The sequence below is a fragment of the Apis mellifera genome, linkage group LG13, assembly GCF_003254395.2.
Source record: "Apis mellifera strain DH4 linkage group LG13, Amel_HAv3.1, whole genome shotgun sequence".
Lineage (NCBI taxonomy): Eukaryota > Metazoa > Arthropoda > Insecta > Hymenoptera > Apidae > Apis > Apis mellifera.
The window spans coordinates 10,463,232-10,710,873 of record NC_037650.1 but is presented as its reverse complement, the minus strand read 5'-3'; the positions used below and the strand labels follow the sequence as shown (position 1 = coordinate 10,710,873).

The following is a 247,642-nucleotide window of genomic DNA, read 5'->3' as shown; positions in this document are numbered from 1 at the left end:
TAAGAAAAATTTTTTTTTATGTTAATTATCATAGTAGAATTTATTCTAATAATATTATCATTTTAAATTATATTCCTATTTTTATTTTCAAATGTGTATTCTCTGTCTGAGTAAAAATTCTTGTCTTCTTCTCTATGTATAAAATGTTTCTTTTCTGATTGAATAAATAATTGAATCATTTGAATGAATAAATTATATATCGATTAGCATGACACAAATGAATTTATTTATTCAACATTTATCGTTTAGTATAGTACAAATGAAAATTCATATATATATATATATATATATATATATATATCTTATATGCTAATTTTGATAATTAAATTTACATTAGTTTTTCCTATCATATGGAATTATTATGCTCTAGCAAATGAATCAAAAATTATTATCATTATATATGATGAAATATTATCGGATATTACTAAAAATCATTAAACTTAATCAGAATATTACATTTGTACTGTATTACAATGTACTGTAATGTAATTACAGAATACAATAATTATATTTAAGCATAGATAATTCTACTAATTTGAACTTATTTCCTTGATATTGAAATTATTCAAATTTGTAAGAATAAACCAATAAAAAAATTTTCGTCGATAATTAGATTCAAAATAAATTTTTATTATTATTTATTTTATTATTATTATTATTTACTTCTTCTGTCCGAAAATATGATTTAAAATTAAATATAAAAATATAAAAATATAAAAAAAATATTAAATTCGTTTTATTATTACAATGTAAGTAAATATAAATAATTGTAGTCCAAATTTAAAGCGAAATTTAACCTTGAATTCAACGCTTCTTCCGGATATGTATACTTTTCAACTAATTGACACTCACGACGAAATTTCACTTTATTTATATGAAGAATTTTATAGGAATTTCCTTTTCTTGTCAACATAATTGATTCCATTCACGTTTATAATGTTATCTAATTATTACAATGAATCTAATTATTAACGTTTCTTAAAAACGTTCATCAAGAGTATTTCTCTCTAATTTATTAAACGCATTTTGAACACATTCAATCAATTCATCAATTATCTTTGGCGAAACTTCGTAGTATAATGATTGAATTGAGTTAAAAAATCGAGAATATTTAAATCAGGACTGTTTTGATTGTGATTTAAATTGAATATGATACCAGATACCACGATGTTGTCATTAATCAATTGCTTCGATTTTATCTTGTAAATTTATGTTAATTGGGTTTTATGTTATTAATTTATTTATGTTATTAATTTCAAAATTTTCTATTTTGAAATTACAGCGACGACTATTATATTTTTCTTAGAAATCTTAATCTAATTAATCTTTGGTAAACTCCAAATTCCAATTTAACTCAAATACAACGTCTATCAAATATATGTCAAGTATCAATATTATCAATGTAAACAATACCAATATAGTGAATTGCTTTCGAAACTCTAAATCTAATCTAAGATTTTCTTTCGAATATCATATTTTCGGACAGAGAAAATAATATTATTTATTATATTAATTTGACAAATAAATAAATCTTTATATAGAAAATATTAATGTTCGTAAGAAGTAAATTCTACAAGCAAAGAAAAACAAAATATATGTATAGATATATAATTAAAATGATTTATTTTATATATATATATATGATACACTATAATATATATATATATATATATATATATATATATATATATATATATATATATATATTATACATTTTAATTATTATTCTTCATTACATATTATAATTTAATAATAATAAATTTTATTTTATTACAAATTTCTTGAAAATAATACACGTGAAAAATATATTATTTAATAAATTTATCACGATATTGATTTATAATTTTTTTAAATAAAATATTCCATATTATTTTTTTATGTAATATATTATGTAATATATTTATAATAAATTACACATTTATATTCTTATTACAAATATAACAAATTATTTTTTAGATAACATCAGTCACGTACAGTCTACAAGAATTAATCTGAAATTAATAAAGAAAAATGGCGAGCAGTTTCGAAATTTTATGCGGCATCGCCGTATTATTTCTTGCCCTCTATTACTATCTCACGTCAACGTTTGATTTTTGGAAGAGTCGTGGAGTGGTTGGACCGAAACCTGTACCATTTTTTGGCACAACGAAGGATTTGATATTGGTTAAAAAATCAACGGCTCATTTCGTCAAGGATATTTACGAGAAATACAAGAACGAGCCAATGGTTGGTTTATACGCGACGAGATCTCCCTTTCTTCTTTTAAATGATCCAGAACTTATCAAAGATATATTAATCAGAGATTTCTCCAAATTTGCGAATCGAGGATTGGGAGTTTTTGAAAGGGTGAGCGAAACTCGTAAATCTCAATTATCGAGTTAAATTTTATTTAAGTTAATTTTAATCAACATGACGTAACGATAAACAATTTATCATATTCATGTAAATTATATGCATAGATTAGAAAGGCGATATATAAATAGACAGATGAGGAAGAGAAAGATATTAATAGAATTGAAATCAAAAAAATCAAAATTGTACGATCACTATTATAGAAAAACTTATCTTTTAATTTTTTAGATTCAGTTATTAAAATTTTGAATTTTAAAATTTTAGTTTTATTTTTGAGTTTTTTGAATTTAAAAATTTGAGATTTTTGGATTTTTTTATTTTTTTATTTTTATTTGAATTTTTTTATTTTGAGTTTTATTTAGAATTTCTTATTTTGAGTTTTATTTTGGATTTTTGTTTTATTTTAAGTTTTATTTTGTTATTTTTTTATTTTTTATTTTATTCTGAGTTTTATTTGGAATTTTTGTTTTGAGTTTTATTTTGGGTTTTGTTTTATTCTGAGTTTTATTTGGAATTTCTTGTTTTGAGTTTTATTTTGGGTTTTTGTTTTATTCTAAGTTTTATTTGGATTTTTGTTTTATTTCAAGTTTTTGTTTTGGGTTTTATTTAAATTTTAAAGAAAATATATTAAAAAATTAATTATTATGCATATTATTCATGTTTGTTTATATATAGTTTTTATAAAACTTTAATAAAAATCTTTCACAATAATTTAATTCTTTTTTTTTTTTTTCGATTAAATATCGACAGACGGAACCATTATCACCGCATCTCTTAAATTTGGAAGTAGAAAGATGGCGACCATTGAGATCCAGGCTCTCCCCAATATTCACGTCAGGAAAATTGAAAGAGATGTTCTATCTCATAATCGAATGCTCGTTAAATTTGGAAATGTATTTGGACAAGTTAATCGAGAAAAATGAGCCCATCGAGTGCCGTGAATTAACAGCAAGATTCACAACCGACGTGATCGGTTCTTGCGCGTTCGGCATCGATATGAGCTCGATGACGAACGAAAATAGCGAATTCCGTAGAATGGGCAGAGAAGTGTTCGCTGTCAATTTTATGAACGTTATGCGAATGAAGTTGAAACAATTCATGCCAAGGCTGTACGATTTACTCGGTTATGTGATGCCTGACCGGACATTCGCACCATTCTTTACACGAGTTGTGACGGATACAATTAAGTACAGAAACGATAATAACATTGTTAGACCAGATTTCATCAACATGTTGATGGAGCTTCAGAAAAATCCACAGAAATTGGAAAATATCAGTAAGTTTTACGAAAACTTTGTAATTTCTTTGAAAAAAATTTATCGTTTATGAAAAATATACAGCATATTTTTGAAATTGTTGTTACAATTATTTCATGGCATTATGATTATATATTCAGAACATGTAGGTGTTAGAATGTTAATGAGATATCTTTGGATCGATTTTAAATATTAATTATAAAAATTAGCATAGAAAAATATCTTATTGTTGATTCTTATTTGTAACATTATATGCAAATTTTGTTCTAATTTTAATTTTGTTTGTCCTATATCAACGAATACATTAACATCTTTCAACTACTTATCGTCATAAACTTTAAACAAATACTTTGTCCTATAATGGTTTATCTTTAAGAGTAATTGTTCGTTTCTTTTCTTTCAGAATTGACGGATTCACTTATCGCAGCCCAAGCATTTGTATTCTTTCTTGCGGGCTTTGAAACTTCATCGACGACTATGAGTAATGCTCTCTATGAGTTAGCTTTAAATCAAGATGTACAGAAGAAGTTACGTGAGGAAATCAATACGTTTTGTCCTCAAAATAATAAAGAATTGAAATATGACGACAAAGAAATGGAATATTTAGATAAAGTATTTAAAGGTATGAGTAAGAGCAAATATTATGTAAAATATTTTCGTGTCTCCTTACACAAAATAAATTAAAATATGAAGAGTGAAAAAAAATCTTTAAATCAAAATAACTTATCGCAATTATTCTCGATTGTTAATTTTAATGTTAAATATGAAAACAAAATTAAAAACAATAATTAAGAATTCCTGTTGTAGGACAAATGTATATGTACGTATTCGAATAATTTATGATTTTTTTACAGAAACGTTAAGAATGTATCCACCAGCATCGATTTTAATGAGAAAAGCAATTTCGGATTATACGTTCAATGACACGAAAATTACGATACCTAAGGAAATGAAAATTTGGATTCCAGCGTTCGCGATACACCGAGATTCGGTTATTAATCCGAATCCTAATTCATTTGATCCTGAAAGATTCGATAAAGATGCAATGGCCAGTCGACATCCTATGCATTACTTACCTTTTGGTGATGGATGAAGAAATTGCATTGGTATAAATTAATTAATTATTGAATTAATATATATATATATATATATATATATATATATATATATATATATAATTTCTTATTGTTTATATTTTATTTATATTCTATAATTTGCGAGTGTTAATTATTATTAATCGTTAATATTATTTTTAGGTGCGCGTTTTGCGGTTTATCAAACTAAAGTTGGATTAATTACTATTCTTCGTAATCATAAAGTAGAAGTTTGCGAAAAGACAGTAATTCCTTACGAATTTGATCCAGGTGCATTTTTGTTGAATCCAAAAAATGGAATATATTTGAAAATAACAAAAATATGAAGTGAATGGAAACATTGCATTCAAAAATTTTCAGGAATTTATTAAATTAAATAAAATATATATTTACGAGGACGTAGATAATTAATTTTAATCAAAGGAAAACAAAATAATAGGATAATAATAATTAATATATCTTTATTAGTATAATTAATTAGTATAATTAGTTTTATTATTAAGAATTAGAAAGGAAAAACTAACTTTAAATAGTAGATTTTTATTAAATGATATTAAGTGAATTTAATTATTATTAATAATTTTTTATATAAATTTTTTAAGTTTTCTTATATTCAAATATAAGATCAATTAGAAATTTATGTAAAATGTTCCTCTTATGTAAAAACTTTTATAAATAAGATTCATTTTCCATTGCAAAATTCAAAATATTTTTATTTATTATCTACTATCATTCATTTTCATAACTATGTTAAATATATTATAATGTAATAAGCATACATAATTAATATATGTTAATCATATTACAAATATTTGTAAAATAATTTGTATCATTAATATAAATGATTAAAAGATTTAAAATTGAAATAAATGTTTTTCAATATAAATTTATTAGTATAAAATTTTTTTATACTATTTATATTATTACGATTTTAACAATATTTTATTTTATGCTATTATACACAATATTATACATATATTTTAAATATAAATTTTATGAAATTATGAAAATATTAAATATAATAAAAAATTGATATATGAATATATAGATGAAATTATTCAACAATTATTTATGAGTATAAATTATTCAAAAAATATCTTAGGATTAAAAAAATATTTAATTATATTAAATAATCTCAAATATAAATATATTTATATTGAAAATATTTATTATAAGATAATTAACAATTATATCTATTATTATGTTAATATTTAATTTCCGACGAAAATATTAAATCTTTAATCCTTGATTTATATTTTTATTTGATAATATCGTCAACAAACATATATTTATTGCAAAATATTTTAAATAAAATATATTAAAATATAAAAAATTATATAATTGGATTTTGATTTTATTTTTCTTGTGAAAATTATGGTGAGAAAAATAATTTTAGTAAAAAATTTCAACATTAATTATAATAAAACTATATTCAAAATAATATTCAAGATTATGTTCATTCATCAAAATGAATATTTGTTATTATTATATAATTAAATATATATAATTAAAAATATTCTTACGAGGAAAAGATAAAGAAAAAGAATGAGATAAAATGGAAGAGAGAGGGAGAGCAAATGAGTGAATGAAAGAGAGAAAAATAATGAAAGAAAGAAAATGAAAATTAATCTTATTATATAAAAATTTTATTTATATTTTTATGAAACAAAAATAATTGAACTGATTAAATGCTAATCAGAATTTTATAAAATATTAAAAATTTATAATAAAATAGTACTACTTAAGCGTAAATTAAAAATAATTTTACAAAATAAAATATATATATATATATAATATATAATGTATAATTAGGAATTATTAATTTTAGAGATTAGATTAATACTACTTAACATATTAAAAAAAAATAAAATATTTTTAGAATTATATAAAATATTAATATGTTCACAAAATAATCTTTGAAGGATCAAATCTAGAAATAAATATAAATATTAATAAAGTAAATATTCTATAAAATAAGTATTTTCGAAACCATTCACATAATATTTCAAATAGAATTTAATTGATCGATAAGAAAATTTAGAAATTAATTGTAAAAATAAGATGTAGATTAATATATACAAAATGTGAAATGTCTAAAAATATAAATAAATAAATATTTATCACATCGATAAATTTCATTTATCAAATGATTGATAAATGAAATGTTTATAAATAATATTTGTATATTGATAAAAAAAATAATCGTAAAAGAATCGTGATTTCTAAATTAATTTATAAATAAGATTAAAATTATTATAGTATTTATTTAAATGCAAAATTAATAAATTTAAAACGTTTTTTTAAAGAAAAATAACTCAAATTTAATTTCCTTAAAAGATGTATATGTTTTTATAAATTTTTATAAATTTTAAAAATAATTTTATACATTTTGACAAATAATTCTAACGAAGAGAATCGAAGAAATAACGATTACTCTAACGATAACGAAAAAATCAAAATATATATATTAAATTATAAAAACATAAGTAAATTAAAGTATTATCATTTTTTTTTTTTTTTAATAAGTTTTCAAGAAACCTATTTCAATAATTATTATTTCAATTTCATCATATTTCCACAACGATCGATCCACAAAAAATCGAATATAAAGATAAACATATAAATATTTAATATAATGTGTAATATATTTAATATATACACACAAGTAAATATTAAATTACTAAACATAAATAAATATTTATATATGATAACAAATATATGATAACATTGAGGATAATGAGATAACTTTTCAAAATCTAAATTGTATACTATTCTACAATGTCAGTCGATCGAAGGATAGTTTCTAAGTCAGATGTGTATAACTAATAATAGTGAATTGACATGTTCGATTATTTTCAAATATTAATTGCATTCGTCGCGAGTTTTCTAGCTTTATATTATTATCTTACATCAAATTTTGATTTCTGGAAAAATCGCAATGTAGTTGCACCTAAACCGATACCATTTTTTGGAAATACCAAGGATGTCGTATTAAAAAAAATTGAAATAAGCAATTTTATAGCGGAATTATATAAGAAATACGAAAATGAAGCAATGTTCGGGATATTCTTCGGTGGATCGCCTAATCTCATTTTGCGTGATTTAGATCTCATCAAAGATGTTTTAATTAAAGATTTCTCTACGTTTGACGAACGAGGATTCAAAATTTCTGAACGGGTATGTATTTATTTTTCTTTTATATATATATATATATAAATTTTTTTTTAACATTTCAAAATATAGAAAGTTCAAAATTTTATTAATTTTTTTAGAAAATCCTCTTAAAATAATCTTCTTAAAATAAAGTGTTTCGATTTAATTTTTTAACTATAGGCTGACCCATTGAATGCAAATCTCTTTAATATGGATGTTACACGATGGCGACCATTAAGAATAAAATTATCACCGGTATTTACTTCTGGTAAATTGAAAGAAATGTTCCCCTTGATATTGAAATGCGCCGAACGTTTGGAGCAATGTTTAGAGGATGCTGTGAAAAGAGGAGGACCTGTGGATTGTTTTGAAATATCAGCGAGATACACCACAGATGTTATTGGAAGTTGCGCATTTGGAATCAACATGAACGCGTTATCAGATGAACGTAGTGAATTCCGCAGAATAGGAAAAAGAATTTTTGATTTAGATAAAAACATTCTAAGATCTTTTCTTCGACAATTTTTTCCACGGTTCTATAATTTACTTGGTTTTGTAATACCATATTCAGAAACAAGCAAATTTGTGACAAAATTTATTTCAGAAATGATTAAATATAGGGAAGAAAATAATGTGGTAAAAGCAGATTTTGTAAATTTATTAATGGAATTGAAAAAACATCCGGAAAAATTGCAGAATATTAGTAAGTAAAATAATTTGTAATTTTAATTCTTTCAAAAAGCATAATAAAAGCATAAATAAAGTTGTAGTTTATGATTATTTCATAAATAGAATTTAAAGATGTATAATGATGAAATAAAATTTGAAATAGAATTTTAAATTTATAAATTTTTTGTCTAATGTTTTATAAATAATTAATAAAATATTATATTAATGTATTATTAAAATACTATTTTTTAATAAAATTTTACAGAAATAACAGATAATTTACTTGCTGCACAAGCTTTTGTTTTCTTTGCTGCTGGATTTGAAACATCATCAACAACAATGGCACATGCTCTTTATGAAATGGCTCTAAATCCTAACATACAAGATAAATTACGAAAAGAAATAAAAGAATTCTATGCTAATAATAATTTCACATACGAAGAAGTTAAGAAAATGAAATATTTGGACAAAGTATTTAAAGGTATATTTTTTAAACTTATTTTAACAAAATGTATAAAAAATGTAAAATTTTTTATACATTATTATTAATATTCTATTATATATATATTTTTATATATATTTTTGCAAATAATTAGAAAACCAATAATTTATTATTATGTATAAATTATCATATTGAAATATGTGTAAAGATTATAATTTAAAATTATATTATTTTAAATAAGATAATTATTACTTTAAAATAAAATTATATTTATCTGTCTTTTTAAATAGAAACACTTAGAAAATATCCACCAGGGGTGTTTTTAAAGCGAAAATGCAACTCTAATTATACCTTCAAAGGTACAAAAGTATCTATACCTGCTGGTACTTCTGTAATTATTCCTGTGTATTCAATTCAAACAGATCCAAAATTTTATGAAAATCCAGACGTATTTGATCCTGAAAGATTTAACGAGGATGCAGTAGCTGCAAGGCATCCAATGACCTATTTACCATTTGGTGATGGACCAAGGAAATGCATTGGTAATTCAAAGAAAAAATACTAAAATGTTTTTTAGATGATAATGATAATTTGTATCTTACGATTATTAAAATTTTTAACATTTACTTGTTTTATATTTTTATATATTAATGATAATCAATGATTAAATTATTGTTTCAGGAATACGATTTGGTGTTTATCAAACAAAAGTTGGACTGATAAAAATGCTAAAAAATTTCAAAGTAAATGTATGCGAAAAGACAATGATTCCTTATATAAAGAAGATAAATTCATTTACATTGGCCCCTAAAGATGGAATTTTCTTGAAAATAGAAAAAAATAACTGATTATGAAAAAGTACAAAATAATTAACAAAAAAAAATAAATATAACTTGAAAACTTAAATATTTTTTAGATTTTTATATATATATATATTCAATTTTTTATATGTTCATTTTATACATGTATTTTTTAATATGAAATATATTTTTATAAAATATTCTATATTATTATTACTATTATTTCTATAATTTTAATTATAAATATAAAATAATATTTATTAATCTAAAATATTGATAATTTTCAATAAATAAACTTCTACAAAAATTATTTTTCATTATTTCAAAAAAATAATTATCTTTTATTATAGTTATACATTTTTTTTAATTAATTTTTTTATTTTTAATTTTATAAATTATAAAATATATAATGTAAAAATTTATATTAAAAAAATATCATTTTAATATATCATTTTATAATAAAATTTTATTAAATCATGTTTAGCATTTGAGAATTTTTAAATACATGTATAAGTATATATAAGTTATACGTAAGTATATATTTATATATCATGATGAATGTGATATAACATGATATGAATTATACATTTTGTTTTATATAAAATAATATTAAAGTCATAAAAAGAAATTATTACATGAAATTTTATTTGTTATAAATAAAAATACTTTTTAAAAAAATTTTTAAATAATATTTTTAATATTCTTATTTATACTAATATTATTATTTATAATATTATTATTATGTCAATAAAGAAATGTATTATATTTAAAATACAATCTTTAAAAATGAGTAAAATTAATATTAACTATAACCTTATATAGTTGGCTTCGTACTATGTAAATATAGATTTATTTTTATTTTCTTGTATTATTATGATATATTTCTTTATAAGAGCGACATCTATGAAGTTGCACATTGAATCAAATCTATCATTATATCATAGTTAAATTACTTATGTATTTTAATGGTAAGATTTTTTTTATTAATCAATTGTACAAAAAAAATAAAACTGTACAATTTTTTTATTTAATTGATTTATATAATTAATAATTATATAATTAATAATCAAATAATTTTTAATTGCTCTTATTATAAAAATTACATATTTACTTAAATCAAATAAATTCTTAATTTATTATTTAATCGTTTTATTATATAATTAACATTCTAATAACATGTATTATGATATTATGATATTTTATATATATATATTATACATTTTGCTGTTTTATCTTGCAGATATCATTTTTCTGCATTTTCACTGCAGTACATTGAAAACTGCGTCATACATTGAGTTTTTATTTCGTGTCAAAACTGTAAGCTTTTGTTTGTGTCATATATTTTATATAAAAAAATATTTCATATTATGTGTACAGTGATTCATTATCATCATTCATCATAAATAGTTATCATTAAGTATCTTTATATATAATTTTAAAATAACAATGCAAAAATGATACACGTTAACCTATTAAATACATTTAATATCAAATGCATATAACATAATAATTTGTTCTCATTTATTATTTTATTTTATTTGATTAAATAAATTAATTGATAAAATTTAAATATTTTATATCTATATTAAAAATGATAATTTAAGTTTCATTAATATATTTTCGAAATAAAAGAAAAAAAATATTATTTTTAAAAAAAGAATATCTATTGTAAATAAAAATGTATTATAATTATAATTTCCGTATATTAAGTCATAATTAATCATTAAATAAATTAACAATTAAAATTGCTGAATTATTAATTTAATTATTAGAACTTAATTAATAATAAAACATAATGCATACATATGTATAATATATTGTTTTATAAATAATAAATATAATTATATATCATTCAAAGACAGATTAAAAGTATATAAATACAATAAAAATAAATAAAATGAAAATAAAAGAAATATTATATGCATTCTGTTATTAAAGATATTATCCTTCTGAATTGTATTATCAGTCAAAAATTAATTTAATTTATTATGTAATAAATCGTAATTAAAAATAATAAATAATATGATAATTGATTTAAAGATCCAAATGATTTATCATTATTTTAAATATCATATTGAATAAATTATCAATTGAATAAATTATTATTATTTATATATAAAAAATTCCTTCAATTAAATAAACAATAATTGGGCATTATAAAATACCTGAACAATATGAAAAATACTTATCCATTGTTTTTAAAATAAAGAAATCTATCCACTTTATTTTTTATAATTAAATTCTTAATAAATATTTTGTTTCTCACTCATCAATTTTATTCATCATTTATTTCATTTAGTTTAATAAATAAACTTCTATTAATAAGAGACAATATATTTTTTTATGCCTAAAAAATTCGATTTTTGTTCAAAAATTTTATAATAATAAATTTCTACATATAAAAAATCTTTCGTTTCAAATTAAATAATATTTTAATTAACACTATTTCATTTATCTTTTTTATTTTCATTTCTGGTTAAAAATTATTTTTAACGCAAAAACATTGTAAAAAAAATACATTATTAATATATTCTAATTTTCATGATAATATTATTATTATATATTTAAAATACTTTAATTATTACGGAAATTGAAATAATAATAATAATATTTTGCAGAAAATTTAATTATATCCATTATTTCTTCATTAAATTAACTATAAAACAAGAATGCCAAGTTTAGAAATTATTTTTGGAATTATCTTATTATTTCTGGCAATTTATTATTATTTTACTTCAACGTTCGATTTTTGGAAAGTTCGTGGAGTACCTGGACCAAAGCCGATACCAATATTCGGTAATATAAAAAATGTAATGCTTTTGAAGACGTCTATGTGCCACTATTTAAAAAAACTCTGTGAGGAATACAAACATGAACCTATGATTGGAATATTCACTAGAAAAACACCTATACTCATTATTCAAGATCCAGATCTTATAAAAGATGTTTTAATAAGGGATTTTTCTAAGTTTGCCAACCGCGGAATTCCTATTCATGAAAAGGTAAATTATTATTAAATTATTATTATTAAATCAGTATTAAATTATTTCAGATATACGTATAAAATGTAAGTAGATGCATATATTAAATTATAAATAAATTATAATATTTTAAAAAAATTAAATTTTAAGTTTAAATCATGCTCAAATATATTGAATTGTAACAATAAAATTATATTTCTATTTATTGATTTTTAAAATAATTATAGGCAGAACCATTATCTCCACATCTCTTCAATTTGGAGGTAGAAAGATGGCGTCCATTAAGAACAAGACTTTCGCCAGTATTCACATCTGGCAAATTGAAAGAAATGTTTCCCTTAATATTAGACTGTGCAAAACATTTGGAACAATATCTGGATAAACTGGTATTAAGAGAAGAGTTTATAGAATGTCGTGAATTAACAGCTAAATATACAACAGATGTAATAGGTAGCTGTGCCTTTGGTATCGAAATGAATGCACTGTCTGATGAAGAAAGCGAATTTCGTCGAATAGGTAGAAAAGTATTTTCCAATTCATTTGGGCAAATCTTAAGATTTCGATTTAGACAAATTTTCCCACGAATTTATAATTTACTTGGTTTCGTATTACCACCAATGGAAGTTACAAAATTCCTCACGAATATTATCGTAAGTACAATGAAATACAGACAGGAAAACAACATTGTGAGGCCTGATTTTGTCAATATGCTTATAGAACTTAAAAAACATCCAGACAAATTAGAAAATATTAGTAAGTATCAATTAAAAATATATAATGATATAAAGATTAAATAATTAAACAATATATAAATAATAACAATAAAAATAAAATATATAATAATAATAATAAAATTTTAAAGATTTATTAAAAATATCTCTTTACACAATAATTTATCAATTAATAATTAAAATTATATAGCGAATCAATTTTTGTAAAAATAAAATCATTTCTCACATTTCTTTATTTTTTTTTTTTAATTGTAATTTATAGAATTAACGGATACTTTATTAACGGCACAAGCATTCGTTTTCTTTATTGCTGGATTTGAAACTTCTTCGTCAGCTATAAGCAACGCACTTTATGAGTTAGCTTTAAATCCTGAAGTTCAAAATAAGTTACGGCAAGAGATTAAAGAATATTTCAATAAACATAATGAATTGAAATACGAGTATATAAAAAATATGATATATCTGGATTTAGTATTTCGTGGTGCGTATAATAGCTATTATATATATATAGTATTTATATTACGTACGTATATTTTATATATATATATATATAGTATTACGAATTATTGAATTCGTTTGTTGTTTGTTGTATGCTGGAATGATTTATTTACTATATTTTGTATTTATATCATCTATATTTTATATTATCTATAATTTTATATAATTTTACGTTACAATATCAGTCAATATCAAAAATATCAAAAAAATATAAAATCGATCGCATATATTCTTTGAATTTTTAAACTCAACTAACATTTCTTATTATATCAGCAATCTTACAAATGAAATCTTCTTTCTCAATTGTATTTTATAAAGATTTTTCATATTTTTCATTTCTCAAAAAAAAGAATAAATCACATAGTTTGTTTAAAAATTTTGAATATTATATTATATTATATTATATTATTGCTAATTGATTGTAATAGTAATTGTTAACTACTATTGATCATTGTTATTATTTAAGTCAAAAATTTCTTTTTTATAGAAACATTAAGAAAATATCCACCTGGACCACTTATATTAAGAAAGTCAATAACTAATTATACTTTTAACAATACAAAAGTTTCTATACCAGAAGAGAGTTTTGTATGGATACCATTATATGCAATTCATCATGATCCTAAGATTTATCCAAATCCTGATGCTTTTATTCCTGAAAGATTTAATGATGATGCCATTGCAACACGACATCCAATGCACTATTTACCTTTTGGTGATGGACCCAGAAATTGTATTGGTATATTTATCTATAATTTTTTTTTATATTTTAAAAGTTTAAGAAAGATTGTGATAAAAATTTCAATTTTATCATATTCAATAATATTTTTAATATGTATTTCAGGAGCACGATTTGCAGTTTACCAATCCAAAATTGGTTTGATAACAATACTTTGGAATTATAAAGTTGAAGTTTGCGATAAAACTATGATTCCATATGAAATTAATCCAGCTGCTTTCTTATTAACACCAAAAGGAGGCATATATTTAAAATTTACAAAAATAAAAAATAATGAAGAGATTTTAAACTGATGAGATTTTGAAAAATTTAAATTGATTCCAATAATTCAATGAAAAATATTTCAAAAAAATTTATATTTTTTATTGAATTATCAGAATCAACTATATTGATAAGAGTTATATTTTGTATATGTGTTTCATGATATAATATATTTTATTATAATATTAATTTTTAATTGAAGAAATCTAGATAGCATAATATGAAATGGTTAATTATAAATATACAAATGGACTTTCTTGTTTTATTATTTTTACTATTATTATATTATATATATAATATATATATAATATTATATATATAAATATATATTATATATTTAATTATATATATATATATATCTTGTTATAAATAACAATAAAAAATCTATAAATAACAAATGCCAAATAATATATATATATATATGTATATATCAAAAATACAAGAAAAAAAAGATAATTATTTATTAATGTTTCTTTAAATAAAAATGATTTTTATAAAAATCATATTTTAAAAATTGAATTGAATAAATTATATGACTCGTATATATTAACTTTGTTACAAGTAAAATTTGTTTTAACAGTTATTTATTTTTGAAATTAGCTAATTTTTTTTTATTAAACTTTTAAACTTCATTTTTTATATTTGAACACAAAATTTATTATGAATTAAATGATCTGTAGATTATAAGAGTAATAAATAAAATATATAATATATGTGACAAAGAATATTGTGAATGATATTGATTAAATTTCATTGATAACTATTTTTCTCATCTTTTCATTTATATTTTTTATCTTTAATTTAATAATTATTGCTCTATTTAATTTAATAATTATTCTATAATAAAACAAAGTCATTATACTTTTATTCAATATAATGTAAGATACGTATTATAAAATATATTATAAATACATAAAATATATAAAAAATTAAAAACTTTTATTACATCGATATAATAAGAATTATTCCAATTTAAAAATTTAATTTTAATTTCTAATTATTAAATTATAATAATAATTCTATTGTTAGAAAAATTATCTATTTTATTTTCTATTCTATTTTTCTAGTTTATCATTTAAAATTATCATTTAAAAATTTTCAATAAAATTATAATAAAATTTCACTATTTAAAGTTATTAAATGTTTTATACTTTATTTTATTTTATTTTTATTTTTAATGAAAAAAATCATCTTACAATTTTATTCATAAAACTATGTTATAATAAATAAATAAATATATATGTTGTAATTTCAATATAAATTTTACGTGAAGTAAATAATTTGCAAATTATTTCATTAAATAAATAAATATAACGATATATGTAAATATAAGAATGTTACCAAATCATATTACCAATACCATATTGTAATAAACTCGTGCAACTCGTTAACTTCCTTATTGTAAGAAAGAGGGATAGGATAGTAATCAAGTGACCATGAGGTTAAGTTTTATAAATCTGTATCGTTCATTTCTGTGTCGGAAGAAGGTGCAAGGTGATTAATATATCACCGTGGGAACGTTAATTTGAAAAAATCTATAAAGGATGGAGAACATCGACTGACGCGTCATTTGATTGTAGGTGATATACACCTACATTTTCTATTTCTTCATTATATAAATTCATTAAAAAAAAAATCACTACGTAACCAACACTAAAAATTAAATAATATGGAATACGAAATGAAAGACACTGACAATGTTTTACATAGATCAAAACGAAACAATATTATTTTAAACAAAGAACTAGAATACTGGATGACTCAACTGCCGGAAACTTTGAAAAATCTTCCCATAATACATTTGGCAATACCCGGTAAGTTTCAAAATATTTTCTTATTTTATGAAAATCATATCTTAAACTAAAATCTATATTCATTTAAATTAAAAAAATTTTTTTAGTTTTATTAAATCAGAAGAATTAATTAAAATTGATTATATACTAATAAATAATACTAATAAATAATTTATATAAAATAAAATAAGTTTTAAAATTATATTCTATGATTAAATTGACCTCAAAGTAATAAATTTAGTTAACATGATTGATAATTCTTAATAGGTTCTCATAATACGATGACTTATACCATAAAGCGACATAATGATGTGGGACCCGATGAACCAAAATATATCAGAGCTCTTGGTCGTTATTGTTCATTTGTCTCAAAACCCATTATTTTTAATTGGTCTATTACACAACATGAAAATATCAAGGATCAACTCAATAGTGGAATACGATATCTAGATTTACGTGTGGCAACGAAGCCAACAGATGCAAATATTTATTTTGTTCATGGTTTATACGGATCGAAAATATATCAACCATTACAAGAAATAGCAGAATGGCTATCTTTCCATAATAATGAAATTGTAATCTTAGATTTTCAGCATTTCTATTCGTTCTCAGAAATGGATCATTCTCATCTTGTTGAAACAATTTTCCGAATATTTCAGACGAAATTGTGTCCCGTAGCTTCTATATTTGATCATATAACATTAAATTGGCTTAATCTAGAAAAATATCAAGTTATCGTTATTTATAGAAATGTATTTGCACAAAATTATTCAAATTTATGGCCAAGTTGTTTGTGGCGCACTCCATGGCCTAATACTGTTCGTGTTAACGAACTTATAGATTTTTTAGATATAAAATTGAAAGCGCGGCCATTGCAAATCGGTTTTATATCACAATGTCTTTTAACTCCTGATATTTCATATATATTGAAACATTTATGCGGAACATTACAGAGAGATTTAGTACCATTATGTCAAAAAGCAATTCTTCTTTGGATAAATCATAAGCGACCTGGTCGTGGTGGTTTAAATATCATTATAGCTGATTTTATATCTGATAACAATTTTTTATTTTGTAAGACAGTTATTGATAGTAATAAGAAAATTTTTGATTTACAATAATTTATGCGAAATATTTTGTACTTGAATACTTATATACAAGATAAATATTTGAAATTTACAATTTCAATGCAAACTGGTTGTGATAAATTATTTTAAAGATTATCTTTTATTATGTATTTTTAATGAGAAATTTATTTTATCTTTAAAGAAATATTTATTTGTATATATAATAAATACTATAATAAATTTATGCTCATATTATTTCCTTAAAAATCTAAATTTTTTATTTTTCTATAATTTTATATTTTTAAAATTCAATAACAATATTCTTTCTTATAATATGAATTGCTGCAATGTTGTACATTATTTTTTTTAAATTTTGAATTGTATAAATATAATATTAAAAAATTAGTTGAAGAAATATTTTCAAAATAATATTTATATATATTTAAGCAATTTAAAATTAATTTAAAATTTAAAATGAGTTTATATTTTTCTATATTCATTAAAAACACAATTTATTTAAATAGTAATTATTAATATATAACTTATTTAAATATTCCATTCAATTGATATTATATATGATATATGAATTAATATATAAATAAGTATAAATTTTACATGAATTTATTTTATTCTTCTATTCTTAATATTTTTGTTTCATTAACTTATATTCCTGTATTCTCATTTCTTCCATTTCATTTTAATTTTGCATGTTTCATACAATTAGAGTTTAAAAGATCTTTAAAATTATTAGAAGACTAAAATGAGATTTTTTTTTATTTCTAATAGTTTTAAAGATAGTTTAAAGAAATATATAATTTCATCTTGTACATATATTGCCCTGCATATTATAATAATGGAACTTAATTAATAAAAAGTATATATTTTAAATATATGATTATATATCCTGATATACGATTTATAATTAAAATAATATATATACAACAGAATTGTTTTATATGTTATGGGTTATTGTGTACATATTTAGTTAAAAAATCATGACATAAAAAGATGAATTTAAAAAAAAATTATGTAATAAATAATATTAAAATTATAAATTAATATATTTTAATATATTAATAATATATTGTTCTATTTTTATCAAATCAAAAGAAATCTTTCTAAGATTTTATGTCCAGTTTATAACTTATTTAAGTTACAATAATTATGACATAAAATAAATACATAACAGTAATGATATACTTTCAATATGAAAACAAAATGAAGATATATATTACATTACATATCACAAATTAAGAACAAAAAAATATATAAGTAATTATCAATTTTAAGTGCAATATCTACCTATAATTTTTATAATTAAAAATCATTTATTGAAAATTTTATAATTCAAAAATATGTAAAGATGAATGAAATAATTTCACTATACGAGTTAAACTAAATAGGCAGTTCAATTGAGCAACTTATAGCTCTTCAGAAATTTCAACAAATTCTCTATAATTAATTTTATTTGGTCATAATGCTTTAACCTTAAGTTGTTTCATTCTGGGTGCTCGTTTTTTAGCGAGTCTTCGTTGTTCTTTTTCTTCCCATTTTCTTTGTTTATCAGGATCTTCTTCTTGTAATATACGCTCTTTTTCAGCTCTACGACGTTCTTCTCTACGCTGTGCTGCTGCTTCAGCTCTAGCTGCATGAGTTATTTTTAAGAATGCTTCTTCTACTCTTAATCTATTTTTATCCGCTTTACTTTTACCCTAAATAAAATGAAAGTTCAATATAAAATAACATCATATATTAAGATAATATAATTTAAAAAGAAATAAAATATGAGCAAACCTCTTTAGATAATTTAAAACGACGTAATTTATCTAATAAGTAAAATGTTAATTGTAAAAGAAGTTTTAGTTTTTCTTGACCTTCCGCATTAGTAGTCCGTCCTTTAATAGTTATGTTTAGTCCAACAAGTAAAACTCTTTTTACTTCAGGCATTGTTAATTGAGTTGTATCTCTTAAATAAAAATGAAAATAAAGTATATTAAATCATAAAAATAAAAAAAGATATTTAAATAAAATGTATTTGTTATCACTTACTCTTGTTGTTTAGGACCACTAAATTGATCACTAATATGTATATAATCTATATATGGTGCAAATTTTGAAAATGCTTGTAAAACTCTTGTATCTAAAATAGCTGATGCTGCTTCAGCAATTTCAGACATTACATAGAAACCTGATGGAAGACCAAATTTTTCTCCTGGTCTCTTTTCTGGACAATAAACACTAATATCAGCCATATCACGTACTAAATGCATAGCAGTTTTTTTTGTAGCAATTGCTAATACAAAATTATCTGTTTCCTCTTTTGCTAATTCTACACGTATATGGGCTTGATCGTTTTGAGGCCGTACAAGCTGTGCTAATACTGCAACTAAATCTTGTCTTTTAATTAATTTCAATTCAATTAACATAGAATCACATCCAATTCTTCCTGAACAATATAAACTATAATGAGATTGACTTTCTTTTACTAAACCATTTTCAGATGTATCTTCATTTGATTTTCCTGTATCACCAACAAGAGAAAAATTGTCTAGTAAAAGCTGTTTATGCTCTATGAGCCATAATTCTGCTATATGGGCATTTTTGGAACGTCCTGCTATATAATTAATGAAATATACTAATAGTCCAATGATTGTTAATATTTCTAAATAAAAACTATCCCATCTTGCACGTAAATGAAGTGGTATTTTTGTAATTGTTAAAGTAGATGGTTCATCATTTTTTGGTCCTGCATTTCCTCCAGCTGCATCTAATCCTTCAAATTCTTCTTCATCTTGAAAATGATCAAATTCACTATCACCATCAACAATTAAAACATCATCTTCTTCAAAATCTTGGTTATTATTTGATTCTTGAAGATGTTCTATATTACGATCATTGATTGTTTGACTTGTTTTTTCTTCTTCAAAATCTTCAAACTCAGCAAATTCATTATCTTCAGGAAGTTCCTCATGAAAATGTGCTGTGACCCATATATTGGTTGCAACTAAAACGATATGAAGTACAACTAACCACAATTTCATTTTGTCTGAAACAAAAACAATAATAAATTATTGCTACTTTAAAATGATAAATTTTATAAAATATATACACATATAAATATAAATATATATATATATATATATATATATATATATATATATATAATATTATTTATATATATAAGTATAAATATATAGGATAAATAAATATATATATATATTATATATATATATAACTTAATGAAACGTAATCCTATTTATTTTGTTCGAAAAATAGTAATAAAATAGTAATATAATATATAATAAATTAGTAAATAATATACATAAATAATATAGTATTTATATAGTATTATAGTATTAATATAGTATTTTATATTAACTGTAAATAATTTAAATAATTTATTGTGTGAATTAATTTTAAATGAATTGTATGAAATTGTATAATTTTACGGTAAAATATATATTTGACAAAACTTTTATTATAATAATTTTATATACAAAATCTTTATTTATCGATTTAATGTATTAAACTAACTTCACTATCAATTTATATAAAATAGTTCCAGTTTTTCAACATTGATTTCACTTATTAATTAAATATAGCAATGTTTGTATGAAATAACACTATCACAACACTCTTTCGAAGATGTGACTTGCATTGCATGCCACGAAACTCTATTCAAGAAATATATATAATATACGTCATTTCCTTAATCAAATATTCGTTATAATTGGAAAAAAAATGATTTTTTATTATTGTATATATATATATATATGTATGTATAACAATTTATTTTTATAGAATATACTAAAAATTTTAAAAAAGATTAAAATTTTTATTTTAAAAAAATAAATTAATATTTGCTTTAAAAAAAATATATAGAAAGATATATATAATTTTATTTACATGTTATAATTAAACAAAAAATTAGATAATACAAATTAATATCATATACATACGAATTAAATCAATTAATTTTTTTAATGTAAATTAAATCTTTTTTAATTTTTTTTAAATGAAATAAAAATTAAAAGTATAATTTATCGATAAAGTAAATTTCTTACTATAAATTGTCAAGTTCAACATAACTATCTCAAGAAATGTATTCAATGGTCAGGCGAGAGATCGATTCAGTAAGTCCGTGGAAACGAATGAGGGAACTTCATTGCGCACGCTTGACTATAATGGCTTTTTGCTGTCAAAATGTGATGCAGTTGTTTCTGAATTTTATTGCAATGTGTTGTACATGGTTTTAATGATTACTTGAGCATCGAACTGTAACTGAAGTGAAGATTCATAGCGATTCGCAATTTGGAACGTTCAAACAAGTGGAAATAAAAACAACGCGCGTTATTAGTATAAATCCTAGAAAGCAAACAATGGATCAATACTTTGCAGACGAGGGTAACATGCGGATACAACGAAAAATCATTGTTCTTTTATAGTAACGTTTCTTATTTTGCGTATATTCATCGTATTTAAAAATTTGAAAAGGTAAGTATATTATAAAAAAAAATATTCCATGATATTTAGAATGTGTCATATAATGTTTGGTTAAGGTGTACGTGTTGAACTTTCGTTTTTTTCTTCCATTAAAATTGACAGAACATAATCGAAATATTTAATATTTAATACAAAAATATTTAAAATGAAAAATCAAGAAAGCTTTTTGTTAAATATTTAAAAGATCATTTCGCATTTTTTAGAAAAAGAATTATTCTTTTTGATTATTTATTTTTTTATTTATCTAATAATTAACAATGAACAAATTAATCAATATTTGTCATTATTAGTTACCAGTGTTTCTGAAATAATTATTAAAATTATTGACAAATGTATAGATTAATCAATGACCATGTAATAAAACTTACACAGTTTCTTATGCATTAAAAGTTGTTTAAATATAAAAAGTTATGTCAACCGGCGTTTCATTCGTCACTTCTCCATTAATGGATAACAATTATTGAAAAGAATTAAATTTAGAATCAATTTATTTCTATAATATCATGTGATTTAAAAATCACATATCTTACATTCATTATGTTTTAAATTTTATTTTTCTTCATCGCTATATTATTTTATTATTTTATTAACAGCAGATTAAAATAAAAAAAATTAATTTATCATAACTTTTTTCTTCTTTATAATTAAATAAAATTTTGATTATAGAGTTTAAAAAAAGAGTTTATAAATAAATCAGATACCATATTTTGTTTCATAAATCCTTTATTTATTCATATATATACGAGATTGATTATTTTCTTTACAAAATCAATGATTACTTTCTTTTGCGATATAATTTTCCAGTTTTATAAGATAATTAGAGGAATTATTAATTTTGTAAATCGGTACGTCGGAAAATCCTAAGTATCGGCTCATCATTACATTTCTCTCATTACGTAGGTAAAAGTTGCATTGGCCGTCGACATGGATAAGTCGGATAATCAGTTAAAAACCTGGAAAAAGAAGAGTATGAAGTCGAGTGGTTCAGCGGATGTTGTGACCCAATGCGTTCAGGTGGTCGTGCGTTGCAGACCGATGGACGAGAAGGAACTGGCCCGTGGCTATATGCGTGTGGTTGATGTATTCCCATCGAGAGGAGTGGTCGAGATACGTCATCCGCGAGATGATCCATCGAGCGATAATGTGAAAGTTTTTACATTTGATGCGGTCTACGACTGGAATTCCAGTCAACAAGATCTCTACGAAGAAACGGTCAGACCGTTGGTATCCTCGGTTCTCGATGGTTTCAACGGAACTATTTTTGCATATGGGCAAACCGGCACCGGGAAAACGTATACAATGGAAGGTCTGAAGACTGATCACGAGAGGCGTGGTGTAATTCCACGATCGTTTGAGCATATTTTTAACCACATAGGCAGATCCGAGAATATGCAGTATTTGGTACGTGCCAGTTACCTTGAAATATATCAGGAAGAGATTCGCGACCTCTTGCAACCTGATCAGAGTCTCAGATTTGAGTTGAAAGAGAAACCGGACATTGGTGTGTTCGTTAAAGATCTGTCCACCTCCGTATGCAAAAGCGCTGCCGAGATTCAACAATTGATGAATACTGGAAATCAGAATAGGACTATAGGTGCAACAAATATGAATGAGCACAGCTCGAGATCGCACGCTATATTTTTAATCACTATTGAAATGGGATCGATCGGGGATACAGGTGGAATCAGAGTTGGTCGTCTAAATTTGGTAGATTTGGCAGGTAGCGAAAGGCAGAGTAAAACTGGATCCTCCGGAGAGAGACTGAAAGAAGCGAGTAAGATCAACTTAAGCTTATCAGCGTTAGGAAATGTGATATCAGCTCTAGTTGACGGTAAAACGACGCACGTGCCGTATAGAGATTCCAAATTGACGCGGTTGCTGCAAGATTCTTTGGGCGGGAATTCGAAGACTATCATGGTTGCCAACATTGGACCAGCTAGTTATAATTATGAGGAAACGTTGACAACGTTGCGATACGCGAACCGAGCCAAAAATATTAAGAATAAGCCAAGAATAAACGAAGATCCAAAAGATGCGTTGTTGAGACAATATCAGGAAGAAATTGGCCGATTGAAAGAGAAATTGGCGCAAAAAGGTATGGTGCAAAAACGGAAAAAGAAATCGAAGAGGAAGAAGGAGGATGAAACCATAGAATCCGAATCTGAAACGGAAGACAGTCGAGGTGAAGATAATAAAATAGAAACGGATAAAAAATTAATCGCAGAACAGTTGAAGGCTGAGAAACAAGAGACGGAAACACTTATAATGAGAATAAAAGATTTGGAAAGTAAAATGCTTTGCGGTGGAAAAAATATTATTGACCATACTAATGAACAGCAGAGAGCATTAGAACAGAAAGCGGCCGAAATAGCCGAAAGGAAGAAAAGAGAAGTGGAAATGCAGCAAAAACTTGAAGATGAAGAGCTCACAATGTTAGGTGTGAAAGAAACTTATTCAAATTTGCAACAGGAAGTAGATGTGAAATCAAGAAAGCTTAGAAAATGTTTCAATAAATTGCAAGTTTTAAAGCAAGAATTGGAAGACGTTACTAATGATTTCAATAGAGATAGGAGAGACTTGGAACAAACTCAGCATGAATTAATGAAAGAATTAAAATTGAAATATCTTATAATAGAAAATTTCATTCCCGAAGAAGAAAAGAATAAGATTCTATCTAGAATCCATCTCGATGAAGAGGAAGATTGCTGGATAGTGAAAGAACCAGAACCATCCAGTATAGACTTGATTAAGAGACCTACATCAATTCCTGGTGCCCGTAGACCCGTTTCAGAATATGCACGAATTGCGCTAGCCATGGGAAGAGGTTGTCGTTATGCGGGTGAAAATATATTGAATTTAGATTTAGATATGCCTGCTAGAACAACATTGGATTATCAAGGGCCCGTAATCGCGCCTACAATTCAAGCTGTACTTGAGGAAGCGTTGCGAGACGAAGGTGACATCGATGTGGATGCTTCTAGTGCAAAACTTAGATCAAAGCCACGCTTACAATCCGCGAAAATACGACCTAAAAGCGTTGGAAAAATACCGCAAATTCCAGCACCGGTTTATCCAAAAACGAGAGGTCTTGTACCGAAGTAGGAAATTTTTCAATACGTTCCAGTAAAAATCTGTAAAGAAAATGTGTAAATATTGTACGAATTGCATTTTGAGCTTTGTTTGATTAATTTATATATATATATTATATATATATAAATATATATAAGTATATATATATAATATATATATAAATATATATTATGTATAATTATATAATTTGTTGTGATACGTCACATGGTATTCTATGTGTATCGATAAGCGCGAAATATCCGGAATCTCTATAATCCTCTAGTCAATGTGCATTGTGCAGTCACATGGTATTAGTATATTGATTATTTCATTATTTGCATTAATAAAATATAAAATAATTGTCAAGTTAAATTCCTATTTGTTCACGAAGACTGGAATGTGTATGTTTCACATAATTGTTTCTGTTTCAATTTGTATTCATTTAGTATGGAAATTAACGAGATATTAGAAAAAATATAATTTTTTTTTTATACAGTTAAATTTGTAAATATATTAATATTATTATTGAATATTAAAAGGAAATGTTTCTTTATCGTTCAACGGAAACATGAAAAACTACACGCTTAAAAATATTTACAAATTAAGGTTATTGTTTACTTATTTGTTCTAATGATCTTTTACAACTTTTTTTTATTGAAAAATTACACATAATTATTCTTGCTATTATTATATATATATATTTATTATTATTATTATTATAAATATATATATATATTTCTTTAAACATTAAAAGTGCTTGTAAAAATAACATTGTTACTTTCGACTCCTTTGATTTTATCACATGTATCTGAAACTGCTAAATTATAAAGGTGATGACAATTATAAACATAATACTAATTAATAAAATTAAATCAAAATCAGAATTATAAAACTGTAATTCAGATTAAAATTGTCTTTTTTCGTTTCAAGTTTCTTTTCTTTTTACTTACTTTTGTCCCGTTGATATCATTTTTTTAAACACACCATCATTAAAAATCCACATTCACTTTCTTCTACTTCACTTTCTTCAAAGAAAATTTCAACATTCCTTTAATATATTTTAATGTCTCGTTAACATAGAGAACGAGACGCGTAATTATAAACGTATAAAAATGATAGGGAAACAAATTTTTTATGCGTGTTGGAGAACTACAATTGTATGAAATTCAATATAAAATTCATTGGGAAATCCTGTGACAATGAAATAAGCGTATTTTCAACTTTTTTTTTTTCTTCTTTCCTCATAGAAATGATCAGGATACTTCCGTTTAACATAATAATGAAATGATACATAACGAATATTAAAACGTATTTACAATTTGATTAAATTAGAAACGCAATAGAATCCTGGTCATTTCTAGACCTTAATTAAGATTTTTGAACTAGTAACATTTAAACATTCCCACTAGACACTGAGATAGTGTCTAAGGTAAAAACTAGTCCAATAACAATTACAAATCAATTTACAATTATGTAAAAGTTCCATATATACTAAGTGATCCTAAGTTGAATGTCATTTTAATAAAAACGCTGTTGTTGCACATAATTTCCGTACTGTTGTTGTGGTTGTTGCTGTGGATAATTAGAATGACCTGTAGTTGGGCCAGCATAGGCTGATCCATCATAATTTTGTTGAGTCGGATATTGATTCGATGTCATGGACGGTCCACTGTATTGACCCTGATTTCCTAGACCACCGTAACCTTGGTAATTATAACTATTGTCCATGTAACCCTGATTACCACTATATACTTGAGAAGGATAATTCTGGAATTGTTGATTGGACATATTCGGGTAACTTAAAGGAGGTCCTTGTGGACGGGAGCAAGATTGTTGATTATTTTGAACATATTCTTGATTATAAAAGTTTGAAACTGGAGCAGTTGACGTATTAGATATTGGCTCTACAGGTTTCGCCATATTTTGTTCGGTATTTTCATTTGTTAATGGCAGGTGCGATTTTGGCACATATTTATTTGGAAGATCACCCATTATGTTAGCTATTAATCGCTTGGTTTCGTTTAAAATTGCATTTGGATCATTGGTTTTTGTTAATTCTTTCGATCTTACCGGAGAACGTGATCTCGAACGTGAATGAGAACGCGTCCATGATCTTGGCGAATTTGACAATGATTTCGAAAATCCTCGTGATTTTTTCTTCGCTTTCTCATTCTCGCTAACATTTTTGTCCGCTGCCTTATATATATCCTCAAATGTATAATCGTCATCGTCGTCTGATAGATCTAACTTCGTTTTCTGTTTATCTTCATTCTCATTTTTAGTTTGCTGTTCTTCCTCGTCATCATTTGCAAACATATCTATTTTAGGCTTCCATTTATCTTCCTCCTCCATAAGATTTTGAGTTCCTTTACGTATTGAGAAAGGTGAAATAGTTCTATTTGATTTAGCAGTAATTTCCACTTTTTCTGGCGTTGGAGATTTTAATTTTGGCGCTGTAGATGTTATTGGTGTTGTACCTAAATTAACGAATGCTCTTAATTTTTCTACTCGAACTGGATCAGTTATTTCTAATTTTTTTAAGAAATTGATAAGCCCGTGTTGTTCTTGAGTACTTAAATCTTTGAAGTTTTGTAAAAGCGATTTTAAATCTGTATCCGATAGGCTCTCCATTCTGGAAGTTTGACGTTCCACTGTATCTATCGTTGTCGAAGTTGTGGATACAGCCGATGTAGCCTGAGGAAGAGAATTATTACCACTTGATAATCCTTTAACGAAATCTGCAGTAGTTACTAGTTTGTCAGAATTTTTAGATGCTTCGGCCATTCCAACAACAGCATTAATAAGAGTTTCTAACTCTTCTTGTGATACATTGGATCTACCTTGTGCTACTAAAGCAGCTGCTATTTGTTGAGCTATGGCTACTTTGTCTACAGTTCCGACACCAGGCACGCTAACAGGTTCGGATTTAATTGCAGGTGTAATTATCTCGACTGGTCTTGGATAAACCGTTCTAGATAAATAATTAGTCGATCTAGCAGCTTCTAATTCCCGTTTTTTCTTCTCTTCTTCCATTTTCTTTTTATTTTCCGTCGCTTTATGCAACAATTGAGCAATATTTTGTATCGCAGTTTTCGTTGGCGTTATCGCCATTTTTTCTATCATTCCTGCGAACAGCTGACCCTTTAATTTCTCTTTCACCGTTTCAAATAGTACACTCACTTCTTCATCGTATAATAACTCTTCGGCAGAATTAGGTTTCGCTTTTTCTGCAGCTAACGCTTTCGAAAGAAGAGATACTATTTTCGGCCCAAGAGAGCCTAATTGGCCCTCGAGTGCTGTAAGTAATCGTAATAAACCAACCACTTCTAAATCCTCGGTCAATACTTCATCCGGCATTGGACTTGGAGATTTATCTTTTACTGGATACGGTGTTGCGTAATGTATCGGTCTTGTGCGGGGTGGAATACCACGAGGATAATAACTGCTCCTATACATACTACCCCTTCCACGCATGTACGAAGAATACGCGTAATCACGTTCTCTCATCTCATGACGATCATAGTAATCCGTTTTGATCGTTTTCGTACCAACATACTCTACTTCGTCATCGCTTTCCACACGATGACGGCTTCTTTTTGGCGATCTCTCGCGTCTGTTCGATGGGATCCATTTTTCCGGTGGTTTATCTTCCGGTAATTCCAATCGCTTCCTGATCTCTTCCTTTCTCTGTTGTAACTGTTCGTTGTGAATTTCACGCATTCTTTTGTTCCAAAATTCAATCCATTCCGGCTTAAAGTCATGTTTACTTGGATCTTTGCCTTCAGCTTGCAATTCTTTGTACCGTCTATTCCAGAATTTTTTCCATTCATCGGGATAAGACGGATGCTTCTCTGGATTTTTCTCATGAAACTTCAATGCACGATCGAGCGTTTCTTCAGCACGCCTGATTTGCTCTCGATATTTATCCCATTTATCTCGTTCTCTGAGTGGTTCTGGAGAACGTGAACGCGAACGAGTTCTTGAACGCGTACGATCTCGCGAATATCGCGACTTACTACGATACTTCCCACTTTTATCTACCGAACTGGCCTTACGACTACGAATAGGAGATCGTGATCTCGAACGCGATGGCGACGGACTACTTGATATACTCGAAAGTGACGAGAGAGATTTCGTCTCGTCAGAGGGTCGTTTGGGGGATTTTTTCATGTTTTCTTCATCTTTATCTAAAGGTTTGCGGATATTTAATTTATCCCTCGTGAGAATACGGATCTTGAAACCCCTAGAAAAAAAAGGATAAAAAATCGATTCAACATTTAACCTTGAATGAACAATTAATGGAGGGAGGAATAAGATTATATTCATATTCATATATTTTTCCATACATATATTATTTATCAAATATATTTAAATGAACAAAATTAGATAATAGTAAAAATATTAAATCTTGCTATGCAATCAAATTTCTTAATATATGAGAAATTATATGTTCGAAGATAAATTATTCACTTACGATTTAGTAGTATCTGATTTTGAATCTGTTTTCTTCGGAGATGATTTTTCAGTTTTCTTATCTTCACTTTTATGTTTATCGTCTTGCTTCTCATCGGTAGGTTGAGAATCTTGATACAAGATTATTCGATAATTGAATACTTACAGAAGCACAAATACATATATATTAGAAATATAAATTATCGTATACTCACCTTTTTTTGAATTACTATTACCAGTCATTTCTGCCATCTTCTCTTCAAAGTTTGTTACCCATCGCACATCGTAAACATCCATAAATGTTAACTCTGGCGTTTCCCTGCACGTAGGAAACAGCCATTGATTTTAAGGAAAAGTAAATTAAATTATGAAGATCATTAGCGCGCACTTTGTTGAATCACGTTCACAAACTTTCGTAAAATCGCGAACTGAAGTGCTCACATCATATATCGCTCAACTGTGTTAAGCGAAAAATGTGAAAAAAAAAAAAAAAAAAAAAAAAAAGAAAGAAAGAAAAATCATGACTTACCTAAAATGATAATCCTGATAGACCCTCTTGATATACTGCATTTTATTCTTTTCAAATTGATTCTTGTCTACTAATTGAGGTTGTAATCTTCCAAATCGTTCTTCAATCTTCTTAGCCACTAACACAGATATTTCATTAGCTCCACGTTTATAATTAGGTGTACGCGGTAATTCCGTAATTGCTCGCGATATTGTTGGAAAATGTCTATTTAGATAAGTTATTCTGTGATTATAACTGGCAATGTGAGCCATAACAGTGCGAGGATCACCTCGTTTATCACACAAAACACATGTATAACTTGGTTCACAAGAATCATTATCGACCAGTTCAAGTAAATATTCTAGACCAACAAGTGGAGAACTTCTATGTCGATCCAGACTCATCTGGATCGTAGTTGTTCTAGTTATTTGATCTTCCATACCAGGTGGTACTGGTTCTCCAGGTGCCAGACCATCACCAATGGCAGTTGATTGTACAGGTGGAGCTGTTTTCACAATGTCTGATCGTTTGGACCATAATAAAACTGGATATGGCCATTCGTTTAATTTCATTTTGTGACGATTACATGTATTATGATTTAGTAATTTATGAGCTCCAAATAAAGCAATATTACATATATGACACCATATATCACCATCTTCTGTTTCAGAATACACAGGTCTAAGTGTGCCATCTTCAGCAGTGACACTACTTCTCATTAAACGTTTTCGATCATATTCTTCCTGTGAAATATAAATATCTCATAAAATGAACAGATAACTGTCATTTCAAGAGTATATCACAGAATATAAAAATGTAATTTGACATAAAATTAATAAAAATTATTTTAATAGAAAAACATGAATTTTCATTGAAAAATTTTAAGTTTAAATATTATTAAAATTGGTATAATAATTTAAAAATAAAATACATATTTTTACATTTAATTTTGACGAATGTGTATTGCAATATATTTTAATTTTAATTTTGTAAATTTGTTAGAAAGTTTTTTAAGCATTAATAAATTTTTAAGTATTATAAATAACAATATTTTTACAAAACATTTTTCTAATATTACCTTTTCTTTATCTGCTTCTGATAAATGAGAGGGATTGCGTCCCTCTATGTCTAGATCGTCAAAGTTTTGCATGGTTGACCCAAGTCTATGAAAAATTCTCACGGTACTTTCTGAAAATATAAAAGTGCTATGATGTTTAAGAATGATAACAATGCAGCATTAGGGCCGGCAAAAATTATAAAATTTAATAAAAAGTGATACAATATATATAAATAATTATATGATATATAACATTGATAACATGAAAAAATAAATTTTTAACTAATTATAAATAATAAATCTATAATTGATCTAAAAGTATATAAGAATTAATATACAAGTGATATTACTATTATATAGCTAATATTTACTAATTATCTATTACAGAAATTATATAGAATGATGATGTTATTTTATACGCCAACCCTGCAGCAGCAATTTAATTTATAACTATTTATTATTTATATTTTTTTAAAATTTATTATAATAAAGCTACAAATTTTAAAGAACTATACTTACCCATTTAATGTTGTACATACTATTGTATTTAAACAATTTATATACACATATAACATTATTTAAATGTAAAGTTTCCATTAATATAATTTTATTTTATTTTAAATTAAAAACTAAGCATAACTTTGCATTTGAAAGCAAATAGCTTAATATTTAATATTTATATTATACATAGCAAAACACTGAATCGAGTGTTTCAACACACAAAACCCAACACAAGTTTATAAGTATGTTTTATATGTAAATTTTTATAACACACTTTATAAAATAAATCAAATTTGATATATGTACTTACATTTAGGCTAATAACTCTAAAGAGTAATTGGGCTCCTAAAGGAATTGATTTTATTAAAAGAGATTTGTTCTTTTATGTAAGAACTAATTTATATCATTATTATCATCATTAATATTATTCTTATTGTTAATATTACTATCTATAATTTTGCTGGAGTATAAGAATCAATCCCCAGCTACTTACCGATAAAAGGAAATTTCATATTTCCAATAATATTTCCAAAATGCACAAATACCACAAAACATTAAACAAAATGCACCATATAAAGACACTAATATTACGCAAAGTTAAGACTTAAAATAACTTTGCGAATAATAATAAAAAGAGAAAAACATAACCATTCAGGTTAAAATAAAATCATGTTATGTATAGAATCAACACAGCTAATACAAATAATGCTGTGAGTTTCATTGTAATAGGAGAATAAACAGGACTTATATAAATAATGTGTCTTTTTATTAAGCGGTGCTTACTTAAATAAATTATATATTCAGCTAATAACATAATAAGAGTAACGAAATCATGATGAAAATTTCGGAGCAACCTGTAATACGCGTAACCAAAAGGTTATTCTACTGATTATGCATAAAAATGCAGTACATTGATTATACTAGCATGAATAATTTTTATCAACTAAACGATCATAGTCAAATGGCGATCTCTTGATTTTTAATTAATTCTTCCTTTTATACCGATATAATTTTATTTTTTTGGCAACTTTACGCTTAAATCGTAACCTCTTATAATAAAGAAATAAAAAGAAAACTCGACTTACCAAATTACCAATGAACGATGATCACATTCAGTAATTCTGTTCTTGTAGATTTTTGATTCTCTAATTTTGTTTTCGATAAAACCTTTTGGAGGCCATATCGAAAAAGAAATATTCAACAAGAACAGATTTGCGCATGACTGGCCCGTATCCAGTCGTGTTTAATTGTATTTAAGTCGTATTAGTAGAAAACATTATTATCAACGAAATATTTTTCCTGTTTTTACAACGCTCGATAAATATGAATTAGCTTATTCATATTCATCATTAGAGACTTACCATCTTTTTTAAAATTTATTATTTTTAAATTTTATCATATTGGATAAAATATTTGAATAAAAATCATCAAGCTATCTTATAGACATTGAATATAGATATATTTTAAATAAATGATGCAAAAAAAAAAATTTATTTTTTTCCCTTTTTATTCTTTTTACTATTATTTATTTTATTTTATTTTTTTATTATATAATAATTAAATATTCAATAAAATATTTACAAAAAGTCCTTAAATTAATTAAAGTTTTTAATGAAACAATTTTTTAAAAAATTTATTTAATTCAACATTATTTAACATTACTTATTTTACTAATTTTATAAAAATTAAAAAAATTAATTACTCATTTTAATTATAATTATATTTTTAATATTTTAATTAATTGTTTGTTTCGTAAAAAATTTTTATATTATTCTATAATAAATAATACGAGTAATATAATTAATAAAACGATTCAAATTAAGAGATCATTATAAAAAATATAATATGAATTTTACTTAATATAAAGATTTAAAGAATTTTTACTAAAATTAAATTATATAATAATAATATAATATATTATAAAAATGTTGCATTGTTATATTAGATGTATGCACTATATTCTCAATTTTTTTTTATAAAAATTCTAGCAGAGATGTAAAAATCGTATTCTAAAACTCTATTATTTACCGAACTACGATACCTGTGATAAAGTTTTCCAATATTTTAACCGAGATATATCGGTGGATCAAAAATATCGGAAAGTTATTTGAAATGTTTGCCTTTGTAAACGAATGTTGAGAAACTATGTCACAACTTTGTGAAATTTAAATCTTTTATATTCTTTTAGAGTTTCAATTTCAAAACTGAAGTTCTTAATCTTCTAAAATACAAACAAATTTTCTTTATTTATTTTCCAATAATTTTAAAATTCGTAGAAGTATATATAATAAATTTTCCAATATTATATTTATCCTACTATATACTGTTTTTAAAAAAATTATATTCCTATCCATGAAATATTTTTTTACACATCTAATTTTTACAAAAATACGAACAAGAAATAATTTTCGTAAGCAAAAAAATAATTAAAATAAATATAAAATTAAATTAAAGAAAGAATTTATAATTACTAGAAGAAATACATTAAGTCTCGATTAACTCGAAGAATCAATTTGAGATCAATTTTTGATTGAAAATAAGAAAAATTTGTAAAAATGATGTTTCACGTACATCAAACGTACTCGACTTATTTTTATCCCAGCCTATTCTGTCAAAATCGTATAATATACTGGTGCCAAGCTTGTTAATGCAGGATCACGGTTACTGAAGGTGATGAGAGTCTGCGAGTAAGAGGATGTTCGCGATCAAAGCGATCGGTAGCGGTAACCGTAATCAGGTAACCGTAGCAGAAGGGGCTTAACACGTGTTGTCCCGAGACTGCTGTTACACGGCCAGTCAGTCGGTCATCGTCTTCCATTGGTGTGTTCACTTTTGAAATATCCTCTTCTCGCGAGTGGCGCGCACGAACGCGTGGTTGCCAATGTTGAGCACGATGATCGGGTGTCTCATGCTAATTATCTCGCTCGCGACCGTTTTACCGACCATGCACGCACAGTGGAGCGTTCCGTCGTGGTTGACGTTCGGTATTTATACTTTGATCGCGTTCCCACGGAGCACGCATCAATGGTCGTTTCTTGGGTTGAACTTTTGGCCGAATCAGACCGTGGAGAAACCTTCGAACGAATTCGATTTGATCGGAAATCCAATCTCGAAGGGTAAGTTCTGGTGGAGTGCCGTTTCGTGTTTCTTTTGTGTCCACCGTTTCCCCGAGAAACGTTCTAACATCGTATTCGTGTGTTTGCCCCAGGCTTTTCATTCCTTTTCGAATCTCGTATGTAGGATTCACGCAAGTGTTTGGGATGGCGTTGAAACGTTACGCCTTCGTTTTTTTCGAAAACGACGAATTTGATTCTTCCTTTGAATCTGGTTAACGATCGGAACAACGTTAGATTTGAATCGGTTGATCTTGGAAGGATTGAACGATATCGATCAATGATGAATTATCGTTAATGAATAAATAATATATTAGAACACGAAATATTTCATCAAATATGCATAAAATACTTACCTAAACTCGTAGCCGGACACAAGCCGGACAAAGTGTTAATTGGCAATCAGTAAGTAAGAGTAATTCAATCATCTTCCATCGAGGAGAGATCAGAAACCGACGAATTGATTACCTCAGTAATTGCGTGTTCATTATCGCGTGTCTATTGCACCAAACAAAATAGAATTCTAGTCGAATATCGAGCGACATGTTTAACGGGATATATTCGTGTAATTTTAATTACGATATTCATGAAATTTATTTAAATGGACGACGGGGAAAAATATTTCTCGTCCCATTTTAAATTTCCGCCATAGCGTAATATCTGAAATTGAATTTACGGTAATAATAATAAAATAAAATTATTAGATTAAATTTAAGATAAGAATTTGGGAAATGAATTAAAAGCAAAGATTAAAATTGCTTGAAAGATTAAAGTTTTTTTTAAGATAACGTTCAAAAAAAAGTACCTTCGGTATAATCACTGCACATACCATCTTATTATTTTATTCGATTTCTCGTTTGCAACCCTTTATATGTATGTAGTTCTCGACTTCTTCCCCACCCCGGTGCAAGAGGAGTGCCTATCACAAGACAAACGGCGGCAGGGCGTATGCATGAACACGTATGAGTGTCGCATTCAACGGGGGAAGTCCCTTGGACGATGTGCACTTGGTTTCGGCGTGTGCTGCATATGTAAGTAACCGTAACCATGGTCCGTATATCCTGTTTTATCCACCGTCGATTCATTCGGTATACGAACGCGTATTACATATCCTGCGGTGGAAATTTCGCAGCTGGGAAATAAAGGATCGGCGCATAAACGCGTTTAAATTTACGAGGATTTGCACTCACTCCTCGCCATTGCTAATTTGTTTATACTGCCGCGTTGCTCTGTGCAATTAATTTCTTTTCGTTTTTCGTGCTTGCTGCTTTATATTCTTCTTTCTTTCTTTTCTTTTCTTTTCTTTTTTTTACTTTTATAAACAACATGATTTTTACGCTACGTAGATTTTTCTAAAAGGAATTTATTTTTGTGAGAATTAGAAAACGAACACTTAAGAATTCTTGAGTTTCGATTTTTTTTTTTTGAAATAATTGTTTTTTTTATGACAAGAATACATTATAAAATTTCTTTCTCAAATCTACAATTGGAGATTTTAAGAAAAATTGAAAATATTCATTAGCAATCAACGGTCAACGATTGCAATGTTATTCGTGCAGTATAATAATGACAACTATTATTATGATAATTGAATGCTTCTTTGTGAAAATTTATTTAACTATGAATGCTATCAATTTGAGATTTTATATTTTAGTTGAAACATTTTGTTTTCAAATAAATTCTACATCATATTTCTACATAAATGTAACGCAATCATAGAACTTATTTTTATGCAAAAATTAAATAAAAATTCTACTTATCTGCTTTGGTCGTTTCCACCCACATCGTGTTCTGTCAATCGTAAATTGTTCAGTCTATGAAAGCACTTACACGTACCACACTCATTTCACGTGAACATTTCGCGGATATCGTGTCTGAAACTTTACCACGCGATGCACAGTACTATTAATATTGGTAGATTGAACTTGCGCAAAGATTTTACCACTTTCTGGTTTCAAACTTTCTTCACGATAATATAAACACGAAATGTACCGTAATTTTGTGATAAAAAGATGGTTGAAGGTGATCTCTATGGAGAATTGAAAAATGAAAAATTGAAAGCAACATTTTATTCTTCTTTCTTCTTTGGAATAAAAATTGACTTTTATTGTTATCGAAGACTCTTTTGAATTTCAATTTAATTTTTTTCATTCTATTACTCTCAAAAACAAATTATTACCTGTTATTAATGTAATGCTGTTATTAAATTATTAAGAAACAAATATTAAACCATCTCTAAAATCGATAATTTATTTTATCAAAAATTCTCTTCCAGATTATTATCTTTTAATATTCGAAATTTTTCTTCGAAAAAGATTAAAGTTGAAGTTTTGTGAAATTTGTAGATTTTTATCATTTTCCCTCTGAGTTTCATACGAAACTTCCCAAATATCCAATCATACTTTTTCCATTAAAAAAATCCAACTTCCTAAACGTGTTATTCTTCAAATTCGTCAAATAGATAGATCCTAAAACTTTCCACCGATAATGTAACTCTTAAATCACACGTCATAACGAGGAGGATTAAATATCCCCTCCCCTCGTCCATTACAAATTACACGATTAACGCGACTTTGGATCCAATTAATTACACTGGCGTCAACAGATTTGCCGTCAGTGATCCCCAGATTCCCTCGTTCGAAGGGAACAAATGACCTCTTGAAACGTGCCATTCTTCAGTTTAGTCGGGTTTTTTACACGTACACTTATGCGCAAAAGTATTCGATACTGATATGTTAAAAAAATATACGTTAAAATTAAATTTCACATTGTTGTAATTATTATTACTTATAAGATAAATAATAGAGATAAATAAAATAATACACCCATATGTACAAAATATATCTTTTCAATATATTCTTGGGAATAGCGTTAAACTAATCCTGGTGACTTATTTATTAAGTTATAAATAATTTAAATTTGAGTTGAAATGAAACAAGATGGAGATCGATACGATACGAGGTCTCCGAGTAAATATATAACAGATTGAAAATGATAAGTATAAGATAAATTATAAATCGTGTACAATAATATATTTAAATTACTCTTTACAAAGGAATGCAAACAAATTTATTACTAAACTCGATAGTTAACGGTATCAACGGATGGCGCAAGGAACGAATCTCGAAGAACATGCGCGCCTCTGTTGGCCGTGGAGAGAAAAAAGAAACGAAAAGTGAGAGAGGGAGAGAGAGAGAAAGAGCGTGAGAAACAGAAGGAACAGGAGAAGGAATAACACGATACAAGCTCGCGTGCCAGGGTAAAACGTACGGCACAAGTTATACAGTTATTTAATTGGCTCCCGTCTCGTTCGTATGTCCCAGATCTCCGTGTTTCGTCGACCTTTCCGCCAATTTCTTCTTTCGGGATCGCGTCTGAAGGCTGCCGTGATTGCCCGTTAAGATCCTGCTACGAGAACAGCATCGCATTCCTGCCTTCTTTCTCCTTTTTCTCTTACCTCTCTCACTAGAGATTGCCAGCTATCAACAAGTGATTCACGTTCGAGGAATGCTCTCTCGGAAAGTGATCTAGCGAGTTTTAACTTCTTTCGTGAAAAAAGATCAGATTTTTATAGATTAATAATTTAAATTATATCGATATTTTCGAAACAGTGATTGATAAATAAATTAGGAAGGACATGGACGTGATTGGAATTCGGATAATGTTCTTTATTTTTCTTGTTAATAACAATTAATCTTTCTACCCTACGATAAATTATTTGTTAGTTTGAAAAAAATTATAGAGTCATTTGATATGGTGTCATTTCGATCAAATTTAGATTGATTTCTCATCGTATCAAATTGTGTATAGCATTCTTCTCGTTTTCCAAACGAAATATGATACGTGAGCAAATTCGTAGAACAAGCGTCCTTTTATTGTGTGTACGTGCTTATTTTTAGGTTAACTTGATAACCGTTGTAGACTTTTCTCCTCGGGATCATGTACATCGGTGAGGATACTGTGTCGGACGCGAAAAACTCTTTAGATATCTCACACCACATCCTGTACATATATTCTTTGTACGTTGATACATTAAAGTATTTCTGAACGCCTTGTTCCTTGGAAATTTTTCTGAAATTGAAGGAAAATTGGAAAGTAAAGTATTTTACGTTCGATTATATGGAATTGACTATCTTCGTCTCTGGTAAGAAACGTATAATAACTTTGCAAAATAAATCATCTACATTAATATACCTTTCACGAATATCAATTGTTTATGAGTGATATTAGTGTAAATCTTAGTGTAATTTAAGGTATATCGATTTTAAATCGAGTTCTGCTAGGAAATTTTGGTGAAAATTCGAATATTTTCGAAGATTTTCGATATCGTTCAGATATTCAATAATGTCTGGTTTATTTTCGAACAATCTTTCTTTGATTTCTTTCATTATAAAATTATTAAGTGTTATTAAATTCTTGATTAATATCCGAAATAGGTTAATCCTTTCGTATCATTTTTAACTCTCTCGCTGCATCAATAATATTGCTATAATAATAGTTTATAGACGTTCTTTAACGTAATATTCTAATAGGTATTACTCGAAGGAAGGTATTATGGAAACAGGGAGTATTATGGAAATACCGAAATCAAGTCGGAACAGTTCTCTAAAATAACATTCCGATCCCCGAACTTTCTTAACCTCGTATAAATATTCATAAGTTTTTAATATATTCCAAATATTCATCGAATTTTGTATATTTTATACGTCTCTGTAATGGAGGAATAAATATTAATATATTTGTAATTATATTTATCACAAATTTAATCATACGTTGCACTTACAAAACGACACGTATAATTACATCGTCAAGAAAAATTTCCATAAATAGATCGAATATCTTTCAATCGAGATAAAATTTAATTATCCTCTTCTCTGCAACGCAATTAAATATCGTGATCGATTACGAAATTACTAGATAGATTAAAATTTTACGTAAACAAACTTTACGTGGAAAACTTTCTTTTTAGAGGTTATACTCGTACAGGTTATAACCGCAAGAAAAATTGGAACAATTCAAATATATCTCGAATCACGAAATCGTGGTTGAATATCGTTCATTAACGACTCGACGAAAAAAAAGAAAGATAATCACTCGTTCTATCGCTTTTCATCGCGTTTCCTAATCTTTCGTGGATCGATCGGAGAGAAATTATTCAACATCAGTGGTCGGAGGAAACAGCTTGTGGCGTGGATTGCGTCGCTTTTCAACCAGTTCGGTCACCAACACCATAACAACCAACATCGGACTAACTGTTCCATATACTGTTATGCATATGGAATATACATTGCGCGGGAACTGTACTTTCGAACAGTTTCCAAATGCCGCGGCATTGATTCCCGGCCACATTGTTTCCGATTTGCACGCATCATGCGCGAAAGATCGCAGAGAATAACAATAACGGCTTATATAATCGCCTTAAGAAAACCTTTCTTTCAACACGGATTATTTATAATTTTTCTCATGGACGGATTCGTCTTTCCAATTTTATTGCTCGTAATAATTTTATTATCCTCCTCTCGACAAAAAGGCGAGTTGAATAAGAAAGGTAAGAGAGGAGAGGAGGAAGGAGGAGAGAGAGAGAGAAAAAAAACAGGAGGAAAAAATGAGATAAAAAGATGCACGTAGTGAAAAGGTCAGGTCTTAAGGGCGTAACGAGACATCGTTCCCCGCAGAGACACCGCTCTGTAAATTTTTTAAAGTTGTCTACCCGCTTGTTTTCCAAGCGAAGGGAAGCGAAAAATATCTGCGCACAACTGTTAACCGTTTCCTCGGGGTTGAAGCCAGTTGAATAGAACCACCGTCACTCTAAAACGACCGCTGAATGGGTGAATAAGAACTCGTTATCAGGGCTTGGGGCTGCTTACGAGACCGTCACATTGCGATTAATAAATCCTCCGTAAAAATATTTTCGCAGAAAGTTTTCGAGAACTTTCCACGAATGATATTTAACCATGTATATAATAAGCCGATGTGAAAGCAAAGTTTCGTCCCTCTACTGATGAATTTCCCTTTGATTATGCGGGTTAAATGGTAATTACGAAGATATCTATTATTCTTGATAATTTTATGATAATTATGCTCGCTTTTTTTTTCTTTTTTTTTTTAGAAATATTTATTCCCGAACGATTTGCCTTCATTTTTTTGTTAACGTCGTTTGTAAAGTTTCTTTCATTTAAAACTTGAATGTAATTGAATTTTAAATTTGAGAACTTGTGAGAATGAAAATTGACACCGATTTATACAAATTATATGCGGAGAAATCGGTATTAATTGAGTTTTATTTTGCTTGTGATGTATATCGTTGAATTTTTTTTTATTTAAAGAATCGTTTTTCCTTCTTTGTAGTATTTTTATTATTTTTAATCTACATGAAAAAAATATAATATTTTTTACACCGAAAAATTAAAAAAAAGATTTAATTTAGGGAGGAAAATTTATATTAAATTTATATTAAATTTAAATCATTCGTTTTTACTATCTGATGTAATAAATTTGAATAGCAGTCAAATTTTCTAAAGGTTGATTTATTTTAATAAAATTTTGACCACGAAACGTTTTCTTAGCTATTTATTGCTTTTGTAATAATTTTCTATTATATCAATTTATTTCGAATAACACGTTTGAAGATGCAGATGATGTTATATGAACGCATTTGTTAATTTTAAAATCGTCTATTTCATAAAAATTCTTGCAATAAACGCGATTAACGCTTTCGTACATAAACGGTAAATTTAATTTGCAAACTCGATACGGAGAATAATGATAAATTATTTATACATAAATATATATGAATTTTATTAAATTCATCGTTTCGAATACGCGTTTAATTAAATGTTTAAATTTCTATGTCACGAAATATAAAATATATGGTTATGTTATTAGCGCATTAATAAATTTAAATACTTAATTATACTTATAATATTTCTCACTTCCTCATCGTGTAATTAAATATCATCAACGTGTGTGAGGGCAAATTGAATTTGAAAAAAAAAAAGAAAAAAAATTCGTATCTAAATACTATCTAAATTTTCCAAAATTAGAGAAATTTATTTCGTCTCGAGCAACGTTCCTTGCCTATTAATCTATGCCTCGTTTCTCGAGTAAACAGGTATTATCGCATTATAATTCATCGTGTACCGTTGTCACAGTTTCCCTCGCTCGTAGGTGTACGACTTCTTTCTCAACTTCTTTTTCCCGTTATCGCGGACGGAACAGCGTAAAAATATATCAGCAATAACCCGATAAAAAGAGATTTAAAAGAAGGGAAGAAAGTTGAAATACGTTTCTTCTTTGACGTTTTTCTTTTTTCTCTCTTCTTCTTACCAATTCCAACGTATAATATATACACGCACGTATGAATAAATATATATGAATAACCCGCGTGTAAGTTGATGGAATTTTTACATCCTCGCAATACAAGGAAGAATTTTATTCAAGATAGGGAAAGATAGTATAAAATTTAATATAAAAAAATCAAAAAAAGAAGAATCAAGAGTGTTTAAAAATAATTAATACAAAGGAAGAAAAGTACTAGGAGAGTAAATAGAAAATTCGACTTAATTTATTTATCTTTGTGTTTGAGACAGTTTAAGGTGAATAAATCGTTGATAAGGCGAAGTAATATGTACACAAAATTTTCAAACGAGATAGCAATTTCATATATAAAGGGTGTCCCAAAATTAACGCAAGATTTTATTTTTTATTAAATATAATAATTTTTAATTAAATATAAAAGAGAGTTTTTAAAATATTATTTTTAAAATATTATTCAATAATGAAGACACGTTGTTGTAACATATATAACGTTCCATTTTTACTAACCTTAAACTCTCAGCTATCAAACTGTTCTTTTTTCATGGTTGCCAACTTAATGCAAAAATGGCGGCAAATTCAAATCTTGCATTAATTTTAGGGCACCCTTTATATGCAAATATTAATCTTATCTCTCGAAAAGAAATTTTCCATAGATACGATACGATTACCATTTTTCCACCATCATTATCTCTTAAATTGCCGCCAATTAAACGGTCGAGGAATTCGATTTCGACGCGACCAATCCGAAAATGGCGGGAGAAGGAGAGGGATAGAAGGATAGAACGAAAGAATCGTTATCGGTAGATCGTATTGGAAAACAAAAGCGAATGTACTTGAATTCGTCGTTCCCTAGCGTTTGAGCAGCAGCGTTCAGGGAATCAGATCAATATTTTCGAGTCGATATTCGCCTCGTAGAACAAATACATACAACGTTCACTTCTACTTTTTCTACATTCTCCGCATACGAATGGCCATCGTTGCACATCCATCGTTTCTACCGATTCCACCCTTGGAATCGCTCTCTTTCCCCAACTCCACGTTCATTTATCTTCCAGTAATTGTCCTTTCTTCTCCCTCCCCCTCTATTAGCTCATTATTGAATGCTCCCGTGATTTCTCACGGTTCTTTTTCAAGGAAAAGAAAGAACATCTTCATCTCGAGTAATTGTTTCACAATTTTCCAATGTACATATCATATCCTTGGACTAAACAGTTAAACGCTATTGAAACTAACATTGATTTTGTTTCGTATGAAACTCTGCGAGTATATAAGAAGACAGAATGGGTTGACATGACAGGTGCAATTTTTTATCTAATCCTAGAAGCTTTAATATGATATTTTTTAAATGCAAGTTTGTACAATGATATAAATAGGAGAAAAAAAAAGAGAAAAGAATTATATTTAAAAGAATACGAATTTGCTTAAAAAAGATATTATAACCTTTTAATTTTGAAAGAATTTTTAAGAAGACAGAATGGTTGACATAACAAGTGCAATTTTTTTATCTAATCCTAGAAGCTTTAATATGATATTTTTTTAAATGCAAGTTTGTACAATGATATAAATAGGAGAAAAAAAAAGAGAAAAGAATTATATTTAAAAGAATACGAATTTGCTTAAAAAACCAGATATTATAACCTTTTAATTTTGAAAGAATTTTTAAGAAGACAGAATGGTTGACATGAGAGGTGCAATTTTTTATCTAATCCTAGAAGCTTTAATATGATATTTTTTAAATGCAAGTTTGTACAATGATATAAATAGGAGAAAAAAAAAGAGAAAAGAATTATATTTAAAAGAATACGAATTTGCTTAAAAAACCAGATATTATAACCTTTTAATTTTGAAAGAATTTTTAAGAAGACAGAATGAGTTGACATGACAAGTGCAATTTTTTATCTAATCCTAGAAGCTTTAATATGATATTTTTTAAATGCAAGTTTGTACAATGATATAAATAGGAGAAAAAAAAAGAGAAAAGAATTATATTTAAAAGAATACGAATTTGCTTAAAAAAACCAGATATTATAACCTGTTTTAATTTTGAAAGAATTTGCAAAAGAATAATTTAAAGGATAATTAAATATTCGAACAAAGAAACTATTAGAGGACGACCTGTAATAATTTTTCTTTCTTTCTTTCCATCACAAGTCACGGCAAGTTGCGAGCAAGAGGTGCAGAATAATCTGACCTACGTGATCAGCCCTGGTTTCCCCAACCTCATTGACTGGCCCATGAACTGTTCAGTGGTCGTGCGGAAGATCGATAGGCAGGTCAGCCAGCTAAGGATCGATTTCGTCCACTTCAACATAGTAAGCCACGCAACTCTGTCATTCTTTGCTCCACTAACGGCATATTAACCACCCCCTCCCCTCCTCCCCTCCTCTCCCTCCTCGCGATACTACGCATTCGTGATTTCACACACACACACATATACATACACACATACACACGTTTTCCCTACCATTTTATACCATACACGTTTTACCTCGCCTCTTTAGACCTCTGTGACGTCCTTGGTCACCGTTGTCGGTTCACGTGAGAAGCGAAATTATCGGTTGTACAGGACACTCGGCACGGTTTCCACACACGGTACACACGTACTCGCGCGTGGAACTGTTGACCCCTAATTGAGAACGCAAGCAAGGGTTCAGCAACCCGAATATATACGTTTCGTTGTTTCGGCGTCCTCCCCCGGTTGACATTTATACGACCGCCTCCAGGGAATTTCGACCATCCTCGTAAAATTCAGCCACGTTGACGAGCAAGATTACCACGTTTTAAATTAACTGGACAACCTTGGAAAAGAGAGAGAGAGAGAGAGAGGGAGAGAGGGGATGAATTTTTCAGGGTCTTGGGTTATTTAAGGGCGAGTCGTATATATCGTTTTTTATGGTTTGTTTGTTGGAATCGTGGAATCGTTATGACGATAACAGTTGTGTTTGCCTGATTCATGAAATGAACGTATTCTTGTTTCGATCGAATTTTTGGAAGAATTGATCCTCTTTCTTTCTTTCTTCTCTTTTTTCCTTGGAGAAATACGTCAAGTTTTATGCAGAAAAATTTATATATAACGTGAAGGAAAAACAAAAATGGTGGTAAAAATGCGAAGAATCGAGAAGGATTGATATTGTTTTATAATTTAGCTTTACAATTTAGATAATGGGCACGTTATTTCAGTGGAAGCTTTCACGGGAAATGCGGGTGATTAAAAATTAAGATTGCAAAGAATATAATTGTACGCGATGGGGTATACGTAGAAGTTTCACTGCGCATCCGAGGGTTAATGACATCCCTTCACTGTGCACCAGGCATAGCACAGGAATCGCGAATTACTATACTTTATTTTCAACCAGTGTCAGAGGATTGCATTTTCTGTACGTACAGGTCTGTCGTATAATAACCGTTGGAAGCAATGAAATTTTAATGAAATCTTTATTTTTTTGAAATTTATATTTTTAATTATGGGTTGGATAATTTGTCGATTTTTATTTTCAATCTGTTATTGATTCTTTACATATTCTTTTGGGAATGACAATTTTTTTGTACATTTAAAATTACTTAAAATTCCCAATATTACTTGTAAGGAAAGTAAGCTTAATGAATATTTCATATTTACAAATTCTTTAATAATATTTGCAAAATATATATATGAAATTAAATCATTGTTTAATACTTGTATATATAATAATACGTGAATAATTGTTTTAGAAATAACAATATAACAATTTTTGTGACAAAACGTTTTTGAGTATTAATATAAATAAACCAAACCAGTTTCGTATTGGATTTTACTTTGTTCGTTCAACTGAGTGACCCATTAAACAAGATCACATGCGAGATACAAAAGAATCGTTATTTTTCAAGTTTAATTTTATTCGTGGGAGGAGAAAGAAGTATAATTTTTAAAACATTTTGAAATACTTACGTGTATCGATAAAAATTTTGCATTTCATTACACGCGTGTATATTTAAAAATCATTGGTTCCCGGAAAATAGTAATTTATGTAATCAAAAAGTATATATGGAATAATGGTATTAAAAATTTAAAATGAAATTGCAACCGAATTTCGCTTTCCTCCAGAATTTTCTGATTTAAAAACGTTGTCAGAATGTATATACGTGTTGCGAAAGCGTGTTGCGGAATTCGATTAAAAACTCATACGGTCGAACAGTGAAAAAGGAATGAAATGCGAGGTACGAAGGATCTAATGGAAAATGGATCGTCAGGCATGTTTTGTCGTTAACAAGACAGCAACTAGATCTCCCTTCTAACTTTTTACGCATTTATTATTCACACAACGCTTCTCCAAGTAAAATTTATCGAAAAGAACAACAACAACAACTTTTAAGATCGAGTTAATATTATTGACAGGATTATCAAGAATTTTGACATTACGAGTTTTATTAATTTTTTTTTTCCAAGTTTGTTGAAATTTAGGAAAAGAAAATCATGGAAAATTATATAAAGAAAAAAAAGAAGATATTGGAATAATTTTATTGATATAATTGACGAGAATTTTGGAAACTTTTCTATAATCATTTTAACGAGTTTATCATGGCGAAGGCTTCAAATAAAAGTTGGTCGAAAAAAAAAAAAAATAATAGTAGTGGAGTTTTAAAAGTTATGTTCAAGTTTTGCAGCCATTTTAACAAGTTTATCGAAGTTTATGTATGAAAGTTTATCGAGAAGAAAAAAAAATCTTCTAACGTTTTGGAATAATTTTAACAAGTTTATTGAAAAGAAGAATTTCTAGATTATTTTAAAATTTCAATATTGCAAGTTTAAAAAAATTTACGAAAAGAAAAAGAAGCATATTAAAAGAAAAAAAATGTTTCGTTTTTTTGTAGCAATTTTAAAAATTTACTTTGTTAAAAAAAATAAAAAATATTAATTTCAAGATTACAAATATATTCTTTTAAGAATCATCGCCTTATCCTTCACATATTTAATCATCGCATTTGTGCAAATTGAATTTAATAACTTTTGATAATTGATAATAAAACACATAAATAAATTAATAATATTTTGTGTTAGAAATAAAATACAACTATTTCTAAATTAATTAAATAATCTATGTTTACTGCCCAAACAGCTTAAAATACTAATTTGTTATCGATAATTATTTATTTAAACCAGTGCTACAAAATACATCAAAGCTTTCAATTTAAAATTTCAAAATCGATCTTAATTTCTGTGAAACATTTCAGAGACAGAAAAATAATATTATTTGATAAAATTACGACTCAATTTTATATAATAAATTAAATAAATTACAGCGTGTCAATTAAAGTAATTAAAAATACTTCAATTGTCTTCCTTTGTCTTTAGAAGAGATAAACGAATAAATAAAGAGAATGAAATTATTTGATAATTATTTACTTACTCGAAATAAAATAATATAGGTTAGGATATTGCGTTCAACCGATAAAAATCAATTGCACTTATCGACTGTTCATTCAAGAAACTTATCGATCGTCTTAGGGTCAACCCAATTCAAGGACTGGCGTATGTGACGAAGATATTATGGAAATTAGAAATGGCAGAAGCATATTTCACATGTGTGGATGGAACAGTGGCCAGCATCGTAAGTAAGAATTCTTTCATACCACGATTTTTCAATATTTTCACTTAATTTATCAATATTTTATTGTAAACTATTATACAAAAAATTCGATTCGATATAAGTATCACTATATAATATATTTTAATACTTTAATATAGTTGATAGTAATTAACAATAAGACGAAATTATTGACCTATTAAATTTCAAAAAAATTATCTAAAATATTAGATCTTAGAATAATTATTTTTCGTGTCATTTATATCAGAACGATCGAATCTTTAAAATCAATAATTTCTGCTCTTAATTGTATCTCTTGGGAGGATCTTGATTTTTCTCTTTTAGTATCCTGGAAAAAATACAGATACTTTTTTTTTTACAAAAGAAAGAAAAAAAAAGGGAATGAAAATCGAAGAACAAAATTTAATTCGATCTTAAATTATTTTACAGAGCACTGTACATTTTCCATGATCCTTATTTATCAAACGATTCCCCTCGAAACTAATAAATCAAACTCGCATTGATAAATGTTCGCGAGGAATTCTCATTAATCCATCGCTTACGATTAAAATCTCACTAATATCGCGTTTCCAACGAACGACAGGGAACAATCAATCTCTCGCTTTATCCTCTCCCCCTCACCAAAAAGAACGAATACGCGTGTTAGAAAACGATACTTCCCAAGACTCCATTGTTCGAGAGTACCATCTCAGGCTTAGTCAAGGGAACGATCGATCTTCTTCGATACAAGTTCCCTCTTCCGCGTCGAGTCAACTGTTTAGACCCTCTTTGTTTTTCTCTCTTTTTTTTTCTTTCTCTCCCTTCCTAGTATACATCGACATGGACGAGGATGATCAACCGTTGACGCTGCAGTTCCGATTGCCCGCCGGCCTCCAATCCAGAATGTGGGAAATGAGAATCGTCCAATTGGACTTCGAGCAGCGCGCCCCTACCGGCTGCCTCCAGTACTTCGAAGGCAACAACGGCACCTTAAAATCCCTAAACTTTCTCTCGAACGGAAGATTTCTGGCCAATCAGGATTACTTACTCTGTATTCGTCAAGAAAGAGGAATGTGCGGAATCTCTTATTCGCCCTGCTCACCGGATTCGTTCAGAATAGGCCCATCGAGGATGCAATCGACGAATCGCACGAATGCGAACGCGTCTCTCGCCGAGTCGAGTCACGGAACGAATTTCACCGAGAAGAACAGCACCGACACAGGGTCTATGAACGTCACCGATAACGAGGGATCTGGATCGAACTCCATGGACGATTTTCTCACCTCCATGAACACGAGCAATCCAATGGAGCAAGAAGCTGATTCGTCGGGGGGGAGCACGGTTTATGGGCAAGAACGATGCCGTGACAGGGTGCTCATACCCTGTGACTTCGAGGAATTTATCACGGTAATGTTTTCACTTTGTTTGGGAACAGGGATGCCGGGAGAAAGAGAGGGGTCGGGTTGATAGGAGAAGTTGGCTCTAGCCAGGTTCGAGAGCGCTCACGAGGAGTGGCTCTTGTGATGGATAAAAGCTATCAATTATAATGTTACCAACTTTATTATGGCTCTTTGTTGTTTTCTTTAGATTGCATGATGAATCGTATATGATATTAATTAGAATCGAGTTTTGGATTTCATTGATTACGTAATCAAATAATTTAATTACCATCGTAATGTTGGTTTGAAATGGAATTTGATAAGTGGCTTGTTTTATCGTGTAAATTGTTTGCTTTTCGATATGATTCATGTAAATTGTTTAATTTTCAATATGGTTTGATTGTTGTTTGAATTGAATTTAGAACACGGGTATAATTGTTCAATATTTGTAAGATAATGTTTATTTTTGTAATATTTGTAGAAAAAAATTATGGATAAATATTGGGAAAAGATGCACTTATATTAAAATTATCAAAGGAAAGTATCAAATTTTAAAATTCGTCTTTTAAAACAAAATTATTTTGTTTATATTTAAAAAAAAGTAATGTTCTGTCGTTTATAATAATTTTCTTTATTTTGTAAGAATTTATAATTTTTAGAAGAAATAACTTCTTTCCTAGATTATTAGATAGTAAAACTCTATTATAAACTCAAATCATATGCAATTGCCTTGTGAAACGAACTAAACGAGGTAGTGCATTTTTGTAATCTCCTGCTCAGTTCTTCTTGCAGCGGTAAATAGTTTTCATGTAACGGTGAACACTATGAAATACTCCAGAGAAAAATTTATTTTAGCCGCAAGCTATGGATCAGTTATCTTAATCGAATCTTTCGATAAAAAATGTTTGAAGTTGAAAAATTTAACACATTCCTTACAGTTTTTCTTTTCTTACGAATCCTTCGGTTTTTCATATTTTATTTTCTTAGTAAATAAATAAAAAAAAAAGATAGATTTTTTGTGTTTGGAAATTCTGAAGAATTTTTTATTTTTTAAATACATTATTACTTTTCATTATTTTTTTTAAAAAAGGAACTTATTTAAAACATTTTATTTATATTAAAATTATTTTTCAGTTTTTCTTTGAATAATTCTAATTTTATTTTCCTTTGTTATTCTGTGTTTCATTTTTAAAAACAATTGCACGCACTTATTTAAATTTAATTTATTTATAAATTAATGTACGCAAACATATAATTTATTATTGTTTGTATTTGTTTAAAATTTGTTCTTTCAACAATTTTTTACAAGTATAAAAATGTTTTTTTGTTACAAGTTTTATCTTCTGTTTTTCGATTCGAACAGATGAAATATGATATTTGCTTCAAGGATCTCTATGTATCTCCATATCAGTTAATATTCTTCCATGTATTTGTGTAAAATATGTTACTTGTTTTATTTATATTCTTTGATCTTCTTCTAGATTTTATTTCATTTGATTTTTCTATTTGAAACGTAATAATTTGACATGATAACTATTTACAGAAATATATACCTCAAAATCATATTTTCTCTCCTCTCTGTATCAATAATTACATAAATAAATTTAAAAGATAAAAATTTTCTAAATCAAAAATTATTTAAACAATTTATTGTAATTTATTTTCTATCATTTGTCATTTGCATTAAAAATTTGATTAAATTAAATTTTCACCACATGGAACAAAAAAAAAAGTAGAGAAAACCATTTTCTTAATTACTTTCATTTTTCAAAGTACACACGATACTAGATTGTGAAAAATTGAAAGGTTTTCAAAAAATATACGTGTAAAAAAATAGTTATAAAAAATGATTCGCTATGAAATGATTGAAAATTATTGATCAACTTTCAAAATTTATCACTCTATATATTTATATATTTCGTACTTTATATAATACGTAATTTTAAACGTAATATTTACTAGAAAATTTTACAATATAAAAAAATAAAGGAAAAGGAAAAGAAAGTATTAATCGAATACGATAAAATTTAATATCAAAATCATAGGATCAACTAACCTTGTCTCCTTCAACGAAGCAAATGTTCGTTACGTGTAACACGATGACGTTGGTGTTCCCAAACGAAATTTCCAAACTTGTGTTTGCAGCCTGGCAACAACGAGGCGGGTATTTGCAACCTTGAACACTGCGGCAATTCACTGTGCGATCGAAACCAGGTGGACGAAGAAGGCAACTGCCGCGTGGAGACTTGGGCAACGCCCTTTCGCATCAGGGTGGCCTTTGGCCCTGGAGAGGATACCGGGACCACGCTCGAGGACAATATTGGAATGTGCCTCGTGTACGAGCAATTATCTTGCATGGCTTGAAGGTATGCCCTTCCAAGTGTGATAAATAAATGCGTGGATAAAACGTTTCGCGTTTCACCAATTATCCAAAGATCAATCGCGAGGAGGACGATACATTTTATGCGTTTGTTACGCTCGGAAATGATATAAATTATTATAGTAATTTTGAAATATATAAAGATTTATAGACTGTTTATTGTTTATTGAGATGAATTTAGATGTAGAAATAAATATATGAAATGATTAATTATTTTTGATTCATTATGTACACTTCGATGAATAATTAATGATGAAATTAAACGAAACGTAAGATCAATATATTATTTGTTAAGAGAAAATATAATATATAACAGTGAAATATTTATTTGTTTTTGTTCGCGTTTAGAAGTCGATTTTTTTTTTAAATACAATCAAAATTTTCACATCTCTTTAAAAATATCAAAATTCTGAAAAAACAAAATATTAAAAAATACAGTCTTTTTCAGTCGTAAAGACAAAAATGTAATTAACAAAATTCTAACTACGTATATTTTTTCTCAATTCATTGTAAATATTAATTGTATGTATTAAAGAAAAAAAAGATTAAAAACAGCAAAAATTAAAATTGTTTTTGAACGAATATCGAGAACATTAAAAAATTCTTCATTGAACATTCACCATCAGCCATCAACTTATTTTGATCTTACAAAAAAAATCTTACTTCATTAGATAAATGAAAAACGAAACTTGCGTATCTCCAATAAGAAAGAAAATCTAGTGATCCCTAGAATTCTAGCTTCTAGGAATAACGTGTTAAAGGGAAAAACACACAAAATTGAATTCATCCCGAGACACCGATGTCAAAGAGTTAAATAGTCTTTATTTACAAACGAACTAGCTTAAATCGCAAACGCAGCGCACAACTCTCGATACAATAATAGATATATATAATTTCGCTTTTTTTTTCTTTTTTCTTTTTTCGATTTCCATTTTCGCCTTCGTTTTCTCTCGATCACGCGTCACGATCGTCGGCCACGACACGCCGCAGTTCAAGAGCCAAAAATACACGTTCAAATTTCGAATCACTCTTTGTATTTCCATTTCTCGCATGCAAATGTATTATTGGTTTTTTTTTCTTCCCCTATTGATCGATCTTTCCGGATCGTCCAACGATCCCTCTTCGAACTGACGCGGAAGGAGCCGACGATGATCACGGGGAATCGCAGCGATAACGATAATGATGTTACAAGAATAAATTATAATGCTTATTAAATACAATAATAATGAAAGTGACGTCACGCCGGAATTTCCGAAAGGAACGCCAATGCCCCTGACCATAATAATGGCGTGACGTTACGAGCTCCTTATCATCATCATCATCATTTCTCTCGGTGATTATTACTTAAATCTCGTCCAAAACTTATTCTTCATCATCTTCGTCTTCGTTCTTTTGGTTTTTTCTTTTTTTTTTTTATTATTTTTTTTTTATTTCTTTTTCTTTTCCTTTCGTCCATTAAGTATATGTAACCGTAATGATAAGTAATAATTTAGGGATGGAACACTCGAAATCTCGAAATTTTTCGATGCCCAAAAAGCTTCTCGCGAACGTCGAAACTTTTTGTTAATTTTTTCGAAACTGTCGAAACCTGGATGAAGGATAATTTTTTGTGAGAAAAAAATTCTTTTTTTCTATTCGATTCAATAATAGCACGAAGTTGGTAATTTTTTTTTATAAAAAAATCGTCATCATTGATCGAGCCAGATCGAAAATTTCAAAGGAAAACAAAATTTTCCAACCAAATTCGCGATAACAAAATGTATATCCGAAAATATGTATTCTCACGCCAAGGAAATGGAAAAAAAAGAGAAAAGGAAAGAGCAATTCGTTCTAGGTTTCGAGAGTTTTCAAATTTCAGAATCTTTTTTTCAGAATTTCGAATCTAAAAATCAGTTTACGACCCATCTCTATTGATAATAATAATAATAACAAGAGATTAGCAATAATCGTGATTGAAACCTCGACGACCACCTCCTCCTCCCTGTGTAGCCCTTGCAATAACGAATAATCTCGGGCAGAGGAAGCCGTCGACGTCTGATGGCGCGTGTGTAAGAAAAAGTCGTAGCTCTATCTACGAAAGTCAAAAGGACCGATAAAACCGTGTAAAAGGGCGGTGATGGTCAACGAACGTGGCGTAGGTATACGTGTGTAGGTATACGTGTGCATGTGTGGTATGCGATGCGTGTATAATACGGCTCTCGCGTGTATTGGTACGATTCAGATATGTGTGTGTATGTGCGTGTGTTTATGCTTTTTTTTGCACAGAGTCCTTTACGAGTACGGCACATGTTTCTCTTCCCCTCCCGATACCGTACCACGATAACTCGTGCTAACTTTCTCTCCTCTTTTTTTCTTTTTCCTCCTCCCTCTCTCTCTCTCTCTCTCTCTCTCCTTTCCTTATCTTCCTTCCTTTCTCCCCTATTTTCTTTCTTTCTTCTCGCGTTTTTATAAACTTGCTTTCCTTTTATCGAGAACTCGGTTCGAGAATTTTAACGAAACTCTCTCCTTATCTTTTCCTCTTTCAATGCGACGCGATGATATGTATACTGTTTTTTTCTTTTTTTCCTTTTTTTTTTTTTTTTTTTTTTAGAAGAATAGGCGGTTTTTATATTTTTCCTCTCTTTCCTTTCGTATTTTTTCGATCGGGAATCATTTCGATCCGAAGAGGTAGAGATCGTACAACGTAGAACAGAGTTGCGAGGCAACTCTGGATCGACTCTGCATCATTGGTCACCTCTTTTTTGAGCTTTCAATTTATCCACGTTTATCGGTTCGTTCGATGAATATTTGACGCTCGCTTCGTTTCTGTTTCCTGTGGCTTGTGTTATGTATCGTTCGATTCGAGGGGTTTGTGTCGAGGGATGTGTTCTCAACACACTGATCCCCGGAGTGAGGCCTCTTTAACGTTGCAACATCCGCCGAGTCGTGTTCGATCCCATGTTTGATTTCACGTCGAATTTGTTTAACATATGAGATTCTGTGACTTGTGGACGCGGATTGGATCGCGGCCAATGAATTTGTTCAATGTTCACTCGGTGAATGTGTTTGTCGAACAAACTCGTTTGACTCGTAGTTTAATGCATCCTTGATGACCATGTCAGATTTGTTGAATAGACTCGTGTTGAATTCGTTTGATCAATCAAACCGCTCCTTCTTTATTATTTTTATATTTTTTTTCTTTCTTTTTTACTTTTAAATTCAGTTCTCAAATTACTTTTAGAAAACTTTTAACTGCTTGGATATCCGATAATATTTGATTTTTATTCGTAGATTTTTTACACGTTCATTTGTTCGATAAATATTCGATACAGGAACAATTTATTTTTTTTTATAGAAACGACGAATTTTTGGAGCGGTGGTTGGTTCAAACATTCGTTCTTTTTCTCCTTTATCTCTACGCTCTTGTGCGATTATTTCAATGTCCTTCATTGTTAAGGCTGTGGATAAGAGAACGTAACCTTAGATAAGAAGAAAAATATATATATATATATAATTTTATACAAAGATATTTTACACAGCGCTTTCAGATATCATCTTTCATTTAAAAAAATAATATGATTTTTTTTCTTTCCTCCATATCACGATTACGTGATGAATATTACTTTAGAGAATATTTTTATTCCCTGTATTTGTTGTTATTATTATATATATATGTACGTATATATGTATTAATTTTCATCATTTCGTTTAGTCTTTTTTAAACAAAATATAAGAAGATGAAAAATGATTTAATAAAAAATAATTTATTAAATTAAAATAATTAAATTAAAATAAATAAATAAATTAACTTAAACTTAGTGAAAAAAAAATTATTCTACGTAAAGAGAATAATATATCTTGTTACAAGTGTATATATATAAGGAGTAATAACTTTTTTGTTTCTTGAAATATGAGAAAATTTTTAGAAATAACAGATAACAACAATGTTTCTGAAAAATGACGTAGGAAGAATTATTACGCTTCAATAACATTTTGAAACTCGTTTGATTGAAGCTAAGAGGAAAAATCAATTGATCCAACTAAGCGACGAGTAAATTTTTATTAAATTTTTATAAATGGCTGCGAGTGAGAGTTAAGATTTTTTTTTTGAAATATCGCGAAAAGTGAAAAGTTGTGTTTTAATTAAACTTTAAAACTTGAACTTGTCTAGTGAAAAGATGATACGAAATGAAATGGATCCAAGGATAATTCAATTTTATAGATAATAAGATTTCTTGAAATAATGTATGAAGAAATATTAGACTTTATAAAATTTTAGAAGCACTGGAAACTTTCGTTTCACGAAATTAACGAAAAGAATGAACGGATCTAAGATAAATAGATTACTTTAAGTTAATAATCTTATCTTGAACATTTTCTTTATTTTTTTAATTGCTCTTAAATGGCGAATAAACTGTACATGTCCTGTATTTAATTTTAATTTCTTTTCGAAATGTAACAATAAATTAAATTTGATGTTTCGTGAATTTGTGATGCATTTTAATGGAAATGTTTAAATAATGATCCATTTCATAATGTTAACGTCAAACATCACTCAAATCCATGCAGTTTTCATATGAATTTCAGATATTTAATTTGTATCGTACGAGAAATTGAAAGATAACATTAAACTTTATAGAAATTTTTCACGAAGGAATTTGAAATTCAACGTAAAAATTGAATACGTACAATATTCGGTGAAAATGAAACTCCACCGAATGAAATGTAAACTTTTCGAATTTTTCCATATCGCAAGAAATATATTTTATCTTTGTTTTTTAAATTATCTCTAAAATAAAATGTTTATTGTTGTTATTATGTGTAAATTAATTTATAATACCAAGTATAAATATAATAATAAATATATAATAAAAATAAGCATGAAAATTAATTATAAGTAAAATAAATGTAATAACTAATTATAATAATAAAAATATATAATAACGTTTAATTAATTGTTAACATTTATTTTTAATCACATTGTGCTTTCATAATAAAGTTATATTTTTACCAATAACATTTTTTTCCACTTTCTTCCAATTATAAAATTTTTAACATTCATTATTTTTTAAATACATAATTTCTTTTTATCCTAAAACATTTCTCATTCAATGACAACATTTAAAATTCATAAACTCTTAATACAGAAAAGTATATATACTTTCCATGTTAAATCTTTTAACAGAATGTTCATTCAATTGTGATTAAATAAGTTCAATTTCCTCTTTTTTTTTTTATTTTGTAATTTCTTCTGCAATAAGTTATTTTTCAACATTTTTTTTCAACAATTTCCTTTTTATCATAGAATTATCATAGAATATAAAAACAATGTTAAAAGAAGAAACGTCAATTCATTGGTCAATCTTTCCCATGTATCATGCTCTGTGTCTTCATCATTAATATCATTTAACAGTAATACATGTATTCGTAGATGTGTATTCGTACGAATGTTTCTCATCTTATTTTTGCGCACGTAATAAATGTATACGTCTTCTTTCATTTCTTTCCTTCTGTCCTTCTCCCTCCACCATTCATTATTTTCTTTCTTTTCCTCTTATTCTCTTTCATGTTTCCTCCATTTTTCATTGTCTTGTTTTCCACTTGTACATGACAGATTTTAAGCTTTTTCATTTGAATAATCACTGGACACAGGTCGACCGGAGAAAAAGAAAATTCGAGCAACATTTCCTTTCAACCTATGTGAATAATGATTCAGAATGAATTCACAAACGAATGAACTTGTGAACTTGTCGATGAAGATGGAATTTTTTTTTACAGTTAACATGGTTTTTTTTCAGCTTGTCTGCTTCGATTTCAACGATTTTTTACTCTTCATCATGTGACTCATTGTATCGTGAAAAATTAGAAATAGAATTAAATAGAATACCATTTTTTTTTTCATATTATTAAAATCATTCAAAGATTTAAAAATTTTTTTACATTTGTGCGTTATCCGTTCTGCAAGTAACTTCTTGGAAAGAGCAAGATAAAGTTTAATTCAACTTTCACTGTTTTCTTTAATCCAATGCAAAGGTTATCTTATCTTTCATTTTCCTTCATCTCAATTCAATCTTTTATCTTCCATTTCTCTTTCACTCAATTTCAACTTTTATATCTTCCATATCTTTTTAATCCAGTCTGAATCCCTACATTTCACCACACTTTATTTCAACTCGAACTCCCGCCCCACTTCTCTCTAATTCAAATTCTTTCTTTCCCCACTTTTTTCCTATTTTCTACTTTCTTTCAACACAACTCAAATTCTATTTAACCTAACCTCAAGTATTTGACTTAAAGTTCTCCACTTCTCTTCCCATCTAGTTCAAGTTTCTATTTTCCACTACTTTTCAACGCAAACTAAACTTCCATTTCCCACTCTTTCTCAATTTCGTTCAAACTTATATCTTTTTCTTAATTTCTGTTTAACACGACCAAAATTTCTACTTTTTCCTGCATCAAACTCATATCTTCATCTCTCTGTAATTCAGTTCCAAATTCTTATTTTCCAAGTTTCCAATTCAATCAAAACTTTTAAATCGTCCATATTTCTTTTTTTTTTTATTCAACTTTAACCTCTATCTTTCAATTCTTTTTTAGTTGTTTGTTTGTTTATTTTTATTTTATACATTATGATATTTCCTCAATTTATACTTTTTTTCAATATACTTTAAACTTTTATTTTTCTAGTCTGATCTAAAATTTTAATCTTTCACTGTTTTCAATCTAACTCAAATTTTTATTTTCCATTTCATTTTAACAACTCTAACCTTCTATTTCTTATTTTTTTCCAATCTGCTCCAAATTCTTTAATTTTTTTTTCTTAACACGTCTCAGATATCTACATTTCTTTCACCTTCTATTCAATTTAATATTCAATCCAAACAATTAATTATTTATTTCTTTCAAATTTTTATCTCCTTTTTTTAATTTCAACCTCTATCTTTCAATTCTTTTCTAGTGTGTTTATTTTTATTTTATATATTATGATATTTCCTCAATTTATACTTTTTTTCAATACACTTTAAATACACTCTTATTTTTCTGGTCTGATTTAAAACTTCAATCCTTCACTGTTTTCAATTTAATTCAAATTTTTATTTTCCATTTCATTTTAATACAATTCTAACCTTCTATTTCTTATTCTTTTCAATCTCCTAGTTCAAATTCTTTAATTGTTTTTTCTTAACATGTCTACATTTCTTTCACCCTCTATCCAATTTAATATTCAATCCAAGCAATTATTTATTTCTTTCAAATCCCTTCTTAAACAAATCCCTTTAATTTTCTTTAATCCACACACAAAATTTCTACCTTTCTCTCTCTCTCTCCCTCTCCCTCTAAACTTTTTTCACCCCAAACTCCTATCCTCCTTTCTTCCTTTCCTTTTTTTAATCCACTATCCCCAACTGAACGTATCCCAACCAATTTCCAAATTCGTCCAATCTTCCATCTCTCTTCAACGATCTCTAATCCAAGAGGTCGGAACCCCGCCCCACCGCTTCTGTCTCTCCCTCGAATTACACCTCCCGTCAATTACACCTGGCCCGATTGCAACCGATTGAAATCCCGCCACGGCATGGTCAAACAAGTCTCCCCATCTCAAGGAAACGGATTTGTTCGCCGATGAATCTATCGGATCCCCTTCCTTCCCTCCCTCCCTCCTCTCCTCTTCTTTAAGCTTTTGTGTTTCTCGAGGGACGTGGAGGAAAAGAGGGGGATAAGAATCAGGGGGATATTTCGCGGATCGACGTTCATGGGTGGGTCGAGGGACAGGTCACGTCTCATTTTATCTCTGTTGTCAGACATGGAATCGAGCGGGGCGAGGGAAAGGCGAATCCTCACGCGCGTGTGGGACTCGTAAAAGGGATCCGGATCGAGACACGAGATAAGATCGATCGACGTCGTTCGTGACTCAACGATTCATTTTCTTTTTCTTTCTCTCTCTTCTCTCTCTCTCGATTCCTCGCGCCATTGTTCCAGCGATAATTTCACGCGGTTGAATGGACTGAACGCGTGTTGCTCGGATTGAAACTTACTGATTTTCTGAACGCTTGCTTCTTGCTTCTATCTTAGTTTAAAATCTTTCTTCCTTTGTGTTTTAATTTTTTCTTTCTCTTTTTTTTTTTTTTATTGTTTCGGTTTGACGAGAGAGTCGTGGAAAAAAATGGCAAATCAAGATGGATTAATTGGAAAAAGAAAACAGAAAAGAAATTTAGAAATAGAGAAATATATAAAAGTAGATAGAAAATAAGAAGAGGGGACGGTATTCTCGAATTAAATTCGTTAAAGAAATTGTTGAATTTTGATTGTGTTTATAAAATACAAAGAGATTTGACGCGATTTAAACGGGTTTAAATATTGGATAATGATTGCGATTTAAAATTGAATTCCATCGAAATTGCCTCGAAACGGAATTAAATCCGGATTCCATTGATTCTTTTTTTTTCCTTTTTTTTACATCATTGTGTAAATTTTACCAGTTTGTTAAATATTTGTTAACTTTTGTTAGTTTTGTAAAATTAGTATCGTGTAAGAATATTTTATTATACTTTTATATTTCATTCGGATGAATTATTTATTAACGATAAACCTGCGAATTTTTTTAATGACCATTATTAAAAATTAAATTTAAAAATCTTGAATAATTATCTTATAAATTTCACATATATAAAAATTATTATAAATTATTTAACAATGCTTTTAGCAAAGAATTTTTAACAATTTTTTATTTTTAATAAATGAAACGAAAAATGTATTAAATTCGATATTAATTTTCTTTATGATAAATGTTGATTATAATAACGAAGAAAACGGAAGAAATTTATTATATATATATAAAATTCTTCTCAACAATAAAATTTAAATACACGTTGAAACTCGAAATCGTCATTTCATCGTGCTTTCGACTAATGAAGAAAATTCAATTCAAGTGATTTACAGTTCAACCAATTCGAATCGCGTTTTCACATTAGTTTGTTTTAAAAACACTCGAAACGTACTGCTAAATTATCGATATTCGATTAAGTCGCGATTCACGGGAAGCTTTGGCCAAAGAATTCAAATTTAATGGCAATCATCCACTTCAAAGAGCATTATAACTATCATATTCGCCGAAAATAGAAAAAAAAAATATAATTTAATTTAATCATTACATTCTTGATAAAGTAATAAACTTTTAATAAGATTACTTCGATTTTTTCCTCTTAAATATAATTTTGATAAAATTTTAATTACACCGTGCTCTTTTTAAATTTTATTATTTAAAAGGTTCGTTATTATATTTCTTAAGGAGAAAAAAAAGAAAAGAAGGAGAGAAAGAGAGAGGTGAATTTTCAAAATTTTTTTTTTGAATATCTTATTCCATCGTATTTCTCGTATTTAATTTCGCCTCTAATTAATTAACGAGTGGAAAATTCCGGACAAATCGCGTAGAAACCGTTCCTGAGGTGAATCGAGGTTGAATTTAATCTCGTTTCCAGTTCAGAGAGAGGCAGATTCAACGAAAAATAAATTATTGTTGGTAAGGTAGAATCGTACGGGCTGTTTTTAAACACGTTATTAATCATCCAAGTGCGGACTCTGCTCTATTAAATGCGAAATTTCCTCTTAATCATTATCTTCATTCCGCGGTTTCGTTTCATCATTCATTTTCAATTAATTGTTTTTCCATTAACAATGTCATTCATTCGTGTCATCGTATAAAAATTTTAATTATCATAATGGAAATTAGTTATTTTCTCTTAGTGTGAATTTTAATTTTTTCCAATAAAAGTTGAAAAGAGTCCAATATCCAATAATTGGAAAAAAATTTTTAAATCTTTTTCTCGTCTTTCTTTCTTTTTTTTTTTTTAGATGTATATATAATTAATAATTGTTCTAATATCAAAGTATTTTTGTTTTTGTAATATTTGAAATATTTTTCACCGCATTGAAATGTTTTTTGTTCAATTTAAAATTATTTTTTTATTCATGATGGATAATTATCATCTACACATTTTGAAATTCCAATTTTTTTAAACAGGTTATTCATGTTTCTTTCATTTTTATATTCAAAATAATCTTGTTTCATTTATTATATCATGTATTTCATGAAAGTTTGTACAACCCTTACAATAAAACCATCCTTCTTATCCTATAATTTTACATTCTTGTTTAAATTATACAATATTTTTTTTTTTTTTTGGTTTCTTTTGCATTTAATTTCAACCATTAATTCTCATAATTTATACATATTATTATTATTATTATTATTATTGAACCTTTCATTAAAATTTCTTATTATCAAAGAAAACAATATTCTTAAAACTTTTGTCAACATTTTTGGTAAATCTTCAAGTGTTTTTTCAATTTTTTCTTTTTTTATCCTTTTAACAATTATTTTTAACTTTTCTCTCTTTTCACCCTTAGAAGATGAAAAAAGAAGATGAAGAAGAAAAAAAAAACGAAAATATAGTTTTAAAATTATATCAACCTATTTATTTATAAATTATAAAATTATTATACACAAGAAACAAATGAAAACAGTTTCTCCAAATTAATTTCTTTCCCTCGACAAATTTTATCCTTTCTGAGAGACCAAAAAGAAAAAAAAAAAAAAGAACAAGTTCCAACAAAAAAACAAAACTTCGAACCGCCTCCTCGATTTCACCCTCCAACGATTCCAAACTCGATCCACACTCTATTCTCCCCATCTTTGCGATTCAGGATCGATTCGAACGATTTATTCATCTTTACAAAAGTCGTCCATTGTTCCCGAAAATCGACGTTCCCCAATCCATCTCTTCGCCATCATCATCATCCCCTGTGTTTCACGAAAATCTAGAAACCTGTTCACAAGGGATGCACAACCCTCGATGCTGGTCTCTTGATATGCTTTCCTCTTCTATATGCTCTCCCTTCCACTCCCCCCCATCATCCCTGTCATCATCCTCTTCTCTCTTTCTCTCCCCCTCTCACTTGCAAACACTCACATCCACACACACACACACACACACTCTCATCAACTCGAATTCTAAATGTTACAATAAAATTCGAATTCGAATTCGAATTGTTCGAAATCTGAATTCGATCAGCGTTCGAACAATTATACAGATCGAGGAGTCAAGAGTCCTGATGCACGCACACAAATTATTATTATTATTATTATTTAAATTTCACTCTCTTATTGCAATTTTTCTTCGAGCGCAATTCGAGGATCGTGCGTTGCGACAGGGATGGAACAGGGAGGGAGTGAGTTGATTGGTCCCTTGGCGGTATTCAGGGTGTGCATCGTGCGATCTACAAATTCACGAATCCTATCCTTCGGGGATGAATTTATTTTCCTTTTCTTTCTCTTTCTCTTTCTGTTATCTCTCTTTCTTTTCACGTCCACTTTTGTTCAAAGAATCCTTCGTTCGCGAGGTTGATCTTCGAGAAAGAACGAGAAAGGGGTGCTTAAGGGTTCAGGTTCTCTTCCTTCCTTTCTTATTTCTGATTTCTGGTCTTCTCTTTCGTTCCCAAGGTAATCGAATACCTTGCGTTGGGGGATAATAAACGCTTTGAAATTTCGAGAGAGAGAAAAAAAAAAGAAACTTTTCCTTCTCAATTTTTTGGGATGGATGGTTTGTAATTTGGCTCGTCCTCGATTCGTATCTTCTTTCTCCTGGATTCGCCGTTGGTTTCTTCATTTATTTTCCTCGCTTCTTGTTCAATGATCGTGTTTAAAAATGTTTTCGTGTACAATGACAAGTGTGTTCGCCTTAGAAAGTAGAAAAATGATTTTTTTTTTTCCAAGCTTATATACGTAGGATCGATGATTATCGTGTGACGATGTAATAATTATTTCGTTATATTTTAACAAAGCATACCGTGTTGATCGAATAACCATCTTATACTGACTTTATATTAAAAATGTAATAAATAGACGCACGAGGGATGAAAATGGACGAGAAATCCTCCTCTTTCGTACAGAAGAAGATAAACGCGATTTAAAAAATTTGCGCAAATTTTTGATCCCCTAAATAAAACATAATACAAATAGAATGAATTAAAATCTGATAAATTGTATCGTATATGAGGATAATAATAATAATTAAGATGGAAATTTTTGTTGGAAAAGAAAAAAAAATTATCGTCCATTTTCATCCCCTTAATGCCTTTTAATTCGTCCCTTCATTTTCGTTTAGAATCACCCTGTATATTTCGTGTATCATACAATACGACTTGTATTGTCTCTTTTAATTTTTGTCACCATGGATACGTAGCAGTACTTACGAACTGAATGTCGATGAATAATTTGGTTTCGTATATATATATAACTGTCATATAGGCGACCTGTGTACGCGTGTCTGGATGGATGTAACCACTTGTGCAGTAAAACGCGACGAAATGGTCGAGTCTTTCACTGGAGTGCAAGGTTTTTATCGTTTTTCGAACGCGTCTCCGACACATGTCACGCAACATTCTCCGTTCCTAGAGGGATGTAGATGATTCTTCGTCACCAGTGATATCGTCTCGCGTTTATACACGACAGATAACTCATCGTTCTTCCCTCTTATTCTGATCATGGTAAGCACGTTTCTACCGATTTTTTTTTCTTTAAAATTTTTTCCCTACACGATAATAATTTCGATCTGAAAAATTATAGGATATTAAATTAAGTGTTATTGGATTGTAAAGAAAAATCATAACGAATTAATAAGTTTGGTTTTTCTTCTAAAAGAAATATTGATTCTGATAAAAAATAATATTATTTTAAAATAGAAAAAGATTATTTTATAAAACTTGTCTGTCAATATTTTAATTTATGTGCTCTTTCAATTTTTGCAACGAAATTCGAGTAATTTGGATATATAATTATATTTCAATTAAAACGTAGATATAATTTTTCTATAATTTTTCAGATAGAATATTTTTGATGGAGAATTTCTTTTCTTTTTTTTTCTTTGGAAAAAATGTTTTATTCTTCTTTTTTTCTTCTTCTTCTCTTCCTATGGATCACTTTTTACAAAATGCCATTGATTAGTAACTGTTCGTTAAGAGTAAATTATTGTCACGTGTATGCATATATTGCTTAGAAAATTGTCTTTCTTTTATTGTTCTGGTGCGATCGTTTCTTGTGTTTGATGAATTGATTTGTCTTTTTTTTTAGGAACAAAATTATATTTTAAAGATTGACTTATTTTATTCAAAGTCGAGTTCAATAAGAAGAAATCATTTTGTAAACAGCGATTCTTATAAGAATTAAGAAATGGATCATTCGAATCAAGTAAGTGTTTTCAAAGTTTCATTGAAAACGAAAAATTGTATCCATTAAACCGAGAAAATCAATAATTAATTAATAACCTTTTAACAATCTAATTATACTTGTTAATATATATATATATATATATCACAGTGAAATTAACAATTTAAAATTAACATTGTATCGTCAGCCACTTGAGCAATATATCTCGATATATCTTTTATTTTAATCTTAAAATTATCAGAAAATGTATTTTTCATTAAATGATTGTCCATCAAGAGTTACAAGTTTAATGAAGAAATTCAGAATTTCTGTTTAAATTGCTTAACAATTTTCTGCAATATTCTTTCCACCCTGCTCAACACTTTCTCTCCAAGATACATAAATTAGACTGATTCTGACAAAGTTCGTATAAATTTAATAAACTTTCCAAAGATTTTATTCAAAAGATACGTTGAGCTTGAAATAATATTGCATAATTAAAAATTCTCCAGGGATAAAAGGGAGACAATACAATTTTGTTATAATATCTAGATTAATTATCAGTTTCTGCAGCCATTCGAGCAGCCATCAGGTTGATACATCTACGAAGCAAAATAAATATATCTATTGTCTCGAAAGAATCATCAATTTAATCAGAAGCAACGATTGGAAAAATCGTTGAAGAAATATACAAGCATGCAAATTAACTTGATGGACGGCACTCGATCGATCGTATTTTATTATTTTTTTCGATCATGAGAAATCTACATTGTGAATTGAATTTTTGAAATATCGATGATATTCGAGAGAGAGAAAAAAAAATCTTGTTTTTTTTTTATCATATATAATGCGATTAAGCGAGTGTTTTTTGAGCATGTTTTATGTTTTCAGTTCAGTTTTATTTGTCAACGTTTCAAATATCCATTTGAATTATAATGTAAATATTCTAAAATCTTCGAGTAACACTTTGTTTTTTTTTTACAATTAAAATTCGTTACGAAAACGGTATAAAGATTATCAATTTATTTTATCCTTACAATCTTTTAACGTCTCATCTTTCAATTCTAATTATTTTTTTTCGAGAGGTGAATATAATGATACTTCCATTTTGAATTTTATAAAATATCCCGCTTTTTTTCTTTCTTTATTTATTTATTTATTTTTCTTTGTTTTATGCACCACAATCGTACAATCTGGAAACGATATCACTGGTTTTTCAGAAAGTATTCGTGACCTCAAAGATAGCGATGCTATATCAATACGACAATTCATAACTTTTACAGTTTCTTAAGAATTAAATGATGAAGGCTGCTTTCTACTTATTTCATTAAAAAAAAGAAATTAATGAAAATAAACGAAAAATAATAATTAAATGTAGAATATTTTCTATATATACAGAAATAAATAGGAAATAAGTATATATATATATATACATACACATACACATATGTAGCTATGACTAGATTTAAATAAATTAACTTTTTAAAATCGAGTCGAAATAAATTAATCGAATTAATCGAAGAACAACGATAATCGAGATAATTTTAAATTCAATTGTTTGGAAAACAACCTGGACTGTCAGAGTATAATAACGAGGCCATTTAAATTAAATAGAGAATTTAATATCTTATCGTACCATCAATATGACCACCAATGTCAATGAAATATCTCTAAAATTTCTAGAAATGTTATCATTTTCAAATCTCAATATCGATTGCTTTCTCTTCCCCAATAATCAATCACATAATGATATAATTAAAAAAATTCAACAATATTTTCTTAATAATAAATTTCAATAAATTTCAAGGACTCAGTCAACTCATTGCCTAAATTTATTTCGAGGGAAGAAATTATTATCGTAAGAAAATGTACAATTTATTTCAGTGTAAAAATGATGTCAATTGTCGTCATCTGAACGCGAATTGATCCCATTGATTCCATAAAAATCTGAATTTTATATATATATGTGTGCATATGTATTTTTTTTTCTCGTAAAGAATATACATTTATACACATCTTGCGAAGAAGAAACGAAGAAGAAAACTCGTTTTCGCAGAAAACAGCCGAAAATATGATGAAACAAAGAGGTACGTAGCAGCCTGGTGTTCTCTGGATCGCGGTTGGATTCGAATATTTACACGTACGTGGACCATATGTGCGTGTGTTAAATTATGAATATATATATACGTGCGCATGCGTACAAGTACCTCGAAGATCCCTCATCCACGAATTTGAAAAAATAACTTTCGAGATTGTGATAAATTTTTCTTTTCTTTTCTTTTTTTTAATTTTTTTTAATTTTAATTAATCCAAGAAACCAAATCGTACAATGAATGCTTTCTTTTTCGATATATTTTTAACATCTTTGTTTAAATAAATCTTTTGTTAATCATTTACTAAAAAGAAAAATTTATTTTTTCGTCTCAATATAACTCAATGACACGAAAAATTGTAAATAAATTTTCTTCCACGTTTAATACGTGTAAGCTGTAATAAAAATCGATACGATTTGTCGTTCGAAAAGCTCTTGCATTTGTTTCAAACAACTTGTTTTATGCTTGCTACTTTATTTCCAGACTTAACGTTAAACGAGTATCGCTGAATTAATTTTCTTTTAACTTGGGAATGGTTTCGAGTTTTGAAAATTCTCGTATTTTAATTAACAATCTTGTTGTTACACAAGATGTAATAATAAATATCCAAGTTTAATAATAGCTCCGTGTAATTTTTAATCGAGAATTCACTTTCTTTTATTTATTCTCGATATTTATCTCCGGTTCTGTAAACGGATTCACTCTTGAAAGATAAAAAGTTCGAAATAAGATAAAAAGAAACGCAAGTTTCCCCTCTCTCATCAATATTTAAGGCGGCAATTTCGAGAAATTAAGGACTGGCTTTTGTTCAACCTTTTGCTCCCCTGCGAGAAATTGAATCTTTGAAAAGGGAGGAGGAATCTTCTGGGCACGACGTCGATACCTGACAAAAATTCCTACCAGCGTTCCGTGAATGCAAATATTTAAGCTCCTCGAGACTCCGCCAGTCTCATTACGCGACTCGTGCAGCATTTACCAGATACTTTCAGGAATTTTTGGCAGCCAGTGCTCCCCAGTTCGCAAGATATTCGACTTGGATCGAACGCGAGGCCTTTTCATCCATAGCCATTTCTAACTTGATAGCCAATGAATATTCCTCGTCGCTTCTAACTAGTTCAAACAAATCCCGTTTCGTCTACACTTTTATTTATCTTTGCTTCCTTATTTCCACTCCTTTGCTTCCTTTTCACGCTCGTTTCTCGTTTATCTCTTTCTTTACTTTCCTTTTTTTTTTTTTTTTTTTTTTTTTAGTCGAACCTCTACAACTAGAAAATCTTTGTAACGCAATTTTCCTCATTCTATTTCGCTTCTACTCTCACAAATGTAGTTATTTAACTGGTATTGTTGATTTATCTCTGCAACTCGAATTCAGAGTTCGATCTCTATTATCGTTTCTACCTTTAAAATGATAACTTATTTATTGATTGTATAAATGAAAACGAAAGGAATTTTTCTTTTTTCGAAAAATTCGAGTTATTGAGGTTCGACGATGTATACCTTCGAATTTTACTTCATCGGAAAACGCATTTTGCAAAACAACGCGCCGCTATTCGTGCTAACCGCTGACACGACGTTTAACTGTGTACGGTGAATGATTACGAGCGAATGCTTCGTGTTTAGAGGGGAGGTAGAGAGGCAATGGAGAAGATAAAGACAGGAAACTGGAGAGGAGAGACCGATCGTTTGGAACAAGTGATCGGAGAAAGTGAAAGAGAATATACATTAGCCGAGTGATGCGTCGCGAGAAATCCCTGAATAAGGTTAGGTCGGCGCGAAGGAAACGTCGGATTCTGCGCGTGCGCGTGCGCATGCGCGCCAGCCTCTTTCTCGTCCCTTCTTTCGATTCTTTCGTTCGTTTATTTTCGTGGAATTTTATTCTTTCTTGTTTCTTCTTCGCTAATTTTCTCTCTTCTTTTTTTTTTTTTTTTGCTTCCTGAAAGGTTAACGAGTCGAAGCGGACGTAATTTAATTAAAAGTCTCGAATAATTTCTGATTTTCAAGCGTCACTTGAACTCGACGTTTTGGCATTTCGCGTCTGCGGCTTTTAGACTTTAAAGCGGTTTTCGTTATTGCTTTTAACAGAGTTTGTTCTTGACAGGTCTAGGAGCATTATACAATATCGATTTATACATTGCTCGTATGCAGAAAAAAATATCTTTCAAACGAAAAGAAATCGAAACGAATGCATTTGTTCACACGCAATTAATTTTATCCAATCCACGAAATTGGAAAAATTATTAACCATCAATTCCAATTTTTCTTCATCTCGATCAATCTTCCTTTCTTGATATCTCCATCCTTTGTCAAATTGAAAAAAAAAGAAAGGAAACATTTTATAAATTATTCTCGATACCCGAATTTATCTTCGAATTTATTTATTATATCGTGCTCACAACGCACGAAAGTATCCATTCACTCCTCGCACGAAAGCGAAATAAATTATTTCAAACGAACCTAAATTCACCCTAAATTCAGAATTTAGATTTAGACATGAAATATCACCGCATCTACCCGCCAAACCTTTCGTCCTCCCCGATTCCAATAATTCCTTCCCCGGCCTTCATCCAGCGGCCAAAATTTATTTCCAAACCGGCCTCTCTCTCTCGAGACACGCGTGCAAAAACGAAAGGCGAAAAATATAAGAGAGGGCGTAAATAATTGACGCGCGTGCGCTTGAGAGACCTGGGGGTGAAACAAAATCCGACATTCCAGCTCCGCACCGATCTAATATTCCCTTATAGATCATGCAATCTTGATACCCCCGTCTCGAACTCGTCCCTCCTTCCTTTCCTTCCCTCCTCTCCGTCACTCCGTATCCCCCGCATTCGACTCGATAGGTCGACGTCCCGACGCCCCTTGTCAGTCGAGCGCGCCTTGGCAGTGGAGAGTAGTGTTGGTTCCAGCATTAACCCAAACCTCCGGCTATCTTGGTCCCGTTGGTCCGCAGGTTAGAGTTCCTCCGGTCCTCCTCTGGAACCCACCGTACAAGAAGAACAGGAAAACAAAGACACTATAGACTTTTCCGCCCGGCCGACAATTACTGCTAAATTGGCTTGCGTCTCGGCTAAGACTCTTTCTTTTCTTTTCTTTTGCTCAGACAGCACGATAATTGTTGGGCATATATATACAGCGAGTTGTTTATTATGTAGAAAGGATATTATTCGAGGTGCTGGAAGGATCTGTTCAACAGGATGATTTTAGATCGTATAATTTTGTGAATATTCGATTTTGTCGTTTCGATTCATAGACATTTTCTTGAGTAGATAAGAGTGCGAAATGATTGCGAATGTGTTACGATAATGGCTTCGAGATCCATCAATGGTCCGCCATTTTCAATACAGCGTTGTCCCAGTTCTTTGTATCTGGCTTCCTGCTTTCAGATAAAATCTTATCCCCCGCAAGTTTTTATGTAAAAACACTTGTTCACAATTAACAAAATAAATATATCTAATGAAATAATAATCAAAGATAAATTAGAGAAGAAAAATCAACAAATTTATCGACAAATATTCGTCACAAATTTAACCCAATTAAATTAAATCTATCCATCAAATTATCCTCGCGTTAGAAAGAACAACAAACTCCTTTAATAAAAATAAGATAATTCCATTTCGAATTTTTCAATTTCGAAAAAAGACAGCCTGAGGAAAGTGGGGGGAGCGGGAAGCGTGGAGAACTTACCTGTTTTCGCGGCGAACGAAACGTCCTTGGGATGATTGGTCTTGATGGCGTTCATCCGTCTGTTCTGGGGCCCCTGACCGCCTATGCACCCGATCCCGGGCGTCTGTCCGTGGCCTGGGGCGAGGCCGCCGGGCCCCGCCGCGGGCCCGCCCGGGTGCATGTGCTGCTGGGTGTAGGCCGGCGGCCCCTGGCCGCCCGGAACCACCCCGCCTCCGCCCAACGGCGCGCTCCTCACCCTCGGCTGCTCGACCGGGAGTACGCGGCGCCTCTTCTTGGGCAGCTTGGCTCGCGCCTGCGTGTGACTGTAATACATCGCAAAGTTGCTGACGATCACGGGCACCGGCAGGGCGATGGTCAGTACACCGGCCAGGGCGCAGAGGGCGCCCACGAACATGCCCACGTACGTCTTGGGCACCATGTCCCCGTAACCGACCGTGGTCATCGTTACGAGGGCCCACCACAGGCCGAGCGGTATGCTCTTGAAGTCGTTCTTCGGGTTGTACTGGGTGCGTTCCGCGTAGTAAACCAGGCTTGCGAATATGACGATGCCGAGGACCAGGAAGAAGACGAGAAGGGTCAACTCTTTGGCGGATGCGCGGAACGTTTGGATGAGGATCTTGAGGCCGGACGAGTGGCGGGTGAGCTTGAACAGCCTCATGATACGTATTATGCTCAAGAACTCGAGGATGTCCGCGTTCTCGAGGTGGGACGCGAAGCGTTGGAGGGCCAGGTCGAGGTAGAAGCTCAGCGTGGCCACCATGTCGATCAGGTTCACCGAGCTCTTGATGAACACGCAACGGTTCGGGCTTGCCGTGATACGTATTAGGAACTCGAGGGTGAACCAGGCGTTGCACACGCACTCGATGTAGAAAAAGAAGTCGTGAGCGTTCGTGTGCGTTTTGTCCACCGCCCATGAGCTCCCGTTCCCGGTGTTCACGGAACGGTTCACGATCACCGGCACGCGCATGTCCGGATGCGTCTTCAGGCAGAACGACAGGATGGAGATGCAGATGAACAGGACCGAGACTATGCTGATCACCTGTTTGCCAACATTTTACGCCACTTTTATTAATCGTTTCCCCGTTTTCGATTAAAAAGAAACTGCCGCGTATATATATATATATATATATATATATATATATATATATATATAGGATGTTCCAAAATTAACGCAAGATTTGAATTAAACATAAAAGAGAGTTTTTGATTAAAAAAAGCGCGTGTTCCAAAATTAACGCAAGATTTGAATTAAACATAAAAGAGAGTTTTTGATTAAAAAAAAGCTGCCGCATATATATATATATATATATATATATATATATATATATATAGAGTGTCCCGAAATTAACGTAAGATTTGAATTAAACATAAAAGTTTTTAGTATTCAGATATTTATTTTTTAAGCGAATCGCAAAGTGCATAAGATAGGATTATTTATGGAATAACACATCGGGTTTGCTGGCATATACGCACCCTTTCGTCGAAATTTTTCATAAATCTTTCTGCGTAATTGTGATTCTGAATTTCGTCGATGCAGCGTTTGATTTCCTCTCGTAATGAAACGTATGGTTGTGGGATTGTTGACATGGACCTTTGACTTTAAATAACCCCATAAGAAGAAATCTAACGGTGTTAAATCGCACGATCTAGGGGACCAATTCTGATTACCGAAACGAGAGAGTACACGACCAGGAAATGTCTCGTGCGGTAATTGATCATTTCATTGGCTGTACGACACGTGGTATTGTTTCGTTGAAACTATGTATTGGCCACATCAATATCGTCCAATTTCGGCAGAAAGAACCGTGTTATCGTGTCGCGATATCGAGCACCATTAACGGTTGCTGCTTGACCAGCCTCGTTCTCAAAAAAGTATGGTACGACGATGCCTTTTGCCCAAAATCCGCACCAAACAGTGACATGTTATGGGTGCATTCGTTTTTCGTTAATCATACGTGGGTTCTCCGAACCCCAAACACGCAATTTTGCCGATTAACGAAGCCATCGAGGTGAAAACGTGCTTCATCGCTTAGGATTATTTTGCTGGAAAAACCAGCATCCACTTTTTCATGATTAATAATCCATTCCACGTTGTTGTATATCGTATAACGCTCCATTTTTACTAACCATAAACTCTCGGCTGTCAAACTGTTCTTTTTTCAGGGTTGCCAACAAGTTAATGCAAAAATGGCGGCAAATTCAAATCTTGCGTTAATTTTGGGACACCCTTTATATCGTAATTCCCTTGACTCCTTCTTATCCGAATTATTGTTATCGTTCCTGCGCTTATTGGATCGTGAAAAATATCATTTAGAAGAAAAAGAAACTCGACAAGGGAATCCGAATAGACTGTAAAAAGAAAAGAAATTTCATTGTATTGTCAAATTTCGACGAGTTTAGCCAACTTTTGGAAAAAATAAGAAAAGCTTGGAACAACGTTAAAAGTTACTGCTGTTTAGTGATCGCTGTTGTACTTTATCGATCTTCCTTTGATTTACGAAAAACGATATAGAAATTGTTCGATTTTCTTAAAAAAAGAGGAGAAAAACGAATAAAAATTTTATAATCTCTCTCGAGTCTTTCTATTCATTTTGTTGCGCTTCTTTGTGAAACTTGCAACGTATTGCGATATTAAGGTGTAATCATCGTGTTCCTGGAAACGAATTGAGAAAGGTATTGTAATAATTCCACGTCAAGTTCACGTGGCGGGATAGGATAATGGAACTCGAGACGATAACAGCTGAAAGGAATCGTGTAGGTAAGACCTATGTCGTCCTATGGAATGAAAATAAAATTTCTGGAATGAAAAGAAAAATTCTCAGAACAGATTAATCGCTTCTTGATTTAATTCCACTTTTCGACGATTAAATGTTTTCGACGATTAATTTTTATTTCCAACCACGATACATATTTATCTGAATCTCGTTAATTCCCAAATTTGTATTCCTTCAAACTATCGACAAACGATGGATGATACGTTTATGAAATACGGATGAATTGATGATTCGAATCGAGTCGAACGATGATAATATCTACAATATCTGAACGAATTATTGAATAATAGATATTACTAGTTGGCGAGTCATTAGCGTGATTTATTAACGATGTAATTATTATTAAAATCCAGATGACGTGGTATCAATTATGCACGTTTATAAATGTACGATGATGGTGCCCTTTTGCCTATGCATCTTCCCAAATAAACGATTTGTCGATATACTTTAATTCTCATACTTAATGTAACGATCTTGTATTTAAACATTCGAGAATATAAATATAAATTATCGAAAAAGAAAATTTTATTTTACAATAATAATATATATATATATATTTTTTTTGGTAAATGGACGAATATGTAGATTTTCTATTTCCTCTTCTCTTTCGAGCAACGTATCGGAAATTCTGTGCAACTTTATTATCACGTGCAACTTTTTCATTGAACGTGAACCTATTTACAACGTTAGTTTACGTCGTTTCGCACGTGCGCTACAATTGAAACTTTTCACTTCGATTCACTTCTTTGTCGTTATCAATGGCAAAAAGGGACAAATGAAAAGCTGTCTTTGCGAAAGAAATTTTAAAAACACTTGCACGTGCGTATTGTTACTTTGCTCGAATAACTAATTACCGTTGTAAATTTTATATATATATATATTTATATATTTGAAAAGAGATTGTGTTTGCAAAGAGTTCAACGTAAATATTTTTTTAAATATATTTCTGCTCAGCAAATGAACGATCTTTTGTTTAAGAGTAGAGATTTTTGTACGAAATATTGTTATACAATTTTTACAAGTTTTTTAAAAGTTACGATGTTTTTAAATTATGAATTCAACAAATTCAAAATGTGAAAAACATTAATCTCAACGTGATTTATTTCTGTTAACTTTATTACGATCAAAATGTTTCTTTTTTTTTCTCAGAAAAAAGAATAGAAAAAAAAGAAGATTTAAGATTTCCTATTCTTTGTCAAAATTAAATTTATGCTGTGTATTTTAAATCCTTATATCACGAGAAAATAATTATTCATAATACAAAGATACACCTTTCTCATACTTCCTCCGATAACATCAAAAACTACGTACTAATAATTATACATTAACAATAATACTATATAATCTTTAATATTAATGATCACACGTAATAATTAATATTGAACGTTAACTCTTGAAACGATGAATAAATAAATCACGATTCGTAATTCAAAGTTATCGATTAAGAAATCTTTACTGGAAGACAAATTTTTTTTCCCCCACGAATATGCTAAATACGTAACATTTCATCAAGAGTTGACGTTGAAATATCAACGTAATCGATGCAATCAAAATAAAATATTGATCGAATAAATAGAAACGAGAGGTTAAAATAGTCAAATTCTTCCCCTAAAAAATTATTTCAGAGATATCAAAATCCATTGTTTCTCAAAATTTAAATTCACGTCACACGATCCTCTTCTCCTTCTCCTTTCGAGAGATCGAAACTTTGGCTCGCTCAAGGAGGAATCAATTTTGTGACGAGCAAAGTCCATAAGACGCTCGATATCTGAAAGGATTAAAACTCCACCATGCACAAACTTTACCGCGAACGATTTTAAATCCGATATTAAATTTTCCAATCGAGTCGATCACTTAAATCGGGTGAAAAACTGTTTCAACCTCCCGTCGTCTAAATCCATCTCATCGTCTATATCAACAAATATACACACGGAAAATATAGAAAAAAATATATATATATCGTGATGTATCGTGAAATATATATATATGTATATATACAAACCTTGGCTCCAAGGGAGGAGTACGGTTCATCGAAGAGCGACCACATCTGGGGCTTGAGCTTTTGCCACCACGTGAGGGTGCCCTCGTAATACGCCTCCTCGAAACCGAACTTCCTTGCCAGTTCCTCGTCGGTGGGCTTCTCTGTATCGAGGTCCAACCTGTCGAGGACTGTCAGCGTTTCCTGCGTGTCCCGATGCTAGAAGAGCGGGTCGGGGTGGAAGAGAGGAGGGATGCAACAACGATCGTTATTCGTACCTGCGAAACTCTCTCGTTCTCTCGAGGGTGCTTTTTTTTTTTTTTTTTTTTTTTTTTTCTTTTGTTTGTTCGTGCTTTCCTCGGGACACAGATAAAGCGCGTGCAAAGCGTATATATACACACACATATATATATATATAGCATGAAATACACACACATATATATATGGAAAAATCATTCCAAGTTTTACTTTACGTTATCTCTGCCTGGTTTCGAAACTCGTCATCCTTTTTATTTGGATTTTTATAACGGTGAGGAGAGATGTAAGATGGAGAGGGATAGTAAGTCTAAGAGGGAGATTTATATAAATGTCCATATTATTAAAATCTTAAAATATTTTTAAGCCATCTTTCAATCCCTTCTGGATTCAAAAGACACATCTTTGAATCCACGTTCATATCTCTTTGTAGATGTTGGTTCGATTCGACTCGACGTTATATTGGTAAGGATTTGATCGATGTTTTCAATCCAGATTTGAAACTCGGCACAGTATCCTGTTTGCGTTCCTCGTCAAGCATCATTGGATTCCTCCATTCCTTCTTCTTCAAAAAAGAAAAATTTTCAATTGTTCCTCGTAGTTGCGATTAAAAAGGATATCTCGTTTCTATCACGCTCTTATATTAAAAGAGGCCTCTAATCCCCTCGTTTATAATCGCGTCTCAGCCACCAACAACGTATCATCGTTTCAGGAATGGATGGGGAAGGGGGCGTCGATCCCCCTTGGTCATCCCACGTGGCGCATTCGTTTCAGCTGCCACGTGGAATTGGCGATTTCCACGGAGGTATAAATCGCGTCTTGACGACACGAATTGCGTCCACGTTTCTTCCAACCACCATCAATTTCCCATCATGTTTCAACGCGATCTCCTCGCTGCTCTGAATCATATAATCGTTGTCGTACTCGTTTATTGAGCAACTTTTAGAGGCTGCTTGTCTCTTGGAATAATTTTATTAAATATTTTTATTAATGTAAAATTGATACGAGTTTATTAAAATAGTTTGAGATGTCGTTTCGAGGTAAATGGATTTATCACATATCTTAAATGAGATAGCTTCGAAACCAGAATCAAGTTATTTGTATCCTTAAAGTTGCTTAGGTATTTTGTTGAATTAATAAGATAAAATTATACATTAAATAATACCTTTTTGTTTAAGAGAGGGTAATAATAATTGCAGGATTGATTTATATATATGTGTGTGTAAAATAAATTTAAAATTTAAAAGCATGCTTCGATCGATATATAATATAGATTCTGAAAATTGTTGGAATATAAAAATACGAAGAGATATCGAAGAAAGTTTTTAAAGGAAGGAAAAGAAGGAAATTCTTTTTTTCGCACGATAAATCTACCAAATTCATTCACAATCTACCAAAGAAGGAAAGAAATATATACAAATTGCGAGAATCGAAAGATATTCTTCTAATTTTATATGTATATTTTTTTTATTACAATCACTATTCTCAAAAAAAAAAAAAAGAAAAAGAAGCTAATAAAATGATAATAATCGAAACAGGGAGAACTGAATCTCTCCGATTCCCCTGTTTCCAATTTGCATACGCAAACATTTAATATTCCTGGCGGAGAAACAATCACTGATTGCGTTTTATACAAGGCTAACACAATAATTAAGGAAGAAACAACTTTCGAGAGGGGAAAACAACACCGATTCAATCAGTTTCTCTCTTCACCTGATCGTCCTGTTAACGCCGCCCTGTTATACCGACCGATGAACAAATCATCGGTTCTCGGTTATCGGTCACCGAATCGAGCAACGTTTTAATTAATTCGAATCGGGTTCACGAGACTAGTGTTTCGTCGCCTACTCTTCGATCTACATTACCCACGGAATCGCATTTTCGTCTCAAGATTAATCACCTGTTTTCCTTTCTTTCTTTCTTTCTTTCCTTTTCGACTGGCCTCGTTTCACTTCGCGTTCTAACTGTAATTCGATCGTAAAATCATTGCCGTATCGAACGATATCGATCGAACTTTTTAAAATTGGAACGAATGTTGCTTGTCTTTCGTCGCGCTGTGACCACGAAAGTTCTAGCTTTGGGGATTTTTATGTGCTTTTTATTATTGTTTATTTATTTTTTTTTTTGTTGACTTTTTCAAATTGATTTGAAATTTTTTTCATCGCGTTGTGAATAGCTTTGGGGGACGTTTCGATTTTTTTTTTCTGGTGATTTGATATTGCTTTTTCGATTTTTGATTTATTAATACCGTAAATCCGTAAATAGATTTAAGAATAAAATTACGGAATAATTTTTGAATACTTTAAACATATTATTAAAATTTTGAACGATAACGTTTTTTTGTACAAATGATTGCGTTTAAAAGTTAATTTAAATTAACTTTAATTAAGAAAAAACAAACAATTAAAGTTTGCGTGTTATTCTATATTGTTTTTTTTTTATGGCAAAATGCTAATTCACTTGGCAAACTATTTCGTAAAAGAGAAGCGTAGAATTTCTAGATATTTCGCTCAAAACTGGAAAATATGGTGCAGAGAAATAGATAGAAGCGGAAAAAGTAGATTAAATGTAATTTTGAAATTCTTTCGGTATATACTCGTTTTATGAATTATTAAATTTTCTCAAGTTAGACAGCTCATTTAGCAACCCTTGATCTGCTATTTTATAACTCGAAAAGATTAAATTAATTCTCTTAGAAAATATCCTCCCTGCATACAAAATAGATAAATTCTCGTTCCAATAAATCTTACCTAGTGTTGATATAACACAATGCAGAAATTCTGATTTTGCAGCTTAAAATATCTTCTTAAAAAATAACTATAAATAATATTCGTCGTTCGTGTCATAAAATCAATAGTTTTACCGGAAAGAAATAATTGCTCATCGAAATCACGAGTGAATATGGTGTATTCGTTTTTAAGAGGTAGAGGATTTGAGAGAAATTGCGTGATAGTTTCGTAGGGAGTCATTAAACGAGCTATCGAGACTTTAATACGTCTTAAAAACGAGCGATAATTGCAAATTGAGAGATATACGCCTCGCTTAAAACTTGGTGCTGGCCAATGCCGATAGCGGTATCTAGAAGTATGAAATATTCATGCGCGCTCAATCCCTTCCAGAAGCCATGTTGAAATTGTTTCACGATGCTCACCTTTCGATTCGCTTATTACTCAATTATAAACTTATTAAGTTATTTAAAAAAATTGTTTCATAAATTGTATTATATTTTTGATAAAGCTAGGTTTTTTTTTTTTGATAAAGATTTAACGAGGAATCAATTTATTGCGATTATTTTCGAATTACAAGATACTTAATATAATAATATTTAAATTTCATACGAATTTTTTATGGCTTTTAGGAAGCCATGTCGAAATTGCTCATTTTTCAATTCTTATTACTTATTACTTGTTAAGTTATTTAAAAAATACTTTTTTGTTATTATATATTTTTGGCCTTCTTTTTTTGATAAAGATTTAATGAGGAATCAATTTATTGTGATTATTTTCGTATTACATATAATATACAAAATATTTAATATCACAATATTTAGATTTCATACAAGAATTTTTCATAGCTCTAGAAGCCATGTTTCACAATGCTCACCTTTTAATTCTTATTAAGTTATTTAAAAAACACTCTTTATATATATGTTATTATTATTTTTGGCCCCCTTTTTTTGATAAAGATTTAACGAAGAATCAATTTATTGTGATTATTTTCCTATTAGATACTTAATACAACAATATTTAAATTTCATTCGAATTTATTAATCCATTATTAAGTTATTTAAAAAAAATTCTTCCGCTATTATATTCTTGTCTCCCTTTTCTCAAATAAAGATTTATTGAGGAATTAATTTATTATGATTATTAAAAACTTAATATAATAATATTTAAATTTCATTCGAATTTATTATTCCATTATTTAACTTATTTAAAAAAATTCTCCCGCTATTATATTCTTATCTCCCTTTTCTCAAATAAAGATTTATCGAGGGATCAATTTATTGTGATTATTTTCTTATCTCGAGATACCGAATATCCTAACATTTAAATTTAATATTAATCAATTATGATTATTAGATATTTAATATTTAAATTTCATTCAAATTCGGTTATTACTCCATTATTAAGTTATTTAAAAAAATTCTCCCACTATTATATTATTGTCTCCCTTTTCTCAAATAAAGATTTAACGAGAAATCAATTTATTGTGATTATTTTCTTATCTCGAGATACCGAATATCCTAACATTTAAATTTAACTTAAACGAAAAATTCAAAAATATTGGAAAAGAAAAGAAAAAAAAAACACATTTCTAAAATAATTCGATAAATTCACAATTTCTTTCAGAAAGTGATAGGCGCGAGCCTATTGACTCCTAAGAAAGAGAACGTGAAATTTGTGAACGCGTGATTCCGCGAATAATTGCCAGGCACAACCGTACTTTCTGCCTAATTGCTCAATCGATTGACAATTTGGATAATGTGGATAATGCACGATAGACTCGTGGAATGGTATGCCACGATTGCGGCGGGCCGCATTTGAATATTACTGGAACCCTGTCGTTACCGGATTTTGGCGAATGCGGTACATCAGAACCGGAAACCGTCGAGTACGTACTTACTACACGACCCCGATTAGAAGACGGTATATAAGCACGGGCTGGTGATTCGTGCGGTTAATCGGTCAGAAACGCCCATGTCTCGTCGGTAACCGCTTTACACGATCGTTGAAACGAATCGAGAATCGCGTTCATAAATTTCTTCCCTCCTCAAAAGGGGGAAGGTCGAAATCCCACCTCGAAAATTCGATTGCCGCTAATTTTCAAACCTTACTTTCTCGTCCATTTCTTATGTAATTAATGATGGAGGTAAAAGTCAAAATGTATTTTTTATTCGTGGAAATCAGGAGATCCAAGTATTAGTGGAATTAATCAATTTCCAAATCAATTAAAAATGGTATTACTATAAAGAAAATTATTGAAAATGTACGTCTGGTTACAATTGTATTAGAAATTTGATCATTGTTAATTCATGATCCTGAAAAGAAGTAAATTTTATCCGAATAATTAATTTTATTGATGAAACTAATATTCCAGATCATAAAGGTAGATTAATAAACAGAATTTCAATGTTTTTATGATTAAGTTGATATAAATTGATTTATAATTAAGATTTGAAAATTAAAAGTTTAACTTGATTTAAAATCTTTGTGATCAAATCTTTTCATGACTTATAAAATTAAAAGATTTAAGTTAAGTTAGATATTAAGTATTAAATCTTAAATAAGAATTAAATTGTAAATTTAAAGATTGAAAATTAAAATTTTTCTGATATTAAAAATTATTATAGTTTAAGAAAAGAAAAATATTAAATTGTAAATTTAAAGATTAATTGTGATTACAATAATTTAAATAAAATTTATTAGTATTAGGAAGAATGTTAAATTAATTATTAGTAATATTAGTGAAAATAGTCTATAAAATATATATTTATTATCTTTATCATCTAAAAAATTATTTTTAAGAAAATATTAGTTTTAATACAATTAAATAATTTCAGATTATTAATATTCTATGTAAATATCAAAAAGAATAGAACTCAATTATAAATTTTAACTGAAACTATTATATAAGTATATAAAGTAAAATAATAGTAAAATAAATAAAAGTATATAAAAATGTATAAAGTATATAAAGTATTGTATAAAGATTAACTTTCATTTAATAATAAATGCTAATAAAATTGGATAATTAAATATTGAATAATTAAATATTAAAATTAAAAATGTATATATTCGATATTTATTATAGAGTATAAAATTAAAATCTTAATCCATCCAATTGAATAACCTCCTGTCTCTATCCTCCTGTTAAACTTATCGACGCTTTCAGTTTTCACTTCGATTCAACTTTGCAACTAGATATATATATATATATATATACATATCTATATTCGCATCGACATTTCGGACACCAGAGCGTGAATTTATCGAATTGATAAGGTGTTGATATCTGTGTGATATTGTCTACGTGTATAAATATCCGTGCGATATTAAAAATACGTATACTTTACATATGGTATATATGAAGGGGTGGAAAATTTATTATTAGACAGGGTTTCATTCGCTACCCTTCGCTTTAACGAAAATGAAAAATTTCCTTATCGTTGCTCTCGATAAACTTTCTCGAAATAATTTTTAAACACGATATATAATAAACTCTCCCTCTTTTTCTTCTTTTTCTTTTTACAAGCACAAATATCATTAAAGATTGAACGAAACTTTTCAAAACAAACGGCACTGCTCTAATTAAATAAGAAATGTTTTCTTATGCGGAAACAATGTTGACGATAACATTATTTATACCTCCGTTACGTTACGAACGATATTATCATCCGAGAGATAGAATCTTAATTTTCCATTGTCACGAGATGTACGTGTATATGCATATTCGTATTGCAACCTGGCCATCGTGATTTATTATTTCAAACATGTAAGACCCGTGTTAATAACGTTTGCTATTTTCGCTACCAACGCTCGTTTATTAAAAAAACTCTCGTTGACCAAAGCATCACGGGATAAAAAATCCATTCTTCGTATTCATCGAAAACTAAGGAAAACGTAAAACGTTTTTATTCTCCTTTCTTCAACTTTATCTCGTGGCCAAGTTTTCCTCGAAGAAAATTTTTCGATATTTTCCTCTCATCCCTGACATTTCGTTTCCCTTCCATTTTTTTCGATAATTCCGACATTTTTCGATTCGAACATTTCCCTGAAAAGACAAATCTTTCAGACATTACCGACCGAGCGAAAGAAACGATTTATCCTACGAGTAGTAGCTGTATAAATTTTATCGAAACACGGGAGAAGAATCGCGTCTACTTTATCTCATATCTTCCCCACGAATCAAAATCCTCTCTCTCTCTCTCTCTCTCTGTACACACACCATCGCGCAAATATCTTCTTTCTCTTTCGTTTAAACGCGAATCGAACTGTCGAAGTGGCAAATGACCGCCATTTTCCTCGATACTTATGGACTATCCATAAGATGTATAACAAGTTCGCGAGAATAAAAGATAGTGATATTAGGAGTGATATTAAAATTTTCCAACGTTTAATTTATTTAATTCGCTCTTTTTTCGCTCCAATTTTCATCATTTTTTTTCTTCTTCTAATATTTATACAGAAATATTATATCACGAGGAAGGGAGGGAAGGCGACGACAAAGGGAGAAACGATCAGATAAATTGAATTTTATCTCTCGCCCACTCGAGGCGATTAATTAATTACGCGGCTCCATCGATTTCATATCAGCGCTGTGTATTTATCTTAACAGCGGGGCAAGGAAGGAAACAAAATGCAATTTATTTGATCGGCTCGTTTGATCCCGCTAATGCGACGATCGAACTGCAAGCTTTTTTTTTCTCGCGGCGTGGAAATAGCGGGATTAATTTTCGTGGGAATAACGACGAGCTCCATTTTTCCCTGAAAATGTGTCAATTTGCCGGGGTTCGCTGTGGAAAATTTTAATAAACGAGCATCAATCGTTTCAGATTTATCCGTACAGCATTTCTATTCGAAAGAGAATATTTCGAAAAAGATCAAAAAGAGAAAAAAAGCGAAAAGTACTCGAGATAATTTCAAGACAATCTTGCAACTGTTATTAAATGGATCAAATGCGTCGCAATTATTATTATTATTATATATATTGACATTAACACTTGCATAAATATAAAAGAAAAAAGAAGAAAAGGGTGATAATAATAATAATTTTCGCGACGATTTTTCAGGCGTTCCGGTGATTTTCGATTTTTTTTTCATATTCTTGCACACGTACATGGTGGATACATCAATTCTCTTGTCTCGTACACGGTGCTCCAGTTTCCACGAAATATCGATCGATAATTGTGCGTGTACCGTGCAATTTAAAACAGGGAAGAAACGAGGAGAATTTAAAAGAATGCGAGTGAAAAGAACACGGATTTACTTTTGCGTTTCCGATTTATACAAACGACTTTGACAAACGAACTTTATAATTTTTATTATAATTTTTTTAATAATTTTTTAATTAACATTTGGCGTATCATCGATCGTTATTTCATTCAGAGAAACGAATATCTGTGAATATCGAGAATATATCGTGAAAGATAGATGCATTTTGTAAGGCAAGTGAATATGTACATATCGTTAATCAACAAAATGATTATAATCATCGAATAAAGTCAACATTATGCTTGTGTCGCACCGTTTGCGTAGTGCAATGCTTTTTATATATCTATGTTCATCTAGATTGAATATAAAAAAACGGTATTATAAACAAACATGGCAAACACATTCCAATTATATCGTAAAATATAATGCAGTATTTACTAGTGTGATTCGTGGATGCAGATTTTTCTCGTCACATTGTACAGCAATAATTTTGATGCAATATTTATTTATATACGTAGGAAATATTTTTTCAAAAAAAAAAAAAAAAATATCGAAAACAAAATTTTCAAAGATATTTACCATCACGTTTTGCTTTTAACTTTCAACAGATTCAAAATAACTTAAAAACAAAAACTCTGGAGAATCGATGTAAAACAAAACATAAGCAAACTTTGAAACTTTCTAACAATAGCAAAAAAAAAAATAATAATAACAATTAATCTCCCTTCTTTGTCTCAATTACAAAGAATAAGAAACATCGACCCCCCTTTTTTCCCAAAAAATTAAAATTTTCTTACGATTGAATGAAATAAAAGAAGAGGAGAAGAGAAATTATTCAATCTGCATCCACAAAGATCGATCTACGATTAAAGATAAGATACACAAGTGAAAAGGGCAGTAAGTAAAGAGAAAAGGAGAAGCGACAGATGATTGTTCGAACGTTCGTATACCTGGGTGTACGTCATCCAGCAACAGGGCTCCACCTGATTGGAGTCGAGGCCCCAAAAGTCAAGCTCCTCCTCGAACAACGGGCCGCACACATCGGTCGGATAATGGAGCTTCCCCGTGCGATAGTAATTGAGCACCTGGGCGAAGACACCCGGATGCCTGTCGAAGAAGTACTCGTTCAAGACCGGGTCGTAATTGGCCAGAGCCTCGGTCAACTTGGACAGCCTGGTCGCGGGGATCTTCTTGAGGGTCGCCTTGTACGTCTCGTGCCGGATACCGCCCACGTTCAGGGTCACGCGGTTCTCCGAATCCGCGTTTAGAATGCTCATTTTGATCGAGGCTCTGCTATCGTCGGTCCCGGAGAATCGGACTCAGAGAAACCCACGCGGCCTGCAATCAATAACATTCGTTAGATTAATATTATTATTACGTTCGATTCTAGTTTCTCCTCGTTCTGCGATAATTGTAAGAAGTTGTAAGAAGAATAGGGGGGGAATTAAATTGGAAAGGTGATTACTTAATTTCGAATAATCTTGAGTTATTTATTGAGTAATATTTATTCGTAGATATTACAATTGTTTTGTAATAATTGCAGTTGTAATTGAGTATTTAATTAAATTGAAAAAATAACTCGAGTAAAATTACTTTAAGGAATTATTAAAATGTTTGAATAATATTTATTTCTAGCTATTATAATTGTTCAATAATAATTGCAGTTGTAATTGAATATTTAACTAAATTGAAAAAGTAATTGGAGTAAAATTACTTTAAGGAATTATTAAAATGCTTGAATAAAATTTATTTGTAGCTATTATAATTGTAGAATTAATAATTTTAATAATTGCAATTATTAAAATGCTTGAATAACATTTATTCCTAGTTATTATAATTGTTCAATAATAATTGCAATTGTAATTGAGTATTTCATTAAATTGAAAAAGTAACTTGAGTAAAATTATTTTAAGGAATTATTAAAATGCTTAAGTAACATTTATTCCTAGTTATTATAATTGTTCTACAATAATTGCAATTGTAACTAGAATTGAGTATTTAATTAAATTGAAAAAGTAATTCGAATAAAATTATTTTAAAGAATTATTAAAATGCTTGAGTAACATTTATAACATATATACTATTATTCCTAACATTCCTAGCTATTATAATTGTAGAATTATACAATAATTGCAATTATTAAAATGTTAGAATAACATTTATTCGTAGATATGATAATTGTTCTATAATAATTGTAGTTGTAATCAGAATTAAGTATTTAATTATATTGAAAAAGTTAATTGAAATTTGAATGAAATTATTTTAAGGAATTATTAAAATGTTTGAGTAACATTTATTCCTAACTATTATAATTGTAGAATTATACAATAATTGTAGTTATTAAAATGCTCGAATAACATTTGTTCCTAGCTATTATAATTACAGAATTATACAATAATTGCAGTTCTAACCAGAATTGGACATTTAATTAAATTGAATGAAATTACTTTAAAGAATTATTAAAATGCTTGAGTAACATTTATTCCTAGCTATTATAATTATAGAATTATACAATAATTGCAGTTATTAAAATGCTCGAATAACATTTGTTCCTAGCTATTATAATTACAGAATTATACAATAATTGCAGTTGTAACCAGAATTGGGCATTTAATTAAATTGAAAAAGTAAACTCGAGTAAAATTACTTTAAATAATTATTAAAATAACATTTATTCCTAGCTATTATAATTGTCCACAATAGTTGTAACCAGAGTTGGGCATTTAATTAAATTGAAAAAGTAATTCGAAATTACTTAAAATAATTATTAAAATGAAATAACATTTATTCGTAGTTATTATAATTATTCTACAATAATTGCAGTTGTAACCAGAGATGGCTATTAACCCGTTGAAAAAGTAACTAGTTAAAATTCTCGAATAATTAATTACTTAAAATTAATTACTTATTAAAATGTTCGAGTAATTAAAAAATTATAATCGATTCGCTTCTCGTATAATCTCAATCGTTTAAAATCATAATTATTTCCTATTTTGAACCACAAAATTACTAAAATAATTTCTGAAAGTAACATTATTAGCAACTTCGACTATTAAATTTTCCCCATCAATTAACTAACCTCTTTATAAAATACTTTCAAAACCAACGATCAATAAAACAAAACGAAATACTTATTTCGAATTTTTTTACATACAAATGTTCCACTGTTTCCAAGTCCTTAAAACACCATCTGTTAATTTCATCACGCCATTCCCATATCTTTATCCACATCTCGTGATCTCGTAGTTTGCGACAATAATAATCGAATAACACTTGGTCTCTGAATGAATATCGATTTGAAAAACGTTATTGAAATTCGAACGACAAGCACTCGTGTTCGAATAGAAAACGACGAATCGATCAGGACGGCTCGAATCCGCGATTGTTTGCCACTAGAAATCTTCTGTCTATCGAGCTATGTACATCTTCGAACGTATACCTCTTGTGTTTCAAGGACACTCCAGCCTTTCTTCCATTTCTTCACACACACACACACATACACACACAGCTCCTTGTCTGTACACACCGAGACAAATCTTGACCCTTCAACGATACAAGGATTAAGGAACGTTTGGATTCTGGATGCGTAGGATTTTTCGATCATAGTAACGCTTACAACTTTCTTTGCTCTGATCTCCCCTTTTTTCCCCGTTAATCGTCTTCCACAATATAGACTTTCAGCTTTCTGCATTGTCGAATTGATCAGCGCAACAAAAGATTCTCTGGTTTGTTTGCGAGAGGGACGGGGAGGAATAGGGGGAGCCAGGAAAAGCTATCCGTTTCCGATCGCACAATCGTAGAAAACGGTACAAATTCTACATTTTCCCCCCATCCTTGAAGCGAATCCGGAAGGATACTTCGTGCTTCGAGGTTCAACGTCCCCATTCCCTGTGTAAGCCGATTTCATCGCGAATCGTTGCCAAGAGTCATCGAAATGGGACGGTTGCGCCGATGGATCCTAATCCGAACGGATTTGAATCCCTGATTTTATCGTTGTCACCATTGGTTCCTATCAGAAAATTCCTTCCTCCCTCCCCTTTTTAAAACATATTTTTCGCCTATTTTTAATCCTTTCTCCGATTTTCTTCCAGATTTTACAAAAAAAAAAAAAAAAAAAAGAAAAAGGAAATCGGACGAGAAAAAAGTAGCACGAAAAAAAATTATAAAAAAGAAATATATATATTATATATATAAAATATTATATAAAAATATTATATATATAAAATATTATATATAAAAAAAAAGTGAAAACAAGTGTTCGGTACACCTGGTAATTTTTATCACCTCGAAACGAGTGTGACCGTTTGAATATTTCCACGTGTTACACACGCGATACACGCGTGTCGCATTTATCGAAAACTTTGCGTTTACCACTGTTATATCCGATTCACACGATATCGAGCAGCCAACCCGTTTCCCCGTTAAATGGAAACTTTACGGGGGTCGAAGAGCGGGGGAAGGGGGAAGAAGAGGATGAGAGGATGAAGGGGGGAGAATGGACGCAACCAGGCGGCGAGCACTTTTTGTCAGTTAGTTTGATTTATAGGGGCATTGGTCATCAATAACGCGGAATTTAATTTTCGGTCGCTTTAACGAATGCTCTCCGCTTTTTCACTGTCGACGAGAGAGACAAGTTTTTTTCCCCCCTCCCTTCCATCAGATGAGATGATGCTTCCACATGATCGTCGATTGTCACACGATTTCCGTGGCCATTTTTTCGCCAATCAAACTCGAAAATTCTAGAGAATTTTCCGGATCTAGAAATTATCCCTTTCCCTCTCTCTCTCTCTTTCTCTCTTTGTCTTTCTCTTTCTTTCTTTTTCTGTGCGAGTTGCCGTTGCCATTTTTTCGCCGATCAAACTCGAAAATTCTAGGGAATTTTCCGGATCTAGAATTTATGCCTCTCTTTCTCTTTCTCTTTCTCTTTTTCTCTTTCTCTATGCGAATTGCCGTGGCCATTTTTTCGCCGATTAAACTCGAAAATTTTAGGGAATTTTTCTACGGAATTAATCTAAAAATTATCTTTTTCTCTCTCTCTCTCTTTATCTTTCTCTTTTTCTCTTTTTCTGTGCGAGTTGCCGTTGCCATTTTTTCGCCGATCAAACTGGAAAATTCTAGAGAATTTTCCGTATCTAAAAATTATCCCTCTCTCTCTCTCTCTCTCTCTCTCTCTCTCTCTCTCTCTCTCTTTCTCTCTTTCTCTGTGCGAGTTACCGTTGCCACTTTTTCGCCGATCAAACTGGAAAATTCTAGGGAATTTTCCGTATCTAAAAATTATCCCTCTCTCTCTGTCTTTCTCTTTCTCTCTTTCTCTGTGCGAATTGCCGTTGCCATTTTTTCGCCGATCAAATTCGAAAATTCTAGGGAATTTTCCGGATCTAGAAATTATCCCTTTCTTTCTCTTTCTCTTTCTCTTTTTCTATGCGAATTGCCGTGGCCATTTTTTCGCCGATCAAACTCGAAAATTTTAGGGAATTTTTCTAGGGAATTAATCTATAAATTATCCCTCTCTCTTTCTCTTTCTCTTTTTCTTTCTCTCTCTGTGCGAGTTTTCGATCGATTTTGACGAAGAAAGAAATCTTTTTCACGAAGGGAGGAGTATAATAATGAAGAGAAGAGGAAAGAAACTTTGATATTCCAGAGATCAGTTCTTTTTTTTTTTTATTAGCTCGAGCTTCGGATCATAACTGTTGGACGTTTGCCGTTAGGACAAAGGGAAGATTTATGACGGCAAGTCAGAGGCTGGTATTGTTGAGAAATAGAATTCAGCGTTTCTGGATTCCGAACGGATGGATGATGCATAGCTCGACTGACTCTGTTTGTGAGAGACACATATAAGATACATATTTCTTTGTCTTGAATGTAGCAAATGTGCAAATTTTCGGGCAGAGCAAAATTTTTAATCAATTATTGCGTGAATTAAGAACAAAGTTATTTCGATAATTTAAAACGTAATAATAATAATACTAATAATAATAATAATTGTCAAATGTGTGAAAAGCGAGTATGAATATAAATGTTATTATTCGAGCCTTCTTTATTAAGTGATTACTTGAAGCAACTTTGGTTTCCAAGAATTTACAGCATCTTAAAATTAAGAAAAAATTCGTATTGATTCGCCTTTTCCTTTCCGTTTCGTCTCCCACGAGATTTTATTCCGCTTTTCTTCCGATTTTTCATCGAGGAAAAAGTGGTACGAGGAGAAACGAAAGTAGAATAAAACTACGTTGGGCCAGCCACGAATCGAGGATAAGGGAAATGTAAACACGATTGTGATCGGACAAGTGGCGGAACAAGGCGAGTGGTGAATTCCTATTCATCTCCGTATCCTTGATACGGGGGCGGATAAAAAGGAAGGGGGATGAAAGGAGAGGGGAGGGGGGGGGGGGAATCCTTTTTATTCGTCGAGCGTTGACGCAAATTGCCGTGAATCGCGACATTTTTTCGCGGCGTCGCGCCGATTCTTCGAAGGCGTTTAATACGTGAAAAATGAAGATAACCCCCTCCCCTCCTCCGTCTTTCTTCTTCTCTCATCGTCTGACAACGTTTCAACCGGAATATCGATATTCATCTCCTGAAATGGAACGTCAGGAGGATGAATGATTCTGGCCTGGATGCCGGCCGAATGTATGGAGAAGAAAAGAGCGAAGTTTCTCCGAGGAGGAAGTTGTGCGTTTTATTTTTTTAAACGCTCGATCCTATTGTTTTCGTTCGCCGATGATACACCGACAACGTCTCTCTCTCTTTCTCTCTCGCTCTTATTCCAGATATTCGGATAGATTTCTTTATATATATATATATATATATCGAATGATTTTATCCGCTTAATGAATATAGTATCTTTCTTTCCTTTTTTTTTTTTTTAGATGATACATCGATGACGTCTCTCTCTCTCGCTCATATTCGGATAAATTTCTTTACGAGTCTACCTAAAATTATATATATATATATATTGTGCATTTATGACGATTATTAAGAATTGAAATATTATAAAAACGAATGATTTTATCTACTTAATGAATATAATATCTTTCTTTCCTTTTTTTTTTTTTCTTTGTTTTAGATGATACAGCGACTCTTTCTCTCTTTCCCTCTCGCTCTCATTCCAGATATTCGGATAGATTTCTCTACCTGAAACACTATATATATATATATATATATCGTGCATTTGTACGATGATTAAGAATTGAAATATTATAAAAACGAGTGATTTTATTCGCTTAATGAATATAATATTTTTCTTTTCTTTTTTTTTTTTTAGATACATCGATGACGTCTCTCTCTCTCGCTCTCATTCCAGATATTCGGATAGATTTCTTTATATATATATATATATATATATATAATATATATATTATAATATATATATATATATATATATATATATATTATAATATATATATATATATATATATATATTATATATATATATCGAATGATTTTATCTGCTTATTATGAATATAATATTAATGAATATAATATCTTTCTTTCTTTTTTTTTTTTTCAGATGATATATCGATGATATCTTTCTCTCTCTCGCTCTCATTCCAAATATTCGGATAGATTTCTTTACGAGTCTACGATATATATATATCGTGCATTTATATATATGATGATTATTAAAAATTGAAATATTATAACGAATGATTTTATTCGCTTAATGAATATAATATCTTTCTGTCCTTTTTTTTTAGATGATACGCTGATAATGTCTCTTTCTCTGTCGCTCTCATTCCAGATATTTGGATAAATTTCTTTACGAATATACTTGAAACACTATATATATATATATATATGTATGCGTTTGTATGTACGACGATTATTAAGAATTGAAATATTACAAAAACGAATGATTTTATCAAGTTCTAATAAAAGCGAGAGTTTCTTCTTTTTCTGTTGACAATAATAATAATAATAACGATGATGATTAAAAAATATATATGTGTGTTAATTGACAAGTCCTCGAAAGTTTATCCCCTAATTGCGATTCTCTCAATTTCATGTCTTTAAATCGGGTTTCTTCTTAAAATTATCCACGACAATCCCCAATCGTCGAGCCACGAACCTGAAAGTTTCGCGAATATTTTCTAATTATACGCTTTCGTGACTTCGATATTGACGTGTGCATATTTAACAATTGCACTTAACTGGGACAACTAAAAATACAAACTCTTTATTATACCATTGTGTCCAAATGTCCTCATCTTCGAGTGCACGAGTTACCTACTCGACTAATTTAGCACAAAAAGTGTGTCCAATTTGGCCAACAGCCATGCTGATAGCGAAACTGCTTATGCTTAATGCTTAATCACGAAAAATTTGCATAAAATGATATTACATTGCGTGCACGTTAATTGTTGCGCACGGAGATAATTCAACGTGTATTTGTTACGTAATATAAATGTTTATATGCGAGAAAAGACGAGCTACAAATTATTGAAATATTTAAAAAAAAAAATAAAAAAGAATGTAAAAATAAGAAAAACTGTAAATTAAAAAAAAAATAGAGATAACACTTTATCGTGTAAATATAATAATTCGTAATAATTTTATTGAAGTACATGTTTCGAGATCGTTTTTTCTATCCTGTCCATAAATAAATAATAATCCCCATAGGAATTAAATTAATTTCAAAATAATTAATAAGCTTGAATTGACAAAACGAAAAATTTTATAATAAGAATTTACAATAATTTTATAACTTTAATTTTTTTTAATTTATAAGAATTTTAATAATAAGAATAACAAAAGAAGAAGAAGCAGATTTTAATATCGAACAATTGGTATTATTTTAAATTAAATATTGATATTGCTTTCTTGTAAAATTATACAAACATTTTACATTAAACATATCATTAGTTTTATTTAGAATTTGAAAGAAAATAGGTAAAAAGTTAATTATTATGCTTATTATTCATGTTTGTTATTATATAGTTTTTGTAATTAGTATAAAAAATTAATTTAAATTTTAAAAATTAATAATTTTTTGAAAAAATTTTTAAATAATAGTTTTATAAATATTTATATTATATCAATATATAATTATATATATATATTTATTAATATAAAATATATATTTATAATTATTTATAATTATTTATAAATTAATATATAATTATTTATAAATTAATATAATAGTTAGAGAATTAAATTATTATGTATATATTTATATATATATAACTCCAATGATATTATTTGATAATTCTAACGCGTGACAAATGGAATAACCAATGAATATATATATATATATATATGTGACACTTATCAAGAATGTGACGAAGCTTGAATTCGACCAATTCTCCCTTTAGTTACGAATTTCTGTGACGAATGCAATCGTTCAATTAACGTTATATAAATAAATGATTAAACGTGGAATAAGACAAATACGATGCAATATTTTTTTATTAAATTTTCTTATAAATATTTCCTATCACATCCGCGAATTAAAATTTCTCATTCGGGGGAAAAGGATTTTCTCGCAAGGCAAAGCAACTGTGACGAATGCAATCGTTCAATTAATCATTGATACGAATAAATTATTAAACGCGGAATAAAACAAATACGATGCAATATTTTTTTTATCAAATTTTCTTATAAATATTTCCTATCACATCCGTGAATTAAAATTTCTCATTCATGGAAAAGGATTTTGTCACAAGGCAAGGCAACTGTGACGAATGCAATCGTTCAATTAACGTCGATACGAATAAATTATTAAACGTGGAATAAGACAAATATAATACAATATTTTTTTATCAAATTTTCTTATAAATATTTCCTATCACATCCGTGAATTAAAATTTCTCATTCGGGGGAAAAGGATTTTCTCGCAAGGCAAGGCAAGGCAACGTTTCGGAAGGAAGAAGCGTTGGATGGAATATCGGAGGGTGTTGGAATCTCCGTCGATACCGAATTACTATCTAGAGGCTTGATAATACGTGACAGGATCATTGGGAGGTTTCCGTGAAACCGTAGCAAAGGAGCTATTGAAGTGACATTCCAATTCCAGTTCAAGCGTGATTAATGTATCAATTCTCCGATCTACGTGATGATTTCTTAAGCACGTGGCGAGGAAAAATTTCGAGTAAAGAAAGAAGGAAATTAAACGGAGAAAATAGAGGGATGGATGAAAGTATATCCTTCGTAAAATTTCTTTCTTTTTTTTTTTCTTTTCGCTTGAATTAAATTTATTTTATTACTCGAAAGAATATCGTTGCGCGAAACGTTGTTGTCACGTCTTATTGCGGTGTGGATAAATTTAAATGATCCGCATATAAGCAACGTTATATGCACGTATGCACATGCATAAGCAGCATTCCTCCATGTATATCCTTATCTATTTAACGTATAGCGGTATTAAGGTCAGTGTCTATACATAACGCCGCATATCACCAATTTTCTATCTAGAGCGTGTGCTTAAACCTTGTACGAACAGCAATTCACAATTAGTCCACGCCTAAAGTATACACACCCTGCTCTGTATTCAATTTGCGAATTAAACGAAATGCGCAACCGCATTTCTCCTCAACTTCTCGTTCATAAAATGTATATATAACAGTGGAACAATTTTTCGTCAATAATTTTGAATTTTTTAACTTTTTCGATTTTTATCAGTCGAGTTTAATAGGATATTAATATGTAGATAATGTGTAGTTGATAGAATATTTTAATTAATTGATACGCGTTTTTCAAGCCTTCGTTGTGATAAAATAATAGCAGAAAAATTTTCATAATTTGAAATATCAAAAATTTTGAATTTTAACTTTTTTTGATTTTTATTAGCCGAGTTTAATATAATGTTAATATATAGATAATGTATAGTTGATAGAATATTTTAATTAATCGATATACGCTGCTTTTCAAGCTCTTGTTGATAAAATAATGTAAAAGTAGAAAATTTTTCATAATTTGAAATATCAAAAATTTTGAATTTTAACTTTTTTTGATTTTTATCAGCTAAATTTAATAGAATATTAATATATAAATAATATATAGTTGATAGAATATTTTATATATGCCTCTTCTCAACTTTTTGTTGATAAAATAATATAATAGTAGAAAAATTTTCATAATCTAAAATATCAAAAATTTTGAATTTTAACTTTTTTTAATTAATATTGATAAAATACTTTAACTAAACGATATATGATTCTTCTCAACTTTTTGTTGATAAAATAATATAATAGTAGAAAATTTTTCATAATTTGAAATATCAAAAACTTTGAATTTTTAATTTTTTCAATTTTGATAAATTTAATGGAATATTAATGTACATAATTAATAAAATATTTTAATTAATCGATATCCTACTCCTTAAGCTCTTGTTGATAAATAAAGTAATAACAGAAAAATTTTCATAATTTAAAATATCAAAAACTTTGAATTTTAACTTTTTTTGATTTTGATCAGCCGAGTTTAACAGATTATTTTAATTCTCATCCAGATAATTAAGTTACAATAAGTCATTATTGTTGAAATACCAATTTCGCTTTGGTTTCTACTAACTTTGGATTGACTTGAAAGAGGAGCATTTGCGTGCGGTGAATAATACACATTAACATTTCGTGTTTATTTTCTTAAATGGAACATTATTTTTTCAACACTGTACATCTCGAAACGTTGGTAAAATCTCCATTTTCGAAATACCAGTACACGTTATCCACTTCCGCAATACACGCATACCACGCTACATTCAAAACTATTTAATTTTGCCTAATGAAATTTTTCCCCATCTTCCTTCCATTTTCATTATTCTCTATATCGTATCAAAATTTTACAAAATATATCACATAAGGAAATGTGCGTTTCTTCCCTTCGTGATTCGACTCGAAATATATTGGTAATAGACGATTAGATTGAAACTATCGACTCGTATGAGCACTGATTGCAAATAGGGGCAAACTTTCCACATTTTTCATCAATTTAAAACTTTTTCTTCGCCAATAATACAAATCACAGCGCGTGCGCTTGCCAGGAAACTCTTAAGCTCGAGGGGCTATAAAACATTTCCGTGTCGCCCTCTTGGTGGTCCATTTTTCACGATTCCCCCCCCCCCCTTCCTTAATCGTTTTCTCCCCGGAGACTCTTTAAACTCCATTAACAAATGCGTAAAAAAAAGGCATTGCTTCTCTTAAATGTATGTGTGTATATATATATATATAAAATTCAATTTTAACAGATAATATAAAAATTATATTGATATAAAATTACGAATTTGTATGTTCAATTTAACTTTAACAGTAATAGTTGTTCATTTTATTTTTAATCATCGATAATCAGAAATGATCGGATAAATAAATAAAGTTCGATTATAATAAGAAGAAAATAGAGAGGAGGGCAAATCGTGGCCGAGACGAGCGAAATAACACGGTGACGGGGGTAAATAGAATAAGAAAGACAGACAAATATAATAGGATTACCACTTACCGGCGGACAAGTAGAATAAGGGAGTTGCGATCGGACGAAATAAGATGGATATAATTAGATTAGTAGTAGAGGCAAGTTGTGATCAGACAAGTGAAATAAGATGAGTATAATTAGACTAGTAGCACAGATTAGTTACACTCAGACGAGTGGATGGAACCAATTAGAAGATAATCTGCAATTTATATCACTACAGAAACTAATTTAATCTTCAACAACAATCTGCATATATTATGTTCCAGTTTCCTAATCACTGTGTATCTTTATCTCATCTCCTCTCTATTCCATATTAAAAATTCAATTTTCTTAAATCGACAAACATTTTATTTATACTTATAAAATTGAAAAAAAAAGATTTATATTAATTATCTGCCATTGTTCGAATTTACAAAATAAATTTTATAATTAACTCTCGAAACATTGCCAGATTTCTCTGGTTAATCTCTTGTCTTTTCTTAAACTTGTTTACTTTCTGTTTACTATATATATATATATATATACAGAATTCAGTAGTCAGAATCAATGTGTCGTCTGGAAAGTAATTTCTCGTTGTTTATTACAAATATACGGCGAGTGTTTTACCCTCGGTAGATAATCGCGCGATTCCTTTCATATTTTCCAGCTTGGAAACGACCTATTTTCACGATTTTCCTTTTACTGGATGAACCCAGTTGAATTCTTTAAGGAACCGAGGGAACGCCTGTGAATTGCTGATTATCTCGGAAATTACGTTAAAACAAGCTACGTTTTTCCCGAAGCAACTTGGGAGAAAAATTTGTTTCAAATTTAACCATCTGGGTTCCCTTGCATAACGGAGCTAATTTTATTTGTTAAAATTTCGCGACTCGAAACTATCGGTTACGATAAAGTAGTACAAAATGTATATATGCAGACTGAAATAAAGAAAGGAAGAACAACTAATAATAAACTCATTCTCTTCAATCACGATTATGAAAATAAATATTAAATATTATTAAACTGTAACGAATATCTCTGTAAACTAATGGAATCTATTTCGAAGATTCGTTTGAAATAACGAGAGAAACTTTTGAGGAGGCGTTGAAAACGGCGATTGAAAGTAGTACAGATCAATTATAATCGAGCAAGTAGTATAAGTTACGCATCGCCGGACGAGTAGAAGAAAACTTATTATGGCATTGATAAAGCTTTTCATCTCGAATATCTGAATCCCGAAATAACTTTTCAAAGCAGAATTCAATATGATTAATCAACGGGCGAGTAAATAGAATCTAAAATATATCAAAATCCAATCGACTTTTCAATTTAATGAGAGTAATCACCGCGAGTAACGCGGTTGGTATTTTCGTGTTTTCCTATCGGGTTAAAACTGTTTGAAAAGCGGCTTGTTCTAACACTATCTTGCTCAGACTTTGGTTACTTTGAGAGGGCTTTCATCCTTTTTGAAAGAAATTATATATATATATATCTCGTAACCATTAGAAAATCATCCTTGGGCTATTTTCCTTCCTAAAGGATCGTTATAAAAAAAAAAAAAAAGAAAAAAAAATTTTCGATTCGTGTACAAACTTCGTTTGGACACTTTTAATTCCTGGCTTATTCACGCGTGTTTTCCAACTTTCAATAAAACGCTTCAACGACGCGTGAATTTTTAATTTACTTTTGCCCGCGGTTTGTTATGGAAATCAGGCTGATATTCGCTTTGGCGCTACTACTGCTCGACGCCATATTGGTCTACATTTGAGGTTAGTATTCACGAAGGTTTTAATAAAACGATGGAGCATCGGACATTGATGCGCGAACAGGGATGAAATTTCGTTCGTTCACCGTTGTTTTAACATTTTTTTTTTTCTTTTTTTTCTCTCGGTATTTATATGCAAATTGAAGCAAGTCCAATTCAAATTTTACGCTTTTTTCACGTTTTATCGATATACCGTTGTTCCATCGAAAATAAATAATTTCTCGAGGTTCAATATTTCGATCAAATATTCTCTAATTATTTCAATTGGACAATTGGACGTATCTGATAATATTCTTAATTAATAATTCTATTCGAAATTGATATTTTATAATTTAATAATAACGAAAGAAGAAGTAATTATCACGCTTCCCTTTCCCTCACGTCATTAACACGATAAATGGTAGTCGAAAAATTATTTTGGAACACGTCCAAACTTTCCACTCTTATTTTCCATTTTATTTTTTTATTATCTTCCGCGTCTCTGCCATATGTAAACGGCCTCGTAAATCAATATGACCGCCAGCTTCTCCGCGGTTTCCAGTCCAGCGCGTAGTTTAAATCGTAAGAAATCTTGGAAATATCGTAGGCATAGAATTGGCCATCTGATGCGATCTGAATTTGATATAATAAAAAATAATAAAAAACCGTCAATTGAAATCATTAAAAATCAGTTGTGTAAAATATAAAAATATTTTACGAATAAAAAACTTTCTCTAGAATTCATCTTCATTATTCGAAAAAGTAAAAAAAAAAGAATCGATAAGAAAATGAAAATAAAATTTTGAAATGAATCGACATAGAAATCGGCAATGATTATTTAATAATTTTTTTCGAATAATTCCTCTTAAATATCAACGAGAAAAAAATATTAGGTTGGAAAGAATGTTCTTGCAGTTTTATTGAATTCGAATACACATATCTTAGCTCAAACAAAATTTCATTAATCAAAATAAAGACCATTGCCATCGATGCACTTTTTCTAAACAAGAGAAACAAGTTTTGTTATATTGAATAAAATTCTGAAGTCCTGGAACTGGAATAGGAAAATTGTTCGAATTTTTTCTTCTCTTGTCCATTAATTAGAGAAACTAATTTTGAAAATAAAATTAATATCTTCAAAATTATATACAAACTCGATGCAATTCAATTTAATCGAAAATAAAATATTTATCAAATCAAAGTAATCCAAAATTCCTTTTTAAAAACTTTCTTTCCAACTTAAATAAATTGCTATATTATAAACCTTTCCAGAGAAAGAAGACAATCTCAACAATCATCATTCGTTCAATCTTTTCATCTTTAGAATCTAGAAATACGATCAAATCAAAATAATCCAAAATCTTCTTAAAAATTTTCTTTCCAACCTAAATAAATTATTATTATAAATGCATAAGCGATTTAATCCTTTCTTCTTCAACAAGAAAAGAAGACAATCTCAACAATCATGGTTCAATCTTTTCATCCTAGAAATATGATCAAATTAAAATAATCCAAAATCTTCTTAAAAATTTTCTTTCCAACCTAAATAAATTATTATTATAAATACATAAGCGATTTAATCCTTTCACTTTCAACAAGAAAAGAAGACAATCTCAACAATCATTCAATCATTCGTTCAATCTTTTCATCCTTAGAACCCAGAAATACGATTCCTCCTCCCCTTTTTAATATATAAAATATCATTATTGTAATTGTGACAGATAAAAGAATAAGTCAAGATCATCGTGAACCAGTAAAATAGATTTGAAGTCAACCAATATCTTGAAATCAGAAATTCGCGATTAATCCGGCGAAATATTGTTTAATGCTTGGTTAAAAAGTCAATTTAGAAGCACAGGAGGAGAAAAGGGAGGGGAGGAGACGAAATTTTCGGCGGTGGCCACCTTGAAACATTCGCCCGGTGTTCCTCGAGCATGAAACTCGATGTACTCGCGATCTGAACTCCGTGCAACACGCGTGCATTGAACCTATTTTCTGGTTAAACGCTTATCTATCTCATTACTGTGATCCGCAATTATCAGATTACGTAGCAGTGGATTTACAATTCAGGATTGTAGGGGCTCTTGCCGCGGTTTAATTACCGACCCTTTACACAGGGAGCGATGAAACCCACTTTCAACCAGCCGGAGATTTATAACCAAACCTGGCGGCCTCCTCAACCCTTTACACCCTCCATCTTCGTACTTTCTTATTCCACCTTGTTCTTTCATTCCATTGGAGCAAGATAGTTGGATAGAAAAAAATCGCACCTCTTCCTCCATGAAAATTTTTACTTGATTTTATTTAAATTTTAAAAGAATAAAAGTGAAAAAATTAATTATTATGCATATTATTCATGTTTGTTTATATATGATTTATATAATTAAAAAATTAACTTAAATTTTAGGTGTTTTTTAATTTTTTAAAAATATTTTAAAATAATAATTTAATAAATATTTATATATTAATATATTAATATTTATGAATATAAAATAAATATTTATATATATATAATTATTTATAAATTAATATATAAATATTGAATTAAAGTTATTTAATTGCGAGAAATTAATCGATTCGTTCAAACGTGTGAAAATATTTAAATACGAATTTTTTTTGTAATACATTTAAATTCAATCAAAAGTTGAGTGTATTTTTTTAACCAGATGTAAGGAGAATAAGATCGTTGCGACTATCAATTCGTTGCTTTAAGTTAATCATAATTGGAATAAGAGAATTGTAATTGTGAGAAATAAAAGAATAACCCAAGATTATCATGAATCAGTAGAATAAATTTAAGACTAATATCTTCAAGTCAGAGAAATTTTGGTAAAAGACGAACATGAACAATAAAACTGTCTCGTTTTATTTCTCTGTTTATCTCGATATGAAACCAAATAATATTCCTGGCATGGTTTTTTGTATTTCTGCAAATTGGAGGCCAGTCAAATGATCACTTCGATATTAACTGTATCGTTCTTTTCAAGCCTTGTGCTATGAGATTACAATGTAAACGATATATGAAAGCAGAGATTATATCCGTTTAACTTGGTAATAAAAATATATATCGCGAAATCATGTCAACGTAATTCAAAGCGTAAAGAGATTAAATAATCTTACGTAATAATAGAATTTTTTTAAATCTCTTGTTTTTTCTCCTGTTCTTGTATCTGTATTTCTTTTTTTTTTTTTGCGCATAGAAATAAGGAGAAATAGCAGGTGGATAATGATCGAGATATAAATAAAGAAAATAATGCTTGGTGGATGGTCGTTAATAGTCAGATAAAGGAAAACTAGATTCAGAACCCGCGCCACCGCGTTACGATAACCCACAAATGATAAGAAAATATCGCTACAGCGGCAAGTTTTTGCTGTTTTTTTGAGTTTGTCTCGTGTGATTTCTATACATAGATTCATGTATGGATTCATGTAGCCGAATATCGTGGAATTTTTCGCTCGGCCGAGTTTAAATTAAAAAAGTACGAACAAGTTAATTTCTATATTAATTAACAAAGTTTTTATTAAAGTATTAATTAATAATTCAGGAATAAATTCTAAACTCTGTCTTTTCTTCTCTGCAAACAAGTTAATAGCAATCGATCAACTTGTTATTATTGTTACTATTACGAACAAGTAATTTCTACATTAATTAATCAAGAATTAATTAATAAATTCTATCTTTTCTTCTCAGCTGCAAAGTTAATCGATCAATTTGCTTGTTATTATTAATATTACGAACAAGTAATTTTAACTAACAAAGTTTTTATATATTAATTGATAAATTTAATTAATAATTCAGGAATAAATTCTAAATTCTAATTTTAATTTCTACATTAATTAACAAAGTTTTTATACGTGCTAATTAATAATTCAGGAATAAATTCTAAATTCTAATAAATTTTAATTTTAATTTCTACATTAATTAACAAAATTTTTATACGTACTAATTAATAATTCAGGAATGAATTCTAAATTCTATCTTTTCTTTTCAACTGCAAACAAGTTAATAGCAATCGATGAACTTGTTATTATGAATAATTTATACAATAATTAACAAAGCTTTTATATATTAATTAATAATTCAGGAATAAATTCTATTGTTGATAATATATCGACAAACGATATTTGATCTTTTCTTTCCAACTGCAAACAAGTTAATCGATCAACTTGCTTGTTGTTATTATTATTACGAACAAATAATTTTAATTAACAAAGTTTTTATATATTAATTGATGAATATTTAATTAATAATTCAAGAATGAATTTTAAATTCTATCTTTTCTTTTCAATTGCAAACAAATTAATAATAATCGATGAACTTGTTATTATGAATAATTTCTACATTAATTAATAAAGCTTTTATACATACTAATTAATAATTCAGGAATAAATTCTACTCTACTGTTGATGGTACTTCGATAAACGATGTTTGATCTTTTCTTTTCAACTGCAAACAAGTTAATAGCAATCGATCTACTTTCTTATTATTATTATTATTATGAATAAGTAATTTCTACATTAATTAACAAAGTTTAGATATATATTATAGATACTAATTAATAATTCAGGAATTCTAAATTCTAAAATTTATCTTTTTTTCTCAACTGCAAACAAGTTAATAATAATCGATTAACTTACTTATTATTGTTATTATTATTACAAACAAATAATTTTAATTAACAAAGTTTTTATAATTAACAAAGAATTCCAAATTCTTTTCTTTTCTTTTCTTCTCAACTGCAAACAAGTTAATAATAATCGATCAACTTTCTTCTTCTTATTATTATTATTATTAAGAACAAGTAATTTCTACATTAATTAATAAAATTTTTATATATACTAATTAATAATTCAGGAATGAATTCTAAATTCTATCTTTTCTTCTCAACTGCAAACAAGTTAATAATAATCGATTAACTTGCTTGTTATTGTTATTATTATTACAAAAAAATAATTTTAATTGACAAAGTTTTTATAATTAATAAAGAATTCTAAATTCTTTTCTTTTCTTTTCTTCTCAACTGCAAGTTAATAATAATCGATCAACTTTCTTCTTCTTCTTATTATTATTATTAAGAACAAGTAATTTCTACATTAATTAATAAAATTTTTATATATACTAATTAATAATTCAGGAATGAATTCTACTCTACTGTTGATGGTACATCGATAAATGATTGTTTGATCAAATTGCAAACAAGTTAAGTAGTAATTAAATAAATAATAATCGATCAAGTAACTATTATTATCATGATTAAAAGATTTTCGAATCCTAAGGATATATATTCTTTCGACTTTTCAACGAACTCTCGCGGAATAAAGAAGCTTAGAAGATTAAATCTACGACTTGACTTTAAGCGGCTTAATAATTTATCAGGTATTTAACATCGAAATTATTATCTTCGTACATATTTGAACTGTAATTTCGTTCCTAAAAAAGAATCAATAATCAAACGTCTCGATAATGTTGACTTGTCAATGTTAACTTCAACGATTCCAACGATGTAACGAACACGTTATAATAGCGAATAGAACGCTATTAGAATAGTAGAGTTACATCGCTTGATCTCGTGTTTAATTACAACTTTCAGCCTGTTTAAACTCCCCTCCCCCACTTTTCTAGAAAAATCAATGAAACGAAAGCAAATAGGATAACTTTACGTTTTATCGAATCTCTTTCAAAAATATTGAATTTCGTTAAAAATGATCGGCATAATTTTCCTTTTTTTTTTTTTTTGAGAGCACAATCGAATCGAATAATTTGAAATTTAAAATGAAATTTAAAATGTGAATTTCGACGGCTGATGTGATTTTTCCTTCTCATTTTATATTTCCCCGGAATATTTTCAGATTAATATTTTTATTAATCCTCTGATTGTCGTTGATAAGTATACATACAATTATTTCGTTAATAACAATTTGGATATAAATTTTGTTTTTGGGCCGCACTCGATCGGATTCCCTCCATTTTCCCGATTTAATAATTACTTAATCAGAGCGCCACAAAGCGCACCGATAACTTCTGATTACATTAATATGTTATCGATCACGAAGCGTTATCCACAGAAATATATATATATATATATTTGCTCGATTGATGTTTATTAAAAAATTAACGAATCGAAAGGGAAATAGGTGGAAATTTAAGCGGAGTGAGAGTCGAGTGTCTACCGAATGATCGACCCGTTTCACTTAAAGAAGTTCTGGAACGAGTTCTGCGTATAAAATGTAAGTTGGATCGCTTGATAAATGGAATTATTGAACTTCGTGTTTGGAAGAACACTTTTTCTTTTCTGTCTATAGATGCGAAACAAATATGAACAAGTTTATATATTTCTTAATAGTTAAAATAATAGTTATTAATAAAGTAATTAGAAAATGTATAATAGGAGGAATTATTTGGAAATAATATCCAAATAAAATAAAATTATATATTTTTAACATCTATTAGTTTTCCGTATCAAAATATATGAGATTGTGTTACGTTTAATATGCATGAACCGATATTGCCTGAAATCAAGATTGAAATTACCTCGTATAAATTACCTCATAATATTAATTACCTCTTCAATTTTTGTTAAACTCTAACGTTTCTTCAAAATTCGGTGGAATCTAATTGCATTATGAATTTTCATTAGATTAAATAATGTGTTTGATGAAAATGTCAGCATAATTTAGAAACGTGCTAAATTATTTAATATCTATTGTATTATATTTATAGAACGATAATAAAATTATTCATCAATTTTTACAATAAATAACACTTATTAAATCGAGGGAAAAATTTTCAATAAATTCGAGTAGAAAAATTAATAATTTTTAAAGTTATATATAAACACTCTTTTTTAATCAAAAAACTTTTAGAAATGTGATATTCTTCTCCACTCCTTTCATTTTTATATTTTAAGGACACTTTATATTCAATTTCCAAAGTCACACGTTTTTGAACAAAAGATTATTTCCATATCTTCGATACATTTCTTTTCATCGCAAGATAAATCGAATGAAAAGAAACGATTTTTAATTTTTAAAGATTGGAAAACTGTCGAAGTATATATACATAGAAAAAAGAAAGGAAGGAAGGAAGGAAGGAAGGAAGGAAAAAATAATAATAATCTACAAGTGGTTTAACCTCGGTGAGGCAGTGCGCTCGAGAGGGTTGCAGACTGCTTCATTCTCGGTCAACGTTCGCCACGAACCACCTGCCAACGTGACTTCGTTCCTACCTCCTACAGAATCGTAAAGTCGACGATCGAGTTTTACTTTTAGAGTGAGATACCGGATTCCCGGCAACCTTTCTAGCCCAACCCTTCTCCCCCCCTTTCTGATAGGAATAAAGCCAAAGAGGAGAGGAGCTCCTCCTCTCTACACAAGCAGGGAGAGAAATTTATGTAACGAAAGCTCATCATCCGCATACGTTTTCACTCTTCCTTTTATAATATAATACAAGATACGAGAGGATCGAAATTTTCCTTATATATATTCTCATTGTCTCCCCATTCACTCCTTCCTCCTCTTTTCATTTATTATATATATTTATTATATTTATTGTATAATATAATATAAGATACGAGAGGATCGAAATTTTTTTCATATACATTCTCAATGTCTCTCCATTCACTTCCTCCTCTTCTATTCACGTATTTATTATATATATTTATTATATTTATTGTATAATATAATATAAGATGCGAGAGGATCGAAATTTTCCCTATATATATTCTCAATGTCTCTCCATTCATTTCCTCTTCCTCTGTTCATATATTTATTATATTATAATTTATATATTTTATATATTATATTTATTATAATTTATATATGATATATATTTATTATATTATAATTTATATATGATATATGTTATATTTATTATATTATAATTTATATATTTTATATATTATATTTATTATATTATAATTTATATATTTTGTATATTATATTTATTATATTATAATATATATTATAATATTTATTATTATAATTTATAATATATGATACGAATTTTTAACATTATTACTTTTTTTAAATTACAATTACAAATTATAATATATATATAAATGGTTCGATTTATATCCTTTCATAGATTATTAGATTTTATTAGAAGCGTGAAAAGCGTTCGAAAACATTATTACTTTTTTTAAATTATAATTACAAATTATAATATATATATAAATGGTTCGATTTATATTCCTCCATAGATTATTAGATTTTATTAGAAGCGTGAAAAGCGTTCAAAAACGCGAAAATAAATAAAAAATTCTAGAAGTAACTTGGAATGAAAAGTTTAACCGAATTAACATGGGTAGAGAAAATCCAAGGAACGAGATGTCACATACAATCTCGCCTTGGTTGAATCCGATTGACTCGAGAGGTGACGAGGTGATAGCCACAATAATGGCGGATTTTCACGTGTGCGTGATTATATGATTCCGTGTATAAGTCGTGAATTTTTCTCGTGAAGTGGTTATGCGTGATCCTGCATCGAGATTTATTATTATTATTATTATGTTAAGAAGTGATCGAGTATTTTACGTTAAAAAGTAAAAGTGAAAGAATTGGAGAAGAATAAAAGTGAAAGAATTGGAGGATCAAAAGTGAAAGTGAAAGAATTGGAAGGTGAAAAGTAAAAGAATTGGAAGTGATTAGTGTGAAAGGATATCGTTCTCTTGGATGTTAAAGGGTCAGGATCATCTCGTGTGGGCAGAAGCGGACGATTCTTCGATCGCATCGATCGTTGTTCGATCAAAAATCGGTGATCAGCAATGGAAAAGTGTTACGAAGACCGCGTGGATTCATGAAAAATGGCGAAGAAAGGAGAGAAGAATGTGGATTGAATCGCACCTATTGGAAAATAAAAGAAATACGCGATAACGAATTCTATTGTGCTAACAGGGAAATAGTATTTGTAATACTCGTTTTTGTGATATGAAATGACAAAATTCGAATTTACATGTTTTCTTTACTCTTTGTGACAAACTTGAAGTCAAAAGTTCAAAATTTTAATGGAAAAAATAAATGTTAAATTATCGGAAAAGATATTTGAATTATTTGTTCGAATTACGAAAGTAAATGATTATAAATATTTTTGTCCTTTCTTTCAAAATAGGAATAGTTAATTTTAAAATCAATTATTTCGTATTTGCAATACTTTCTTACTTTATTCCTTTCGTTTAAATTAGATCTCTTTCTCGATATCTATATTCAAGCGAACAAATCTTTAATTAACTTATAAGATAGCTAATTACCTTTAATTAATTAGGATTCCTTCTCAATACAAGAAATACAAGATATATTCTGCGAAATCTTATAATCATTATACGCAACTTTCGTTGGAAATACAAAAGAATTGATTTAAAAGAATTATAAAAAATGAAAAAAATTTATTATATCCAACGAATCGATTAACTTCAAATTCTCAAATTCACGAATTATCATTATACATAATTCATTCAGCCAATTCCTATAATTTAAATCAAAAAAAAAAAAAAAAAAAAAGAAATAATAACTAGATATAAGAAGACTAGATATAACTACATATAATAACTAGATAAAAGAAATAATAATAATAAGAAGAATAACAAAGTAAAAATATAAATACAAAAAACTTTATATTTATACTTTGAATAAAATACGTTAAAACAATAATTAATACCATCGATCACATTTTCCACTCTTATCACGATTTTTATTGATTTTAATTACTATTCAAACACGAAGCGTATCGAACAAAGATACATCCTTTCAATTCTTTCATACGAACAAAAAAATTCACTCTGAGAGGAAGAATCTCGGCGCGAAAAGTCTCCGCGACTATGAATCGAGCGTATCTCGCTCGTATCCGTGTAATTAGCGCGATAAATGGCATTAAGCGATAATGTATTACCTGCGAAATTCGCGTGGCAAAGCGCCAAGGGTACGCGGTTACATTGCGCGCGAATAAATTAACAAAAAGAGAGGGAAGGAAGGGAAGGGAGGGAGGGAGGAACGTTTAATACCGAGAAGATTGACGCGGCCACGTTTGACCGCTGAATAATTACGCGGTCTTTGTTAATTTCGGCGGCGGGCACGCGTGCGCCGCGTGAAAAATTTCCCCGCGTGAAAATTTTATCCCCCGCGTTAGGCGATGAAAAATTCAAGCGTGCGGACAAAGGACCGGGCCGGGTTTTTTCAAGCTGAAAAATTCTGGTGCAAATAAACGGCGAGGGAAGAAGCGAGAGGGGAATTATTGAAAAGGAAAATACGCGGCACTTTGAAATAATTTCTCCAATTTCGCGCCACTCCTGAATTTTTATCTATGGACGGACTCGCTCGTAGACTCGATTAATATCGTTGCCGCTAATCGTAAGCGCGTATGAATTGAGTATGAATCAGGAAAATGGCCCTCGTAAATCATTTTCGTAACGCGGTATTATTTATGCATCGATGATAAATTTGATTTATCCTGTTGTCGCTGCAACAATTATCGTTTCTTCTATCGTAAAACTCGAGAAGGATAATTGGATAAGTAAAGAAGTGAAGAAAATCGATCGACTACGCATTTACGATTATTCCAAAATTGTTTGGCCAGTATTCTAAAATGGGAACTAAATCTAATACGCAACTCGATGAATCTTTCATGAAATATATCGCGAATTTCCTTCGTTCGGTATAATCGCCAATTCGGGAAATGGAAACCCATCAACTAGATATATATATATATATATATATATATATATATATATATATTCTGATTCAACAATTTCTATCAACGGACAATTAGAAATAAAATTCGCAATATAAATAACGAACGTTCGTAATCGCGTCACGGTTAAGTTTTCTCGGTTTAATTTTATTCCATTTTGAAATATTTAATTTGATCTCGACGAAGAAAATTTCTCTAAACTCCATTAACTTAATTAAAACCATTATAAAAAAACGGAACGGACAAAGGTTTCCGTTTTATTAAAAATATATATATTTACGCTTCCCTTTAAATTACCTTTTTCTCCTACCCGCCATTTTAAACTTAAACACCGATTATGAAATAAAAAATGACCGCACACCCTTTCCGTAATCATCAATCATCAAAATGAGAGTGGCCGGTGGCAAATGATCGCTGCGCCACGTTCTATTAATAGTCCCAAATCACAAATTGCAGCTTGGCGGAACTATCCAGCCGGAGCGACCGCGAGATTCCGGAACTTACGAAATTCCGGCGACCGCAGCCGCCAAGAATTCTCACTCCTCCTCGAGAGATCACGCTTCTAGAACTATACTATCCTATCGATCACCGAAATCACGAGAAATTGCACGTAGGTCCATTCCTTCGCCCTTACGATTCATCCATTAAATAATCGTAGGCCGATATATATATATATATATATATATATATATATATATATATATATATATATATATATATATATATATATATATATACACGTTTGACATCGTTCCGCGAGTAGAGAAGGTTGTTGACCACACGCACACGCGCGCGCGCACGCACACACACGCCCAGAGCACGATAGAGAAGGCAGGCGTTAACGCAAAGACAAGGCGGCGTGGTGTCACGACAGGAACGAGGTGACTTTCCACAAGCTCGTACACATAGCTGGTTTACAAGTCGGGGTGAGCGGCGGCAGTAGCAGTCGGCCCCTTGTCGCGTGGAATCGATAGTCTGCGTGCACGAAACGCCGATATAAGCGCTCGACGGTACGCCCAACGACATTGCCATTCCGCGATTCCTTCTTTCGATCGTTCGTGTCGAGGCGAACGACGAACGTGCAGGGACGAACGAGGAAAGGAAAGAACGGAGTGGAAAAAAGAGAGCAGGTTGGCACGGTCAGGAGGAAGGGAGGAAGAGAGGGAGGGAGAAGGAGAAGGAGAGAGAGAGAGAGGGAGAGAGAAGGATGCACTAACCTGTCGAAGCGGCAACGAAATCGAACCAACACAACTAGCACGGAGGAGGGTGAAGGGGGGAAGGCAAAGTAGGCAGGCGGCGACGATCGAGCGAGAAAGCGAGAAACTGGTGAATCCGATAAATCAATGAACGAAAATACTTGGCGCGGGCAGAACGGAAGAAGGAGGATAACGAGGAAGGAGGCGAGGAAGAAAGTTAGGAATATACGAGATGGGTGCATCGAACCATAGCTTTGCGCCAAGATTGATAAGGAACGATTAAGAGCCGAGAGAATGATCAACTCGCGGAATTCTGCTCTCTTTCCGTCCCCTTTTAGTCTCCATTCCAATGTTGGGGGTGTCTTAAAGGCGCTGTTTCAATGAGATCACGCTTGATGGAGCGCGAGAAAGCAACGAAAAGAGGCGATATTAAAAATAGTCTACCCTTAGGATCGAAGAATCCTACCATCACCCAGTTTTCTCTACCTTCGCTGTAAGAATATATCGAACGAGCGAAGAATAGAAGAGGCTGATTGGAGAAATAGGAAATAAGAACGTATATCCGTGCGAGTATCGAGCACACTACGGATTCCGATATAATCGCGATGCGAAAGGATCCTCGAGTATCGAGACCATGGATAAAGATGGACGAGATCGAAGACTACGATATTAGAGTCGAAATAGAATAGTATATATACGGGTAGCGCAGCTCGATCGAGAAATTCTCGACCGCGATCGCACGGCGAAGTAATCGGTCGACAAAACGCGGCGTATATAATTAGTCGTCGTCGGCGAGCATAGTTCGCTCCGGTGGCTGAGCTTTGGCTGGCCAAAGGTCCCTCGAGGCGAGGATCCGCTCAGGACAGGACTCGACGAGCGATCCAAATAGAACGAAATCTACTTACCCACGATCGCGCTCTCTTCATGTCTCGGGAACTGCTTCACGGCATCTCAACGACACTATTCCGCTTCCGTATCCTCCATGTCGATGCTGTCTCGTCACGATGGCGCTGGTCGAGGTAAACCGTTGGTGAGGCACAATGAACACTAGCTCTTCGACACTCGACGAAGCCAACGATCTCACAGTCCCTTCTTCCTTCCCTTCCTATACGCCTAACCTCTTCCGTCACCGATATTGTACAGCATACGTTTTACTCGACACTAGACTCCGCCGTTCGTTTATCCCGACTCTCGAGCGAACAGAATCTCGGTTACCGGTTGATTCTCACCGTTCCACCGTCCGATACGAGCGAAAGATCATCGTTATACGTTCGTGTCGCGATTCGTCCCGATTGTTACGACGATGTCAGAACGAAAGCTCAGCTTATTTCGACTCGTGCGCGGACTAAACTGACCTCGAATCAAGCCGCCGTTTCTGTCTTTCAACTGAAACTGCGAGGAGGGGCGGGGTGGGGATAGATGGGGACAATGGTGGGGACGAGTGGCGCGCGCATAGGCCCGAGTGCGTATGCGTTGGGGTAGTCACTACGACCACGACGATCGTCACGACACTACGAAAGGAGAGGAGAGCGACGTGGTTTTTCGGGTTACGCGAGAGCACCGATTTTTTTCGGAGCTTGCATTCCTGATTGTCTCTTTGTTTTCTCTTCTCTTTCTCGCCGTGCATATACGCAGAGATGGTGCGCGATACGATGCAAGTTGCGCAATATTCGACTCCGGATTCTCCGCGAGAGAATCTTTTCCAACCGTGGCTACGCCAATCCGCTTCCGGCCAAGTTGCTTCTTTTGCCCAACTTTTCGGTGCAACGTGCGTGTGCACACACGTATACGCACACACGTACGTAAACGCGTGGACGCGTTTGTTTGTTTCGAGGGAATTAGAGAATGCGTTTCAGCGTATTCCAAGGGATGATTCGGTTTTAAAAACAGGACTATTTGTTGAGAAACGCGAGCTTCTTTGTTATACGGATTTTATACGGCTCTTTCAGCCCCGCTCTCTCTTTCGAGTTCGTTTCGACCGAGTTGTGCGCTAGTTTCTCGTTGGACGTTGGAATTTTAATGACAGAAAGGGGGTTAATTCTATTCTCATTTCGTTCGATTCGTTTCCTTGATTATTTTGAAATTAATTATAAATTGAATTATTACTTAGAAAATGGTGGGTGATGAAACGTGATAGGGAATATCGTGCTGAAAAATATATCGATATCGAAAGAATGAGAATGAATTCGTTCGTTCGAAAAGTAATTATACTTTTTAATTATTTAAACGAACGAAGAGAAAACGGATACTTTTTGACGCGTTGAAAAAATATATTGCACAATTCATAGAAAATTCTGTTTATCTTACGTTTAATATTATTTCTTCGAGAAATTATTAATTAAATATTTTAATTAAAATTTATCCATTCAAAATATTTAATATCGTGAATTATTCGATATTATTGAATATATAATATTATTAAATATTTTAATCGATCAATAATACCATAATTATCGATATTTCGAGAATTATGGAGTCATCAGTGGATAAAGAATCAACGAACAATTGTTTGTTCGATCCATTTAACAAAGGATGTCAATGTTTTAATTGAACCTTTTGCAGCATTTTCATGTATCTACTTCCCCAGAAGAGGGATAATAATATTGCTTTCCCGGTATTAAAAAAAAATATAACAACGGAAAGACAAATTACGTTATTTGCTTAAAATCCCCTGCAACATTCCACTACTTCATGTTTACGGCTTTATGGTATAAGCATAAAGTCATTTTCAAAGGAACAATAATAATAACGTTATCTTTCCAGAAATGATTAACTAATATTTTTCCCCTGTCCCTTCTTGAGGTCATAAAATAACGAAAGAATAAATGGTACGAAAGATAAATGTAACGTAATTAATTCGATTAAAATATCGTATTTAATTCGTTTTATTTTATAATGAAAAAAAAAAATGCATAACAAACAAAGAATAATAAAATTTTATGATACAGCATTTTCGCTGCGTTGAAACTTTTATAAACAAACTTTCTGTATATACGATGAGCCGTACGTAGGAAGTGCAAGGTGTACTGCTATCAAACTGTAATATCGAGTAACATATTGTTCTCTGCACAAAAAAAAAAAAAAAGAAGAAAAGAAAATAAATTGAAAATTCAAAATAAAATTTTCTTTGAATATTTTCTAGAAAATTAATATTGGAAATCTATCTGTTCAATTCTATTTTATATTTATAGAATATAAATAATGTTATAATTTATCTGTTCATTTATTATCAATATTCGAGTATTAAGTTAAGTCGATTTTTAAGTTAATCAATGTCAGAATTAAATTTAACAAAATCTCTCTAAATTTTTTAAGGATCGATCTTTAATTTTATTTCTCGTTTAAAATTTATCTCAGATATATGGTAAATTTTCGAATCAAAATTAATCTAAACGGATAAAATTAAATCGGAAGGTTAATTAATTCCTGCATGCCTGGCGGTTCCAGCTGGTTGAAGACATTCAACGTCGATGTCATCATTTCGGAAGGGATAGTCGTATATAGGAGGTGACGATCGTATATAAGAGAGAGAAATTGAAACGTCCCTGGCAAAGTACGTAATTTACCCATGATACCTACTTTATATTCATTGTAGTAATTATACGTTTGATGCAGTACCTGATTTTCGATTTATATAGTGACATCGTTCAATTTTTCAAATATCATTAATTTAAAAAAAAAAAAGTAATTAATCGTTGAAATGAAAATATCATCGAAATTCAAATATCGAATTCAATTTTAAGATAGGACGAAATATCAATTGATTAAAAAAAGTTGCTTTGATTAATTAGTGTCAATGATTCAAAAAAATAATTCTTATCGTGTCTAAGAAAATTGAAGAAAAAAAAAAAATTACTTATGGAAAATTATTCGCAATCTTCGTAGGAAAAATAAAAATCATCCAACGGTAATATCTCCATTCTTCCCCTCCCCCCCTATTATTCGAGTCGTTATTTCATCCCTTTTTGACCTCTCTCACCCTTCTCCGCCATCCCTTCTCTCCTTCAACGAGGCGTCAACGTCTTAAAGGGGCTGCTGTGAGTAAGGCTTGCCCGATGACGAGAGCGACAACGATCGATTCACGAGGCTCTTTTCGTATTAAATCCGGAAATAAAGCTTTGCGCTTGCGAAATAAAACTTTTCGTGCTTATTGCTCGCCTATCCAGAAGCAAGGATCGAAATAATTGAGCTCGCCTCGTGAATTGTATTTATATGTGTACGTGTATGATTACAGAATTCTTATCTCGCGAATTTTATATTTTGAGTTGATGCGTCCTTTTGTTATGTCGATCGATGCCGCTTTTCTCTTTTTTTTAGATAATTTTATACGATATAAAAAAGAATGGGATTGAAATTAAATTCAAATATCTCATGTGGTGAAAGTGGAGTTTTTCGATCTCTTTGGTTTTTAATAAGGGTTTGTAAAAATGAAATTTTATATAATGATAATAGAGAATTAATTTAGATTTTTTTGTTAGTCTAGGATAGAAAATTTCAAAGAAACAGATAAGATGAAAGAGATAGTACAAGATAGTTCAATAAGATAATTCGATATGATTTGAAACGAGAAAGGTAGGAACTGTACTGTTTCACGTTACAGCATTGTTGTTCCTTCCTTCTTTTGAGAATGAAAAGATATTCAATGTCCAATCTCAGAAATTTTTCTTGTACTTTCTTCTGTCATTGTCCATTTTGCACAGTTCATTGGATACTTTTCGTGTTCTTATCGGCAACAATTCCAGAATTCTTGTTAATCGTAAATATTCTATATTTGTTTCCAGAAAATTTCGCTCCGAGAGAATATAGAACTTTCTTCTGCATAATTTATTCTTTTTCCTGACTTGATTTGATCTTTCTTATATTTTTAATCCTTCGCACAGAAAATATTTGTTTTTGTCTCTTTCATTACATAATTTGCAAATAAATATTTAAATAAATATTTGGAGTAAAAGAATTATAAAAAAATTATAAAAAATGAATATTACTAATATTATTATTAATTATATATGAATTTGGTGCATAAAATCTTTATAATAAAGATGCATTGTTATTAATTTAAAATAAATAAATAAAACTCCTTTTAATAAAATCTTTTATTAATTCAGAATAAAATTATTTCTTGCAATAATTGAATTATTTTTTATTCAATGATCTACATTTCTTCATATTCCAATTCACATTGTTCCTTATTATATTTTTGAAAATATTTGTTCTTATCTGTTTCATTATATAATTTGCAAATAAATATTTAAATAAATATTTGGACTAAAAGAATTATAAAAAATGAATATTACAAATAAATTTAAACATTGTTATTAATTATACATGAACTTGGTGCAAAAAGTCTATTAATTTAAAATAAATAAATAAATAAATGAACTCGAAACGTTGAACTTCTTTTAATAAAATCATTTATTAATTCAGAATAAAATTATTTCTTACAACAATTGAATTCTTTTTTATCCAATGATCTACATTTCTTCATATCCCAATTCACATTGTTCTTTATTATATTTTTGAAAAAAATATTTGTTCTTATCTGTTTCATTATATAATTTGCAAATAAATGTTTAAATAAATATTTGGAGTAAAATAATTATAAAAAAATTATAAAAAATGAATATTACAAATAAATTCAAATATTGTTATTAATTATACATGAATTTGGTGCATAAAGTCTTTATTAATTTAAAATAAATAAATAAATAAATGAAAAGTTGAACTTCTTTTAATAAAATCTTTTATTAATTCAGAATAAAATTTCTTGCAATAATTGAATTATTTTTTATCCAATAATCTATATTTCTTCATATCCCAATTCACATTGTTCCTTATTATATTTTTGAAAATATTTGTTCTTATCTGTTTCATTATATAATTTACAAATAAATGTTTAAATAAATATTTGGAGTAAAAAAATTATAAAAAATAAGTATTACAAATAAATTCAAATTTGTTATTAATTATACATGAACTAGATGCATAAAGTCTTTATTAATTTAAAATAAATAAATAAATAAATGAAACGTTGAACTCCTTTTAATAAAATCATTTATTAATTCAGAATAAAATTATTTCTTGCAACAACTGAATTCTTTTTTATTCAACGATCTACGTTTCTTCATCTCAATTCACATTTTTGATTATTCTCGTTACACGCTTTCGATGCTTTATATACTTTACGTCTGTATGCGTTATAAAATTGGCTAAGATAGGTAATTCCGCGGAAACTTATTGCTCTTTTTCGAATCGATCAGTGATAGAATAGGCGTGTTGTGCCTTATGGCTCGAGGCCAGTAGGGGTTCGGAAACCAAGAAGGTCCGGATTGAATTTAGGGCAGGCCGAAAGTGATTTGGCGTAGAAGGCACAAAGTGAATTCCTATTGTATTTAATATTTCTTTATAGATAAGAAGAATCGATAAAGTTGCTATATAATTTTGTCAAATTATGGACACCATGTGTTGTTAAATATAATAATAAATTTATATATATACACAAATGTGTAAGTAATAATCTTAAAGATATAAAATTAATCAAATAACAATAATAATAGTTTGAAGAAAAAAAAATATATTTAGGATGTACAAAATTTATTTCTTGGAAGCACGTGGTGAATATGAAAAGTAAACGAATCTCTTCAGCCGAGTTCGAATATGGTTCAGTCTACCGTCTTATTACGTCCACATCAGGTTACTTTCCTTAATTTGATGTTGCTGCTAGAATTCTGAAAGCGTGCTCTTAGCGCTGTTAAGGTACTTCTGAGTGGAATCTCTCCTCCCCCTTCCAAAAAAGGAAAGAAAAAAAAGAGTGAAAGCATACGGAGAATGGTTCCTTCGTACATCATCACATTTAATCCGACTTCTGTGTACAAGGCAAATATTATGACTTCAGATTACATTTAAACTATCTTTTCCTACCTTGCCAAATTGTAAATTTGAGCATTTCTATCGCAAACACAGCAAGTTGATTTGCAATCTACATAAGCGTATAATATTTTGTTGGAAATAAAACTTGAAGCTTTAGGTATGCAATATTGTTAAATTGCAGAATGGAACGATAATAAATTTAAAAGTATATAATCGTTATTTCAAATAATAAACAATTTTTATTTGTACACAAAATAATCATTTATAAAATTTTATTTATTTGTATATTATTGTGCTTTTAATAAATAATATCTTGAACATTGCTTACTATATTATTTCAAACATATCTCAGATCATTGTGTCATCATGAAAGTCTTCACAATCAGCCCGCCGATCAATAGTACCGATCACCACCGTTAGATGACTATAACGTTCATTGCATTCTCGTTATAATTATCTACGCTGTGCAAATATAATTACCGAGTTGAATAAGCAATTGTCAGCCGATTCTTCTTGTATCAGAACGGCTACGATTCGATAAATTTTGATTTTTTCTGAATTTTCAATAATTGAATCATCATCATCATCGTTAATCCTTCCTTATGCAAAAAATCAAAGGAAGATGGAGTCTAATGTAAAAATAGAATAAAATCTATATATTATGAATCATAATTTAAATAACGTATACATTAATATAATTATTTTTAGTAAAAATAATTAATGTATATAGAATTAATTTTAATAAAAATAAGTTTACCAAATACTTTTTTCGAAAATTTTTTAATATGATCGTATAAATTTTCAAATAATTGAAAGATGATACGAAATAACGAATCGGTATTATTATTTTAAATATTATTTTAAACTTTCAACATTCGATATCCGATCGAAAATTTCAATTTCAGTGATTTTTGGCTATCTTACAGCTATTTCCGTGATGTTAGAATATCAATTCGCAAATGATTGAAATCTTGCCAAAGTGTATTTCTTTCTTTTTACGTAGGAATATAGTCCCTGCAATTTTAATAACAGATTTCTAATAAAAGTTTGAAAATATTACATCACTATAGATATATATAAGAATATTGGTAAATATATTATAACTGTGGACAAAATAAAACGCCTTCCAATAATCGATTGATATTTTATTGATCGATTACAAGGGCGTCGAGATACGACATCGCGTAGATCGAACAACGATGTAAACGATCGTGCAAATGGTCTGTAAATATCAGAAAAAAATATTTGAAAATTAGAAATCGAATTTTAATTTTTAAAATCAACTATTTTTTTGAAATGAAATAATCAATAATTTTAAAGGCTCTAGTTAAAAGCCACGAATATTAGATTAACTCTTAAGTTTATTAACCCTTCTCTTATTGCGGAAAGAACCATTTTTGGTTTTACACGTAGCGCCAAATTGCTATGTCGCAATTCTAAAAGCAATATACTATACACGTTACGTTAGGCATCGTGACAACCAATACGCTTCTGTTCTACTTCATCGAGAATATTGCACGTGGGTATTATGGTTTCATAAGATAGCATCGATATCACTGTACAATTACACGTTTATAATAACATATGCACGTGTTTGCATGGCTTCTATATCTAGCTTTGTTACGTCGATTTTGATAGCTTATTAATCGTGTTAGAATGAAAGTTAACGTCACTCGTTCTTTTTTTTTTTTTTTTGATCATGAATTTCAAAGCAAAACACGTCGTTTTATCGTTATGTAACCATTTTTATTAATACGAGCAATTATTTTCACAGTTTAATATTTGGAGAATTCGAATTAAAAGAAGGCTTTTATATCATAATTTTAAAATACGTTGCAATGTTTTTTTTTCAAAACATTTAAACGTAAAATTCATGACAATATTTTGATTTTGTATTAACTTTGTAAGATCTTATATTGATCCTTGCTCTTTTAATTTTCCTGTATTTCTTTACATGGAAAATTTATAACATTAGTATTATACATTTTTAGAAAAGATTTGTAAAATTAATATTTGGTTTTGCTCTCTACAATCCAAACAAATTAGATATCTCGTTCGTTCATTTCAAAATTGGTATATCATATATTACACATTGTATTGTTTGTTTATTTGAAGAGTAAGATTGCAAGAGAACACGTAGCGTTTATTGTTTCAAAATATATAAATGAAATATGAATTTTTTTTTTTGATGCGGAGATATTTCAAATTAAACAAAAAGGAAGAAATTTTACGATGTTTTTTTTTTTTTGAGATCGAAGCTAAAATAAAATTTTTTTTTTAAAACTGTTTGGAAAAATATGTTCAGTTTTTGTAACCTTTCAACCTATTTTTATTTCAGAACATTGAAACGAAACGGATTAAACAAATGCCAATTATTTACCATTTTATGGAAAAGAAGTAGAATTTTTATCTTCTACACGAATTATAATATTTCACATTCAAAAACATTTTTTGATGAAATAATTGTTAAAAAATTACAATAGTCTTTATTCATATATTTACATCGTTTAATTTAATATCAAAGTTCATCTAAAAATAATCCCTGCAATGGCACACTAACACGTTAAGCAGATTATTCTATTTTAAGCTCCATTAAATTGATATTATGGAAGAGTTAATATCACTAAAACAAAAAAAATAATCAATTAAAGATTAATCCACGCGGCCAAGGTACACGTGCCACTTAATCACACGTGATCGAAGCCATGACCTTTAATTAAAATTGCGCATACGAAACGGGGTACAGCGTGCAATGCCGTGGACCACGCACGCATTCGAAGCTTAATTCGGCCTGAAACTGCGCCCCGATCGTCGCGGAATTCGATCCCCATTTCGGTGTCACGCTTCGTTCCTCGCCTTCGAATCGCATCCAATGTTCCAATATACCGGTACCGGTAATGCACGATGCATCACCGACTCGCGCGATACACGCGGATACGTTGGATACGTATGGAAATCGGGCGAGCTCGGTCGATAAGTCAACCGATGGATCTGCGCCGCGGTTACAGACGATTACCAATAACCAGCCGGCTAGTCGGTGCGCGACAATCTACGACACGGAACGGCGGGTTTAATCGATTACAATCTGACAACGTCGCTCGCGTCTTTGTCGCTCTCGCGCGCGAAAAATTCCGCGAATTTTTCGGATTTTCATGACCAGTCGAACGAATCGAATGGAACTATTAACGTTATTTGCTCGATGGAGGTCTGCTCGTTTATTTGTATCCTATTGGTTTTTGTGAATTTTGTAAAATTGGACCATCCCGGTTCCATGATGAAAAAAATTTAATATAATTACTAAAATAAAATTAATCGTTATACGTGGTAAATTATTAAGATATTTTTTTGATTTTATCCAACGAATCTCTGTTATCGTCCGTCGATTATTATAATAATATTAAATTGAAAGCATTGTTACGGAGTGTGACTTTGGTAATAAGTAATCATTAAAATCAATGGAGACTTGGCAAGGTGATTTGATGTTAACAAGGGACTCAAACTCAAAGGCATCAATCTCGTCCACTGATTGATGTATCTACCTACATGGATTTATGACACGCCATTATTATTGACTGTCCAGAATGCCTAGTTATTCATCTGCGTGTCTGCACGTCTGCGTCTCATAAAGCAATCTCCAGACTCCGTTTCCAACAATTAGAAAGATTAAAAATCATCAAACATGATATCGGTAAATAAAATTTAAACAAAAAGAATTTCAAGGAAAACAATTGAATTTTCCCAAACATTTTCCAATATAATTTATTAATGAAAAAAAAAAATAAATAAATATTCAACTCGATGAATTTGAAAATAATTACGTAAGCTCCTTCTATACATTAATTGTCTCTTTATCGTGAAACCTAAGATAATCTGTTTCGCAAATAATATTTTTGCAAGTTCATTCGAGCAGTTTAAAAAAAAGAAAAATGTATGCGTTTACGATTATTTTCTCGGAAAAAATTTTTTTTCCATGCACCCGATAAGGATTCTCGTCAGAGATTATTATTCATCAAGTGGATGAACGCGCAAGATTTTTTTATCAAAATAATTTCAATTGTAAATTCGTACACTTGACACGAATTCATTGGCTGGCTAGAGGGGACGATCCGTCGTCCGATTCCTAAGAGGAATTTTAACGACCATGTTGTTTTCTTCATTTCTCTTCCCTTCTTCCTTTCTTTCTTCCTTTTTTTTTTTTTGTTACCATAGATCCAACCGTGGACACATTTGATGCATTCACCGCGCCACCAGGCGCGACTTTCTTCAATATATACACTTCAGAATCCCGAATGTAGCGCGTTTTCATCTCGGCATTCTTTGCGGCCAATGGTGTATAAAATGAATGCTTCTGCGGGTTTTCTGCTCTGTCGTACGGTTACTTGTGCGTAGTTGTTGCGGTTCTCGATCCTATATTTCCCGCTCTTTAAATATTCATATGCGCGCGGAAACTTTCTGATACGTTACAATTTGTCGTGCGTGAAAAATGAAGGGGGGAAAAAAATTTTTTTATCGTTGGATGAACGTTGTAAAAAGTATTGGGTTGGCAACTAAGTAATTGCGGATTTTTTTTAGAAAATCAAAGACAATTTTTTCACCGAATTAAATAACTTTATTCTGTAATGTGTTGCCCATTTTGATCAATGATCTTTTGCCATCTTTCAGGCAGCATCATAATCCCACGTTCATAAAATTTGTGGTTTTTATTAACAAAAAACTGAATCAGGTATGATTTGATATCATCATCATTATTGAAATTTTTACCATTCAAGAAGTTTTGTAAAGATCGAAACAAAAAGTAATCAGATGGTGCAAGATCAGGACTATATGGTAGATGTGGCAAAACATCCCAACCAAGCTCCAATAATTTTTGCCAAGTGACCAAAAATGTGCGTGGCCCTGCATTGTCAGGATGGAATACAACACCTTTTCGATTTGTCAATTCGGCCCGCTTTTCTTCAACTGCATTGTTTAATTTCGTTAGTTGTTCAATGTAGACAACAGAATTGATCGTTCGGTTGGGTAGTAAAAATTCAAAATAGACAATTCCTTTGTAATCCCACCAAACTGATAACAAAACCTTCTTTCGATGAATACCAGCTTTTGATGTTGTTTGAGCTGGTTCACGTGGCCTGCTCCACGATCTTTTCCGCTTGATATTGTTGTAAACAACCCATTTTTCATCGCCAGTTACCAGTCGTTTTAAAAATGAATCATTTTCATTACGTTTCTTTAGCAAATCGCAACTGTTAATGCGTTGCGTTAAATGCTTTTCTTTCAGTTCGTGAGGAACCCATCGAGTTTTTGAACATAGCCAAGTTGTTTTAAGTGGTTTTCAATGCATGTATGTGATACATGAAGCTTCTCTGCAATCTCACGAGTTGTACTGTGACGATCCGAATCGATTATTACTTTGATTAGGTCGTCATCAACTTCAACTGAAATCCGCAATTACTTAGTTGCCAACCCAATACATAGGAAGGTAGAAGAACAATTTCTTCTTTGTCTTGTTTATCTTATCCTTTTTTAATTGATTCGATTGATTCTTCATTTATTATTTAATCCAACGTAATGATAAATTTCAAAAGCGAAGGATTCAATAATAGTTGTTGTTACTTGCCGGATAGATTTGATTTATAGGAAACGTGTAATTACAATCGTTTCACTTGTCCGCGGATCCTTTGAAATTACGGTTCTTGTTAAATCGATACACTTCTGACAGAAATAAGCGACAGTTAGTTTGCTTCTATCGTCGAGCATACGTGAGGATACAATGATGTTCTTGATTGATCACGCAACCGGTTCTTGGATTATTCAATATTGATTTTTTACTGATTTTCCGCGATTATATTTCCAAGAATATATTCCTTAAATTCGAAGGAAGAAGTTAGGGGAAGAGTTATATTTTGAGATTAAACTTTTTCAAAGTTTATAAAGGTATTTTACTTTATGGAGTTTTGTTTTTCCAAGCTGTAAAATGGATTTCTCGAAGGAAGTCGTTTTTAAAAGATGTTGAACTCGGTGGGATGGAAGAAAAAAACGAACGAATTTTTGATGATGTATCGAAACTGAACGATGAATTTTCGTGGAATTTAATTTGCGCCAGGAACGAAAAAAATAAATGTGATTTAAAGATGATTCTGTAAATCAAAAAACTACGAATAATTATAAATTATAGAAATAGAAATAGAAATAGAAATTAAAATTATAAAAATAGAAATAGAAATAGAAATTATAGAAATAGAAATAGAAATAGAAATAAAAATTATAGAAATAGAAATAGAAATAAAAATTATAGAAACAGAAATAGAAATAAAAATTATAGAAATAGAAATAGAAATAGAAATAAAAATTATAGAAATAGAAATAGAAATAGAAATAAAAATTATAGAAATAGAAATAAAGATAGAAATTAAAATGTAAAGCGATTCGAAAGAATGAGCAAAATTTGGAAGAACATCCAAAATTTACGATCCACAAGAAAAACAAAACATTTCTTCTTCGATCAATTCCTTAAAATCCCAAGATCAATCTGAAAAAAAAAAATGTTCCATTTAGTAACAAACAGATCAATTATTTTATCTTTCTTTATTATTAAATTCAATTATTGGAACAACAATTTGGATTTATACATCAATTTCCTTTCATAATTTTAAATTTAATTAATTCAACATTTATTATGAATAATATTTTGATTTCGTGATATTATTTGAGAAAGAACATTTCAACGTTTTCATACTAATCTTTTAAAATTTAGAATAATTTTATTTATTATTTGATAATCTTTGAATGAATTTTTTTTCTTTTTTCATTCTTCAATCTTTCTTAAATTAATATTATGATTAATGAATGATGTATTATGTAACAAAAATTCCCCCCATTCACGTGATCAATTCCCCAGACGGAATTAAAAAGAAATATGGAAATCAAGAGCAATTTGTTCGTCTCGCTCAGGAGGTTAAAGACAAGAACTCAATGTCGACCATTCTGCGATTCACCTTCGTGGCTCTGAAAGAAAGTAAAAAAAAAAAAAAAAAAAGCAAGGGGTATATATCGAGATATTCGTCTTTGAATCCCTTTCTTTCCACTTCCCCTTGTCCTTGCGATTCATCTGGAAACGCAGGGTGACAGACGGTGACGCGACGAGGAGAAGAAGAAGAAAAAGAAGAAGATAAACCCGCTTTGGAATAGGGGAGGCGCGATGGTTCCAGAGGCCGCTGGAGGCTCTGTGACGGGACACGGGACGGGCGAATGAAGGGTGGAAAAGAGGAAAATAACTGGAAGAGGACGTAAGGAGAGTCTGGAAGCGGTACGCTTTGGAGGGAGCTACGTTTTACTCGGGCATCATGTTAGAAGAGGTACAAAGGTATATCCGGAGGGCCTGTGACGGTGGCCAAAGGGCGAAGAAGGGATCTCTCTCTCTCTCTCTCTCTCTCTCTTCTTTTCGCCTTCTCTTTCCCCGAGCAAACTGTCCCCTACCAGTAGCGATGGGATCAAGCGCGTATGATATCGATCAATAATATTGAATCGGTAAGATAGTAATAATTTAAGTAAAAATGAAAAATACGTCGTTTTTAAGGAGTGAGTAAAATGAGTGTAGATTTATAGGGAAATATAGAAAAAATAAACGGAAAGTTCCATGTACAGCAGTAAAAAGATACAATAAATTTTGATCGATATATGATTTGAAAAATAGATGGCAAAACTTGTTCCGAAAAAGTTTACAAGAATTAGGAATATATGAGAATATGGACGATACTTTAACTTTAAATGAAACGAATCTCGAGTGTATTTTGGATTTGATTTTTTCTTTTTTGGATTTACAAGCGCGTGCGATATCGATCAATAATATTGAATCGGTAAGGTAGTAATAATTTAAGTAAAAATATATAAAATAAAAAATATTATATATATCGTTTATATAAGGAATGAGTAAAATGAGCGTAGATTTATAGGGAAAAAATTAATAGAAAATTCGATGTACAGCTATAGAAAGATACAATAAATTTTGATCGATATGTGATTTGAAAAATAGTGATGATTTGATAAAACTTATTCCGAAAAAGTTTACAAGAATTAGGAATATATGAGAATGGACGATACTTTAACTTTAAATGAAACGAATCTCGAGTGTAGTTTGAACTTGATTTTTTTTTTTTTTTTTTGGATTTACAAGTGCGTATTAAACTTGATCAAGCGCGTGCGATATCGATCAATAATATTGAATTGGTAAGGTAATAATAATTGAAGTAAAAATATTATATATATCGTTATATAAGGAATGAGAGAAGTAAAATGAGCGTAGATTTATAGAGACAAAATTAACGGAAAGTACAGCTGTAGGAAGATACAGTAAATTTTGATCGATATGTGATTTGAAAAATAGTGATGGCAAAACTTGTTCCGAAAAAATTTACAAAAATTAGGAATATATGAGAATGGACGATACTTTAACTTTAAATGAAACGAATCTCGAGTGTATTTTAGATTTGATTTTTTTTTTTTTTTGGATTTACAAGCGTGTATTGAACTTGATCAAGCGCGTGCGATATCAATCAATAATATTGAATCGGTAGTAATAATTTAAGTAAAAATGAAAAGGAGTGAGGAACAAAATGAACGTAGACTTATAAAGAAAAAATTAACAGAAAATTCGATACAACTGTAGGAAGATACAATAAATTTTGATCGATATGATTTGATAAAACTTGTTCCGAAAAAGTTTACAAGAATTAGGAATATATAAGAATGGACGATCGTTACTTTAATTTTAATGAATTTAAATGAAACGAATCTCGAGTGTATTTTGGATTTTTTTTTTTTTTTTTTGGATTTACAAGCACGTATTGAACTTGATCCCATCACTACCTACCTAGGTCGATGGCTCACGCTTGCGCCCTGAAACCGCACCCGCATCTGCCTTGCGAGACCCCTCTGATTCTACCCGAGTTCTTCTCTTTTCTCTCTTTTTCCTTTCTCTTCTTTCTTTGAATCGGTGATTAAAGTTCCACTCCACTTTCGTTCTTCGTCTTACGCCTTTTCTACATCTATTTTTTTCTTCTTTGATTCTTTCTTTTTTCTCTCTCTTTTTCTTTCTTTTCCTCTCTTTGTTTTCTTTTTACTTTCATTCTTCCGCAGTTTTTTTCGTTCTTTCTGTTTTCTCTTTGCGGCCAGGGGTTGGAGAACTCCGAGGGAGCACGGCAAGTGCTTCCCATTGGCGGAGAGGGCACATTGCACGCCGACAAATTTTCTGGGATCGTGGAATTTTTAGAGATTTGGAAATTATGATAATACTCTGTTATTGTTGGGTAGAATGGAAAGGAATGTAGAATTTTTTTTTTTGACATTTATGGCTCTTCTCTCTCTTTCTTTCCAATAGTAATCAAAATTATTTTCTGTAATTTGAATTTATAGCAACAAGAATTTTTATTATTTTCGTTGACTTTTTTAAATTAATATTATATAAACTTATAATTAGCAATATTGTATTAAATAAATTATTTTTTTTTCTATTTTTAATGATTTTTTAGACACTTTTGCATTTTTTAAAAACTTATAAAAAAGGATTATCTCATCAAAATTGTATTATCACATCAAAAAGAAATAAGTAAATTTAATTTTATTTAAAAAAAATAGATAAAAGAAAATAGAAAGGGAAAAAACCATATTCGAAAGATATACTTTTCCCCACTTTCTGCTAATTTTTCTCTTTCTGGAATAATCGAATTATAAAAAGTCATATCCTTTCCTGAATTCTTTGACTTCATCGTTTAAATATTCAAAACGAAGGAACAGTGACGCATTTGCGAAAACTCTGTAGCTGTATCTCTCCGGTTATAAATAAAGCATCGTGCAGACTCTCTGCAGACTAAACATACATACATGTGTGTACGTACGTACCGATTTGTAATTCTCGTCTCATCGAACGATTAAAATTAAAAGCCACATCTCTCTGTCCTTATATAATTAACCATTTTTTTTCTATCCCGAAAATTTGAGATTCTTTTATCTCTGGCCCCCCCTCTATTCTGACATTTCGATTTCCTACGTGCAATCTAATTTTACCTACACATTATAAATATTTTTAAACTTGTAAATTTAAACACTACGTAATAATGAAAATAAACCTTTCTCCATACCCAATATATATATAAATCCGTATAAATGAATATTTCATATCCGACATCGTGTTATTATTATTTCAAACAGTAACTTTTAAAAATACAATAGTTTACAATTTTTCGAAGAGGAAAGAAAATCTTCTATCAAAATATAATCGATAATAACACGAGTCAAGTTAGGTTAGATTGAATAAGATAACATTGCCTTCCATTCATTTTCGAGCACCCTCTACCTATAATCGACTCTACGATAAAATTCACTCACCGTAGAAACCATGTTCGCGCCTTTCACGAAATTATTCAAAGCTATCCATATATATATATATATATGTCTCGCATATACGAGCAAAATAACACCTAAAAAGATAATTCAGTTAAGAAGAAGAAGAAGAGGAAAACGAGGGAAATCTAATTATAATAATAAATGAAAATTCGTTGCAAATCAATGAAGCTTTTTTTCACAGGGAAGATGATTCCAAGAGGAAATGGAGAGCGTAAACAAGCATAAACAATGATCCTTATCCACACGTCGAATTGAACCTTGTTATATACTGGAATATTGCACGTTGGCCATTGTTCCACCTCCTCCTACTCTCACCTACTTTCATTTTTATTCAAACACGATTGATCACTCACCCATTCGGTAAATAGGTCGGTTATATAGAGAGAAAGATGTGTATATATATAAAGGAATGGGTATATCACGTCTTTCGACGACATCTGTTACTTTAACCGCGCGGTTCTAATTTTGATCAAGTCCTCCTCTGATGCGATCATTGATTCTGCCGGGATTAACGACGATCATTTCACCGATAATATTTTCATAGACGGTGTTTGCCCGACATCGACACGTTTCACGCGTGTCATTTACCATCTGTTCTCTCATCTAATCATCCCTCTCGATTGTTATTTCAACCGATAATCATTATTCGAATATGATTACTCGTTGAATTAAATTCGAGAGAAAAAAATGAAATTTAATTTATCGTGGAGGGGAATTGAATTTTACGAATGAAAACTTTGATAATTGATAATTGTATTGGATGAAAATTTTTTTTTTATTTTTTGATTTTTGTTACATCGATTCTCAGGGACGATGGGGAGTATACAGTGTCTTTACAGAGTTCCTCCTCTCCTCTTGGAGCACGTCATCCATGGCTTCGTCGACTGTTTTCCCATTTTTCACGGGATTGTTGCTAGCTAGGAGAAGAGAATCCACTCTGTCAGAATTTATGCTTCCTCCGACGGTGGACTCTGGTGATAAATTTATCGTGATATTAGACTGTATAAAAAGAAGTACGAAAAGAAGAAAAAAAGGAATGTAGAACAAGCTCAATTAGTATGCAACAATAGAGTTGTTATATCGAGCAATCCAATAAGCAAAAATTTTTTCATTTTATATATATATGTATATATAAATAAATAAACAATCTATGTATTTTTCGTTATATTTTATTATAAAATGATAGGAATAATAATTTTTTTAATGGACTTTTTCAGAAAAACCATGCATTGCATATTTTTATCAAGACAATTTTAATTAATATTTATCATTAACATCGTTGAGATTAATAATAAAAAAAAAAGATAATCATTGGTATATAACCAATTCAACAATTCTCAATTATAGATGGATATAATGGGCAAAACTTTTTAGATTAACTTCTTCTGTTTCATTGCAGAGAACAAGATTATCACTAAGGAAGATTAATCGAATGCTATAGATCATCTTTTTATGGATTATGATGACCGGTACTAAGATATTCTGGCATCTGGAAAATCATGAGCCAGCCAAAGTACTTGATTAATTAATCAAAAATCTTAAAAACTCGAAGAGAAATGTATCACCTTTAGAAATTTTAATTATCCAAATGATCTATCTATTAGATAGATTTTAACAGCTTAAAAATCGTTGCTGTGATCGAATCGATTTAAAAAGAAAAAAAAAAAAAATTTTGAATTTTGAAATCTGCCAAATCTTCAACCCATTTCTAATCTTTTTAAGCCTCGAATCGAATTGAAAAGTAAAAAGTAAAAAGTAAGTCTGAGTTATTAAAAATCCACACTCTGATATTTTATCTAAAAATGATCTGCCTATTAAATAGATTTTAACATTTTAAAAATCCTTTGATCGAATCGATTTAAAAAGAAAAAAGAAAAGATTTCGAATTTCGAAATCTGTCAAATCTTCAACACATTTCTAATCTTTTTAAGCCTCGAATCGAATTGAAAAGTAAAAAGTAAAAAGTAGTCTGAGTTATTAAAAATCCACACTTTGATATTTTATCTAAAAATAATCTGCCTATTAGATAGATTTTAACATCTTAGAAATCGTTGCTGTGATCGAATCCATTTAAAAAGAAAAAAAAATCTTCAATCCATTTCTAATCTTTTTAAGCCTTGAATTGAAAAAGTAAGTTATTTTGAGTTATTAAAAATCCACACTCTGATATTTTAAGTCCAAGTTAAAACGATGCAACACGTATTTTTATTTAACATTTTCACTTATGCTACTCTTACATTTTACATTTCGAGTTCTCTGCTTGCGAGAAACACGTTCATTTCTTAGCGAGTGTTACATCTGGCTAGATTCTGTGTAAATTGTAAAAAGGATATTTCGTTTTTCTCGCGAGAATAACAAACGTGTTAAAATCTTGTTAGACAGCTTTATTCATTAATTCCTAATTCTCTTATATCTCGAAATCCGTAGTTGTCAATGTTTCTTTTTTTGACAACTTTAAAATTTATCAATATGGAAATCAAAAAGGAGGAAATTCGATTAATTTTATCAATGCTGTAAACAATTTATTAATGAGCGTACGTGTTAAAGGGGATACATACAAGAATGTAAATTGAAAATTGCGTGAATTTTTAATTTACCTGTAAATTTAAAACGTTTTCCAATCCGATGGTTGGCGGCCTCGGCCTCAACGATCTGGAAGCGAGTTGAAATTGAATATCGTTGGCATCTCGATAACTCAAACATCTCGATCGTCTTGGCACCTCAGCCGGTAAAATTCTTCGTTTTTGTTTCGGCAATTTGCTGCGAGCCTGTGACAAATAATACGTACATTCATTCTTCTTTATTGCTTTAAAGTTTTTTTCCTATCACATTTCTCCTTCCGTCAATTCTATCACGCTTCTCTCTCTCTCTCTCTCTCTCTCTCTCTCTCGCGCGCGCGCGCGCGCGCGCATTCATCATTCCCTTATAAGTATCCGCAAATATCTCGCGGAGAAGATTCGCGAAACGAGCGGAAATAATAGGCATGCAAGCTGGAAACCTTTAATTTTCACCATGTTTCCCGAAAAACTTTGGCCAAGGCAAACTTTCGAGCTTCCTTAAACTCATAGCCCCGGCCTGATCTTCGCTCCAATGAAACGTTTAATAGAGAACTTCCCGTTGCCAAAATGCACGATTCGTATACCTATGTCTAATTCTTTAAAATACGTATAAAATTGTAGAATTAATACGGGTTAACAATACGAATTAATAGGAAAATAAATTTCTTTTCTTTCTTGCATAAACGCGAAGATTAACTTTTGTTCGATTCGATTAATATTATCGTGTATACACGAGCGAAAAGATCGAGATTATTATTCCGAACAACGTGTCGAGAAACGGCCACGTTATATGCGACTCTAACACCCGGTAACGAGGCAGAATATTTCGTTGTCGATTAATTGGATGGCGCCACCAGTCTGCTCTTTCCCCCACCACATTCGTTTCGAATATTCGTCGGGTATCCCCGTGCCGCTTGAACGGTGTCGCATGAAAAATTGACACCCGGGCCCGGGCTGGGAGAAACTTCTTTACTCCCGTGGAAAACTTTCAAATTGGCTGGTGAAAAGTGCAAAAGTTTACATGTTGCCCGGCTGAATGGATTTCCGCTTCCGTGTTCCCACGGTGAACGCGTTATTCACCGCGTATACTACGTACTCGCCTGGGCGGCTTAATCCGATGAGAGGAGAGGAAAAAAAAAATGAAAGAAAAGGAGAAGAGGAGGAATCTTTCCGCGCGTCCCCTTTCCGTTAACTTTCCACGTAGCTTCGAGGAAAAGAAAAAAACCTCGCGTCCAATGCCAGGTTTATTTAAATATCGTTTATTTATTTAACATTGGCGTTCCTCCTCGATCATCCATTGTATCTTGGCGTATCTTTGAAAGATCGTGATCCAATTTATTATAGTTATTTTGTTATTCAGCGATTATTTCAAGATTTAAGATGTTGGTTTGACAATTTGACGATGGGACATTTTTCTTTTGGAGGAGAAGAAAAGAAAAAAAAAAAAGAAACGAGGTGCAAACCTGTGTGTGGGAATAAAACATGGAGAAGTTGCTGACGATAACAGGAACCGGAAGAGCGATGGCTAAAACGCCTGCAATAGCGCACAATCCCCCTATGAACATTCCGGGAAAGGTTTTTGGTGTCATGTCGCCGTAACCAACTGTCGTCATGGTCACCAAAGCCCACCAGAGACCTCGTGGTATGCTGTCGAAGTCGTTATGCGGGTTCTCCTGCGAGCATAGGCGTATCACACGTCATTTTAAGATTTATGGATTCGAGTGGCAGTTTTATAGAATTTTATAATTGTAATATTGCAGAGATTTTATACGTACCCAATGGAGTATGTATTCATTTTTATGGAAAAAGGGAGAGAGTTTGTAATTCTCTTAAAAAAAAAAAAAAAAAAAAAATGGAAACTTCTTCTTTCGTTTTATTCGTTTTAATTCATTCCGGTGAAATATTATTTCGATATTATTTTTATCAAAAAAAAAAATAAATATACGCGTGATTTCGTTCTTTTTTTTATATATATATATCCATTAATCTTTTGTCGTATAAAATATTTTTATCCATTTTTATAGAAATTTCTTGCGCGGATAAATTTCAAACAATTCCTATAAATTTTTATTTTCAATACAACGAAAATTATTATATTTGTAATTTTCTTCCAATTCGATATTTTAACAATTTTAACAATTTACGACATTGGCAATATTCTCTTTCGATATATTAATTTTATAAAAATCAGTTATTTATATCGGAGAGGGAAGAGGAAAGGGATAGTTGTTTATTATCAATGAAAATAGCTGGTACGGCAATCTATTATTCAATGGAATTCCAATAATTCGACATACCAGGGAATATCAAATTATCAAATATATTAAAATATATTGGGCTGCACGCGATAAAAATGAAAAGAAATGATGTAAAAATCGATCGTCGAGCTTGCACGACAAATGTACAACAAAGCGAAAAAGGGAAACGTGTTTACAAGAAGGATAATACTTCTCGTATCTTTTCGTTCGATGAATAAAACACACGATAAACGTTTCCATTCAATTTTAAAATGATACGAAAATAACAGATTATCGTTGGATAACAGAACTTTATATGATATGATATTCAAACGATTTCATACTTGCGTGCAATTAATTTCACAGTTGACCAAATAATTGCGCACAAATATATTATCTTTTCACCTGCTTTATCCTCCGAACGAAACTGTTTCCAAAACGATTGTTCGCAAAATAATAATCACGATTATGCTTCGGCAAATCGTCATATGATCGGCATTCTATTCAATGATGTTTCGAATCCACATTTTTCACAGCTTCCAAGAATTCCAAGTGGAGGGAACATTTTCCAAAAAAACAAAAAGAAAAGAAAAAAGAGACTTTCAAAATCTTCCTCTCCAGGAGAGGACAAGACAACATTTCCTTCATACTCTGTGTACTTTCTCCATCCTTTACAACGAAAGTAAAGAAACAACAGTTTTTCCAATTACGACGAGTTCCATCGCAGATCCACAAATCTTGCACCTGACATTCCTCTCAAGTGTAAGCAGAGAGAGAGAGAGAGAGAGAGAGAGAGAGAGAGAGAGAGAGAGAGAGAGAGAGAGAGAGAGAGAGAGAGAGAGAGGCAGAGAGAGGCAGAGAGAGATAGAGAGAGGCAGGGAGAGGCAGGGAGAGGCAGGGAGAGGCAGGGAGAGACAGGGAGAGACAGGGAGAGACAGGAAGAGACAGGAAGAGATAGGGAGAGACAGGGAGAGACAGGAAGAGACAGGGAGAGACAGGAAGAGACAGGGAGAGACAGGAAGAGACAGAGAGAGACACGGAGAGACAGGGAGAGACAGGGAGAGACATGGAGAGGCAGAGAGAGGCACGGAGATGCAGGGAGAGGCAGAGAGAGGCACGGAGATGCAGGGAGAGGCAGAGAGAAGCATGAAGAGGCAGGGAGATGTAGGGAGAGACAGGGAGAGACAGGGAGAGACAGGGAGAGAAAGGGAGAGACAGGGAGAGACAGGGAGAGACGTGGAGAGGCAGAGAGAGGCACGGAGATGCAGGGAGAGGCAGCAGGGGCAGGAAGAGGCAGAGAGGGGCAGAGAGAGGCACGGAGAGACAGGGAGAGACAAGGAGAGATAGCATGAGACAGGGAGAGACAGGGAGACACAGGGAGAGATAGGGAGAGACAGGGAGAGACAGGTAGAGAAAGGGAGAGAAAGGGAGAGACAGGAAGAGACAGGTAGAGAAAGGGAGAGACAGGGAGAGACAGGGAGAGACAGGGAGAGACATGGAGAGGCAGGGAGACACAGGGAGAGATAGGGAGAGACAGGGAGAGACAGGGAGAGACAGGGAGAGACATGGAGAGGCAGGGCGAGGCAGGCAGTGGCAGGGAGGGACAGGGAGAGACAGGGAGAGATAGCATGAGACAGGGAGAAACAGGGAGACACAGGGAGAGATAGGGAGAGACAGGGAGAGACACGGAGAGAAAGGGAGAGACAGGGAGTGACATGGAGAAGCAGGGAGAGGCAGGGCGAGGCAGGGAGTGGCAGGGAGAGACATGGAGAGGCAGAGAGTGGCACGGAGATGCAGGGAGAGGCAGGGAGAGGCAGAGAGAGGCAGAGAGAGACAGAGAGAGACAGGGAGAGATAGCATGAGACAGGGAGAGACAGGGAGACACAAGGAGAGATAGGGAGAGACAGGGAGAGACAGTGAGAGAAAGGGAGAGAAAGGGAGAGACAGGGAGAGACAAGGAGAGACAGGGAGAGACATGGAGAGGCAGGGAGACACAGGGAGAGATAGGGAGAGACAGGGAGAGACAGTGAGAGAAAGGGAGAGAAAGGGAGAGACAGGGAGAGACAGGGAGAGACATGGAGAGGCAAGGCGAGGCAGGCAGTGGCAGGGAGGGACAGGGAGAGACAGGGAGAGATAGCATGAGACAGGGAGAAACAGGGAGACACAGGGAGAGATAGGGAGAGACAGGGAGAGACACGGAGAGAAAGGGAGAGACAGAGAGAGACAGGGAGAGACAGGGAGAGACATGGAGAGGCAGGGCGAGGCAGGCAGTGGCAGGGAGAGACAAGGAGAGATAGAATGAGACAGGGAGAGACAGGGAGACACAGGGAAATGTAGGGAGAGACAGGGAGAGACAGGGAGAGACAGGGAGAGACAGGGAGAGACATGGAGAGGCAGGGCGAGGCAGGCAGTGGCAGGGAGAGATAGGGAGAGATAGGGAGAGATAGTATGAGACAGGGAGAGACAGGGAGACTTAGAGAGAAATAGGGAGAGACAGGGAGAGACAGGGAGAGACAGGGAGAGAAAGGGAGAGACAGAGAGAGACAGGGTGAGACAGGGAGAGACATGGAGAGGCAGGGCGAGGCAGGCAGTGGCAGGGAGAGACAGGGAGAGACAGGGAGAGACAGGGAGACACAGGGAGAGATAGGGAGAGACAGGGAGAGACACGGAGAGAAAGGGAGAGAAAGGAAGAGACAGGGAGAGACAGGGAGAAGCAGGGAGAGAGAGGGAGAAGCAGGGAGAGATAGGGAGAGACAGGGAGAGACATGGAGAGAAAGGGAGAGAAAGGGAGAGACAGGGAGAGACAGGGAGAGACATGGAGAGGCAGGGCGAGGCAGGCAGTGGCAGGGAGAGACAAGGAGAGATAGAATGAGACAGGGAGAGACGGGGAGACACAGGGAAATGTAGGGAGAGACAGGGAGAGACAGGGAGAGACAGGGAGAGACAGGGAGAGATAGGGAGAGACAGGGAGAGACAGGGAGAGACAGGGAGAGACAGGGAGAGACATGGAGAGGCAGGGCGAGGCAGGCAGTGGCAGGGAGAGACAGGGAGAGACAGGGGGAGATAGCATGAGACAGGGAGAGACAGGGAGACACAGGGAGAGATAGGGAGAGACAGGGAGAGACACGGAGAGAAAGGGAGAGAAAGGGAGAGACAGGGAGTGACATGGAGAAGCAGGGAGAGGCAGGGCGAGGCAGGGAGTGGCAGGGAGAGACAGGAAGAGATAGGGAGAGACATGGAGACGCAGAGAGAGGCACGGAGATGCAGGGTGTGGCAGGGAGAAGCATGGAGAGACAGGGAGAGACAAGGAGAGAAAGGGAGAGACAGGGAGTGACATGGAGAAGCAGGGAGAGGCAGGGCGAGGCAGGGAGTGGCAGGGAGAGACAGGAAGAGATAGGGAGAGACATGGAGACGCAGAGAGAGGCACGGAGATGCAGGGTGTGGCAGGGAGAAGCATGGAGAGACAGGGAGAGACAGGGAGAGACAGGGAGAGACAGGGAGAGACAGCGAGAGATAGAATGAGACAGGGAGAGACAGGGAGAGACATGGAGAGGCAGGGAGAGGCAGGGCGAGGCAGGGAGAGACAGGGAGAGATAGAATGAGACAGGCAGAGACAGGGAGACACAGGGAGATGTAGGGAGAGACAGGGAGAGACAGGGAGAGACAGGGAGAGACGTGGAGAGGCAGAGAGAGGCACGGAGATGCAGGGAGAGGCAGCAGGGGCAGGAAGAGGCAGACAGGGGCAGAGAGGGGCAGAGAGAGGCAGGGAGAGACAGGGAGAGACAGGGAGAGACAGGAAGAGACAGGAAGAGATAGGGAGAGACAGGGAGAGACAGGAAGAGACAGGGAGAGACAGGAAGAGACAGGGAGAGACAGGAAGAGACAGAGAGAGACAGGGAGAGACAGGGAGAGACAGGGAGAGACATGGCGAGGCAGAGAGAGGCACGGAGATGCAGGGAGAGGCAGAGTGAGGCACGGAGATGCAGGGAGAGGCAGGGAGAAGCATGAAGAGGCAGGGGGAGACAGGGAAAGATATGGAGAGAAAGGGAGAGACGTGGAGAGGCAGAGAGAGGGCACGGAGATACAGGGAGAGACAGCAGGGGCAGGGAGAGGCAGAGAGGGGCAGAGAGAGGCAGGGAGCGACAGGGAGAAGCAGGGAGAGGCAGGGAGAGAGAGGGAGGGGGCAGGGAGAAGCAGGGAGAGGCAGGGAGAGACAGGGAGAGACAAGGAGAGAAAGGGAGAGACAGGGAGTGACATGGAGAAGCAGGGAGAGGCAGGGCGAGGCAGGGAGTGGCAGGGAGAGACATGGAGAGGCAGAGAGTGGCACGGAGATGCAGGGAGAGGCAGGGAGAGGCAGAGAGAGGCAGAGAGAGACAGAGAGAGACAGGGAGAGATAGCATGAGACAGGGAGAGACAGGGAGACACAGGGGGAGATAGGGAGAGACAGGGAGAGACACGGAGAGAAAGGGAGAGAAAGGAAGAGACAGGGAGAGACAGGGAGAAGCAGGGAGAGAGAGGGAGAAGCAGGGAGAGATAGGGAGAGACAGGGAGAGACATGGAGAGAAAGGGAGAGAAAGGGAGAGACAGGGAGAGACAGGGAGAGACAGGGAGAGACATGGAGAGGCAGGGCGAGGCAGGCAGTGGCAGGGAGAGACAAGGAGAGATAGAATGAGACAGGGAGAGACGGGGAGACACAGGGAAATGTAGGGAGAGACAGGGAGAGACAGGGAGAGACAGGGAGAGACAGGGAGAGACAGGGAGAGACAGGGAGAGACAGGGAGAGACATGGAGAGGCAGGGCGAGGCAGGCAGTGGCAGGGAGAGACAGGGAGAGACAGGGAGAGATAGCATGAGACAGGGAGAGACAGGGAGACACAGGGAGAGATAGGGAGAGACAGGGAGAGACACGGAGAGAAAGGGAGAGAAAGGGAGAGACAGGGAGTGACATGGAGAAGCAGGGAGAGGCAGGGCGAGGCAGGGAGTGGCAGGGAGAGACAGGAAGAGATAGGGAGAGACATGGAGACGCAGAGAGAGGCACGGAGATGCAGGGTGTGGCAGGGAGAAGCATGGAGAGACAGGGAGAGACAAGGAGAGAAAGGGAGAGACAGGGAGTGACATGGAGAAGCAGGGAGAGACAGGGAGAGACATGGAGAGGCAGGGCGAGGCAGGCAGTGGCAGGGAGAGACAGGGAGAGACAGGGAGAGATAGCATGAGACAGGGAGAGACAGGGAGACACAGGGAGAGATAGGGAGAGACAGGGAGAGACACGGAGAGAAAGGGAGAGAAAGGGAGAGACAGGGAGAGACAGGGAGAAGCAGGGAGAGAGAGGGAGAAGCAGGGAGAGACAGGGAGAGACAGGGAGAGACATGGAGAGAAAGGGAGAGAAAGGGAGAGACAGGGAGAGACAGGGAGAGACATGGAGAGGCAGGGCGAGGCAGGCAGTGGCAGGGAGGGACAGGGAGAGACAGGGAGAGATAGCATGAGACAGGGAGAAATAGGGAGACACAGGGAGAGATAGGGAGAGACAGGGAGAGACACGGAGAGAAAGGGAGAGACAGAGAGAGACAGGGAGAGACAGGGAGAGACATGGAGAGGCAGGGCAAGGCAGGCAGTGGCAGGGAGAGACAAGGAGAGATAGAATGAGACAGGGAGAGACAGGGAGACACAGGGAAATGTAGGGAGAGACAGGGAGAGACAGGGAGAGACAGGGAGAGACAGGGAGAGACATGGAGAGGCAGGGCGAGGCAGGCAGTGGCAGGGAGAGACAGGGAGAGATAGGGAGAGATAGTATGAGACAGGGAGAGACAGGGAGACTTAGAGAGAAATAGGGAGAGACAGGGAGAGACAGGGAGAGACAGGGAGAGACATGGAGAGGCAGGGCGAGGCAGGCAGTGGCAGGGAGAGACAGGGAGAGACAGGGAGACATAGCATGAGACAGGGAGAGACAGGGAGACACAGGGAGAGATAGGGAGAGACAGGGAGAGACACGGAGAGAAAGGGAGAGACAGGGAGAAGCAGGGAGAGAGAGGGAGAAGCAGGGAGAGACAGGGAGAGACAGGGAGAGACATGGAGAGAAAGGGACAGAAAGGGAGAGACAGGGAGAGACAGGGAGAGACAGGGAGAGACATGGAGAGGCAGGGCGAGGCAGGCAGTAGCAGGGAGAGACAGGGAGAGATAGGGAGAGATAGTATGAGACAGGGAGAGACAGGGAGACTTAGGGAGAAATAGGGAGAGACAGGGAGAGACAGGGAGAGACAGGGAGAGACATGGAGAGGCAGGGCGAGGCAGGCAGTGGCAGGCAGAGACAGGGAGAGACAGGGAGAGATAGCATGAGACAGGGAGAGACAGGGAGACACAGGGAGAGATAGGGAGAGACAGGGAGAGACACGGAGAGAAAGGGAGAGAAAGGGAGAGACAGGGAGAGACAGGGAGAAGCAGGGAGAGAGAGGGAGAAGCAGGGAGAGACAGGGAGAGACAGGGAGAGACATGGAGAGAAAGGGAGAGAAAGGGAGAGACAGGGAGAGACAGGGAGAGACAGGGAGAGACATGGAGAGGCAGGGCGAGGCAGGCAGTGGCAGGGAGAGACAAGGAGAGATAGAATGAGACAGGGAGAGACGGGGAGACACAGAGAAATGTAGGGAGAGACAGGGAGAGACAGGGAGAGACAGGGAGAGATAGGGAGAGACAGGGAGAGACAGGGAGAGACAGGGAGAGACAGGGAGAGACATGGAGTGGCAGGGCGAGGCAGGCAGTGGCAGGGAGAGACAGGGAGAGACAGGGAGAGATAGCATGAGTCAGGGAGAGACAGGGAGACACAGGGAGAGATAGGGAGAGACACGGAGAGAAAGGGAGAGAAAGGGAGAGACAGGGAGAGACAGGGAGTGACAGGGAGAGACAGGGAGAGACACGGAGAGAAAGGGAGAGAAAGGAAGAGACAGGGAGAGAGAGGGAGAGACAGGGAGAGACAGGGAGAGATAGGGAGAGACAGGGAGAGACAGGGAGAGACAGGGAGACACAGGGAGAGATAGGGAGAGACAGGGATGACACGGAGAGAAAGGGAGAGAAAGGGAGAGACAGGGAGAGACAGGGAGAGACAGGGAGAGACAGGGAGAGACATGGAGAGGCAGAGAGATAGGGTGAGATAGAATGAGACAGGGAGAGACAGGGAGACACAGGGAGATGTAGGGAGAGACAGGGAGAGACAGTTTGAGACAGGGAGAGACAGGGAGAGAAAGGGAGAGACAGGGAGAGACAGGGAGAGACAGGGAGAGACAGGGAGAGACATGGAGAGGCAGAGAGAGGCACGGAGATGCAGGGAGAGGCAGGGAGAGGCAGGGAGAGGCAGAGAGAAGCATGGAGAGGCAGGGAGAGACAGGGAGAGACAAGGAAAGAAAGGGAGAGACAGGGAGTGACATGGTGAAGCAGGGAGACGCAGGGCGAGGCAGGGAGTGGCAGGGAGAGACAGGGAGAGACAGGGAGAGATAGAATGAGACAGGGTGATACAGGGAGACACAGGGAGATGTAGGGAGAGACAGGGAGAGACAGGGAGAGACATGGAGAGGCAGAAAGAGGCACAGAGAGGCAGAGAGAGGCAGAGAGAGGCAGAGAGAGGCAGAGAAAGGCACAGAGAGGCAGAGAGAGGCAGAGAGAGGCAGAGAGAGGCAGAGAGAGGCAGGGAGAGACAGGGAGAGACATGTAGAGGCAGGGAGAGTCAGGGCGAGGCAGGGAGAGGCAGGGAGAGGCAGGCAGAGACAGGGAGAGACAAGGAGAGAAAGGGAGAGAAAGGGAGAGACAGGGAGAGACAGGGAGAGACAGGGAGAGACATGGAGAGGCAGGGCGAGACAGGCAGTGGCAGGGAGAGACAGGGAGAGACTTGGAGAGATAGCATGAGACAGGGAGAGACAGGGAGACACAGGGAGAGATAGGGAGAGACAGGGAGAGACACGGAGAGAAAGGGAGAGAAAGGGAGAGACAGGGAGATATAGGGAGAGACAGGGAGAGACATGGAGAGGCAGAGAGAGACAGGGTGAGATAGAATGAGACAGGGAGAGACAGGGAGACACAGGGAGATGTAGGGAGAGACAGGGAGAGACAGTTTGAGACAGGGAGAGACAGGGAGAGAAAGGGAGTGACAGGGAGAGACAGGGAGAGACAGGGAGAGACAGGGAGAGACATGGAGAGGCAGAGAGAGGCACGGAGATGCAGGGAGAGGCAGGGAGAGGCAGGGAGAGGCAAGGAGAGGCAGAGAGAGGCAGGGAGAGGCAGAGAGGGGCAGAGAGAGGCAGGGAGAGACAGGGAGAGTAAGGGAGAGGCAGAGAGAGGCACAGAGAGGCAGAGAGAGGCAGAGAGAGGCAGGGCGAGGCAGGGAGTGGCAGGGAGAGACAGTTTGAGACAGGGAGAGACAGGGAGAGAAAGGGAGTGACAGGGAGAGACAGGGAGAGACAGGGAGAGACAGGGAGAGACAGGGAGAGACAGGGAGAGACAGGGAGTGACAGGGAGAGAAAGGGAGAGAAAGGGAGAGACAGGGAGAGACAGGGAGAGATAGGGAGAGACAGGGAGAGACACGGAGAGAAAGGTAGAGAAAGGGAGAGACAGGGAGAGACAGGAAGAGACAGGGAGAGACATGGAGAGGCAGAAAGAGGCACAGAGAGGCAGAGAGAGGCAGAGAGAGGCAGAGAGAGGCAGAGAAAGGCACAGAGAGGCAGAGAGAGGCAGAGAGAGGCAGAGAGAGGCAGAGAGAGGCAGGGAGAGACAGGGAGAGACATGTAGAGGCAGGGAGAGTCAGGGCGAGGCAGGGAGAGGCAGGGAGAGGCAGGCAGAGACAGGGAGAGACAAGGAGAGAAAGGGAGAGTCAGGGAGAGACATGTAGAGGCAGGGAGAGGCAGGGAGAGACAGGGAGAGACAGGGAGAGATAGCATGAGACAGGGAGAGACAGGGAGACACAGGGAGAGATAGGGAGAGACAGGGAGAGACAGGTAGAGAAAGGGAGAGAAAGGGTGTGACAGGAAGAGACATGGAGAGGCAGGGAGAGGCAGGGCGAGGCAGGGAGAGACAGGGAGAGATAGAATGAGACATGGAGAGGCAGGGAGAGGCAGGGCGAGGCAGGGAGAGACAGGGAGAGATAGAATGAGACAGGGAGAGACAGGGAGAGACAGGGAGAGACAGGGAGAGACATGGAGAGGCAGAGAGAGACAGGGAGAGAAAGGGAGAGACAGGGAGAGACAGGGAGAGACGTGGAGAGGCAGAGAGAGGCACGGAGATGCAGGGAGAGGCAGCAGGGGCAGGAAGAGGCAGAGAGGGGCAGAGAGAGGCAGGGAGAGACAGTGAGAGACAGGGAGAGATAGCATGAGACAGGGAGAGACAGGGAGACACAGGGAGAGACAGGGAGAGACAGGGAGAGACATGGAGAGGCAGAGAGTGGCACGGAGATGCAGGGAGAGGCAGGGAGAGGCAGAGAGAGGCAGGGAGAGACAGAGAGAGATAGGGAGAGACAGACGGACAGACGGACGGACGGACGGACGGACGGACAGACAGACAGACAGACAGACAGACAAATGCAGAAACAAGGACAGAAACAGAGTCAGAAAGGGAGAGAAATAGACAGACAGACAGAGAGAGAGAAAGAGAGAGAGATAGAGAGTGAGAGAGAGGGAGAGGTGTAAAGAACTTACTTGAAGGCGCTCAGCATAGAAGATGAGGCTTGCAAACAAGACTATCCCAAGGACGAGAAAGAAAACCAGCAAGGCGAGCTCCTTGGCCGAAGCTTTGAAGGTGTGGATCAGAATTCTGAGACCTGGTGAGTGTCTGGTCAGCTTGAAGAGGCGGAGGACCCGGGCTATCGACAGTATCTCGAGATACAGGCTGGATTTCGTGAGGAACTCGGTGTAAAAGCTGAGCGTTGCGGCCAAGTCTATCGCGTTCAATGGCGACATAGCGAATCTCTTCAGGCTTGGGTTTACCTGCAACCCGTGTATAGAGGATTATGAGAATTGATAAATTGGTTTCGATTGAAACTTAGTTCGAGCAAAGGATTTTCATCCTTCTTATTCTATTTTATATTTGGATAGAATTAGGAAGAATTCATTCAGAAGAATGCATCGATTCTTTCGGAACTTTTGGTGGAAACGAAAGAAATCATCGAGTTCCAAACATCTTCCACGTCCGCCATGAACTTGCATTAAAATTAAAAATTAAAGCATTAAAAATTAAAAAATCCGTCTATTCTTCGTTGGAAGGTAGGAAAGTATTTCGAAATTATTGGGTCGAAATTATTTTATCGAGGCGGTTGTTTTAAAATCGAAACGAGAAATAAGGGAAAAAGGTTTAACACGCGACTCTTGAAAGATCACTCGTAATGTAATTTATGTTTCGCGTGACACGTTTGGTATTTCGCGTATTGATTTTGTTCCGAAAACGAACGTGGAAAAATTCCAACGACAAAGATTGGCGAAAGATTTTTCACTTGTATGTGAAATCCTGTAATAAATCACACGTAGATAGATCGCGGTGATCGATTGGCCTATTATCGAATCCCTATTTGCCACACGGTGGAACTCGAATTGCTATGAATTAAAGAGGAAAAATTTTCGAGGGAAATTCCTCCTTATGTCTTATTATGCTCAGGTATTAACGAGATGAAATGTTCTACGATATTTTCGAACGATGATGATCGTTCAATCCTGCTATTATAATTTGCGCGAATCGCCTTTATGAAAATTAATGGCTCTTAAATTTCCAATTTTTCAATCAATTTAAGAATCTAATAATTTCAAGCTAACGAAGGATTATATGTAAAATTGGGTGGAGATTAAAAATTAAGATTGAAAATTTTTCATACCCGATGTATCGTTTTAATGTATTTTCTGATGTTGTTTTCGCGAATTTTTTTTTTTTTTTTTTTTAAGGCAACAAATATGTTCGAACATTGAACAGAGTGATGTTGAGAGGACAATGTCGTTTTTGAGAGAAAAATTTATATATTTAAAAGCAATTCGACGTGGTTTTGGAACTTGAGACGATATTCTTGCTAGTCTTCTCATGCTAGTCTCAATCAGCATCATCCTATCTGAAAAGAATTATTACAAATATTAGATTCCTGAAATAGTGGACTCTGTGGGTGGTGTAGCTCCTCAGTCTCGTTCTAGGGATTTTTCTTAGATTAGGATGTCGCTCAATTAGGAAGTTGGTCCACAGTGTTATACATCATTGTATATCTCATCAAAGATTCGCGATCTTGCAATATGAATATATAAAGAGGGCTTTAGAGAATTTTGGAGAATTTTTTGAACTTTAGAAACTTTTTCGAATTTTTTGAACCTTTGAAACTTTCAGAACTTTTTGAATTCCTGAACTGTTAGAACTTTTAGAATCTTTAGAATTTGCTGAACTGTCAGAATCTTTTCAACTTTTTGAACCTTTGGAACTTTCAGAATATTTCGAATCTTTGGAATTTTCAGAACTTTTCGAATCTTTTCAATCTTTGGAACTTTCTGAACTTCTAAACTGTCGGAACCTTTCCAATCTTTTGAATCTTTAGAATTCTCAGAATATTTCAAACCTTTTGAATCTTTGGAAATTTCAGAACTTGGAACTTTTCGAACCTTTCGAATCTTTGAAACTTTCAGAACATTTTAAATCTTTTGAACTTTTTGAACTTTCTGAATTTCTGAACTGTGAAAATTTTTCAAATCTTTTTAATCTTCAGAACTTTCGGAACTTCTCGAATCTTTTGAATCTTTTGAATTTCCTGAACTTCTGTCAGAATCTTTCCAATCTTTTGAATCTTTAAAATTTTCAGAATATTTCAATTTTTTAATCTTTGGAACTTTCTGAATTGCTGAACTGTCAGAACCTTTTCAATTTTTTGAACTTTTGGAACTTTCAGAATATTTCGAATCTTTTGAATTTTTGGAAATTTTCAAAACATTTCAAATCTTTTGAATTTTTCGAATTTTTTGAACTTCTGAACTGTGAGAATTTTTTAAATCTTTTTAACCTTCAAAACTTTCAGAACTTTTCGAATCTTTTAAACCTTTCGAATTTCCTGAACTTCTGAACTGTCAGATTTTCTTTTCCAACTTCCTTTCCAATCTTTGAAACTTTCAGAACTTTTTGAACTCCTGAACTATTAGAACCTTTCCAATTTTTTGAACTTTTGGAACTTTCTGAATTCTTGAACTATCAGAACTAATTTTTTCGAACCTTTGGAACTTTCAGAATATTTTGAACCTTTCGAATTTTTTGAACTCCTGAACTATTAGAACTTTTCCAATCTTTTGAACTTTTGGAACTTTCTGAACTCTTGAACTATCAGAACCAATTTTTTCGAACCTTTGGAACTTTCAGAATATTTCGAACCTTTCGAATCTTTGGAACTTTCGGAACTTTTCGAATCTTTTCAATCTTTGGAACTTTTTAAACTCCTAAACTGTTATCTTTCCAATTTTTTGAATCTTTAGAACTCTCAGAATATTTCCAATCTTTTGAATCTTTGAAACTTTCAGAACTTTTCGAATCTTTTAAACCTTCAGAAATTTAGGAACCTTTTTAATCTTTAGAACTTTTTGAATTTAGAAATCTTCCTTGTAACCTGTAACCTCGAACTTTAGAATATCGTGAGTTTAGAGATAAACGTAAATCTTTATTTGCATATGAACTTTACTTTTAATCGTCTTACAAATCTTATGTCTTAGAACTCGTAATAATAGCAAACTTTGTAATAAATTGATTTTATTACATACCATAGCTCCAAGAACAAGACAAAGTACTAACAAAATACATACCAAATATACTTTTTCCAACCACTATAAATATTCCCTTTCCTCGATACATGTTCGTTATTCAGTTTCAAACCGTTTTATCAAGAAACAATCCATCAAACCGTCCACTAATTTATCTCTATTTAGCGACCTAATCCTAAAATTAACTTGTTATATAACCGAAACGGTATAAATTTGTTCACTGTCATAACTGTGCGCAAAAACTGTCCTTTGTCCCAACCCAGTAGCATTGCTGTTGGCGAACCACTTTTGCCCCCGTCACTCGCGTGCGCTTGAAAAGGACCGTAATTACACCGTAACCTTGCTTCGTCATGTCGCTCCTCCTTTAAAGACGCATAAAATGACAAAAAAAAAAAAAAAAGAAAGAAACTCGCACAAAATCCACGTTCCATCCTCTCGACCCACCAAAAGTTCCTTCATCAATTGGATAACGAACGAGTCGTGAATCAATCGAATTATTATCATCTCGAAAAATTATTTCCAAAAATATTTACATTTGAAATACAATTTAAAATTTATTAAACCAGAGCAACGTACCAGGCATCGAAGGGTGATCTCGAGGGTGAACCACGCGTTGCACGCGTGCTCTACGTAAAAGAGAAGGGGGTGAGAATGAAGATCGTCGTCCCTCGATCGCTTCGTATGACTCTTGAGGCAGAAGCACAGCACCGAGAGGCAGATGAAAAGTATCGAGACGCATGCTATGCACTTCGCGGCAAAGGACGAGTAAGGCTCGTCGAATAGTGCCCACACCCCCGCCCGTAACCTCTGCCATCTCGTCAACCTTGTTCCCTTCCCCCCGTTCTCCTCGTCGAAACCGAAAAGCCGCGCGATCTGCTCCTCGCTCAGCCTCTCACCCTCCACGTCCAATTTGTCGAGGATCGCCAAGGTCGCCTCGGTGTCTCTGTGCCTGCTGTACGTGCTCCAACAGCATGGCTCCACCTGTAACCCGGAATTACGAAATTACTTTCGCATATATATATATAGATGAATATGGATGATATTGTGAGCATCATCAAATATAATTGTGAATCATCTGTGTCAGAAGAGAGAGGTTAGGTAAAATGCAAGTTAATTTTAATTTTCAACAAATTCAACAAGTTCAACAAGAAGAGAGGAAGTAAATTAAAAATTTCTCTTTCTCTTTCCTCTCTTTTGTTTATTTATATTATATTAAAAAATATATATATTAATACATAATAATAATAACAAAATTTTAATGTGTATATATATATATATATATATATATATATATATATATTAAAATATTGTTTAGGTATCAGCAATTTTCAATTTTTGTTTTTTCTTTTTTCTTTTTTTTAGTTACTATAGAATTATTATTATATAGAAATTAATAGAGAAACTACTCAAGCATTGCAGTATATATATAATAATACATAATATATAATACATAATAATAATATTTTAATATATATATATATTATCAGCAATTTTCAATATTTCTTTTTTCTTTTTTTGATTACTATAAAATTATTATTATATAGAAATTAATAGATAAACTACTCAAATTGCAGTATATATATATATATAGATGTACATGAATGATATTATGAGCAACATCGAATATAATTGTGAATCAATGTGCCAGAAGAGAGAGGTTAGGTAAAATGCAGGTTAATTTTAATTTTCAATAAATTCATTTCCAAGGAAAGAGAAGAGAATAAGTAAATTAAAAATTTCTTTTTCTCTTTCCCCTCTTTTGTTTATTTCGCAAAATATTGTTTAGGTATCAGCAATTTTCAATTTTTCTTTTTTCTTTTTTTTTTTTTTTTTGGTTATTATAGAATTATTATCGTTTATTAACGTTGTCTTAATTGGAACGAATAGATATTCTCTTGGGAGTTGGGGAAGGGAAAAATGGGGATTTGGATGAAGACGGGAAGGTTAATTGATATTGATTGCGTCATTAATTAAGCAACGAAATGCAAACGGATAAGTGAAAAACGCAGTTCTCATATTTTCTTTGCTTCACATTTATTATTTGCACGAATCTCTCCTTCCTTCTTTCTTTCTTTCTTTTCAAATGAAAGTTCGAAAACGTTTGATTGATTAATTATATGATTTATATGAAAAAAAAAAACGGAATAAAATTATTTCTTTTTCAATTGAAAAATTATCGATTTTTCGAGTACTGTTGGAGAGTGCCTATTCGAGAAGAGACGAAATTCCGTGAAATATTTGGAAAAAGAGGATGCAATTATACATAAAAAAAATAAATCATTCTCTCGAGTAAATTTCGTGAACAATGAACCTTTAAGAAAAACAAAAGAAACTTTTGTTTATTGCAATAAGTTAAAAATTATTTTTTTTTATCCAATTTTGGAAATATATTAAGGAAGATTAGCAAAAATTTATTAAAATTATAATCATCTGTACACAGCATAATAAAATTGTTAATGAAATTTTTGATGATGAAGATACAGAAATCGGATATACGAGATAACTTGATTTATCGGAATAATATTTTGAAATAATTCCAATAAAAACTCGATATTTTCCAAGAATGTTCCCGAGATACGTAAATAACGTGGCGTTGGAGAAATATTTAATAGAATATAATCAGAACGTTGATAAAGTTTCGCGTGTACTAAACTAAAGATAAACGGAGGATAACTCATCATCGTTCTACAAAAGCCATCGATTTAATTTAATTAATGCGTTATTCGCGACATAAATGAATATTAAACGGAATAAATTTATTTTCATATCTAATTACAATTTATGGAAATTATTCAACTTTGGACAATATTTTGTCATTTATGTTCTCATAAAATTATATCCCTTTTGTAATGAGAACGTTGGATCGATGTTTGCACGCACGCAGGATGATCTTAACGGTAAAACTGTATCGAACGAAACAAGGAAAAATAAAAATTTAATTTTAAAAAATTAAAAAATATTCGATTGAAATTAAGAATTAACCGTAATTATCCTTTAAATAATCGACTCTTTACGTTTATTATAAGATATTTATCGGAGGGAAAAATTGAAATCCAAATTGAAAAAAAAAGGAATTTTGGTATTATATGCGTAGATAGGTAAAAATTTCAATCAACAAATTTATTAATTGAAAATTGAATTAATCGATCGTTCATCAAACTCGAAAAGCAGTATTATTTCATAACCGATATATTCGGTATAACATTGATTACCTGTCCATTTCCTGGATACACAGCCACGAATACAAATGTATGCTTTGCCACCACGGAAAATGTCTCGTTCAAAATGCAGAAACCATGGAACCGCCATCGAGCTAACAGATCGGAAATGTTTGCCCTACGACAGCTCGTATTACACAAACACCTATTCTTGTCTTTGATTTTGCATTCAGATTCACTATATATTTAAGCTGCTGCCAATTGTCCAATAAATACCAAATCTCTTTCATCGATCAAATCGTCTGATGCGCGATAATAATTTTCTTCTTCTTTTTCTTTTATTTTTTTGAAAACATATTATATATTTCAATGCACGAAAGAATTTCTATATAAAAATAGACACGCAGAGTGGGACTGATTTTGCACGTGAAGAATATAAAATCGAAAAGGAAGAACAACAACCGCTCTTGTCGTATTTCTTAACCTCATTTTATTTTTATCTTACTTCATCTAACGCAAACTTTCACAAATTTATCGATCGTTTCTTATATTTATCTCAAAATCGTAAAGATATTTTATAAATTAATATCATAAATAAAAATAATCAAATTCAAAATTTCGACTTTCTCGAAATATACATATAAATATATGTATATTTTCGACTTTTAAGTAGTAAAGTAGTTACTCACGAGTCAAGTAATTGAGAATTTCGAATAAAGTTATTTTAAGTAATTACTTAAAATGAATAATATTTATTCGTATTCCATTATATTATATTAGATCCGTTTTTTCGACCGTTTATTATTTATTTCCAATTATTATTTTGCCCATCACTATACTACTATATTAAAAGATTTTTTTGTGTATTGATTCGTTCATATTTTCTCTTCTTTTTTTTTCTCACCTCTTTGATACAAAGTGTATCGTCTACGTAACTACAGATTTCCACAAAGCAGAGTCGTTTCACGGTTGAGATAAAAGGTAATTGCAAACCTGATTAGAGTCCAGACCCCAGAAGTCGAGTTCCTCCTCGAAAAGTGGCCCGCAGACATCTGTTGGGTAATGAAGTTTTCCCGTACGATAGTAATTCAATACTTGAGCGAAGACGCCAGGATGCCGGTCGTAAAAGTACTCGTTCAAAACAGGATCGTAATTGACCAGTGCCTCGGTTAAACGCGACAGCCTGGTCGCTGGTATTTTCTTCAACGTGGATTTGTAAGTTTCGTGGCGTACACCGCCAACGTTCAGGATCACATGGTCGTTCCATCTACCGTCATCCAGTTTCCTCATTCCTTCCCGATTCTCGTGGATCGCATGGTACGAGAAAATGCTCGAATGATAATTCCCACCTCGCTTCGATGGTAACAGCTGTACGTAAAATAATAAGTTTAATGATAAATGATACGTGCAAACTATTTTCTCGATAATTTTTAACTTTTAACTTTTTTTCATAAGTAATATTTAAATAATATTTATGAAACGGCCAACGATTGTGTATAAAAGTTTTGAAAAATGTTTCTTCGAAACTTGATCAATTTAAAATCTTTTTAAATAAATTATTGTAATTCGCGTAAAAAAAGATTGAGGTTAGTATTACAAAGTTCTTGGAAAAATCGATTGAAGAAATTGATTAAAAATAAGAATTATTTTACGAGGAAATGTGTCAATTGTGCAAAATTTAAACGAAGATACAGTTATATTTTTTTAATAGATATAATTTGTATTTCCCTTGAAAAAAATCTTTATTTCGAAAAATAATATTTTTTAAAGAAATAAATTCTTTAAAAAATTCTTTATTGATTATTAATTACTCCATTAATTAAATCGATTCGATATAAGATTGATATAAGATCAAAATCGTTTCTTTTTTTTCGCAAAATTTTTCCAAAAATTTAATCTACTTTCCATGTAACAAAACATATATATATACACGAACGCAACACAAAGAATGTAAGATATTTATATTTCCGAAGGTATTTTTATTTTTGGAACTTCTTGCTATTTGTTCAAATATTTTATGGAAATATTATAAGTTTCAAGATTAATTTTAAAAAATAATCATTTCATTTTTACTTTAATATTATACGAAATAATAATATTTAAAATTCAAATTTTGCAAATAATTCATACGTACATTATACAGAAAAAGATATAGATAAGTTTAAAACAATATTACTCTAATATTATCATATTTTAACAAAATCCTTGTTACACAAACACATTTTATCAATAAAAATCACATTTTCATCATCAGACACTAATGTAGAATGTAGAATTATATTTCCACAAAATTTAATCAATAAGATATAAAATAATAAATGGTTACATGTAATTTATTTATTGTATGCATATATTATTTAATTTCTCGATCACATTTTTATTTTAGTAAGCGTAAGTAAGCGTAAAATTTTATAATACACTCGAGAAATAATTTAATCGAAATTAGAAAAATATATAATCACTTCGCACCTCGACACGATACCGATGGATACAGAATATTGACGATTCTCTGCGGTCGAAGAATTCGGGCTTCACGGAGAGGAATAACCGAACAGCATGAGTTCTATAAATTCGACTCTGTTTATTTATGTGGCCAACCGCGAACGTTCGTGTCCGCACCGACGAAATCGATCCATTCGGGATACGAGATGGAAAATATTTGATTTCCCATCAAAGAGTCGTTCATCCTTCATTCATATGAAGATTAAATGTTAATGTGCACATTTCATGGTATAGTAAAATATCGTTTTAACTACAATCATAGAAGAAATATAGAATATACTTAAAATTCAATGCATTTTTTTCATTCGTTATCTTTATTGTTATTAAGATATCACTCTCAATATTGTGATATCTAATTTATATTTATAAATGAATTTGTCTCTAATTATTCTTGAACCAATCCTATAATTTAAATCCCTCGTTATCTCTAAATAATATTTTGCATTAAAATGTCACAATATCGAGATATATTATATTATATTTACATTACCATGTTTTACATAGATAAAAATGAAGAATATGAATTTCATATTTTTTACATTAAAGATTATTAGATTATAGATATAAAGGTATATCATAGTCTCTAGAATTTTGGATGAAATAAACATAGACAAAGAAAATAAATAGAAGAATAAATAGTATATTCAAATAAAAATTCATCGTTAGCGCTATCTTTTGTTAAAACATTTCATTAGAGAAACTCACGAGATAATTCTTAATTTTTATTCTGTTTTATCGTGTAAAGATACGTTAAAATAACGTTAAATTCCACGATTTCTATTTGATTTTTGAAACTTATTTGTATATAAATATATATTTTTTTAATTATAGTTCAAAAAATAGAAGCTCATTTTTCGATAAGATATAATGATAAATGACAATAGATAATTTTTATAGTTAAAAAATTTATATTAAACAATATAATTTCATTATTATTTTTGAGAAACGATAATATGGATAAAATTTTAGAAAAAAATAGTTTCAAAAATGAAAATAGATAACACTTTCAATAAATCATAATATAATTATTATATTATTATGTTTTACATAATAGTTTTATTTACATTGTTGAATATACTATCTCTACTATATCTACTATATCTACTACTATATATTTTTATTGTTAATGCGTTTTACTAAATAATAATAATGTTTAAATTAAAAAATCATTAATTTGTCAATCTAGTTATCTTCAAATATAAATCCGTCAAAGGCATTAAAAGTAAACCACGTGGATGATGTTTATAAGGAATTAACGTTTTGTCGCAAACATCAAGCTTGAAATTACGAAGAATATTTATCAATCCAATTTTTGTTTGATATATGGCAAATCGTGCACCTGGAACAAAATTTTAATTAATACCTACGTTACCATTCTTTTTCTTTTACCATTATTATCTTTGATTGAAAAATTTTTTTGTTGCACATATGCACCAATGCAATTTCTTGGTCCGTGTCCAAAAGGTAAAAAATGCATGGGATGTCTTTGTTTTATCTTATCATCCGAAAATCTTTCAGGATCAAATTTATCTGGATCCGGATAAATATCTGGATCGTTATGAATGGCGTAAGTGGGTATCCATATTTTTAACCCTTTTGGAATTGTCACTTTATTACTTTCGAATGTATAATCTTCAATTAATTCTCTAGTCAAAAATGGCAAAGATGGATATTTTCTTAGAGTTTCTGTAAATATAAAAATAGGAATAAAAGAGAATTAATCAAAGTAATTAATATATTAGTGAGACGCTAATACTTTTGAAGATTCTAGTGACCAAAGTGAAAATTAATTTGATAAGATGAAGACATAAAATATGTCCAACTATCATATCTAGAATTGAATCTTATCTCGCAAATATTAACACTTGTTATAAAGTAAAATGATAATAATTATGCACACGAACAAACAAAATTTAAATCTTGAAATTACATTTAAAAAAAATTATTCAATGGTAAGTTCACCTTGAAAAACTTTTCCCAAATATTCCATTTCCTTTATGGTTTCGTATCTCCATTCTCCGTCATTTTTTGCTGCGAATTCTTTGATTTCTTTTCGCAACTTGTCCTGAACATCAGGATTCAAAGCTAATTCATAAAGAGCATTGCTAATCGTTGATGACGAAGTCTCGAAACCGGCAACGAAGAAAATAAATGCTTGCGCTGCCAAGAATTCATTTGTTACGTCTAAAATAGGATAAAAAAGAGTATAGAGAAGTGGATGATATATTGATTTTCGAATACGAAATAATTATTATAAATATACGCAAAGAATAGTATCTTTTCTTTCAGATAAAAGTCATTTCCATCTAAAATTATTATAATTTATTTTAGTAGTTTAGTTAAGTAATGCGTATACGATTTTAAGCAATTATAAGCAATTATAAAAATAAATAACTCTGTAAAACAAAGTCAATTAATAACTTTATTATTATTTTTTTTTTTTCGTTTTTTAAGCAGGAACAATAAATCAACTTGAAGTAAAAACTTTAGAATAAATATTTAAAAAAAAGATACCAGAATTATGAATATTTTTTTTACAAATTTTTTTTTCTGCGTGATAAATCTATATCAACTAACCAAGGCCAATCTTTTCTGGATGTTTCTTAAGATCTAATAGTATATTCATAAAATCGGGCCTAAAGAGATTGTTCTTCTCTCTGTATTCCAGTGTTTCTCTCGTTAGCTTTATAATTTTCTCCGCCATTTCGTCTGTCGGCCATAGATAAAGAATATAATTGTACAATCGCGGCATAAACTCTCTGATTCTATGTTTTATTATTCTCGCGTAATTTGTAGCGAAAACAGATTTTCCAACTCGTCGAAATTCGCTCTCTTTTTCCGACAACGAGTTCATTTCTACGCCGAAACCACAGCTTCCAACGACATCTGTGGTAAATCTGGCGGCAACTTCTCGCACATTGACAGGTTCTCCTTTCTTCACTAAGCTATCCACGTAACTTACGAAATGCATAGAACACTCGAGAATCAACGAAAACATTCCTCTGAGTTTATTGGCGGTAAATACTGGTGTAAGATGTATTCTTAATGGTCGCCACCTTTCTGCCTCTATGTTGAAGAGATGTTGAGATATTGGCTCTCCCTGAAACATATTAAAAAAATCAAATATTATTTATTTAGAATATTTCTTTTGTTATATTTTCAATAATTATTCATTATATTTTTATTTATTCAACTCTGTTACTTTTAGTTAGAAATAAGGAATGTTCTTCATTTTTACTGTACAAAATTATTGTACAAAATTGATAAAATATAATTTGTGAAAAGAGTTATCATAAGGAATAATTAAAATATGCCACATACAGATAAAGAATGAATTTGTATTGATTGCACTAATTTTGTTTTCTACTTCTTTTTTTTTTTTTTTAATTACTTACTCGAATAAAATATCAAATATTTTGCACAAATTGTAAGAAAAAATAAATATTACTTTATTTATTTATTATTATTTTGAAACAATATTATTTTTTCTTTACTTACCGAGACCATTGGCAGTAATCCTCGATTCATGATTTTGGAGAAATCTTTAATCAAGATAGTTTTTATAAGATCTGGATCTTTGATAATTAATTGGGGTGTTCTTGTTGTAAATATTCCAATTATAGGTTCGTTCTTATATTCATGGTATATCTTTGTAAGAAATTGTGACATCGATTCTTTCCCTAACAATACTTTCTTCATATTGCCAAATCCTAGAACGGGTTCTGGTCCAGCTATTCCACGATTTTTCCAAAAATTGTTATTAACTGTTAAATAATAGTAGAGTGCAATAAGCGCTACTACTATTCCACAAAAAATTTCTAAACTGATATACATCTTTTGGATTATGCGATGCGAAGAATTAATTTGTCACTTTCTACAAATTAATTAATTTTAAATAATTTTTATTCAATGCTGAAATTTTGTTGATATTTTGAATAATTAATTATAAGTTTTTTTTTTAATATTATATAGGGAAGAATATTAAAATGGAGAATATTCTTACAATTTTACTTCTTGTAAATTTTTTAAAATCATAGTAATTACAAAAATACAAAAATAACTCTTCAATGTTTTTCACTTTGCATATTAATTAATATAATTTTAATATTAAAATTTTATTTGGTAAAAAGTATATTAAACTTTAATTATTTTTTTGTTCACAGCAAATGTTCACAAACAATGTTGCACTAAGACTGATGTTATGTTAATTATCGAACGTATTTTATGTATTTGGTAAACGATAATAAGTCAAATTTGTTTAATTTCATTTTCAAATATTAGGATAATGTAGGAGAAGATATGGAATGTATGAATAATTGATCTTGAATCTTTAAAAAGATTTGAAAATAGATGAACTTATTATAATTATAATATATATATCGTATTTTGTAAATTCATCGATGAATTATATTGCCAATTTCAATAATTTTTTAATTATGTTACGAAAAATTTGAAAAATATATATTTATGTATACATCCAATGTTTATAATTTTATTATATTAGATTGTTTATAATTTTCGACTTATATAAATTATATTTATTTTTTGCTACTTTTATGTGTCAAGAGAGCCATTATATATAAAAATTCTTTTCAGTACAGTAAAATATATATATATATAGAACTAGTAGTAACAAATATATGTATTCGAACTAACGCATCATTATATAAATTTTATTATATTATTTTTATCTCGCATATAATAATTTCTGATGCTAATAATAAAATATCATAATTTTTTATTCATAGTAAAATATACAATATTCAATACTATTGAATATTGAATATTCAATACTATTCAAACATGATGGATAATTTTATCTTTCTCACTGAAATATAATGTCAAGCGATCCAATCATAGGCGACCACCTCATAATTTTCAAAGATAAGCTAAATTATCATTTTTACATTAATCATAATAAATTGTAGAAGACGTATGAAACGTTACTTTTTTCAAAATGTTAGATTTGTTATTTCAAAATTGAGGTTATGTCGGAGGACATGTCGGATAATTTAAAAATGAATTATTTGGAACAGTTTTATTATTATTTGACATTTGGTTATTAATATCCGATAACGATGTTAAAATCATTCATTGATTCAAGTATTAACTACACAATATGTAGGAATTGATTAATGTTCATATTTTTTTAAAAAAATTAAAAACATTTTTATTTTTGGAAACGAAATGTTAATTTGTGTGTAATGTTGTATATTAATGTAAAATAACGTCGACTGTGACGTAATTTAAATTTATATTATTATATATATGTAAAGTTGTATATATATATATATATATATATATATATATATACATTATATTTTTATCAAATTGAATCAATAAAATATAGACAATAATATTTATACAATCAAATATATAATATTACAGAAGAACATTATTATGTATATTATTGTATATTATTTTATTTTTTGATCATATTTCTGTTTTAAAATATTGTATAATTCTAATGCAAAATAATTTAATCGAATTTAATGTGTATCAATATTTATTTCGCATTTCGAAATAATACAATGGAAAAAAATATCAAAGAATCTCTATCAAGGAGTCCGAGAAAGAAACAAATTTGGTTTTCTTATTTATATTTGTGTTGTCGATTGCGAAATCGATTCATTTGGAATACAAGCTGAAAAATATTCATTTTACATTTAGATATAAATAAAATTAAATTAGCTGAATTATTTAATACATTTTATAATATTTTAAACATAAAATAATATTCAAAATATTTTATTCAATACCTCAAATACAAGATCTCCCTTATTGCTTTAATAATAAATCTAGATATTATTGATTCACTTATCAACACATTTATATAAAGAAATAATTGAAATAAATAACTATTGTGAAACAAGTAACAGGAATTTTGAAAAATTGCAATTAACGACAGATTCGACAGAAAAATTATTTGTCAAATAAACAAGAAAAAAAATAGTATTAAAATAAGAATTGATCATCAACGCTATCTTTTAGAAACGATAGATTTTAAATGACACTCTAATGATTCTTCTAATAATTTTCAATCTTTTTTCTGTTTTATCATATCATTGAGAAAATGTAAGAAGACTATATTGCTAAGTAAACATTAATTCTTTGATTTTTATTTGATTCTTGAAATCTATTTGTACAAATCAAGTATGTATATTCAATTGTAAATAGAAAATAGAATCTCATTTAAAATAATAAAAAATTTTTTGTATCATTATAATGAATGTTTTTACGAAGCGTTGATGAATAAAGTTTAAAAAAAATAATTTCAAAAATGAAAATAGATAACAATAAATTACAAGAATAATTGTAATGTCATATGTTTTATTTACATTGTTGAATATACTATCTCTACATATTTTTATTATTAATCCATTTTATACTCAATAATAATAATATTTAAATTAAATAAAGAAATCGTTAATTCGTCAATCTAGTTATCTTCAAATATAAATCCGTCAAAGGAATTAAAATTAATCCACGTGGATGAAGTTTATAAGGAATTAACGTTTTGTCGCAAACATCAAGCTTGAAATTACGAAGAATATTTATCAATCCAATTTTTGTTTGATATTCGGCAAATCGTATACCTGAAACAAAATTCTAATTAATATCATACCATTACTATTATTTTTCTTTTATATTATCTTTGATTTTAAATTTTTGTTGCATATATGTACCAATGCAATTTCTTGGTCCGTGTCCAAAAGGTAAAAAATGCATAGGATGTCTTTGTTTTATATTATCCTCTGAAAATCTTTCAGGATCAAATTTATCTGGATCTGGATAAATATCTGGATCGTTATGAATGGCGTAAGTGGGTATCCATATTTTTAATCCTTTTGGAATTGTCACTTTATTACTTTCAAAAGTATAATCGTCAATTAATTCTCTATTCAAAAATGGCACAGGTGGATATTTTCTTAAAGTTTCTATAATCAGAAGAGGAATTAAAAACAGTGTAAGAATTATTACTCAAAGTATTAATATATTATTGAGATATTTTGAAGATATAGTAATCAAAAATTGACATATAAAAATGTTGATCAAATGAATGTTGTTGATCAGATCTATTTATTAAACAGTTTATGTTTGCTTCAGATGAAGAATATTAAACAATTTTTTCTTTCATCGATTTTGCAAACCTTTTTTTTCACATTAAAATAAATGTATTAACTCTCAGAATAAAGATAATGAAATGTAAATAGAAGTTTCAAATATACACATCAACAAATCAAAATTTGATCATTCATTTGGAAAAGTAAAAAAGTTACATTTGAAGAAATTATTTACCTTGAATTACTTTTTCCAAATAGTCCATATTTCTAATAGTTTCATATTTCCATTCTTCATCATTTTGCGATTCAAATTTTTTAATCTCCTTTCGTAATTTATCCTGAATATTAGGATTCAAAGCGAGTTCATAAAGAGCATTGCTTATCAATGTTGAAGAAGTTTCAAAGCCAGCCGCGAAAAAGATAAATACTTGCGCCGCTAATAATTCATTTGTTATATCTATAAAAATAGATAATGTATAGCATATTAATTTTTATATGTAGTATATAGTAATATGAGAAAGAAAATAAGAAAATAAAGAAGAAAATAAAAGCCTACTATTTTATATAAAATATTACCAAACTTAATTTCAAAATTAATATATTAGCAGTTAGTATTACATATCGATTCTACATATATTATCAGTTAGTACAAAAATAGCAATTATTTTCTAGAAACAATTGAAGTTAATGATCATTTTATCTCTCTCTCTCTCTCTCTCTCTTTCTCTCTCTCTCTCTCTTTCTCTCTCTCTCTCTCTCTCTCTCTCTCTCTCTCTCTCTCTCTCTCTCTCTTCATATTTAACTATAGCAAGGTCAATAGTTTAACGTAATAACGTAACTTTTTTAACAATAATTCTTAAAACAAAGAAAGAGGTCGATATTGTGTGAATATTTTTTTTACAAATTATATTATATTATTTTTGTATAATAAATCTATACTAACCGATGTTAATTTTTTCTGGATGTTTCTTAAGTTCTAATATTATATTCATAAAATCAGGCCTAAAGATATCATATTTTTTTCTATATTTTATTGTCTCCTCCATTAGTTTCAGAATTTTTGGCGATATTCCATCTAATGGCAGTATATAAAGAAGAAAGTTGTATATCTGTGGCGTCAATTCTCTGATTCTATCTTTTATTATTTTCTGCAAATTTGTGTTAAAGATACTTTTTCCAAGTCGCCGAAATTCGCTTTCTTTTTCTGACAATGAATTCATTTCTACGCCAAAACCACAGTTTCCGACGACATCTGTAGTAAATTTGGCGGCAACTTCTCGCACATTGACAGGTTCTTCTTTTCTTACTAAGTTATCCAAATAGTTTACGAGATGCTTAGAACACTCGTGAATCATGCAGAACATTCCTTTAAGTTTGTTACTTGTAAATCCTGATGTAAGATGTTTTCTTAGTGGGTGCCATCTTTCTGCCTCTAACGCGAAAAGATGATGGGATATTGGTTCTGTCTACAATATAATAATAAATATTAAAAAATTCAAATATTATTTATTTAGAATTTATTTTTTTTATAATGTGTATTATCTTCAATAATTATTCATTATTTATTCACTTTTATTATTTGTTCATTATTTTTGACTTGTTGTAAAAATTGAAAAGATATCATTTATGAAAGTGAAAAGTTAGGAAACTAATATTAAAGTATAGATAAAGAATGATTAATTACCCTAGATATCATTTTCGATATACTTCTTTTCTTTTTTTTTTTTTTTTAACTACTTACTTGAATAAAATATCAAACATAACACAAATTTTAAAGGAGAAGAAATATCGCTTTATTTATTTATTATTATCTTGAAATTATATACGATATTATTTTTCTACTTACTGAGATAATTGGCAATAATCCTCTATTCATGAATTTTGAAAAGTCTTTAATCAAAACAATTTTTATGAGATCTGGATCTTTGATGATTAGGGCAGGTGTTCTTAGTCTAAATATTCCAATCATAGATTCGTTCTTATATTTATGGTACAGCTTTGTGAGATATTGTGACATCGATTCCTCTCCTAATATTATCTTTTTCATATTGCCAAATCCCAACACGGGTTTTGGTCCAGATATTCCACGATGTTTCCAAAAATTATTATTAATTGTTAAATAGTAGTAAAACGCAATAAACACTATCACTATTCCATAAATAATTTCGAAACCAATATACATTTTTTTGGATTTTGTGTATTATGCGACGCAAAGAATTTTTTTTTCAGTTAGCAATAATTTTGATTTTAGAAAAATCGAAATGAATATTTGAATTATTTTTTTTATTATTAAATTAATTTATATTTAAATCATTATTAAATTAACTTATAAGAATTTATTATTTATTATATATAAATTGTTTTATGAATTATTTGAAAACTCACTAAAATGATTGTTTCTTTATATTTGTTCAAACAATGTTTAAACAACGTTAATGAATTTGTTCGACTGATACTATTAACCTTAGAACGTATTTTATATAAACATAGTGAACTTATTATCATTTTTTATGTTGTAAGTTATATTTGACAAAATGCATTTCATTATTGATATCTTTAGTTAAATGGAATATATCATAAAAATTTATAAACTTATAATAGTTATGATAAATATATACCTTATGAATTAAAATTAATAAATTATATATGTTAATAATTCAATATGCTAATAATTCAGTAATTTTTGAATTATATTAATAAAATATTACAAAGAATTATGTTACAAAGAACATATACTTATATATATATATATCCAACGTTATTATTGGTTATAATTTTCAATATTTATTTATATAAAAATCTTTTTCTTGTAATTTATTGCACAATAATTTAAATTGTATTTATTTTTTACTATTTTTATCTGTGAAGAGATCTATTATTAAAAATAAATATAATTAAATATATGTGAAGAATATATATATATATATAGAACAAGTATTATTTTATATACATATTGCATTAAAATACTTATTGTATATCAAATTATACTATACATAAAAATTCAACAGTTAACATAGATAAAAATGTAATTTTTAAATTTTTTACATTGAAGGTTAAAATTTTTTGCAGTTTCATTACATTATAGGAAAAAGAAATTCTTTGATATCCTGTATTTGTGATCGTACAATAAAAACATGTATAGAAAAAGAAAGAAAAAATGAAGAAGGTCAGGAATGTTATAAAAGTTGAGAAATTTTCATCTCTAACAAGATAAAACCAAATAAAAAAGGAAAAAATATTAGTACTAAAATAAGAATTGATCGTCAGCGCTATCTTTTGGAAACGACAGACATTTTTAATGATACTCTAATGATACTTCTAATAATTTTCAATTTTTTTTCTGTTTTACCATATTATTGAGAAAATATAAGAAGACTATTGCTAAGTAAACATTAATTTTTTAATTTTTATTTGATTCTTAAAATCTATTTGTACGAATCAAGTATATATTTTCAATTGTAAATAGAAAATAGAATCTCATTTAAAGTAATAAAATATTTTTGGTATCAATATAATGAATGTTTTTAAGAAGCCTTGATGAATAAAGTTTAAAAAAAATAATTTCAAAAATGAAAATAGATAACAATAAATTACAAGAATAATTGTAATGTCATATGTTTTATTTACATTGTTGAATATACTATCTCTACATATTTTTATTATTAATCCATTTTATACTCAATAATAATAATATTTAAATTAAATAAAGAAATCGTTAATTCGTCAATCTAGTTATCTTCAAATATAAATCCGTCAAAGGAATTAAAATTAATCCACGTGGATGAAGTTTATAAGGAATTAACGTTTTGTCGCAAACATCAAGCTTGAAATTACGAAGAATATTTATCAATCCAATTTTTGTTTGATATTCGGCAAATCGTATACCTGAAACAAAATTCTAATTAATATCGTACCATTACTATTATTTTTCTTTTATATTATCTTTGATTTTAAATTTTTGTTGCATATATGTACCAATGCAATTTCTTGGTCCGTGTCCAAAAGGTAAAAAATGCATAGGATGTCTTTGTTTTATATTATCCTCTGAAAATCTTTCAGGATCAAATTTATCTGGATCTGGATAAATATCTGGATCGTTATGAATGGCGTAAGTGGGTATCCATATTTTTAATCCTTTTGGAATTGTCACTTTATTACTTTCAAAAGTATAATCGTCAATTAATTCTCTATTCAAAAATGGCACAGGTGGATATTTTCTTAAAGTTTCTATAATCAGAAGAGAAATTAAGAACAGTGTAAAAATTATTATTCAAATTATATATATTATTAATATATTATTAATATTATTAATAATATATTATTAATATATTATTAATATATTATTGAGATATTTTGAAGATATAGTAATCAAAAGTTGACATATAAAAATGTTGTGTATCTAAATGAATGGTGTTGATCAGACCTATTTATTAAACAATTTATGTTTGGTTCAGATGAAGAATATTAAACAATTTTTTGTGTTTTTTTCATCTTTCATCGATTTTGCTTTTTTTTTCACATTAAAATGAATCTATTAACTCTCAGAATAGAGATAATGAAATATAAATAGAAGTTTCAAATATACACATCAACAAATTAAAATTTGAACATTCATTTGGAAAAGTAAAAAAGTTACATTATTTACCTTGAATTACTTTTTCCAAATAGTCCATTTTTTTAATAGTTTCATATTTCCATTCTTCATCATTTTGCGATTCAAATTTTTTAATCTCCTCTCGTAATTTATCCTGAATATTAGGATTCAAAGCAAGTTCGTAAAGAGCATTGCTTATCAATGTTGAAGAAGTTTCAAAGCCAGCCGCGAAAAAGATAAATATTTGCGCCGCTAATAATTCATTTGTTATATCTATAAAAATAGAAAATGGATAGCATATTAATTTTTGTATGTAGTACGCAATAATATGTTTACAAAAAAATAAAAGTCTACTATTTTATTATATGGAAATATTACCATTGAAATTTAATTTTATCAAAATTTTATTAAAATTAACATATTGGCTGTAATATTGTATTACATATTGTATTATTAGTATAGTATTACATATTGATTCTACATATATTATCAGTTAGTACAAAAATAGCAATTATTTTCTAGAAACAATTGAAGTTAATGATCATTTTATCTCTCTCTCTCTCTCTCTTTCTCTCTCTCTCTTTCTCTCTCTCTCTCTCTCTCTCTCTCTCTCTCTCTTCATATTTAACTATAGCAAGGTCAATAGTTTAACGTAATAACGTAATTTTTTTAACAATAATTATTAAAAGAAAGAAAGAGTATCGATATTGTGTAAATATTTTTTTTACAAATTATATTATATTATTTTTGTATAATAAATCTATACTAACCAATGTTAATTTTTTCTGGATGTTTCTTAAGTTCTAATATTATATTCATAAAATCAGGCCTAAAGATATCATACTTTTTTCTATATTTTATTGTCTCTTTCATTAGTTTCAGAATTTTTGGCGATATTCCATCTAATGGCAGTATATAAAGAAGAAAGTTGTATACTTGTGGCGTCAATTCTCTGATTCTATCTTTTATTATTTTCTGCACATTTGTGTTAAAAATACTTTTTCCAAGTCGCCGAAATTCGCTTTCTTGTTCTGACAATGAATTCATTTCTACGCCGAAACCACAGCTTCCAACGACATCTGTGGTAAATCTGGCGGCAACTTCTCGCACATTGACAGGTTCTTCTTTTCTTACTAAGATATCCAAATAATTTACGAGATGCTTAGAACACTCGTGAATCATGCAGAACATTCCTTTAAGTTTGTTACTTGTAAATCCTGATGTAAGATGTTTTCTTAGTGGGTGCCATCTTTCTGCCTCTAACGCGAAAAGATGATGGGATATTGGTTCTGTCTACAGTCAGTAAATATTAAAAAAATTCAAATATTATTTATTTAGAACTTATTTTTTTTTATAGTCTGTGATATCTTCAACATTATTCATAATTATTCATTATTTATTTACTTTTATTATTTATTCATTATTTTTACTTAAAAATTACTATTTATTATATACTACATAAAAATTTACTATTTTTACTTAAAAATTAAAAAGTATGTATAATGTTTTTCGTTTAGACTTGTTGTAAAAATTGAAAAGGTATCATTTATGAAAGTGAAAAGTTAGGAAACTAATATTAAAATATGTCGCATATAGATAAAGAATGATTAATTAGATTTCATTTTCGATATACTTCTTTTCTTTTTTTTTTTAACTACTTACTTGAATAAAATATCAAACATAACACAAATTTTAAAAGAGAAGAAATATCTCTTTATTTATTTATTATTATCTTGAAATTATATACGATATTATTTTTCTACTTACTGAGATAATTGGCAATAATCCTCTATTCATGAATTTTGAAAAGTCTTTAATCAAAACAATTTTTATGAGATCTGGATCTTTGATGATTAGGGCAGGTGTTCTTAATCTAAATATTCCAATCATAGATTCGTTCTTGTATTTATGGTACAGCTTTGTGAGATATTGTGACATCGATTCCTCTCCTAATATTATCTTTTTCATATTGCCAAATCCCAACACGGGTTTTGGTCCAGATATTCCACGATGTTTCCAAAAATTATTATTAATTGTTAAATAGTAGTAAAACGCAATAAACGCTATCACTATTGCACAAAAAATTTCTAAATTAATGTACATTTTTTATTATTTATTAATTTTGTATTATGCGATAGGAAGAATTAATTCACTATAAATTAGCAAAATTAGTCGAATAACACTTAATTTAAATAATTTTATTCAATTTTATTGAATTTTATTGTATAATATTTTAATAACGTTGCATAACTAGATATTTGATATTTCTGTTTATAAAGTGAGAATTATGGAATTATTTTTTGTAATTTAAATCATGATTATGAAATGAACTGTTAAGAATTTTTTATTTTCTACTATTAATTATTTTATTAATTTTATTTATTCGAATGCACATTAAACTATGATTACTTCTTTATATCTGTTTAAATAAAAACAGTTGAAACAATAGTGACTAGTTAATTACCTACGAACGTAGTTTATGTACTAGGTACCAATGATGACGAGTCAAAATTATTATCGTTAATGTTTTTAACTTGTTTGCGTCAAAATATTCATAAATAAATTTTAATTTTGATTTTTAATTGAGTGGATATTAAAATAAAAATTTATTATAATTACAATATATTATCATATTTTGCGAATTCGTTATATGACTAATTTTAATAATAATTTTGAATTATGTTATACAAGAAAATTTCTATTTGATACATATATATATATTTAATGTTATTATTGATTATTTTAATTTTCATTCATTTAAATAATATTTTTTATGATTCTTCGCTTTACAAGGATAAATTATATTTGTTTATCAATGAATTACGTAATAAATATTTCTTATAAATTCTTTTTAAAATATTATAATCTTCTAAAATATTTTTCCAATAATATATATATATATATATATGTATGTATAATGTATCTGAATTTGTGCATATTAATTATATACATTGTGATGAGTTAATTTTACATGATAATAACAATTCACATGATAATTACAATCTCATATCAACAATCTCAGCGAATTATGATAATTGTTCGTTCATAATATTTATAAGATATGCAATTTTGTGTTATCAAGTATCAGTATAAATTATATTTATTATCATTCAAATATAATTGATAATTTCATCGATGATTATATGATTTTCTTATTAAAGATATTTTTTATTAAACAACGTATGATGTTGAAAAATATCAAATCGTAGAAATTCATGAATTTCAGTGTTAATCATCATCTTTTTTTTTTTTATTAACCGTAAATAAATTGCAAACTAATAAATATTTTCCAAGAGCCATTATTACTTGTTAATATTTTAAAAATAAGATTAAGAATAATATTACATGCGTTATATTATTGCAACATACTTATTATTATTAATATTAATAAAATCGAAATCATTTAAATCAATGATTATATATATATGGACACGAGGATTTGATTTAATTTTGTCATTTTTTAAAAAGAAAAAAAAATCTCTTCGAAACTAGACATAATTTGGAAACAACGTTGCATCTTGTTGTTATATATGTTATACATTAAAAGATAATTTAAATTATTATCAATAATATATCTCATTTACAATTAAACTGATTTCTTATCATCATATTCAATGTACACAAATTAAAGAATATTTCCGAATAAATATTTATAAGATTTAGATTTATACAATTACATATTCGATAATTAAAGAGTAATTATAAAAAATAAAAAATTTAAAAAAAATAATAAAAAAAACAATACTAATTTTCCAACTTAACAACATTCAAGTATAAACCCGTTATTGGTATTAAAAGAGACGTATACGGATTAACTTTGTAAGGAATTAACGTTTTGTTGCAAACCTGCACCTCGAAATTACGAAGAATCTTTATTAATCCGATCTTTGTTTGGTATACCGCAAATCGTGCACCTGGAAATCGAATATTAGAATTGAATATATGGAAAGATATATGAGAAGTATTATTTAATATAATACTTCTCCATGCGTATTATCTTGTTTAATGCATCTTTCACATTAATATATCGCAACATTTTTATAAATCACGATATTAACAAAACTTTAATGTTATCTGTAGAACAATATGAGGAAAAAAGATATCGCGATTTTATCATACGCATAATAGCACATAAGATAAAAAGGTTTACGATTTTATCATTAAAGATTTATATGTAGCTTAATAAATATTTTTATACATCAACTTCACGTATTTAATCTAATTGGAAAGATAAAAAGGTTTACGATATTAAAAGAATTACAAGTAGCCTAATAAATATTCTTGTACATCAACTTCACGTGTTTAATCTAATTGGAAAGTGATAATTTTTTTCAAATTAATAATTATATTTCTCTCGTACTACTTGATCAACAGCTATTAAATTTATCCATTCATTTATTTGATAAAGTTTAATGAATAAAAAAAAAACAAAATTTGCCAATTTTTTTCAAGTTTGTCTCATAGCAGGGGAAAAAAGGCTTTATGGAAATTGTTGCAAAAGTCATTTAAACAAATAAAAATAAAATAAAATAAATTAAAAAAAAATTAAATAAAATAAATAATTAATTTTTATTGCATACCAATGCAATTTCTTGGTCCATGTCCAAAAGGTAAAAAATGCATAGGATGCCTTTTCATTATCTCCTCCTTCGAGAATCTTTCAGGATCGAATTTTTCTGGATCCGGATATATATCTGGATCGTGGTGAATCCCGTAAACCGGTATCCAAATCTTTAAATCTTTGGAAACTGTTACATTGTTACTTTCGAAGGTATAATCGTTTATTAACTTTCTATTCAAGAACGGCAAAGATGGATATTTTCTCAGAGTCTCTGCAAATGAAATTTTCAGAATTAAAATATTTCGATTCGAAAAATTATAAACCAAGTTCTTCGAAATCTATCGCAGCACCTTGAAAAACTTTTTCCAAGTATTCCATTTCTTTCATGATTTCATATCTCCACTCCCCATTATTTCTAGCTTCGAATTCTTTGATTTCTTTTCGCAGCTTCTCCTGGATATCCGGATTCAAAGCTAATTCGTAAAGGGCGTTGCTAATCGTTGACGAAGAAGTTTCGAAACCTGCCGCGAAGAAAATGAAAATTTGGGCCGCTAATAAATCGTCCGTCAACTCTGAAAAGGAAGAAAATGTGTTAGTATAATTTTATAAAACACGTCAAAACAAATGAAACGCAAAAAAAAATGTTGATGGACAACTGGATAACTCATTTTACAAATTTAAAAAATTTTTAACGAATTAATAATAAAATAATTTTTTTAAAAATTTACTTTCAAGATTTTACTCAATTATACTTATATATACTAACATTACATACATAACTAACCAATGTCAATCTTTTCCGGATGTTTCTTGAGGTTCAACAGCATGTTTATAAAGTCGGGCCTGAAAACATTGTTCTCCTCTCTGTATTCCATCGTCTCGGTCATGAGTTTCATGATGATTCTCGTTTTCTCGTCTCGTGGCAATACGTAGAGGAATGAATTGTACAACCATGGCAACATATCCTGGATCCTAATGCTTAATATCTTTCGCAAATTCGTGGCGAAGATTAATTTGCCGAGGCGACGAAATACGCTCTCTTTTTCCGAGAGGGAGTTCATATCTATCCCGAAAGCGCAACTTCCAACGACATCGGTTGTGTATCTGGCCGAAACTTCTCTCATATCGATGGGCTCTCCTTTCTTTATCAACGTGTCCATGTAACTTTCCAAGTGGTTCGAGCACTCGAGAATCAGGGAGAACATTTCTTTAAGTTTACTGGAAGTGAACAACGGGGTAAATTGTGTTCTCAACGGCTTCCATCTTTCAACCTCTAAATTGAACAGATGATGAGTCAATGGATCTCGCTAAAAAACGATCGAACAGATATTGAAAAGAAAAAGATTAAAATGTTATTTATTCCATCTTTTTTTTTTTTTTTTATTCTATTTCTAGGATGAAGAGAATTTGAAATATATTTTTATATTTATTATATTTATATATTTATATATAATTTATTATATTTATTTATTTATTAATTTTATTATATTTATATTATATTTATATTTTATATATATTATAATTCGTATAGATAATGAAATAATGATAATTAGGAAAAAAAAAATGTATGAAAATGAAAATGAAATGTTAATACAAGCGAGATATGACATGAAGAACGAATTTTCCAGTTTAAAATTTATGAGAATAACAATAATTAGTAGAATTCTGTTGGGTTATATAAATAGGTAGAAAAAAAAAAAGTGTCGATTCATAATAGCTAGATATTTCGTATTATGATAAGTGAAATTGTATAACTTTGAGGAAATAACTTTTTGCTTAAATTTTTCGCTTGTCCTTTTTTAAAATTAAGAGAATAGAATTATTTTTCATTCGATTCACGAAATATACTTACTGAAAAAATTGAAGTAGAAAAAAAAAAAAATGTCAATTCATAATAGCTAGATATTTCGTATTATTGTAAGTGAAATTGTATAACTTTGAGGAAATAACTTTTTGCTTAAATTTTTTGCTTGTCCTTTTTTAAAATTAAGAGAATAAAATTATTTTCATTCGGTTCACGAAATATACTTATTGAAAAAATTGAAGTAGAAAAAAAAAAAAATGTCGATTCATAATAGCTAGATATTTCGTATTATGATAAGTGAAATTGTCTAACTTTGAGGAAATAACTTTTTGCTTGTCCTTTTTTAAAATTAAGAGAATAGAATTATTTTTCACTCGATATATTCACGAAATATACTTACCGAGAAAATTGGAAATAATCCTCGATTCGCAAATTTGGGGAATTCTTTGATCAGGATGGTCTTTATAAGATCTACATCTTTAACGATTAAAACGGGTGTCCTTTTTGAAAATACTCCGATCATCGGCTCGTCCTTATATTCGTTGTACATCCTCGTGAGAAACTGTGAAACCGATTCCTTTCCAAATATCACATTTTTCATATTGCCGAATCCAGGCACGGGTTTTGGTCCAGGTATTCCACGATTTTTCCAATAATTGTTATTGATCGTTAAATAGCAATAGAACGCGATAAGCGTTATCACTATACCGCAAAGAATTTCCAAACCGATATACATTTTCTTTCCACTTTTTTTTGCCCGTCAATAACGATTCGAACAACAATTAATTTGCTGCAAAATATAAACGATATTCAATGGATTTCTAACGAACACTGGCACACGTCCGTCTTGCATAACGTACGTAACGAAACATTGAGGAAGGATCATAAATATACATTGTCATAATGTGACAAATGTCAAACAATTGCATTTGAATGAATTTTGAACGAATGTTTGGAACGGTAATTTTCGAAAAGAAGGAAAATATTTAGATCTTACGTGGAAAGCAGATCGAAGAAGAACAAGATCGTCTTGGGAGATCGAAAAAAAAACCTGTTTTAATCGTAGATATTCAGTAACTGACGAGTTCCTTCTGGATCAAATGTATATATATGTATGATGTGTGTACATATGTGTGCGCGTGTATACATATATATGCATATAGTCTATTCGTGTCGATTTTATTCTGAAACGAAACGAGAGATAAACGTAATAGAAAATAATAAATCCAATAGCGATATTATTTCTAAATATATCTTCTTATTTTATGAAATTTCAATGATTTTGGACTTTGTAAGATTTATGGACAATTTATTTCCAATTCCAATTTTTAGGTTTTTTCTTTTTTATTACGAGCAAATGATTAACATTGATAAATAGATAATTACATTTTGAAAATTTATAAGTAAATTTAACTTAAGATGATGCGTATCTCTAAATATATATATATTTATATATATTTCAAATTGAATGAATTTAATATTTAAATATTTTGAATGAAATATGTGAATAGATATTTCACTTTATCTAATTTTATATTCTCTGATTTCTTCGTAATACATCATAAGTTTATATAATGTTATTAATATACAATTCATATAATTACGTATAATTAACATTGTAATTAAAATTATATCTAGAATTATATAAATGTTTTACATTATAACATAATATCTCGATATAAAATGCATATGTCTACGATAGAAAATATTTTGAAATGTTTTTACTATATCTATAGTTATTTAATAGATTTCAATTTGAAAATTAAAATATTTATTTTAATAATAAGATAATAGATATAATCCTTGATGTCCTGATAAATTTTTTTTGGCAAATATTCTTTGGCAACATCCATATTTTTTATTTATATTCAAATAAATCATGCATATTGAAATATATATGGAAAAAATTCTTACATTTACAGATAAATCTTACTCTACAATTTTTTACTATCAGTATCATAAATATTTAGATACTGATAAGAGATGAAAAATATTTTATCATAGATATCACAAACTTAATCAACTTTCTTAAAATTTTTTTTTAAATTTCCTATTATATTATTAGATTGATTGATTTATTCTAATTAATTTGAACGTATAAAAAGAATTTACCAAAGAATAATAAATAAGAATAATAAATGGATTGCTTGATGAATAAATGAACTGTTTGATGAAAATGTATCTGTTTTTTATTCATAGACATATTTATTTTGCATGATATCGCAATTATATCTATATAATGTGTTTTTTTGTAACTACTATATTTGCTGAAATGAACACTAATTGCTCGAAATTTTCCATTATACTGTTATTATCTTTTTATATGTTTTTGATTTGTTTTAATAAATAAGCTTAATAAAAACTTGGTAACTTTTGTATTTTTATTATCTATTTGTGAAATGTCTTTGAAAAATTAAGAGACCAAAACAAACACAAAAATTAATATACAAAAATGTCAATTGAAGTTTATTTATTAATTTATTTTATTAGTATTAAAGTTTATATATGAACGAGACAACAATGTTTTTTCTATATTACATTATTTTACATTTTTTATAAATTATTTTATAAAAAAATCCTTAACTTTTTTCTTGATAATTTTATCTAAAATTATTTCTTAAAAATTTTCTATTTTAAGAACTATGTATATTAAAGATATGTATAAATAATTTCATTTAGAATTGAGATAAAAATACAAAAATATTAAACTGATATAAATTTTAAATTTAAAAATATTAATATTTATGAAAAGGTAAATATTAATTTATAATTTATAAAATTTCTGATTATATCTATAAATAAAAAATATAAATATTATATTCGACAATTTTAATAATAAAATTAAATTTAAAATATTAAATATAAAAATTAAATATATGAATTTTTAAAATAAATATAAGCAAAAATATAAGCAAAAAAGCAAATGATAAAAGATAGAGTAAGAATTGATCGTTAGCGTCATCTTTTAAATGCTAAAGATATCTCTTCAAAAATATTGAATAAACAGCGCTTATTTATAATTCTTATTCTACTTTATCATATTTGTTTATATGTATATTATTTTCAAGAATAAAATAAATTTTATTCCCATACTGTAATAAATTTTTGTAAAATTGAATAAAATAAAATTTCGATGTATAAAAATCTATAATTAAAGTATATTGTATTTGAATTCTTACGCGATTCAAATTAATAGGAAATTGTACTGCTTTGGTCAATCAAGAAACCACTAAGGTTTAGCAAATGAGCAGATGAATCAACACATCATAATGCGCATGTCATCAGTCTACCATTGAAAATTGTGCTGACAGGTTGTATTTTAAAAGTGCGTAATTACATAAAATTTTTATCCATAAAGTATTATATTACGATTTTATAAAGCTTAATTATAAATTATCAAGTGTTGTTTAATTAATACACGTTTATTTGATCATTATTATATTATAATTAATCATATTTTTGTGCAAATCATGTGAAGTTTCGAAGATAAAATAGCTTTGAAAGTGTAATAGTTTTTCCATATACCATGATAATTAAGATGTATAATTGGACGATTTTTATCCAAATATGGTAAGCTTTTATTTATTTTATATTTTAACAGAATCATTATAAATTTCTTTTATCGTTTTGTTCATATAAAGATCGAAATAACTAAATTATTTCACATATACATATATTTTTTTTTTAAATACATGTTTATCCATTATGTTCAATTCGTATGTTATTAGAAACTTCTGTATTTGTTTTGATTTTACGCTTAAAGTCTCAAGACTGAAAACATTTCTTATAAGCCTTTCCGAGAAATACGAATCATATTTTGATTTGTCGAATTGTTGAGCATATCCCTTCTCCTCATTTGTAATTCAATACATCGAAATCGCTATAGAAATGTTATTCTGTTATCGACATTCGTGGCAGGTAGATGCTTTAATTCAAATGCGTAATTTATTCCATAATTCTTTAATTTTTGTCTTATTCTTTATACAATTTTTTTATTAATAAATATTTGTTTAGTTATCGAATATTAATACGATTGATAATTTTTTGAAAAATTATTTTTCGATAATTTTTCTTTATGTTTATTCGTCAATTTGAGTTACCAATTAATTTATATGGAAAGTTTCTAAAATAGAATTTGAATTAGATTACGATTAGTTTAATTTTATACATCTGAATTAGATTACGATTAGTTTAATTTTATACATTTCATACATTTATTTTATTTGATTTTTTTCCACAGACAAATAGCTGATCGCTTTAACTGGAAAAAAGGATTTTCACACGTCACGATGACAGCTAACGTTTCATGGAAAAGAGGTAATTCTTTTTTTAATTGAATTTATTAAAATGATAAGATAACGAGATTCATAAGATAAAGTAAATAGGCATAGATTTTGTATTTTTTTAAATTATTTCAATGCTGCGTACATATTTAGATTATAGCGTTCTAGATGGCGCAAGAAACATTCCGATTTTTCTTACGGTCGGTATTTCAGAACACGCGACTGAAAATTCCATAAGATATTACTATATCATCAGATATTACTATGTCAATACTATCGATGACAAGTTGTATCTCGGTCGGTATATCGGATATCGTTTGATCCCGTGAAAAGTCTGATCTTTATGTAGAAAATCCTGTGAATTTGGAAAGGTTATCGAAAGAAAATCTTAGAAAATCGCAGCGTTGCAAAATCGTTATATCGTTGCCAACAATTGAACCGAAGCAACGAAACGAGATAATACATCTTTCGATTGTCACGAACAGTCGTGGAAACTCACAAGCGGGTTGTTTACCCGTAGCAACAAAACTACGGACTGTCGATTCGTTGAACGCCATGCATCATGCGAACGCAAGCGCGCTGGTAAATACATGGTATAAAAAAATTCTACGAAAAATTATGATCTTCGTAGCTACGTTGTTATCGATATTTATCATTCTATATATAATTTTTCATCTTATGATCATTTCAATATGATTATTTTTTAATTGTAAATAAAGAAATAACAATTTCTTTATTTGCATTTAAAAATTAGATTTTGAAGCTGATTCAAAAAATTAATTTTTTAAAGATTATAATTTTTTTTTAAACTAAATTTTGAAACTTTTTGATTTCATTTATATATAATAGGTATTTTATAAATTTTATAAATTTTATTTTATTTTATAAATTTTTTTTTTAGGTATTTTATTATTTTATAAATCGTCAACTATATAACATTCAATTGCTTTAATAATCTTTATTCTTTAAAAATGATTATTCTCAATAAGCTCGACCAGTTTTGATTTCTATATAAAACATCGCATCGTATCGAACAGAATCGTCATAATTTGCTTTCAATGCAAAACGTATCGTGAATTTTACGCATTGATTTTGAGATAATGAGACCCATTTGAAATCCAAATTTTCGACGATACAAGCTAGCATCTGAATTTGAATTGGACTGACCAATTGGACTGCTCTGTAGCAAAGATGTTCCTCCTTTTCATAAGCATAAGAGTACGCATCCATCTCTCGCGTGGGCGTCAGTTCTTCCGTGGAGGGTCGATGACGTAAAACACGATCCTTTTTTTCTACTTTTTTTTTTTTTTTTTTTCCCCGCTTCTACTCCCTTTTCCACTCCCCTCCAGCGCAATATCTTCCGTCTGATACGCTTTTTTCCAGATTGCCAATCCGTCAACTCGTAGGCGTCGCGCGATACTTTCCGTTTTATTTTTTTCATCGATGACGTTTGCTCGTTGTCGTTAGCGAGAATATTCCTTTCTTTTGACGAGGGCTGAATCAATCGCGACGATTGATCGTTGGGCATGGGCATTTCATTTTCACACCAACGTTTCTCCCTCTTTTTCTTTCTTTTTCATTCGCCTAGGGGTTTTTGTTTAAAGAATCATGGCGAAGTTGAATTATTACGTAGGTTCTTATCGGATAAAGTTCAAATGGTCTTCGATTTCTCGCGCGTATAAATATTCATGCATTGATATGTGGGTGTCCATCACGTAGATTTCATTCAGTTGTTTTTTTTTTTTTTTTTTTCAATTTAAGATTCGATTGTTCTCGAAAACTTGTGACAACACTTTTTAATATTTTAACATTTATCAACATTTGCACTTGAAACCATACACCAGAAATTTAATAAATCACATTTTTTTTTTAATTTTTAGAACAGAGAAGTTTTAAAGTTAGCTTTATCTAGGTAAAATGATTAGTTATTACATCCTATTTAATTCTTTAAATAGTTTTTTAGAGTTTATAATCATTGTTGCATTTCACAAAGTGATCTATTAAACATAATGTCGTATTTAAAGTGAAATATTAATTTAAAATTACTATTTTTTTTTTTTTTTACACTCATCCATAAAATTAGCAATGCTGTTAATCTGTTATTTTAAAAGAAGTAAACTTTTATCAACTCGTAAAGTTTTACTCACTGACTACTTTTAATCAGTTTTATTCCTCAATTACTTTCAATGGCATTAAACTGGGAGGGGATTATTATCGAAGATTGAAATATCTTCCAAAAGCATTTGTTTGGCTTTCTTTCATATTCATACCATACCAAAGATTTTTTTATTTGCCAAATAATACTTTATAGTCTTCGAAATTATTTTTAAAAATATATACCTTTCACGTTTTCAAATTCTAATAATATTATTCAGATATCTCCTATATATAATTCCTCCACCAATCCGAGCCTCGTTAATTCCACATTGTCGAAGGAATCACCGAATCACCCTGTATAATTACCTCATTACACGGGTGGAAACAGTCGACTTGGAGGTTCCACTGGAAATGGAATTAATTTTCAACGCGAATCCAACTCAATTTCACGACATTCATTTCAATCACGCTCGTATCTCGTATAAAATATTTCAATCAATGCGTGTTACAATTTTATCCTCGAAAAAAAAAAAATGGAGAGGCAGCGTCCGAAAGAGAAGAAAACGTATTTCTTACCTTCGATGAACCGTAAATACGTTCCCTCCTCTTGAAAGCCTTGGATTTCCCTTGAGCTTTTACCGTTAGTTAAAAGCGACTACGAAAGTATTGGGAACACAAAACGATCCGAAGCATGAGTTCAACCTTTCCCTTCCCGGTCAACAAGTATCACGATTTCCTCGCCGCCATGCATCCACTATCATCCTTCGTCGTCCATTCATCCCTTCCACGATCCGAAACTCGTACGTTTCGATCGACCTTCGATCGACGTTTCGACTTTCTCTTTCTTTTTTCTTTCCTTCCACTCTAGGAGAGAACGAATTCTGCTCTTGTATTGGTGGAATTTTTATTTATTAAAGGGATTGACCCATTGTTCCATCGAGATATGATAAAATGTTATCGTGTATGCGGAACTGATATTGTGGATAACGAGTTGTTTTGATTTGCGAAACGGAAGAGAAAATTTTATTTCATTTTTTTTTTAAGTTTATTTGTTTGCAAAGTTTGTCTTTTTATTCACGATTTAAATAAAATATAGAGAAAGGAATTTTGAATAAATAAGAAATATAATAGGTTCATAGATCAATGTTTTATTCATTTATTTGAAGCAAAGGAAAAATATATTTGATCGATCTCGTATCATTTTTTCTATATATAAATTATATTCCATTTTTTATTTAAATATTAATAATTATTAAACAATACTAATCTACATTTAACAAATTACATTTGTATCTAAAACTTCATAAATTTCTTCACTAGCATTAAAAAAAGAACTAGGAATTGAAATATTAAAACAATTTCTAACGCGTATATTTTTAATATAATTCTAACCTATAATTCTAACCTTATCGTACAACTCTGCACACACCGCAATACGTAATTGTACAATTTCCCTTTCGATCTTTGCGCTTATATCCGAAAACCCATAAATCCTGACACCTGTTCAACGAGCAAATTTCCTCTGTACCAGCTCGCTCTTTGTGCATCGTGAAAATAAAAATTGCAAAGAATAGAATCCACAAAGAAGTCGAGTGAGACAAATATTCGATAAGAAAAATAATAGAAGGAAAAGATCGGTGATGTAAAAAAAGTTTTATTATATATTTTTAATCCATACCATACATTTAATTATTGAAAATTCCATATTTTTATTCGTAATATAATATTTTAAATAAAATATATTAAACATATTAAATAAAATATATTATACCGAACATACCTTTACAACTCTGCACATTTATCTACCACGAAACATTCATATTCTATTTTAGTTATTACAAATTCCACTTATGCTATTCTCAAACTAATTCCAACATTCCACTTTCCTTAAACTCGTCCACAACGATCCGGTACACAATATATCACAAGCCTCGTAGAATCAAAAAATTCTTAAATACTTAAATCCTCTTGAGTGCTATGATCGCTCTACTTTAACGTTGTAAAGAAACTTGAAAGTATCGTGTCTCATCTATATATAATTACCACGTACACCATCGTGTATCATCTTAAAGCTGGTTCCTTTGAAATTAAAAAATTTATACATCATTTATCAAACAGCAAAGAAATCATTCTTGGCCCATTTCCAAAATTTCCCATTTCGTTCAAAGCGAGACTTATCTAATCGACTCAGATTCTAACCTCTTCTTATTAAACTATCGTTAAATTCCAAATTCAAACTCTCTCTCTCCTATCTTTACGCTCAACGCGATTTTTTTAAAAATTTCCACGCGATCTTTTTTTTTCTCTCTCTTTTTAAAAACCTCGACTCGGAATATTTAAACTCCCCTGTATAAATGGATCACTGTACGTATAAGCCGAAGCATTACGCGCGTCCACGACTGCTATTACGACACACGCGAGCCATCTTCCGCCGTGTTTCGGAATTAATGGAAACATTCGCGCATCATTCATTTTAAACGGGGATGAAACGGTCAACCCGGCCAACCCGCCCGCCCCAAAACTCTCTCTCCTCCATCGTTCGCGGTGAGATCTCTCTCGTCGACGGAGACCGAGCCTTGTGAGCCCCTACTTCCCTCGCTCTCCGCTTGCGGCGCTGCGCTCTCGGCCGTGGTCGGGATAGGTCGGCAGAACGAGACGATGTACGTTCGAGGGAGGGAACGGAGCGTGGAGATAGTCGACGAGGACGCTGGGTGGTGAGTGCCACCGTAACCGGGTCCTCCTCAGGGGTCCTACCGTCAGGACCACGGACAATTTTCTCATTTTTTTCCTTCCCGTTTCTACACGCGTTCTACCGCGAAAAAAAGGGGAGAACAACAAGAGAGAAGGACAGATCGATAGAACCGGCGGCAGCGGCGGCCAGTGTGCTTTTGCTTGCTCTCGCCTGTGCTTCGTCTCCACGGTGCGTGCGTGCTTTTTCTCCCTTGCTCTCTCTCTTTCTCTTTTTCTCTTCTTTCTCTCTCTCTCTCTCTCTACCTTTCTCGCTATTTCCTTGCGTGTGCTCCGTGGAACAGCGGGGAATCGAGAGCACACACCGGGGTGCGGCCGACGATGGTGAAGGCCCCGACCATGGGTCCCTCGACCGGCACCCAGGGGATCAGGAAGATTCACCCTGGGCCCGAAATCGCGATGAATCCGAGGAATCTGCCGACCGCGAACGCTACTACACCTCCCAGCATCCGAACAGATGGCAAGACCACCTCTATGTATCATCCTCAGGTATATTAGGATTTTTCATCGTTTTTAGGATAGGATGTTTTTTTTTTTCTTTTTTAACCTATTCTCTGGTGTTTATTATTATTTGTGCAAGTGCAACTATACGTGTGTTTTCTCGTAATCGTGTCTTTTTTTTTCCCTTTTCCTTTTTTCTTTTTTTTTTTCTTTGATTTTATAATTTGGTTTTTTCGAAATTTTTTCCATATTTATGTTATATTCGCCGCCGCCGCGAACTTTGTTCCGCGTATTCCGCGGTTTTGCTCGTTTTCCACTCTCGCGACGACGAAGGGAAACAGTTCGAGTGTTGCGAATGGGTCGAGGGTTGCGACGGCAACATCCCTTCGCGGATCAGGATCCGTATCCCCGCCAATGCTCTGCTCTCTCTCTCTCTCTCTCTCTCTCGTGCTGATCTCCCTTTCGCCGAGCCGTTTCACAGTTTTTGGCTTTTTTTTCACCACGTTTCCAGCTGTGTGCTCCGTTTTTTTTCCCTCCCCGTGGACGTTGATTAAGGACAAATTGAGCTTCGACCGATGTCGATCGAGTTCCCGACTCGCCTCTTTTTTTCTCATCTCGGTTTAATTATTCCAGCATTGGGAAAAAAATTTTCGTCAAAAATAATCTATCCGTTTATTTTTGCGAATCACACAAATTCTATGAATCGAAGAACTTTGTCTATTTCGATTAATAATATTTTATCTTCCTCTGGTGGCTTCCCTTCGTTATTTATAAAATTTATATATTTATATATATTTTTATCGCGTTGAAGAAGAATTATATGCAATACACAATCACGTTAGAAATTTTATGAAATTACGATTTTATATATTTCATCAATGTTTGATGGATTCTACGAATTCTTAATTTTTCGTAAGATTATATTATATTTTCATCAATGCTCGAATTTAAATTTATTTATTATAAAATAAAATGTATTCAAATTACGCGCGTAATAACGGTATAAGTTTATCGATTATTCTTTTTTTTTTTGTTACTATTTTACGATTTTGTTACGATTAATAAAACGGAAAGATTATTATTCTTATTAATTTTCTTTTTTTAATCGAATATTTATCGCAATTCCGCTATTATTAAAACGGAGAACGAAACTTTTCTGTGCGTGTTTATTTTGCTTTACTTTTATCCACGGTGCATCTACGATTTTTCATGTTCGTGCGTTTAATCAACGTCGGCTCTATTTACGTGGTCATTAACCGTGATGCTTCATTGCGGGGATAATTAGATCAGTCGAAGCCTATTAAGTAGCAAGCGTCTTTCAAACAGAGTAACAGATGTTGAATGTTGTGGCAGTCTTCGAAATTTCCCCCTTAGAGTTCTAGTTATGTACCACGTATATACATATGTATATATTTCCTCTTATCAAACGGAATATCTAGAATAGAGCAGTTAATAGCAATAATATTTTTAATTGTTCTCCGATGTTTTCCAGATTTTCAACAATATTGAATTCGAAATTATCGCGATTATTACGTTTTTTTTTTTCCGTTGGTTAAGAATCCTTTTCATTCTTTTCATATGAATTTTTTGGAATCATATTTTTGAAATATTATATTCTTATCGGACGAAAATAGAATTTAAAGCTAAATTCTAAACGATGAAGCCGGAATTACGATACAGTTGATTTTTATTTCGTTTTATTTTTATTTTCTTTTTTTTTTTATCATTGAACAGGAGTGTCACAAAATCACTTAATCACTCCAGATCTCTTTTAACCCTCCATAAAATCAAGTGATCCAGAAGTGACGCATATCAACGTGCTTATATTTTTAAAATATCGTTCTGTGTTTGTTTATCAATACACACCATTCACCAATTTTCTCTCTCCATACATCATATATATACTGCAATTTATTTATAAGAATTATTGCTTCCTCAGTTTATCGATCGAAGATTGGAAAACTTGGATTGATCATCAATTTTCCCAGAAACAAACTCCAATTACAATCCAATCCTTATATACAACCTTTCCAACTTTTAAGTTTATCAATTCATCGATATACAAGTTCAATCAAAGAGCCTATTCGTTCTATTTTCGTAAATTTTGCAAATTTTTCCAGTCAACCATGTTCATTCAATTTTATTCAACAATTTTATTTAAAACTTGAAACCTTCTCTTTAAATTCTACGTTATCATTCAATTATTATTATCATCATCCAAACATTTTGTGTTTAGATTCCCTTTCTATTCGATCCCTTCTCCGTCTCGAAATTTTGAAATTCTCTAGAAACCAAGAAACCAACTCCCTCCTACCTCCCTTTATTTCTTCCCTCGTTTGATCTTCTGCCGCCAACTTGCTCTTCATTTCACACCTTTGTCGGCGCGGCCTTTTTTGCAATTCAACGATCCTGGGGAACGGCTTCGATGCGTTCGCAAATAAATTATTGTTAAATTCAGCGGGGAGGATATATTAGGTCGGAGACGGAGGGAGGAAAAACGTGCAGGGAGGGGGAGGGAGGGGTATTCATGAATGAATGGATGGATGCCGCGATGCTTTCTCGAGAAGAAGCTCGTAATCTTTTAAATCCATTGATTTATTCGATCTCTCGCCTCTATTTCCGTCTCTCTCTTCCTTTCCTTTTTCTATCTCCTCTCCCATCTTCTCCCCCTTTTTTGTAATTCAATATTATCGTCATCGGCCGGAACGTAAACGAGCTAATTTATACCTATTTCTTTCTGTGACGTTGCAACTTCTGATTCATAATTATACTACTCCATTATTGAAAGCTATTAGTTTTTTCTTTTTTCTTTTTTTTTTCGCGAAATTTTACGAAATCTTCCTTCCGTTTGATTAACAATCAATTAATCAATTATCGGATCTGTTTTATGAAAATTCGTTTAAAATATTCGACGATTATTGATAAAATTAAATTTTGTTGAACGAGGAGGCTATGTTCGAATTGTCAAGCAAATTGGCAACGAGTTTAGATTTATGAAATGGTAATAAATATAATATTTCTAGAATTATCGGTTTGTTTAATTATAAATTAAATATTTCCAAAATAGACGATTTGTTTAAGTTTCGATTTCGCTTCGATTTCGATCTATGATATGAATGATGACAGTGAATGAAAGAATTAATTGTATTTCAATACATGCGTCGTATATGAGTTTTATTATATATATCTGAAAATGCAAAACAGGTTGAACTATTATCACAGAATTAAACGAATAATTTTACCAACTTTATCAATGAAACGTAGATTGGAACGTTTAATAACACATTTTCTTGTCCATAACAGGTTTTCTCTAGAAGAAAGCGCAATGTAAAAATTTTAAATTGCGAATTAATCGCTTCATTTAAATATTCATTCGCCTACGTGGATCGAGTAATTTATTCTTTTAAGTTCGTTTTTCTTTTTTTTTTTTTTTTTTTTGCTTTATTTATGAATTTTTAATACACCATAGACAGAAAGCGAATTTTAAAACGTGTATTACTACGTTCCGATTAATTTCTAAATACATGAAATAAATTTATCTTATTATTTTGTCTGAAATCATTCAATTTATCGTATCAAAGGTTTCTACATGAATAAAATAGAGCGATGAATAAATATCTATTTTTCATCGAATGCGAGGATCGAATTATTTCTGCAATTAATTAATCTACTTGTAGGAGAATTATTTTTCATTGGAATAAAAAAAAAAAAAAAAGATAAAGCAGAAAATACGTACGTATATACGTATCCTTTGTTCTCGAGAAAATCGATTTTCTGGATACGTGAGATACGTGTGTTTGACTAAAATTCGGTTCAATGAATATCACTGGAAATGTCTATTATGTTTATAGTTAATACGTGGAGTGTAGATTCAGCAACCTGTCCCGACTAAAAATATCGCCCCCCCTCGGTAAAAATATCGAGGATCTTTTATAATTAGGGAACCGGAGAGTTATTAAGATGCACAAACAGTTAGAAATTCAAATTATGCTAATGATGCACTCGATTCGCATTCTCCTCCCGTCTCGATAATATATCGCCGTGGCGATAAAACCTTGCCAAAATTATTTAAATTTTAAAGAGGCTCGATATCGCCGCCTCTTAACAGCTATTTAACTCACAGGATACATTTTGTTTTTAGAAACGAACAATTTTTTTGTTCAAAAAAAAAAAAATGAACATACTAGAAACATCTGTCTGATCAATTAATGAAATGTACAATTTTATAAATAATTAATTAATTAAGAGATATTTATATTGTATTTGTACAAATAATAATAATTTAAGCAACAATTTTCAATTACAACTAAAACGAGACGCAGAGACAAGTAGAGACACCTGTGTATTTGATTTTTAATTTTCACCGGGGACAACTTATTTTCTGTTTCTACTACTCGCACGTTAAACCGTAAGAGCGTAGTAAGATCCACGAAATACTCGTCCAGAAAGTTTATAACACCGTCCAGACATTTTGTGCAACGAACTATCTCAATAAACAGAACTCTGCCAAACTGTACACACGAACGTTGGAAGATGTCACGAGCAATTAATATATTTCGGCTACTCTACAATCCGTGTAACCTATATATATATATATTATATGAGACATGGAGGGCACACGCATCTCGATTTTCCAATTAATTTCTGCGATAAATTTGTTGTAATTTTGTTGCCTGTTAAAAATTGAACCGCATCTTTGATCTTTCGATCATCAATCTGTTTCGTTTAATTTAACGAATTTAAATTTTTTTTTTTTGTTACATTAAAAGTTGTTAACTTGTCTCTTCCGAATACGTCTTAATTTCGTTCAATTCAAATCGAATTACTTCGATTTCGAAATCGTTTCTCGATGTATGCAGTTACATTACAGTTACAGATTGTGATTCTTTTCCACGGAGTTTAAATTTGTAACGAAAGATTACAATTTGCCTGGAGGAAATAATGTTGCTGGCTTGTTGTTGTTTTCGATAACTTGAAAATTAATTTTTATATTCCGAAATTTTGTTCAACGTGGCGGAACAACGTGATGGAATTTTAATCAAAATTGAAGCGCGTGTAAACGAAATCGAATTCAATACGATAGTTGAATTTGTTTATTTATTTCTCTTCTTTTTTTGTTGCTTACGCATTTACATCGACGATAACTTTGAAGCTTTTAACGGAATTTTAGAATTTGTAGGGGGAAGAGGAAAAAAATTATTGCCACTTTACAATATTTTTTAAACAATATATTATTACACGTATAATACACATTTTTATATAACATTTAATTCATTTCTCTTTTTAAACAATGCTTCTAAAATTATTAAATTGTAAAAATTAATTTTACGATTCTTTCACAAATATTTAACGATATATATCAAATCATTTAATCATAATTCTTCTTCAAAATACCAATATTATGAAGAGACGAAACCAATTATTAATGTGCTCTAATAATAATACTTCTACACAGAGCAAAATTTTAAATCAAGATGTTTCTATCTAAAAAAAAGGAAAAAAAGAAAAAAAAAGAATTATCGAAGCGAATAAAAAAATCTAAAAATACAAAAATTGTGCCAAAACTTCGATTCGAATTTTTGAAATCAACAGACAAATAATATAGTTTCATACTCTCGAATAAAATTTCGACTGCACGTCGAAAAAAGAAACAAATAAATCTTCAAGGTCAACGAAAGCAACGAGCCTCGCGTTTATGACGAATCACGACCAGAATATTGGAACAGAATATTGTTCCATTTGTTAATAAAGGCGCGATAATTATTGGGGGAAATTCGATAAACAACGATACCGGTAATTCGCAGAAGAAGGATCTGTCAGCCCGGCTTAAACCGACCCCCAACAACCCACCCTCCATTGAAAGTGTCATAAAGGAGCTGAAGAAAGCGTAAGAACTCGAGTTAGCTTTAAAGCCTTTAATTAATCGTGATTACCGTTCGAGGAGTTCTCTCTTCTTTCTTCTTCTTTCCGCCCTTCTTTCTCTCTCTCTCTTTTTTCATTCTCTCCCCTCTCGGCTCTCCTCTCCCTCCACCATCGCCCCGTATCCGCATCCGAAAGAGTGCACGACCTCGAATCGAATCGAAGCTCGCAACTCAGCCCCGTCGTGTCATCCTCTCGTCTTTCGTATAAGTGCTCAGGGTACGCCTCAACGATGCACTCGAAGACTCGAGTCGACTCGTTTCCCGCCGATCGAATGTGGGTCAGTTTTATCGAGAAAGGGCGAGCGAACGAGTGAGAGAGAACGAGCGAACAAGCGAGCGAATGAGAGAGAGAGAGAGAGAGAGAGTGGAGGGAGGAAGGGAGAAGGAGGGATCCGTTCCATTTTCCTCCGTCAAGGAAAGGGTGCCCCCTTTTTGTTGATCTTTTCACGCTCGAATTCCAATAAATGGAATTACGATGGCGGAGGAATTTCCGAACGTCTTTCGCGGATTAGAAAATTTCCCAGCCGCGAGATTATGCCCGGCCCGTGTGGATAAAGCGTTATTCGCTCGGCTGATATCTTCACCGGACGGATTCCAATAAAATGGCGGCGAAGAGCGGGGAGAGGAAATTTTCGCCATCAAAAATTGTGGATTCGAGTATCGAAATGCTTTGTGTCTCTTTCTCGTATCGTATTTCTTGAAATTGGAAGTTTATTTTTGGAATTATTTATTAATTTCTAACCTCTCTTCTCATCGCGATGACGAGATTAAACGAAGACAGAATTATACAGGATAACGGAAGAAGAAAAGAGACACGAATAGTTTCTTCATTTCGTTTCGTTATTCCATATCGTATTTGTTTGAACTAGAATCACAGTTGTCGATTTGATGATGGTGGGAGAACGAACATTCACGAAGATTAACGAAGATTAACGAAGATTAACGAAGATTAACGAAGTTTTCTCCCGGCCGAGAGGATGAATATTGTTATTAATTTCTAACCTCTCTTCTCATCACGATGACACAGGTTAAACGAAGACAGAATTATACGGGGCAACGGAAGAAGAAAAGAGACACGAATAGTTTCTTCGTTTTGTTATTCCATATCGTATTTGTTTGAACTAGAATCACAGTTGTTGATTAACGAAGATTAACGAAGTTTCCCGCCATGGCCAAGAGGATGAATATTCATCGTAAAATTCGAAAATTGTTGCGCAAAGGCAAAGTTTTCGAAAAGACACGAGGAGGCGGGATTGCAAAAGATTTACGGCACCGCGTTAACACCATCGCACTGTCACGGGCAAAAGTGTGTATAGGTGTGGTGTACGCGTTCCACACGAGATGTCGCGTGTTCTCGAGGACCATAAGCGAGGACACTCGTAACTTTTAAAATGTCCATTCATATAAACGGTGTTTCCCCACTTGTGACAACCTGCGCCGCGTAAATGCGAAACTAAAGTTACACGTGCGTTTCTCTTCTCCTGGACGCGTGGGGGATTGAGGAAACTTGCGAGGAAAATTTCGAAAAGAAATGTAAGAAAATTTTTATCGTCGGTTTGAAGCGAGATTAAAATGTACGAAGAATATAGAATATGAAATGGAGGGGATAGGAAATGGAAAGGGATATAAAATGGTATAAATAATATTTGTTAACGTTGGAATATCGAGTAAAAATTGTTATTCGACGTGTGTGATGAAATAATTTTTAAAAATAATGTTTAAATCGATTGTTACATATTTTTCACTTTTGGCGGATACCCTTTGATACCATTTGACTTTTTCCATAGAGATTGAACGGATTAAAAAACTAAATAAAATCGATTGAATTTAATAACATTTTCGTTATTATTGTTTTTTTTCTCTCTCTGCGTACAATGGATTAAAAAATTAGCATCGAATAACATTGCACGAATAAATAAATTTCAATTATAAACGTGCACGTATAAATATCTTCGATATGTTATATATCTATCATTTTATCCGCAGCAACGTTTTTATTGGATCTTTTTTTCGGAGGCAAATTACTATCCCAATCGACGTATGGAGATAATTACAGGGGAAAGAAAAAGTGGTGGAAAAAGGAAGTGGAAAACGTGGAAAGGAGAGGAAACTCTTAAAAATTATTAGAATTCCAACAGTGGAATTTTAAAACAGTGTGTAAATCGGGAATACATAGAAAAAGCATTAAGGATTATTCATCGAGAGAAAAACGAGGAATAACGCCTCGTTACTCCTCGTTACATTATGTAAAATTATTCAAAGATAAATAATGAATGAATTTCTACTAATCGTAATATTATGATAAACAATTTTTCATCGATAATTTAAACAAATTTTTTTTCTTTTTGTTCGTAATATCATCAAACATTCTAAAAAAAAAAAAAAAAAAAAAAAAAAAAGGAAAGAAAGAAAAAAGAGGGAAGAAGGAGATTAATTGGTTTTTTCATAACCTAAAGAGTGACTCTCTGGCAATTGTGTCATTGTTCTTTTGCACCGACGAAATAAAAGGTGTGTTGTCGAGAAGCGTGTTAAGTGTCGTTAAAGTATCGCGAGTATCAAAAGAGAGTTATTAACGTCGCTTGAGTTTATAGTTGTATCGAATTGTTTAACACTATTCGCACATTTATCATTAAAATTATTATATCTCCGTCACGAATTATTTTAAATCGTGCGTGGTATTTTTTTATAAAATTTTTGAAATTATTTTTAAAAAGATTTGGATATTCAAACGAATTTAAATATTTTATTTTTAACAAGATCGAATTATTGAAACGAATTCGTCTAATTAAATTTTATTTTTTTACCTCGTTGTTCGTATTTTTTTAATTTCCGAATAAATAAAGTATGTCAAATTTAATTTCTTTGGAGAGATAATAAACGAAAAATTCTCCTTAATTTCTCCTTAATTTTAATTTTTTTCCACGAAAGAAAAAACTTCGCGCGATTTTCAAATTACGCGGGCCTCATATTTTCACCAAACACGACACGTTTTATCGATAGAAGAATTTCTTTGGTGCGCATATAAGAACCTTCGCATTGCATTATCGATCTTCGTTACGGAACATTTTTGTTCACCTTTTTGTTGCGGTACAACAACAAAGAGAATTATTGGAGTAGAAGCATGGCGTCTGGTTTCTATGGTAAAAAAAAAAAAAAAAAAAAAAAAAAGCAGAAGGAACAGCTTGAAAGAGGGAACAAGTTTGCAAAGTCTGTTTCCACCAAACGGAAACGTCAAAAGCGATTTTTGCCATTTCTGATTCTTAAAATCGGTAACCTATTCTTCTTTTCAGCCTGGGAACTTTTTTTTTTTATTCCAGCTAAATACACGGCATTTTACAGTGGCAATGATAAGAACCTTGTTCTCTGCAACCATTTTAATTTTAAAATTCCCTTTTCCACCTTTTCTGCCCCTCAAAAAAAAAAAAAAAAAAAAAAAAAATAAAATAAAGTTCCACGCAGGATATTTCGCATTACAATACAACGTGTGCGTAATACAATTCGAAAGATATATATTTGAACGAAAATTAGTCACTTTAATTAATCTCTAAATCACGAAATTAAAAAAATTTTCAACTAAAAATTAAAATATATATACATATTTTTAACTCTTCTTGAAAACGGTTTTCATCACTTTATAACTCTTCCTTATGCTCCTTGTGCCCCCAACCATGTCGACTGTTCAATAATTCGCGTTAATCGCTTCGAATCTCGAGCCAATGGCATTACTTATCGCGCGTATACGGCCGGAAGACATTAATTTTTGATGCGCTCGCAAGATACGGCACCGAATCATTATCACCGCTTGATCGTTTGACCGGAATATCGGGATCATTATTCCGCTTGATAACCGGGCCACCGTTTCCACAAATGTCGAAAATGAAAAGGTCGAGGGAGGGGGGGGGGGGTAGGGCTCTTCGATGTAATTGCAACGGCTCGCGTGTGCAAGTGTCCCATCCACCGGGGCAGAAACTCTTAATTAGTCTCTAACGATCAATTATCGCTTTTTTCCCGCCCGTACGAATGAAATCGAAAATGTGTTACGCGTGCGTTAATACGGTCGAATCGATTCCGATTCAAATAATAATACGATGGCGGAGTTTCCTGACCTCGTACAATTTCTTCCTTCTTGTGTGTCATTGTTCCTCATTTTTCGAAAAAAAATTCTTTTTTTTTTTTTGCTACACGGTTATCCTCGCTTTATCTTAAACAAAAAATAAATAAATAAATAAATAAATATTTCTTTTCCCAAACGAACGCTACAACGTTATTTCTGTCTCGATTTGATTCCATTCGGAAAAGAGGATGGGATTACGAGGATCATAGGAAGTTTATGATAGAGGCGTCTCTTTTGTTATTGTTGTCGAGAAAATTTTTCCGATTAATATTTTTTTCGAGAGAAAAAGTCTTAAAGTTTCGTAATTTTTTTTTTTAAGTTTCAAGTTCAATCGGGAAGTTTTGTGTAGGAATCTGGAATCGAGTTTCGTTTTATTTTTCCCGATAAAGAAAACAATGAATTTTTTAATTTTCGCGTATATTTTTGGAATAGAAAATTTTAAATTTGATCAAAAGGAACAGAAATAGCGTTGTAGCGTTCGTTTGGGAAAAGAAATATTTATTTATTTATTTATTTTATTCTTTTTTTTTGTAGGATAAAGCGAGGATAACTGTGTAGCAAAAAAAAAAAATTTTTTTTCGAAAAATGTTTTCCACTCGAAGCTTTGTTTTCGAGAAAAAAAGGTGCGTGAAAACTTGTTGAATATAAAAGAATTTGGCTAATTTTGGATACGATTGAAAATAATAGAAAAATATACGATAAAATATTTTTGTTTTAAATTTTTGTTTTCAACAAATTGTACAAAAATAATCCATGCTCGACATTACACACGTAACAAATAGTTCGATTAAATTTATATTTGAAAACTTTTTACGATACAACAGAAAGGAACGAATAAAATTGTATAGTCTTGCAAAAATTTTTGCATTATAAAATGTTCAACTTCATCTATTTACAAAAAGTTAATAATCATCGATTTATTATATCTCTATATTTCTACATCACACGACAAATAATCGATAATTCACTTTCACTTGTTTATTTACAAAAGAATTTTCAAATTATAAAAAAAAAAGAATCGTGAAGATTTAGAAAAAGCATAAAAGAATCTACCAAGATGCTTTAACGTACAAGAGTACATGTATAAAAGAATTCATCGTTAATTCGTCGCACATTGTTTCTCTCGATCCGATTTCCCCTCGTGTGACGAGTACACGAAGCAGCAAATCAGAACCGGATTAAGAATTAACGAAAAGCTGTCGAAGTCTCTGGAAAGGAGCACGGTTTTGTGTCGTGTAGCATCTTAGACGTAGTGTCTCTCGTCCCATTCTGTCCCCTTTCTCTCCGCATTTAAGAAGAAAATTGAATCCCCGACACGACGAACATCATTGACTGAAAACGAACCTCCATAGATCTCTCGTTCCGATTCCGGCGCACCTATATTACCAACAGAGATGAACGGATGTTTCGCTCGAAACGACTTCATTAGGCACTTTGGAACGCATTGGAAAACAATTTTCGCGAATTAAAGGATAATCTTTGCGCAAATCGAATCGAGAATTCCTCTTCTTCTCGAGTCTGTTTATCTTTTTTTTTTTTTTTTTTTTCTTAATATCTTTTTTTCGAATAAGACAAGATAAGATAACAATTGCGCGAATATTATTTGACGTATATTATTTGATGAATATATGAATACGATGTGAACACATTTGATAATAAATTGAAAACGATTGAATTATAAAACGAGATTATTATTCGATGATCAATATAATAAATTCTTTATATTTGATATCGTTTAATTCAAATTGATATAAATTAGATATAAATTTCAAACGATTTAACATAGGAAAGAGTGTAATGAAAGGATTCTCTTGAATTTTCTTTCCATTATCAGCAAACTTTTTTTTTACCTTCATACGCTGAATCCTGAAAGAAAATTTCTTCCTCCGATCTGCACTTACACCATAAAACTTTCTCGTTTCCCCCTTTTTCCCATTCAATCTCTTAATTTTCATGGATCTTGACTAAAATTTCTCTTGTAAACTTTAACTTCTTCATTCAATATAGAACTTTCTCATCGCTCATCGTCCTTTCCCCTCTGCCCTGCCCCCCTCCCTTCCCCCAATTTTCTCGATGTTTTTTTTTTTTCTCTCCGTTTTTTTCCCGCACATTTTTATTCCCCAACTTTCGAAACCTGTTTCTCGAATTGTTGTTTTATCCCTTATTGCATATCCTTCTCGAACAACTCGGGCAACTTCTTCCAAATTCCATCTTCATGTTCCTCGTCTTTCTCTCGGAACACCCGATGTTTTTTAAATGAGAATTCGGTACTCATTGGAACTTCAATAATAATAGAAATATTTTAGAAGAATATCTCGATAAAATTTTCTTCTACAATAACAATAATAACAGTAATTTTTCTTTTTGTTTTTTTTTTTTTTTTTTATCGAAGTTGTTCCTAAACTATCCCAGTAGTAATTCACCTTTAACTTTAAACTAGGCGAACTATACTTGGCAATTTTTCTACTCTTACTATGCACTGTTTTCTTTTCTTTCTTTTTTTTTTTTCCTCTTTTGTTTCTCTCACTCACGATGCAGCCGTTCCTAAAAACTTTTGATGGTCTTACATTCTCTTCGAGTTCACGAGATAATCCCTAGCATTCGGTCGAAACATTTCTCTTTCACAGCTGTAACGTACCAAGCCAATATACGTCAATCGTACCTTTTACTATTCTTTGCCTTATTAAGATTATCGTGGTTATTTTTAAAAAACAAAGAAACATTATCAAAGATGTAATATATATCGATCGTTATTCAGAAATATTTCATTGTTTTTATTTAAATGATGCAATTATACGGATAAAAAAAGAAAGAAATACAAATCCTGAGTTCGAGGCTTCGTTTTCGAGTTTTCGAGTATAAAATTGGTCAATTTTAAAGAAGAAGAAAATTTAAAGGTGAAAATTTCTCGTTTATTTCTTTCGAAAGAAGAATTTTCAATTTTCAAGAAGCGTTGAAAAGATTGAGAAATTTGAAAATTCGATCTTTCTCGAGTACTTTCTGGAAACTGAGAAAATTTCACTCGGATTCTGGAAAATTTAAAGTTTCCTTGTGCGCAAAATCCTTCATTAAACACCATATTGGCCAGAATTATTTTAATATTTACGTGTAATTTTCGAGTTTCGAGAAGATATTATCAATATCCCCGTACAGGGAGTCTCAAATGGGTTAATCAAAGTTCCCTTATAAACACTGTTAATCATATTTCGTAAACTTAATCATCCGTGTTATATCTGTCCAATGGGATTTCACTTTCAGAGATACATTACGTCATAAATAGAATAAAATTACGTTTCGCTGAGAATCGCTCTTGACGGTTATTAACGTGCGATAAAGAAGATTTCTTGCAAGGGAGGGCAAAAGTGAATTCGTAATTAAATAAATTATTTCGAATGTTTCCTTTATCACATATAAAATATATATTAGATTATTTGATAAACGTTCGATTTTGTTATTATTAATTTCCAAAATTTTTTTAAATCCATTTATATCCTCTAATCATCCGATTTATTTCAACTCTTAATTGCTCAAATCAGAACCATTGAAAACATTTCATACAAAGCTCAAATACACAGTTCCACCATCATCTCCAAACTCTGCATTGTCCCAATTTCATCCGGTTCCTCTCTATTTGACCAGTTACATACAGTATATACATACATATACATACACACACACATGCATACATATATACGTATATCTAAACGTTGCTTCGTTCCAGCTCTACAATTTCTCATCGAATATTTCGTTCAATTTTCCGAAATTCATAAATCTTAACACTTATCGAAAATCGTACGAATCGTTTAAGATTTTATTGGAATACGAGATTGTTTCGTCCGATCGTTTCTTCTAATCTTAACGAAATTTCCTTGACCGAAATATTGTACAAATCTTGCTATACACTCTGAGCTTCAAAGACTGTCGTTTCAAAAACATTTTATCAAGAATAAAGAACCGACGAATAACGAAATAACGTTTCCGTTTCTACGAATATTTCACGAATACTTTACTCTCCAAACCGTGAACAGTACATTGAACACGAAGAAGCAACATTATCATCCATTTTATAACAACATAACCTTCACTCGATGCTCGATCGGAAAGGAAGTTCGAAAACGCTCGGTCGAGAATATTACTCGATCGATAAGCGGAGGATCTCTCGTTGAGAAAATTTTATTTCGTCATTTATAGATTTCGAAATGATTACTCCTTTTCGTGGCGCGTCTTCGTAGAATTTCCGTTTAACAGAATCTTAACAGAAACGTTTAATCTCGAAACGATCGCGGCAAGCGTAAATTCTGTTACGTCGAGTTTCGTCGAACCCAATCGTTGGAATGGCAATCGTCCTGTTAACGTCCTGATCAATCGGCCTTCGAGGACCGCCGTTAATCTCGCCCCGTGTATGCAATTTACGATAATCTTGAGGAATCTGACCCGGGAAACGGGGCGGGGAAATTGACCCTTAGCGATCGAGAAATTGGTTGGCTCGCCAAATTTACGAGTTTTTGGACGAAAGTTAAAAGGTTAGAAGGAAAAAGAAAGAAAAAAAATAGTAGCGTTGTTATCGCGAGACTCGATGAGATTCGAGATGAGACTCGTGTAAAATGTTTGCCGCTCCCCTCCAACAGTTGATGAGAATTTTACTTTGAGGATTTCTTCTAATTTCACGGATATTTGATCGTGAAAAGGAATTGAGAATCTTGCGGCAGAGTTTTTTGAGTTATTAACGCGTTGTATCGCGATGTATGAGCTGCGAAAATAATGAATTCAACGAAAGAAACGAGGCCAACTTTCCACTCGTTTTAACTTTTCGAAACTGTTGTTCTTATTATTGTTTTTTTGCTCTCTCTCTCTCTCTCTCTCTCTCTCTCTCTCTCTCTCTCGTATCAATTTATCGAAGAGTTAAATTTCGAACTAACTAACTAACAATTCTTTCCATACGGTTTAAATCTAATTTTTAGGTTTTACTAAACGACGTATCGGTTTATCGAGAGAACGAGATTTCTCGAATTTATTTATATTTATATATGCGTTTAAAAATTGTATTCAAAAGTTGAGTTTATCTACAAGTCTATTATCTGTTCAAGTTTCTAACCTAACCTAACCTAAAATATTACAAAAAATTAAGAAAAAAGAATATTTTCAAACACATTTTTTTATACGACAAAATAAAAATTTTTATATGTTTTCCTTAATTATATTAATTATTAATTTTATTCTATGTTAATCAACATTTATATCAAATTATATGAATTATAACACAATAATAATATAATAATACAACATTTCTCCAAGATAACCGAAAACTTCATTTCAACGAGTTTGTAACGATAATAAAAACAGCTGTAAAATTATAAAATAATAACGTCACGATATAAAAGATGTTCCAAAATTAACACAAGATTTGAATTAAATATAAAAGAGAGTTTTTAAAATATTATTTTTAAAATATTGTTCAATAATGAAGACACATTGTTGTAACGCTCCATTTTTACTAACCTTAAATTCTCAACTGTCAAACTGTTCTTTTTTCAGGGTTGCCAACAACTTAATACAAAAATGGCGGCAAATTCAAATCTTGTGTTAATTTTGGGACACCCTTTATATATACATATAATTTGCATTTGCAAAATTGTCCACGATATAAACTACAAGTTTCTACCCACTTTGAAGCATTTTATTAACTGACCCGCATCGCGCCCAGTTTCGCAATTCGATACACCCCGTTGGGAATAGAGACAGTTGAGGAAGCGAGAGAGGCATTTGAATCGATCTAAATATCCCATCCGAATCGTTATATCGATGTCCACGCATTCCTCGCGTTTTCAAACGCTCTTCTTTTTTCTTTTTTTTTTTTTTTTCCTTAAGTTACGCTCTACGTGTATCAATATTTCCTAGTGACGCTAATAGCGTTGCAGTTTCCGTTCGACACGGCGCCGCGTATCGATCAATCTGCGAAGGATCGATTGGCAAGCTGAACCGGAATAGACGCGTTAATGGAGGATAAAAGAACGTTTGCCTCTTCTTTCTTTTTTTCCCCTTCCCTGTCTATATATCTCTCTCTCTCTCTTTCTCTATCTACATCTATATACATATCTCTCTCTCTCTCTTCCTTTCTTTTTTCTCTCCACGAGGCCAATTAGAAATCGACGAGTACCGACGGTCGATAAAATTGATGCGCGCGGGATTTCGAGAGGACGATATTGAATAATGACTTCGAAACATGGAAAGTGGAAGTGGAATGTATATATTTCTGTATACGCGGGTGTGTGCACGTGTATTTTCGAGATTTCTGGCAACCGAATTTTGACGGATCAAAGTTTCGATTTGAGGTTATGCATGGAAACGTATATAGTTAGAGTTAGAGTACTCGGCGGTGTGGAGCAGGGAGCTATTTTCAGACGGTTGTGTCACTTTCAACGTTATCGATTTGAAGCGGAATGAGATTAGAATAGGAATGGAAATTGGAATTTCGCGGGGGTCAATTAGAAATTGACGAGGATTGCAGAGACCAGTTCGAATATGTGCAAAATTGCCACACAATGGAAACATATATCGCGATGAAATTTCATCGGAAACGTGAATTTCTCGGATCGGATGTATATTTCGATCGTGATTAAGTTTTTTTTAAGTTTACGATCTTAAATATCATCATCGTGTAACTCGATATCGATATTATTTTTCTTTCTTGTTTTTTTGGATAATTTCGAAGGGACATAAAGGAATCGTAATTTTCGGTTAAATTAGAAATTATTTTATCGATTTGACAAATATGATTTCGCAATGACGTAAATGGCTCTCGGTAAATCTGAACGAGCGACATTGTGAAAGTGTCAGTGTCAATATCGATATCGTCGCTTGTTAATTGATCTCAGTTTTTAACGATTGAATCTGAATGAAGATGGAAAAATGAACGTTTAACGCTGTTTTTCCTTCCTTCTTTCTTTCTTTCTCCTCTTTCTTTTTCTTTTCATTCTTGTTTATTTTCGATCGCTTCTTCAAATTGCTTTTATCGAAGTTTGTCATTCGAGAAATATCACTTTTCGCACAGCTTTTTAAAGTTACTTCGCGAAATGGATATCGTTTGAATAATAAAGCTTTTTTTCTTTTTTTCTTCTTCTTTAAAGTTTCCTTCAACCAGAAATATCACGTACACGTGATAAATATCTGTTCGTTATGAAAAATATCGTCCAAGAAGTTCAAAGAAAAGATTAAAATTTGTCGAATCGAATCTTTTCACAAGATCAAGATCAAGTCTCGCTTCGCAAAAATCTTCTCAAAAACATCTCGTTTATTCTTAAATTATGCACGCAACAAGCTACAATTCGAGCAACGCAACCGCTTTCCAACCTATCATCGATTCTCCTTATTAATAAAAGCTTACCTGGTATGGGTGACAGGTGGACGTCTCGACTCAGGTGGATCTGCAAGCCGGTTTCGTGGCGCCAGCGGGCAGCATCAGCATCGACTGGGATCGTAGGGCGACCCCCCTTTACTCTCGCGAGGACATCAAGGAGCAGTATTGCATAACCAGCCGGCAATTGGACGCGGTCGAGAAGTCTGGGGGTGGGTTCTTCGGCTGCCTGTCGACCAGGGGCCCGTCGCCGTGCGCCTCTGCCAGAACCTCGATACTCTCCGCCTGCGTGAGGAGCGTGCCCAGCGATGAGAACCTCTGCGACGCCCCCTACCCCCGCCGATCCCTCCAGATCATGTATCGTCAACCTTACCCGACCTACTCGAGGGGTTTCTCTCGTTACGACTTGGAGGACGAAGCCGACTGGTTCGAGAGTTCCTACTTCAGGCGCAGACCGAGATCATTCTGCACCGTCCCCGATCCGAAAAGGTGAGTAGCTTTAAGATTTGTCTAAAATTTAATAGTTGATTTAAAGTCGCTTTGATAATTTATTGTTTGACGCGTAATTAATAGTTGTAAATTGTCGAGATTGTGCGAAAAACAAATTTATTACAATAACTACTATAATAGTCCAACTCTAGTTATTGGTAACACGAAAGTGAGTAGTTTTAGGCTTTGCTTAAAATTTAATAATTGATTTAAAGTCATTTTGATAATTTATTGTTTGACGTGTAATTAATAATTGGAAATAATTGTAAACTGTTGAGATTAAAAAACGAAAAACAGATTTACTATAATAGATCAACTGGTTGTTTTGCTTATTGAATAACACGAAGATGAATAGTTTTAGATTTTGCCTAAAATTTAATAGTTGAGTAAAGTTGATTCGAATAAAGTCACTTCGATAATTTATTATTCGACACGTAATTAATAATTGTAAATTGTTGAACTTGTGTGAAAAGCAAATCTATTATAATAGTTACTATAATAGCCCAACTCTGGTTATTGGTAAGATGAAGATGAGTAGTTTTAGGCTTTGCTTAAAATTTAATAATTGATTTGAAGTCATTTTGATAATTTATTATTTGACGTGTAATTAATAATTGGAAATAATTGTAAACTGTTGAGGTTAAAAAACGAAAAACAGATTTACTATAAGGTCAACTGGTTGTTTTGCTTATTGAATAACACGAAGAGTGAATATTTTTAGATTTTGCCTAAAATTTAATAATTGATTTAAAGTCACTTCGATAATTTATTAATTGTTCGACGCGTAATTAATAATTGGAAATAATTGTAAATTGTCAAGATTGTATGAAAAGTGGATCTATTATAATAACTATTATAATAGCCCAACTCTGGTTATTTTGCTTATTGGTAACACGAAGATGAATAGTTTTAGACTTTGCCTAAAATTTAATAGTTGAGTAAAGTTGATTCGAATAAAGTCACTTCGATAATTTATTGTTCAACACGTAATTAATAATTATAAACTGTTGAACTTGTGTGAAAAGCAAATCTATTATAATAGCCCAACTTTGGTTATTGGTAACATGAAGGTGAATAGTTTTAGGATTTGCCTAAAATTTAATAATCAGAAATAATTGTAAATTGTCGAGGTTGTATGAAAAGTGGATCTATTATAATAGCTACGAATAAATTATTTTTCAATTCTTTTTTTTCAATTCGGGTTAATGTCCAATTCTAATTATTTTATCTATTATTTATCTATATATTAACACAAAATTGAATGTTTTTAGATTTTGCTTAAAATTTAATAGTTGAGTAAAGTTGATTCGAATAAAGTCACTTTAATAATTTATTATTCGACGCATAATTAATACTTGGAAATAATTGTAAACTGTTGAGGTTATGTGAAAAGCAAATCTATTACAATAGCTACTATAATAGCCCAACTCTGGTTATTGGTAACACGAAGGTGAATAGTTTTAGGCTTTGCCTAAAATTTAATAGTTGATTTAAAGTCGGTTCGATAATTTATTAATTGTTCGACGCTTAATTAATACTTGAAAATAATTATAAACTGTTGAGGTTATGCGAAAAGCAGATTATTATAATAGCCAAACTCTGTTGTGTTGTTTTGCTTATTAAATAACACAAATGTGAATAATTTAAGATTTTTCCTAAAATTTAATAATTGATTTAAAGTCACTTCGATAATTTATTGTTCAACGCGTAATTAATAATTGCAAATAATTGTAAACTGTTGAGGTTATGCGAAAAACAGATTTACTGTAATAGCCCAACTTTGGTTGTTTTACTTATTGAATAACACGAAGATAAATAATTTTAGGCTTTGTCTAAAATTAAATAAAGTTTTCGAATAAAGTCATTTTAATAATTTATTAATTGTTCGACGCGTAATTAATAATTGGAAATAATTATAAACTGTCAAGGTTGTATGAAAAGTGGATACTATAATAACTACGAATAACGTATTTTTAACTTTTCCAATTCGGGTTAATGCCCATGCTGGTTGTTTTGCCTATTGGTAACACGAGGTCGGTGTATGGTTTCGTGTAACGAGGAGTATTTGAGCGGTGGAGCTCCGTTTACCTGTCGTCTGGGTTCAAAGAAGGTCATGTGATTAAGTTGTTCGTGCGGTAAGTTCGTGTGATAATCCTTTATATAGGCGTTCTGTTGCTCCGAGACGATCTTTCGAACATAATAATTGTGTAAGTTTCAGCGTAGCTTTACCTGTATCCAGTTCAAACGGTACAAAGTTGATACGTTTTAAGAGGAAGAGCAAGAAAGTTTTCTGAGATTTTTCTATCGGCGAGATCGTTTACCTTGTCGTTCAAAATTCTTTTCGCGTTTCAATTTTCAAGAAATCGATCGTCTGAAATGATTGGATATTATCATATACACTTTCCGCGCTGGATATTAATTCGAAAAATATTTTATATCGAAACAACGAACATGTAAATCTTTTTGATGGACGCCAAATGGGCCGTTACTTAGGAAGTGGATCAAAATGACAGAAAACCTGTTTCCATTTAAAATTAAAGTAATATGTATATTTGCCACGCTGTTTCGTGGATTATTTCAAGTTGGAAAATAGCTCGAGCGATTCCGTCATTATGGGACGGCGGGATGCGAGTAAGTCTCAACTTGGTTTTCGCTTACTCCCTTCAAGATGTTGCTCAGATCTTTGATTAAATTACGGTAATCCAAGCGACATTAGTCCAAATTGGGAAATTCACCCTGGAATCCACTTACTTGGGGTATACTTTTTGGAAAGTTATCGAATGGAATTAACAACTCGAAGAGATTGAGGAATGAAAGGAGAATTCTTATGAATGACGTGATACATTAAAATAAGAAATTTTAAAAAATTTGAAGAATCGATTATAATTATTTTTTGGAAATTCGTCCTGGGATTCACGAACTCGAAATATACTTTTTGAAAAAATACTTATCGAATGGAATTAACAATTCGAGGAAATTGAAAAATGAAACGAGAATTCTTATGAATGACGTGACACATTAAAATAAGAAACATTTTCAAAGATTATGATAATTTTTTGGAAAAATTGGGAAATTCACCCTGGAATTCGGGGTATACTTTTTGGAAAGTTATCGAATGGAATTAACAACTCGAAGAGATTGAGAAATGAAAGAAGAATTTTTATGATTATATAATATGATACATTAAAATAAGAAATATTTTCGAAGATTATGATCATTTTTTGGAAAAATTGAGAAATTCATCTCGGAATAATTTTGGAAAGTTATCGAATGAAATTAATAATTCGAAGAGATTGAGAAATAAAAAGAAAATTCTTATGAATGATGTGATACATTAAAATAAAAAATTTTAAAAAATTTTTGAAGATTCGATTGTGATCATCTTTCGAAAAAATAACTTTGAAAATATATATATAATCATATGACACACGTGTACGTAGAATTAATTTTCGCCAAAAATAATCATTTCGACGTAATTTTTCATTTATTTCCTAGCACAAATATTTCCTTATATCGAATATCGAGCGACAGACATAATTGGGTTTCGTCAAATATTTTTTGTTCGATTGTAATTTATCATTAGAATTTTTTTCCAGGAAAAACTTAAACAACAAAAATTCCATCGATCATTTCCACATTATTCTAGCTGCCTTTTCATTTATAACCATGGATTTAATCCCTGACGTGCTCACAGCTGTCACGAGTTGACGTAGTACGTTGACCAGCCTCTGATTGGTCGCGTCGCGTTCGCGTTAAAAAAAAGAAAAAATAATAATAACAATAAAAAAAAATTTTTAAAAATATAAAACCCAGAAAAGAATCGAAATATATATATATATATATATATATATATATAAAAGATCGTGTCTCTCGATAGTGACAAACGGTAAAGAAGGAAAGATTCTTACCGACTCGTGGACCGCTCGTAATTAGTTAATATGGTATGGGAAAATTTAACACCGCGCCGCTTGCTGCATAACGATGATAATATTCCTCTGTACGTTGAACGTGGTTCGCCGCAGACCGATGAAATATCTCATCGTTCACGGTGCCACGATTCGAAGGCGCAAATATATTCCGAAACGATGGCAGAAGGGAATTAAAACGGATGGAACAAGGATGGTAAACTGCACGGTGTATCCCCGATCTTAGAATCTTGAAGAGAAGGATAGCTCGCTAAGTTTCGCTTCCTTTCCTTTCCTTCGACTTTCACTCGCGTGGCTCCGCTCGAAACTAAACTTCGTTATGGGACAGATTTTCGTGAGGGGAAACGAGAGAGTTTGACGGCGTGTTCCGTTTATTTCTGATTGCTGTCGCGTAGAGAAAGAGAGAGAGAAAGAGGAGCCTTGGTTGGCGTTGCTTCAAGGCCGTGGCCGATCGATGGAAAATTATGTTCCCCGAGCGTTCCACGCTGTATTTAGACATTGGTTACGCGTCGATGCGAAAAAGTGCGGAAATAAATGCAGACACGTGACCGACATCGATTTTTTTTCTTTTTTTTTTAATTGTTGCGTGAAGCATAGAATGATGTATTATTATACTTTGCAGTCGACGAGTGGCAGAAGGATAGGTTACATTTGGTGGATTCGTAAATAATAATAATTGGACAAATTTTGTTTATATTGTTTATATTTCTTATTATTTAAAAAAAAATTCTCTTTCTTCGTTTCTTCTTCATGAATGGTAAGCCAAGGTTTACAGCACAATTTAAAATAATATACGAAAAGAAATTAGAATAAAGTGAAAAATAAGAATAATTGTAAAATAAATAAACTAAAGCTAGAAAGAAAGTTTTCGTTAATTGATCTTTCATTTTTCTAAACTGATTAGAAACATAATCAGTTAATCTGTTTTGCATATTTTCTCTTTATATTAGAGAGGAACGCAGCAACGATATAGAGGAGGAAACGACGTAATTACCTGTTATTTTCAAATAAAATAGACCGAAGAGAAGAGCATAAAAAGCTAGCAAAACGACTTGTTATTTCCTCGGCATAAAGCTTCCTTAAGCGGACGCGGTAATCTATAAAACGAGTTGTTATTTTTTTTAAACGAACCTTTCACGACAGAATTGTAAAACCGGCTGCATATTTCCTCGAAACAAGCCTTCCTCGAAGGGACGTTAAATCCCACGGGACGATGCAAAAGGCGAAGCTATCGCATCTAACGTTAACGTTGCCCTAATAAAACCGATATCTTTCAAAAAATTGACAACGACGTTTCTCCTTAATCTCGCCAATTCGAGGAAAAATTAAAAAAAAACAAGGGAAGAAGAACAAAAAAGGTTAACTGAATTTAAAAAAAGTTAAAAACGATCCACCATTAAGAAAAGAAGATTTGTTAAGCTTGGATTTTTTCAACAACTCGAGTATTTTCAATGATTCATAGATGCTTAACGCTTTCTAAATCCAAATAGAACTCTCTCTTATTTGCACTTTCACGTAAAATAATGATTGGAGAGAAAAAACTAGGCAAAATCCACGACAATATTCCAGATCAATTAAAACTATACAGTTTTTCTTTCATCAAATTACAATTAAAATCATTCACAGTCGTTGTTTTATTCGAAGCTCGTAACATAAACGATCGTTAACAATCCTTATCAGATCTTAGCAGATGATAGACTAATAACACCACCAGTTTCAACATTCCAAAGTCATTTAGAGTTTGAAAAGAAAAAGCCAAGACAAAGTTAGCTCTTCCACCGAGAGAATTAAAAATGGCATAAACATAAAATTGTCTCTCGAAATTAATTTTCACTGAACGACACACGCGTACTGCGCTCTCCCGACGCAACGATCCAACAGGTGTCGCGGAAGAACGTTTCATAATCGCGTGACAATGGCGTTAACGATCTAAAGAAAGGTCGTCGCGTCGCGCTTTTTTATCAACGGATGACATTAGGACATGGAAGGACACGCGATGGATGCGACGGATGTTTAATTAACCGATAAATAGATTCGTTTTCCGGATTTCCTTTTTCTCCTCTCTCTCTCTCTTTTTTTTTTTATTTGTAATACAACATTGGCGTATAGATATCGCCACGCGTTCATACATTCTCGTTTCCATTGTTGCCGATCCTCACGTGTGACAGGCATTATCTTAGGGGAAAAGTGGGTGACGCCAGCCGTTGCTTCTGCGACGGTGCAACAACGACCCAGATAAATTGCATTTAGTCCCCTGGCTGGCTCTCGAGGGTGCCGTAATAACACCGACGATCAGGCCTCTCTCTCTCTCTCTCTCTCTCTCTCTCTCTCTCTCTCTCTCTCTCTGTTCTTCTGCTCTTTCTAATGTAAATTTTCTCTTCTCCTCCATCTTTGGTCCAATCGAGGGATTATATACGCAGTTTTATTCGTATCTATTTGTATTTTATTTTGCTTTCATTAGGCTTGAACGAAGCGAAAATTAATTTTCGGATTTAAGGATCAATTTTGTTCCAATTCAAGTCTTTCTTTTTTTTTTTTTTCAACTGTTTCTAAAAGTTCTCTCTTCCCTCCCTCTTTGGCGGGAAGCGTCCAATATTTGTGAAACAATATTTGACCAGCCCGCTTTGTTTCTCTTCGACGTTAGGATATATTCAGTCGTCTTTTTCACAAAGGTGCGTTCTTTCTTCTTTTCAGAGGTGTGTTTGTTGTCTCTTAAAATATCCTAGTCCCCCCTCCTTCCCTCCTTTTCCCCCCTTTTTTTACGTCTTTGAAAGCATAGGGAAAGCATTTGCGGCGTGTCGCGACGCTGTTGCTTCAAAGAAACGCCGAGGACGAGATTCTGCATTCTATATATATGTGGAAATCATATCGCGACAATTCAGATTATTCGCGATATATTATTATTTTATTATTTTATTATTATTATTATTTTTTCATGTTGTTTTTCCTCGTGACGAAACAGATTTTCCTTTTTTTCCATTGCATTACGAAAGTTCGACAAATTGAAAAATTGCAGGCCAATTAATAATTCACCAGAATTGGATGCATTAAAAAAAATGCTCGTCGAAAAAGTAACTAGTTAAAAATCTCGAATCTCACACAATTATTCTCGATTATTATCACATTTCGAACGATAAATTATTAAATTTTGCCTATACAACAATTTTGCCTATATATGCTAACGCACAATTGCAAAGTTGAGTAAATAATTGATTCGAAAAAAGAAAAAGAATATACAATCTAAGGGAAAATAGTGAGATGAGAATTTTGTCGATACAGATGCAACGATATATATACAATTGCAAAGTTAAGTAAATAATTGATTCGAAAAAGAAAAACAAAAAGAATATACAATCTTGTTTTATATCTAGGGGAAAATAGCGATATGAGAATTTTGCCGATACAGATGCAATGATATATGTATAATTGCAAAGTTGAGTAAATAATCGATTCGAAAAAAGAAACAGAATATACAATCTTATTTTATATCTAGGGAAAAATGGTGAATGAGAATTTTGCCGATACAAATGCAACGATATATGCACAATTGCAAAGATGAATAAATTAATTCGAAAAAGAAAAAGAATATACAATCTTATTTTATATCTAGGGGAAAATACAGATACAGATGCAACGATATATGCACAATCGCAAAGTTGAATAAATTGATTCGAAAAAGAAAAAGAATATACGATCTTATTTTATATCTAGGGGAAAATACAGATACAGATGCAACGATATATGCACAATTACAAAGTTGAATAAATTAATTCGAAAAAGAAAAAGAATCTTATTTTATATCTAGGGGAAAATGATGATACGAAAATTCTCTGTTTCCGTAGATACACGTGGCTTCCAGAGGACGAGGAATCGACCAAGTTGGAGGGTCCTCGGCCGGTGTTGCCCCCGGCCCCACCCCCACCCACGTCGCAAGCGCCGAAAACGAAACACGTGAGCTTCGCGAGATCGTACACCCTTACGTCGTTCGACGTCCCAAGGAGCAGAAGCCCGCCAAGGCCGCAGAACCAGGAACGCCTTATAGATTCCCAGCCAACGATGCAGAACGCCATGCTCCCCTCGGCCTTACCCTTGATGCATCCGTACGCCGCTAACGAGCCCCGAGTTATTGTCCTAGGTGAGTGAGGCCTCCGCTTTAAATGGACTAATTCGCGTTGTGGCCTCGCCTAATTGCCCTTAACTTGTTGTTCCTTTCGTGATACGAGGGAATGTGAAGGTGTTGAGATTGTCTCTCTCTCTCTCTGTCTTTTTCTTCTTTTCTCTCTCTCTCTCTCTCTCTCTCTCTTTGTTTATTATATTTTACTTTGAGAGATCGACGATGCGAGAGAGGGAGAGAGGAAGAGAGAGAATTTCAAGATGAAATATCTATAATGATTTATAATTTAAAGAATATTGAGTTAGAAAGAAATTGAGGTTATGTATAAATTTGGTGATAATTAAGGGTAAGAAGAGGTGATTTATAAAATGGTGGTAGTTGGTGATGAATAATGGAAGAGTTGATTAGAAACAGATAATCCTGAAGTTGTATATATTTTATTCTTATTTTTTACTTTAATGCAATAAAGATTGCATTGTTTATTTTTAATATATCATTAGAAATAAATTTCCTCTTCAATGATAGTTTAATTGATGATGGATACTGAAAGATTCGCTGATTAGATAATTTTGATTTTTTTGAAAGTTATTCATTTTTGGATATAGAAAATAAATTTAAAATTGATTCATATTTTATTCTTATTTTACTTTTGCAAAAAAGATTTTTGTTTTTCTTTAGTATATCATTAAAAATAAATTTCCTTTTTAATGATAGATTAATTGGGAAAGATTGATTAGAAACAGATAATTCTGAATTTGTACATATTTTATTCTTATTTTTTACTTTAATGCAATAAAGATTGCATTGTTTGTTTTTAGTATCACTAGAAATAAATTTCTTCTTTAATGATAGTTTAATTGATGATGGATACTCAAAGATTCGCTGATTAGATAATTCTGATTTTTTGAAAGTTATTCACTTTTGGATATAAAAAGTAAATTTAAAAATGATTACATATGTACTTTATTCTTATTTTACTTTAATGCAAAAAAGATTTTGTTTGTTTTTAAACGATCTTGTACATATAAAATTAAAATTTAAAAATTCCTTTTCAATAGTAGATTAATTGATAATGGATTGAAAATTCCTTGAAACAGATAATTCTGATTTCTTGAAAGTTATACGTTCATTCTTGGACAAAAGATTTTTGTTTATCTTTAGTATGTCATTAAAAATAAATTTCCTTTTTTAATGATAATAGATTAATAGATTATAAATAGATTATAAATAGATTAATTGGAGATAATCGAAGATTCATTGATTAGAAACAGATAATTCTGAATTTTTGAAAATTATTAATTTTTGAATGTAAATTTACAAATTTAAAAACTGATTGCATCTGTATTATATCTCTTATTTTAGTTTAACGCAAAAAAAGATCTTGTTTATTTTTACCTACACCTTTAAAAATAGACGTTCTCTTTAATGATAGATTAAAAAGTTCTCGATGAGAAGATCCTTACGTGCATAATTCCTTTTTCCAATCTTTCATCGCGAGAATCGATTTATTTCAAACTTGAATTAATTTTAATTGGAGCAGCCTGATCAGTAGACAAGGTTTTTTTTTTTTTTTAATAATAATAAGACGATATGAAAGGAGCGTAATGGCAACTCATTGAAATTTCCCTTACCTTCTATAAATCTCAGGATGCCATCTTCGAGGTCAATTTTCACGCGTTCATACTTTTTTACGGTTTACTCCCGCCATGAGACCCTTGGAAAGCATACACGTGCTCGCGTTATGTAACTAAATAGGTTCTCGAGTGTAACTTAAAACTAAAGCTGCACGTTGGATCAAAAGCGCTTTTTCTACAGAAAATGTTTCAATAGGAAATGGCTAGCTTTAAATTTGTCTTCCTTAAAAAAAAAAAAGAAAGAAAGAGTTGGTTCGTGACTTAAAAATGTCGAATTTCTCGTAATTAATATTATTTAGATCGATGATAATAATATTTTCAAATAATAAAAGAAATTTTTTTTTCAAACTTATATTATAAGATTATGCAAAATCTGATCGATCGAAAAGGGTTCTAATTTTTTTTTTTTTTACTAAAAACAAAAATATCGCAAATTAATGAAGCATTCATTCATCATTTTTAAGTTGGTTATAAATAAAGCTGATTATAATTTATAATTAAATTATAAAATAAACTGGTCAAAATTGTTTCGTATTTTATGGAATTCGAAGGATTTTTCTCAGTTGCAAAAAGATTTTCTTTTAAGGATGAGACACCTTTCGTTTATTAATAATTATAAAAAAAAAAATTATGATGACACGAGCACAAGCTTTGTTCTCACAGAGATGCTCTGCTACGTTCTTGATACGTAGAGATCTTCAGAGGAAAAAAGTCGGACGCCTTGATGACACTTCATCAATCATTCGTGATTAAGATATAGCCAGTCAAAAGTGAAATTGTTCTATTGTTTTGCCACGAGCCACGAAACAAATGTAAAAAGACGTGATCCATTACTTTCCATTTTACAAAAAGAAGAGAGAGAGAGAGAGAGAGAGAGAGAGAGAGAGAGAGAGAGAGAGAGAGAGAGAGAGAGAAGATTCAGTGTCAATTTTCGATTTTTTCTTCTTCCCAATTGAAAAAATTATTCTCTTTATTATCACTGATTTAACTCGATTAAAAATCAAAATACCAGTCGAATATATTTTTCTTGCGCTTGCCACTATCCGTTATACATCCCATATATTATATATACATATATATACATATATGTATGCATTTATTAACATAATATATCGATAAAGGATGAAATCAAATCAATATTCAAATAAATAATAAATAAGGGGAAAATTCTATGATTAACAAACGTCGATAATAACATGTGAATATATCGCGGAGAATCATATTTTATAACGTGACAACGAGGAAAGGAAAATTCATTGCACGTAAAATTCTGACTTTTTATATTCGTTGAAACAAAAAAAAAAAAAAAAAAGAAAGAAAGAAAGAAAGAAAGAAAAAAGAAAGGAAAAAAGGGAACAATATGAAAGCTCAACACCGTGAGGAGTTAACAGGACGTGTACCTCTCTCTCTCTCTCTCTCTCTCTCTCTCTCTCTCTCTCTCTCTCTCTCTCTCTCTCTCTCTCTCTCTCTCTCTCTCTCTCTTTCAACGGTAATGCAATATATATATATATATATATATATATATATATATATATATATATATACACGGTACATATTGAAAACATGATCGGCAATATGAGAGGAATGGAATACCTCGTAAATTCAATTTTTCTTCCATAAAATGACGAATAAAAAGGATCGACGTGAACGAGATACGTATCTATAAATAGTCGATTATTCGTATTTTAGTTCGATGTACGAAAAATACATCGAATTTTGCCTCGTACATAACGTGTATACACGTGCATTATTATCCTATAAGGAACAAGATCCAACTTTTACGCAAGTTTACGTTCAGAGCAAGTTTCGAGAAGATTTACAACTTACAAAATACATTATATAAATAAATAACAAGTTAACGTAATCCATCAATGGTCCAAGTGATTTAAAAAATTATCTCTAAATCCTTTGCCCGAAGTAAGACGGATCTTTGTTTAATCCGGTTCGATTACCCTCGAATTTAATTATCTTAATCGAATAATTTTTACCGATGAAGAATATCTTCGATATCCGGATCCTGATTTTCCACGATACGATAAAAATATTGAAACGAGCTACTCGAGTTCTTTGCCTTTTCAAAAATTCCACGAAGCAAGATTATTTTTTCTTAATTATATATCAAATGATCGAAAAATCCCATAATAATAATAATAGCTAGGAAAAGTATCTACGAAATCTTGGGCCAATAAATAAAGAATAAACGTCCATTCCGATCATTCGAACAAAACTGAAATTTTCCTTTCAATCTTTCCTTTCATTTCCTTTTTTCTTTCTTTCTTTTTTTTTCCATTCGCAAGCAATTCCACGAAAATTATTTTTTCTTAATTATATATCAAATAATCGAAAAATCCAGCGCATCCCATAATAATAATAACAGCTAGGAAAAGTATCTACGAAATCTTGGGCCAATGAACAAAGAATAAATGTCCATTCCGATCATTCGGAAATAAGAATAAAATTTAATTTATTAAAATATTTATATCTAAATTAAATTTATTTCTAAAAAAACTAGATATTAATAAGTTCGAATAACATTTAATTTCTAAATCTATATTTATAATTTTATTGCAACAAAAAAATATCATATAAATTTAGCTCCCTTATTTTCGAGATATTTAAAATTATTAAAGCAAAAGTGAAATTTTCCTTCCAATCTTTCCTCTCATTTCCTTTTTTCTTTCTTTCTTTCTTTTTTCCATTCGCAAGCAATTGCACAAAAATTATTTTTTCTTAATTATATATCAAATAATCGAAAAATCCAGCGCATCCCATAATAATAATAACAGCTAGGAAAAGTATCTACGAAATCTTGGGCCAATAAACAAAGAATCCATTTCGATCATTCGAGCAAAAGTGAATCTTTCCTCTCATTTCCTTTTCTCTTTCTTTCTTTCTTTCCAAGCAATTCCACGAAAATTATTTTTTCTTAATTATATATCAAATAATCGAAAAATCCAGCGCATCCCATAATTACAGCTAGGAAAAGTATCTACGAAATCTTGGTCCAATGAACAAAGAATAAACGTCCATTTCGATCATTCAAGTAAAAGTGAATCTTTCCTCTCATTTCCTTTTCTCTTTCTTTCTTTCTTTCTTTCTTTTTTTCCATTTGCAAGCAATTCCACGAAAATTATTTTTTCTTAATTATATATCAAATAATCGAAAAATCCAGCGCATCCCATAATAATAATAACAGCTAGGAAAAATATCTACGAAATCTTGGGCCAATGAACAAAGAATAAACGTTCATTTCGATTATTCGAGCAAAAGTGAATCTTTCCTCTCATTTCCTTTTCTCTTTCTTTCTTTCTTCCTTTCTTTCTTTTTTTCCATTCGCAAGCAAGTGAATATTATCAGATCGAAGGAATCCCCGCAGAATCACGTCCTCCATTTCTATTCCTCGACGCGTTCGTATAATCATCATCCCTTCTGGGATATTAACTTCTTGCCCTCGGTCCGGCTGTTAGCTCGATATTAGCCAACAAATTGCCAATATAGTCGGTCGAATGAGAACCGATATTGAACTCGCGTAGGAAACGATAACGACTACTGGGCGGAGGAAGGAGGGAAGAAGGGAAGGGGGAGAGTGGTGGCAGTCGCATTGACATTAGATCCGATTCGCGGCGTTAGACGCGGACGGAGGGGGTGGAAGGCGTTAATTTAGCTTCCTCGATTAATTTCTAACGAACGTCGAATCGCGACGTTGGCGTAAATCATGCCACCGGTAGGGTAATTTGTACTAAGGAAATCCGTTTCTTATCCTTCAATCCTTATGCGTGTTATATTATATATATATGTATATGGAAATCGGATTCGCGTTTAAATTATGCTTGATTTGTTGCGTTCAGAGAGGATCGTGTTGATTTATTCGTTGTTGGAATAAGTCTGTTAATTTTTGTTTAATATCGAACATTTATCGGTTAAATAAAACGTGAATATTCATGATTACATCGGTGTGGTATCGTTGAGCATAAAAATTTCAAATTTTAAAAATTCTGTTGTTTTCATTTTGATTTGATCATTCGAGCATAAATTTTATTATATATATATATATATATATATATATTGATTTCGATCGAATTAATATTAATTTATGTGCATTAACTTTTTTTTTTAATTTGAAGTCGGTCGAAGGTGTTTTCGATCGACGAACCGTATTTCGAGAATATATTAATAATTTAGGTTAAATTATCGAATTAATAAAATATTCTACACGTCGTAATTCGAAATGTTGCACATCTAATAAAATATCAAATCAAGAAATTAATCGAATTAAACCAAAAGGCGTCCTCCTTCGTTCTAATACCGCGTCTTCGACTCGTCGTTGCAAATAATTTCCGTTTGCGCTGTTCCCCCTCTCCTTCCCCTTCCTCTTTGCCAAGTTACTTCCTTCCTTCCTTTGTCAACAAAAACCCACTCGAAAGCAACCACCGACGACGACATCAACATTCCTGAAAACGAGCATATCTCGAACAACAAACACACTTGCTCCAACTTCTCCTCCCTTAATTGAACTTATTATCGATGAGCCTAATATTCATGCAGATCATTAAGACGACATATAAGATTCCAATATTTTTATTTAGTTTTATACGAATCATTTTGAGGATTAAAAGTTTAATTTTAACTTAAAATCTCAAGTGAATAATTTCTCTAATATATCAACGATATATGTAAAATTTAAAAATGTAAAAATTAATTATTAATCTAATTATAATTAATTTTAAATTCATTATAAAAATGTTCTATCCAATAATACAAATATTATATACAATAATAATTATAATTATATATACAATAATATAAATATTATGATTCTTATCAAATGACGATTTGAAAAAAAGAAGAAAAAATTCGTATAATATACAACTCGCCAATTTTCCCATTTTGAGGATTAAAAGAATTTTATATGAATCATTTTGAGGATTTAATTTTAACTTAAAATCTCAAATAAATAATTTTTCTAATATCAAAAATATGTGTAAAATTTAAAAATCTAATTATAATTAATTTTAAATTCATTATAAAAACTAATTGTTGTTGTATCCAATATAGTACAAATATTATAATTCTTATCAAACGATTTGTATAATGAAAAAGAGAAGAAAAAATTCGTGCAATACTCCACTCGCCAATTTTCCCATTTTGAAGATTTAATTTTAATTTAAAATCTCAAGTAAATAATTTCTTTAATATATCAACAATATATGTAAAATTTAAAAATATAAAAATCTAATTATTAATCTAATTATAATTAATTTTAAATTTATTATAAAAACCAATTGTTGTAATACCAATATAAATATTATAATTTTTATCAAACGATTTGTATAATGAAAAAAAGAAGAAAAAATTCGTGCAATACACCACAATATATCAACAATATATATAAAATTTAAAAATGTAAAAATTAATTATTAATCTAATTATAATTAATTTTAAATTCATTATAAAAACCAATTGTTGTTGTACTCAATATAAATATTATAATTCTTATCAAACGATTTATATAATCAAAAAAAAGAAGAAAAAAATTCGTGCAATACCCCTCCAATTTTTTCTACTTCTTCCCACCACCAATTTTCCCCTTCCTTCCTTGAATCGAATCGAATCGAATCGAATCGAATCGAGTCGAGGGATTGAAAACAATTTGTTTCGAATCGATTCACCGATCGAAATTTGCTTTCCAGAGAAGCCACCGAAGCGCGGCACGATGAAAACCCAGGCGACCCAGACCGAGATCCCGGCCGTGTTCCGTGCCCGTGTCCCCGTCACCCTCAGCCCGAGGACGATACACCGCGTGAAGATGGTCTCGCAGGGGGCTCAGACGAACGGCCTGTTCAACGGCAGGAAGCTGACCAAGAGTTACTCGGAGGCAGGCCAGCTGGGCACGCCTTTGGGCCAGGCAGGTGGTGCGGGCAAGGATGGGGAAGAGCACCACGAGCCCCTTCACAGGACGCAGAGCGAGGAACCGCCGAGGTCTCCCTTTCTCGTCGACACGCCACCCCCCCAGGGACACGTCGTGGACGAGCCGTTAACCAACGGGGACATCTCGGAGCCTATCATGGCCGTCGTGAGTCTCGAATATTATATTATTTGTTGGCTCGTTATTTCGAAATTTACAATGTGAATTTCGTTGAATATATAATATATAATATTTCCGTGAATTTCGTTGTACGAATTTTGTGGAGAGTAAATGGAGAGTGTTTCATAAATTTTTGAAAGATTGGTAATAAGAAGAATTTGTTCTCATTAAGGTTCAAATTTGATAGGATATTTTTTTAATGAGGGACGATAAAAATTTCTTCAAGTGATACAATTGATATTGGAAATTAGGAATGAATGGTGATCTCGAAATTCGTTGGTTTAAAATTGATTCGTGATAGTTTACCACAATTTCTTCAATGATGTGTGTTACACGGGTAGGGAACAATTATTAAGCCGCAACTCTGGTGCACGGATTGACTTTAAACGATTCGCTTGAAATTTGCACAATGCACTTCTGGTTTTAATGAATAAACTTTGGAGGGTGGAAATGTCCGAAGCGGGCGATACACTCGTAGTCATCCACTTAGCAACAGCTATGGCGAGGTTGATTTATAATGTCAACTCATTTCCCTTTATCACCGCGCGCCAACCAGTTACACAGATTTTCGAACTAAATTATGGGAGGGAAGAACTTTATCCGTTGTACATAATATTTCAATTAGGAGATGAAATTTCTATTTCTATTTCTAAAAAGTTCAGTGTTTAACAACAATTGATTGAGGAATCAACAATTTCTAATTATTTGTTCTATAAATTGTTTATTTATCGCACGATTCAATCGTTAACCTCATAATTGACGAATTGGAGAATAATCGGAGAATACGATTCGTGAAATTCGAATGGTTAATTAGCATAATTAAATCGTGTTCTAAATTTAATATTGATATTCCAAAGTGAAATCATTTTTCAACGAATAATACGGATCTCAACGGTTACCAAGGAATTTACTTAATCTGTTGAATCGTTGAATCCCACGAGAGATTTCGTCATACGTGAAGTAATATCCATAGTGGAAGGGAGAAAGAGGATTTAGGGGGCAAAGCGGAAAAATTAATGTGAAACGTTAAAGGGTGCTCGAGATACATTGAATTTATCCGCAAAATACAGGATGAAGGTACGAAAATGTGACGTTGCCAATTAAATAATCAAACACCGATTTCAATTTTTTTCGTTTCATTCATTGGATCGTGTGATCTATCATTTCGAAATTCATCTTTTAAACGAGAATGCTTTGAAAAAAAAAATATATATATATATATATATATATATATATATATATAATCATTTATCGATGATAAAAGTCTTTATCGCATCCCTTGATCAATTTTTTTCATCAATTTTTACTTCGTCTCATTGCCCTGTACGTGGTAAAAATTACTTGGAAAATCGAAATTCCATAAGGGCCAGTCGCGTGAAAATCAGTCGTCAATTAATTCTGCATTAAATTCTATTGATTTCGTAGGCCGCCACGTTTCAATTAACCAGTTAAATGCTCGGGACGCGTGACAACGTGTCCTAGTGAGAAACAAATGTGGTTTCGGATGGACGCGGAGTGAACTGTATAACTTGATCATCTCTTGATTATTTTCATCGCCTATCCCATCACAATCTAATCGCGTTGATTGCCTCTTTGTTAATCGAAACTTTGTTCACTTAAGTTTTTCAATTATTTGTCTAACCTATATTTTGAAGCTCGATAGTTTTATCACAGATCTCCAAATACAATAATTAGTTTCAAGATATTCTATAAATTAATTCCTATTATGAGGGCTATTTTCACTCTCTCGACGTACAAAGTGTTGATATATTTATAAGACATCGCTTTAAAGGCGAAAACAAACGCAAAGTTGGAAAAGTTGGTTGGTTGGTTATTCATCAAGTTATAAGCAATTTTCCGTTAGACGAAAAGAGACGAAAAGATATATATAACGAGACAGCTTTATCTTAGTTACACCGACGCGCCACGGTGCGGCGTGTCACGTCATTCTAGTGTTTACGTCTCGCTCCATCTTGAACTTAAATTATTCGTAATATAAACGATCTCATTAAAAAAAAAAAAAAAAAAAAAAAGACAAAATTAATTCTTGTTAATTCTCTGTTCATATGTTGTATATCGAGAGAGTGAAAATAGCCCTCGCTCGATCGATAATTGGAAATAATTTATAGAATATCTCGAAACTATTATATTTAGAAATGGCAAATCTGCGATTGAAGATTATCCACGAGATTCAAAATATATGCATTTATTATTATTATTTTTCATTCGAAACGTTTCTGAATATCGTAGAAAAGAAGCAAAATAATATTCCATTACTTTATATTTATTTTGTACATACGTTTCGAAACGAACGTCTTATCAACGTATTATCGCATATCGCGAAACTTTTCTCGTCCAATCATACTTTACTTGAAAATCGAGTTACGTACAGTTCACTGCTAAAATGAAGCCGGGCGGGACGAAGAGGGAGAACCGTTTATCCCCACTTCACACGCTTTGTTGACAATTCTGACATCATTCGCTGCACACTAACAGTAGAAGAATCATAATTTCAATATTCATAATCGTTATTCAAAAATTATTTTCGTTTATGAAGTTATAATCACCCAAGACTGGAAATTGAAATATTTTCGAAGCTATTAATTATTTTGATACATAATACATAATATACTTAGCATACCTAACTTATACGTATACAATTATTATCTTATCTGCTCGAACACGAAATTGCTTTTGTAAATTAAACTTTCGTTACAAATCGTAATTAGCCTAACGTATATAATCAGAAATAAAGAAATATTTATATTATATCGATATACATTAGAACACTCTGAATTCTATACACAGATCATCGTTTTGAATTAACCTATGTGACAAATATCGTGCTAGAAACAAAAATACGCGTGAAAATAGACGATTCCTTCTTTCTTTCCATCCAGAGAACTTCGCGCACGTTCGAAATTCCATTCCATCAAAACCAACGATCTCACTCTTCTCACTCACCTCACTTTCCTCGCAACCATAACCTCGAAGAAGAAAAATAAATAAAGAGAAAAGCATTCTAGTACGATTGAATCTTTCTTTAAAAATTTGCTTCACTCGCGATAGACAACGATGGCCAACATAGAAAATTCCTTTGATGGTGAAAGCAATCGTACGGGGGGAATCTCATCGATTCCGTTACTCGCTGGAGAGTTGGATAGGAGCTCGATTTGGAAAGGGCCTCTGCGATGCTCGGCTCCGCGTACTTGACGCCGCTCTCGATTCACCGGATGGTGGAGGGGGGAGGAAGGGGAGAGGAGAGGGGATATTACGGATTCCAATTTGAGGTGGTTAAGGAGCCGGGCATGAAAATCTGTCGAATTATTCGCGATCGCGGCGTTCTGTGATGCGGGATCAAACGTTTCTCTCGCGACATCCGATTCAATTTCACGTATGAAATCTCCCCCGCTGTCACACAGTGGCCGGGAGTTGGATATCGATTAGCTCGACGATTCGGTTTTCCGGATGGGCTACTACGCAACTTGACGCTACTCCTGTACACCGATTAACGTGTACATGCTCGACTTTTTTTCTTTTCTTTCTTTTTTTTTTTTTTTTTGTATTTTAAGAGTTTAAATTCGGGATCGAAAGTCAAATCTGTGAATGAAAATCGCGATAAATAATAATGAATGAATTTCTGATCGCTGAAATCCCATCACTCGTTCGGTTATTAATAATCGTTGATACGATAAAATTCGGCGTGATAAATTCATTCATTCGCGGAAATCCGCGGAGGAACTTGGCGATTACAAGCGAATTTATGCATCGTAACAACGATGTACGGTATCTCTCTCTCTTTTTCCCTCTGAAAAAAAAGGATTTCGCATAATAATGAAGCAAATTCCTGTTCGCATTTAACCTCAAGGGGGAGAATTTTCGAAACGAACGAAAAATTCGAAAGGATCTCTACCTCCTCCATGGAGACTTGAAAAAAGACTTTTTCTTTTTTTTTTTTAAATTTCTAAATCATGAATGGTAATTGTGGTGTGTAACTCGAATTGCCTCGAATTAGAATATATAGAGATAGAAATATAAAGAGAGGAAGGAAAGCAAAACCAAATACGGGGAACATGGAGTCGAAATGTGGAACGTGATGCAATTAACGCGTTCAATGAAATCGTACAGGGGATTAATTAATTTATTTCCGTGTGTTCGGCATAAATCATGGGGGCCACGTCACTCGATTATGCGGGGAGGAGAAGAGAGAAAGAGAGAGGGGAGGGGAGGGGAGAGGTGAGGAAGATCGGACAAGAATCAAATTTCCCCGCTATTTATAGCCGATTGTAATGGTATCGTGATCGAATTACTTGTCCGGTTAACAAAATAGACGTGGAAAAGCGAAAGCTCGTGTGTCGTGGGTGAAGTGTAATTAAAGGACACACGTTGTTACGGATATTAACGTATCGATCGAACGTTGTTCCATCCGTTTTATGACGTTTTCGCATCGTTTCGCCGCCGATCAAAACGCCCGCCCACCGTTCCACCGCGTGATTCTCGAAAATCATTTCAATTCGCGGCCTGGACAGGTTTGACGGAACAAGATGCACGGTTTAATTAGTTCAGCGTACCGTCTGCGCGAACAGATGTCGCCCAGTGATTCGAATAATGTAAAATTCGTTTTCGAATAAGGAATAATTGTTTCAATGTAACGACTTCATTATTGAAATTTTTATACATTAAAATTTTATAATAAATATATAGGCTATATGAACTGATCGATTATTACTTCGATAGTTAAGTAACTTTTCTTTATCAGAAGCATTTAGCAAAGTTAGAAATATTATTATTGCTTATTTCTCTAAAATAATAATAAATAAACGATGATAAAAATATATATATATATTATATCATAAAATAGTTTAAAATTAATTTATAAATTTTGTAACAAATATATTTATTTTAAATCGTTATAAATTATCAGCATTGGTTTTTATTTTTGCTTCTTTTTCTTTTTTAAGAAATTAAAGTTAAGGAATTATTTATATTTTTAGAAATTCACACAAAGATTCGTCGTTTCAGGCGATAAAAATTGAATTGTATGAAAAATAGAAACTTTCTAGTTCTTTTTATTGCCATATTCAATTTGCAAAGCTATAGGAATATATGCAGACACAATGAGACTCTCGCTATCTAGTGGATTCTTTAATTCAATCATTCATATTTATGAATTAATTTTAAGCTATCTTATGTTATAATATATACATTTTTATCATCGTTTAATTTATTATTACTTTGGAGAAATAAACAATAATAATATTTCTAACTTTGGTAATTTTTCTATTTCTTTTAATCTTTTTACAATGCTTTTTTCATTCTATAATTTTCAATTTTATTGTTTTTATTGTAATTTTAAAGAATAATAATATTTCTAATTGGCAATTTTTCTATTCCTTTCAATCTTTGAACAGTATGTCTTCTTACATATTTTCTTTATTCTATAATTTTCAATTTTATTGGTTTTATTGTTGTCGGATAATTTATAGAATAAGATTGTCGAGGATACATCCCGTAGCAAATAGCCATAATTTCTTTTTTTAATAAGCATGCCATTTCCAATTCTCAAATTTATTATACATTTATCGAATTTAAAGTTTTCTTTCTAACTTATGCGATCATATCTTTGGTAAACGTTTCGACGAAGAAGAGGGCGCTATAAATTTTCGTAAAATCATTTACTCATTATTAACCCCTTGAAACGATATTTTAAACACGATGAATTTTTAATCTAATCTTTGGTTTATCGAGACATCTTATTTTAATCACAAATCTTGTTCCATTCCAAGAAAATATGATCGATACATATTTTCTTCACGATTCGTAAGTTGAGTAATATAAATTTCCTCGATTAAATTGCAAGGCAGAAAGTTCACTCGTTAACGAAAGAAAATTTCAACCTTTACTAAACTACGCGATTTAATTCGATTAATACGATGATGATGATGATTATAATAATAATAATAATAATAATATAAACGCGACACGATAAAATTGTATTATTCTTCTCGTTATTTCTTTTCAAAGGGGAATAAATGTGTCGAGAAAATTCACCCTCGATGATAATGTGGATAAATACGAGGTCGACGATGAAATAAGCGCCGATAAAAGTATTATATCGATAATATCAACGCGCCGTATAAATACACATTGTCGGTGAAATATTGCCCGGTCGAAAAATATTGCCAATAAAATAAATTAACCCACTCGAAAGAAGCCGAATCATTTTCAGTTCCATTTTTTTCCTTTCCTTTTTTTTTTTTTCTAACAAACTCATTTTCCCCTCCTCTGAATATTCATTATTCATATTACATTACTTGGTCGACTTAACTTCATCCCAATCCCAAAACTCTCCCTCTGGAAAAATTCAAAAAAACTCGAAATACGTCTCTTTTAAAATTCTCCCTTCTCTCCTTTCCTCTTCTTTCTTCCCCCCTCTTTCGAGAAAGAAAACCATCGTCACACAAATCAAGCCAACGAGAAAGAAATAATCTCTCCTTCGTTTCGATTCGTTCGCAGTCCCAGGGTCGGAGAAGATCGTACGAGTTGGACGACCAAGAGATCCTGATCGACTTCAAACCAGCGCCCGTGTCGCCGGACGCCCGCGCCCTTTTGAACCGGATGTCCCAGACGGGAAGGAGGTTCCTCCCGTTGCAGAAGACGCTGTCGGACGGGGAGATCCGGGTTGAGAGGCGCGAATTGATCGGGGAGGCCGGCGAGCCGAGTTATCCGCACACGTGCAGGAGGAACCACCAGGACCCCTGGGGAAGGACCGTCAGAGCACCCGTCCAATTCTCCTCCACGCCCGAGGATCTGTCCTTGCTCAGGGTCGCTTCGCCCCAAGAGGATCATCCCGAGGAGGTAAAGCGTGTCGCTTCTCCTTAACCAAGCTATGAATCATCATGGTCTCTTTGTGGGAAACAGGAAAGGAGGGAGCAGGGGAGAGGGAGGAGGGAGGAAAGAGTCTCTTTTTTGTTCCTCGTTTCTTCTTCTCTCCTTCGATATTTCTTTCTTTCGATATTCGTTTTTTCTTTTTTTCTTTAAGCGCGATAGAAATTTAGATGATTAATTATTGTTGTTATTTCTTTCTTTCGATATTTGTTTTTCTTTTTCTTTAAGCGCGATAGAAATTTAAACGCTTAATTATTATTGTTATTTCTTTTTTTTTTCTAAATTCATGTAACAACATATAGGACAATTTCGATATTTGTTTTTCTTTTCCTTTAAGTATAATAGAAATTTAAATGGTTAATTATTATTGTTATTTCGTTTTTTTTTAAACATATTGGACAAGTTCCATATTTGTTTTTTTTTCTTTAACTGCGATAGAAATTTAAACGGTTAATTATTATTGTTATTTCTTTTTTTTTTCTAAACATGTAAGACAAATTCGATATTTTTTTTTCTTTTTTTTTAACTGCAATAGAAATTTAAACGGTTAATTATTATTGTTATTTCGTTTTTTTTTAAATATATTGGACAAGTTCCATATTTGTTTTTTTTTCTTTAACTGCGATAAAAATTTAAACGCTTAATTATTATTGTTATTTTTTTTTTTTCTAAATATGTAGGACAAATTCGATATTTTTTTTTTTTCTTTAACTATGATAGAAATTTAAACACTTAATTATTATTGTTATTTCTTTTTTTATAAATTCGTGCAATAATATATAGGACAAGTTCGATATTTGTTTTTTCTTTTCCTTTAAATGTAATAGAAATTTAAACACTTAATTATTATTCTTATTTCTTTTTTTTTTCTACATATAGGACATATGTTCAACATATAGGACAAGTTCGATATTTATTTTTTTTTTTTTACTTTAAGCACGACAGAAATTTAAATAATTAATTTTTTTTTTTTTCCTAAATTCGCGCAACGACATCGGATATTTCGATATTTGTTTTTCTTTTTCTTTAAATACGACAGAAATTTAAATAATTAATTTTTTTTTTTTCCTAAATTCGCGCAACGACATCGGATATTTCGATATTTGTTTTTCTTTTTTTTTAAATACGACAGAAATTTAAATAATTAATTTTTTTTTTTTTTTTTAAATTCGCGCAACAACATCGGATATTCCGATATTTGTTTTTCTTTTTCTTTAAGTACGACAGAAATTTAAACAGTTAATTATTTTTTTTTTCTAAATTCGCGCAACAATATCGGATATTTCGATATTTGTTTTTCTTTTCCTTTAACTACGATAGAAATTTAAACGGTTAATTATTATTGTTATTTCTTTTTTTTTTTTCTAAACATATCGGACAAGTTCGATATTTGTTTTTTTCTTTAAGTGCGATAGAAATTTAAACGTTTAATTATTATTGTTATTCTTTTTTTCTTTCTAAATTCGTGCAACAACATGTAAGATAATTTCGATATTTGTTTTTCTTTTTCTTTAACTGATGATAGAAATTTAAACGCTTAATTATTATTATTATTTCTTTTTTTTTTCTAAATTCGCGCAGCGATATATCGGAGAAGTTTAATTAAACCTCCGAACGGGAATTCTTCGAACGCGTTTTTTCGTCCCCCGTTGCATTGGGAGCACAACGCATTATGAAAACGGCGAGATTCGGTGCTCGAGGAGCATTTTAAATCCGCTGACTCGGCGCAATCCATATTCCTGCTACGTTGGAATTCTTGCGATCTCTATACATCAAACTTTTCAAATGATCCCGTTCACTTCTCGAACGTTGATAACGTTATTATAGATGGATTCGTATGGACGTGCCGTTTTATTTTAAACGACAATTTATCAAGTTTATTAGTTATGCATGTAATTTAAAGATTTCTTTATTATTTTTCCAAAACACTACATGATCTCGTTTATTATTATATTTTCAAAGATTTAACTTTTTCAATTTTTAATAATTTATTCGAATATTCCTTCAATTCGTATACAATTTGAAAAGGTAAAATTTCAATCTCGTATCGCTCATTTAATTTTAAAGGACAGCGGTGTTTGAGTTAAGAGTGTGCAAATATTCGATTTTCGATATAAAAAGATATTTTTCTGAAAGTCACGAGGCGAAAGTTCGATGCTCTTGAAGTTGAATTAAATTTCGAAGCCTCCCGCCTCCCTCCCAAGTTTTTTAAGTTAACATCGTGTGCAATGCATCCTGAATTTAAGCACATTCGAAAACTTTCTTTCGAGGCCTTAATTGCCTCGAATTGAAAAATTTTCGCCACCCCTCGCTTTCGCCCAGTTTTTAACTCTTCGTTTGTGAATTATTCCTTTCCTTTTCCTTCTTTTTTTTTTCCTTTTTTTTTTTTACACATCCTTGATCCAGTTTAAAAAGTAACAGGTTAAAAAAAGCCGAAAATGGAAATCGTTATCGATCGTTATGAATGAATTAGAGTTAGTTTTCGTCCGTCCGCAAAATCAAGCATTTATTTTAAAAATGGTTGAAATCTCTCTTTGCTCATTTATATTGTCGCAATCTCGTATAATCTTCATTCGTTAAAGTTAAAAATAAATTCGTCTCGTCGTTTAAATCGTCAGGATTCAACTTATCGTTGATAATGTATTGTAAAAAAAAAATCACCATGATTTATATATCCTTTTATACGAGCAATTTTACAGTTGGAAGATAAAATTTAACGTGACACGTTTATCTAATTTGTTCAGGTTTTGAAGAATTTTTTTAAAAAATGCAATTTTATTATTATTATTATTTTTTTCCTTCTTCAACTGGACTTATACGCATCCTGCATATAAAATATGAAATATTTCGACATTAACACATCTTTGATATCTTTTGCGTTCGAATAACCACGATTATTCATCACTTTTGGTTCTACAATAAATGAAAACAAATGAAAATTAAAAAGATGAAAAAAAAATCTTATTTTCAACGTTTCCTTAAGACTTTTAAAGTCTTAAAGTCTTCCTTTGTTTCTAATTTTTTTTTCTTCTAGGGGAAAAAAATGTCTTATAATAAAAACACATTTTATTCTATCTTCATCTATTTTCCTCTGTTAATGCGAGCAAACTGTGTGTTCATTTGTTTTCCTTTTAATTTTTCTTTTATTTCCTCTACTTCGTATTCTTTCTTCTTCTTCTTCTTTTTCGCTTCAGCATTTCCCAGTTGAATTCGTATTCTCAATTACAAAAATATCTTTCGCGAAAAATTTTTATTATTCACGATACACGTATTAAATAACGCAAGAAGTTAAAGAAAAAAAATGGAAGCCAAAACTTTTTCAAAACTCTTCCATCTCTTAAACCTTCCCTTCTCTCTTACTTCCTTACTGAGAAAATAAAAACCGACTGAAAACACCGACTTAAAAACTATCCCCGAGTTCCATTCACAAAACAGTGGAAAAAAAAAAAAAAAAAAAACATTTTCTACACCGTCGTAAAATTCTTCACGAACTGTAGATCCACCTACCATTATGCATCTTCAGACAATCCCTCCTCTCGTCGTACACGTCTGGAATAAAAAAAAAAAAAAAATTTCTACGAGCTCGCGAATTCCGCCAGAGGGCTACTCAGAAGCCCGCCATCCGCCTCCCTTTCGAGCGACTTTCGAGCCTCGAAACTCGAAGAGACTAGAAATCGATAACCGACTCGAACTTCTCCTCTTCCCCTCCCCCTCTTCGAAAAAAATCACGAATACGAAAAGCATAGGAAGAAAGGAAGAAAGGAAGAAAGAAAAAAAAAAGAAATCTTCCTTCGATTTTATTCCTCCAAAACGTATCACCATCACGTTCGTTCGATATCCATGTACAACACGTTGCAGGAGTTTCACGAGAATCTCATCAGGCGAGGACTGTTCCGCAAAAGGAGCGTATCGTTGGAAGATGGCGTGCAAGGATTGGCATCCGACGATTTTATGCTACCCAGATCGCTTCCCACGTCCCCTACATCGCCGACAGCGGTATCAGGTACGGTGGAATATGATCCATGCTCTTTTTATTATTTATGCAATGAGCGGAATTTTATCGTGGAATATTTCGCGCGATGTTTCTCCTGAACGAAGGATATTTCACGGTGGCGGAATCGTATAGGATATTTTTAGAGTTTTACAACGGCGGGAAGGAATGAAGGAAGGATTGGAGTTGTAACATTGCTTTTTGATTGTTTGATAAATCAAGAAGGGAAGAGGATGAGAGAAGAAGAATCATATCTTTTTCTTTTTTTTCTTTTTTCTAAATATATAGTACGAAGAAGAATGAATGATATTCAATGATAATAATTTAAGGCATCATGTTCGTTTGTGATTTATTTGTTTAAATGATTAAACAATAAGATGATAAAAATATTATTTAAATTTAAATTTGAATATTTCTTAGGAATGGAATCGAAAATTATATTACCAATTCTAAACATTTCTAAATTTCGTCTTTTTCTTCTATGCAAATTTCTTATCACTGTGCATTTCCTATTTTTGCTCTTCTTTATCTCACCTCTCGCCGATTTATATTCTTGCATCATGCTCGAAGAAACACTTTTTCTCAGTTAGATTGGATTGTATTTTTTTTTTCTTCCTTCTTTCTTTCTCTTTCAGCAATTTCGTAGGCGATGCTTCGAATAAGAAAAAAGATAGTTAAAGATAGTTAGCTTAGATCGTGTAAAAATTTTACGTTATTTAATCTCTGTTGGCTGTGTACACGAGTATTTATTTTTCATCGTTATGCCATTTCTGCAAATGCTTTAAGCTTTCAATTTATTAACGATATATCAATGTCAAATATACACAAATAATACACGATTCATTATAATAATAAATTACAGAATGTTGATATATTCGTATATTATTGGAGAGTCGATTCTAAAAATCAAAATAATGATCAAAAATGTTGCTTGAGGCTCGTTTATTAATTATAACCAATTTTAGATTTGCATCGAAGCGAGACAAAGAACGACGTACAGCGCCACGCTGTGGCTCGTTGGTGTAACAAAGCAGCTATCTCTATCTATCTTCATCTCGTTCTTCGTTTAACTTTGTTAAACTTCAATTTCTTATAGCTTACAGTTTCAATCGATATTTTTGTATACTAATTTTTATGTTTGCTGTAAAATCGATCTTCTTAATGAGCTTGTTAATATTCCATGCAATACATTAACATCTTAAAAAAAGCAAACGTATTCAATGTTTGTAATGAAGTTAAATTATTTATAATTAGCATACTATTTCATATTTCATGATATATACTTTTTTTTATACATTTTTAATAACTTTTTATTCTACAAAACTTTTTCCAAACATTTTTTTTCTTTATATTTACATTAAATGTTATTAATATAAAAAATGGAAAAAAATATTTCACGTAATTACAGCTGAACGTGTCACATATTAAATTATCATAATAAAATTTTCATTAAATTTTTCAGTTTTAACAATTTTTACCAATTTGTATAATTTTGTACGAAATATAGGAATATTTTCGTAAGCAATTAAAAAACATTACATTACATTAAACGACAAATACAAAATGTTTCATAAATATGATTTGTTGTTACGGCAATATTAAAATAAATCAAAATTAATTTTGTAAAACGAATTGATGTCGACAATTAATAAAAATTCTCTTCAGTTTCTTCCAGTTCAATTGCTAGCTCATTTATTTTCACGATTAAAAATATAATTGAGCGAATTGTAAGAATTTCATTTTCAACGAATATTTTTAATTTATCTTTTCGCTCGTAAACTTTAAATTTTGTAAAAGTATGTTTTTCTTATTTTCCAAAATTTAATAACATAGCGGGGAAATAAAAATTTTATACTTTATGAAAAGCATAAATTAATAACAATTACACATCGAAATTACAATTTTTTATTTTTTAGTTTTTCCGTGAAAATAGATTTATCGAAACTATACTCACCTCCATTTATTTCTTTTGTTTATTTCTCGCTTGTCAATTTTCCAAAAAAAAAAAAAAAAAATTACTCTTTCTACATTTATTTCCATTGCTTTCGACCAATTTTAAACTTTGACGTTCACGAAAGCTGTCAAATTTTTCAAACAATTTAGTACGAAAGGTAGTCCAAATATCGGATTTAAGGTGAAAGTATGGGTCAGTGAGTTGGGTAACAGAACAAATCGTGCAGCAAATAAAGAGCAGGGATACAGAAGTTGACCCGAGTAGTATCACCTTTATCTCGTCTTATTCCTTTCTAAAATATTTGCTTCGAATATGTTATCGCATATTCGTATCACGTTTTACATTATTTACAAAGAGAAAGATCCGATTTGCAGACATATCGATACGCACATTTAATCGTAGAGAATCAAGCACAAATCCTATATTTTTCGAAAACAAAACAAATAATACAAATAATAATTTCGAATTTTTCGCCCTCGATATCGATCATTCGAATTATCCTTATCTGTCGAATCGACAAGTCTGAAATAGATATAAAACAATGTAATACAATAATAATTTAAGAAATAACTTGCAGCGCCACGAAGGATTTTACAAAGCCCAAAGGACTACGAGTCGCCGACACGCCCGTTGCGGCAAACCGGGCAAATTTGCCCGTTACTTTTCGGCCCTGGAACCGGGATATCCGGCATGATCACATCTCCGTTCGCATCGAGCGATTCGTTAACGAACGACGTCACGAGGGACCACAGCGACGGAATTTGGAACGAGTCACAGGCGACCGTGCTCCAGGCAGACTCGTTGGCCCTTTTGACACCGTCCTCGAGGAGAAGGCACCTACTGCTTCTCCAGCATCAGCAACGTTCCTCGATGGACACCGAGGCGCTCGATATCGAAGAGACGATGGAATCGCGCCCATCGAGTCCAAGGATACGCCTCGAGGCTGCCACGCCTATTCAACCGTTAACGCCAAGGTAATCTATCATTGGACCTTTTGTCGTCACACTCATTTCCATATTACTTGGTGGCCATACAAATATATTCCCCCTAAATTTCACGTGAACCAATACACACTATTTTAGATTCAATCGTTGAAAGAAATATTCTCTTTGTTTAGCCATTATACAGAAGTTGTAATCTAACCTAACATATTACAGGACAGATCTCCTTTGACACGAACTTTAAGTCGTAATCATAGACCTCTCTTCATTCAGTTCAGAATAATAACTCCATAACTTATAACTTATTATTTATATAGTTAAATTAATTTTGGCAAAAGTTACAACCTAGATCAAATCTACCCAAAAAAAAAGTTCCAAAGCATTCGGAGGATTTTAAGTTCAATCGTTCAAAGAAAAATCTTCTTTGTTTAGCCACATTATACAGGACCTAACCTAACATATTACACAGATCTTGATACGAACTTTGAGTCGCAGTCAGAGACTTTTTTTCATTCAGTTCAAAATAATAATGTACTCCATATACTTACAACTTATACAATTAAATTAATTTTGGCAAAAGTTACAATTTAGATCAAACTTATCTACCCAAAAAAAAGTTCCAAATTATAGGAGAGGACCTAACCTAACATATTACAGGACAGATTTCCCTTGATACAAACTTTGAATCGCAATCAGAAACCTGTTTTCATTCAGTTCAAAATAATAACTCCATAACTTATAACTTATAACTTACAACTTATATAGTTAAATTAATTTTGACAAAAGTTTCAATCTAGATCAAACCTATCTATTCAAAAAAAGTTCCAAAATACTCGGAGGATTTTAAGTTCAATCGTTGAAAGAAGAATCCTCTTTGAATGTTCAGTCATATTATAGGGGAGGACTTAACCTAACATATTACAGATCTCCTTTGACACAAACTTTAAATTGCAGTCAGAGACCTCTTTTCATTCAGTTCAAAATAATAACTCCATGTACTTACAACTTATATAGTTAAATTAGTATATATTATTATTATTATATAGTTAAATAGTTAAATTAACTTTGACAAAAATTACAACTTAGATCAAACCTATCTACTCAAAAAAAATCCCCTCTTTGGACATTTAGCCATATTATACAGGACCTAACCTAACATATTAGGACAGATGTTGATACAAACTTTGAGTCGCAATCAGAGAATCTTTTCACTCAATTCAAAATAATAAATTCCACTTACAACTTACAACTTATACAGTTAAATTAACATTAGTAAAAGTTACACGATCAAACCCAAAAAAAAAAAAAAAGTTCCAAAACACTCGGAGAGATTAGCCACAGAGAGACAATCAACAACAATCATACACGCACACCGTTCGATCGCCCGAACACTGGCCCGTGCTAGAGACACCCCGTGTACAATAGGAAGCGATTTTTAAAGGCAATTACTTCTCAGCGTCGAATCGTGCGTCACGTCGATGAACGGAAGGCCGAGAGGCGGATTCCGTCGTCCAAGCCCCGGGCCCCCCTTGTCCCAGCCTCAGTCGCAATCCTCGAGCGAGTTCGGGCTGAGCCTGGCGCGGACCGACTCGGGCGGCCGGACCAACACGGACCTGTCCGAAACCTCGACGACCGAGGACTACGTCACTGCCAACACCTCGACCGAGACCGGGACCACCACGGGCACTTCCGCAACGACCAGCTCCTGGTCGAGGCCCCCGCAGACGTCGAGCGCAGCGGCCTCGGCCTCGGCGACAGCCACTGCCGCGGAGGGAAGCTCGTTCGAGAGCGCCAGCTCCATTTACAGCCTGGCTCGCAGCGAGGTCAGTTCTTTTTCTTTCTTTTTTTTTTTTTTTTTTATCTTTTATCCTCTTTTCTTTTCCCGAGTTCGGGAACCTTTTGTCGAAAAGAAAAAGTTTCGAAGGAAATCGTCGATAAGTATATATATGGGGCAAGTTTTCATTTCGCGCCGAGTTTCTTCGAAGATTTCTTTCGAATATTTTTCTCTCTCTCTCTCTCTCATTGTTTCAAGTTTCTTATGATTTTATATCGGTGTTCTTTTTTTATTTTGAATTTACTTTGTTTTCGTAGTTTTGAGATTGATATCGCGTAAAGTTTTATATATGTGTTTCGTGTATATGTCGATATAACAGGTTTCTTGAAACAAGGTAAGGTTTTATCTGTGGAGCGCAACTCATGAAAGATGCGCAATTAGAGGCCGATACGGTTCATTGATATTCGAGCAATGTGCACCATCTTGGATGTTTATTTGCAGTACATATCGGTGTAATGAATACGGAACAGGGAACAGGTCTGAATAGGGAATGGCTCGTGTATAAAAATAAGAAAATCAGGACGAAGGGAGGAAATTTATTTATTTTACAGTGATCGACGGTGAAGAAAATGCGCGGGAAATTGAGAGAAGGTATTAAAATTGTGACGAAGGAGGATAATTAATGAAAATTAGATTAAAGGAAAATATTTCGAAATAATCGAATTAAGTTCTTCGCAAAGATGGCGGGGAAAATGGGGAAGGAAGCGCGAGATAAAATAGACGTAACGTTTAAATGAATAATTTCTTTTTTTTTTTTTTTGGATAGATTTATATAGAGATACTTAATAATTGAAATGGCGAAACATGTATCTTCTTTACCTGTAATGTATATTTGGATCCTATATATTTGTGCGCTTTTCGATTATCCGTGAATATTTGATTATCGATCATTAATTATTTCGATAATTATTTCGACCGTTATATATATATATATCGATTTATTATTTAAATTAATTCTCAATAATTCTAAAATAAATCGAGCGAAAAATAAAATTATTTGAAATTTAGTTTAATTTAGTTTAAGAGAAATATTTTTTTTCTTTCTCCCAAAGTGTTTTAAATACTTTATTATTCGCAGTAGAATTCTCGTTGTGAAGAAAACACGAGCCGTGATACAGGTAAACGTGAATCATTAACGTGTACACTTTCGTCCATAAATATTAAGATACGTGTATTAAAGTAGTCTCGTATAAACAAAATAATTATCGCACATTATCAGAGAAATGATAGTCAATTAGTTAGAATTTTGCATTTATGAAACTTAATGATCTGAATATACTGCATGGTCGTTTATCTGCAACGGTCGTAGAAATATAATGAGATAAAATTTGCATTAATTTGTTGAAAAAAAAATTTACGAATTAGAGAAAAATTCTGAAAAATTAATAATAAACTATATATCTAAATATCTGACTCGCGTAGAATTATCTGCAAGTCATAATTAAGTAATTAAAAATTCGATAGAAGATGTTCATAATATTACAAAATTAATTAACTTTTCCTCCTTTTATTAAATTTTTTAGAAAACTAATTTATCTTTCTTTACGTTTAAAAATATCGCGTAGGTAAAAAAGATAATTTGCTGTGTATAAAGAAAGAAAAAAAAAAAAACGTGTAAATCTAGAAATAAGTACCAACGTATATCCACCTTGTTAATTTCTTGTTACGCGAAAAAAAAAAAAAGAAAATTAAAATTCCACGATTATTTTCTGCGTTCAATAAAAAAAATTCTGCGTTTAATCTTCCAGACTTTTCGATATTATTTTCCAACGTTCTGCAATTCTTATTTTTACCACATCATCAATCACAATTTATTTTCCACCTCGTATTTCACATTTCAATTTTATCAATATCCCAGAAGAATTCTTATTCGCGTTAAAAAAAAAAATGTCTAAAATTGGCCAAACTTTAAAAAGCAATTTTTGTTCATCGTAAAAGGGGGGAAGAAAAAATTCCCCACCTCCTTTCCACGCTCCTATTCCCTTCCATTGTGAAACTGTAAGTAAATTTCGCTTCGGTTTATCGTGGTCAGGCCGTCGTTGAAGAGCCATGCAGCCCGCCACCGATATTGGAGGAAACGGAAATTCCATTTGGATTGGAGGTACCCCCGTCGCCAGCCAGGTCGACGAGCAGCAGCAGCTCGGGCAGTTACGACCTGAAAGATGCGATGACAGATCCGGGTCAGGAGGTTGAGCAGCAAACGGCGCCGCCGAGCGGACACACCTCAGAGACGGAGCTGGATCATGACGTAAGACGATGATGATAATTAAGCTAATTTCCAATCAGCCAGCAGCCAATCGATCGACCGAAATTTTTTTTCCTTTCCCCCCGATGGGCAGGGACAGAAAAGTGACACGTTTACGAAACGAATCGATTCTATCTCTAAGGTTTAAGATAATGTTAGAGTGACGACGAAACATGGTTGTACGTGAAACGATGATGATGAGAGTTCTTCTTTTTCTTTTTGGAGGAGTTGTTTTACAAAGAGTTTTTGTCACGGATATTGCAATTTTTTCGAATTTCGTTAATGGTGTCGAATTAGTTCTCGCTCCAGTTGAGATCTCTGGAAGATTAAATGTGAATTTTTTTTTTTTTTTTCATATTTTGAAGGATGGATCCACGTTTTGCGGATCAAGTAGAAAAAAAGACTTGATCGATTGTGACGAAACGTTTCGTCAATTTTAACAAGGGAGGAAGGATAAAAATAGTTTGTTCGTTTTTCTAGCACAAATATTATCTCCTTTTCTTTTTTTATCGATGCAAAAATTGAAAAAGTTTTTAACCATCTTTGCAAATTTCTTACAGATAATTTGAAATGATCTAACACGTAAATGTAAAATTTTTATATTTTTTTATTTTATGTATGTTTACGTAATAAAGAAAAAAAATTTGTTGAGTATTAAAGTGTATTTTAAGAATGAAGCAATTAGCAAGATGCAGCAACCTCGGTTTGCCAGAGCAAGTATGATAAAATTCGATATCTTTTACCTTTTTTATTTCGTTGAGAGCAAACCTTACAATCTATCTAATAACGTGCTATCACATTCGCTGCCTATTATTTTTCAGCATCTCTTTCATCACTGCATTTCCTTCTCTCCATCATCAATCTTTCAACCAATAGAAATAATTTCTTTATTAATAAATTTGTTTATTAATAAATAATTATAATTTTAATAATTTTTTTATTAATAACAAAAAAATCAAAGTTATCTTCAAGCTCAAGTAATTCCATATTCAATTCTTGCAACATTTGCAATTTAATTTTTACAATCTAAGATAAAAAAAAACCTAGACATTCGACAGTATTATTCTACGCTTCATAAGATTATATATCAAGAATCTGAAGAATCTATCATCTTCGTTCCAATTAATTCCATTATTGTATTATTAATTTTCATAATCTAAAATAAAGAAAAAAATCTAGCCATTCGATATTATTCTACACTTGATAAGATTATATATAATCTATTCTAAATAAAAAGATATTCTAAAATCAATCAAACATAAATACAAATATCGAATTGCCACTCTTCCATCTTTACAACACTCAAAAACTTTGAAAATAATATTTCTGTTTTAATTTAAGATAAAAAAAAATCTAACCATTCGATGTTATTCTACGCTTCATTATATATAAAAAATCTATTCTAAATGAATCAAATATAAATATAAAAACTTTGAAAATAATATTTTTGTTTCACGATCTAATTTAAGATAAAAAAAAATCTAGTTATTCGACATTATTCTACGCTTCATAAAATTACGTAAGAAATCTATTCTAAAATCAATCAAATATCGTTCGAATTGCCACTCTTCCAACCTTACAACACTCAAAAACTTTGAAAATAATATTTCCGTTCTAATTTAAGATAAAAAAAGATCTAGCTATTCGACATTATTCTACGCTTCATAAAATTATATATAAGAAATCTATTCTAAATGAATCAAATATAACTTTGAAAATAATATTTTTGTTTCGCGATCTAATTTAAGATAAAAAAAAAATCTAGCTATTCGACATTATTCTACGTTTCATAAAATTATATATAAGAAATCTATTCTAAATGAATCGAATATAAATACAAAAACTTTGAAAATAATATTTTCGTTCCGCGATCTAATTTAAGATAAAAAAAAATCTAGCCAATCTAGACTTTATTCTACGCTTCATAAAATTATATATAAGAAATCTATTCTAAATGAATCAAATATAAATACAAAAATTTTGAAAATAATATTTTTGTTTCACGATCTAATTTAAGATAAAAAAAAACCTAGCCATTCGACCTAGCTAGTATTATTCTACACTTCATAAAATTATATATAAAAAATCTATTCTAAATGGAAATAAATATTCTAAAATCAAACATAAATACAAATATCATTCGAATCGCCACCTGTATGAGAGAATCGCCACTCTCAACGCAAACGTGTCACGATTCAAAACTATCCATATCCCTCATATCACCCATACCATCAATCGGTTGCAGGAAGGCCACCGCTCCTCTTCGGGCGGCTACGCCGAGTCTCCGCCGGATCTGCGCGGTTGGACGGAGGAGGAGAGGCGTAGACGAAGGAAGACGTTCTCCCTCGACTTTCTGGGAAGCGGCGCGGGCGTGGAGCGGGGCGCGGATTCGTACGGGGAGGGCGTCGAGTTGAGCCCAACGCCGAGCCATCGTCACAGGCCGAGGGGGAAATCGACGAGCGCGAGAAGCCCGCACAAGAACAACAGGAAGCGGGACGCGGCGATAACGTCCGTGCAACAATCGGCGCAGCAGCAGGCGCAGCAGCAACAGCAACAGCAACAAATGATCAGCAGGAGCCCGCAGAAGGAGGACTGGCGCGTGGAGCAAGGGGAGGATGGGGGCCACGTGCCCACCTCGGATGATTCCAGCTGCAGCCACCACTACCACATGCACCATCACCATCATCATCACCTGCATCGCGAGGGAGCCGACGGAAGGCACAGGAGGACGAGGGAGAGCCCCAGGAGGAAGACCACTGGTTACGTTTCCACCAGGAGGAGGAGCAACGAGGTAACGTTTGATACTCGTTTGCTTTCTCTTTATTTTATTTACTTTTGCAAAGGGAAATTTTCTTTTGTTAAAGCTGTCGTGAAATTCTAATTTGCATTTCGAAAATATTGGAGTGAGATACGCGTGAAAAATAACGATGTATAAATATATATTTTCGAATTCATGAGTTTGAAATTTTGAGAATATAATTCTTCGTGAATTAATGTATAAAATATTGTTTTTTGTAATATCTGGGAGGAAAATTGTATATAATATTCAACGCTTAAATTATCTTTTGGCAATCCAGTGGGATTTTCCAGTAAGACATATTTTTAAATTCTTTAACCTTCATTTTTTCTCTCTCGTTTCTTTTCAACGTTAAAAAATATTTTTATTTCACTTAAAGTGTATCATTTTTAATATTATTTAAAAATCCTGCATGGTGTTTGTTCAATATTTTTAATATGTGTTTGCCAACTCGAATTCTTGTTTACAATATTTATCCCGAGAGCGTCAAATTTGTTTAAAAGAAAATAACATCAATTTCTTCCTCTTCGAGATAAAATAATACTGCAATCTATTAATACAATTTAAGAACCATATTAATCGAAACTCCCATTAAGTATAAATATAGATCAAGCACTCGATCAAATCTTTCAAAGCACAATTAATTAATATTGGCACGAGAACAATTGTAGAATTGAGTGGAAAAGTGGTACTAAACCTCTCCATCACAAATCAATTATTAGAAAAAAAAAAAAAAAAAAAAAAAGAACTGATCTGTAGAGATGTGTAGAACACGTGCTAGAAGAAAATCAATTAAAATCTACAAAATATACACGTAAAGAGTATTCTTCTGAAAAAATAACAAATCGAATATTATTAAAAAAAAAAAAAAAGAACTGCTCGAAGAAAATCGATTAAAATCTACAAAATATACACATAAAGAGTATTCTTCATTCAATAACAAATCGAATATTATTAAAAAAAAAATTTATTTTCTCTCACTACCACTTTTCCAAATACATCAACAATATTTAATTCCCAAAAATTATGCACTCCTTAATTACGCACCAATTAATCACGCACCTCGCAGATAAAAATACAAAAATTTGAACATTGAACAACTTTGACAATTTTTCCAAATTACCCCAAATTCTCTCCTTCCTCGTTCGAGGAAGATCACCGCTCGAAGGGGTCTCGACACGAGGATACAATGGCAATAACTAACTCCCCTCCCTTCTCCCCCTCCTCCCACGTTCGCATTTAAGGACAAGAACGCGGCCATAACGGGGAGCCTGCCACGAAGGAGGTCGCGGGCGGCTGACGACATAATGTGCTCGAGGTTGAGCCCTGGCCGTTATCAACGGAGTCCGGGGCACAACGGGCAAAGGGCGGTGATTGTCGAGTCGCAGAGCCCCGAGGCTAGATTGAAGGCCCTCTCAGCGGAATCGTTGAGGTCCGTCAGCCCTGGGAGCGACAGTGTTTTCTACAGCGAGGGGGCGGACCAATGCTTGACCATCGGCGCCCTTGACGCCCCCCATTGCCACCACTGCGGCAGAGAGGTAAATTATTCATTCGATGTGTTTGTCGAGGTGTTCCTCCTTGCGAAAGGAAGCAAGTTCGAAGGCATGGTACACGATAGGGGTTGTATTTTTTTTCTCTCTCTCTCTCTACTAAGTCCTCCCTATTTTTTTTTTTTATTTCTCCATTTCGTGGGATCGAGGTTACATTACGAGTCGAATATCACGAATTAGATCAAGTAGTGGTACATAGGGTAGTGTGTTAGTCCGTTGCTTGAATTTCTTCCTTTCTTCCTACTTGTTTCTGGGGATTGGTTAGAGCGTCGAGTTTCTCTTTGTATAAAAATTCGTAGTAACATGGGCTGGGTGTTAATATTCCGTGGAACAACTTTGGAACATCGATTCTAGAAAAATACGAAATTTGTGCGCAGAAATTTCGATTGGATGAAGCGAGACATTTTCACAATTAAGTATTTGTTCTTCAGTCTTTAGAATCGATTTCTTTCTTAAGATGTTTCTTTGAAAAACAAAAAATTATTTCAAAAATAGAATCAAATTAGATAAAAGAAACTCATAAAAATCTACGTATTAATATTCCATGGAACAGTTTTGGAACATCGATTCTAGAAAAACAAATACGAAATTGCACAGAAATTTAGATTTGGATGAAACGAGACATTTTCACAATTAATCAATTTCTTCCTTAAGATATTTTCTTCAAAAACAAAAAATTATTTCAAAAAAAGAATCGAATTAGATAAAACAAACTCATAAAAATCTACTCTGCGTATTAATATTCCGTGAAACAAATTTGGAACATCGATTCTAGAAAAACAAATATGAAATTTGGTGCGCAGAAATTTAGATTTGGACGAAACGAGACATTTTCACAATTAATCAATTTCTTCCTTAAGATGTTTTCTTGAAAAACAAAAAATTATTTCAAAAAAAGAATCGAATTAGATAAAATAAACTCATAAAAATCTATTCTGCATATTAATATTCCGTGAAACAAATTTGGAACATCGATTCTAGAAAAACAAATACGAAATTGCACAGAAATTTAGATTTGGATGAAGCGAGACATTTTCACAATTAATCGATTTCTTCCTTAAGATGTTTCCTTGAAAAACAGAAAATTATTCCAAAAATAGAATCAAATTAGATAAAAGAAACTCATAAAAATCTACGTGTTAATATTCTGTGGAAGAACTTTGGAATATCGATTCTAGAAAAATAAATGCGAAATTTGGTGCGCAGAAATTTCGATTGGACGAAGCGAGACATTTTCACAATTAACCATTTATTCTTCAATCTTTAGAATCGATTTCTTCCTTAAGATGTTTCCTTGAAAAACAAAAAATTATTCCAAAAAAAGACGAAAATCAGACCAAAAAAAAAAGAAATTATTCGACCGATCAATCAATCAGTTTAAATTCGAGTATAAAACTGAACCGTCTCCAGCAACCGCCAAAAAAAAAGAAAAGAAAAAAGAAAAAAGAAAAATATCGAATCTCGAATCGATCTGTCTTCTCTATCTGTCGGTCTATCTACCTCTTTTCTCTATCGTGCGTGCCGTCGTGTTGCTCCACCCCGAGGTCTCGGAAGAGATCGTTCGACCGCCGGCAGGTTTCGCGGACTCCCCCGAAGGGCACAGATCGTCCACGTCGAAGCACGTGCCCGGCCACCGGCTCTACAAGAAGTTCGACAAGAGGTACCGGTCGGAGGATCGCGGGGACAGACGGCACAGGCGCAGCAGCGCGGGCAGATCGGACGTCAGAGCGAAATCGGAGGAGAGGGTGGCGTCGAGGCGAGGCAGCAGGGGGAGCATCGACGACACAGCCGCTGGAAGGAAGAGGCTTCACGCGAGGAGCACCGACGTCAGCTTGGAGATCCTCACTGGTTGGTATTGTCGAAGTTAGAACGTTTTAAGGTGGTCCTGGCAATATTGTTGCAAATTAATTAGGATCCAAGTTTCGTTTGGAAGTTTATTTCAAAATTGATACTCGATTTCCAAGAATTGTAGATGGAAGATTATTGTAAAGATTATTGGAAGATGTTAATGGAATTGTTTCAGACTGAATTTTAACAGGAGAAAATTAAATAAAGATTCTTGGAATCACATAATTTGGAGAATGGATTGTATATTGTATATTGTAGGTAATCTGGAATATTATTGTTCGTATCATTACTTGTCCCTCTCGATTCTTTCACAATTTGAATGTGATTTTCATAATATTGGTTCAATTTACGTTTTATAAAATTTTATACACGTATACAGAGTGGTTCCACTATCCGTTGGCACGTGTGAAATAGTGCTAGAGAGATATAGATAAAGGGATCTAAGAAATCTCGTGGGATATGTGGATTTAGGATTGTATACGGGAATATTGAAGATTAAAGCTTTGGTAATATATATCGTGGTGGAAGAGTAATGGGAAAAGAATCGGACATGAGAGGATGTATTAAATCTTAATACTCTGGAGGAAATGTTTTACGGCTATGTCTCTCTCTTGATAACGATATTTTGCTTGTTAGATGACTCTAGAATTTTTGTTCAAAATATAATTGAAATTAATTCGACACGCTGGAATTAAAATTTTTTGTATTCAAATAAATAATTCATTCTTATAAATAATTATTAATCGTAATATTCCATATCCACCCAATTTTAATATAATAGAAGCCAAAATTATTGATCCATAATAAGGAGCTTCAACATGAGCTTTTAATAATTAACCATGAAATAAATAAATAGGAATCTTTATTAAAAATGATATTAATAAATAAATAAATAATATTATATTTAAATTAAAATTTAATATTTCTATTAATATAAAATTTATCCTACAATCAATTAAATAAATATAATAAATAATACATAATATTGGTAAAGAAAAAATTATTGTATAAAATATTAAATAAAATCCTGATAATCAATGATTTTCGCTATTACAAAGTCAATTTAATTTAATTTTTTTTTTTGGTATTATCGATATCATCGGTTACAACAATAAATGACAAATTATCATCATTACGTAAGCATTACTTGAAAAGACTTTTGCAACGAAACTTTTTCCATTTCTTATTTTTATTTTATTTTGTTATTAAAATATTCTCTGTGATGCGATAAAAAAAAAGAAAACTTGAAAAAAAACATTACGCAAACTTTGTTAACTTTATTACTGCTTTCATATTCTGGCACGAATATGAAAGGTAAATGGGCGTACAAAGTATCCGTGAAACGAGAATAATAAAAGTGGATAGGTATCGCCCACCTTGTAAAAAAGTTACGTTAATGAAAACGCGATTTAAAACAAAAAAAAAAAAAAAAAATTTAGCGAAATACCGCGGCGTTCATTAATTAAAAAAGTTCATCCTGATTCTCTCGTATCATTTGTCTTCCTTTAAGGTGATTAGTCGTCGGGCCGTTTGTTAAGATTCGATCGATTTTAATCAAGAAACAAAGTGTTATTAATTTTTTTTTAATAGATCTAGTTCATTCATCCGGTGTTTTCATTATCATGGATCGATCGAATAATAATTTCTGGAGTACGGATTAAAAGGAAACACGAAAGAATGAGATGTAAAATTAGAGGAAGAAAATTGTACGCGCTTTACGAGATTGCTCGATTAATAAATTTATTAAAAAAAAAATATAAAAATTTTTAAATATAATATAATTGGAGAATAAGTGAAATAAGAAGTACAAATATGTTGATTATAAATTAATAAAAATTCATTCAGTAGAGGTTAAAAAAATGAATCGAACGCGTAAAATGTAATTTAAAATATAATTTCGATAACACGTTCGAGAAAGGATTCACTTTGTAATACTTTATTCTAAATTTTCTATAAAAGGCAAGTAAATAAAAGGCATTGTTGGAAAATTTAAAATCATTCACGTGCAGGAAATATATTCAATTCGCGAAAATATTTAACAATCGGGCATCATTTATCCTTCATTAATACGTAAAACATCTGCATTAATAATATGGTTCGATAATAATAGAATGAATGAATATTCATTCATTATTTAAATATATTATAAATATATATACTTGCATTAAAATATTAAAAATTCGAACCTATAATTCTTTTATTACTTGTTCAAATAATATATCTATGGATAGAATATTTATTTCTCAAGATATAAATGGAGAATAAGAAAAATAATATATAAATTCAAAAAGATTCAACAAACTCTATATATACTATATATATATATATATATATATACATCTCCAAGAAACTTCCATTCTCGATATGAAACGACAACACGTGCGCGAAAATTTATCTCGTGCAAAGTTTTTTACCGTTGTTTTTATGTTTCTAACGTCTGAAAAGGTCGGGAGGACGAGGACACGTATGTGGAGCCGTACACAAGCAGCGAGTGGATTTACATCGGCGATCTCGAGGAGAGCCACGTGTGGAAGAGGCCGGACGGCAGGGAAACGGACGACGAAGTTGGGTTGGAGAGCGTGGCGAAGGAGAGGAGGGGCTCGCAGGAGTCGACCGAAAGCGAGAGAAACTTCAGGAAAAAGTATCAGGCTACGACTCAGAGGATAGTGCACCGAAAGATCAGCGGGGAGATGTATAAGAGGATACAGACCAAGTGTTTCGGTGAGTTGTTCCACACCATTCTCTCATTATTCCACGCTGCCCAACTTCTTTTATTAGGTGTGGAGAGAACGACGCTTTTAGTTTTATGGTCTAAAGTTGTATAGCTGTATACAACAGCTTGGGTGTTGTCTTCGTTTCTCTTCCATGCGTTTATTACGCGTATTATGGGAAACGTGTAAATTTATTCAATATTTCATTATATATATTTTAATATTTTATATATTTTAATAGAAAATTGAATCGCAATAATAGTATATACGTAAGAAAGTATTGTAAAAGATTGGAAAATTGAGCAGAGTAAAGAGAACAATGTTTCCAACGTACGATCATTACCGTTGAATCTGTATTCTGTTATAAGCGTAGGATTACATCATGTTCTCTTGTTCGTGGATTTTCTGCATTTATTAATACAAATAATCGATCTTGAATGGAATGCCCTCGATTTCTACGGACATACTTCAGACTCGGTTAGTAAATCTCAACGTAAAGGTTATCTTTCTAAATATACTGGAATATTTAAAATGAAGGCTTTATAATCAAGGCTGAAATCGATCGATTTATAATTCACCTTGTAACCATAACATAGCTGCTTATGTGTTATATATTTATATTCTTAACAATAAACAGATTTTAAATATTGCATTTTCGAAAAAAATTTAGAATTTAATAATAATTTAATAATTTTTTTTATTCATTCGTTGATAGTTTATTAAAAGAGAATAATTTATCTCGTGTATCTATTACATTACAAAATAATATATTCATAGAAAATTTTATCAATAAAAAAAAGTGAATACATTCAATCAATTTTCATAATTTTTTAATACTATGAATATAAATCAAAAGTCAATAACAATTAATAATAGTTCTCGTTTAACACATATTCGTACAACAAACTATAGAATTACAATTAAATTCTGTAATTCTGTACGTATCAAATTGCATTTCAATGAAATTATTACTACAAGGATAACGACAATTAATATTTTTTTTTAATCATCGATTAATCATTTAACGTTTCATACATGTGATTAACTTATTTAATTTAATCACATCAATCTAAATTCTTATTATTAATTGCGAGCTTTATATAAAATAATCGACTAATTGAATTTAACATTTTCATTCAACGCGTAACTCTGTTAAAATGCGCGTAAGCTTAACAAAAGGTAAATCTCATCCATTCATTCAACTTTTGAATAAGTTAAATATCCCGTGTTAAAATTAGAAATAAAATTTCCATAGAAAGAAACTACATTTCCTACGTTCTTTCATAATATATATATTAAATTTAATTTTCTAAAAAAATAATTTTCTAAGCAATACGAATTAATTATCAAACTAATAAACGAAAAATTAAACGAGGTTACTCGTGAACGATAGACGTTACATCTGGATAAATCAGATAATTGTCCAGCATAAAAAAAAAGGCTCGTTTAAAATAAATCTGATATGCTTGAACCGATCATTCGAAAACAAATCGTTTTTAAATACATTCCACTTAGCTGACTATATTTAACAATGAGGCTCGAAATTGGGATCAAGAGTATTTTACACAAAAACTGATTGCTCTTTGCTTGGAGATTCAGTCTGTTTTCTAAACGATGATTAAACGACTACCATAGAAAAACATTCATTCGGTGTTTATTATTGACAATCCGTTGTTTCAGTTGTCGTGTTGGTTATCGATATACAACAAACTGTACACACATGTGTGCGTGTAATTAAGTACAGATAAAATATAGCTTTCAATATGTTAATGGCTCAATTTACTGTTCAACTGTTGCAATTAATTCACAATATATTACATAAATTCGCTGTAGGAAAATAAGCTATAATACGTGTACGCGATATCGCGTTACGTGTTGAAATAGAATTTCAACAAAAAGAAGAAGAATATAATTATAGAATTATAATTATAAAACAATAATTAATATACAATAATTAATATTGAAACGTTTGGAAAGAAAATGAATTGCAACGAGAAAAAAATCTAGGACGAAATGGTCAAGTAATTGATCGCGCTTAAAGTTGAATATTTCTCGTGATAAATCGTGGTCGATATATCCGCCATATTCGTCTCGTTCTCATTGTGTAACATCTTAAAGCTGTCGCTAAATTTATGCCCTCCGTCGGGAAGATTGGAACGAACATTTACCATCCCTTCAAAGATGCTGGATGTTACAGGTTGTGTGCCGAGTGTCGACAAGCTTCTCGAGGATAGTTATGACCTGGGGAAAAGAGGAGAATTATCCTCGATAAGTCGCGCGAATAGATCGAAATTTTTCGCGTAACACGAGAACCAAAGAGGACGCTTGTGTACATAGTTTACGCTGGGGATAGATTTACGATGGGATTGTTTAACTTGATACTCGTTGCTTTCATTGTTTTACGGCGCAGTCTCTAAAGTTAATACGTTGCTAATGGACTAACTCTTAATCCTTCGTTGAACGAGTGAAAAAAAGTTGGTTACCGTTTATTTGCCCTTTCTTTTCGTGATCGAAAAAGTAATACATCGTATGAAAAGTTTCTATGCGAATATAAATTTCAATTTGAATAATTTTTCACTTTTTTTTTTCTTGTTTTTGTTTAGATGAATTATTTTATTTTCGTCGTTCCATCTGTCCGTACGAGGTGATAATATATTTGTGGGACACTTTTGGAGGATTCCAGATCAATATGAAAGTTGGTATACAAAAAAATGTAGATTATTCATTAAGTTACATGATAAAATATTGATATTTTTATAACGTAGTTAGAAATTATATTATATGTATGGGAAACGTGAGAAATAAGTATAGCATACTTTTGAAATTCATACCATAAACTATGTATATAAGTATGCAGAATATGAAGAGAGACGAAGGTAAGGAGGATATTCAAAAGCAAAACTAATATGTGAAATGTTAAGTATGACGGATATAGGTTAACTTTTATAATTGAAAGGAATGCAATTTGAATTATGAATAATTTTATTTGGAAATTTAATTGGAAGCAAAAATTTGTTTCAAATATTATCTTTCAAGGAAAGGTATTGTATAATTATTAATGGAACAATTATCCTTATAATTTTTCCATTCCATATTTTGTCATATAGGGAAACTTGCTAAATTTTTGATAATTTATACGTCAATGAAATATTTATTAAAGATATAAAAATCAATATAATTCAAATAATAATTTTTCTTATAATTAACGAATAAAAATCATTTTTGACAATTTAATTGAAAGAGTATTGTCATGGAAAAAGATGATAAAGTGATATCGAAGTAAAAATATTTATTTTTCCATACCTTTTTATTTCCATATAGTTTCAACTTTCCATAGATGAATATTTATATAACTTTGTGCCACGTTTGACTTTTATTCCGTTAATATTGTAAAACTTTTCGAACGATTGAAATACACAGTTGAAAAGAACAGAACGCTAGATACGTTTAGAATTATTTGAAATACGTTATATAAATTATATTTACTTAAAAAAAAAAAAGAATAATAACCACGATCCTCTTTTTAACAATTTAATTACAAAATCAATCTCGGAATTCATTTTATTCTCTTTTTCACAATATTGTATATATAAATCGAATAAAAACCTTATTGCTTATTTAAAAATCTAATCAAAAAGATGGAAATAATCAAATTCTAAAACATTACCCATCCCTCTCCAAAAAAAAAACTTGAACCTAATTAAACAAACTCGCCATCTAAGCCGAGCGAGTAAACTTCAACCATACACTCAGACGGGAGACAAACACAGTCCAGAGTAGCAGTCCAGCGTATGAACTCGAGGCAGAAAGAGAGAGGACATCGATTGTGGAAGCCAGCCCTCCCTCCGTCCCTTCCTCCCTCCCACCCAGCTCATCGCGAGAGTACAAAGTGTTACAAAGTGTGCGACGAAAAGTGTAGGAATTCCATCCGCGACGAAGATAGTTGGAGGCAGAAAGAGAAGGACGGCCGTAACTAAAATTTACTTCGCGAAAGCGACGCATCGCGAAAGAATGCCATGGAAACGTGGCCAGAGAGACGGAGAGGATTCGATTCCCCCGTATATTCGACATACGATACACGAAGCGTATCGCGGAATATAAGATGGGAGCAAAGTGGAGGGGGGAGATGGCGAATGGCTCCTTCAACAGGAGTGAGGGAATAGCTGCGAAAATAAGAGGAGGGAAGAAGATGAAACGAGATGGATAAAAGAGAAGGAAAGAGGGAATCGTTCTTCCCGTTTCTTTAAATAAGCACCGCGTAATACTCGGTCTAAATATAATCGGAACGGCGCAGCTTGAGAGAAAGAGCGTCCGGCTGGTAGGTGGCAACGCTTCCTACTTACGGCTCTGCGTCAATTTGCCGCGTGTGACGAATAAGGTCGTTGCTTGGATTTGGAAGAAGCACTCGTATTTCCCAAAATTTTACCCCGTTACTTGTATCATGATAAATTTCTCGCTTCTCGCCTTCTCATTTCTGAACGGGGAAATTCAGATGGATGGAGTTGGTGTTTCTAATTCGAGACCTCATTATCATAATTACCCTTATAAGCGTTACTCGACGATCGATTGTGCATACAAGCGTAGACTATATTCCAAATATTGCTACTTCATTTCCATTATCTTCGGTGGGATATTTTCCCGGAAAATCGTCGTGGAAGGAAAAATTGGAAAACCCCCAGCCCGTACACGTACACGTTCAATCTTTTTGTTCCTTTGTAACAACATGGAAACGAAGTATGATAAAATTATATTTCCTGAAATTTTATTTGAATGAAAGACTATTTCTAATTTTTAAATTCTTAATAATACGATTAAAATACGATCGATTCAATCCATTCACGTGAATGGTAATATGCAATGAGACGAAATAACAGATCTCGGACAAACAGAACAATTTAATTCGTTAACGGTATCAAGCTATCACTATTATTCAAAATTCTCTCCTATATATATCAAAATCTATCTCCAAATATTCGAAAATCAACTTCCTCCCCCTAATCCTCGCCCTCCTCTCTCGATTCCATATTCAATGATAACACCGAAAACCGCATCCATCGAGGACTTTCCCTCCCTCCCTCTCAACCGCACCGGAAGCATCGATCCGGTATCATCGAGATACAATTTCGAGAGCAATGGATTCGAGTAGCGGGATTCTACTATAATACACGTACACGCACAGAGGCATAGATTCTGAATATTCCCGCCCGAAGTTAAGCCAGAGCTGAATACAGCTGGCTGTGAGGAAGAGGGGGAGGGGGGAGGGAGGGAGGGAGGGGCCGAGGGGAAGGGCGAGTGGAAGAAGAAGCTTTTGGCCGGCAGTCAGTGGGTCAGGGCGGCGAGTCGCATTCCACGAGCCGGCTGAAGGCATCCTCCTCGGAAGAGCCCGGCGCTCTGAGCAATCTCCTATCCAAGTGTTGATGGGCGAGGGGTCCACCAGGTGGATAGAGTGCCGACCCAGTCGGGAAAGGGCCAGCGAATACCGGGTAACCAGGCGGTGGTTCGAGCAGAGGTGGTGGAGGAAGCAAGAGAGCCCTTGCCGCCAGTTCCTTCCGCTTGTCCGCCATCATGGCCATGATCTCGTAACTGGACGAGGATTTTCTCGCGACGGACGGTTCTGCACCGACCTCGTGGTCCGGATTCGACGTGGTCGACGAGGACGGTGGAGGACCGGTCAGATGGGGATGCATGTCGCCTGGGTATGGTGCCAAATGTAATCTGGAAGGTACCACGGGCACGAATGCAGAGGATTCGCGATGGTGAGGGTGGCCCAATCCAGCGACCAAACCATGTCGATGATGATGATAAGCGGCCAGAGCGCTAGACGGGTCGAAGCCCCTCGAGGTCGACTGCGCCGCTGATCCTGAGGATGATGCGCCCGCCGAAGAGGGAGCCGACCTTGGTGACGGCCCAAGGCCCAGCTCTCGACCCCTGCTCGTCTCCTCCGTGACCGTGGCCGAGGCCGAGGCCGACGACGCCACGATGTCCGTCGGCATACCGATGACACCTGTAATTCGAATCAACCCTTTTGCTGCTGACTTCTGCTTAGTTTAAATCTCGCGATGACACGAATGGATATGGATGTAGTGTAGTTTATGCTCATTAAAGAGGGAAATTGTGACACGAGTGAATAAAATTATGAATCGATTGGTGCAATTCGAATCTTTAACTGGATAGTTATCGATAAAAAGATTCGCGTGAGTTTGTCGAACTGATGAATTGAGTTTGGATTTGGGAGTTTTATTTATATGTGGTGTATTAATTTGGTCGTATTTATTATTGTCTACAAATAATCTAATAAAATATTATGAAAAATGGAATAAACAATGTTTTTCACTCATATTGTTTTTGATTTGCTTCGATTAATACTTTTATTAATTTTTATAAATGTAAACGATATAAATTGATGGATATTATTTTTCGTGACATATCATGTTGTTAAATATTTCTACTTCTATTTTACTTTCTGATAAGATAAAACAATAAATATGCAATTTTATGACGTTTACGCGAAAACAAATGATTCACACTTCTAAAAACAAAAAAAAAGAAGAAAAACAAACTGAAACAACGAATACATTGAAACGACACAGTTTAAATTGACTTTCACATTGTTGCAAAATGGTAACGTACATTTTGATTACGAAATGATTTGGAATTCAAGGACTTCATCTACATTTGTATACGTTTCTTTCTCTGAATTTAATTCTCTTTTCAGTTTCCATTGGATAAAAAAAATAAATAAAAAAAATTTATTTGAAAAAAGATCTAAGTATTTCGAATACAATACTAACACATATGCATATTATCATTAATTCTTTGGAATTAACTAATTGCAGGAATCCACGTGACAAGGTTAAATGTAAACGTTAAACATATCCGCCATCTTGCATTCGTCTGTGACTTCCATTAAACATCGATACGCATAGTTTCATATTCTGAGAAATATTATTCTTCTCTAATACTCCATGTCATTATCGTAATCGTCTTCGCCAAAAACTTTCACTTGCAATACATTTCGAGTACAATTAAAAGATTCTATTACTTTCATCTCACTTCAAATCAAATCTCAAATTCAAGTATCTCTGAACTTAATTTTTTTATCTAATATAGTTATTTTAAGAATCTCGTTCAGTTAACTTTAACACTAAACTATCAAGGAATAAAAAAAAAGAACAAAATACTTCGATCCACAACAACCCATTCGCAATAATTAATATCCCATTAACACACAATCAATCGCATGAAACCAACACAAAACAAAACAAATTCTTCCTAACCCATGACCAATTATTAAAATTCATATCATCACCGAGGACAAGATTTTATCTCATAATTCGCGTTCCTCAGACAATTGTGCGATAATACGTGGAACGTACGCTCCCGTTTGCCAGCCGCGTGCGTTCCACGATCGTGAACTGGTTATCTCGAGCCGAGCACACCTGCCAACATGGCTTCCGCGGACCCAGCGGTCACGGCTAGTCCTAGCGGCCATGTTGGAATCGCCAATGCCCACTGGAATGTGACGAACGTGGACCACTATCCTCTCCTCTATCCCTCCGAGTCACCCATCGAAATCGAAGCGAACGAAACCACGCCAAACCACGACCAAAAAATCCTTTCGATCCATAGAATATAAGCTCACCAGGGAAACGTCGGCCGTCGAGAACACTTCCCGATCTCGCGTTTACTCTCCACCGATATCGGTCCACCGTCGCATCTCCGACGTGTGATCCTGTTCAACGATCGCTGGCGGAAGCATTCGTCGCGACACCAGTACAGGCTACATCGAGTCGCTTTCACGAACGATATCACTGATCGTATTTCGGTCGTTTTATCGCGAAACCATCCACTAGCACTCGCGTAATCACACATACACGATACACTTGTGGGCCAACTTGACGAGAGGGATACACGAGTTTTCGAATCCGCACGCACTCGCAGAACACGAACTCTTCGAATAAACTCTTCACGACACCCTAGCGAGAAACACTGCTCTCCTTCAAAAGAAATCTTGGCGCAACACTTGGCCCTCGAGGCGAGGTTAATACGGAAAAGGTATAAAATCGCGGTTGGCGAGCATAGAGACGCGACACCCGTCCCTTCAGTTTCACGATTGTGGATACGAAGGAGCGCGCGGTTTACTGCGTGTTGGACGCCGCCAGGTAGGCTACCTCGGCGCACACCCACGCAGCCGAAGCACACGCATAGTCTACACGCACGCGGGCACACAAGTAACCGGCCACGACTTGCCTGGGAGTCTTTCCGTTCGGCTGCCGCTAGTAGCGCTGCTGCTGGATGCTGTGCGCCGACTGCCTCGCTCCTGGCCCGACCACGGTGCGACAGAGTCCGATGGAACCGGCCAATGGGAGTCCAACCGAGACGCAGGAGAACCTGGAGCAGGCCCTAGCGATGGGATCGACACCCTTCCGCCTAAGGATTCCGATGGAACAAGTTTCATGATATTTATTCCAAAGATTGTACACATACAAATGTTGGACTATATTTATGGTCGACCGATATACAGACAAAATGGATGCAAATTAATTTGTTAATTGTTTAACGATAAATTTTTAATTTATTAGATAATGCAGAAATAATTATTTTGATGAATTTTTTTAAATATTTTGAATATGAAATATTATGTATATTATGTATATATACATAATATTTTTGTTTCTACGAAGTACAACGATTATTTTTAATTTGGTATACAAGTAGTTATGTAGCAATACAGTATGAATGAAAAAGTGATTGATTTTATCTCGTGTACGTGATACAAAAATCTAAGGAATTTAATCAAGTAGCGTTATTAATGTCACATTAGTGTCCACTATGTCCGCAAAGGGTTTAATTTAAATGGAAAGAAAGTCAGGAGTGCAGAAATACGGGAGTGATTTTACTCCAACATGCATGGACAAACATGCGAGGATATATTTGCATAGTCTGCGTACGGGTTGAATTTAATTTGCATGAAAATTTAAATTGAACACGCAAATAAGACTTGAAGCAATGTAGAAACGTAAATTCCTACAGAGGATTTAAGAAACGTGACACGATGATTACATTAATGTAATTTACAACTTGTTGGAACAGGGAATCGTAAATACGTTACGATAAAATCAGATAAATAAATATAATAATTGGTTAAATCATCATGTTATGTACACGAATATACATAAAATTTTTCTGAAATTCTTCATTTTCACTTTCACACTAAAATTTTTCGTTGTAGAAATGCAAATATATTTTTATCGTTAGAATACTTAAAATTACCCTAAAGGAATATTGTTGTTCTCATCGTACAATTCCGATCAATTTCTCAACAATGTTGCAAGCGAAATTTGCTTCTACTGAAAAGCTTTATTCAGCATCGAATCCATCGCTAACAGAGACGTAGAGCAAAGGGGACCAGGAACGAGGGAGGGAGATCCACGGGTATCCTATCTACCAGTGCCTACGACGCGATGCCGCGCAGGTTGAACGCAGGAGGTTTAGGTAGAGACGTGGTATGAGGAGCAGGTGCGTAATACTAAGATTCGGTGCCCCTCTCGATAAACACCAATCTTTAAATCCAACTTTCTCATAAATCCATCGAGGAAATCTCATTAATACGTGC

At 31.6% G+C, this 247,642-nt stretch overlaps 13 protein-coding genes and 1 long non-coding RNA gene across 35 annotated transcripts; 5 read left to right on the top strand and 9 right to left on the bottom strand.

The window, feature by feature from the left end:
• The first annotated feature begins 1,931 nt into the window (after nt 1–1,931).
• On the top strand, nt 1,932–15,233 carry LOC412936. The gene is given in 15 exon segments (XM_026444800.1): nt 1,932–2,346; nt 3,103–3,628; nt 4,012–4,230; nt 4,463–4,714; nt 4,865–5,029; nt 7,539–7,879; nt 8,036–8,558; nt 8,790–9,005; nt 9,257–9,508; nt 9,648–9,811; nt 12,421–12,768; nt 12,975–13,500; nt 13,741–13,959; nt 14,464–14,715; nt 14,821–15,233. Coding segments are annotated over 15 exon segments (4,527 nt in total). The 5' UTR covers nt 1,932–2,010; the 3' UTR covers nt 15,009–15,233.
• Nucleotides 15,234–16,243: 1,010 nt separating this feature from the next.
• LOC724463 (PI-PLC X domain-containing protein 3) lies at nt 16,244–17,919 on the top strand. Its single transcript, XM_001120325.5, has 2 exons — nt 16,244–16,790; nt 17,037–17,919. The coding sequence occupies exons 1-2, from the start codon at nt 16,646–16,648 to the stop codon at nt 17,888–17,890; spliced, it is 999 nt and encodes a 332-aa protein (XP_001120325.2). The 5' UTR covers nt 16,244–16,645; the 3' UTR covers nt 17,891–17,919.
• A 1,379-nt stretch (nt 17,920–19,298) lies between these two features.
• On the bottom strand, nt 19,299–33,173 carry LOC412935 (coiled-coil domain-containing protein 47). 6 transcript variants are annotated; one of them, XM_006565003.3, is made up of 6 exons: nt 33,012–33,173; nt 31,447–31,556; nt 30,390–31,111; nt 30,076–30,179; nt 29,883–29,991; nt 26,622–29,651 (listed from the first exon to the last, which is right to left on the bottom strand). In XM_006565003.3, exons 2-6 carry the CDS (start codon nt 31,516–31,518, stop codon nt 26,927–26,929), a joined length of 3,732 nt encoding a protein of 1,243 aa, XP_006565066.1. In that variant the 5' UTR covers nt 31,519–31,556; nt 33,012–33,173; the 3' UTR covers nt 26,622–26,926. The 6 variants fall into 6 exon arrangements, with proteins under 6 accessions (XP_006565067.2, XP_026300646.1, XP_026300647.1 ...); XM_006565004.3 differs by lacking the exons at nt 26,622–29,651; nt 29,883–29,991; nt 30,076–30,179; nt 30,390–31,111; nt 31,447–31,556 and adding exons at nt 19,299–19,548; nt 19,631–19,802; nt 19,886–20,882 and having other exon boundaries at nt 33,012–33,164; XM_026444861.1 differs by lacking the exons at nt 26,622–29,651; nt 29,883–29,991; nt 30,076–30,179; nt 30,390–31,111; nt 33,012–33,173 and adding exons at nt 19,299–19,548; nt 19,631–19,802; nt 19,886–20,882.
• LOC409676 (kinesin 2A) lies at nt 21,959–25,780 on the top strand. The gene is made up of 2 exons (XM_393174.7): nt 21,959–22,330; nt 23,240–25,780. Exon 2 carries the CDS (start codon nt 23,264–23,266, stop codon nt 25,439–25,441), a length of 2,178 nt encoding a protein of 725 aa, XP_393174.1. The 5' UTR covers nt 21,959–22,330; nt 23,240–23,263; the 3' UTR covers nt 25,442–25,780.
• A 1,287-nt stretch (nt 33,174–34,460) lies between the features above and the next one.
• Nucleotides 34,461–51,855, top strand: LOC724645. Of its 2 annotated transcripts, none has more exons than XM_016915949.2 (6): nt 34,461–35,042; nt 35,921–36,070; nt 44,508–44,629; nt 47,842–47,944; nt 48,750–49,327; nt 51,445–51,855. In XM_016915949.2, the coding sequence occupies exons 1-6, from the start codon at nt 34,808–34,810 to the stop codon at nt 51,661–51,663; spliced, it is 1,407 nt and encodes a 468-aa protein (XP_016771438.1). In that variant the 5' UTR covers nt 34,461–34,807; the 3' UTR covers nt 51,664–51,855. The 2 variants fall into 2 exon arrangements, with proteins under 2 accessions (XP_016771438.1, XP_006565068.1); XM_006565005.3 differs by having other exon boundaries at nt 34,467–35,042; nt 44,508–44,668.
• Nucleotides 35,049–35,909, bottom strand: LOC107965455. Its single transcript, XR_001705442.2, has 3 exons — nt 35,845–35,909; nt 35,396–35,699; nt 35,049–35,250 (listed from the first exon to the last, which is right to left on the bottom strand). It is a non-coding gene; the product is annotated as an uncharacterized LOC107965455 (long non-coding RNA).
• Nucleotides 51,856–52,481: 626 nt separating the features above from the next.
• On the bottom strand, nt 52,482–110,971 carry LOC412934 (potassium voltage-gated channel protein Shaw). 5 transcript variants are annotated; one of them, XM_006565006.3, is made up of 5 exons: nt 110,482–110,970; nt 84,528–84,915; nt 75,413–75,607; nt 70,637–71,675; nt 52,482–55,116 (listed from the first exon to the last, which is right to left on the bottom strand). In XM_006565006.3, exons 2-5 carry the CDS (start codon nt 84,852–84,854, stop codon nt 54,998–55,000), a joined length of 1,680 nt encoding a protein of 559 aa, XP_006565069.2. In that variant the 5' UTR covers nt 84,855–84,915; nt 110,482–110,970; the 3' UTR covers nt 52,482–54,997. The 5 variants fall into 5 exon arrangements, with proteins under 5 accessions (XP_006565069.2, XP_006565073.2, XP_006565071.1 ...); XM_006565008.3 differs by lacking the exon at nt 52,482–55,116 and adding an exon at nt 68,179–69,935 and having other exon boundaries at nt 110,482–110,969; XM_006565009.3 differs by lacking the exon at nt 52,482–55,116 and adding an exon at nt 68,179–69,932 and having other exon boundaries at nt 110,482–110,969.
• Nucleotides 110,972–127,587: 16,616 nt separating this feature from the next.
• Nucleotides 127,588–150,337, bottom strand: LOC551845 (potassium voltage-gated channel protein Shaw). 3 transcript variants are annotated; one of them, XM_624230.6, is made up of 7 exons: nt 150,006–150,337; nt 148,530–148,904; nt 144,955–145,359; nt 141,310–141,597; nt 130,866–131,075; nt 129,442–129,612; nt 127,597–127,815 (listed from the first exon to the last, which is right to left on the bottom strand). In XM_624230.6, the coding sequence occupies exons 2-7, from the start codon at nt 148,824–148,826 to the stop codon at nt 127,792–127,794; spliced, it is 1,395 nt and encodes a 464-aa protein (XP_624233.3). In that variant the 5' UTR covers nt 148,827–148,904; nt 150,006–150,337; the 3' UTR covers nt 127,597–127,791. The 3 variants fall into 3 exon arrangements, with proteins under 3 accessions (XP_006565075.1, XP_624233.3, XP_006565074.1); XM_006565012.3 differs by lacking the exon at nt 141,310–141,597 and having other exon boundaries at nt 127,588–127,815; XM_006565011.3 differs by lacking the exon at nt 130,866–131,075.
• A 321-nt stretch (nt 150,338–150,658) lies between these two features.
• On the bottom strand, nt 150,659–154,231 carry LOC413083 (probable cytochrome P450 6a14). Of its 3 annotated transcripts, none has more exons than XM_006565013.2 (6): nt 154,042–154,231; nt 153,537–153,950; nt 152,616–153,138; nt 152,001–152,222; nt 151,473–151,724; nt 150,659–151,377 (listed from the first exon to the last, which is right to left on the bottom strand). In XM_006565013.2, the coding sequence occupies exons 2-6, from the start codon at nt 153,870–153,872 to the stop codon at nt 151,208–151,210; spliced, it is 1,503 nt and encodes a 500-aa protein (XP_006565076.1). In that variant the 5' UTR covers nt 153,873–153,950; nt 154,042–154,231; the 3' UTR covers nt 150,659–151,207. The 3 variants fall into 3 exon arrangements, with proteins under 3 accessions (XP_006565076.1, XP_006565077.1, XP_026300601.1); XM_006565014.2 differs by having other exon boundaries at nt 153,537–153,912; XM_026444816.1 differs by lacking the exon at nt 154,042–154,231 and having other exon boundaries at nt 153,537–153,987.
• Nucleotides 154,232–156,351: 2,120 nt separating this feature from the next.
• Nucleotides 156,352–159,551, bottom strand: LOC102653899 (probable cytochrome P450 6a13). The gene is made up of 5 exons (XM_026444817.1): nt 158,949–159,551; nt 158,046–158,568; nt 157,338–157,559; nt 156,725–156,976; nt 156,352–156,634 (listed from the first exon to the last, which is right to left on the bottom strand). The coding sequence occupies exons 1-5, from the start codon at nt 159,282–159,284 to the stop codon at nt 156,465–156,467; spliced, it is 1,503 nt and encodes a 500-aa protein (XP_026300602.1). The 5' UTR covers nt 159,285–159,551; the 3' UTR covers nt 156,352–156,464.
• Nucleotides 159,552–160,704: 1,153 nt separating this feature from the next.
• On the bottom strand, nt 160,705–163,867 carry LOC112935903 (cytochrome P450 6a14-like). Its single transcript, NM_001365140.1, has 5 exons — nt 163,464–163,867; nt 162,467–162,989; nt 161,748–161,969; nt 161,078–161,329; nt 160,705–160,987 (listed from the first exon to the last, which is right to left on the bottom strand). Exons 1-5 carry the CDS (start codon nt 163,797–163,799, stop codon nt 160,818–160,820), a joined length of 1,503 nt encoding a protein of 500 aa, NP_001352069.1. The 5' UTR covers nt 163,800–163,867; the 3' UTR covers nt 160,705–160,817.
• A 706-nt stretch (nt 163,868–164,573) lies between these two features.
• On the bottom strand, nt 164,574–169,143 carry LOC724946 (cytochrome P450 6a14-like). Its single transcript, NM_001365139.1, is given in 6 exon segments — nt 164,574–165,610; nt 166,277–166,528; nt 166,608–166,829; nt 167,042–167,564; nt 168,462–168,851; nt 169,059–169,143. Coding segments are annotated over 5 exon segments (1,503 nt in total). The 5' UTR covers nt 168,798–168,851; nt 169,059–169,143; the 3' UTR covers nt 164,574–165,440.
• A 7,963-nt stretch (nt 169,144–177,106) lies between these two features.
• Nucleotides 177,107–241,526, top strand: LOC724962. Of its 8 annotated transcripts, none has more exons than XR_003305994.1 (17): nt 177,108–177,361; nt 177,474–177,678; nt 195,066–195,508; nt 203,277–203,569; nt 210,873–211,255; nt 217,784–218,125; nt 222,014–222,158; nt 224,678–225,074; nt 226,483–226,864; nt 228,908–229,123; nt 231,366–231,911; nt 232,198–232,209; nt 233,162–233,455; nt 235,043–235,315; nt 237,761–238,036; nt 240,630–240,721; nt 240,792–241,526. XR_003305994.1 is itself a non-coding variant. In XM_016915837.2 (17 exons), exons 2-17 carry the CDS (start codon nt 177,511–177,513, stop codon nt 240,822–240,824), a joined length of 4,326 nt encoding a protein of 1,441 aa, XP_016771326.1. In that variant the 5' UTR covers nt 177,108–177,361; nt 177,474–177,510; the 3' UTR covers nt 240,825–241,526. The 8 variants fall into 8 exon arrangements, 6 of the variants coding, with proteins under 6 accessions (XP_026300599.1, XP_016771326.1, XP_026300598.1 ...); XM_016915837.2 differs by having other exon boundaries at nt 235,012–235,315; XR_003305993.1 differs by having other exon boundaries at nt 240,630–241,526.
• A 1,827-nt stretch (nt 241,527–243,353) lies between these two features.
• Nucleotides 243,354–245,662, bottom strand: LOC410399 (protein bowel). Its single transcript, XM_026444799.1, has 2 exons — nt 245,466–245,662; nt 243,354–244,030 (listed from the first exon to the last, which is right to left on the bottom strand). Exons 1-2 carry the CDS (start codon nt 245,473–245,475, stop codon nt 243,354–243,356), a joined length of 687 nt encoding a protein of 228 aa, XP_026300584.1. The 5' UTR covers nt 245,476–245,662.
• Between the last annotated feature and the right edge of the window lie 1,980 nt (nt 245,663–247,642).

Bases quoted from the DNA above. Each gene is read 5' to 3' on its own strand.
- LOC724962 (XM_016915836.2), top strand. From the start codon at position 177,511: ATGGTGAAGGCCCCGACCATGGGTCCCTCGACCGGCACCCAGGGGATC. The intron at 177,679-195,065 runs GTATATTAGGAT...TATGGGTGACAG, and splicing joins CCTCTATGTATCATCCTCAG to GTGGACGTCTCGACTCAGGT. The intron at 218,126-222,013 runs GTAAAGCGTGTC...AACACGTTGCAG, and splicing joins AAGAGGATCATCCCGAGGAG to GAGTTTCACGAGAATCTCAT.
- LOC413083 (XM_006565013.2), bottom strand. From the start codon at position 153,872: ATGTATATCAGTTTAGAAATTTTTTGTGGAATAGTAGTAGCGCTTATT. The intron at 153,139-153,536 runs GTAAGTAAAGAA...AATATGTTTCAG, and splicing joins GATTACTGCCAATGGTCTCG to GGAGAGCCAATATCTCAACA. The intron at 152,223-152,615 runs GTTAGTTGATAT...ATCCTATTTTAG, and splicing joins TCCAGAAAAGATTGGCCTTG to ACGTAACAAATGAATTCTTG.
- LOC724645 (XM_006565005.3), top strand. From the start codon at position 34,808: ATGTTGAGCACGATGATCGGGTGTCTCATGCTAATTATCTCGCTCGCG. The intron at 44,669-47,841 runs GTAAGCCACGCA...CGATCGTCTTAG, and splicing joins ATTTCGTCCACTTCAACATA to GGTCAACCCAATTCAAGGAC. The intron at 47,945-48,749 runs GTAAGTAAGAAT...CTCCCTTCCTAG, and splicing joins ATGGAACAGTGGCCAGCATC to TATACATCGACATGGACGAG.
- LOC412934 (XM_006565006.3), bottom strand. From the start codon at position 84,854: ATGAGCATTCTAAACGCGGATTCGGAGAACCGCGTGACCCTGAACGTG. The intron at 75,608-84,527 runs GTATACGAACGT...CCGCTCTTCTAG, and splicing joins GCTGGATGACGTACACCCAG to CATCGGGACACGCAGGAAAC. The intron at 55,117-70,636 runs GTAAGTTCTCCA...TCTTATCCACAG, and splicing joins TTCGTTCGCCGCGAAAACAG to CCTTAACAATGAAGGACATT.
- LOC412935 (XM_006565003.3), bottom strand. From the start codon at position 31,518: ATGCAAAACTTTGACGATCTAGACATAGAGGGACGCAATCCCTCTCAT. The intron at 31,112-31,446 runs GTAATATTAGAA...TATATTTCACAG, and splicing joins CAGAAGCAGATAAAGAAAAG to GAAGAATATGATCGAAAACG. The intron at 29,992-30,075 runs GTGAGTATACGA...TCTTGTATCAAG, and splicing joins TAATAGTAATTCAAAAAAAG to ATTCTCAACCTACCGATGAG.
- LOC102653899 (XM_026444817.1), bottom strand. From the start codon at position 159,284: ATGTATATTGGTTTCGAAATTATTTATGGAATAGTGATAGTGTTTATT. The intron at 157,560-158,045 runs GTTAGTATAGAT...CTATTTTTATAG, and splicing joins TCCAGAAAAAATTAACATCG to ATATAACAAATGAATTATTA. The intron at 156,635-156,724 runs GTACATATATGC...ATTTTGTTTCAG, and splicing joins CGGACCAAGAAATTGCATTG to GTATACGATTTGCCGAATAT.
- LOC724463 (XM_001120325.5), top strand. From the start codon at position 16,646: ATGGAATACGAAATGAAAGACACTGACAATGTTTTACATAGATCAAAA. The intron at 16,791-17,036 runs GTAAGTTTCAAA...AATTCTTAATAG, and splicing joins AATACATTTGGCAATACCCG to GTTCTCATAATACGATGACT.
- LOC551845 (XM_624230.6), bottom strand. From the start codon at position 148,826: ATGAGGAAACTGGATGACGGTAGATGGAACGACCATGTGATCCTGAAC. The intron at 145,360-148,529 runs GTTTGCAATTAC...TCCGGGTTACAG, and splicing joins GGGGTCTGGACTCTAATCAG to GTGGAGCCATGCTGTTGGAG. The intron at 141,598-144,954 runs GTACGTTGCTCT...CACGGGTTGCAG, and splicing joins AGATCACCCTTCGATGCCTG to GTAAACCCAAGCCTGAAGAG.
- LOC409676 (XM_393174.7), top strand. From the start codon at position 23,264: ATGGATAAGTCGGATAATCAGTTAAAAACCTGGAAAAAGAAGAGTATG.
- LOC112935903 (NM_001365140.1), bottom strand. From the start codon at position 163,799: ATGTACATTAATTTAGAAATTTTTTGTGCAATAGTGATAGCGTTTATT. The intron at 161,970-162,466 runs GTTAGTATAGAT...CTATTTTTATAG, and splicing joins TCCAGAAAAAATTAACATTG to ATATAACAAATGAATTATTA. The intron at 160,988-161,077 runs GTACATATATGC...ATTTTGTTTCAG, and splicing joins CGGACCAAGAAATTGCATTG to GTATACGATTTGCCGAATAT.